The sequence below is a fragment of the Macaca fascicularis genome, chromosome 3 (genome assembly GCF_037993035.2).
Source record: "Macaca fascicularis isolate 582-1 chromosome 3, T2T-MFA8v1.1".
NCBI lineage: Eukaryota > Metazoa > Chordata > Mammalia > Primates > Cercopithecidae > Macaca > Macaca fascicularis.
The window spans coordinates 133,870,055-134,143,942 of record NC_088377.1 but is presented as its reverse complement, the minus strand read 5'-3'; the positions used below and the strand labels follow the sequence as shown (position 1 = coordinate 134,143,942).

Genomic DNA, 273,888 nt, shown 5'->3' with positions numbered 1-273,888 from the left:
CAGTAGTGCTAGATACGTCTTTGACTTGTCTGTCATGCCGCCAGTGATGGTGCTGACTCAGCACGTTTGCAGCTGTGGAGCCAGCGCTTCGCGTACCAATCTCGTCTTCCAGGTTTTAGGATATAGACAACTGGAGGTGGACAGGTCATTAAAAGTAACAACGACACTCTGCATTTTGAATCATGTATAAATATTTGGAAACATACAACCACGCTGGATTCTCAGGGCACTATATAGCGCCTAGATTGAAGAGAGCTCTGAAAACGTTTGTGTGCAGGGAGGGTCTGGGTTGGAACGTTGTACCCACACAACATTTAGAATCCAAGTCATGATTCTAGGCGTCCACTCAACAGTTTAGGGCACGGGATGGACTACAAACGATGTAGATACATAGATCTGGAATTTGCAACACTGAGTAGAATTAGTACGGTGCATATCTGACCTACAAGTTATATATTTTACAAATCATGTTTGTTTGCTCAGGACTTCCTGATAAAACAGCAATGCTACACAATCCTGCACCCAGTTATCTTAGAAGATTGAATGGCGGTACAAATAACTTTATTCACTCACATTTAGCCACGTTCAACAAAATACTTTTGAGAATCTGCTATGTACCGGACAACTACCAGACGTGGTGATATAGTGATGAAGACACAGGCATAGTCATAGCCTTGAAGCTAGAGTGGAAAACAGAGATGCATAATTAGAATCTAGAGAAAAGAGATACGGTGGCTAAAAGCACAAGCTTTGAGGTTGATCGTTTCTGCCTTCAAACCCTGATGCCACCATCAACAAGCTATGTGACCTTAGACAAGTTATCTAACCTCTCTTGAGCCCCTTCATATGTAAAAAGTGAAGATCATAATAATAAGTGGAACTATAGTATCTATGTTCAACATTTTTTGAAAAAAGTAATAAAGAATATATGATACCAACAAATAAATATTCAAATAGTGGCTGTCATAAATGGTAACAAGTGCTGTGAACTGGACACAATGGAATGCTATGAGGATACATGGGAGGAAACCCAATAGCTTCAGGTGGCAGGGAAAGTTTTCTTGAGGAAGCCCAAATCAGGACCCAAAAGGAGAATGTGAGTTAGCCAAGATGAGGAGGAGAAGCAAAAAGCCAGTCCAGAGAGGCCAGATATCGTGGAGGCTATGTTGGAGGTGGATAGTTGAGTAAGGTAACGTGACCTTAGCACTTGAGAGCTGCTTATTCCCATCTCATCAATTTTCTATGTCTCTGTTTCATTTGTTTTCCTAAAAACCAGCTTCCTCTGCTTCCTCACGATCACTACTTTTCCAAAACTTCAACTTGCATATGGCTTTAGTTTGTTTTGGTGCTAAACTCAAGGAAAATGGACCTTACAGCTCCAGTGTCCACCACTGCTTGGCAGGCCCGGTCTCTGTTTCTCAGTTCAGGTTCTCACAAGGAGTTTTGATTGGGACAGCCTGGATTATGAATGGATTTATAGTTGCATCAAGCTCTTCACCCTCAGCCAATAGGAAGGACCAAGTGACATCTAGCTTCTAAGGTCTGCCTCCTTTAGCCAAGCGGGATAGAAGATTATTTAAAAGAAGACAGTATATGTGGAAGTCAATGGTAAGATTCTCCAGTGCCTTGTGCTCGAAGTGTGGATCTCCAGACCAGCAACGTGGTCATCACCTTGTTAGGAATGCAGAATTTCAAGCCTCACCCAAAAGCTACTGAACTGCAATCTACATTTTAATAAATACCCAGGGGATTCCTATGCACATTGAAACTTGAAAAGTCCTTATTTCATACACCTTTATATTTACAAATTGGACCAAGGCTGTAGAGTTTACTCTCCCAATACCATGACTTATCAATTCTTGCTCTTCATTCTGCTTCAGCCACTCATTCCCGTTTCACATTCTGGACTTTGTCAACATTCAGAACTGTACCAAGTCTGACATAAATCCAGACCATTTGGTGAGCTTTATCTTCCAGTTCTCTCACTCACAGTCAATATATCATTTATTTGGCCACCTTAGTGTCTCTGATCCTTTGGTCCCTTGACTTTTTTCTGGTAGATCTACTCCCCTGTTTTCACTTTCTTCCAATTTAGAATCTGTGTTTTTTCACTCTGATTGCTCTTTTGATAATATCTTCAATTCTTTTGTCTCATTTATTTTATCACCCCGTGCAGAAAGTTCCCTGAGATATTAATCCTTCTGTGTTCTTTTTTTTTTTTTTTTTTTTTTTTTTTGAGGCAGAGTCTTGCTGTGTCGCCCAGGCTGGAGTGCAGTGGCTCGATCTCGGCTCACTGCAAACTCTGTCTCCCAGGTTCACGCCATTCTCCTGCCTCAGCCTCCCGAGTAGCTGAGACTACAGGCGCTCGCCACTACGCCTGGCTAATTTTTGTGTTTTTAATAGAGACCAGGTTTCACCTTGTTAGCCAGGATGATCTAGATCTCCTGACCTCGTGATCCGCCTGCCTCGGGCTCCCAAAGTGCTGGGATTACAGGCGTGATCCACCGCGCCCGGCCCCTTCTGTGTTCTTAACATCTGTAACTAGCTAGGTGTCTAGTGCAGCTGGAGGGAAAAAAAATCATAAATGCCCCTGAATGCAATAATCTTAAATTGAGAGCAGCTAATCTCAACCGTGCCCTTAAAATCATCTGGAAATCCTGCGTTGCCTGGGCAACTATCCTTATGTTGCCTATTTTATTCAGTCTCCTGGCCTTTCTCTGTTCCTCCCTTACTCTCAGCAGATAACTCAGCTGCCTACTTCACAGGGAAGAAAGATAAGCCATCAGATGGGAATTTCCTCAATTCCCCAACAAAACTGCACATTCACCTATATCCAACCTGTTCCATGACTCCTCCTTTCCAATTAGAATAGAAGAGATTCTTGCCCATCTCTCCTATTTTATGTCCCATTGCATCCCATGATCACAGAGGTCTCACTATTCTGATTATATTTTTTTCTGTCAAAGGCATTTAAACATGATCAGTTCTAACCATGTTAAAACAAGCAAAAACAAAAACAAAACAAAACAAAACAAAAAACCACCTTGCATTAAGCCCATGTCTCTCTCTGGCTACTACACTCTGATCATACCCTTTTTGGAACTCTTGGTTGGCTATACAGCCATCCTTCTCCTCCCTCTTCCCTGAAAGCAGAGCCTACCTCCCAATGTAAAGGAAAAATACACCACATAGTCACTTTCTGAGACTCCCTTGCAGCTGTGGGAAGGGATATGAGTGTTTAGGCCAATAAGTCATTAGGGCAAGTTCACTGGAGGCTTTCAGAAGGTTTCCTCCCTGGTAAGAGAGAGGCCTATGAGGAGAGTTACCTTCCTAGACATTTTCGTGTTGAGGACATGGTATTTGCAGATGTTTCCAACATCTTATGACCATTAAGGGTGACCAAAAGTATCTCAAAGAAGCCAACCAGAGTCTAAACCTGTGAACCACCCACCTCTGGCTTCTTCTTATGTGGAGTGTGTGTTTGTGTGTGTGTGTATGTGTGTGTATTTTGAGTGGAGATCTCTATTGTATAAGTCACTTTTAATTTGGATATTCTTTTGCTTATAGCTGAAAACATATTGATAACATTTTTAAAGTCAAAATTTCTGTAGAGAAGTCCATACAGATTGTATCCACTTCCTTACCTCCCACATTTGCCTCAACTCACTGAAAGTCTGGTTTACATGTACTAGTCCATGAGTATTCTCCCATGAAAGTTCCAGTGAGGACTTATAGCTGAATCTAATGGATACTTTTCAGGCCTTCTCCCATATGGCCTTTCTGCAGCATTTAGCATTGAAAATTCCTGGAAATAGCCTTCACTGTAGCTCTTCTGCTCTTCCTCTCCACATCTCTTAAATATTATCTCCCAGGGCCTTGTTCTTGGCCTTTTTGTCTTCTCATGGCGTGCTTTGCAAGAGTTAGTTATTTACAACCATGGCGACCATTAATACACCTCTATGTATTCCCAAATGTATATGAATAGACTTCCACAATTTGGCAGGAGGCATGTAATTTATAAAGCCACTTTTACAATTAACTTAAATAACTCTATTCATTTCAGATGCAAATTAACTGTATTTCTCTGCTTTTATTGTCTCTATAGTAAAGCTGTCACAGTGGAAAGAAGTGGTTCTGAATTCTGGTTAGACATTAAAATACTTGGGGAGTTCTTTAATAGTCTCAGACTATACCCAGATCAATGAAATCAGAGTTTCTGGAGATGAGACTCCAGCATAAGTATTTTTTTTTTTAATTTTCTAGATGGCTCTGGTTTGCAGCTACCAGAATCTCTGGGGTATTGAACCCTTGAATGAGCCTGAAGTTCTTCTGTGGATCCTCACTCTATTATCTGACAAGTATTAACATGGACTTTGGAGTCAACAGACCTTAGTTTGAATTCTCGCTTAACCCTCACTAGATGCATACACTTGAGCAAGTTACTTAACCCCTATCAGCCTCAGTTTTTACTTTTGTGAAATAAATAAAACAATACTTGTCCTATAGGTTTTTGTGAGAATTAAATCAAATAATGTATTTTAAACACCTGACACCGTTAACACTGTAAATTATGCATATTATGCGTCTACTAAAGTGAACATTACAACAGTTGCAGCAAAATGGAAAAATGCATATAATTTAATGTTAAAGGGAAAAAGTAAATATAAAGTAGAATTTATATAGTATTATTGTGTAAGATACCTATGCATATTGTGACATAACAAGAAATATGTATTTGATCTCCACTCCCAGATCATAGCACAGAGCTACAAAATTCCTTAGAATGTCCTGGGTGATGGAAGCACCTTTTGTTTTAATGGGACAACTCTTGGTGAGCCCCTAAATAGCTTCAGGATGGGGACTGGTCACCAGAAAGCCATGATTCAAAGCTTGGAACTTTCAGCCCCATTCCCAGATCTTCTAGGGAGAAAGAGGGGCTAGAGATTGAATTAAAAATTGATTATGCCTATGTGATAGAACCTCTGTAAAAAAAAAAAAAAAAATCCCTAAAAGATGGAGTTCAGAGAGTTTCCGGGTTGGTGAACACCCACATACCAGTGGGTAGCACACCCCAATCCCACAGGGACAGAAGCTCCTGTACTCAGGACCCTTTCAGACTTTGCCCTATGTACTTCTTCATCTGGCTGTTCACCTGTATCTTTTATAATGTCCTTAATGATAAACTAGTAAATGTAAATGTTTCCCTGAGTTCTGTGGATCATCATAGCAAATCATCAAACTTGAGGAAGGGACTGTAGGAATCCCTGATTTGTAGCTAAGGCAGGCAGAAGGGTGAGTCAGTGAGAATGTACTACTTGCAATTGGTGCCTGAAGTGGGGACAGTCTTTTAAGACTGAGCCCTTAACCTGTGGGGTCTGTGCTAACCCCAGGTAGTGTCAGAAGTAAAGTACTGAATAGAGAAAAATTGTTTTTCCTCTTTAGTTAGTGTCAAAAGTTGAGATGAGAATGAGTAGAAAAAAAATAGTGTATTTTTTCTTTTACATATGAAACAAAACTGAAAGGGAGCATGAAAAATACAAAAATGGGTATTTTTTTTTTTACTAGTCTTTCTCTCTTTTGAAGTTCTATACCTTTGTGAGAAGACAAGAAAACTAGCAATGATGCATTTGTGCCCCTTTATCTTTTTCCCCCTTAAAATATGCTCAGTAGCAACAGTGGCATCATAGTATTTTTTTCAATAGCCAAGTATAAGAGTATTCAGAAGGTGAAAGTAAAGCCAGGAGAAGGTAAGGGAGGAAGCAGTGTTCAAAGTCAGTCCAGGAAGGTGAGAACTGAATTAAAAGAAAAAATCAGAATCCAATTCCTGTCAGGGTTTTAATAGGAGCAATGTAGTTATCTACATGCAATCCTTGCTGGTATATAGAATTATGTCAAATAGCTGGATGTAGGGAGGGTCACACTCAGTGGAGAAGTTGGAAGATGTGTGCTTTCACTCACAAATGAGAGGACAGCATACCAGGTAAGCAGAACTTGGAAGATGTGTGCTTCTCTCAAAGCAGAAGTTGGAAGAGCAGTGCTCATAAATGAGAGGACAGTAGACCAGGTAAGCTGTGCCTGAGTCTTGCTGAGCTGAGATGTCTCTTAAAGGGCAGGAAATGGGGAGAAACAGACGTCTTCAAACTTCTGCTCTGAGTGTGGCCCTCACAGCCTCACTCAGTGGAATTCAAGAAAAAAGGCAAGGGGAAAAACCAAATCAAGATGAGAGGAAGGCTGCAGTTCCAAAGAAAAGTAACAGAAGGAGATTAAGGGAGAAAATGTCTTTCAGCAGCACAGGAGCCAGATGGGAGTAACTGCTGGGGGTGCACATAGTCTGAATAGTCATGTAACGGGAAAATTGATTTACAGATGTAAGGAACTGAGGCATTGCAACAAATTGCACACATCAATCTGTATGTGCTCCTAAGTGTAGGTAGGAGCTGTGGGCCTACTGATAAAACTTTTTGAATAGAAGGATGAGCTTTCTACATACCCCTTGCATATCAGGCAGGTGCTATGTAACAACCACCTCCATAACTGGGAGACTTGAGCCTGGTCTGAGCTGGGGAAAGTCAGTGTCAGTACCACTTTCCTCATCTGTAAAAAGAAAGATTATATTCTACCCTGACTGATCTAAAATGCTAATACATTAGTTGGGCATGGTGGCACATACATGTAGTCCCAGCTATTCAGTAGGCTGAGGTGGGAGGATCACTTGAGCCCAAAGTGGATCACTTGAGCCTGGTATGTCAGGGCTGCAGTGAGCCGTGATTGCAAGACTACACTCCAACTTGAGTGACAGAGTAAGACCGTGCCCCTGTAAAATAACATAATAAAATAAAATGCTAATACACTGTGAAATAATTAGAGGATCTATTTTTAAATTTTTATACTTTTGCACCAGGCATGGTGGCTCATGCCTGTAATCCTGGCACTTTGGGAGGCTGAGCAGGAGGATTGCTTGAGGCCAGGAGTTCAAGACCAGCCCTGGCAACATAGTGAGGGCAGGCTTGATGGCACATGCTTGTAGTCACTGTACTGGGGAGGCTAAGGTGGGAGGATGGCTTGAGACCAGGAATTCAAGGTTGCAGTGTGCTATGATCACACCCTGCACTCCAACCTGGGTGACAGAGCAGCAACTTGTCAAAATAAGGAAAGAAAGAAGGGAGGGAGGGAGGGAGGAAAGAAGGAAGGAAGGAAGGAAGGAAGGAAGGAAGGAAGGAAGGAAGGAAGGAAGGAAGGAAGGAAGGAAGGAAGGGAAAGAGAGAGAAGAAAAGAAAGAAGAAAGGAAGGAAGGGGAAATAAAGAAGAGGGAGGAGAGAGAGAGAGAAAGAAAAGAAAGAAAGAGAGAGAGAAAGAAAGAAAGAAAGAAAGAAAGAAAGAAAGAAAGAAAGAAAGAAAGAAAGAAAGAAAGGAAGAAAGAAAGAAGGAAGGGCCGGGCGTGGTGGCTCAAGCCTGTAATCTCAGCACTTTGGGAGGCCGAGGCGGGCGGATCACAAGGTCAGGAGATCGAGACCACAGTGAAACCCCGTCTCTACTAAAAATACAAAAAATTAGCCCGGCGCGGTGGCGGGCGCCTGTAGTCCCAGCTACTCAGGAGGCTGAGGCAGGAGAATGGCGTGAACCCGGGAGGCGGAGCTTGCAGTGAGCCGAGATCCTGCCACTGCGCTCCAGCCTGGGCAACAGCGTGAGACTCCGTCTCAAAAAAAAAAAAAAAAAAAAAAAGAAAAAGAAAGAAAGAGAAAGAGAGGAAAGAAAGGAAGAAGAGGGAGGGAGAAGAGAGAGAGAGAAAGAAAGAAAGAAAGAAAGAAAGAAAGAAAGAAAGAAAGAAAGAAAGAAAGAAAGAAAGAAAGAAAGAAAGAAAGAAAGAAAGAAAGAAAGGAAAGAAGGAAAGAAAGAAAGAGAAAGAAAGAAAGAGAAAGAAAGAAAGAAAGAATTGATTTCTAAATTTACATAAAAGTTGAAGACAGAGAGAGAGTACGGGGTATACCCTTCACCCAGCTTCCCTAACATTAACATCTTATCGATATAAAACCATGGTACATTTAACAAAACTAAAAAAAAGTAGCATTGGTACAATACTATTATCTAACCAGGAGTGTCCAATATTTTGGCTTCCATAGGCCACATTGGAAGAAGAATAATTATCTTTGGCCACACATAAAATACAGTAACACTGATGATAGCTGATGAGCTAAAAAACACACACACACAAAAAAAGCTAATAATGTTTTAAGAAAGTTTGTGAATTTGCATTGGGCCACATTCAAAGCCATCTTGGACTGCATGCAGTCCATTGGCCACGGGTTGGACAAGCCTGATCTAAACTATAGACATTATTGAGAGTTCTCTATTTTTAAATAAGGCTGCTATGTAGTGAGACCTGTGTCCTTGAGCAAATCTCAGAGTCTGTCTCTTATGTCCACTAATAAACAAAATTTCTTCTCTCAAGAGGTGTTGTGGGAATTAAATGAGATGTAATAGGTGAAATAGATTTTTCTTTCTTTTTTTTTTTTCTTTTTGTGGAGAATAGGGTCTCATCGAGAGAATGGGGTCTCGTATTGCCCAGGCAGTCTCAAATTTCTGGGCTCAAGCTCTCCTCCTACCTCTGCCTCCCTGAGAGCTGGGATTATAGGCGTGAGCCACCACACCCAGCCGTGAAATAGATTTTTACTCTAAATTGCTATTCACTGGAATAAGCCACAGTGGATAAGAGGTAATTTTTAGATGTTTTAATAATTGACTTGGCAGTGCTACTGAAGCAGATAAAATCTGCGGCACTGGTCTAGCGGCATACATTGCTGAAACACTGTTCTCAATTTGAAAGTACAAAATTTGCCCAGAGAAATTAGAGAAATACATTCATTAAGTCAATCCTCTCAAATATGAGCAAATAGATTCTTGAGCAGATAAACAATTTCCTGAAGTTCCTACAATAACTTTTCGATGTTTCACATGTGTATTATTTTTAACTAATTAATTTCATGAGTCAGGAATTTGAAAATATTTAAGGACAGGTAAATAATTTTTCAGGTTTTAAACTATATTTCTTAAGAAAACTTAGGAAAAAGTAATAATACCATTGCTATTTTGTTATTTCATTCAAAATGTAGAATATTACTGATAATAATTTTGAGTCAATTATTTAAAATTCAGGCATACCTTTAGGAAACGTGTGTACCATACCCTGGCTTTTTTTTTTTTTTTTTTGGTTATTAGTTAGCCTTAGGAGTTTCCATTTCTTCATTGTAAAATAGGCACAGTGGAGTAGTTTTTCAAACCTCTCTGAGACTGCCATCATGTGACTGTTTCACCACGAGAGAGGCCTAACGTTAAAGGGGAAAAAGAAAAAACAAAGTAAATGTAAAGGTAGTTCACAGATGCAGGACAGTTATAGCCGTTTTTCATATAATGGTATTACTGGCCTTTATGTTTTGGATGGAGTGGTGGTTTAACATCTTTTTCACAAAGGTATTTTCTCTGTGATAATTTTAAACATAGCATGACACAAACACTGTACACATTCAAGCTTAAACCTGCCAGCCTTGCTGTAGGTGACTTTCCCATACTATTTAAGTTGTTCTCTAAATAGACATAACAGTGGGGGTAATAACACTTCTTTTCTTAGAATAATGCCACTCTAATTTTTTAAGGAAGACTAGACAGAAATACAATCTTATTGCTTAAACATCCAGCTTCACAGTGAAAAATAAATATCTGAAGAAGTTAATAATATTGCTTAACATATCTATGACATCTCTTTCTAATAATGGGCAATATATGAATTTAACCTTTCAAGTGTAAAAATATGGGCACGGTGTGGTGGTGCATGCCTACAATCCCAGTGCTTTGGAAGACCAAGGCAGGAGGATCACTTGAGCCCAAGTGTTTGAGACCAGCCTAGACAACAGAGGGGGACCCCATCTTGAGCCCAAGTGCTTGGAGACCACCTGGGCAACATAGGGAGACCCCACTAACTAGGCATGATGCACACCTATAGCCTTGGCTGCTTGGGAGGCTAAGCTGGGAGGATCACTCGAACCCAGGAGTTCAAATGAGCTGTGATCACACCACTTCATTCCAGCCTGGGTAACAGAGTAAGACCTTGTTGATGGCAGGTCTTACTCTCATGGAGCCGCCAACCCACTGCAGCAGCCAGTCTGGAGCACCCACTGCAAAGACGTCTGCTGCAGCGGCAGAGGTTATCGGGCTGCAGGTAACTAGTGGGGAGCCCAGCCCCTTTCTCAGTTGTTGGGGCAGGAGCCCTGCCCTCCTGGGTGCAACTGCAGCTGCCCAGCTGCAGCTGTGGACCTGAGCATATCTGAACTCTTGGGGACCAAGGAAGCCCCCCTTCCACCACAGGCTGGGAAGTGCCTGCTCCTGCTGCCTGGTCTTTCCCTGTTCCTAGCACCCTCTCTGATTTTGGAGCAAAGTTGAGGCCCAGCACAGGCACTGTCATGACCTAGCCAGGTGTGCGTGTACTCAGGGTGGTGCTAACATGCTAGCCCCCTGCCACCTTGGACCCCTCTAGACTTTGGGTGCCTACCAGCACAGGAGGGAGGCTGATGGGGGCCACCAAGGGGAGCTCAGAACAGGCCTGGAAGCTCCCCTCCTTACAAACAGACTGAGCACTGTGGACAACATGATTGATGGAGGCAGGAGGCAGACAGGCTCCTGTGTGGAAAGAGGTGGTCCCCAGTGAAGCCCCACCCTCAAGTCAAGGATGGCATGAAGCATGAGGGCTGGGCTGTCAGTTCCAGTGGAGTCAGCCAACTGGAGTGAGAGCTGGACACTCCTTGGGGTGACCTGCCAGAGGAATGGAGCTACCCACTGTGGATATCCTCTCCGCTGAGAGCTGAACAGACATCAGGATGATCTGACTGTGGATAGGAGCTACCCCGTCTAGATCTCCTCTCTGCTGGGGGCTACACAGATGCCAGGATGACCTGCCAGCAGAAAGGAGCTAGCCACTCTGGGTCTGCTCTCCACTGAGCGCTGGACAGATGTCCAGACAACCTGCCTGCAGAAAGGAGCTGCTACCCACTTCGGGTCTCCTAAGAGCTGTTCTGTTGCTCAAGAAGCTCCTCTCCGCCTTGCTCACCCTCCAGTTGTCTGTGTACCTCATTCTTCCTGTACATGAGACAAGAACTCGAGAGGGACTGAATGGCGGGACTGAAAGAGCTGTAATACAAACAGGGCTGAAACACACCCCCGTCCTCACTCACCATGTTGCCTAAGATGAGAAGGAGAGGAGCTGTGGCCCTTCAGGGAACCCAGACCTAGGGTGCTCCCTGAGCCAGGGCTGTGACACCCTCTTTGGGGCTCTCCAGTCCCTAATGTCTCCAAGCTTCTGGGTGCCACAGCATTCCCCTTGTCCAGACACAGGTACCCACAGTGGAAGCTATATATTGTACATCTGGTCCAGTCACAACCTCTCATGGAGCCGCCAACCCACTGCAGCAGCCAGTGTCCCTGGCTGTGTGTGGTGGCCAGACCCCATGTTTGTTCACCCACACATCCCTCACTGTTCCACACCTGGCTCGCCTTTGGCAGGTGTGGGATCTGGGCCAGTAGTGCCAGCCGAGAGCAGCCTGCCAGGCTGAGGGGGCAGAACAGCCCAGCAGTGCCAGCAATACTCAGGCAGAAGGCGCTGCTGGCCACAGAGGTTTCCAGCTGGCAAAGCAACAACCCAAGGATCCTGTGACATTTTCTCTAAAAATAAACAAATAAATAATGCAGAAAAATTAATCAAACAAAAACAAGAATGAAAACATTTTGTCATCATGACTTCTGACATTTTAGATTAAATAAACAGAACATCACAGAATAAGTTTGTCTAATGTGTTTCTCTCTCCAAGGAAGAACTTTTGAGAGGCTTTATTTTTTCCTAAAGAAAAACATCAAGATTGCAAGGAAAAAGTAAATAAATAGCAACCACGACAAAGAAATTGTCTTGCAATCTGCCCTTGCAACAGTACACATTTTTCCTTCTTAGAGAGTCATTTGCGTTCTCCCCAGTGAAAACATTGGCATCACTATCCCTTGGCTGAGTTCCTTGACAATCCCTGCACTGAAGACATCTGTTACTGAGGTAGATTAGGAAGGAAAATAAATAGATTAGGGAAAAGGTATTAGGTCTCAGAATATACAAAGGAAGAGATTTCATCTCTACCCCCCAACATGGTGTTTTTCCATCTCAGACCCTAAAGAAAGAGATAACCAGCACCTCTGAATATCTAATGTAATTAACTTCTCCTGCCTACATGTCTTCTGTTGCCTCCTGTAATGAGTTGAATTGTGGCCTCCCAAAAGACATGTCCACCTAAAACCTGTGGCTGTAACTGTGTTAAAAAAAAAAAAATCAACGACACTTGCTAAAGCACAGGAAGGAAAACTTTATCCAGAAACATCACGATAGGTATAGGAACTGCTACAATGGGGTCTTACAGCAGGGGAGAGAGATTTGGCTCAACTCTGAATGCAGAATAGGCAAGTGGGAATATATAGCCAAGGAGTAAGGTGGGGCTCAGTGCATGGAAAATTACTAAAAGGAAACATCAGGAGTAAGATGGGCATTCTTGTTAAACCAGGTCCTTGCTGAAGACACACCAGGGTGATCAGACATCACCTGGGGAATGATGGAGGAGGAGGAACCTGATCAGCTACAGAGCATAATCAGATATTGAAGATAGGGGTTTTTAGCTATCCTGACTTAGCAGGGTTCTTTTCTACAACTGGATTTTACAAGGAAGTGCACCGATGAGCCTAGGAGAAGGGTCAGGAGCCTGACTAAAGTTTGGCCAAGCAGAGAATCTTTGTCAACTGCTCTGGATTGAATGTTTATGTCCTCCCCAAATTTATAAGTTGAAGCCCTATCCCAAGTGTGATGGTATTTAAAGGTGGGGTCTTTAGGAGGTAATTAGATCACGAGGGTAGAACCTTCTTGAGTGGGATTAGTGCCCTTATAAGAAAAGATATGAAAGAGATGATCTCTGTCTCTCTCCCACGTGAGGTGACAGCCAGAAGGCAGCAATCTGCAAGCCAGGAATAAGTCCCTCACCAGAACCCAACCATACTGGTACCCTGATCTTGGACTTCCAGCTCCCAGTACTGTGAGGAATAAATGTTCATTGTTTAAGCCACCTGGTTTATGTTATTTGTTATACCAGCCTGACCTGAGTAAGACGGTGAACGTATTTGGAGAGAAGGCTCTTTGCAGGTGTAGTTAAGCATCTCAAGATGAGATCATCTTGGATTGGGGTAGTCCCTAAATCCAATGATTAGTGCCCTTGTAAGAGAAGGTGACCATATAGAGACACACAGAGAAGACCATGTGAAGATGGGGTTGAGATTGCAGCATGGAAAGGATTATCCCTCAGAACTTCCTGAAGAAACCAACCACGACTACACTTTGATTTCAGACTTCTAACCTGCAGAACTGTGAGATAATAAATAAATGTCTGTTGTTTGAAGCTGCTAGTTTGTGGTAATTTGTTTCAGCAGCCCCAGGAAACTACCACTGTTCTGCTGGGAACTGCTTCTCCCTTCACTAAAGATGTTTCAAGAATTTGTTAACAAAGTTTTCTCCTGTGCACAGCCCCTAGAAAAACCACTTGTTTCAAAGTGAAAAGTGTTTTAAGAGAATAATTGCATACAGAGTAGGGAACCTATCATCTGTATAGTATGAAACCTACCTAAAAAATAAGAACACTGAATTTTTAATAGACCCCAGAACATTAGTCATACTTCAATGTCATCCTTAGACTATACACCTAAATCAAATTGCTACATTCACTCACTCACCCTCTTGAAAGTCTTCTTTTGTATTCACCTTAGAACCCGTTGGCAAGTTACGTGAGCAAAACAATTTCATTCGTTTATAGTTACAACTCCAAGAATTATTATCCAATCTTTATTCTTAGAAAATTTAAGTTGCAGTGGCAGAAACAAATATTGAAATGGACCCCATTTTAAATTTAAAAAATATATATGTATATTCCCAAAAGATGAAGAACTTTTTTTTTTTTTTTTTTTTTTTTTTTGAGACAGGGTCTCACTCTGTTGCCCAGGCTGCAGTGTGGTGGTGAGATCACAGCAGGCCTGAACCTTCCAGGCTCAGGTGATACTCCCACCTCAGCCTCTCAATTAGCTGGGATTACAGGCACGTGCCACCATGCCTGGCTAAGTTTTTCTTTCTTTCTTTTCTTTTTTTTTTTTTTTTTTTTTTTGTAGAAACGGGGTTTTACCATGTTGCCCAGGCTGGTCTCAAACTTCTGGGCTCAAACGATCTACTTATCTTGGCCTCCCAAAGTGCTGGGATTACAGGCATGAGCCACTACACTAGGCCAAAACTTTCTTTGTTGATTGCTTTTACACCTACCAAACTAGCAAAAATTAAAAGTCTAACAGTAGTATGTTTTGGCAAAGATATAAAATATCAGAAAATCTCACACTTTGCTAGTGGTGTGGGTGTAACTGGAAAACCACTCATCATATAGTAAAGTTTAAAATGCATTATCTCCTCCTCCAACAATTCTAAACCTAGGTGTATAGGAGAAACTTTTGCACAAATATACCAAGAGACTTGTGCAAGAAGCTGCAAGGGAGCATTGTTTGTAATAACGAAAAGGTAGAAACAGCCCAAATGCCCATAAACAGGTAGAACAAATAAATAGATGAAACATACTAATACCATAGAATACAGCAGTAAAAATAAGTGAACCACAGTTATATATATCAACATACCAACAAGGATAAACCACACAACCATAATGGTGAACAACAACCAAAAAATAAAGTTGCAGAATCTCATGGAGTTTGTAGCAGACACTGGCAATACCCTGCTTGTATACCACTGGACACTACCATTTCAGCACAGGCCAATCCAACTTCCAATTGCCAGTAACTGCAACACCTTGCCCAGGGACTTCTCTTCGCTGAAATCACTTTGCCTGCATGCATGGAAGGCCAGAAGTGCCAGGGAATCACAGGTAATGTGTGTAAATACCCCAGCTCCTTTACCCCATGGATGGGATAACTCTAAGGTATATACTCTACTCTGGCTCCCAGAGCTCCTGCATGTGATTAAGATATAGTTGCCCACAGTGGTAACTTCTTTGATAACAACCCTGAGCTGACCTTGTTTCCTCCCCCATCTCAGTTCCCAGCTCCCCTACTGCGTTTTTGTGGCCCACTTCCCAAATCAACCGTTTGCATTATAGTCCATATCTGAGGGTATGCTTCTGGCAAACAAAATTAAGACACTGATTCTCTTTGTATATGATTAGAAAATAAGTAGAATGGCATTGCAAACATACCTCAGAGACACTGAAGATTCAGTTCATGAATTTTGCAATAAAATGAGACACACAAACATTTTGGTTTCCTAATGCATATAAAAGTTATGTTACGCTATACAGTAGTCTATTAAATGTGCAATAGCATTATATCTACAAATACAATGCACATACCTTGATTTTAAATTACCGTATTGCTAAAATATGCTAACAATCATTTGAACCTGCAGTGATCTTCAGTAATCTTTTTGCTTGTCATACCTCGATGTTGATGGCTCCTGACTGATCAGGGTGGTGGTACTAAAGGTTGGGGTGGCTGCGGCACTTTCTAAAACTAAAACAATAATGAAGTTTGCCACACCAATTGACTCTGCCTTTTACAAAAGATTTCTCTGAAGCATGCGATGCTATCTGATAGCATTTTACCAACAGTAGAATGTCTTTCAAAACTGGAGTCAAACCTTTCAAACTCTACAAATGCTTTATCAACTAAGTTTATGTAATATTTTAAATCCTGTGTTGTCATTTCAACAATGTTTATAGCATCTTCACCAGAAATAGATTCTATCTCAAGAAAACACTTTACTCATCCATAAGAAGCAATTCCTCATTTATTGATCATGATATTGTGGCAATTCAGTCACATCTTCAGATGCCCCTTCTAGTTCTAGTTCTCTTGCTATTTCCACCATATCTGCAGTTACTTCCTCCATCAAAGTCTTGAATGCCTCCAAATCATTCATGAAGGTTGGAATCAACTTCTTCCAAACTCCTGTTAATGTCAATTTTTGGACCTCCTCTCGATGAATCACAAATATTCTGAATGGCATTTAAAATGATAAATCCATGCTTGCTTTCTGTGTGAGCAAAAATAATAAAATAGAATAAAATGATGAGTCCTTTTGAGCAGGGTTTTCATTGACTTTGCACAGATCCACCAGAGGGATTATTTATGGCAGCTGTAGCCTTACAAAATGTATTTCTTAAATAATAAGACTTGAAAGTCAAAAATATCCCTTAATCTGTGGCCTGCAGAATGGATGTTGTGTTAGCAGCAGACCATGGATTGAGGTGTATTTTAATGAAAATAACATTCATCTCTTTGTATATCTCATCAGAAGTCTTGTTTGACCAGGTTCATTGTCAATGAACAGTAATATTTAGACAGGAGTCTTTTTTTTTTTTTAAGCAGTAGATCTCAACAGTGGGCTTAAAATATTCAGGAAACCATGCTGTAAACAGATGTACTGCCACACAGACTTTGTTGTTCCATTTATAGAGCATAGGCAAAGTAGATTTTGCATAATTCTTAAGGGCCCTAGGGTTTTCAGAATGGTAAATGAGCATCGAAGTGAACTTGTCATAAAATCACCAGCTGCATTAACAAGGGAGTCAGCCTGTCCTTTACAGACTGAAGCTTTACAGCCAGGCATTTGTTTCTCCTCTTTGGCTATGGAAGTTCTAGATGGAACACCTTCTTCAAATGGAAAATTATTTCATTTACACCAAAAATCTGCTTTTTAGCGTAGCTACCAATGATCTTAGCTAGATATTCTTGATAAGTTGCTGCAGCTTCTACATCAGCACTTGCTCCTTTACCTTGCACTTTTATGGTACAGAGAACGTAAGCCTCACAAACCAACCTCTGATGGCTTCAAACTTTTCTTCAGCAGCTTCCTCACCTCTCTCATCCTTCATAGAACTGAAGAGAATTGGAGCCTGGCTCTGGATGAGGCCGTGGCTTAAGGGAATGTGGCTGGTTGGATCTTCTATCCAGACCACTAAAACTTTCTCCACATCTGCAATAAGGCTGGCTTTCTTTCTTATCATTCATGTGTTCACTGGAGTAGCACTTTTAATCTCCTTCAAGAACTTTTCCTTTGCATTCACAACTTGGATAATTGATCCAAGAAGCCCAGCTTTCATCCAATCTCAACTTCTGACATGCCTACCACACCAAGCTCAATCATTTCTAGCTTTTGCCCTAAAGAAAGAGACATGTGACTCTTCCCTTCTACTTGAACACTTAGAGGCCATTGGAGGGGGAAGTAACTGGCCTAATTTCAACATCATTGTGTCTCAGAGAATCTGAGGAGATGGAGACAAATGGGCAAAGTGCTGGTCAATGGAACAATCAGAACACACACATTTATAGATTAAGTTCACTGTCTTATATGAGTGCTGTTTGTGGCACCCTAAAGCAATTATAATAGTAACACCAAAATCATTGATCACAGATCACCATGATAGATATAATAAAAGTGAAAAAGTTTGAAATATTGTGAGAAATACCAAAATGTGGTACAGAGACATGCAGTGAGCACACACAGTGGGAAAAATGGTACCAATAGATTTGCTCGATGTAGGGTGGCTACAAACCTTCAATTTGTAAAAAATACAATATCTGTAAAGCACAGTGAAGTATGCCTATATATTGTTTAGAGGAGGTAAATGGCTAATGGTTAAGGGCATTAGTTGGACTGCCTGTGTTTGAAACCAGGGTCTGCCACTTATGAACTATGTGATTCTGAGAAAGTCAGTTAACTTCTCTGTGCCTCAGTTTCCCTATGTACTGAATGGGGGATGCTAATAACAGTATTTACCTCATATGGTTGCTATGAGAATTAGAGTTAATACAAGTGTATTAGTCCATTTTTGCATTCCATAAAGGAATACCTGAGACTGGGTCATTTTATTTATTTATTTATTTATTTATTTATTTATTTGAGATGAAGTTTCACTCTTGTTGCCCAGGCTGGAATACAGTGGCACAATCTTGGCTCACCACAACCTCTGCCTCCCAGGTTCAAGCAATTCTTCTGCCTCAGCCTCCCGAGTAGCTGGGATTACAGGCATGCACCACCACACCTGGCTTTTTGTATTTTTAGTAGAGATGGGGTTTCTCCATGTTGGTCAGGCTGGTCTTGAACTCCTGACCTCAGGTGATCCACCCACCTCGGCCTCCCAAAGTGCTGGGATTACAGGCATGAGCCAACACACCCAGCCAAGACTGGGTAATTTTATAGAGAAAAGAAGTTTAATTGGCACACGGTTCTGCAGGCTGTACACAAAGCATGGTGCCACCATCTGCTTCTGGTGAGGCCTCAGGAACCTTCCAATCATGGTGGAAGGCAACAGGGGAGCTGGAGTATCACATGGCGAGAGTAGGAGCAAGAAAAAGTGGGAGGTCCCAGACTCTTTTAAACAACCAGATCTCCTGTGAACTGAGTGAAAACTCACTCATCACTGAGGGGATGGTGCTAAACCATTCAGGAAGGATCCATCCCCATGATCCAATCACCACCCACCAGGTCCCACCTCCAACACTGGGAATCACATTTCAACATGAGATTTCGAAGAGACAAATACCCAAATCATGTGAATAGGTAAAGGATTTAGAATAGTGTCTAACCAAAAGCAAGCACTCGAATAACATTAACTGTTGCTGTTATCAAAGACGCATACATTTTGAATAAAACGATAAAGGTTAACACAAAATTCGGAATTGTGGTAACAATTACTTATGGAAGGAAGAGAGAATGATAGGTTCAGGGAGGAGCGTATGAGGGTCTCAAAAGTATTAGTTGTGTTCTATGTTTTAAGCTTGGGCAATGGATTTTTTTTTTTGTATTATATTTCATAACTTACATATAAATTATTTCTTTTAAAATATCACTATTACATAATTTTTAGAAGCCAAACAAATAAAACAATCTCCACCAAATATATTCAGAAGTTTGTGTCCTTTAATGGAGTGCTGTTTGCTTCAGCTTCAGTCAGCCTCCCTCTAGAGAGGCACTGGCCTCTCTGACTTTGCCCAAGGTGGCCCCTTTGGAGAAAGTTCCCTCACAGACATCTCTGCCTCGCAAGTCCTCTTGATCCCACCACAAATCATGTGATCCTTCTGGAAACATTCAGTAACTGTGCTGTTATCTTTAAAGAGATTTTGGTTTTTCGAATTTTCTTTCTTTTTAATGAAACTCTTTAAAACTTGTAAAACATAAAACAATTAGTGTATGCTTACTTTGTTAAAAAAAAAAACTTGTGAATAAAGGTTAAAGCATGACCACCATGAGTAGAAAAAACTCAAACTGTTTTCTCCTCTGCTGTCACACAACCACAACAATGAACACAGAAGATTTCTGTGACCACGTATATCGATATTTGTCTCCACACACTAAGCAAGCAATCAGTTCTGCAGGGGAGCGTCCTCCAATTCCTTTTAGTTCTAACGCTCCCTGTCTGTAGATAGCCTCAGAAACCACAGGTGGAGGGCTCAGACCCGGAAGACCACCCCTCCTTCCCACCAGTCACAAGTCTGGGCCTTGGGAACTTCTAACCAAACAGCTTCAAACTGCAGTTCCCACAGTCCCTCTTTGGGTTTGGTTAATTTGCTAAAGCAGCTGACAGAACTCAGGGAAACACTTGCTTATATTTACCAGTTTATTACAAAGGATATTTTAAAGAATACAAATAAACAACCAGATGAAGAGATATACAGGGTGAGGTCTGAAAGAGTCCCAAGTGCAGGAGTTTCTGCTCCCGTGGTGCTGGGGCGTGCCACTCTCCCAGCGCACGGAGGAAGTCTTGTTACCCTTCCTGTCAGCCTACCCATGTTCAGCTACGTGGAAGCTCCCTCAACCCTGTCCTCTTGAGCCTTATATGAAGACATCACTGGACAGACATGATTGAAGCATGGACAACCAAAACACGATTGAACAAAAAGAGTGTGATCTAATACTGAGGGACAGTGGGGAAACCCAGCAAGGCCTGCTCAGCTTCTTCATGGCCTCTCTGTGAAGCTTGCTTTCCTCCAGGGTATGGGGCAGGACTACTCTGGAATGATGGTCTTTGACCCACATTCGATTAGAGTCCTGCCTTGGGCAGTTGAAAAGAAGGCAGGGAAAGGTCTGAGAGCGATACCTGAGGCCTGCTTCTGGTGCCTAAAGTGCCCCAACATATAACAGAAGATTGCAACAAGGGCTATAACAGAAGACTGCAACAAGGGCTATAACAGAAGACTGCAACAAGGAACTGTGGATGAAAAGCAACATATTTATATCATAATATCACACCCACATTACATTATTCAGCTATAACTTCTGTTAATATCTTAATGTCTATCCTTCCAGGTTTCATACTATATTACACATTTTAAAACAAAATTAGATTTTAAAGAGGTGATATTAATATGCCTTTTAAAATTAATATACTGGAAACATTTTTTTTCCTGTTTTTTTCTTTCCAATTAGACTTCTTTGTAGGAATAAACAGAAGAGACTCAACTGCTGCTAGGTCAGCAAAGGTAGGAAGAGTTTACTCTAATGTTACCAACGCACTAAGAAATACAGGGATCCACACGAAATCTAGAAAGAGAACCCATCTGACTGGGCCTTACAGAGCCTGGAAGCTCTTGGAATGCTAGCAGCAGGAGTCTGGGGCCTAACTCTAGGGTTCTGCCATTAATGTGATTACATAGTAATGCATATTGCTGCTCTCTTCCTGTCAACAGGCTTTCCAGCCCTGTGTCTTTCCCCTGCTTATATCTCTTGCTTATTCATAGCTTCTATTTTCCCATAACCTCAGCTTACTGAAACCTTTAGCTTATAAATGACCCATTATTACCATTCTAGCCTCTCCTTATCTCAAGGACTTTTACCTTTTGCCTACTCTGTCAACCACATAAAATCTTTCTGCATGTTCGATTTCAGATTCATGACACAGAGACTCTGATGGACCCTGACAGCCTCTTTATCGTCAAGGTTTTTTTGCATCAGGCCTTTTGATAGGTGATTGGTCAAGATAGAGAGTGGCTACCTGGTTGGGCTGTGCCCTGCAAAGGACAACATTCCTGCCCTTTCCAGTGGAGCTCCCTTGGTAGAGCATGTGTCTGGCTAGAATTGTGGTGCCCTCTCGTGGACATTTTGAGTATTACAAGAGCCATAATTTGCTTCTAGGATTGTTTTCAAACTATGGGTACATTAATTTAGGATGATGAAATCAACGAGAAGTTGACAACAATATATTTGGTCCAGAATTTTAATAATGAAATGGAAAAACATAAGAGTGCATCTCATTTATTGAGTATTGTTTCGGCCGGGCGCGGTTTGCTCATGCCTGTAATCCCAGCACTTTGGGAGTCCGAGGCGGGCAGATCGCGAGGTGGGCAGATCGCGAGGTCAGCAGATCGAGACCATCTTGGATAACACAGTGAAACCGCGTCTTTACTAAAAATAAAAAAAAATAAAAAAAAAAAAAATTAAAAATGCCGAGCGTGGAGGCGGGTGCCTGTAGTCCCAGATACTGGGGAGGCTGAGGCAGGAGAACGGCATGAACTCGAGGGGCAGAGCTTGCAATGAGCTGAGATCGCGCCACTGCACTCTAGCCTGGGCAACAGAGCGAGACTCAGTCTCAAAAAAAAAAAAAAAAAAAAAAAAAGATTCAGTATTGTTTCATGAAACTTTTGTTTTAGATGTGTGTGTGTATCTGTGTGTGTGCGTGCGCGCACGTGTGCCTATAAATGTTTTGGGTGCAAAAGCAATTGCAGTTTAAAGAGTGGCAAAAACCACAATTGCTTTTGGACCAACCTAAATATGTGATATTCAAAATATTTAACAACTGACATAACAGGCATAGACACCCATTGTAAACAACGAACACAGTTATATTAGAGGGAGCCAGCTGTTCAGCCTTTTATGGATGGGCAAGATTGAGATGTAAAATGTTTATTTTTTAATATAGGTAATGTCAAAAGAATTTGAAAGATACCGTTCTATTCAATATAGCTATATATCATAATTTTTAATAATTACATAGTATTTGTATAATTTACTATAATTCAGGTAACCCAGTGGTTCTCTCTCCTTGTATAACACATTCCTACCAGTAAGAGAGGCTCTAGGTAATTTGGAAACACTCACATAACACTTCTCTCTCCCATCTGACACACACATTCTCTCTTTCTCTCTCTCTCTCTCTCTCACACACACACACACACACACACTGAGCATTACTAATTTTAACAATTGTCCTATCATTGGCTATTTAGATTAGAAAGTTTGGAGAGGGAATAGAATGAAATGGTTAAGAACATAGGCTCTAAAGTACACTGCTGGCTTAAACTCTTCCATTTACTGGGTGTGTGACCAGGTTACTTCATCTGTCCAATGGAGATGATAATAGCCTCAATAGTACCTCCCTCATAGGGTTGTCTATGAGGTTTGAATGAATTAACTTATCTAAAGTGCTCAGATCACTGTATGGTAAATACTCAATTAAATGTTAGGTATTATCACTATTTAGGTTGTATCCACTTTTTCACTATTATAAGTAAAAATATTGATGCAATGAATATCTCTGTAGCAAAATCTTTGGAAAGCAGACTTCATTAAGTCTACTTGTGAAAATAGAATTGCTAGGGATAATGGTAAGTACATTTTTAAGGTTTTAAAAAAATTTTGCTAAATTAGCCACAAGGAAGGATGGGTAAAGGACACTTTATCACCAGTGTTTGAAAGCCCAAACTCTAGGCAACCCTGGATCTTTAGATTTAAAACAAAAAAAGCTTTGCCAATTTCATCAAGGAATGATATTATTTAAATTTTGCTTGTCTTTGTTTACTAGTGATGTAAAACAATTTTTCACATTTTTCAAGCTTATTTGTTGATATAGTTTGGCTGTGTCTCCACCCAAATCTCAACTTGAATTCTATCTCCCAGAATTCCCACGTGTTATAGGAGGGACCCAGGGGGAGGTAATTGAATTATGGGGGCTGGTCTTTCCTGTGCTATTCTCATGATAGTGAGTAAGTCTCACCAGATCTGATGAGTTTATTAGGGGTTTCCACTTTTGCTTCTTCCTCGTTTTCTCTTGCTGCCACCACGTACGAAATGCCTTTCACCTCCCGCCATGATTCTGAGGCTTCCCCAGCCACATAGAACTGTAAGTCCAGTTAAATCTCTTTTTCTTCCCAGTCACAAAAATGGACTAATACAGGAAATTGGTACCAGTAGAGTGTGGTGTTGCTGAAAAGATACCCAAAAATGTGTAAGCGACTTTGGAACAGAATAACAGGCAGAGGTTAGAACAGTTTGGAGGGCTCAGAAGAAGACAAGAAAACGTGAGAAAGTTTGGAACTTTCTAGAGACTTGTTGAATGGCTTTGCCCAAAATGCTGATAGCGACATGGACAATAAAGTCCTGGCTGAGGTGGTCACAGATGGAGATGAGGAACTTGTTGGGAACAGGAGCAAAGGTGACTCTTGTTATATTTAGCATTTTGCCTCACCCTAGAGATTTGTGGAACTTTGAACTTGAGAGAGATGATTTAGGGTACCTGGCAGAAGAAATTTCCAAGCATCAAAGCATTTAAGAGGTGACTTGGGTACTGTTAAAGGAATTCCATTTTATAAGGAAAGTAGAGCATAGAAGTTTGGAAAATTTGCAGCCTGACAATGTGATAGAAAAGAAAAACACACTTTCTGGGAAGAAATTCAAACTAGCTGCAGAAATTTGCATAAGGAGCAAGGAGCCTATGTGAATCCCCAAGACCATGGGGAAAATGTCTCCAGGCTGTGTCAGAGATTTTCATAGCATCCCCTCCCATCATAGGCCCAGAAGCTCAGGGCGAAAAAGTGGTTTCATGGGCCAGGCCCAGGGTCCCCATGCTATATGCAGCCTAGGTACTTGGTGCCCTGTGTCCCAGCCACTCCAGCCATGGCAGAAAGGGGCCAACGTACTGCTCGGGCTGAGACTTCAGAGGGTGCAAGCCCCAAGCTTTGGCAGCTACCACATGGTGTTGGGTCTGTGGGTGCACAGAAGTCAAGAATTGAGGTTTGGGAACCTCCACCTAGATTTCAGAAGATTTATGGAAACGCCTGGATGGCCACGCAGAAGTTTGCTGCAGGGGTGGGGCCCTCATGGAGAACCTGTGCGGGGGCAGTGCAGAAGGGAAATGTGGGGTCAGAGCCTCCACAGAGTCCCTACTGGGGCACTGCCTAGTGGAGCTGTGAGAAGAGGGCCTCCATCCTTGAGACCCCAGAATATTAGATTCACCAACAGCTTGTACTGTTCACCTGAAAAGTCACACACACTCAATGTCAGCCCATGAAAGCCACTGGGAGGCAGGCTGTACACTGCAAAGCCACAGGGGCAGAGCTGCCCAAGACCATAGGAACCTACCTCTTGTATCAGCGTGACATGTATGTGAGACCTGGAGTTAAAAGAGATCATTCATTTTGGAGCTTTAAAATTTGATGGCCCTGCTGTATTTTGGACTTGCATGGGCCCTATAACCCTTTGCTTTAGCCAATTTCTCCCATTTGGCTGTTTTTACCCAATACCTGTACCCCCATTGTATCTAGGAAGTAACTAGTTTGCTTTGATTTTACAGGCTCAAAGGACAAAGGGACTTGCCTTGTCTTAGATGAGATTTTGGAATGTGGACTTTGGGTTAATGCCGAAATAAGTTAAGACTTTTGGGGACTATTGGGAAGGCATAACAGGTTTTGAAATGTGTGGACATAGATTTGGAGGAACCAGGGGTGGAATGATATGGTTTGACTCGGTGTCTCCACCCAAATCTGAACTTAATTGTATCTCCCAGAATTTCCACACGTTGTGGGAAGGACCCAGCGGGAGGTAATTGGATCGTAGGGGCTGGTCTTTCCCATGCTATTCTCGTGATAGTGAATAAGTTTATGAGATCTGATGAGTTTATTAGGGGTTTCCACTTTTGCTTCTTCCTCATTTTCTCTTGCCGCCACCATGTAAGAGGTGCATTTTGCCTCTCACCATGATTCTGAGGCCTCACCAGCCATGGGTGTAAATCCAATTAAACGTCTTTTTCTTCTTAGTCTTGAGTATGTCTTTATCAGTAGCATGAAAACAGACTAATACATTTGTCATCTATGTTTGACCCACCAGTAGGCCCCCTTGAGAATGTGTCTTGATGTAGAGTAACTTTTACAATGTGACAATTTCCCAACTAACCTGTGAGGCTCTCATTTTATAATCTTCTACACTGACCAAGTGCAAAGTCCTACACATCATTGATCCGGAAACATTTAGTTGAATTGAATATTCCAGTTTCCACATCTGATTTCTGCAATGAATTTGTGAGCAGAATTATCTGGCAGTCAGGAAAAGGAAGACATCAGATTGATCTCTCCCTACTGTCTCAAAATGGCCTTAAGGTTTCCTTCCTTTGCACTTCTGAGAATTAGATAGTTACATAAGAACATTTAAATGCACTTCTTTATTATTACTGCTCTCTCTGGTGGTTATATGTTAAAATGTTCCCCTTGTCAAATAAAAAAATCATTTCCATATTTGAGACATTGTAATTCTAAATGGGACTGCCTTCTCATCAGCAGCAAACATTTATAAAGTACCTACTGCATATCAGACATGGGGATGGTGTGGGGGAAGAGTATGTACAAAGAGGATAGAAGACATGTCATTCCCACAAGGAAGTTAGCCCTTAGCTGGTGAGGGAAAATGCATAGTGAGGGGAGAATGCTAAGAAGGGGCATTGGGAATTGATGTTCTATGCCCAGGCCAGCTCTAACTTATGGAGTCGCCATGGGTAAATCCCTTAACCTCTCTGCACTTTCGTTTTCTTACCTGGGAAGTTAAGAACATGAGATTATGTTTATAACATCCTCCCAACTGCATCATTCTATGAGCTACAGGGTTTAAGAAACAAAAAGATGCAGTAAGAAAGACAGTCAGATTACTAAGTGGTCACTGCCAGACAGTAAGATGGGAACCAGACAACAGGGAAGGGCTTAAAGGAGAGAAAGGGCATGTCCAATTGAGGCAATCGAGGGGGATTTGTAGAGGTTGAAGTCTGAGCTGGACCTTGTTGGGAGAGGGTTCAGTAGGTAGAGAAGATGGTGTGAAAAATGAAGTTAGAGAAACGGCATGGACAAAGGGCAGATGCCAAGGTGAGAAAGTGCCACACATGCTCTTGGGACCCTGAATAGAGCAGTTTAGCTAGAACAGAAGGTTCTTGTAAATTTCCAGTGAGACTTCACCCTAATAATGAAATGGTTTATGGGGAAGGCCTTGACTATACAGCATAGTTTACCTTCAAGGCTTCATGTGCACCTCTGCTGGATGAGATTTTCAAGAACACTGAGTGTGAGAGGAGAGTGCTATGGTCTGTTAGTGCTATGCACTGGGATAAGAGTTAGGTGTGGGGCAAGGAGAGGCTCCTCTGTGATATGAGTTTGTCATTCCAGTCATAGGTTCGAGGATGAATCAAAAGTTTTTGAACAAGGTCAACACAATGCAATGTTTTAGGGTAACTCACCTGTGTGAAACACAGATTACACTGGACAAAGAAGATATTAGAGGAAGGAAACTGGTTAGGAGGTTATCAAAGTACTCAAGGCCCCGTGCCTAGCTTTGGGTACTGGCTATGGGCATGAAAAAGATATGGCCACAGAGATGGTTGCTGGAATAGCCAATAGAAAATTCCTAAAAGGAAGTGATGAATCAGGCCTAGAAGGTGGGAGAGGTGAGGAGAGAGCCTGGGAAACTGCAGGCAGTGTAAATGCAGAATAGGGAAGGGGAAAGGAGAACTAACTCCTCTTCTGAGCTGTAAGGAAGACAAGACATGAAAAGTTCCAGACGGAGGAAAGGGAGCTCATGCCTTTGTCTTTTTCTTTCTTTTCAATGGATGGTGCCGTGGGAAGCAATCTACTGGCATGGCGGGGGGCATGAGTTTTGCAGCCAGACAGAATGATTTTTAGTCATAAGGTTTTAGTTAGTGGCTCCAACAATGATGGAGTATACCATTATCAAAAAATTACTTTTAACTAGTTAAGTGTCTGTTTCCTCATCAATAAATGGAGATATTAATGATGCCTACTTACTGGGCCACCTGAGGCAGAGTAAAGACAATAAATAATAGCTACAGGTAAACTATAATTTTTATTTTTATTTTCCTATATTTATATGTACTGAGAGCAGAAGGGGTCAACATTTTGGTTGGAGGCTATAAGAGCCGAGATCAGACAACACTTTGAGGGAATGGGAAAGGGAGCCATTTTGTGATCAAATGCCTTAAACATCTGATTCTCTTTTTCTCTGTTTATGATTTTTTATTGTGAAAATTCTCAAACACAAAGTTAGACAGTGTAGTATAATAAACCCCATTGTACCTGTCACCTAGCTTCAACACTTTGCCAACTTTGTGGTTTAAAAAAAATTATGGAATTATTTTAAAAGAACAAATGAGCCAGGTACGGTGGCTTAAGCCTGTAATCCCAGCACTTTGGGAGGCTGAGGTGGGCGGATCACGAGGTCAAGAGATTGAGACCATCCTGACCAACATGGTGAAAACCTGTCTCTACTAAAAATACAAAAATTAGCCAGGTCTGGTGGCGGGCGCCTATAGTCCCAGCTACTCCGGAGGCTGAGGCAGGAGAATCACTTGAACCAGGGAGGTGGAGGTTGCAGTGAGCCAAGATCGCACCACTGCACTCCAGTCTGGCGACAGAGCGAGACTCTGTCTAAAAAAAAAAAAAAAAAAGAGGAAAGGGAGGTTATGCCTTTGTCTTTTTCCTTCTTTTCAATGTCTGGTGCAGTGCGAGGCAATCTACTAGCATGGCTAGGGGCATGAGTTTTGCAGCCACACAGAATTATTTTTAGTCATAAAGTTTTACTTCAATTCTCCTATGAGAATATTTTTAGAAAACACACAACTAAAATTAAAAAAAAAAAAATTGCTGGATTAAACAAAAGGGGAAGAAAACTGTTAAAAATACAATGAAGAGTTGTCAAGAAAGAGGAATTTTCAGAGGCAGAATAAGTGAAAGTAAGAATCAGAGAATTAAGCAGAGAAATGAAACCAGGTTTTACTTTGAGGATTCTAATTTAACCCAAATGAACTTGAGCTTCTATTCTTAATGGTTTCTATGGATGCACCAGACAGGACCTAAAACCCAAATCCACACAAGATGGGAGTATGAGAGATCACCACTCTTCCACGTTTAAGTTGAGCTCCCCTGGGGCCACATGTTCAGTGGTAATGTAAGCTAGAAATAGCCAGCTTCCCAGGGAGCCACAAAAAAACCGATTGCCTCAAACCTTGATACTGAGCGAAGCAGAAAAAACATCTATGAGAATTTATAACCACAAAATACTCTCTCAGTAGGTTCTCAGCCCCAAAACAGCACTATCAGAGTACTTTGGAAAAAGAAAAACCCTCAGGGCAAGAATTTAAAGTGGCTCTGAGTTAGCAGTGGCCTCAGGCATCCGGCAGACACAAACATATGTTCTCCAAGGAAGAAAACACCTTAAATTTGGGCTTCCAAGAATTTCCATAAAGTTCCAAGAAACTGTAACTCACTGTCAAAAACCACAATACTCACAAACAAACATGAATGAGAGCTAACAAGAAAACAGGCACCAGACCTTAGAATCAGAACCACAAATCCTTCACATATAAGAATTATCAGATGGCACATGTATACATATGTAACAAACCTGCACGTTGTGCACACGTACCCTAGAACTTAAAGTATAATAAAAAAAAGAAAAACACCATATACATATATATATATGAATTATCAGACAAGTATGAGAACATACATGTGTAGTAAAGCAATTAACACTAAGAGAAGTAAGTAACTTGCCTAAGTTTGGAGAGCTGTGACAGCCAGTCTTTAGCCACAGTCTGAAATCGGGTCTGTCAGATGCTAAAGCTTTTTATTTTTTCTTTTAAAGTGAATACTTAATGCATTAAGTATATACCTCCCACAGCTTTGCCAATGCTTTATCACGTTTGCTTCATATTTTTGTAAAGAAATAAAATATACTTAATATATAACATTGAAGCCCCATTTGCATCTCTGCCCCATACCATTTCCATCCCACATACCCCAGAAATTTATAATATCCTTGCATGCTTTTATCATTCTTCTACAACTTGCTTTTCCCCTTAACATTGCATTTTTGAGTTTCATCTCTGTTGATACATAGTGCTCATCTAGTTCATTTATTTTAATATTGTACAATTCTCTATTATTTGAAAATATACAAAGATTCATTTACTCACTTTTACAATCATGGAAATTTAGGTTTTGAATTTTGTACCGCACTTGGGAGTTTCTTTGCTACATACAGAGGGCAGGAAGACAAGAGCACCTTTAACTTACTAGATATGGCCAGATGGATTTCCAAAGTTGCACAGTTATTATTATTGTTATTTTGAGACAGAGTTTTGCTCTGTTGCCCAGGCTGGAGTGCAGTGGCACAATCTCGGCTCACTGCGAAGTTGCAGTTTTATGTTCCCACTAGTGATGCATCCAAGTTACTTCAGCTCCACATCCTTAACAATGCTCAGTATTGTGAGATGTTTTTATTTTTGCTAATATTACAGGTATGAAATTCTATCTCATTGTATTAATTTGCATTTACCTGATTACTAGGGAGACTGAGCATCATTTCAGATATTTATTGGCTTTTGGGTTTTCTCATTAGTGACTTACCTATTCAAAACGTTTGCCCATTTTCCTATTGACTTCTTCACCATTTTTCTTGCTGATTTGTAGAAGTTCTATTATATATCCTGGGTACCAATTTTTCACTGGTAATAGGTGCCGGTGAATCTATTAGTGAATATCTTTTCCCTATCCATGGTTTGTCTTTTCATTTTTAAAAGGCATCTTTTGATGTGCAAAAGTTTTAATTTTGACACCATTAATCTTTCCCTTTATGGTTTGTTCTTTGCATGTCTTGTTTAGAAAGCATTACTCTATTGAAGGTTATAAATATTCTCTTCTATACTTCATGCTAGATGTTTTAATTTTGCTTTCCACATTTAGATCTTTAATCCATCTGGAATTCATGTATGTGTTTGATGTGAAATATGAACCTAATTTTACTATATGCTGTGTAGGTAACCAATAACCCATCCTTTCCCAGTTGATTTAGTAATATAATGTCAATTAAGACAAGGAAGACGATGATTCAGAAACTCACTAATAACCAGGACGTTTATCAGAATGTGGGAGAAATGTTTATTAAGTCCACTAGAACTGAATTGAAGACATATTTGGCAGACAACCCATTCTGTACTTCAGAAACTGAGCAAACTGGCCTGCTTTCAATAGAGGGAATGTCTTTAGTTTTTATGCCACTGTTTTGCTCTCCATTTCAGAAAGTCAAAGTCTATTGGCCTGTCACAGGCACTGTCTTTTGAGGTAGCCATTGTGCTTTTCCCATTTTTCTGATTGCCAACCCCATCAATTTACTCTTGTTAAAATTCATTCTCACGATATCTTATTCACCTTTGTATCCCCAAGTGCCATTTATACTCTTTAACTCATACTTTGGAGTAAACGTTTTTTGCATAAATATCTTAAAAGAATCAGTCCCTTTCTTCATCTGGGGATTGTGACCTTCAGAAAACAATTAGGCAGAAAGCTATTTTCAGTCACACAACACATGCTGGAACATATAGTTCCCATAGCAAAAGCTGTAAATACCGGCAGAAACGTTCTGGGAAATAGTTTTGTTTCCCCTATTTGATTACCAAGAGCCAGGCACTGAGGGCAGAAGGCTCCACCGCATTGGCCAAATCACATCGGAGTGACTGTCAGACACTGAGCATCAGGAGAGAGGCATACAGCTAAGAATGTGGGAAGGGAGCCTGCCAATTCAACATGTTTATCGAACATCTATAAAATCATAATGTCTGTGTTTTATACAACACCTGGCATCTAGTAAAAGCCTATAAAACTGAAGTTTATCATTGTAGTTATTGTTTTTATGTTCCAGTTACTTACAAACCAGAGAATAATAAGACAAGGTTCTTATCCAAGTACATTTAAAAGAGTGGTTGGGGTGGGGCAGTAAGGACTTAAGGAGGGAGATGCAGGCATGGAAGGGAGTGGGATGTTTGCTCTTGTACAATAGGTGAAATTTAAGCATGTGTGTAGACTGAGGGGAAGGAATCCAGGAAGAGAGAATAACAAAATCTAAGAGAATCAGAACATCATGCAGAAAGCTCCCAGTGAAGTGACAAGAAATTCCAATCAGGGGCTCAGATGGAGGAGTTACACTTGGAAAGCAGGGAAACTTCTCTTCTTAGAGAAGATTGGCAAAGGGCCAAAGAACTAGGGTGGACTTTAGATCTTCTGGGCTTCCCCACAAGAATAAATCCTGGTGACCCTGGCAAGGAGACAGCATAGTGGAGAGAAGGGTCTTTGAAGCTAAACAGACCCAGCGTTACATCCTGTTTCACCACTTACAGCTTTGGACCCTTAATCAAGTTTCTGATGTCTCTTATCTTCCTTTTCATCATCTGTAAGATGGAAATAAAACACAAGCAATGATATGAGTGTTTACATAAAATGCACATAATCACATGTAATTACTTAATGCATGTAATGGGCATAGCACTGTGTTGGGCAACAACCTGTGAATGGTAGCAATCATTAAGAAGCTAAGAAAAAAATGACACTAAATTCCAACCAAGTGAGTTTACAGCTTTGTATAAAAATGATTACTTGAGTAAAAATCTTTTAGACTCCTTTGTCTTCCTGAGAATGTTTCTTTCTTTAAACAAATTTCACAGTAAGCCTTCCTACATGTCTTCCCATTACTGTCTACCACACTCCCAACAACTGAAGTATTCTCTCTATTCAAATTTATTCAATTAATATTAAACAAGAACAGTTTTAAAAGCCAGCTATTTAAAAGAAACGTTTAAGAATAAAACAACTTTTAGAAAACATATTTATTAAATACATATATTATTGAATGTTAGTCATTTGGGTTAAATACATAATTTAATAAAATACATGAAGTTATATTATCTGTATTATATATTATATAATTTATTAAAATCAAGTAAAGTATGTATAATATCTATAGATTAATTTTTAATGCTGAATTCCCAAATTTAGAAAGATGTTGATTTTTTTGTTGAAACTTTGAAAAAGTAGAAAATTATTTATTTTCTTACTAAATAAAATGAACATTTAGAGATATGGCATGATGAACTACCCAATTATCATGTTACCCTAAATTTTTTAAAATAGTAGAGAAAAACTCGCACTAAAAATGCAATAATCCCCTGCCCTACTTCTTCCTAGTTTGATTCTCACCTCCACAGACAACCACTATTAATCATTTGTTTTTTGTCTTTCTGGCATTATCAACAGAAAGACCATAACAGAAAGTATATGTTATACTTTCTCATAGTATTTTTTAAAATTCTTGTCATTGAAAAGCTCAAACAAAGTAATCACATTGCAATAACTAATTTAAAAATCTAACTCAAGATCATTTAAAGTATACTCAACTTCTGAATAGCATGTATCTATATTAAATAAATTCTCTTTAAACATATGTGTATTAATCTTTCTTCACACTGCTATAAATACATACCCAAGACTGGGCAATTTACAAAAGAAAGAGGTTTAATTGGATTTACAGTTCCACATGGCTGGGGAAGCCTCACAATCATGGTGGAAGACAAGGAGGAGCAAATCACGTTTTACATGGATGGCAGCAAGCAAAAAGAGCTTGTGCAGGAAAACTTCCCCTTATAATAACCATCAGATCTCATGAGACTTACTCACTATCACGAGCACAACAAGGGAAAGACCTGCCCCCATGATTTAATTACCTCCCACCAGGTCCCTCCCACAACATGTGGGAATTCAAGATAAGATTTGGATAGGACACAGCCAAACCATATCATACGGTATAACTTAATTGGCAATGTATGACTCTAAACAGTCAAGTAGTTCAAATCAACAAAAATGGTACAGGGTAAGCCAAATTACATACACCTACAAGAAAAATTATTGACTGCCAAAATTATACTCACATTTAATTTATTTTTACCAGACTGTAGTGAAAGTGTGCACCATATCACAGTCACATATTGAAGTAGAAATAATGTATCTCTCCCTGCTGGGCTACTAGGGAAATGTCAAATGGGTTCTGTGCAGTTCTTATTAAGAAGTGAGAGGCCAGGCGTGGTGGTACATACCTGTAATCCCAGCACTTTGGGAGGCCAAGGCGGGCAGATCACGAGGTCAGTAAATCAAGACCATCCTGGCTAACATGGGCAAACCCCATCTCCACTAAAAATGCAAAAATTAGCCGGGCATGGTGGTGGGCACCTGTAGTCCCAGCTACTCAGGAGGCTGAGGCAGGAGAATGGCGTGAACGCAGGAGGCAGAGCTTGCAGTGAGCCCAGATCTTGCCACTGCACTCCAGCCTGGGTGACAGAGTGAGGCTCCATCTCAAAAAAAAAAAAAAGAAGAAGAAGAAGAAGAAATGAGATTCTCCCTTCCTCCTCACAAGATAGTCAAGTGTCCAGCCCTTGTTCTGGCAGCTTGCTTTGCCCTCAGGTTCATTGGATGGTGGTCTGATGGGCTGGCAACTGATGGAACTCACTCTACTCCTGCTGGGCACAGAGCCCCTTCCACACTGTTCCCTGGGTCTTGTAATGGACCATCTTCTTCCCTCCCTTTCTAGAACTCAGGCGCTCCACTCTTTCCTCTCCCTCTTATGCTAGTCTCTCTTTTCACTCTTCCATCCTCTTCTGAGGTCTGAGTTGCCTCTGGTTTTTGGATATGGAGAATTTTGCTTTACAAGTTGGCTTCTAAGTAAGTTAGATTCATTGATTTTGGGGGTAGGGGAAGGAAAAAGCAGAGTTTAGAAAGAGCAGCAGGAAGAGAAAACAAGCTTACATCCTTATAGACATGGACCCAGCATACATGTATTATGTCGGAGACATTTTAAATATGATTGTGAGAAATGGAAATATCTTAGTTATTACATTCCTTTATAATTCATGACTGAAATTTGGAAGTGGAAATCTGATACCTTTTCTTCTGTTTCTAGCTGCCAGTCTTGGGTTTGGTATCTATCATAAAATTTTTGCCTTGGATTCTTTAATTGGAGGCAAAAGTTAGTTTTATTTAAAATGGAAAAAAAGTGATTCACAAAGATATGTTCTAAACGTGAAAAGATATCATAATTTTTTGTTTAAAAATATTTTACTTTATTTTATTTTACTTTTTAGAGGCAGGTCTCACTCTGTCACCCAAGTTGGAGTGCAGTGGTACCATCATAGCTCACTGCAACCTCAAACTCCTGGGCTTAATTGATCCTCCCACCTCAGCCTCCCAAGTAGCTAGGACTACAGGCACCTGCCATCAAGCCCAGATAATTTCTTATTTTTATTTTTGGAGGGATGGGGATCTCACTATGTTGCCCAGGTTGAACTCCTGGCCTCAACCAACCCTCCCACCTCAGGCTCCCAAAGTAGTGGAATTGTGTGAGCCACCATGCCTGGCCCCAAGAAAAGGGTTTTAGAGATATTTATAATAAATTTGATTTTCTAAGAGTCTGATGTTCCGTTTCCAGTATTATATTGCATCACTGATCTACAGCTTCCATTTTTAGTTCTTCACTCATACTGTCAATATTCACTGAACAAAGAGAACACGACAATGTTAATTCATTTTCTCTAAGTTTTAAGACAGAGACCCTTTCCTGAAATATGTTTTCCAACTCCACAATTTTAGGAATGTAGCTGCCTAGAACATCACTTTAATATCTGGGAACCAACTTCATTGCAGAAAAGTGGAACATATTTTTTCTCGTGAAGTTAGTGATTTAAATCATACATTTATGCAATTATTGTTAAAACTCATGCAGAGAAATATGTTTGATGAATGGGAATTTCAAATCTAAAGGTTTGGTTCATTCTTCGATGGTGATCTAAGGTAGGGATTTTTGTCTTAGATGACATGAGTCATCTGATTTCTTTAAAACTAATAAAAAATGTTACTTTGTATTTTCTTCTGTTCTAAATTCCCTAAAAAAGTAATATTTGATAGTTAATTATGTTATTTACATAATCTAAAAACAGTGCCTGTTTTTAAAAACAAGAATGGATTTCATGAGCAGTTTATGCCTGATATAATTCAGTATTATTACAAATGTTATTCATATATATCTTTTTTCTTTGCATCAACTAACAGGCAAAATAACCAGATAGTATCATAATCACAGGATCAAATTCACATATAACAATATTAACCTTAAATGTAAATGGGATGATGTCCCAATTAAAAGACACATACTGCCAAATTGGATAAAGAGTCAAGACCCATCAGTGTACTGTATTCAGGAGACACATCTCATGTGCAAAGACATACATAAGCTCAAAATAAAGGGATGGAGGAGAATTTACCAAGCAAATGGAAATTTTAAAAAAATGCAGGAGTTGCAATCCTAATCTCTGATAAAACAAACTGTAAACCAACAAAGATCAAAAAAGACAAAGGAGGCCACTAGATAATGGTAAAAGGATCAATGCAGCAAGAAGAGTTAATTATCCTAAATATATACACACCCAATACAGGAGGACTCAGATTCATAAAGGAAGTTCTTGGAGACCTACAAAGAGACTTAGACTCCCACACAATAATAGTGGGTGACTTTAACACCTCATTGTCAATATTAGACAGATCAACGAGGCAGAAAATTAACAAGGATATTCAGGACTTGAACTCAGCTCTGAACCAAGCAGACCTAATAGACATCTACAGAACTGTCCACCCCAAATCAACAGAGTATACATTCTTCTCAGCACCTCATTGCATTTATTCTAAAATTGACCACACAATTGGAAGTAAAACACTCCTCAGCAAATGTAAAAGAACAGAAATCACAACAAACTGTCTCTTAGACCACAGTGCAATCGAATTAGAACTCAGGATTAAGAAACTCACTCAAAACCGCACAACTACATGGAAACTGAACAACCTGCTCATGAATGACTACTGGAGAAATAACGAAATGAAGGCAGAAATAAAGATGTTCTTTGGAACCAATCAGAACGAAGACACAATGTACCAGAATCTCTGGAACACATTTAAAGCAGTGTGTAGAGGGAAATTTATAGCTCTAAATGCCCACAAGAGAAAGCAGGAAAGATTTAAAATTGTCACCCTAACATCACAATTAAAAGAACTAGAGAAGCGAGAGCAAACAAATTCAAAACCTAGCAGAAGGCAAGAAATAACTAAGATCAGAGGAAAACTGAAGGAGATAGAGACACAAAAAAACGCTTCAAAAAAAAAAAAAAAACAATCAATCCAGGTGCTCGTTTTTAGATAAGATCAACAAAATAGACCTCTAGCCAGACTAGTAAAGAAGAAAAGAGAGAAGAATCAAATAGATGCAATAAAAAATGATATAGAGGATATCACCACTGATCCCACAGAAATACAAACTGCTGTCAGAGAATACTATAAACACCTCTATGCAAATAAACTAGAAAATCTGGAAGAAATAGATAAATTCCTGGACACATACACCCTCCAATGTCTAAACCTGGAGGAAATCAAATCCCTGAATAAACCAATAACAAGTTCTGAAATTGAGGCAGTAATTAATAGCCTGCCAACCAAAAAAAGTCCAGCACCGGACAGATTCACAGCCGAATTCTATCAGAGGTACAAAGAGTGGCTGGTATCATTCCTTCTGAAACTATTCCAAACCATAGAAAAAGAGGAAATCCTCCCTAACCCAATTTATTTATTTTTATTTGTTATTTTAAAAATATTTTTTAAATTATACTTTACGTTCTCGGGTACATGTGCACAACATGCAGGTTTGTTACATAGGTATACATGTGCCACGTTGGTTTGCTGCACCCACCAACTCGATATTTACATTAGGTATTTCTCCTAATGCTATCCCTCCCCCAGCCCTCCCCCTCCCCAAGAGGCCCTGGTATGTGATGTTCCCTGCCCTGTGTCCATGTGTTTTCATTGTTCAACTCCCACCTATGAGTGAGAACATGTGGTGTTTGGTTTTCTATCCTTGTGATAGTTTGCTGAGAATGGTTTCCAGCTTCATCCATGTCCCTGCAAAGGACATGAACTCATCCTGTTTTATACCTGTGTAGTATTTCATGGTATATATGTGCCACATTTTCTTAATCCAGTTTATCATTGCTGGACATTTGGGTTGATTCCAAGTCTTTGCTATTGTGGATAGTGCCACAATAAACATACATGTGCATGTGTCTTTATAGTAGAATGATTTATAGTCCTTTGGGTATATACCCAGTAATGGGATCACTGGGTCCAATAGTATTTCTAGTTCTAGTTCCTTGAGGAATTGCCACACTGTCTTCCACAATGGTTGAACTAATTTACACTCCCACCAACACTGTAAAGGCGCTCCTATTTCTCCACATCCTCTGCAGCATCTGTTGTTTCCTGACTTTTTAATGATTGCCATTCTTATTGGTGTGAGATGGTATCGCATTGTGGTTTTGATTTGCATTTCTCTGATGACCAGTGATGATGAGAATTTTTTTATGTGTCTGTTGGCTGCATAAATGTCTTCTTTTGACAAGTGTCTGTTCATATATTTTGTTCACTTTTTGATGGGGTTGCTTGTTTTTTTCTTGTAAATTTGTTTAAGTTCTTTGTAGATTCTGGATAATAGCCCTTTGTCAGATGGGTAGATTGCAAAAACTTTCTCCCATTCTGTAGGTTGCCTGTGGACTCTGATGATAGTTTCTTTTGCTGTGCAGAAACCCTTTAGTTTAATTAGATCCTATTTGTCAATTTTGGCTTTTGTTGCCATTGCTTTTGGTGTTTTAGTCATGAAGTCCTTTACCATGCCCATGTCCTGAATGGTATTGCCTAGGTTTTCTTCTAGGGTTTTTATAGTTTTAGGTCTTACATTTAAGTCTTTAATCCATCTTCAATTAATTTTTACATAAGGTGTAAGGAAGGGATCCAGTTTCAGCTTTCTACCTATGGCTAGCCAGTTTTCCAAGCACCATTTATTAAATAGGGGATCCTTTCCCAGTGCTTGTTTTTGTCAGATTTGCCAAAGATCAGAAGGTTGTAGATGTGTGGTGTTATTTCTGAGGTCTCTGTTCTGTTCCATTGGTCTATATATCTGTTTTGGTACCAGTACCATGTTGTTTTGGTTACTATAGCCTTGTAGTATGGTTTGACGTCAGCTATGCAGACTCTTTTTTGTCCATATAAACTTTAAAGTAGTTTTTTCCAATTCTGTGAAGAAAACCATTGGTAACTCGATGGGGATGGCACTGAATGTATAAATTACCTTGGGCAGTATGGCCATTTTTATGATATTGATTCTTCCTATCCATGAGCATGAAATGTTTTTCCGTTTGTTTGTGTCCTCTTTTATATCGTTGAGCAATGGTTCATAGTTCTCCTTAAAGAGGTCCTTCACATCCCTTGTAAGTTGTATTCCTACGTATTTTATTCTCTTTGTAGCAATTGTGAATGGGAATTCACTCATGATTTGGCTCTCTGTTTATCTGTTGTTGGTGTATAGGAATGCTTGTGATATTTGCACATTGATTTTGCTTCCTGAGACTTTGCTGAAGTTGCCTATCAGCATAAGGAGATTTTGGACTGAGACAATGGGGTTTTCTAAATATACAATCATGTCATCTGCAAAAGGAACAATTTGACTTCCTGTTTTCCTAACTATTATATTGAATACTCTTCATTTCTTTGTCTTGCCTGATTGCCCTGGCCAGAACTTCCAATACTATGTTGAACAGTAGTGAGAGAAGGCATCCTTGTCTTGTGCTGGTTTTCAAAGGGAATGCTTCCAGTTTTTTCCCGTTAAGTATGATATTAGCTGTGGGTTTGTCATAAATAGCTCTTATTACTTTGAGATATGTTCCATTGATACCTAGTTTATTGAGAGTGTTTAGCATGAAGAGCTGTTGACTGTTGATTTTGTCAAAGGCCTTTTCTGCATCTATTGAAATAATCATGTGGTTTTTGTTGTTGGTTCTGTTTATGTGATGGATTACGTTTATTGATTTGTGTATGTTGAACCAGCCTTGCATCCCAGGGATGAAGCCGACTTGATCATGGTGGATATGTTTTTTGATGTGCTGCTGGATTCACTTTACCAGTATTTTATTGAGGATTTGAGCATCCATGTTCATCAGGGATATTGGTCTAAAATTCTCTTTTTTTGTTGTGTCTCTGCCAGACTTTGGTATCAGGATATGCTGGCCTCATAAAATGAGTTAGGAAGGATTCCCTCTTTGTCTAATGTTTGGAATAGTTTCAGAAGGAATGATACCAGCTCCTCTTTGTACCTCTGGTAGAATTCAGCTGTGAATCCATCTGGTCCTGGACTTTATTTGGTTGGTAGGCTATTAATTATTGCCTCAATTTCAGAACCTGTTATTGGCCTATCGAGAGATTCAACTTCTTCCTGGTTTAGTCTTGGGAGGGTGTACGTGTCCAGGAAATATCCATTTCTTTCAGATTTTCTAGTTTATTTGTGTAGGAGTGTTTATAGTATTTTCTGATGATAGTTTGTATTCCTGTGGGATGGTGATGATATACCCTTTATCACTTTTTATTTTGTCTATTTGATTCTTCTCTCTTTTTTTCTTTATTAGTCTTGCTAGTGGTGTATCTATTGTGTTGATCTTTTCTAAGAAAAAAAAACAGCTCCTGGATTCATTGATTTTTTTGAAAGATTTTTTGTGTCTCTATCTCCTTCAGTTTTCCTCTGATCTTAGTTATTTCTTGCCTTCTGCTAGGTTTTGAATTTGTTTGCTCTCGCTTCTCTAGTTCTTTTAATTGTGATGTTAGGGTGACAATTTTAAATCTTTCCTGCTTTCTCTTGTGGGCATTTAGAGCTATAAATTTCCCTCTACACACTGCTTTAAATGTGTTCCAGAGATTCTGGTACATTGTGTCTTCGTTCTGATTGGTTCCAAAGAACATCTTTATTTCTGCCTTCATTTCGTTATTTCTCCAGTAGTCATTCATGAGCAGGTTGTTCAGTTTCCATGTAGTTGTGCGGTTTTGAGTGAGTTTCTTAATCCTGAGTTCTAATTCGATTGCACTGTGGTCTAAGAGACAGTTTGTTGTGATTTCTGTTCTTTTACATTTGCTGAGGAGTGTTTTACTTCCAATTGTGTGGTCAATTTTAGAATAAATGCAATGTGAAGCTGAGAAGAATGTATATTCTGTTGACTTGGGGTGGACAGTTCTGTAGATGTCTATTAGGTCTGCTTGGTTCAGAGCTGAGTTCAAGTCCTGGATATCCTTGTTAACCTCCTGTCTTGTTGATCTGTCTAATATTGACAGTGGGGTGTTAAAGTCACCCACTATTATTGTGTGGGAGTCTAAGTCTCTTTGTAGGTCTCTAAGTACTTGCTTTATGAATCTCGGTGCTCCTATATTGGGTGCATATATATTTAGGATAGTTAGCTCTTCTTGTCGACTTAATCCCTTTACCATTATGTAGTGGCCTTCTTTGTCTCTTTTGATCTTTGTTGATTTAAAGTCTGTTTTATCGGAGACTAAGATTGCAACCCCTGCTTTTATTTATTCATTTATTTTGCTTTCCATTTGCTTGGTAGATCTTCCTCCATCCCTTCATTTTGAACCTACGTGTGCCTCTGCCCTTGAGATGTGTCTCCTGAATGCAGCACACTGAGACATCTTGACTCTTTATCCAATTTGGCTGTCTGTGTCTTTTAATTGGGCATTTAGCCCACTTGTATTTAAGATTAATATTGTTATGTATGAATTTGATCCTGTCATTATGATGTTAGCTAGTTATTTTGCCCATTAATTGATGCAGTTTCTTAGTAGCATTGATGTGTTTACAATTTGGCATGTTTTTGCAGTGGCTGGTACTGGTTGTTGCTTTCCATGTTTAGTGCTTCCTTCAGGAGCTCTTGTAAGGTGGGCCTGGTGGTGACAAAATCTCTCAGCATTTGCTTGCCTGTAAAGGATTTTATTTCTCCTTCACTTATGAAGCTTAGTTTTGTTGGATATGAAATTCTGGGCTGCAAATTCTCTTCTTTAAGAAAGTTGAATATTGGCCCCCGCTCTCTTCGGGCTTGTAGGGCTTCTGCTGAGAGATCTGCTGTTAGTTTGATGGGCTTCCCTTTGTGGGTAACCTGACCTTTGTCTCTTGCTGCCCTTAATATTTTTTTCCCTAATTTCAGCCTTGGTGAATCTGAAAATTATGTGTATTGGGGTTGCTCTTCTCAAGGAGTATCTTTGTGGTGTTCTCTGTATTTCCTGAATTTGAATGTTGACCTGCCTTGCTAGGTTGGGGAAGTTCTCCTGGATGATATCCTGAAGAGTGTTTTCTAACTTGGTTCCATTCTCTCCATCACTTTTGGGTACACCAATCAAATGTAGATTTGGTCTTTTCACATAGTCCCACATTTCTTGGAGGCTTTCTTCTTTTCTTTTCACTCTTTTTTCTCTAATCTTGTCTTCTCACTTTACTTCATTAATTTTATCTTCAGTCTCTGAGATCCTTTCTTCCACTTGTTCGAATCGGCTACTGAAGCTGTGCATGCATCACAAAGTTCTCGTGCTGTGGTTTTCAGCTCCATCAGGTCATTTAAGGTCGTCTCTACACTGTTTATTCTAGTTAGCAATTTGTCTAACTTTTTTTTCAAGGTTTTTAGCTTCCTTGCTTTGGGTTAAAACATGCTCCTTTAGTTCAGAGAAGTTTATTATTACTGACCTTCTGAAGCCTACTTCTGTAAACATGTGAACTTCTTTTCCATCCAGTTTTGATTCATTGATGGCAAGGAGCTGTGATCCTTTGGAGGAGAAGAGGTGCTCTGGCTTTTGGAATTGTCAACTTTTCTGCTCTAGTTTCTCCCTGTCTTTGTGGTTTTATCTACCTTTGGTCTTTGATGTTGGTGACCTACAGATGGGGTTTTGGTGTGGATGTTTTTTTGTTAATGTTGATGCTATTCCTTTCTGTTTGTTAGTTTTCCTTCCAACAGTCAGGCGCCTCAGCTGCAGGTCTGTTGGAGTTTGTTGGAGGTCCACCCCAGACCCTGTTTGCCTGGGTATCACCAGTGGAGGTTGCAGAACAGCAAATATTTCAGAACATAAAATACTACTGCCTGATCCTTCCTCTGGTTGCTTTGTCCCAGAGGGGCACTTGCCTGAATGAGGTGTCTGTTGGCCCCTACTGGGAGGTGTCTCCCAGTCAGGCTACATGTGTGTCAGGGACCCACTTGAGAAGGCAGTCTGTCCATTCTCAGAGCTCAAACACCATGCTGGGAGAACCACTGCTCTCTTCAGAGCTGTCAGACAGGGACGTAAGTCTGCAGAGGTTGTCTGCTGTCTTTTGTTCAGCTATGCCCTGCCCACAGAGGTGGAGTCTAGAGAGTTGTTAGATCTTGCTGAGTTGCAGTGGGATCTGCCCAGTTCGAGCTTCCCAGCCACTTTGTTTATCTACTCAAGCCTCAGCAGTGGTGGATGCTCCTCCCCCTGCCAGGCTGCAGTGTCACAGGTCAATCTCAGACTGCTGCACTAGCAGTGAGCAAGGCTCCACGGGTTTGGGACCTCCAAGCCAGGTACAGGAGGGAATCTCCTGGTCTGCTGGTTGCTAAGACCGTGGGAAAAGCACAGTATTTGGACAGGAGTGTACCATTCCTCAAAGTACAGTGTGTCATGGCTTCCCTTGGCCAGAAAAGGGAATTTCCCTGACCCCTTGTGCTTCCCAAGTGAGGCGACACCCTACCCTGCTTCAGCTCACCCTCTGCGGGTGGCACCCACTGTCCAACCAGTCCCAATGAGATAAACTGTGTACCTCAGTTGGAAATGCAGAAATCACCCATCTTCTGTGTCGATCATGCTGGGACCTGCAGACCAGAGCTGTTCCTATTCGGCCATCTTGGAAGCTACCCCCGTAACCCATCTTATGAGGACAGCATCATCCTGATACCAAAACCTGGCAGAGAAACAACAAAAAAAGGAAATTTCAGGCCAATATGCCTGATGAACATCAATGCGAAATCCTCATTAAAATACTGGCAAAGCAAATCCAGCAGCACAACATAAAGCTTATCCACCATGATCAAGTCAGCTTCATCCCTGGGATGCAAGGGTAGTTCAACATATAGAAATCAATAAACATAATCCATCACATAAACAGAACCAATGACAAAAACCATATGATTATCTCAATAGATGCAGAAAAGACCTTCAACAAAATTCAACAGCCCTTCATTCTGAAAACTCTCAATAAACTAGGTATCAATGGAACATATCTCAAAATAATAAGAGCTATTTATGACAAACCCACAGCCAATACCATACTTAACGGGCAAAAACTGGAAGCATTCCCTTTGAAAACTGGCACAAGACGAGGATGCCCTCTCTCACTACTGTTCAACATAGTATTGGAAGTTCTGGCCAGGGCAATCAGGCAAGACAAGAAAATAAAAGGTATTCAAATAGGAAGTGAAGAAGTGAAATTGTCCCTGTTTGCAGATGACATGATTGTATATTTAGAAAACCCCATCGTCTCAGCCCAAAATCTCCTTATGCTAACAAGCAACTTCAGCAAAGTCTCAGGACACAAAATTAATGTGCAAAAATCACAAGCATTCCTACATACCAATAACAGACAAACGGAGAGCCAAATCACGAGTGAGCTCCCATTCAAAATTGCTACAAAGAGAATAAAATACGTAGGAATACAACTTACAAGGTATGTGAAGGACCTCTTCAAAGAGAACTACAAACCATTGCTAGAGAAAATAAGAGAGGACACAAACAAACGGAAAAACATTTCATGCTCATGGATAGGAAGAATCAATATCATGAAAATGACCATATTGCCCAAAGTAATTTATAGATTCAATGCTATCTCCATCAAGATACCAATGATTTTCTTAGTAGAATTGGAAAAAACTACTTTAAACTTCATATGGAACCAAAAAAGAGCCTGCATAGGCAAGACAATCATAAGAAAAAAGAACAAAGCTGGAGGCATCACGCTACCTGACTTCAAACTATACTACAAGGCTACAGTAACCAAAACAGCATGGTACTAGTACCAAAACAGATTGGAACCAGTACCAATTTGGCACTGGTACCAAAACAATGGAATAGAACAGAGGCCTCAGAAATAACACCACACATCTACAACCATCTGATCTTTGACAAACCTGACACAAGCAATGGGGAAAGGATTCCCTATTTAATAAATGGTGTTGAGAAAATTGGCTAGCCATATGCAGAAAACTGAAACTGGTCCCTTTCCTTACACCTTATACAAAAATCACTTTAAGATGGATCAAAGACTTAAATGTAAGACCCAGGACTACAAAAATACTAGAAGAAGACCTGGGCAATACCATTCAGGACATAGGCATGGGCAAAGACTTCATGTCTAAAACACCAAAAGCAATGGCAACAAAAGCCAAAATTGACAAATGGGATCTAATTAAACTAAAGAGTTTCTGCACGAAACTATCATCAGAGTCAACACACAACCTATAGAATGGGAGAAATTTTTTACAGTCTATGTATCTGACAAAGGGGTAATATTCAGAATCTACAAAGAACTTAAACAAATTTACAAGAAAAAAACAAGCAACCCCATCAAAAAGTGGGCAAAGTACATGAATAGACACTTCTCAAAAGAAGACATTTATGCAGCCAACAGACACATAAAAAAATGCTAATGATCACTGGTCATTAGAGAAATGCAAATCAAAACCACAATGAGATACCATATCACACCAGTTAGAATGGGGATCATTAAAAAGTCAGGAAACAACAGATGCTGCAGAGGATGTGGAGAAATAGGAGCGCTTTTACAGTGTTGGTGAGAGTGTAAATTAGTTCAACCATTGTGGATGACAGTGTGGCAATTCCTCAAGGAACTAGAACTAGAAATACCATTTGACCTAGCGATCCCATTACTGGGTATATACCCAAAGGATTATAAACCATTCTACTATAAAGACACATGCACATGTATGTTTATTGCAGTATTATTCACAATAACAAAGACTTGGAACCAACCCAAATGTCCATCAATGATAGACTGGATTCCGAAAATGTGGCACATATACACCATGGAATACTACACAGGTATAAAACAGGATGAGTTCATGTCCTTTGCAGGGACATGGATGAAGCTGGAAACCATCATTCTCAGCAAACTATCACAAGGATAGAAAACCAAACACTACATGTTCTCACTCATAAGTGGGAGTTGAACAATGAGAACACATGGACATAGGGAAGAGAACATCACTCACTGGGGCCTGTTGGGGTTTGGGGGCCTAGGGGAGGGATAGCATTAGGAGAAATACCTAATGTAGGTAATGGGTTGATGGGTGTAGCAAACCACCATGGCATGTTTATACCAATATAACAAAAGTGTACATTCTGCACATGGACCCCAGAACTTAAAGTATAATAAAATAAAAAGAAACTATAAAAAAAGGAATAGATTTCATGAGCAGATTATGCCTGACATAATTCAGTATTATTGCAAATGTTATTAATATATATCTTTTTTCAATATATTCAGCTTTTGATTCAAAAGAGACACAACTTCAATCTCCCTACCAAGTTTATCTAACAGCTCCTGCTCTTTTTAATAAGAAACAAATTTGTGTTTCAATTGATATATCTTTTATTTGATATATATTTAATTGATGTTTTCATTTTTGCTTATTAATAGCTGCATATATATGTATATATTTAATCTTTACCATTAAAACAAGATCACAGTTACCATATTCAGTGCTGAGCACCCTACCTGCTATGCCTAAATACCAAACTTTTCTAATCTACCTGGAAATACTGTTGTAATCCTTTTAATGTAACGACCCCTAGAATGTTAAAATGTTTTAAGAAAAAATGCCAAATGAGCATTAGAGTGCCAACTAAGGCATTAGAAACACTTTCAAATTTTAATCTTGTATTTTACATAGATTTATTAATATTTCTTAAATCATATTACAAATGAAGTATTTTTTCCAAGAGGTAAAATAAGATTAATTATTGTTTTGCTGTTGCTATGTTGAACTATTTTCTTTATGGTTTCATTTCTTTTAGTAAATTCACGGAGTTTTGATTCTTGATTTATATAGTAAAAACTATGAATAAATAGTCTAGACCCAGTTTTTTTTAAATAAGAAAAGAATGTAAAAGCACTCAGATAGTAAAGAGATTAGTTGAATCCTTGGTGAAGGAAATTAGCAGCAATCTGAAAGGTATGGAGTATAGAATCTATGAAATTATATCAGAAGATAAGAGTAAGAATCAGATAAAATCTTAACATGATTGAAACTGGAAGATGCTTAGAGATCTATGATGTTGCAGACTTGCATAGCTAAGACCTACCTTAAATGCAGCCTTAGTGTCCCCCTTTACCTAGCTGGCCATTCCGAACTGTAGGAAATGGGTTGGCATGTTCACTTCTAGCACAGGTAAATTTACCCAGGAAATATGTAGTGCCCATGTTTCACGTCCTGGTATCCAACTGCTGCTCAATAAGTGAAGAAGATGAACTTATCCCTTGTCCTGCTGCAACATCATATACCACAGTCAGGAAAAAAAAAAAAAAAAAAGTACTTTGCTATTTAAAATAAAAACTTTAAAAAGGTACTATCTTTAGCAATAGGTGAAACTGATTCTCTTACAAAAATAAATGTGACCCTGAAATTTGCATAGCTGACTTCTACAGATAGTGATAATTCTAGGAGATACTAATCAAATGAAGGGGAAAAAATTTTGCTTTTCTGCCATGAACAGAATAACCTTGGTAACTTTTAGAGTATTGCTGTATTTTTGCTTCGGTAAACTAATTCTTTTTAAATCTGAAGTTTGAAAGTAAGAGTCATTTTATTTTCTCAATGCTTTTGTTTCTGAGTATTTCCTTAACATAAGTAATTATTTCACAGTCCAAAATATTCTATCTAGTAACCTCAGCCCATCTTAGACATTAACTCTAATATAAAGTTTGTATTCATTGTGATAAGCCCTGCATATTTTGTTATTTAAGGTGTTTGTAAAAGCTAACTTGTTAGAGTATCTGATATTCTGAACATGTGATTTTTATCTGAAATGTGTAATTTATGTTACATTTGTGACTTGGATTTAGCATGTGTAGAATTTTATTAAATCTGTAAACTGATCCTGAATGTTTAAGAGAATTTGATTTACAAGAGATAAGCACTAAGAATGATCTTGCTGATGTGTTTTGTTTGGCTACCTCAGTCTATGTTTGAAGTGTTCAAGAAGGTCAGATACATTATATCTGTACTTGTTGCTTTTAAATGATAAAGGTTGTAATTCTCCAAGTGTGGTTCCCATATCAGTAGCATCAGCATCATCTGGAAAAGTGTTAAATGTGCATATTTAACCTCAGACCTACTATATCAGAAACTGTAGGGATGGAGTCCAGCAGTTTGTGTTTTAATAAACTCTCTAGACGTTTGAGAACTACTGGCTTAAGTTAACTTAATTAAATAAGTTTATAAACAGGTTATTTGTTCAGGGGAATTTAAACTGTTAGGGGAAGATTAGTTAAAGAGTATTTGAGGCCAGGCACAGTGGCTCACACCTGTAATCCCAGCACTTTGGGAGGCCGAGGCAGGCAGATCTTGAGGTCAGGAGTTTGAGACCAGCCTGGCCAGCATGGTGAAACCCCATCTCTACTAAAAATACAAAAAATTAGCCATGCATGGAGGCACACACCTGTAATCCTAGCTACTTGGGAGGCTGAGTCAGGAGAATAATTTGAATCTGGGAGGTGGGGGTTGCAGTGAGCAGAGACTGTGTCACCACACTCCAGCCTGGGCAACAGAGTGAGACTCCATCTCAAAAAACAAAAAAAAAGTGTTTGACTTTTCTTAAGAGATTTAAAATTATTTTATTTATAAATGGAAAATCATTATTTTTTAGTTGAACCCAATGCCTTAAAAAACTAGGTTTTAACATTTTTGACTTTAATAAATTTAATATTAATTTAAATACAAGCAATGATAAGTAGTTTTTCAGCACACAAAAGTCCTTTTTGAATTTTACAAAATTCAACTGATGAAGACCTAGATATATTTTAATTTTGCTTGTGTATTTCCCTGGTGACACTAATGTCAGGTCCAACAATTATGTGAGCTTAGGGTTCCTTCCTCCTCATTTCATATGTTTCAAAAATATAGGAGAAAAAGATGTGCTAGATTAGAAAGGTTATAACAAAGGAAGAGTTTTAAGGCTGGTTAGGAAACCAGCATGCTTCTGCGAATTGCAGATCCTAGTACTAAAGAACTGGCCACCTCAAAATTACTCGTTTTCTGTCTAGTGCTAAATTGTTTTCCAAATGTCAGAGGAACAATTTTCATTATAATAGAAATCCTGGTGCTTTATATCTCCACAGTAAAGTGATGGTGCCAAGTACTGCATTTTCAGTTTTGTAATTCTAAATTTGTTCAAAATATTCAATGGAATTAGAAGATAATAAACTATACAACCTACATTACTTCTGTGTGGCAAAAGATTTTAGTAGTTCTGGGAAATCAATGGCCATTGAAATTATGCTTAGAACATGTAGCACGTGACAATAAAAGGTATTGTTACTGACAATAAACGGTATTGTTACAGATAGACATGACAGAAAGTTTGTTAAAGTAGATCAATATATACTGGACTTATTCAACCGTGAGTCATTTCTGCCAAACCACTTTAGAGGCAGAGCTATTTTTCTCTTGAATCCTTAAGACTTTGTAGTGTACTTAAAATCAATTTTATCACATTAGGGATTCTGCATTAATATGAATCCTTACCATCTCACATTTATGACAGTTCAAATAAAGACATAAAATACTATAAAGTACATAAGGTACTTTTCTTTTTATCCACCGTAATTTCCCTTCTGTCCCCTGAAGCAGTATTTGACCTTAGGAAGCCACTTTCTTTCTGAAATATTCTCACACTTTTAGTGATGAGCTTCAGTTAGCTCCTACCAACATATGAGAGCCAACTGTTAATTTTTCAGGAATCCCATGATCCAGTTGATTAAACTAGCCATTATTAAACACTAAAGTACAACAATTTACAATTAGGTTACATATTTTTATTAATACATAATAATTATGCACATTTATGGAGTATGCGTGGTATTCTATTACATCCATAGAATGTCAATGATCAAGTCAGGGTATTTAGGATATTCATCACCTTGAGCATTGATCATTACTATGTATTGGAAACATTTCAAGCCCTCCTCTCTTGCTATTTTGTAATATATAATGCATTATTGTTAACTATAATCATCCTAGTCTGTTATCGAACGTTAGAACTTATTCCTTCTATCTAACTGTATGTGTGTACCTATTAAACATCTCTTCTTCATCTCCCTACCCCTACACATAACCTTCCCAGCCTCTGGTAACTCCATTATACTTTCTACCCCCATGAGATAAACGTTTTTAGCTCCCACATGTGAGTGAGAACATGTAATATTTGTCTTTCTATGCCTGGTTTATTTCACTTAACATAATGACCTCCAGTTCCATCCATGTTGCTGCACATGACAGAATTTTATTCTTTTTTCATGGCTGAATAATATTCCATTGTGTATATATACCATATTTTCTTTATCTATTCAACCACTGGTAGACACTTGGTTGATTCCATATCTTTGCTATTGTGAACAGTGCTGCAATAAAAATGGGGGTGCAGGTATCACTTTAATACACTGATTTCCTTTCCTTTGGATAAATACTCAGGACAGAATTGCTGGATCATACGGTAGCTCTATTTTTTAGTTTTTGACAAATTGCCATACTGTTTCCATAATGGCTGTATTAATTTATGTTCCTACCAACAGTATATAAGAGTTCCCTCTTCTCCACATCCTTGTCAGTACCTGTTTTGTTTTGTTTTGTTTTGTTTGATAACAGCCATTCTAACTGGGGTAGGATGATATCTCATTGTGGTTTTGATTTGCATTTCCTTGATGAATAGTGATGTGCATTTTTTCATGTACCTGTTGGCCATTTGTGTGTCTTTTTTTGGGAAATGTCTATTCAGATCTTTCGCTTTATTTTTTAATGGGATTATTTGAATTTTTGCTATTGAGTTGTTTGACCTCCTTATATATTCTGGATATTAGTTCCTTGTTGGGTGGATAGTTTGCAAATATTTTGTTCCATTCAACAGGATGTCTCTTTACTATGTTGACTACTTCCTTTGCTGTGAAGAAGCATTTAATTTAATATAGTCTCATTTATCCACTTTTGTTTTCATTGCCTGTGGTTTTGAGGTCTTAGCTATAAAATCTTTGCTTAGACCAATGTCCTGGAGTGTTTCCCCTATGTTTTCCTCTAGTAGTTAGTTTAAGGTCTTATATTTAAGTCTTTAATCCATTCTGAATTGATTTTTGTATGTAGTGGGAGATAGGGGCCTAGTTTCATGCTTCTACATAAGAATATCCAGTTTTCCCAGCACCATTTATTGAAGATAGTGTCCTTTCCCTAACGTATGTTCTCGGCACCATTATCAAAAATCAGTTGGCTATAAATACATGGATTTTTTCCAGGTTCTTTTATCTCTTCCATTGGTCTATGTGCCTGTTTTTATACCAATACCATGCTACTTGATATTGACCACTATAACCTTGTGATATACTTTAAAGTCAGGGCATGTGATGCTTCCAACTTTGTTCGTATTGCTCAGAATTTCTTTGGCTATTTGGGCCCTTTTTTAGTTCCATATGAATTTTAAGATTGTTTTTTCTATAAGTGAAAAATGTCATTAGTATTTTGATAGATATTACATTGAATCTGCAGATTGCTTTTGATAGCATGGTCATTTTAACAATATTATTTTTTCTAGTCCGTGAGCATGAAATATCTTTCTATTGCTTTGTGTTCTCTTCAATTTCTTTCATCAGCGTTTTGTAGTTTTCCTTGTAGAAGCCTTTTACTTTCTTGGGAAATTTATTCCTAGGGTTTTTTTTTTTTTTTTTTGGTAGCTATTGTAAATGGGGTTGCCTTCTTGATTTCTTTTTCTTTTAGTTCATTATTACTGTATAGAAATGCTATGACTATTGTATGTCGATTTTGTATACTTAAACTTTATTTAAGTTGTTTATCGAATCTAAGAGTTTCCTGGTGGAGTCTTTGGGTTTTTCTAAATACAAGATTATGTCATCTGCAACGAGGGATAGTTTAAGTTTCTCTTTTCCAGTTGGGGTGTCTTTTATTTATTTCTCTTGAGTAATTGCTCTGGCTATACTTCCGGACTATGTTGAATAGGAGTGGTGAAAATGGGATGGGCATTCTTGTCTTGTTCCAGTTCTTAAAGGAAAGACTTTCAGCCTTTCCCCGTTCAGTATGATGTTAGCTGTGGGTTTGTCATATTTGGTCTTTATTATGTTGAGGTATTTTCCTTCTACATCTGGTTTGTTAGGAGTTTGTTTTATCATGAAGGGTTGTTGAATTTTATCAAATGCTTTTTCTGTGTCTATTGAAATTATCATGTGGTTTTAATCCTTTATTCTGTTAATGTGATGGATCACATTTATTGATTTGCATATGTTGAACTATCCTTGCATCCCTGGAAGAAAACCCACTTGATCATGGTGTATTATTGTTTTGATGTGCTTTTGGATTCAGATTGCTGGGATTATTTGGGGGATTTTTTGTGTCTATGTTTATCAGGGTTATTGGCTTGTAGTTTTCCTTTTTTGTGCCTTTGGTTTTGATATCAGAGTAATGCTGGCCTTGTAGAAGAGTAAAGGAAGAATTCTCTACTCTTCAATTTTTTTTGAATAGTTTGAGGAGAACAGTGTTAGTTCTTCTTTATAAGTTTGGTAAGATTTTGACAGTGAAGCCATTTGGTCTGGGACTTTCCTTTGTTGTAAAACTTTTAAATTACTGATTCAATATTGTTACTCATTATTGATCTGATTAGGTTTCCTATTCATTTCTGATTCAATATTGGCAGGTTGTATATATCCAGGAACTTATCCATGTCTTCCGGGTTTTTCAGTTTGTTAGTTTTCGTAATAGTCTCTGATGATTTTTGTATTTCTGTGATATAAGTTGTAATGTCTTCTTTTTCATTTCTAATTTTGTCTATTTTGGTCTTCTTTCTTCTTTTTTTTGGTCTAGCTAGTACCTTATTGTATTATTCCATTCTCAAACTGCTATAAATACACAACTGAGATTATGAAGAAAAGAGGTTTAATAGACTCACAGTTTTGCATGGCTGGGGAGGCCTCAGGAAACTTACAATCATGGCAGAAGGTGAAGGGGAAGCAGGCACATATTCACATGGCTGGAGAAGAGAGATAGAGAGAGAGGGGAGAGGTGCTACACACTGTTAAACAAGCAGTTCTTGGGAGAACTCTATCACAAGAACAGCAAGGGAGAAGTCCACATTTATTATTTAATCACTTCCCACCAGGCCCTTCCTCCAACATTGAGGATTTCAATTCAACATGAGATTTGGGTGGGGACACAGCCAAACCATATCATTCCACCTTTGGCCCATCCAAAATCTCATGTCCTTCTCATATTTCAAAATACAACTATACCTTCTCAACGGTCCCCAAAAGTCTTAACTCATTCCAGCATTAACTCAAAAGTCCAGTCCACAGTCCAAAGTCTCATCTGAGACAAAGCTAGTTCCTTCTGCCTGTGAGCCTGTAAAATCAAAACAAGTTAGTTACTTCCAAGACACAATGGAGGTACAGGCATTGGGTAAATACTTTCCAAAAGGGAGAAATTGACCAAAACGAAGGGGCTACAGGCCCCATGCAAGTCTAACACAAAGTAAGGCAGTCATTAAATCTTAAAGCTCCAAAAAATCTCTTTTGACTCCATTCTCATATCCAGGCCACAATGATGCAAGGGGTGGGCTGCCAAGGCCTTGGGCATCTCCATCCCTGTGGCTTTACAGGGTGTATCTCCCATGGCTGCTTTCATGGACTGGCATTGAGTGCCTGTGGCTTTTCCAGGTTTACAGTGCAAGCAGTAGATGGATCCACCATTCTGGGGTCTGGAGGATGGTGGCCCTCTTCTCACACCTCCACTAGGCAGTGCCCCAGTGGGAACCCTCTGTGGGCACTCCAACTTCACATTTTCCCTCCACACTGCCCTAGTAGAGATTCTCTATGAGGGCTCTTCCCCTGCAGCAGACTGCTACCTGGACATCCAGGCATTTCCTTACATCCTCTGAAATCTAAGTGGAGGCTCCCTTGCCCTCTCAGCACCCAACTGCAGGCTTAACATCATGTGGAAGCCACCAAGGCTTGGGGTTTGCACCCTCTGAAGCAAAGGCCTGAGCTGTACCTTGACCCCTTTTAGCCACAGCTGGTGGAGTGACCACAATGCAGGGTGCCATGTCCTGAAGCTGCACAGAGCAGTGGAGCCCTGGGACAGGCCCATGAAACCATTTTTCCTCCCTTGGCCTCCAAGCCTGTGATGGGAGGGTCTGCTGCAAATGTCTCTGAAATGCCTTGGAAGCATTTTCCCCAATGTCTTGGCTGTTAACATTGGGCTCCTCTTTACTTATGTAAATTTCTATAGCCAGTTTGAATTGCTCCCCAGAAAATGGGTTTTTCTTTGCTATCACATGGTCTGGCTGCACATTTTTCCAAACTTTTATGCTCTGCTTCTGTTTTAAATATGTTAGTTTCAGATCATTTCTTTGTTTATATAGATGAGATTAGGCTTCAGAAGGAGCCAGGCCACATCTGGAAAGCTTTGCTGCTTAGAAATTTCTTCTGCCAAGCCAGGTGTGGTGGCTCATGCCTGTAATCTCAGTAATTTGGGAGGCTGAGGCAGGTGGATTACCTGAGGTAAGGAGTTTGAAACCAACCTGGCCAACATGGTGAAACCCCTTCTCTACTAACAATACAAATATTAGCTAGGTATGGTGGTGGCCACCTGTAATCCCAGTGACTCGGGAGGCTGAGGCAGGGGAATCACTTGAACCTGGGAGGCGGAGGTTGCAATGAGCCAAGATCGTGCCATTGCACTCCAGCCTGGGTGACAAGAGCAAAACTCCGTCTCAAAAAAAAAACAAAAAAAAAAGAAAGAAATTTCTTCTTCCAGATACCCTAAATCACCTCTCTCAAGATCAAAGTTCAACAGATCTCTAGAGCAGGGGCACAATGCCACCAGTCTCTTTGCTAAAGCATAGCAAAAGTGACTTTTACTCCAGTTCCCAATAAGTTCCTCATCTCCACCTGAGACCACCTCAGCTTGGACTTCATTATCCATATTACTATTAACATTTTGATCACAACAATTTAGCAAGTGTCTAGGAAGTTCCAAACTTTCCCTCATCTTGTTGTCTTCTTCTGAGCCCTCCAAATTGTCCCAACCTCTGCCTGTTACCCAGTTCCAAAGTCACTTCCACATTTTCAGGTATCTTTATAGCAATGCCCCAATTTTCTCAGTACCAATTTTCTATATTAGTTGATGCTTACACTGCTATAAAGACATACCTGAAACTGGGTAACTTATGAAGAAAATAGGTTTAATTGACTCACAGTTCCTCATGGCTGGGGAGGCCTCAGGTGGCAGAAGGGGAAGGGGAAGCAGGCACATCTTCACATGACTAGAGAATGGGAGGCAGGGCAAGGTGCTACATACTTTTAAATAAGCAGTTCTTGGGAGAACTCTTTCACAAGAACAGCAAGGGGAAATCTGCCCACAGGATTCAATCACCTCCAACCAGGCCCCTCCTCCAACACTGAGGATTACAATTCAACATGAGATTTGAGTAAGGACACAGCCAAACCATATCACTTGTTGACTTTATCTTTTCAAAAAGCCAACTTTTCATTTTATTGAACATTTATATTTTTTTTCGTTTTTTTTTTTTGTTTGGTTTTTTTTTTTTTTTTTTTTTTTTTTTTTTTTTTTTTTTTTGCCCCTGTTTTGTTTAGTTCTACATTGATTTTTTATTTCTTTCCTTTTACTAACTTCAGGTTTGGTTTGTTCTTGCTTGTCTGTTTCTTGAGGTGCATTGTTAGATCATTTATTTGAAATCTTCTCAGTTGTGAAAGGTGTTTATTGCTATAAATTTCCATGTTAGCTCTGGTTTTGCTATATTCCATAGGCTTTGGTATGTTGTATTTCCATTTTCATTTTTTTCACAAAATTTTTTTATGTCTTTCTTAATATTTTCATTGACTCAACAGTCATTCAGGAGCATACTGTTTAATTTCCATGAATTTGTACAGTTTTCAAAGTTCCTCTTGTTATTGATTTTTAATTTTATTCCACTGAGATCTGAGAAGATAATTGAGATGACTTCAATTTCTTAAAATTTGTTGAGACTTGTTTTGTGGCCTAAAATAGGGTCTATCCTGGCGAATACTCCATATGCTGATAAGAATCATATATGTTTTGCAGCTCTTGAGTAAATGTTTTGTACATGTCTGTTAGGCCCTTGTGCTCTAAAGTGCAGTTTAAATTCAATGTTTCTTGTTAATTTTTAGGCTAGATAATTTGTCTAGTGCTGAGAGTGTGTTGCTGAAGTTCCCAACTATTATTGCATTGTAGCCAATCTCTTTATTTAAATCTAATATTTGCTATATACATAAGGGGTGCCCAGTTGTTGAGTGCATATATTTACTTACAATTGTTATCTCCTGCTGATTTTGATTGCTTTATCATTTTGTAGTGACATTTTTGACTTTTTACTCTTTTTGACTTAAAGTCTGTTTTATTTGATATAATTATGGCTACTCCTGTTCACTTTTGGTTTTTCATTTGTATGAAATATCTTTTTCCATCCCTTTATTTTCAGTCTGCATGTCTTTACAAGTACAGTGAGTTTCTTGTGGGCAGCATATAGTTGGGTCATTTTTTAAAACTCCATTTAATTTAATGGATTAAATTTAATTTTTTAAATCCATTCAGCCAGTTTTCTGTCTTTTTTTTTTTTTTTTTTTTCTTTTTTTTTGAGACGGAGTCTCGCTGTGTCGCCCAGGCTGGAGTGCAGTGGCCAGATCTCAGCTCAATGCAAGCTCTGCCTCCCGGGTTTTTACGCCATTCTCCTGCCTCAGCCTCCCCAGTTTTCTGTCTTTTAAGTTGAAAATCTAATCTGCTTATATTCAAGGCTCATATTAATGTGTGAGAACTTATTCCTTTTATAGATATAGACCAATGGAACAGAAGAGAGTCCTCAGAAATAATACTACACATCTACAGCCATCTGATCTTTGACAAACCTGAGAGAAACAAGAAATGGGGAAAGGATTCCCTATTTAATAAATGGTGCTGGGAAAATTGGCTAGCCATAAGTAGAAAGCTGAAACTGGATCCTTTCCTTACTCCTTATACGAAAATTAATTCAAGATGGATTAGAGACTTAAATGTTAGACCTAAAACCATAAAAACCCTAGAGGAAAACCTAGGTAGTACCATTCAGGACATAGGCATGGGCAAAGACTTCATGTCTAAAACACCAAAAGCAATGGCAGCAAAAGCCAAAATTGACAAATGGGATCTCATTAAACTAAAGAGCTTCTGCACAGCAAAAGAAACTACCATCAGAGTGAACACGCAACCTACAGAATGGGAGAAAATTTTTGCAATCTACTCATCTGACAAAGGGCTAATATCCAGAACCTACAAAGAACTCAAACAAATTTACAAGAAAAAAACAAACAGCCCCATCAAAAAGTGGGCAAAGGATATGAACAGACATTTCTCAAAAGAAGACATTCATACAGCCAACAGACACATGAAAAAATGCTCATCATCACTGGCCATCAGAGAAATGCAAATCAAAACCACAATGAGATACCATCTCACACCAGTTAGAATGGCGATCTTTAAAAAGTCAGGAAACAACAGGTGCTGGAAAGGATGTGCAGAAATAGGAACACTTTTACACTGTTGGTGGGATTGTAAACTAGTTCAACCATTATGGAAAACAGTATGGCGATTCCTCAAGGATCGAGAACTAGATGTACCATGTTGTACAATGTTGGCTGGGGTGATTGACCCAGACTATCAAGATGAAAGCAGTCTACTACTTCACAATGGAGGCAAGGAAGAGTATGCACGGAATACAGGAGATCCATTAGGGTGTCTCTTAGTATTACCATGCCATGTGATTAAGGTCAATGGGAAACTACAACAGCTCAATCCAGGATGGACTACAAATGACACAGACCCTTCAGGAATGAAGGTTTGGGTCATTACTCCAGGAAAAACCCTGGATCACCTGAGTTGCTTGCTGAAGGCAAAGGGAATACAGAATGTGTAGTAGAAGAAGGTAGTCATCAATACCAGCTAAGACCATGTGACTAGCTGCAGAAATGAGGTCTGTAATTGTCATTAGTATTTCCTCTTTCTATTGTTAAAAACATGTTTGTGCATGTATACGCTTGTACTAAGAAAAGATCTTCATTTTATTTCCATCTTTGTTGTCATGTGATATAAGATTTATTGACTTCATATCAGCATTTAAGTATTATTAACTTTATGTAATAGTATTTCAGTTGGGGATTGGGGAAAGGATAGTTGTATTATGTTAGGTGTAATTATGACCTTATTAGTCTTTATTTGAAGATTATGTGTAATCTCAGGAGATATGTATGACTTCAGGTTGACAAGGGGTGGATTTGTGATGGTTAATACTGAGTTGCAGCTTGATTGGATTGAAGGAAACAAAGTATTGATCCTGGGTGTGTCTGTGAAGGTGTTGTCAAAGGAGTTTAACATTTGAGTCAGTGGACTGGGAAAGGCAGAACCACCCTTAATCTGGGTGGGTACAATCTAATCAGTTGCCAGCACAGCTAGAATATAAGCAGGCAGAAAAATGTGAAAAGAGAGACTGGCCTAGCCTCTCAGCCTACATCTTTCTCCCTTGCTAGATGCTTACTGCCCTCGAACATTAAACTCCAAGTTCTTCAGTTTTGGATTGCAGACAGGCTCTCTTTGCTCCTCAGCCTACAGATATCTTGTGATTGCATGAGTTAATACTTAATAAACTCATATATATATATATAAACTCATATATTATATATATGTATAATATATATTATTCTGTCCTTCTAGAGAACCTAGAGTAATATGTAGGCCAAGTAAGAAAATCCCACAGTAAATGGCAAATGTAACCATGCCTTAATTAAGATGCATCATAAACTCTTTTCTTTCAGTGAATGGCAGAGTTTGACAGAGAAACACCTTTATAAGAAAACACTGAAAATATGTTATTAGGACATGTTTCTTTCTCCATTGGGTGCTAATAGGTCAAGTAGAGAAATTCAGCACTAATAGCAAAGATAAGCACGTTTTCTTTAAGATGCATCATAAACTGTTTTCTTTCAATGAATGGCAGAATTTGACAGAGAAATATCTGTTAAACATTGAGAGTATGTTAATAGAACAGGTTTCTTTCTCCATTGGTTTATAATATACAGGATTACATATGCAGCTCTAAAAGGCAAATACAAGCATGGTTTCCTAAGGATTTATCATAAGTTGTTTTCTTTAGATGAATGAAAATGACTGACAAATAAATACCTTTGAAATCTAACTTTTAGAACATGTTAATAGAACTTGTTAATTTCTCCATTGGACTCTAATAGGCCAAGTAAAGGAATCCAGCAAAAATAAACAAATGTAAGCATGCTTTTACTAAGATGCATTGTAAAATGTTTTCTCTCAGTGAATGGAAGAGTTTCACAGAGAAACACCTTTGTAAGTAAACGTGAGAATATGTGGAGAGGCCAAGATGGCAGACTAAAAGAAGCTCATGTGAGCAACTCATATGGAGAGGAAACAAAAGGCCTAGTGAACACTGACCCTGCAGGCTGATCATCTGAAGAACCACATCAGGATCCATCAAGGCAGCAGGGGAACACAGTGAGCACAGAGGAACAAAGTTGGGCACCAACCTGTCTGGGTCCAGCACAGAGCCAGGAGAACCTCTCTAACACAGCAAAGGGTGAGTGAGTGAGAGCCCCCAGGGGGATTTGTGTTCTCCATAGGGACCTGTAAAAAACTAGGAACAGGAGAACCTTCTGGGGCCCCCCTCCATACCTCCCCATTGCACTTCTAGACTGAGGCAGAGAGCCACCTAGATGTTTTGTGGAGGAAACGCTCAAGTCCAAGGGGGTCTCTACAACCCTTGGGACCAGAGCAGACCAGAACTAGTGCCACAGTTGCAGTGACTGGAAGCAGCAACATTGCTCCATGCCCCCTTGCCAGACAGGGCTTGGTGCCAGTTTCTAGTCCAAGAGTCTTGTTTCAGCCTGAAATTGGCCAGCCACTCCACCCACCCCCACCACTTGTAGCCAGGCCAACAATTGCTTGTTAGAGCTTCCAAGCCCAGTAGTCCCACTGATATGGTTTGGCTGTGTCCCTACCCAAATCTCAACTTGAATTGTATCTCCCATAATTACCATGTGTTGTGGGAGGGACCCTGGGGGAGGTAATTGAATCATGGGGGCTGGTCTTTCTCATGCTATTCTCGTGATAGTGAATAAGTCTTACGAAATCTGATGAGTTTATCAGGGGTTTTAGCTTTGCTTCTTCCTCATTCTCTCTTGCCACAGCCATGTAAGAAATGCCCTTTGCCTCCCGCCATGATTCTGAGGCCTCCCCAGCCATGTGGAACTGTAAGTCCAGTTAAACCTGTTTTTCTTCCCAGTCTCAGGTATGTCTTTATCAGCAGCATGAAAATGGACTAATACAGTAAATTGATACCAGTAGAGTGGGGTGCTGCTGAAAAGATACCCAAAAATGTGAAAGTGACTTTGGAAGTGGATAACAGGAAGAAATTAGAACAGTTTGGAGGGCTCAGAAGAAGATAGGAAAATGTGAAAAAGTTTGGAACTTCCTGGAGACTTGTTGAATGGCTTTGCCCAAAATGTTGTTAGCGATCTGGACAATAAGGTCCAGGCTGAGGTGGTCTCAGATGGAGATGAGGAACTTAGGAACTGGAGCAAAGGTGACTCTTGTTATGTTTTAGCAAAGAGACTGGCAGCATTTTGTCCCTGCCCTAGAGATTGGTGGAATCTTGAACTTGAGAGAGATGATTTAGGGTAACTGGCAGAAGAAATTTCTAAGCAGCAAAGTATTCAAGAGGTGACTTGGGTACTGTTAGGGACACTGAGTTTTAAAAAGGAAACAGAGCATAAAAGTTCAGAAAATTTGCAGGCTGACTATTCAATAGAAAAGAAAAAGCTATTTTCTGGGGAGAAATTAAAGCCCATTGCAGAAATTTGCGTAAGTAGCAAGGAGCCTATGTTAATCACCAAGACCATGGGGAAAATGTTTCCAGGGCATGTCAGAGGTCTTCAAGGCAGACCCTCCCATCACAGGCCTGGAGGCTCAGGAGGAAAAAGTGGTTTCCTGGGCTGATCCCAGGGTCCCCGTGCTGTGTGCAGCCTAGGGACTTGGTGCCCTGCATCCCAGCTGCTCCAGCTGTGGCAGAAAGGGGCCAATGTACAGCTTGGGCTTTGGCTTCAGTGGGTGGAAGCCCCAAGTCTTGGCAACTTTCACATGGTGTTGACCTTGCAGGTACACAGAAGTCAAAATTAAGGTTTGGGAACCTCTGCCAAGATTTTAGATGACGTATGGAAATGCTGGATGCCCAGAAAAAAGTTTGCTGCAGGGGCAGGGCCCTCATGGAGAACTTCTGTTAGGGCAGTGCAGAAGGGAAATGTGTGGTTGAAGCCCCCACACAGAGTCCCTACTGGGGCGCTGCCTAGTGGAGCTATGAGAAAAGGGCCACCATCCTCCAGATCCCAGAATGATAGATCCACTGACACCTTGCACACTGCACCTGGAAAAGCCTCAGAAACTCAATACCAGCCCACGAAAACAGCCAGGAGGGAGGCTGTACCCTGCAAAGCCACAGGGTTAGAGCTGCCCAAGACCATGGGAACCCACCTCTTACATCAGCATGACCTGGATGTGAGACATGGAGTCAAAGGAGTTTTTTTTTTAAAATACTTTAAGTTCTGGGATAAATGTACAGAATGTGCAGGTTTGTTACATAGGTATACACGTGCCATGGTGGTTTGCTGAATCCATCAACCAGTCATCTACATTAGATATTTCTCCTAATGCTATCCCTACCCTGGACCCCCACACCCTGACAGGCTCCAGTGTGTGATGTTTCCCTCCCTATGTCCACCTGTTCTCATTGTTCAACTCCCACTTTTGCATGAGAATAGGTGGTGTTTGGCTTTTTGTTCCTGTGTTAGTTTGCTGAGAATGATGTTTTCCAGTTTTATTCATGTCCCTGTGAAGGACATGAACTCATCCTATTTTATAGCTGCATAGTATTCAATGGTGTATATGAGTCACATTTTCTCAATCAAGTCTATCATTGGTGGGCATTTGGGTTGGTTCCAAGCCTTTGCTATTGTGAACAGTGCTGCAATGAACATGCATGTGCATGTGTCTTCAAAGTAGAATGATTTATAATCCAGTAATGGAATTGCTGGGTCAAATGGTATTTCTTGTACTAGATCCTTGAGGATTCTCTTTGTAGCAATTGTGAATGGGAGTTTAGTCATGATTTGGCTCTCTGTTTGTCTGTTATTGGTGTATAGGAATGCTTGTGATTTTTGCACATTGATTTTGTATCCTAGACTTTGCTGAAGTTGCTTATCAGCTTAAGGAGATTTGGGGCTGAGATGATGGGGTTTTCTAAATATACAATTATGTCATTGCAAACAGATACAATTTCACTTCTTCTCTTCCTATTTGAATACCCTTTATTTCTTTGTCTTGCCTGATTGCCTTGGCCAGATTTCCAATACTATGTTGAATAGGAGTGGTGAGAGAGGGCATCCTTGTCTTCCACTCGTGTTCAAAGGGAATGCGTCCAGGTTTTGCCCATTCGGTATGATATTGGCTGTGGGTTTGTCATAAATAGCTCTTATTATTTTGAGATATGTTCCATCAATACCTAGTTTGTTGAGAGTTTTTAGCATGAGCATTGTTGAATTTTATCAAAACTTTTTCTGCATGTATTGAGATAATAATGTGTTTTTTTTCCACTGGTTTTGTTTATGTGATGGATTATGTTTATTGATTTGTATATGTTGAACTAGCCTTGCATCCCAGGGATGAAACCGACTTGATTGTGGTGGATAAGCTTTATCATGTGCTGCTGGATTCGGTTTGCTAGTATCTTATTGAGGATTTTCACATCGATGTTCATCAGGGATATTGGGCTGAAATTTTCTTTTTTGGTAGTGTCTCTTCCAGGTTTTGGTGTCAGGATGATGCTGGCCTCATAAAATGAGTTAGGGAGGATTCACTCTTTTCCTATTGTTTGGAATAGTTTCAGAAGAAACGGTACAGCTCCTCCTTGTACCTCTGGTAGAATTCGGCTGTGAATCCATCTTGTCCTAAGCTTTTTTTGGTTGCTAGGCTATTAATTACTGCTCCACTTTCAGAACTTGTTATTGGTCTATTCTGGGATTCGACTTCTTCCTGATTTAGTGTTCGGAGGGTGTATGTGTCCGAGAAATATCCATTTCTTCTAGATTTTCTAGTTTATTTGCATATAGTTCTTCATAGTATTCTCTGATGGTTGTATTTCTGTGGGATCAGTGGTGATATCCTCTAGATCATTTTTTATTGAGTCAATTCTATTCTTCTCTCTTTTCCTTTTTATTAGTCTGGCTAGTGGCCTACCTATTTTGTTGATCTTTTCAAAAAGCCAACTCCTGTATTCAATGATTTGTTTTTGAAGGGTTTTTCGTATCTGTATCTCTGTTCTGCTCTGATCTTAGTTATTATCTTCTGCTAGCTTTTGAATTTGCTTTTTCTTGCTTCTTTGTTCTTTTAATTGTGATGTTAGGGTGTCCATTTTAGATCTTTCCTGCGTTCTTCTCTGGGTATTTCTTGCTATAAATTTCCCTCTAAATACTGCTGTGGCTGTGTTCCAGATATTCCGGTGTGTTGCATCCATGTTCACATTGGTTTCAAAGAACTTATTTATTTCTGCCTTCATTTTGTTATTTACTTAGTAGTCATTCAGGAGTAAGTTGTTCAGTTTCCATGTAGTTGTGCAGTTTTGAGTGAATTTCTTAATCCTGAGTTCTAATTTCATTGCACTGTGGTTTGAGAGACTGTTTGTTATGATTTCTGTTATTTTGGGTTTGCTGAGGAATATTTTACTTCCAATTATGTGGTAAATTTTAAAATAAGTGCGATTTGGGGCTGAGAAGAATGTATATTCTGTCAAATTGGGGTGGAGAGTTCTGTAGATGTCTATTAGGTCTGCTTGGTCAAGAGCTGGGTTCAAGTCCTGAATATCCTTGTTAATTTTCTGTCTTGTTGACCTGTCTAATACTGACAGTGGGGTATTAAAGCCTCCCACTATTATTGTGTGGGAGTCTAAGTCTCTTTGTAGGTCTCTAAGAACTTACTTTATGAATCTGGGTGCTCCTGTGTTGGGTGCATATATATTTAGGATGGTGAGCTCTTCTTGTTTCATTGATCCCTCTACCATTATGTAATGCCCTTTTTGTCTTTTTTGATCTTTGTTGGTTTAAAGTCTGTTTTATCAGAGAGGAGATTGCAACCCCTGCTTTATTTGTTTATTTATTTATTTATTTTTTACTTTCCATTTGCTTGGTAAATATTCCTCCATCCCTTTATTTTGAGCCTATGTGTGTCTTTGCATGTGAGATGTCTCCCTTGAATACAAAATACTGATGGGTCTTGACTGTTTATCCAATTAGCCAGTCTGTGTCTTTTAATTGGGGCATTTAGCCTGTTTATATTTAAGGTTAATATTGTTATGTGTAAATTTGATCCTGTCATTATGATCTAACTGGTTATTTTGGCAGTTAATTATTGAAGTCCTTTCATAATGTTGATGGTCTTTACAATTTGGTATGTTTTTGCACTGGCTGGTACTGATTTTTCCTTTTCATGTTTAGTGATTCCTTCAGGATCTCTTGTAAGGCAGGCCTGGTGGTGCCAAAACTCAGCATTTGCTTGTCTGTAGAGAATTTTATTTCTCCTTCACTTGTGAAGTTAGTTTGACTGGATATGAAATTCTAGGTTGAAAATTATTCTCTTTAAGAATGTTGAGTATTGGTCTCCACTCTCTTTGGTTTGTAGGGTTTCTGCAGAGAGATCTGCTGTTAGTCTGATGGGTTTCCCTTTGTGGGTAACTTGACCTTTCTCTCTGGCTGTCTTTAACATTTTTTTCTTCATTTCAACCCTGGTAAATCTGACTATTATGTGTCTTGGGGTTGCTCTTCTTGAAGAGTATCTTTGTGGTGTTCTCTGTATTTCCTGAATTTGAATGTTGGCCTGTCTTGCTAAGTTGGGGAAATTCTCCTGGATAATATCCTGAAGAGTGTTTCCCAGCTTGATCAGGTCATTTATGTTCTTCTCTAAACTGGTTATTCTAGTTAGCATTTCCTCTTACCTTTTTTCAAGGTTCTCAGCTTCCTTGCATTGGGTTAGAACATGCTCCTTTAGTTCAGAGGAGTTTGTTATTAGCCATCTTCTGAAGCCTACTACTGGCAATTCGTTGAACTCATTCTCCGTCCAGTTTTGTTCCCTTGCTGGTAAGGAGTTGTGATCCTTTGAAGGAGAAGTGTTCTGGATTTTGGAATTTTCAGCCTTTTTGTGCTGGTTTTTCCTTATCTCTGTGGATTTATCTTTGGTCTTTGATGTTGGTGAGGTTCAGATGGAGTTTCTGTGTGGACGTCCTTTTGGTTGATATTGATGCTATTCCTTTCTGTTTGTTAGTTTTGCTTCTAACAGTCAGGCCCCTCTGCTGCAGGTCTGCTGGAGTTCGCTGGAGGTGTACTCCACACTCTGTTTGTCTAGATTTCACCAGTGGAGGCTGCAGAACAGCAGAGATTGCTGCCTGTTCCTGTTTCTGGAGGCTTAATCCCAGAGGGGCACCTGCCAGGTGCCAGCCAGAGCTCTTCTCTATGAGGTGTCTGTTGATCCCTGCTGGGAGGTGTCCCAGTCAGGAGGCACAGGGGTCAGGGATCCACTTGAGGAGGCAATCTGTCCCTTAGCAGAGCTCGAGTGCTGTGCTGGGGGATCTGCTGCTCTTTTCAGTGCTGGCAGACAGGAGTGTTTAAGTCTGCTGAAGCTGTACCCACAGCCACCCCTTCCCCTAGGTTCTCTGTCCATGGGAGATAGGAGTTTGGTCTATAAGCTCCAGACTGGGGCTGCTGCCTTTCTTTCAGAGATGCCCTGCCCAGAGAGGAGTAATCTAGAGAGGCAGTCTGGCTTCAGTGGCTCAGACCTGCAGTGGGCTCCACCCAGTTCAAACTTCCCAGTGGCATTGTTTATACTGTGAGGGGAAAACTGCCTACTCAAGCCTCAGTAATGGCAGATGTCCCTACCCTCATCAAGCTTGAGCATCCCAGGTTGACTTCAGACTGCTGTGCTGGCAGGAATAATTTCAAGCCAGTGGGTCTTAGCTTGCTGGGATCCATGCAGGTGGGATCTGCTGAGCTAGACCACTTGGCTCCCTGGCTCCAGCCCCCTTTCCAGGGGAGTGAATGGCTCTGTCTTGCTGGCTTTCCAGGTGCCACTGGGGTATGAAAAAAAATCCTGCAGCTAGCTCGGTGTCTGCCCAAACAGCTGCCCAGTTTTTTGCTTGAAATCCAGGGCCCTTGTGGTGTAGGCACTGGAGGGAATTTCCTGGTGTGTGGGTTGTGAAGACCATAGGAACAGCATAGTATCTGGGCTGGAGTGCACCATTCCTCATGGCACAGTCCCTCACGGCTTCCCTTGGCTAAAGGATGGAGATCTCTGACCCTTTTTGCTCCCCAGGTGAGGTGACACCCCACCCTGCTTTGGCTCACCCTCCATGGGCTGCACCCACTGTATAACCAGTGAGATGAGCAGAGTAGCTCAGTTGGAAATGCAGAAATCACCCACCTTCTGTACTGATCTCACTGCAAGCTGCAAACCTGAACTGTTCCTATTTAGCCATTTTGCCAGCCCCCCCAAAAAACAGATTTTTCTTTCTTTTTTTTTTTTTAATACTGTGTCTCCCTCTGTAACCCAGGCTGAAGTGCAGTGGTGCAATATCGGCTCACTGCAACATCTGCCTCCTGTGTTCAAGTGAATCTCTGACCTCAGCCTCTTGAATACCTGGGATTATAGGCACCCACCATCATCATGCCCAGCTAATCTTTGTATTTTTGAGAGATGGGGTTTCATCATGTTGGCCAAGTTGGTCTTGAACTCCTGACCTCAGGTGATCTGCCCACCTCAGTCTCCCAAAATACTGGGATTACAGGAGTGAGCCACCAGGCCCTGCCCACTTTTGAGCTTTAAAATTTGATGGACCTACTGGATTTCGGACTTGCATGGGCCCTGTAACCCCTTTGTTTTGGCCAATTTCTTCCATTGGAATGGCTGTATTTACCCAATAACTCTACCCCCATCATATTAAGAAGTAACTAGTTTGCTTTTGATTTTACAGGTTCATAGGCAAAAGGGACTCGCTTTGTCTCAGATGAGACCATGAACTGTGGACTTTTGGGTTAATGCTGAAATGAGTTAAGACTTTGGGAGACTGTTGGGAAGGCATGATTGGTTTTGAAATGTGATTACATGAAATTTGGAGGGGCCAGGAGCAGAATTATATGGTTTGGCTGTTTCCCCACCCATATCTCAACTTGAAGTCTATCTGCCATAATTTCCACATGTTGTGGGAGGGACCCAGGGGGAGGTAATTGAATCATTGGAATCAGTGTTTCTCATGCTATTCTCATGATAGTGAATAAGTCTCATGAGATCTTGTGGGTTTATTAGGGGTTTCTGCTTCTGCTTCTTCCTCATTTTCTCTTGCCATCACCATGTAAGAAGTGCCTTTCGCCTCCCACTATGATTCTGATGTCTCCCCAGTCTTGTGGAATTTTAAGTCCAATTAAACCTCTTTTTCTTCCCAGTCTTGGGTATGTCTTTATCAGGAATGTGAAAACGGATAATACCCCTACTTTTGTGTGAACCCAGCCAGAGGGCACAGCTTCCTGCTGTCCTGGGAAGCACCTGGATAGCTGGGCATGTGATCCTACCCACCTCTGTTATTGATAACCAGGTAGTTGATGCTTGCTAGAGCTTCTGGCTCAGTAGGCCACTTCTGGGTGAACTCTGGCAGAGGGCACAGCTTCCTGCTCTCCCAGGAAACAACTACACGACAGGGCACATGAATCCACCCAACCACACTATTGATAGCCAGGCAGACAACTCTTGCTAGAGATTCTGGTCCAGTGGCTTTGTTTCTGTGTGAACTCAACTGGAGGGTGCAGTTGCCAATTGTCACAGGAAATACCCAGATGGCAGAGCACGTGGCCCCATCTATACCACCATTGACACCTAGGCAGGCAATCCCTTCTAGAACATTCAGCCCAGCAGCCCCACTTCTGTGTGAGCTCAACTAGAGGGAGCAGCTTCTTGTTGTCCTGGGAAGCATGTGTATGGCAGAGCATGTGACCCCACCCACCCCTGCCACTGGTAGCCAGGAGGGCAACACCTGATGGAGTTTTTGGCTCAATGGCCCCACTTCAGTGTGAGCTTGGCTAAAGGTCACAGCTTCCTGTTGTCCCAGTAAACACCTGGACAGCAGGGCACGTGACCCCACACCTCTGCCACTGATAGCCAGGCAGGGAACACCTGCTAGAGCTTCTGGTTCAGTGGTCTCACTTCTATGGGAATTCAGGTGGCAGATGCAGCCTCCTGTTGTCCCACGAAGCACATAGGTGGCAGGACAGGTGTTTGTACCCACTGCCACTGCTGGTAGCCAGGTGAGCCATGCCTGCTAGAATTTCTGGCCCAGCAGTCCTACTTCTGCCTGAAATTGCAGAGAAGCACAGTCTCCCTTTTGCCCTGGATACCCTTTGATTGCAGGGTAGGCAATTCCACCCACCCCTACCTCCCACAGTCAGATGGGCCACACCTGTGAGAGCTTCCAACCCAGCAGTCCCACTTTTTCCAGAACTCTGTGGGCAGGTGCAACCCTGTGTTTCTCCAGGAAGCACACAGACAGCAGATTAAGGCCAATCTGGCAATGATACATCTTGTATGCCAACTGTGGCCCCTGCCTGATGGAGCCCCATAGACCAGAACACTCAAAAGAAGAAATGTTGGCACAGATGGGACAGTAATTGGATGGGACTCCTCCAAGACCCAAGAGCAGACTAGAGTCAAAACCAATCAACCAAGCCTACCCTATACCATAATCTAACCCCCAAGGACATCAAAGAAGAAAGAAGAAAAAGAAATCCATCCAAAGATGGCAACTTCAAAATAGAAGGAACATCAACCTACACAGATGAGAAGGAACCAGCAGAAGAACTCTGGCAACTCAAAAGGCACATGTAGGAGATTGCCCTCAGACCTCCAAATGACTGCATGCTCTCATTCCTCCAAATTACTGCACTAATTCTCCAGCAAGGGTTCTTAACCAGGCTGAGATGACTGAAATGTCAGAAATATAATTCATTTGGATAGCAACGAAGATTATCAAAATTCAGGAGAATGTCAAAACTCAGTTCAAGGAATCTAAGAATAATAATAAAATGACACAGGAGCTGACAGACAAAATAGCCAGTGTGAAAAAGAGCATAACTAACCTGATAGAGATGAAAAACACGCTACAAAAATTTCATCATGTAATTGCCAAGTATTAACAGCAGAATGGACAAAGCTGAGGAAAGAATCTCAGAGTTTAAAGACTGGCTTTCTGAAATAAGAGAGTCGGACAAATTTTTTTTAAAAAATTGAAAACAAAGGAATGAACAAAACCCCTGAGAAATATGGTATTATGTAGAGACAAAATCCACGACTCATTGGTGTTCCAGAAAGAGAAGGGGAGAAACTAAGCAACTTAGGAAACATATTTCAAGATATAATCCATGAGAACTTTCCCAACTTCACTAGAGAGGTCAACATTCAAATTCAGGAAATGCAGAGAACCCCTGAAAGATGCTATGCAAGAAGACCATCCCCAAGAAACATACTCATCAGATTCTCCAAGGTTGAAATAAAAGAAAAAATGTTAATGGAAGCTAGAGAAAAAGGGCAGATCATCTACAAATAGAATCCTGTCAGGCTAAAAGTAGACCTTTCAGCAGAAACTCTACAAGCCAAAAGAGATTGGGGGCCTACGTTCAACGTTTTTAAGGGGAAAAAAAGATTCTTAAGCCAAGAATTTTATATCTGGCCAAACTAAGTTTCATAAGTGAAGGAGAAATACAATCCTTATCAGACAAGCAAACGCTGAGAAACTCATTACCACCAGATCTGCCCTACAAGTGCTCCTGAAAGGAGCACTAAATAGGAAATACCATTACCAGCTGCTACAAAAACACACTTAAATACACAGACCAGTGACACTAGCTGATCAAAGCAACCACACTAGCTGATATGCATAATAACTAGCTAACAACATGATGACAGAATCAAACTTGCACAGATTAATATTAACCTTGAATGTAAATGGGTTAAATGCCCCAATTAAAAATCACAGAGTGGCAAGCTGGATAAAGAAGCAAGACCTAGTGTTACACAGTCTTCCAGAGACCCATCTTGGGGACCAGGTGTGGTGGCTCACATCTGTAATCCCAGCACTTTGGGAGTCCAAGGCATGTGGATCACCTGAGGTTGGGAGTTTGAGACCAGCCTGGCCAACATGGCAAGATTCCATCTCTACTAAAAATACAAAAATCAGCCGGGAGTGGTGGCACACACCTGTAATCCCAGATACTCAGGAGGCTAAGGTGGGAGAATTCCTTGAACCTTGGAGTTGGAGATGGAGGCTGCAGTGAGCAGAGATCATGCCACTGCACTCCAACCTGGGCAACAGAGTGGGGTTCTGTCTCAAAAAAAAAAAAAAAAAAAAAAAAAAAAAAGAGAGAGAGAAACCCATTTCACATGCAATGACAGAAAACAGAAAAAAGTATGGGTTGCAATCCTAATTTCAGACAAAATGGACTTTAAACCAACAAAGATTAAAACATAAAAGAAAGGCATTCATTATATAATAGTAAAACATTCAACTCAATAAGAAGACCAGACTATCCCAAATATATACACACCCAACACAGGAGCACACAGATTCTTAAAGCAAGTTCTTAGAGACCTACAAAGAGACTTAAATTTCCACACAGTAATAGTGCGAGACTTCGACACCCCACTGACCATATTAGACAGATCATTGAGGGAGAAAATTAACAAAGATATTCAGGACCTGTACTCAACACTTGAACAAATGGACTTAATAGATATCTACAGAATTTTCCACCCCAAAACAACAGAACATACATTCTTCTCATTGCCACATGGAACATACTCCAGAATTGGCCACACAACAGGACATAAAGCAATACTTGGCAAAGTCAAAAAAATCAAAATTGGCCAGGCATGGTGGCTCACGCCTGTAATCCCAGCACTTTGGGAGGCCGAGGTGGGCGGATCACAAGGTCAGGAGATCAAGACCATCCTGGCTAACATGGTGAAACCCCGTCTCTACTAAAAATATAAAAAATTGGCCAGGCGTGGTGGTGGGCACCTGTAGTCCCAGCCACTTGGGAGGCTGAGGCAGGAGAATGGCGTGAATCCAGGGGGCAGAGCTTGCAGTGAGCCGAGATCACACCACTGCACTCCAGCCTGGGTGACAGAGCGAGACTCCATCTCAAAAACAAACAAACAAATAAAAAATTATACCAACTACACTCTCGGGGCAAAACACAATAAAAATGGAAATTAATACTAGGAAAATCACTGAAAACCATACAATAACATGGGGATTAAACTGTCTGCTCTTGAGTGACTTTTGGGTGAACAATAAAGTTAAGGTGGAAATTTAAAAAATTGAAACTAATGAGAACAAAGATACAACATACCAAAATCTCTGGGACACTGTTTAAGAGTATTAAGGCAATTTTAAGAAGGAAGTTTATAGCACTAAATGTCCACATCAGAAAGTCAAAAAAGATCTCATATTAACAACCTAACATCACAAGTAGACGAACTAGGGAAGCAAGAGCAAATCAACCCCAAAGCTAGCAGAAGACAAGAGATAACCAAAATTAGAGCTAAACTGAAGGAAATTAACAATTTATTTTAAAATTCAAAAGATCAATAAATCCAGGATTTTTTTGAAAAAAATAATAAAATAGACCGCTAGCTAGACTAATAAAAAAGAAGAGAAAAAATCCAAATAAACACATGAGAAATGAAAAAGGGGATATTACCACTTACCCCACAGAAATACAAATAACCATCAGGAAATATTATGAACACCTGTATGTACACAAACTAGAAAATCTAGAAGAAATGGATAAATTCCTCGACACATACACCCTGTCAAGACCGAACAAGTAAGAAATTCTACAGATGTATAAAGAAGAGCTGGTGTCATTCCTACTGAAACTATTTTAAAAATTGAGAATGAGGGACTCCTCCTCAACTCTTTCTGTGAGACCAGCATCATATTGATTCCAAAACCTAATGGATACACAACAAGAAAAGAAAACTTCAGGCCAATATCCTTAGTGAATATAGTTGCGAAAATCCTCAACAAAATACAAGCAAACCTAATTCATCAGAACATCAAAAAGCTAATCCACACTATCAAGTAGGCTTTATTTCTGGAATGCAAAATTGGTTTAATACACAAAAATCAATAAATGTGATTCATCACATAAACAGAACTAAAAACAAAAACCACATGATTATCTCAATCGATGCAGAAAAGGCTTTTGATAAAACTCAACATTCCTTTGTGTTAAAAAAAACCCTCAAAAAACTAGGCACTGAAGGAACATGTCTCATAATAAGAACCATCTGTGATAAAACTACAGCCAACATAGTACTGAATGGGCAAAAGCTGAAAGCATTTGCCTTGTAAACCAGCAAGCACAAGACAAAAATGTCCTGTCTCACCACTCTTATTCAACATAGTATTGGAATTCTTGGCCAGAGCAATCAGGCAAGAGAAAGAAATAAAAAGCATCCAAATAGGAAGAGAGGAAGTCAAACTACCACTGTTTGCAGTCAACATGATTCCATAGCTAGAAAACCCCATAGTCTTATAACCACCCAGAGTCCTTCCTTTTGGCTGCACAAATGAAATTGATACAATGAGACTATGACATTGCAGTAAATAAAGAGTTTAATAAATGCAAAGCCACCAATGACAGATGGGAGATGGAGTAATTACACAAATCAGTCTTTCCAAAGGATTGGAAGTTAGGGGTTTTTCAAATATAGTTTGGTGGGCAGGGGGCTAAGGTAGGGAGCATGCTGATTGTTGGGCTGGAGATGAAATCATAGGGAATCAAAGCTCTCACCTTGTGCTGAGTCAGTTTGTGGGTAGGGACCACAGGACTGGTTGGCGGGTCCAGATGAGACTGTCCAGTTGTCAGACATGCAAAAACCTGAAAAGACATCTTAAAAGATCAATTTTTAGGTATACAATGGTGATATTATCTACAAGAATAATTGGGAAATTGCAAATCTTATGACCTCTGGAATAATGGTTGGCAATTATTTAGAATTCAAGCCTCTCTTATCTTCCCTAACTAGGTGGCCTTTCATTTGTTATACAAGAATAGCTTAGTTTTGGGGAAGGGCTATTATCATTTAAACTATAAACTAAATTTCTACTAAAGCTATCTTGGTCCATGCCTAGGAATAAGCAAAGACAGCCAACCTGTGAGATTTATAAGCAAGTTGAAGCCAGCCATGTCAGATTTCTCTTACTGTCTGAATTAGTTCATTTACATGCTGCTGATAAAGACATACCCAAGGCTGGGCAATTAATTAAGGAAACAAGTTTAATGGATAACACACAGTTCCATGTGGCTGGGGAAGCCTCACAATCATGGTGGAAAACAAGGAGGAGCAAGTCACATCTTAAATGGATGATGGCAGGCAAAGAGAGAGCTTCTGCAGGCAAACTTATTTTTTTTAAAAACCATTAGATCTTTGAGACTCATTCACTATCATGAAGGCAGTGCAGGAAAGACCCACCCCCGTAATTCAATCACCTCCCACCGGGCTTTTCTCATTACATGTGGGAATTGTAGGAGTTACAATTCAACATGAGATTTGGGTGGGGACACAGAGCCAAACTATATCACTGCCAAAATTTTGCAAAGATGATTTCAGTCTCTTCCCAAAAGCTCCTTGATCTGACAAACAACTTCAGCAAAGTTTTAGGAAGCAAAATCAACATTCAAACATCAGTAACATTCCTATATAGAAACAACATCCAAGCTGAGAGCCAAATCAGGATTGCAATTCCATTCACAACTGCCATGAAAAACAAAAAACAAAAAGCAAAAACCTAAGAATACAGCTAACCAGGAAAGTGAATGATCTCTACAACAATAGTTGTAAAACACTGCTCAAAGAAACCAGATACAACACAAACAAATGAAAAAACATTCCATGCTCATGGTTAGGAAGAATTAACGTTGTTAAAATAGCCATACTGCCCAAAGTGATTCACAAATTCAGTGCTATTCCTTTTAAACTACCAATGACATTATTCATAGAATTAGAAAAAAAGATTTTAAATTTTACATGGAACCTAAAAAGAGCAATTCTAAATAAAAAGGAAAAAGCAGGAAGTGTTACATGACCCAACTTCAAACTATACTACAGAGCTACAGTAACCTAAACAGCATAGTACTGATACAAACACAGACACATAGACCAATGGAACAGAATAGAGATCTCAGAAATAATGCCGCACACCTACAATCATCTGATCTTTGACAAAGTTGACAAAAACAAGCAATAGGGAAAAGATACCTCATTCAACAAATGGTGCTGGGATCACTGGCTAGCCATATGCAGAAAATTGAAATTGGACCATTACCTTAAACTGAATACAAAAATCAGCTCAAGATGGACTTAAGACTTAAATATAAAAGCTAAAACCATTAAAAAAAAAACCCTAGAAGATAACTGTATTAGTCCGTTTTCATGCTGCTGATAAAGGCATCCCCAAGACTGGGCAACTTACAAAAGAAAGAGCTTAAATAGACATATAGTTCCATGTGGCTTGGGAGGCCTCAAAGTTATGGCAGAAGGTAAAAGGAACTTCTTACATGGCAGCAGCAAGAGACAGAATGAGAGCCAAGTGAAAGGGGTGTCCCCTTATAAAACCATTAGATCTCATGAGAGTTATTCACTACCATGAGAACAGTATGGGATAAACTATTCCCCTGATTCAATTATCCCCCACCGAGTCCCTCCCACAACATGTGGGAATTATGGGAATTCAAGTTGATATTTGGATGGGGACACAGAGCCAAACCGTATCATTCCACCCCTGACTCCTCCCAAATCTCATGTCCTCACATTTCAAAACCAATCATGCCTTCCCAACAGTTTCCTAGAGTCTTAACTCATTTCAGCATTAACTCCAAAGTCCATAGTCCACAGACTCATCTGAGACAAAGCATGTTCCTTCCATCTATGAGTCTGTAAAATCAAAAGCAAGTTAGTTACTTCCTAGATACAATGAAGGTACAGACATTGGGTTAATACAGCTGTTCCAATTGGGAGAAATTGACCAAAACAAAGAGGTTACAGGCCCCATGCAAGTCTGAAATCCAGCAGGGCAGTAAAATCTCCAAAATGTTGTCCTTTGAGTCCATATCTCACATCCAGGTCATGCTGATGCAAGAAGTGGACTCCCATGGTCTTGGGCAGCTCCAACCCTGTGGCTTTGCATGTTAGAGTCCCCTCTTGGCTGCTTTTACAAGCTGGCATTGAATGTCTGTGGCTTTTCCAGGCAAATGGTGCAAGCTGTCAGTGGACCTACCATTCTGGGGCCTGGAAGACGGTGGCCCTCTTCTCACAGCTCCACTAGGTGGTGCCATAGTAGGAACTCTGTGTGGGGGCTTCAACCCCACATTTCCCTTCTGCACTGCCCTAGCGGAGCTTCTGCATGAGGGCCCCAGCCTTGCAGCAAACTTCTCTCTAGGCATTCAGGTGTTTCCATACATCCTCTGAAATATAGGCAGAGGTTCCCAAACCTCAATTATTGACTTCTGTGCACCCACAGGCTCAACACCACATGAAAGCTGCCAAGGCTTGGGGCTTCCACCCTCTGAAGCAGCAGGCTGAGCTGTACTTTGGTCCCTTTTAGCCATGGTCGAAGTGGCTGGAACATGGGATGTCAAGTCCCTAGGCTGCACAGAGCAGGGAGTCCTGGGTTCAGCCCATGAAACCATCTTTTCCTCCTAGGTCTCTGGGCCTGTGATAGGAGGGGCTGCTGTGAAGACCTCTGACATGCCCTGGAGATATTTTTCCCATTGTCTTGGGGATTAACATTAGGCTCCTCGTTACTTTTGCAAATTTCTGCAGCCGGCTTGAATTTCTCCCCAGAAAATGGGATTTTCTTTTCTATCACATTTTCAGGCTGGGAATTTTCCAAACTTTTATGTTCTATTTCCCTTTTAAAACTGAAAGCCTTTAACAGTAGCCAAGTCACCTCTTGAATGCTTTGCTGCTTAGAAATTTCTTCTGCCAGATACCCTAAATCATCTATCCCAAGTTCAAAGTTCCACAAATCTCTAGGGCAGGGGCAAAATGCTGCCAATCTCTTTGCTAAAACATAACAAGAGTCACCTTTGCTCCAGTTCCCGACAAGTTCCTCATCTCCACCTGAGACCGCCTCAGCCTGGATCTTATTGTCCATATCACTATCAGCATTTTGGGCAGAGCCATTCAACAAGTCCCTAGAAAGTTCCAAACTTTCCCTCCCACATTTTCCTGTCTTCTTCTGAGTCCTCCAAACTGTTCCAACCTTGGCCTGTTACCCAGTTCCAAAGTCACTTCCACATTTTCAGGTATCTTTTCAGCAGTGCCTCACTCCTGGTACCAATTTACTGTATTAGTCCATTTTCATGCTGCTGATAAAGACATACCTGAGACTGGGCAATTTACAAAAGAAAGAGCTTTAATGGATTACAGTTTCATGTGGCTGGGAAGGCCTCACAATCATGGTGGAAGGCAAAAGACACTTCTTACATGTCAGCAGCAAGAGAGAGAATGAGAGCCAAGTGAAAGGGATTTCCCCTGTAAAACCATTAGATCTCGAGAGACTTATTCACTACCATGGGAACAGTTTGGGAGAAACCACCCCCATGATTCAATTATCTCCCACCAGGTACCTCCCACAATACCCGGAAATATGGAAGTGCAATTCAAGATGAGATTTGGATAGAAACAGAGCCAAATCATATCAATAACCTAGGAAATACCATTCTGGACCTAGAACTTGGCCAAGATTTCATAATGAAGAAAACAAAAGCAATTGCAACAAAAACAGAAATTGACAAATGGGAGCTCATTAAATGGAAAAGCTTCTGCACAGCAAAATAAACTATTGACAGAACAAACAGATAACCTACAGAATGGGAGAAAATATTTGCAACATAGGCATATGATAAAAGGTTAATATTCAGAATTTGTAAGGAAGTTAAAGAGATTTTTAAGCAAAAAACATCCAACTCCATTAAAAAGTAGGTAAACAACATGAACAGACACTTTTCAAAAGAAGACATACATGTGGCCAGCAAGCATATGAAAGATTGTTCAACATTGCTAATCATTACACAAATGCAAATCAAAACCACAATGAGATAACCATCTCATGCCAGCCAGAATGACTATTAATAAGAAGTCAAAAAATAACAGATGCTCACAATGTTGTGGAAAAAAATGAAAAGCTTATAGGCTGCTGGTGAGAGTGTAAATTAGTTCAGCCATTGTGGAAAGCAGTGTGGCAATTCCTCAAAGAGCTAAAAACATAATTTCCGTTCGACCCAGAAATCCCATTATTGGGTATATACTCAAAGGAATATAAATTATTCTACCATAAAGACACATGCATGTGTATGTTTATTGCAGCCCTGTTCACAATAGCAAAGACATAAAATCAACCTAAATGCCCGTCAACAGTATACTGCATAAAGTAAATACGGTATATATACACCATGGAATACTATGCAGTCATAAAAAAGAATGAGATCAAATGAGATCATGTCCTTTGCAGTAACATGGATAGAGCTGGAGGCCATTATCCTAAGCAGACTGAAACAGGAGCAGAAAAACAAATGCCACATGTTCTCATTTATAAGTGGGAGCTAAACAATAAGAACACACTTATCTAGGAGGGAACAATAGACACTGGGGCCTACTTGAGGGTAGAGGGAAGGAGGAAGGAGAGGATCAGATAAAATACCTATCGGGTACTATGCTTACTACCTGAGTGATGTAATTATCTGTACACCAAACCGCTGTGATATGCAGTTTACCTATATAACAAAACTTCACGTGCACCCCTGAAACTAAAATAAAAGTTTAAAAAGTATTTAAAAAGAGAATGTTATTAAAACATGTTTGTCTATATTTCTTCATATAACGTGGTTTTACATACGCAACTACAAAAGGCAAATGTAAGCATGCTTTTTTTAATTTTTAAAATTTTTATAGATTCAAGAGATACACGTGCACCTTTGTTACATGGATATATTGCATAGTGGTGGGGACCAGGCTTCTGGTGTACCCATCACTCAAATAGTGACCATTGTACCCAATAGGTAGTTTTTCAACCTTCACCTCTCTTTTATTTCTTTTTTTTTTTTCCTGTCGGACTGGGTTATTTCAAAAGAACCATCTTCAAATTCTGAAATTTTTTCTGGTTTGAGCTAGTCTATTGTTGAAGTTCTTTATTAAGAACATCTAAAACATGTCAATGAAAGCATTACTGCCTCAATCATTCTCTTAATATATCCTTTCAAATCAGAGATTACATTTCTGAATCAAATAAATGTATTTTTTATTTCTTTCATTAAATTATTTAGTTTCAGGATTTCTGTTTGGTTCTTTTTTGTTATATATCTATCTCTCTGGTTAGTTTCTTATTTATATTCTGACTTGTTTTTCTGATTTCTTTGTATTATTTATCTGTGTGCTCATATCTCACTGAGCTTCTTTAATATCATTATTTTGGATTCTTTTTAGGCATTTCATGAATTTCTTTTTCATTGGACTCTGTTATTGGAGAATTATTGTATTCTTTTGGGATGTCACAGAATGAGAGAGAGGCAATGAGTCACCTTAATGGTGAAGCACATTAAAATCACCTGGGGAGCTTTAAAAATACCAAAGTCCAGGCCATACAACAAATCAATTATTTCAGAACCACTGGCGTGGAATCTAGGCTTCAGGTTGTTTTTCTCCATTTGTTTGTTTAAGTTTCCCAGGTGGCTTCACTGTGTAGTCAAAGTTTCCATTTCATTATGGCAAACACATTTTATTCATCCACTGGGAGCAAAGTGTCAACTAAGTCATTCATTGGATTCTGAATGATTAAACTTTATGCTCTAAACTACAGTACATTTTGAAGCCTAGCTGAGCTGCGGTACTTGTTTTTCCAGTGCTGTCTTTGTGTTCACATCCTCTGCCTTTTAAAAATATCTCAATGGCTGAGATGAGAAGACTGTTTGAGCCTAGGAGTTCAAGACCAACCTGGGCAACATGGTGAGACTCTGTCATATATATATATATATATATATATATATATATATATATAAGGAAATGTCTACTTATAGCCCCCAAAATATCTTAAGTTCATACAATATTCTACAGCTTCACAACAGGCTTTTATTAACTAAGTTAACTTACCAGTTTCTGTCCTTATAACTCAAAGAGACTATCCAACACAATAAAAAATCTAAAGCTTTAATTTCCATTTTCTTTTTCTAAATGCTTGCAATTTCTGGGACAGCAGTTCTCAATCCGGGGACCCCAGACCTACAGCATCAGCATTGCCTGGGATGCAAATTCTTCATTCTTAAACAAAACCTACTAAACCAGAAACTCTGGGGTTGGGGCCTGGCAGTCTGCATTTTTAACGAGCCCTACAGGTGATTCTCATGCGCTTAATATTTAGGAACCACTGCTCTAGAGACATTAACTAAAGCAGCCAGTAATTAGAGGCAGAATGTAGGCCAAACCCTTCTCTGAGACTTTTTCCTCATTTGCAAAATAAGGAGACCAGAAATGTTTGCTAAAGACACTTCCAAGAGTCAAATTTTGTAATTGTGTGAAATTTGATTTGGAAATGTAACATTTGATTTAAAAGGATATATTGAGAGAATAGTTGAGGCAGTAATGCTTTTATTGACATTTTCTAGATGTTCAATTTCAAATACACTCTACATTACCCTCCATCCATTATCCAGAACTGCTAAGACGTGTTTGTCTTAAAGCAGCAGGGTGTTGTCTGGGGAGCTCTGAGAATGCACATGTGTGACAGGCTGAGCCTAAAGACTACCGCCCAGTGTCTGCTCTCCAGCGTCCAGCGTGCTTGTGCACTATCACTCCATGTTGCTGCCCACCAGGCAGGCGTTGGTTGTTATTTGGACACTGAAGGGTCAGACCTGGAAGATTGGGACCAGAAGATGAGGTCTCCATAATTTAAGGTGCTGTACAGAGTTGGTTCAGGTCATAGGACTTGTTATTTCATCTCATCCTTCCTCAGAATCCTCCAGCTTTCATCTGGGGATCTTTTTAAATGAAACCACTTGCTATTATGGAGGGCGAGGTGTCCTAATGCCCCACTCTTAGAACCTGAGCCAGTCGAGGCAGCTGCATCTGTCTGCATGTTTTACCTGTGGAGCTCTGTGCTTGTTGAGCTTTTTGTTTGTTTGGCCTTGTTTTATTATATCATAAAAAAGATTTTCCTCTAAAAAAAAGTGTTTGTCTTCCATTAACTCCTCTACTGAAACCAACAATTATGAACTTAATGCCCCTGTACAAAAACAAGACTAAATTGCCAGAAATGATTTCTATGACTTTTTTTAAACTATTATTCTTTGATGAGAAAGGTGCTAATTTGAGGAATCCTTTGTCAAAGATGAACTTGAAAACATTTTTGCAAAAGTCAGTGACTCTTTTCCTTCTGAAATCATTTTCTAACTTTAAAATTACAAAGAAATTCAAATTAGAGAGAGGCATCCACAAAATATTCAGAAGAAGGCTTATTTCCTTTTATAAACAGAAAGGCATATATCTCCTATTTAGAAAGCCACCCTCAGTCTTGGTGGCTGGCAAGATGGCCAAATAGGAACAACTCCAGTCTGCAGCTCCCAGCAAGATCAACACAGAAGGTGGGTAATTTCTGCATTTCCAACTGAGGTACCCGGGTCATCTCATTGGGAATGGTTAGACAGTGGGTACAGAGCAGGAGGGCGAGCCAAAGCAGGGTGGAATGTTGCCTCACCCAGGAAGCACAAGCGGTTGGGGAAATCCCTCCTCTAGCCAAGGGAAGCCATGAGGAACTGTGCCATGAGGAACAGTGCACTCCAGCTCAGATGCTTCTCCCACAGCCTTCACAACCTGCTGACCAGGAGATTCCCTCGGGTGCCTATGCCAACATGGCCCTGGGTTACCAGCACAAAACTGGGCGGCCATTTGGGCAGACACCGAGCTAGCTGCAGGAGTTTTTTTTTCATATCCCAGTGGCACCTGGAACACCAGCAAGAAAGAACCATTCACTCCCCTGGAAAGGGGGCTGAAGCCAGGGAGCCAAGTGGTCTAGCTCAGTGGATCCCACCCCCATGGGGACCAGCAAGCTAAGACTCACTGGCTTGAAATTCTCACTGCCAGCACAGCAGTCTGCAGTCAACCTGGGACATTCAAGGTTGGTTGGGAGAGAAGCATCTGCCATTACTGAGGCTTGAGTAAGGGGTTTTCCCCTCACAGTGTAAACAAAGCTGCCAGGAAGTTCAAACTAGGTGGAGCCTACCGCAGCTTGGCAAAGCCATGGTAGCCAGACTGCCTCTCTAGATTCCTCTTGTCTGGGCAGGGCATCTGTGAAAAAAAGGCAGGAGCCCCAGTCAGGGGCTTACAGATCAAACTCCCATCTCCCTGGGACAGAGCACTTGGGGGAAGGGGCAACTGTGGGCGCAGCTTCAGCAGACTTAAACATTCCTGCCTGTCGGCTCTGAAAAGAGCAACGGATCTCCCAGCACAGCTCTTGACCTCTGCTAAGGGAGAGATTGCCTCCTCAAGTGGGACCCTGACTCCCGTGCCTACTGACTGGGAGACACCTCCCAGCAGAGGCCAACAGACACCTCATACAGGAGAGCTCCAGATGGCATCTGTGGGTGCCCCTCTGGGATGAAGCTTCCAGAGGAAGGAACAGGCAACAATCTTTGCTGTTGTGCAGCCTCTGCTGGTGATACAGGCAAACACAGTACGGACCGGACCTCCAGCAAACTCCAGCAGACCTGCAGCAAAGGGGCCTGACTATTAGAAGAAAAACTAACAGACAGACAGTAATAGCATCAACATTAACCAAAAGGACATTCACACAGAAACTTCATCTGAACCTCACCAACATCAAAGGCCAATGGTAGATAAATCTACAAAGATGAGGAAAAACCAGCACAAAAAGTCTGAAAATTCCAAAAACCAGAATGCTGGTGTTCCAGGTGCCACTGGGATATGGTAAAGGATCACAACTCTTCGCCAGCAAGGGAACAAAACAGGATGGAGAATGAGTCTGACGAATTGACAGAAGTAGGCTTCAGAAGGTGGGAAATAACAAACTCCTTCAAGCTAAAGGAGCATGTTCTAACTCAATGCAAGGAAGCTAAAACCTTGAAAACAGGAGAGAGGAATTGCTAACTAGAATAACCAGTTTAGAGAAGAACACAAATAACCTGATGGAGCGGAAAAACACAGCATGAGAACTTCGTGAAACATACACAAGTATCAATAGCCAAATCGATCAAGTGGAAGAAAGGATATCAGAGATTGAAGATCAATTTAATGAAATAAAGCGTGAAGACAAGTTTAGAGAAAAGATAAAAATAAAAATAAAAATAAATGAACAAAGGCTCCAAAAAATATGGGATTATGTGAAAAGATCAAACCTATGTTTGATTGGTGTACCTGAAAGTGATGTGAAGAATGGAACCAAGTTGGAAAATACTCTTCAGGATATTATCCAGAAGAACTTCCCCAACCTAGAAAGACAGGCCAACATTCAAACCCAGGAAATACAGAGAACATCACAAAGATACTCCTCAAGAAGAGCAACCCCAAGACACATAATCATCAGATTCACCAAGTTTAAAGTGAAGGAAAAAAATGTTAAGGGCAGCCAAAGAGAAAGGTTAAGTTACCCACAAAGGGAAGCCCATCAGACTAACAGCAGATCTCTCAGCAGAAACCCTACAAGCCAGAAGAGAGTGGGGGCCAATATTTGACATTCTTAAAGAAAAGAATTTTCAACCCAGAATTTCATATCCAGCCACACTAAGCTTCATAAGCGAAGGAGAAATAAAATCCTTTACAGAGAAGCAAATGCTGAGAGGTTTTGTTACCATCAGACCTGCCTTATAAGAGCTCCTGAAGGAAGCACTAAACATGGAAAGGAACAGCCAGTACCAGCCACTGCAAAAACATGTCAAATTGTGAAGAATATCAACACTATGAAGAAACTGCGTTAACTAATGGGCAAAACAACCAACTAACATCGTAATGACAAGATTAAATTCACACATAACAATATTAACCTTAAATGTAAATGGACTAAGCACTCCAATTAAAAATAACAGACTGGCAAATTGGATAAATGGTCAAGACCCATCGGTATGCTGTATTCAGGAGCTCCATCTCACATGCAAAGATATACACAGGCTCAAAATAAAGGGATGGAGGAATATTTACCAAGCAAATGGAAAGCAAAAAAAGCAGGGGTTGCAATCCTAGTCTCTGATAAAAGAGACTTTAAACCAACAAAGATCAAAAGAGACAAAGAAGGGCATTACATAATGGTAGAGGGATCAATGTAACAGGAAGCACTAACTACCCTAAATATATATGCATCCAATATAGGAGCATCCAGATTCATAAAGTAAGTTCTTAGAGACCTATAAAGAGACTTAGACTCCCACACAATAATAGTGGGAGACTTTAATACTCCACTGTCAATATTAAACAGATCAATGAGACAGAAAATTAACAAGGATATTCAGGACTTGAACTCAGCTCTGCACCAAGCAGACCTAATAGACATCTACAGAACTCCCCACCCCAAATTGACATAATACACATTTTTCTCAGCACCACATCACACTTATTCTAAAATTGATCACATTATAGGAAGTAAAACACTCCTTAGCAAATGCAAAAGAACGAAAATCATAACAAACAGTCTCTCAGACCACAGTGCAATCAAATTAGAACTCAGGATTAAGAAACTCACTCAAAACCACACAACTATATGAAAAATGAACAGCCTGCTCCTGAATGACTACTGGGTAAATAACAAAATTACAGCAGAAATAAATAAGTTGTATGAAACCAATGAGAACAAAGACACAATGTACCAGAATCTCTGGTACGCAGTTAAAGCAGTGTTTAGAGGGAAATTTATAGCACTAAATGCTCACAGGAGAAAGCAGGAAAGATCTAAAATCGACACCCTAACATCACAATGAAAAGAACTAGAGAAGCAAGAGTAAACAAATTCAAAAGCTAGCAGAAGGCAAGAAATAACTAAGATCAGAGCAGAACTGAAGGAGGTAAAGACACACAAAAAAAGCTTCAAAAAAGTCAATGAATCCAGGAGCTGTTTTTTTGAAAAGATCAACAGAATAGAAAGACTGCTAGCCAGACTAATAAAGAAGAAAAGATAGAAGAATCAAATAGACTCAATAAAAAATGATAAAGGGGATGCCACCACTGATTCCACAGAAATACAAACTACCATCAGAGAATACTATCAGCACCTCCACAGGAATAAACCAGAAAATCTAAAAGAAATGGATAAACTCCTGGACATATACACCCTCCCAACACTAAACCAGGAAGACGTCGAATCCCTGAATACACGAATAACAAGTTCTGAAATTGAGGCAGTAATTAATAGCCTACTAACCAAAAATCCCAGGACCAGATGTATTCACAGCTGAACTCTACCAGAGGTACAAAGTAGAGCTGGTATCATTCCTTCTGAAACTACTCCAAACAATAGAAAAAGAGGGACTCCTTCCTAACTCATTTTATGAGGCCAGTATCATTTGATAACAAAACCTGGCAGAGACACAACAAAAAAGAAAATTTCAGGCCGATATCCCTGGTTAACATTGATGCGAAAATCCTCAATAAAATACTGGCAAACCAAATCCAGCAGCACATCGAAAAGCTTATCCACAAAGATCAAGTTGGCTTCATCCCTGGGATGAAAGGCTGGTCCAACAAACGCAAATCAATAAACATAATCCATCACATAAGCAGAACCAATGACAAAAACCACATGATTATCTCAATAGATGCAGAAAAGGCCTTCGATAAAATCAACAACCTTCACACTGAAAACTCTCAATAAACTAGGTATTGAGGGAATGTATCTCAAAATAATAAGAGCTATTTATGACAAACCCACAGCCAATATCATACTGAATGGGCAACTGTTGGAAGCAGTCCCTTTGAAAACTGGCACAAGACAAGGATGCCCTCTCTCACTACTCCTATTCAATATAGTACTGGAAGTTCTGGACAGGGAAATCAGGCAAGACAAAGAAATAAATGGTATTCAAATAAGAAGAGAGGAAGTCAAATTTTCTCTGTTGGCAGATGACATGATTGTATATTTACAAAACCCCACCATCTCAGTCCAAAATCTCCTTAACCTGATAAACAACTTCAGCAAAGTCTCAGGATACAAAATCAATATGCAAAAATTATAAGCATTCCTATACACCAATAATAGACCAACAGAGAGCCAAATCATGGGTGAACTCCCATTCACAATTGCTACAAAGAGAATAAAATAGCTAGGAATACAACTTTCAAAGGATGTGAAGAATCTCTTCAGGGAGAACTACAAACCAGTGCTCAAGGAAATAAGAGAGGACACAAACAAATAGAACAACATTCCATGCTCATGGATAGGAAGAATCAGCATCATGAAAATGGCCATACTGCCCACAGTAATTTATAGATTCAAGGCTATCCCCATAAGCTACCAATGACTTTCTTCACAAAATTGGAAAAAACTGCTTTAAACTTCATATGGAACCAAAAAAGAACCTGCATAGCCAAGACCATCCTATGCAAAAAGAACAAAGCTGGGGGCATCATGCCACCTGACTTCAAACTATACTACAAGGCTATAGTAACAAAAACAGCATGGTACCCATACCAAAACAGACATATAGACCAATGGAACAGAACAGAGGCCTCAGAAATAATGCCACACAACTACAACCATCTGATCTTTAACAAACCTGACAAAAACAAGCAATGGGGAAAGGATTCCCTATTTAATAAATAGGGAATTTATTGTTGTTAAACCTGACAGTTTCCAGCTGGGAAAACTGGCTAGCCATATGCAGAAAACTGAAACTGGACCTTTTCCTTAAACCTTATACAAAAATTAACTCAAGATGGATCACAGAATTAAACATAAGACTTGAAACCATAAAAACCCTAGAAGAAAACCTAGGCAATACCATTCAGGACATAGGCATAGGCAAAGACTTCATGACTAAAACACCAAAAGCAATAGCAACACAAGCCAAAATTGACAAATGGAATCTAATTATACTAAAAAGTTTCTGCACAGCAAAAGGAACTATCATCAGAGTGAACAGGCAACCTACAGAATGGAAGAAAATTTTTGTAATCTATCCATCTAACAAAGGGCTAATATCAAGAATCTACAAAGAACTTAAACAAATTTACAAGAAAACAAACAAACAACCCCATCAAAAAGTGAGTGAAGGATATGAACAGACACTTCTCAAAATAAGACATTTATGCAGCCAACAAATATGTTTTAAAAAGTTCATCACCACTGGTCATTTAGATAAATGCCAATCATACCACAATGAGATATCATCTCATGCCAGTTAGAATGGCAATCATTAAAAAGTCAGGAAACAACAGATGCTGGAGAGGATGGTGAGAGATAGGAATGCTTTTACACTCGTGGTGGGATTGTAACTTAGTTCAACCATTGTGGAAGACAGGGATTTAGATCAAGGATCTAGAACCAGAAATACCATTTGACCCAGCAACTCCATTACTGGGTATATACTCAAAGGATTATAAATCATTCTACTATAAAGACACATGCACACGTATGTTTATTGCAGCACTATTCCCAATAGCAAAGACTTGGAACCAACTCAAATGCCTGTCAATGATAGACTGGATGAAGAAAGTGTGGCACATATACACCAGGAAATACTATGCAGAAAAGGATGAGTTCATGTCCTCTGCAGGGACATGGATGAAGCTTGAAACCATCATTCTCAGCAAACACACACAGGAACAGAAAAGAAACTATCTCATGATCTCACTCATAAGTGAGAGTTGAACAACGAGAACACATGGACACAGGGAGGGGAACATCACACACCAGGGCCTGTCAGGGGGTGGGTGGCCAGAGGAGGGATAGCTTTAGGATAAATACCTAATGCGGTTGATGGGTTCAGCAAACCACCATGGCATGTGTATACCTATGTAACAAAAGTGCACGTTCTGCACGTGTATATTGGAACTTAAAGTGTAATAATAAAAGAGAAAGAAAGAAAGAAAGAAAGAAAGAAAGAAAGAAAGAAAGAAAGAAAGAAAGAAAGAAAGAAAGAAAGAAAGAAAGAAAGAAAGAAAGAAAAAAGAAAGCCACCCTCTACCTTTTAGAAAATAAGGGTTCCAGGAAAAGGCAGTAATTTATTCCAGGCTAGACTCTCCTTGTAATTATAACTCAGATGTCAACCCTTTTTCCCAGCTTTCTCTAATATGTATGCACAAGCAGATATACATTATAGTGTTACAGTCCCTCTTGGCTTGAGCACACTGTAGGATCAGATGGTTTTCCCCACTGCTCTTACCAGGTCACTGCTGGCTGCACTTCTCACCACGCATTAAATAGTCCTCTTAACCAGCTAATATCCCTTCTCTGTTGGAGCTAGTGATAAAATGAGTAATTCCGGCCTCTCCTTCCCTGACCTTCTGATTCCTTCCATCTCATTGAGGCACTCCTGTAAGGTGTATACACGTTTTCTTTGAAAGGTGAGGGAAATTTTCAAAGGGATTAACACCATAGAAACAGGGACAAAGTCCTTTCTAACTGGGACTTTGCCAGAGTCCTGCAGGTATAGCATCAGAGCCTGGAGGGCCCTTCACAGAGAGGGTTCTTTTATGTATCCCCCATCCCAAAGAGCGTGGTCCATGGTCTTTCCAGATCAATCCCAACCATCTCCTTCAGACAGCCAGCCCCTACCCACAGGGAACAGTCATAAGTCCTGAATCCATTCTCATTACAACTGTGTATTTCACCCAAGTCTGTGTCATTCAGTCTGGAGGAGTCCCAGGGATGTGGCTAGGCTTTTAGCAATGCTGTGCTCACTTGTACTGCAGGAGAAGGCAAAAATCACTGCTGCTCTAGGTATTGAGGACTACTGTGGGCTTGTGTCCTGACTTACTTCTCAATGTTTTCTCCAGTATAACCTGTTGGCATATCATCATGTTCTTTAAGCATGAGGCCTATTAGAATAAGCACATGCATATTTCTTATAGACAGTTATTGTACTTTTTGGAGAAGAGATTAAACAAGAAAATATTTCCTTAATGTTATGAGTTGAATTGTGTCTCCCCCAAAATTCATATATGAAAGTCCTAACTCCCAGTACCTCCAAATGTTGCTTTATTTGGAAGATATCTGTCATTGCAGATATACTTAGATGAGATGAGGTCATACTAGAGTACGGTGGGCCCCTAATCCAATATGACTGGTGTCTTTATAAAAGAATGCCATGACTGAGACAGACACACACAGGGAGGATGAAGGCAAAAATCTGCACAAGCCAAGAAACACCAAAGATTTCCAGAAAACCACTAGAAATTGGCAGAGAGGCATAGAACAGGTTCTTCTGCACAGCCCTCTGAGGGAAAAATCCTACTGACACCTTGATCTGGGGCTTCTCGCCTCCAGGACTGTCAGACAAGACATTTCTACTGTTTAAGCCACCTAGTTTGTGGTACTTTGTAATGGCAGCCCTAGCAAACGAACAGACTTAAGTATCCATACACTGCTTTTCTCTTCTGAAATTAGGAATCCTATTATCGTGTTTGTGTTCTCCACGCCCCCCCATTCCACCCCCAGCCACCATTGCCTTGGGGCCCACCAGAATAACATGAGATGAAATGCCTTTTTAACAACTGGTCTGTTACCTGTATCACCCAAAGTGAGCTCTGGACTGATCCCTGTTACAAAGATTTCATTTACTTTTTGGTCCTGTGAAGTTTCCCTTCGGGTGGGACAGGGAGTGAAGAGTGGGGTGGATGTGGCCAATACTTCTAATAATGTTAGATGAACTGGGTACTTGAGGCTGCTTTTTTTTCTAAAAGGCCAATGGCCAGCCAGGAATGATGTGTAAAGAGAGCAATGGAAATTATTAACTCTCTAGCCAACACTGTCGCCTACATTTGACCCTTTTGATGCAACCGAACTTGGGTCAGCGGAGTTGATTGAGATCTCTTGAAGAGGGCTTCCTAGAAGGGGAGCCCACCAGCATGCAGTACTCCATGTGTGCCAGAAGGTGTCGCTCCATCACAGTTGGTACTGGAAGGAAAGCCCTGCTCCTCACTAAATCCATTTATTTTAAATCTAAGACCAAATAGCCGGCTGTGGCCAAGTACATATTTTCCTCATGTCATTACCCAAATGAGATTTGATCTGCTATTCAAATTATGATTAAATTATTGAGGTCATTTAAAAATTAATTCATCTTATAGTCAGTTATTTTAAGATTCTTAGCAAAATGTGTGTATATGCTAGGAACTTTTCAAAGTGGGAGTGTGGGGCAATGTATGTCTTGCTTTCTTTCAGGATAAAGTTGTTCTAGAGATCTAGTCTCCAAGAAGAAATCTGTCAAAATGTTTTGAAAAAGTAAAGCCAACACTTGGCATTTAAGGGACTGCTTCAGAGACTGGAGCCATGGGGACTGACTGCCTTCACTAGGTGATCTGATGGGGGAAAGCAATACTACACAGAGGTAGGCAGGAAACAGGCTCTAAAGGTATATTTGATTGCTATCTAGGTATTTGGCACATTTTTCCTTAGATTATTCTCTTCCACTGGGGGAAAAATGATCACAATGAATAGCCTTCATAAATATAGAGTTATACATGCAGAAAGAAAAACACACCTCCTCAACACAGCCCCTCTGGGGTATGCTCTGGACAGACAGAAGTTAATTCTTTAAACTGCTCATCTACTGCTTATAAAGACTAGTCTCCAAGAATTTGAGTTTGTTCAAAGTAAAGGCAAACTGACAATCAGTGCTTCTGCTTGGGGTTTATGTTGCTAAAAAGCAGCCGTCAGAGTTATACTACCTATTGTTGGAAAGACACTCTAATGGGTCTGATTTTAAATATATATATGTTAAAACAATAGGTTTCTGGGTAAGACCCGGAAACAGAAAATCAACAAAGAAGAATGGATCCTGGTCTGCAAAGTGAAGCACTCTCTCAGTTGAGGGAAGAGAAATATGCTGGAGAGGTTGAACTTAGAGAAATGGCTCTCATTCCTCATATGAACTTAGACTCTTTCATCTCTGACTGTTTATCCTTACAGGGTGTATATGTGGGGCTGGGAGAAGACATCCATTAGGAGCTTACAGGAAGAATGAGGAAGAGACACATCCTCATTTCATACCTGTAGAGATTTCTCAAAGGATACCAGGAGACCTGGAGTGTCAAAGTCCCAGTGGAGCCAATCTGACAAAGCTCCTCTCCTCACTCTATGTTAAGATTTGGGAAATTGTTTATGGCAAGTTATTGTCTTAAGGTGCCTCTTGGAGAAGGGATAGGAAATACATTTATCTCTGTTAAGGGGTTTCCTGAAGGATAGGGTTTGATTTCTACTGTGCGATACTGAAGAAACTCCACTTATTCTCTTACTGAAGAGAGTGGACACCAAGACCTTTCTGAAGAAGGTAGTAAGTGCTACCTACCCTTTTGCTGAAGGGAGATGGATTGTGTCCAGGGAAAGTCTTAACTATTTTTAAAAAGTCTACAACGGGAACATTTATAATTAATATATAACTTAAGTTTATTTCCCCCTATATTGACATTTCCTCTAGTCACTCATGGCTGTGTAGTAAAGTTGGTTAGAGATTACACAGTCTTTCGTTGGTGATATTATCATCGCCTCTGAAATTCAGAACACCCGAGAAATGAAGCACTATAAAAGGACAAGTGGCGATCAGACAGCAGCTCTATTACTAAAAAACTGACCCAGGCCAGGCGTGGTGGCTCATGCCTGTAATCCCAGCACTTTGAGAGGCTGAGGCAGGTGGATCACCTGAGGTAGGGAGTTTGAGATCGGCCTGATCAACATGGAAAAACCCTGTCTCTACTAAAAATACAAAATTAGGTGGGCGTGGTGGCACATGCCTGTAATCCCAGCTACTTGGGAGGCTGAGGCAGGAGAATCACTTGAACCCAGGAAGGGGAGGTTGCAGTGAGCTGAGATCACACCATTGCACTTCAGACTAAGCAACAAGGGTGAAACTCCTTCTCAAAAACAAAAACAAAAACTGACCTTGAGGCTGGGCACGGTGGCTCACACCTGTAATCCCAGCACTTTGAGAGGCCAAAGCAGGTAGATCACCTGAGGTCAGGAGTTCGATACTAGCGTGGCCAACATGGTGAAACTCTGTCTCTACTAAAAATACAAAGATTAGCCAGGCATGGTGGCAGGCACCTATAATCCCAGCTACTGGGGAGACTGAGGCAGGAGAATTGCTTGAACCTGGGAAGTCAAAGTTACAGTGAGCCCAGATTGTGCCACTACACTCAAGCCTAGGCAACAGAGCTAGACTACATCTTTAAAAAAAAAAGAAAGAAAGAACGAAAAGAAAAACCAAGCTGGAGAATGGGATTGTCTGGAAGGGCCCAATCAAACCATAGATTCTTGAGAAATAATGACTTGTTCTAGTAAGCCACTAAGTGTAGGGTAGTTTATTTTTATGCAGTAAAAGGTAACTAAACAGTTTGGGAGGGGGCCACGGTGGGGAGCTGAGGCGACAGCTCTTGGGCTATATAAAGCTTGTCACAGAAAGCAATAGGTCTGGGCTAGGCCTGCTCCATATTCATCTAAAATATCCTCTTTGGCAGGACAATATGAAGAAATTCTGGTATTATTGGCTTGGGTTGACCCTGGGTCCAGTGAATTGTTAGGATCGTGGGAAATTCCATCCTTCCTTGTCATCATTCCTGGCAAGATGGGTGACAACTGTCCCTTTTATAAAAGGGTTCTCCCACTTATCTCCTCTATGGTCATTCACTTTTAACTCTCCTTATCATATATGGTCACAAATAAGCTTTGAAGTTAGTGTAATTGAGAACTTCAGGTTGAGTCAAGGTCTGCTGCTTTGAAGAGTCAGATGTACCTTGCCAGGAACCTGGATTCTCACTGGTTTCATATGTAGATACTCAGTGAGGCTAATGCTGTGTTTACACTGGTATAAATGAATGCTGATTCTAATAATTTTATCAGTTTAGAAAACATATCATATATTGGCCAGGTGTGGTGGCTCATGCCTGTAATCCCAGCACTTTGGGAGGCTAAGGCGCGTGGATTGCCTGAGCTTGGCTGAGTTTGAGTTGCCAAGCTGAGTTTGAGGCCAGCCTGGGCAACACAGTGAAACCCCGTCTCTACTAAAATACAAAAATTATCTGGGCATGGTGGCAGATGCCTGTAGTCCCGGCTACTTGGGAGGCTGAGTTCAAGAATTGCCTGAACCCGGGAGGTGGAGGTTGCAGTGAGTCGAGATCATGCCACTGCACTGCAGCCTGGGCGACAGAGTGAGACTCTGTCTCCAAAACAACAACAACAACAACAACAACAACAACATACCATGTATCTCACTATGCATCTCACTACAACCCACCAGTAAGTATTATAATCACTATTTCCCAGAAGAAGATGCTGAATTTAAATAAAGGATTCCAGATTTTCCATTACTCAACATTATTTTTCATTCAGAAGCTCACTTATAAGCACTTCTAAATGTCAGTTATATAACTTAGATAGGAATCTGGTTTCTGAAAATGAAATTTTGGGTTGAAATATTTCAGGGAAGTTTGTGTTGTTTTATTGGCTGAAAGTATGGCTTTAAAAAGGCAAATCAGCACCTTTCTCACAACCATAATATTGCAATGATTTTACATATATATGCACACACGCATACACACGTATGTACATGTCTACACATATACACACACAAAATCTGTAGCAGTACTGAAAAATATAGAAAGGTTTTGTTAGTGGACCAGAGGCATTTAGGACATTCTAGAAAATATGAGGCAGAAGGGCTTGGAATGAGGGAATCGCGAATAAACATTAAATCATCTGTGATTCAATACAAAGAAGAGACTTAATAAAGCCCTGAAAACCTCCTGTCCTCTGAGTTGCAGAATCTGAGACTATATGGGGCAGTGAATCTGCAGAAGCTGGTTAAATTATTTCACCAGGCTTCCTTCACTAGGCACAATGAACTCAATAAAACGGAGCATTGCTGCCACAGATATGAGTCCCCTGCCCAGCTGGAAGTGCCACCTACCCTTTTGCTGCAGGCCATGCGCTCCACAGAAAGTCCACCTGCTCCCCTTGCCTGCCCAGTAACTTCTTTCAGGATAGGCCTCAGTATCACTTTAGGTTCCACTGACCACCAAAACTCCTAGCTGCTGTTATTTGCCAGTCTAGACCACTGCATAGAAATCACCTGGGGATTTTGTCAAACTGAAGATTCTGATTCAGTAGCTCTGGGGTGAGGCCCTAGAGTCTAATAAGCTCCCAGGTGACATCAATACTACTGGTTCCTGGACCACAGTGAGTAGCAAGGGTCTGGACCAGCATTTTCTAAAATGGGTTTTTGACACTTTATAAATTTAACATGACAACAAACATTCGTAAACGGAAAGATTTGTTACTAAGCACTCCCTCAAAATACAGCTATAAATTCTAGGAAGTCTTATGTTAATATCAGTAATTATCTTTGAACACTATCCCTTATTCCTTGGACTTCCCTTTCCAGGGCGTTCTTCTGAAGAAAAGTTTCCAACCTCTTAAATAAGAGGATGAATCTAATTAAATTCTTTTTGCATTCTTAATACAATATTTACGCTTATTTCCTGATTTGATGTGGAGTTAGAGTGACTTGTCCTGGAGTCCTTGGCATGACAGAACACAAGTTTCATCTTGTGCTTTAATTGCCAAAGAATTAGATGCAGCACTTGTTTATAAGTAAATTGTATTTGCTTTACTCACTAAAATCCAAATAAAAGATCATATTCATTCACCCTGGGGGCAGTAAGAGGCACAAAGCCTATCCTAGAGGACAGGACACTTTGGAAACTGGTGGATGGTTTACCTTTTACCCATGGCACCTATGGTTAATTAGAAAAGAAAGAAAAATTGCAATGACACGAGTGAGGATTGCTTCTCTTCAGCAACCTCTTCACATGCAGGGATGGCAAGCCCAGGCAGAGTGGAGCTCATTTAAATTCCTGACCTTCCTTGTGCTCTCTGAAGTACAAGGAAGCTGGAGTAGCTGCAAGCGGCAGCAGCCACACCTCTGGGTTGTTTCCTGACATTCTAGGACAGCTGAAAAGCTGTGTATCAAAGGTAGGAGCAGAGATTTGGGGGCAGGCCAAATTAGACAGGAATTTTAGCTCTGATGGATGATTTGGGGCACATTGCTCACTTTCCTAAACCTGTACAATGAGGATAATAGCATTGTCTGCTAGGACTGCTGAGAGGATTACATGTGATGATGTACATAAAAGATTCAGCAGTGCAAAGATGGGGAAGCTGCTGTTTGTATTAATACTATCAAGTATCAATGAATAGTAGCTATTCTTTGTATTAATATTCATACTATTAATCCCTGCTGGGAGTGTCTCAACAGCCAGCAGCCAGCTAGCCCAGTCTTGGGGTCTCTCATTTACCTCCCTCTTCCCACGCTATCAAGAAGCTTGGGTGGAGGTGGCCTTCCAGGTATTGAGATCTAAAGGGCAGGCTGGATGTAAGACCTCAGAGAACACAGCAACAGTGAAAGGCAAGTCATGAGTCAGACAGGTCTCAGCAAGTTCAAAAACCAACACAAACATGAAGTCAAGTATGGAGCTGGTTTTTTCATGCAGAGGAAACTCGCAGATGTGTTGGGGAAGCCTGCGCAGGGGTGAGCAGGGTGCCTCCGTAGTGCCCATTTATATTTGTAGAGGGAATGTGGGGGTGGCTAGCTCCATCCTCAGGTCCACAAATTATGCCTCCATCTCCTTGCTATCATTTTCTCAACATTGCTAATGGTTACTGAGACTGAAGAGGTGACAACGAATCAAATCTGGATTCAGATCATGTCTCTGCCCTTTTTTTCAATTATGTGACTTTGGGGAATTTATCTCTTTGTTCCATTCAGTTTTATCAACTGTGAAATTGAGATTATTCACCTACCCTTCAATGTTGTTCATAACTAGAATTGCAAGATTTTGCAAACAAAACTATAGGACACATAGTTAAATCTGAATTTCAGATATAACCAACAAATTATTTTTAGTACAAATATATTTTTAGGACAACTAGTTAAATTTGATAGTTTTTGTAGTATAAGGTATGTCCCAGATAGTGCATGGAATATATTTATGCTAAAAAAGCAATTTGTTGTTAATCTGAAATTCAAATTTAACTAGCATCCTGTATTTTATTTGGCAATGTTATTCATAACAATCAAGATAAATGTGTAAGAATATTTAGCATGAAGAAGATACTGAAGTGACTCTCTGTACTCCCAAAGAGCTCTGTACATATGTATTTCAGGTTGTTAAGAACAGCGAAAGAAGGAGAGAGAAAGAGAAAAAGGGAAGACTAGAAAAGGTGTTTTAGAAGAGACATTTGATCTGGCTTTAAAGCACAAGGAGGTGCTTACCAGGCTTCGAGGGAAGCCTTGAGGGTAAGGCACAGTCATGGAAATGAGTGAAAAGCAGGTAAGGACTACTATAAAGCCTAAACATTACCCCAAGATTGCTGGAGAACCATTAATTTTTTTATTCAAAGGAGTGATTTGATCAGATTTGGGTCTTAGATAGCTCAAGGAGCAGTGCGGAGGGTCAGACAGGTTTTCATGCAGGTTGGGAGGAGGAAGGGGCATGGACCAGGTGAAGGGCTTGGACTGGATCCATGGCAGTGAATGGAGAGAAATAAACTATTCGAGGGACATCTCAGCTGACAAATGACAGAATCTTGTGAGTGGTTAAACATGAAGCTAGGGAGAAAGCAGTCAAGAATCCACACAAAAAAACTCTAAAATAGGGTTTAAGTGGGAATGTTTAAAGACAGAACACGGGAGAAAGTGGCACCATGGAAATCGTGGAGGAAAGATGCGGGGAAGATGGTGAACAGTCTCACACACTGCAGAGAGGTCAAGAAAGAGGTAAATTGGGAAGGGAAGGAGGCACTGAATTCTACTTACTTTGGTGGTTATGATGGAGGTCATTAGTAACCTTTGCATGGACTGTTTTAGCAACACAGTGGAGTACATGGAAGGTGAGTAGAAGAGAAATAGAAACAGTCTCTATCAAGAAATTTGCAGGTGGAAAAAGAAATCTCTTGAGGGAGAAGCATAGTCTATGGAAAGTATCTGGTTTATGTCTTAGTATGTTCAGGAAAAGGGCAATTTTTATAAATAAGGCAAAGAATCCAGTAAAGAAGGGTTGAGATGAAAGAGAAGATAAGCAGTTGGGCAAGGTCTCTTAGCAGATGGGAGATAAAAGCGTCAATAGCATAGGTTAGACTGGTCAGGATAATTTTTCCCTCTGCAATGAAAAGCAGAAAAGTAGAATTAGTAAACATATAGGTGAATGCAGAGATAACAGAGAAAAGAAGTTGAAGGAATTCATGATTTGATAGCCTCTGTTTTCCTTGGGGGTTAAAGTGAGGGAAGAGGGAGAAGAAAACAGACTGTAGGACATCCAAGGGCAAGAAACAGATTTACAGGAAGAAAGAGTAGTAAAAGTGCAGGCACAGGAGGTTGTGACAGAAAAAAGAATTTATGACTTAAGGAATTTTTTATGTTTATAAATTGTGGTAAAATGCTGTGTTAGTCAAGGTTCTTCAGAGAAACTGATACAATAAGTACAGAAAGAGAGATTATGAAGAATGGGCTCACATAATTATGGAGGCTGAGTCCCATGATCTGCCATCTGCCAGCTGGAGATACAGGAAGGCTGATGGCATCATTCCAGTCAGAACTTCAAAGGCATGAGACCCAGGAAAGCTGAGGATGTAAATCTCAGTAAAAGGTCAGAAGAAGACTGATGTCCCAGCTCAAGCAGGCAGCTAGGAAGGGGCAAACCCCTCCTTCCCCTGGCTTTTGTTCCATTCAGGCCCTCAACAGGTTGGATGGTTCCCACTCACATAAGGGAGGGCAATCTACTGAGCCTCCTAACTCAAATGCTAATCCCATCTGGAAATATCCTGCTATGATTTAAATATTTGTTCTATCCAAAGCTCATGTTGAAATTTAACTGCCATTGTAAAAGTATTAATAGGTGGTACCTGTAAGAGGTGGTTAGACCATGAGGAATCCATCCTCACAGGTGGGATTAGTGCTGTTATATATGAGATATTTTGGTCCCCTTCTCTTGCCATGTGAAAACTTCCACCACATTAGGATGCAACAAGAAGGCCCTCACTAGATTCTGACATTTTGATATTGGACTTCCCAGTCTCCTGAACTGTGAGCCAATACATTTCTGTTTATTATAAATTGCTCAATCTAAGAGTCCTGGCAAGATGGACAAATAGGAGCAGCTTTGGTCTGCAGCTCCCAGCGAGATCAACGCAGAAGGTGGCTGATTTCTCCATTTCCAAATGAGGTACCCGGTTCATCTCACTGGGACTGATTAGACAGTGGGTGCAGCCCATGGAGGGCGTGACAAAACAGGGTGGGGCCTTGCCTTGCCCTGGAAGTGTAAGGGGGTGGGAAACTCCCTCTCCTAGCCAAGGGAAACTGTGAGGGACTGTGCCTTGAGGAACAGTGCACCCGGCCCAGATACTATGCTTTTCCCATAGTCTGTGCAACCAATAGACCAGGAGATTCCCTCAGGTGCCCATGCCACCAGGGACCTGGGTTTCAAGCACAAAACAGGGCAGCCATTTGGGCACACACTGAGCTAACTGCAGGAGTTTTTTTCATACACCAGTGGCACCTGGAACACCAGCAAGACAGAACCATTCACTCCCCTGGAAAGGGGGCTGAAGCCAGGGAGTCAAGTGGTCTAGCTAAGCAGATCCCACCTACATGGAGTCCAGCAAGCTAAGATCCACGGGCTTGAAATTCTCACTGTGAGCATAGCAGTCTGGAGTCGACCTGGGATGTTCAAGCTTGGTTGGGGGAGAAGCGTCCACCATTACTGAGGCTTGAGTAGGCGGTTTCCCCTTCACAGTGTGAACAAAGCCGCCAGGAAGTTTGAACTGGGTGGAGCCCACTGTAGCTTGGCAAATCTGCTGTGGCCAGACTGCCTCTCTAGATTCTTCCTCTCTGGGCAGGGCATCTCTGAAAAAAAGGCAGCAGCCCCCGTCAGGGGCTTATAGATCAAACTCCCATCTCCCTAGGACAGAGCACCTGGGGGAAGGGGCAGCTGTGGGTACAGCTTCAGCAGACTTAAATGTCCCTGCCTGCTAGCTCTGTGCAGTGGATCTTCCAGCACATTGCTCCAGCTGTGCTAAGGGCCAGACTGCTTCCTTGAGTGGATGCCTGACCCTGTGTCTCCTGACTGGAGATACCTCCCAGCAGGGGCCAACAGACACCTCATACAGGAGAGCTCCAGATGGCATCTGATGAATGCCACTCTGGGATAAAGCTTCCAGAGGAAGAAACAGGCAGCAATGTTTGCTGTTGTGAAGCCTCTGCTGGTGATACAAGCAAACAGGGTCTGGAGTGGACCTCCAGCAAACTCTAGCAGACCTGCAGCAGAGAAGCCTGGCTGTTAGAAGAAAACTAATAAACAGAAAGGAGTAACATCAACATCAACAAAAAGGACACCCACTCAGAAACCCCAAACAAAGGTCGCCAACATCAAAGACCAAAGGTAGATAAATCCACAAAGATGGGGAGAAACCAGTGCAAAAAGGCTGAAAATTCCAAAAACCAGAATGCCTCTTCTCTTCCAAAGGATCACAACACCTTGCTAGCAAAGAAACAAAACTGGATGGAGAATGAATTGGACAAATTGACAGAAGTAGGCTTAAGAAGGTGGGTAACAACAAACTCCTCTGAGCTAAAGGAGCATGTTCTAACCCAATGCAAGAAACTTAATAAAGGTTGAAAGGTTGAAAAAAGGTTAGAGGAATTGCTAACTAGAATAACCAATGTAGAGAAGAAAATAAATGACCTGATGGAGCTGAAAAACAAAGCATGAGAACTTTTTGAAGCATACACAAGTATCAATAGCCGAATCAATCAAGTGGAAGAAAGGATATCAGAGATTGAAGATCAACTTAATGAAATAAACTGTGAAGACGAGATTAGAAAAAAAATAATGAAAAGGAATGGACCAATTCTCCAAGAAATATGGGACTATGTAAAAAGACCAAACCTACGTTTGACTGGTGTACCTGAAAGTGATGGGGAGAATGGAATCAGGTTGGAAAACACTCTTCAGGATATTATCCAGCAGAACTTCCCCAACCTAGCAAGACAGGCCAACATTCAAATTCAGGAAATACAGAGAACAGCACAAAGATACTCCTTGAGAAGAGCAACCCTAACACACATAATAGTCAGATTCACCAAGGTTGAAATGAAGGAAAAAAAGTTAAGGGCAGCCAGAGAGAAAGGTGGGGTTACCCACAAAGGGAAGCCCATCAGACTAACAGCAGATTTATCTGCAGAAACCCTAAAAGGAAGCCAATATTGAACATTCTTAAATAAAATAATTTTCAATGCAGAATTTCATATCCAGCCAAACTAAGCTTCATAAGCAAAGGAGAAATAAAATCCTTTACAGACAAGCAAATGATGAGAGATTTTGTCACCTTTGTTGCCTGCCTTACAAGAGATTCTGAAGGAAGCACTAAACATGGAAAGGAACAACCAGTACCAGCTACTGCAAAAACATACCAAATTGTAAAGACCATCAACACTATGAAGAAACTGCATCAACTAACAGACAAAGTAACCAGCTAGTATCATAATGACAGGATCAAATTCACACATAACAATATTAACCTTAAATGTAAATGGGCTAAATGCCCCAATTAAAAGACAGACTTGCAAATTGGATAAAGAGTAAAAACTCATTGGTGTGCTGTATTCAGGAGACCCATCTCACGTGCAAAGACATGCATTGGCTCAAAATAAAGGGATGGAGGAATATTTACCAAACAAACGGAAAGCAAAAAAAAAAAAAAAAAAAGTAGCAGTTGCAATCCTAGTCTCTGATAAAACAGACTATAAACCAACAAAGATCAAAAGAGACAAGGGCATTACATAATGGTAGAGGAATCAATGTAACAAGAAGAGCTAACAATCCTAAATATACATGCATCCAATACAGGAGCACCCAGATACATAAAGCAAGTCCTTAGAGACCTACAAAGAGACTTAGACTCCCACACAATAATAGTGGGAGACTTTAACATCTCACTGTCCATTATAAACAGATCAATGAGACAGAAAATTCACAGGGATATTCAGGACTTGAACTCAGCTCTGGACTGAGCGGAACTAATAGACATCTACAGAACTCTCCACCCCAAATTGACATAATATACATTCTTCTCAGCACCACATCACACTTATTCTAAAATTGACCACATAATTGGGAGTAAAACACTACTTAGCAAACCCAAAAGAATGAAAATCATAACAAACAGTCTCTCAGACCACAGTACAATCAAATTAGCACTCAGGATTAAGAAACTCACTCAAAACTGCACAACTACATGAAAACTGAACAGCCTGCTGCTGAATGACTACTGGATAAATAACGAAATTACAGCAGAAATAAATAAGCTGTATGAAACCAATGAGAACAAAGACACAATGTATCAGAATCTCTGGGACACAGTTAAAGCAGTGTTTAGAGGGAAATTTATAGCACTAAATGCCCACAGGAGGAAGCAGGAAAGATCTAAAATCGACACCCTAAAATCACAATGAAAAGAACTAGAGAAGCAAGAGCAAACAAGTTCAAAAGCTAACAGAAGACAAGAAATAACTAAGATCAGAGCAGAACTGAAGGAGATAGAGACATGAAAAACCCTTCAAAATAATTGATAAATCTAGGAGCTGGTTTTGTGAAGGATCAAAAAAATAGATAGAACACTAGACAGACTAATAAAGAAGAAAATACAGAGGAATCAAACAGATGCAATAAAAAATGATAAAGGGGATATTACCACTGATCCCACAGAAATACAAACCACCATTACAGAATATTATAAACACCTCTATATAAATAAACTAGAAAATCTAGAAGAAATGGATAAATTCCTGGACACATACACCCTCCCAAGTCTAAACCAGGAAGATGTCGAATCCCTGAATAGACCAATAACAAGTCTGAAATTGAGGCAGTAATTAATAGCCTACCAACCAAAAAAGTCCAGGACCAGATGTATTCACAGCCGAATTCTACCAGAGGTACAAAGAGGAGCTGGTACTGTTCCTTCCAAAAGTATTTCAAACAATAGAAAAAAAGGGACTCCTCCCTAACGCATTTTATGATGCCAGCATCATCCTGATACCAAAACCTGGCAGAGACACAACAAAAAAAGAAAACTTCAAACCAATGTCCCTGATAAACATTGATGCGAAAATCCTCAATAAAATACTGGCAAACCAAATCCAACAGCACGTCAACATCTTATCCACCACAATAAAGTCAGCTTCATTCCTGGGATGAAAGGCTGGTTCAACATACACAAATCAATAAATGTAATCCATCACATAAACAGAACCAATGACAAAAACCACATGATTATCTCAATAGATGGAGAAAAGGCCTTTGATAAAATTCAACACCCCTTCACACTAAAAACTCTCAATAAACTAGGTATTGAGGGAACGTATCTCAAAATAGTAAGAGCTATTTATGACTAATTCACAGCCAATATCATACTGAATGGGCAAAAGCTGGAAGCATTCCCTTTGAAAACCACCACAAGACAAGAATGCCCTCTCTCACAACTCATATTCAATATAGTATTGGAAGTTCTGGACAGGGCAATCAGGCAAGAGAAAGAAATAAATGGTATTCAAATAGAAAAGAGGAAGTCAAATTGTCTCTGTCTGCAGATGACATGATTGTATATTTACAAAACCCCACCATCTCAGTCCAAAATCTCCTTAACCTGATAAACAACTTCAGCGAAGTCTCAGGATACAAAATCAATATGCAAAAATCACAAGCATTCCTATACACCAATAATAGACCAACAGAGAGCCAAATCATGAGTGAACTCCCATTCACAATTGCTACAAAGAGAATAAAATAGCTAGGAATACAACTTTCAAGGGATGTGATGGACCTATTCAAGCAGAACTACAAACTCGTGCTCAAGGAAATAAGAGAGGACACAAACAAATGGAAAAACATTCCATGCTCATGGATAGGAAGAATCAGTATCATGAAAATGGCCATACTGCCCAAAGCAATTTATAGATTCAATGCTATCCCCATGAAGCTACCATTGACTTTCTTCACAGAATTACAAAAAACTACTTTAAATTTCATATGGAACCGAAAAAGAGCCCACATAGCCAAGACAATCCTAAGCAAAAAGAACAAAGTTGGAGGCATCATGCTACCTGACTGCAAACTATACTACAAGCCTACAGTAACCAACATAGCATGGTACTGGTACCAAAACAGATATATAGAACAACAGAACAGAACAGAAGCTTCAGAAATAATACCACACATCTTCAACCATCTGATCTTTGACAAAACTGACAAAAACAAGCAAATGGGGAAAGGATTCCCTATTTAATAAATTGTGCTGGGAAAACTGGCTAGCCATATGCAGAAAATTGAAACTAGACTTTTTCCTTACACCTTATACAAAAATTAACTAAAGATGGATTAAAGAATTAAATGTAAGACATAAAACCATAAAAACCCTAGGAGAAAACCTAGGTAATACCATTCAGGACATAGGCAGGGGCAAAGACTTCATGACTAAAACACCAAAAGCAATGGCAACAAAAGCCAACATTGACAAATGGGATCTAATTAAAGAGCAAAAGAAGCTATCATCAGAGTGATGATAGCACATTCACAGCAAAAGAAGCTATCATCAGAGTGATGATAGCACTTTCACAGCAAAAGAAGCTGTCATCAGAGTGAGCAGGCAACCCACAGAATGGAAGAAACTGTTTGCAATCTATTTATTTGACAAAGGGCTAATATCCAGAATCTACAAAGAACTTAAACAAATTTATAAGGAAAATAACCCCATCAAAAAGTGGGTGAAGGATATGAACAGACACTTCTCAAAATAAGAATTTTATGCAGCCAACAAACATATAAAAAGAAGCTCATTATCATTGGTCATTAGAGAAATGTAAATCAAAACCACAATGAGATATCACCTCATGCCAGTTAGAATGGCAATCATTAAAAAGTCAGGAAACAACAGATGCTGGAGAGGATATGGAGAATTAGGAATGCTTTTACACTGCTGGTGGGAGTGTAAATTAGTTCATCCACTGTGGAAAACAGCGTGGTGATTCTTCAAGGATGTAGAACCAGAAATACCATTTGACCCAGCAATCCCATTGCTGGGTTTATACCCAAAGGATTATAAATCATTCTATTATAAAGACACATGCACATGTATGTTTACTGCAGCACTGTTTATAATAGCAAAGACTTGGAACCAACCCAAATGCCCATCAATGATAGACCAGATAAAGAAAATGTTGCACATATACACCATGGAATACTGTGCAGCCATAAAAAATTATGAGTTCATGTCCTTTGCAGGGACATGGATGAAGCTGGAAACTATCATACTCAACAAACTAACACAGGAGCAGAAAACCAACCACATGTTCTCACTCATAAGTGGGTGTTGAACAATGCAAACACATGGATATAGGGATGGAAACATGACACACTGGGGTCTGTTGGGGGTTGGGGGACTAGGGTAGGGATAGCATTAGGAGAAATACCTAATGTAGATGATGGGGTGATGGGTGCAGCAAACCACCATGGCATGTGTATGGCTATGTAACAAATCTGCACGTTCTGCACGTGTACCCCAGAACTTAAAGTATAATTTAAGAAAAGATGAGAGAGGTGGATCACGAGGTCAGGAGATCAAGACCATCCTGGCTAACACGGTGAAACCCCGTCTCTACTAAAAAACTCAAAAAATTAGCTGGGCATGGTGGCAGGCACCTGTATTCCCAGCTACTCGGGAGTCTGAGGCAGGAGAATGGCGTGAACCCGGGAGGCGGAGCTTGCAGTGATCCGAGATCGCACCACTGCACTCCAGCCTGGGCAACAGAGCAAGACCCTATCTCAAAATAAAAAAAGAAGAAAAAATATTACCCAATCTGTTGATAGCTTTAACTTATAAAATGTCTTATTTTTGAAAACATGGTGAATATGGAAATGTAGAAAGAAAGAAATCACACATGGTTTTACCACTCAGTAATCATCATGGTTAATATGCTGAAGTACGTTTATTGAGGTGTTTTTTCATAAAGTGGTTTAGTGGGGATACTTAAAAGTTGCTAGATGGGGGTTCTCTATGAATTTTCCCTTCAGTGGCATTTGAGAAAAGTGCTGCTGACATTCCATTTACTCATTTTCATTTCTTCCATCTCCTTCTTTCTTATCACTATCTCTTGAAAAATTGAATTCTTTTCTTTATTATTTTTTTCTCTTTGCCTTTAAGGGATGTTACAGTCTTGCCAGTACACTGCAATGTAGCAGTCTCTCATTTTGAGGTATCACCCAGAGCTCCTTGTCTCAGGACTAAGAAAATTAAGAAGCATGGGCACAAATGGTGAGGTTGGAGCAAAAGTTTAATAAGCAAAAGAAAAAAGCTCTCTGCCACTGAGAGGAGGCCCAGAAGAGAGCTGCCATTTTTACAGTTGAATGCAAAGGCTTTTATAAGAAACTGATGATAGCTGGGCATTTCATCTGCATAGAGCATGAATTTCTACAGCTCCACCCTGTCCTCCTAGTACACATGTGGGCCCTTAGCTTGAGGTACTCCAAACTGCTTTGTTCCCCTTACTGTGTATGTGTCAGGGGGCAGAATTTCCCATTGCTGAGCATGTCTGGGCAAGTCACCTGTGTAGCCTTTCTTATCTGTGTGGCTGTGGCCATGTCTTAGGCAAGCCGTCCTGTGCAAGTTCCCTTATATGTGCCTTCAGGGTGTTCTTTTGTTTGAAAGAATTCAACCAAGGACCCACTTTAACTGCCTCCCTGACCAGTTTCACCTTTCTCTTATTTCCTTCCTCAGGAGTGGAGACCCTAACTGCTGCTAGAGGGAATGGGGTGATGATTCTTCTAGCTACTTCCTGCTGGAAAGGGGCACTGTGTGGGGAACAGTGGTTAGGGTTTCTCCTGGGACTGGTCTAAGGATTCCTGGAAGAAAGGCACATCCATGTATTGTTTCATTTGCATTACCATTTGGAGTTTGATAGTCTTTAGGTAAGAAGAAACAATTTGGGTTAGTAGAGGAAACAAGCAGGGGATAAGGACAGCTTAAAAATCCCAAGGCTGCTGACATGTACAGATAACTGGTGGCCACAGTTATTCCCACTAAGATTTGGGTGCAAGGGGCTTGCCTTTAGTTAACTTCCTTGGTTTTATTTTCCAAAAGAAGCCTCTGGGTTATGGGCACCATATTTACTCCCATTACCTGACAGGATTTATAGGATAATTGCCAAGAACTAGAATATTGATTCAGATTTGTACATCACCCATCCCTTTTTGTACTTTCTGAGCTGCAGCCAGAGATTGCTGGTTGGCTTATAGGAATAAGCAGGATTAGTTTAAAATGTAGGGAAGAACTTAAAAACAACCAATGAGATTAAAATTAATGACAAGCATATGATATGTTTTGAAACATAATTTTTCTCTCTCTACTCCTTATTTTTGTTAAAAAACAAATCATGATAGGACTGAGTTTTTGGAAAATCAACTTTAGTTTTATACTTGGCCTGATTATTTGTACAAAGTGCAGCAAGAATAATTATTTTTATCTAGGTTTTTAAATTGGCTTTGATGAAACTGTTCCACAGGAATTTCAGATAGAGCTTTTTAAAGTTGAGCCCAGCCATGGGTTTGTACCCTCAAATACCTATGAGTTGGGTAAATTCCTCTCTCCTTGAGATCCCAAGAACATGGGGTTCCTGGGCCTATAGAAAGTGTTACTCGCCACAGGTTAGGAACTCTGTTCGGGGGCTGTGTAGACAAAGTATGAAGCAGTTTTCCCAAGGGGCTTTTATTGGCTCTGCAAGTCAAGCTTGATTCCTTAAAGGGAAGCACAGCCTTCCGGTTAAAACCTTGACAAGACAACCAGTTTCTCCAATTGTGTCCTCTTGTAAAAGAAAATTATTCTCATTGTGCTGATGCAAAGAATTATATTGTCATAAGTTAAGAATACTCACAAATAGTTTCCAAGTTCTAGAGGAACCAGACAGAGAGAAACAAATATGCTCTGAATTCTGTTTACAGTAATATACTTACATAATTATTAAAGGCTACAAATAGCTTAAAATAAGTTTCCTTGACTCTGAAAAACAAAACAAGGATCAGCAACATTTTAAGCAAAAAGGTTAAAAAGTCCATTTTGTTAACTCTTTTTTTGCTTGATATTCATGAATATTTTAGCTCTTCATGAGTCCTGTACATTTTTCCTTTATTCTAATGTCATAATCTCCAAAGTTATCAGAAACTTGCATCTGAGAGCATGTGTCAAAGTCCTATAGCTGATAATAAACGGTCCTTTAAAGAGGATTAAAACAAGACGATTGTGAATGGTGAAATGTCCAAGGTAGTTAGTCAAGAACATGACTGACAAATTTTATTCTTTCTGTGGTTTACAATAACTTAACATAATAACCTTAATTATGATTTCTAGCATATACTCAGACATTAGAATTTTAGAAACCCCATACAATTTTGGAACATATATTATTATTATTCACTAAAATACAACTGAAGATCATTAAACACCATTTGGCCAATCCCATGTACCTAAACATGTTAAATAATCCTGTTTACCTCTCTACTGGATGCTTCAGGGGCCTTCTGTAGCATCCAAAAGCTAGGGGTCAAGAGAGACAATTTTGGAACTGAAGTTTGATTTTGGGAAGTAAATGTTAGAGGTTTAAAACACTTAATATTACAAAATATGATTCCAGATTACCATAAGTTGTTTGTTTTGCCAAAATTAGGACTCAGAAACTTAAAGACAAGGCAAAAACCTTTACTCATTAAGAGGGAAGATTTAGCTTTCCAAACAGTTTGTCTCCTGTCTTCTCACTCTTCTCCTTGGCAGTTTATCTGCAAGGCAAATTAAAAATTTTCATTATCTTTCACTATTACATGAAAATCTTGTACAAGGCAGAGAAAGCCAAATTTTACCCTTACATTGGTTTTAAAACAATCCTTTATCCCTAGGCAAGATTTACATTTCTATGTCTTTTTACAGTCTTTTACCACAAACACATTTTACTGTTCTTACATACCTTTCATGTAAATCTAATTTCAGTAGTCTCATTTACGTGTTACAATGGTAACTCTTGGCAATTTTTAACTTTAATGTAAAACTGGTACATTGTCTTAATTATGTACTAGGCACAGATAACGTCTGACTTTTTCCAGCATAGTTAAGTGTGGGGTTAATTTTGGATGTACCCAGGCCTTACCAAGTTGTAAAGGAGGCAGTTTACAACCTTGAAACATTTAGCAAACCTAGTATCTGAGTTACATGATTTAGGCCACCTATTTACATTTTGACATCTGCATTTTACCAATTATTTTTTAAAACTATTTTTATTTCTTAAAGATTAAAGTTATGTGAACTAAAAGGCATTACAGCTTTTATATTTCCTTTAAAAATTTGATTTAAGCACTTATTTTTCTTTAAGTCAATTTATAGGCATTGCACACAACACATATATAACTACAAAAGCGAACAGAAGCAGATTCAGTATTTATTAGATATTTTTGTTCATCAATCTCCTAATTGAATTATTGGCCTCTGGGTGGTGCTGTTTAAGAGCAGGGCTAGGAAAGCATACAGTTTCTAGGTATTGCTGGAGGACAAAAACAGATTTTGAGAGGGACCTACCTGCCTCTAATTCCTGGGGTTTCATGAGGAAAATGGAAGTTTCTCTCAAAATGGAATCTGTGGCACGTTTTCATTTTTTCCCAAGGAGTCCCAGGCCATCAGAAATTATCTTAGGGCCTCTCATGCATGCATTTAGAGTGGCAAGACAAAGTGGAGAAAAAGAATTCAGTTGACTGAGAAAAAAACCTTTTCCAGAAAAACAAGATCCAAGAAGAGGAAACCATAAAGGCCTTGTACATATACCTGTAGCTTGGATATCCAGTTTTAATTAAGCTTAGCACCCTTTAAGAAAATCCTTTTAAATCTCATGTTACCCGACTTTAGCCACATCAAGCAATTACCATTTCTGGTTTTTGAACTTTACCAAAAGTAACCTCATGGGTGAAATCAAGAAGCCTCAATTAAGGTTATGATTTAACCATGAATGTACGAGGTACTTTCAAAGGGGTGGTAAGCAGCTTTTGAAATCGCCGTTGCAAAATTGTAACTGAGACAGTAAAAGAAATCTGACCTAACCAACTCCATCTTGCTTCTAGCCTCCAAGCTGTCCTTGTTCATTTCTGGTCATAGGCTTAACCAACTCTGGGAGGAACTTATAGTTTATAGTCCAAAACAAAAACGGTAATAGCCCTTTCCCAAAACAAACCTCCTTCTTGCCTGGGAGACTAGAATGCCTTTGTAGGACCAAGAAATCAGCCACAAGATTAGAAACTGTGTGTTAGGAGTCACACTGCTAGAGGCCACAAGATTCTGACCCTCTCTAAACTGCTCCTAAGACCAGCATTTCAGATATTCTGCAGACCCTGCACTTGATAGATCAGCTGGCACCACTCAGACTGATAAACTGGCTCATCTGATCTTGTGACCCCAAACCACGAACTGACTAAGCACAAGAAGGTAGCTTCAACTCCCTATGATTTTATCTCTGAATTGACCTATCAGCACTCCCAGCTCACTGGCCTCCCCCCATCAACCAGCCATCCTCAAAAACTCTGCTCCACAAATTCTCCGGGAGACAGACCCAAGCAATAACAGAACTCCACCTCCTGCACAGCCAGTCCCACATGAATCACCCCTTCTCCATCCTGATAAATCAGCTCTGTCTAGGCAGCAGGCAGGGTGAACCCATTGTGTGGTTACACTTTTACAAAATCTAGAACCTTTAAAGGAAACTCAGAGAAGGAAGATTTAAGAAAGGAGCTAGAAGTTGTTCATGGAGGGGAAGAGAATCAGCAAATGGCAAAAGTCACACAGCTATTAACTTGCAAGTATTAATTCCCCAAGCCAGGATTGAACCTGGGTCACCTTTGTAAAATGGCAGAGTCTAAAACAAAGTACTGCCATGTGGTTACAGGTCAAAATGTAAAACAAGATGGAGTCCTGCAGCAAAGCTTGTAACTGACCAGTTTATCAGGCTAGATTGAACTGTAAGTTTATGGAGTCCCAAGCCATCATTCCATTCTAAGATATCCCTCCTCTACCTTTTCCCTCAATTGAATCAGGAGACAGGGAGGTGTGTTTCACTAAATACTCTCTCAGTCTTCCCAAAAAGGCCAAGGGATTTTCAGCTAGTTTTTGATCACGGAAAGTTTGGAGTAATTAAGAGGCTTGGCTCTGGTCCTCCATAAGCCCTCTAATATGCACATTTGAAAATGTCTTAATTTGCACTCATCTAAGGTATCACTGGGGTTTCAATCAGGTTGTTTAAAAGACACTGCCTCTTCCTACTGGGAATGGGGATTCTGCCTCTTTCTCACCTTCTTTCCCTTTTTGACTGGCTTTCTTTTTTGACTAGCTATAGGAGACATGCTGTTTGTCTCTGAATTTCTCTGCTACCTGTAGGGCTGCCTATTTCTCAGCAGCAGTTAGGGTTTGATTTAAGAGTAGCATCACATCCTTCCAGGAGAGTTTAAATCCTGGAAGACCTCTATATGTGAGTGATGTTGGAGCTTTCCCAGAGTGAACTTTAGGGTCTAAGGGTTAAAGAAGATCCAGGCTGCACTCAAGGGGAGTGCAGGCTTGAAGATGGGTTGTTACCTATCTAGGAAAAAGGGGAGAAGAAGTCTCCTTCCTCCTTTCAGAGTGACCCAGAGTGGAGAGAAAGACAGAAAGGACATCCCCATTCTCCTCTTCCCTCCCGTCTCCTCTGGGTCCTGGAAACCAACATATGTGCCACCCATGGATGCAAGCATGACCTTCACCCATGGATCTGGAGGAGCTAGTCAGCAGGAGTAGCCATGTTTGCCTGTGTGAGGCCCTAGCTCTCTGCCCTGCTGATTTCCTAGATCCAGTTGGCCCATAAGGCTCTGAGGGTACCCCAGGGGCTCAGAAGAGACTGTATGGTAGTTGAATTTGGGCAAGGCCCTTTAATGGGAGGAGTGTCTTAAATCTATCCCTTACTTCCTCTTACTACCACCCAGGCAAAGTTATGAATTCCTAGAGAATGGGACCAATTGACTTCTAAACATAAGATTCCTTTCTCACTTAGATGCCAATATAGCTGGATACAGAACAGATGCCTCAAAAGAACATAAGAATTGACTGGCCATCCTGCCTCTGATGATGATAGCACTTAGGCTAAAATCTGTCTTGCCAAGGTAGCTTCCTCCCAGCTGCTGAAATGGGAGTTTTTCTGATTACAAACAGGCCATGGGGACTGATTACTGGGAGAGGGATGTAAGAGGGAAAGCAATCAGGGAACTCGAGTTTTGGGGCAAAGGGCTGACAAGGCTCCCCATAGAGAAAAATCCCATCCTGCTAGGTGGCACTGTAGGGTTTGAAACGTTAGGAAAAAAACTGGCTTTCCAAGGAGAGGTTAGAAAGAGAGGTTTTGGATTTAATAGGCTGTCCCCATAATATGCTTCCTAGCAAGAAAAAATTAATTTGTCTTATAAAGGAACTGCTTAAACTCACTGGGCAGTTCTGAGCTCTTGCACTGAGAAGAAAACAACCCAAATGGAAAGGAGGATATTCACTCAGGGTAAAATATCCTCTCATACAGTGCCATGAATGCCTATTAGGGGACAAAAAAGCCCTTAATAGGTGAAAGTTTAGACTGAAATATTGAAATTCCCCCATCTCAAGGAAATCACAGAAGCAGCAATTTTTTTGAGTTACATTCCTGGTTACTAAGGCACTTGCTAACTTTATCCAACAAGATTATCTCCCCAGGCTTTAAATAGTCCCTTAATATAGCATGCAAAGAAGGGATAGCAGATATGATAGCTGTGAAAAGAAAGGAAGGAAATGCGATTTTCTGGAAGTTCTTGTGCCAATACTCTGATGGGCTGTTGGGGGGCAGAATTAATCCAAAGGCCTTCAGGTAACACTGAGGTGTAGCCTCTATCAGATGTCTTCAGTTGTCCCAGAGTCTCCTGTTACCCAGGGGTCTTTCTTCTTAGAGCTCCCAAGATGGTGGTGGGTGGCTCCCAAGATGAGAGCAAGCATTTTGTTCTCTGACCTGGGGTTCTTGGCCTCACAGATTCCAAGGAATGGAACCTTGGGCCATGCAGTGAGTGTTACAGCTCTATTAGAAGCCATGAGTCATGGAAGAGAACTGTGGAACCTAGCGACTACTGTTCAGCTCAATTAGGACAAACCCAGGCACTTAGCTGTGCAGGAACAATGGCAAGCCTCTAGCCTGATCGGGAGTGGCAATGGGCACCTCACTGGATCAGAAGCGCAGCAGACAACCTGCTGGATCCGGAGGGGTGGAAGTCAGCAGCAGGCCTGCGACAGCGAGCAATAGCTCAGCTTGAGCTGAGACCAGAAGAATGTGTAGTTGCAAGATTTAATAGAATGAAAGCGCTCCCATACAGCAGGAGGGGACCCAAAGGGTTGCCCGATCGGGTTCGAATGCCTGGGTTTATATCCCGATCATTCTCCCTCCTCCTGTGCTCTCAGGTAATAGATGATTTTGTTACCAGGGGGTCCTTGCTCACAGAGCTCCCAAGATGGTAGCAAGCCATTTCCAAGATGGTGGCAGGCCACTTCCAAGATGGTGGCAAGCCTTGTGTTCTCTGACCTGGGGTTCTTGGCCTCACAGATTCCAAGGAATGGAATCTCGGGCCACGCAGTGAGTGTTATAGCTCTATTACAAGACGTTCATCACAGAAGAGAACCGTGGAACCCAGTGACTAGTGTTCAGCTTGATTAGGACGAACCCGGGCACTTAGCCATGCAGGAACAATGGCAAGCCTTTAGCCCAATCGGGAGTGGCAATGGGTGCCTCACTGGATCAGGAGCACAGCGGACACCCGCCAGATCCAGAGGGACGGAAGTCAGCGGCGGGTCTGCGATGGCAGCAAACAGCAGTGGTGGACGGTGAGTGAAAGCTCAGCTTGAACCGTAACAAACACGGACCAGAAGGGTGCAGTTGCAAGATTTAATAGAGTGAAATAGAGTGAAAAACAGAGCTCCCATACAAAGGGAGGGGACCCAAAGGGGGTTTCCGTTGACAGCTTGAATGCCTGGGTTTATATCCTGATCATTGTCCCTCCCGCTGTGCTCTCAGGCAACAGATGATTGGCTATTTCTTTACCTCCTGTTGTTGCCTAATTAGCATTTTAGTGAGCTTTTCTTACTATCTGATTGGTCGTGTGTGAGCTAAGTTGCAAGCCCTGTGTTTAAAGGTGGAAGCAGTCGCCTTCCCAGCTAGGCTTAGGGATTCTTAGTTGGCCTAGGAAATCCAGCTAGTACTGTCTCTCAATTTGATTATTTCTTTACCTCCTGTTTTTAGACTAATTGGTATTTTAAAGAGCTCTCTTTACTACCTGATTGTCTGGGTGTGAGCTGAGTTACAAGCCCGTGTTTAAAGGTGGGTGCAGTCACCTTCCCCAGCTAGGCTTAGGAATTCTTAGTCGGCCTAGGAAATCCAGCTAGTCCTGTCTCTCACTTCCAACCCCATAGATGGCTAGGTCCTCTGTGAAAGGAAACTGGATTGGAACAGAGCCAACATTCCCACCACATGAGGGCAATCAGGTATTGACAAAGTCCTCTAGAGCAAGCCTGTCCCCTGAGTCTTGTAAGGCTGGCAGTCACTCTAAAAGCTTTTAACTGGCTGACAGGGGCCCAGTGTTTTGTTTAACTTTTAAAAATGAGGATGAAAAGCCTCAGAAATGAAAGTAGAGTCGGAGGTCCACTCCTACTCATTCTTCTGATGTTTTCTTTCCCAGCCAATGCACCCAAATGTTAGTCTTGCCAATGCACCACAATGTAGAAGTCTCTCATTGTGAGGTATCACCCAGAGTTCTTTGTCACAGGATCAAGAGAATTAACAAGCATGGACACAAAGGGTGAGGTTGGAGCAAAAGTTTAATAAGCAAAAGAAGAAAGCTCTCCACCACTGAGAGGCGGCCTGGAAGAGGGTTGCTGTTTTTACAGTTGAATGCAAAGGCTTTTATAAGAAAATGATGATAGCTGGACATCTCATCTGCATAAGGCATGAATTTCTGGTAGCTCCACCCTGTCCTCCTAGTGCACATTTGGGCCCTTAGCTTGAGTTACTCCATATTGCTTTGTTCCCTTAACTGTGCGTGTGTCAGAGGATGGAATTTTCCATTGTGGGCTTGTCTGGGCAAGTCACCTGTTTAGCCTTTCTTATCTGTGCAGCTGTGGGCACATCTTAGGCAAGCCCCCCTGTGCAAGTTTTCTTATCTGTGCCTGCAGTCTGTTCTTTTGTTTGAAAGAATTCAACCAAGGACCCTCCCTAATTGCCTGCCTGACTGGTTTCTTCCTTTCTATAATCTCAGTGACACCAATAGGATTGAAGCATTATTTAGTCTCACTGACATTTGAGAACTAAGATGTTGATGATCATCATGTTGTCAGAAATCACTAATGTTTAATGTATTTATGATATCAGGCTCAATAGTTAGATGAAAGTCAAAATGAATGGCTTTTGCAAAAATTATAGCAGTGAGAAAATTATGGCAGTGAAAGAGATCTGATTTAACCAACCCCCACCTTGCCTTTAGCTGCCCTTAATTATTACTGGGCTTAGGTCAAGATAACTTTGAGAGACATTTAGTTTATAGTTTAAACGATAATAGCCCTTCTCCAAAATAAAACTGCCTTTGTAAAGCTAATGAGAGAACACCAGGCTAGGAGGACAGAGGTGCCTGAATTCTGCTAAGGTGTAGACATAAACCAGCCATTATTCTGGAGGTCACAAAATATGCAACTTCCCCAATTATTCCTGCAGAGAACATCACTATTGTAGAACGTAAGTTTGGCCTTTTGATTTTTTTTTTTTCAGGATTTTTGGCATGTCTGTCAACCAGTGGCTCTACCTGGATTGGCCAACCACTCCTGTGGCCCCACTCAGAAAGGACGCAGAGCAAGAGGACAGCTTCTGCTCCCTATGATTTCATCTCCAACCCAACCAGTCAGCACTCGCTATACCCTAGCCCCCTGTCCACCAAACTACCTTTGAAAAGCCCTCACCTAAAAGCCTTGAATGAGATTGATTTGAGTAATAACTTTGTCTCCGACATGGCATCACCAGCATCAAAGTCTTTCTTTACTGTAATGCCATGGTCTCTGTGAGTTGATTTTGTTTGTGCGGTAGGCAGAAAGAACCTGTTTTATGGTTACAGAAATAGGCTATTTCAAGTAACTGACTACATGTTGCTAGTGTCTTTCTATTAATGTTATATACAGAGATAAACGATATAAGTCTCTCTAGTCTTTCTCATTCCAATTAGTGAAGTTTGTTGAAGCTCCCCTTCTTCAGGAGATGTGGGAGGACTTTTTCTCTCACTTAATTCACTAGGCTACCAATGGTAATTCATTTGAATTGTGTTCTATTGCTAGACCATAATGGCAGCTCAGGTTAGTATTTATGTGAACATTTTTCCCTGTTTTGTTAGGAAAAAAAATGTATTTCAAGGCTCTGTTGTAAACAGATTGACTTTAAATTAAACGTTCTTGTTAATCATTTAAGGAGAGTCATTAAGTTATGACTGCCCTTTGGAACACAAATGTTTATTTAAGTTCAGTATTCTGTTTCCCTAGAAATAGGATTTCTATACTCTTTCTGAAGTATATTTGGTAAAATGACTTGGCTGCTTCTATATTTAAGCTTCCTTTTGAAATGAAAATTTGTTCCAACATGGATTCTAAAGGTTCAGCAAAACTGCTCATGAATGATTGTTTTTAGATGCATCTTTTGATGTTTTAGAAATTTCTGTTAAGGCCAGGCACTGTGGCTCACACCTGTAATCCCAGCACTGGGAAGCTGAGGCAGGAGGATCACTTGGGCCCAGGAGTTTGAGACCAGCCTGGGCAAGATAGGGAAACCCTGTTTCTACAAAAAATACATTTTTAAAATTTGTGTTTTGTCCTGCAAGCAAGTTTTAGAAAAAAAAGAATTTAAAAAATTAGCCGTGTGTGGTTTTGCATACCTATGGTTCCAGGTGGGGCCACGGAGTTCCAGGCTAAGGTGCCACTGTACTTCAGTCTGGGCAATAGAACAAGGCTGTCTCAAAAAAAAAAAAAATTAAAAAAAATTTATTAATTAGTTCTCTCTTGAATCAAGAATATTCAAAACCTGTATTTTACAGATTCAAAATCGGTAAAATGTGGCTTATCTTTTTTCTTTAAGATAAATAGGCTGCTTTTTTCCCCATTTTTTGAACATCGTTTTACTCTCCTAATATTTTTCTCTTTTCCATAAAATTAAATTTACCGTTGAAATTGCATCCTTCTATAAATTCAGATAGTTTATAAATATGGGTTTGGAAATTAGCCAGTTTAAATTTGAAATTATTTTATCTTATATTTTTAAAACTAAAAAATATGAATGTTGTAAGAAAAAGAAACAAAAATTTTGCAGATGCCTATATTTAATAATATTTTTTCATTATGAAATTAAGATATAATTTACACATCATAGCATTTACCTGTTTGGTTATACATTCAGTAGTTTTAAAAATATATTAACATATTCACAAATTTGGCCAATAGTCACTAATATCTAATTCTGGAATATTTTAATTAATCTAAAAAGAAACTGCATACTCATTAGCAGTCACTCACCATTCCACTCTCCTTTCAGTTTTCTGTTCCTATGGATTTGCTTACTTTAGGTGTTTCATAGAAATGGAATCTTACAATATGTGACTTTTTGAGTTTGGCTTCTTTTACTTCTTGTATTATTTACAAGGTAAATGCGTGTCGTAGCATGTATCAATACTTTGCTCCCTTTTGTGACTGAATAATGTTCCATTGTATGGATATACCAAAATTTATGGTCATTTGGGTTGTTTCTACCTGTTGCCTCTTGTAACTAGTATTGCAATGGATATTTATGTACAAAGATTTGTATGAGTGCCTGTTGAATTCCTTGGGTGTATAGACCTAGGAGTGGAATTCCTGGGCCCTAAATTCTATGTTAACATTTTGAGGAACTGCCCATTTTTTTCCACAGAAGCTGCACCATTTTACTTCCCACCAGCAATAAATAAGGATTCCAATTTCTTCACATCTATAACTAGACCATCCTCTCTAACACTTACTTTACTTTTTCTAATACCCATCGTAGGTATGAAGAGGTATCTCATTGTGGTTTGGATTTGCAGTCCCTTAGTGACAAATGACATTGATCCTCTTTCATCTGCTTATTGGACATTTGTCTATCTTCTTTAGAGAAATGTCTTTTTAACTCCTTTGCCAATTTTTATAATCAGGTTATTTGTATTTTTGCTGTTGATTTGTAAGAGTTTCTTTTAATATACTCTAGATATTAGAGCCTTATTTCAGTGGTCCTCAATCTTTTGGGAACCCAAAACCAGTTTCTTGGAAGACAATTTTTCCATGGATGGGGACTAGGGGGGATGGTTTCAGGATGAAACTGCTCCACCTCAGATCATCAGGCTTTAGATTCTCTCATAAGGAGTGCACAACCTAGACACCTTGCATGCATAGTTCACAATAGCGTTTGCAGTCCTATGAGAATCTAAAACAACCACTGTTCTGCCACGGGGCAGAGCTCAGGCAGTAATACTTGCTCCACCGCTTACCTCCTGCAGTGTGACCCAGGTCCTAATGGGCCATGGACAGATACTGGCCCGTGGTTTTGTATCTGTTTTAATTTTAAATGTCTTATTTTATATATCATGTCTTATTTTATATATAAATAAGACATTTTAAATAAAATGTCTTTATTTTAAATAAAATGTCTTATTTTATATATCAAAATTAAAACAGATTATATATATCAATCTCTTTTAATTTTAAATGTCTTATTTTATCTATCATTAGAAAATATATGTTTTCCCATTGTGTAGGTATTTTTTTATTTTTAATTTTTGTGAGTAGGTGCTTATAATTTGTAGCATACATGAGAAATTCTGATACAGGCATTCAATGCCTAAAAATTACATCAGGGTAACTGGGGTATCCAACACCTCAAGCATTTATCTTTTTTTGTGTGTGTTACAAACATTCCAATTATATTGTTTTAGTTATTTTTCAATTTACAATGTATTATTTGTTGACTGTAGTAACCTTGTTGTGCTATCAAATACTAGATACTTTTCATCCTATCTATGTTTGTACCCATTAACCATCCTCACTACCCCCTCACCCCTACTACCCTTCCCAGCCTCTGATAACCGTCCTTCTACTTTCTATCTCTATAAGTTCAACTGGTTTAATTTTCAGCTCCCATGAATAATTGAAAGTATGAGAAGTCTGTCTTTCTGTGCCAGGCTTATTTCCCTTAACATAATGACCTCCAATTCCAATTCCATCCATGTTGTTGCAGATGATGGGATCCTATTCTTTTTTATGGCTAAATAGTATTCCATCATGTACCACATTTTTCAATCCATTCATTTGTTGATGGGCACTTAGGAAGCAATTTAAGTTGCTTCCAAATCTTAGCTATTGTGAATAGTGCTGCAATAAACATTGGATGCAGATATCTCTTTGATAAACTGATTTCGTTTCTTTTGAGTATATACCTAGCAGTGGGATTGCTGGATCATATGGTATTTCTATTTTTAATTTGAGGAACCTCCATACTATTCTCCATAGTGGCTGTATTAATTGACATTCCCACCAGCAAGGAACAAGAGTTCCATTATCTCCACATCCTTGCCAGCATTGGTTATTGCCTTTCTTTTGGGTAAAAGTCATTTAAAAATGTTTGTTAGGTGAAATAAAATATTAATTTATATTTGGTGGTAAAGGAAGACTAAAGAGATAACATCTAAGCTGAGAGCTGAAGGATGAATAATTGTTGCCAGGTGGAGATGGTGGGAAGTGTCTTTGAAATAGATGGAAGAGCATGTGAAACATTTTAATTTTAAATTTGTGTATTTCATTGTTTTAACAGCTATCTCCCTGTCTAGCCTGTGAGTTCCATGAGACTAGAAAGCATTTCAGTCTTATTCTCTTAATTTATTTCTTGCTCTTAGTACCATGATGGAAACAATAAGTATTGTTGAATGGATGAACAAACAAGAAAATTAAAATGTACCATATTAGGGCATTTAACCAGGACAAAAACTTTCACTTGCTTATGGGCTTGTGACATTTATCTAGAACTACTAATATTCCTAATGCTTGAATGTCATTTCCAAAGCCTAGGTTTCATTTACCACAAATATAATCCAACTCATTGATTTCATATTTTCTGAAAACACTTATGGTTCTGTAGACTATTACTCCTTTTCTCCTCATGAGCTATCAAATTGCAGTGTTTCCAAAGGGCTACCATGGTGTTTATCTCATTCCTGGTGCCAGGTACTAGGCTTCAGCCTGTTGTTATAGCTTTCCCAATGCTCATTCTCACTGTCATACATCTGAACAAAGATGGTTTACAGATACATAGTACAATGTGCAAACACACAATTATTGCTGATCTGGGTTGGGCATGGTGTAATTTAAGAAGTAATCTAGCCAGACATGGTGGCTCATGCCAGTAATCTCAGCTCCTTGGGAGGTTGAGGTGGGAGGATTGCTTAAGGCTAGGGATTCAAGAACAGTGTGGATGACATAGACCACAGCTCTACAATTTTTTTTTTTTTTTTAAATTAACTAGGTATGGTGGCACATGCCTGTAGTCCCAGCTACTCAAGAGGCTGAGGTGAGAGGATCACTTGAGCCAGAAGTTCAAGGCTGCAGTGAGCTATGTTTGTGCCACTGCATTCTAGCCTGGTGACAGAGCAAGGCTCTGTCTCTAAAATGTTTTTGAAAAGAAGCAATTAAGTAATAAAACTGTTTCCTAACTCAGCTCTGCCAGTGTGTGCCCTGGAGGCAAATCACATCATTACTTGCCATTTCAACCATAACATAAGGAAATATGCATTATAATAACTTTTTTATGCTTTTAAGTTCAGGGGTACATGCTCAGGTATGTTACATGGGTAAACTTCTGTCATGTGGGTTTGTTGTAGAGATTATTTAATCACACAGGTATTAAGCCTAATATCATCAGTTATTACTCCTCTGCTACCCGCCGCCATTCTCTGAAAGGCCCCAGTATGTGTTGTTCCCCTCTATGTGTCCATATGTTCTCATCATTTAGCTCCCACTTACAAGCGAGAACATGTGGTATTTGGTTTTCTGTTCCTGTGTTAGTTTACTAAGGATAATGGCCTCCAGCTCTATCCACATCCCTGCAAAGGAAATGATCTTGGAGATGATCTTGTTCTTTTTGGTGGCTGTATTAACTTGTTATCTTACTTTATGGAATTAATAACTCAAATAGTAATAAACAAGATTTGATAAACTCCAAAGAATTTTACTTTTTTAATTGAGAAAGTTGAAAGAGATAATAAATAAAGACTCTTCTATTTTTAACATTTTATAATTCTGGAATAGTCCGAAGATCTCATGAGTGCCTCTATCTTTTCTCCAGGTAAATACTACTTCTATACTTGTCCATGGGATCCCATTCCACTCTCACAATGAGAAATTTAACAGCTACATGTTATTGAGATTGCTTTAAATATTAGTTTCCCAAGACAATACAAGCCCGAGTCTGGCATCACTATTTTTGGCCTCATGACTGCTATATGCCACTCCTGTAGGATCGTGATTAAGTATAAGCCTTTCCAGCTGCCTTTATTTAATTACTTTTGGTTCCCAGGCAAACTTGTTATTAGTCCATACTTTCCACTGTGCCCATGCTTCCACCTGTTCAACTCTGCCCTTTCCTCAGCTAGACACACCCTTTTCCCATTCTTTACCTAACAAACTCCTGCTCAGACTCCTAATTTCAAGGACTGGCACTGGACATTCTCTATCATTTTAGTTTGTGTTATTCTTATTTAGGATTCTTAATACGAGCCCTCTAGACATGTAGGTCCTGAGATTTTCTTACTTGCTTTGCATTCCATTTGCTTAGAGGGTAGGGAAGGACTATCTTATTGAAGGGGCAGATTCCTGGGCCCCACTCTTCCCATCCAATTCAGGAAGTCAAGGGCAAGGCTGGAAATCTGCATTTAATACAAACATCCCAAGTATTCTGATAAAAATTGTAGCCCATCCTTTCGTCAATACTGGAGGTCTAAATTAATGAGCTTCAGGGGTCTGTGAACCTCGAGAAATTCTTTATAACATTTTGTGGCTTTACATATATTTGTATTTTTCCAAGGAAAGGTTTCATAACTTCCAACAGATTATTAAAGGAGTCTGTGATAGATTTTTTTTTAAAAAGCAACACTTTATAATGTTATTTACCATAAATATATATATTTGGCTTTGTTGAATAAAACTTCTTCCTTACTTGAAGAAAAAGTAAAAAGCATGAACTCAGAAATATCAATCTCCTTTCTATAAATAAATCAATTTTGATGGCTTGGTAAACTATGAAGTACTCATTATAGAAAATAAGAAAAATCATAGGAAAGTGTAAATGAGAAGACAAATATTACCCAATAACCCAGAAGCAACCACTGCGAATGTTTTTTGTTATATTTCCTTTAAGGTACCAAAATGCTTATAAGGTCTAATATAAGCATTTTACTCTGTAAGACATTCTTCAATATACAAAAAAAAGATAAAAATGTTTAAAATGACTAAGGACAGTAGACACACAAACACACAAACCTGGACTGCACATTTTAAGTTCTGGAATGCCAGTTTTAACATAAAGCAGGCAGCACACATCTATACTGCTGGAGGAAAGGGGAGTCCCAAAATTCCACCTGTCATTTGCATTTAAACAGGAAAAGTACAAGACTAGTAGTTAGATAAATCTTGGTTCTGATCTCTCTTTCATCACTTCCTGGGTAAATAATTCTAGAGAAGTCACTTAATATTACTGGGATTCTGATGATTGACCTCTTATAGAGATAATGGCACATAACACTTTTGAAGGCAGGATGCAGAAATTTATGATATCCTGAGGTCTGTTAGAAATATGGATATGCATATTCACAAATATACAATTATATGTATACTTACATACATACATATATATTTATATAAAATTATTATTCATGTTAGGCCATTGGAAAATGCAGACGGTTGCAAAGAAATAAAAATATCCTATATTCTTATAACTCAGAGGTAAAAGCTCTTATCCAGTCTGTTTTTTTAACACATAAAAATTCAAGCTGCATCCACTTTGGCTTGACATTGTCTTAGAGACACGCAATGTATGTCTACTAAAATGATATGTGCCATATGTTGAATTTTTATTCAAAAGCAAATATTAATGCAAGGGATAGCATTGAGAACTGTATAAGTAATAAAAAGATACATAAGTGCAGCACTTATATTTATACAAGCAGAAAGTCAAATGTATTGTGTATAGAAGTTATATACTTGGACAGTCTATGATTATTTTTCACAGTATCCTTGCTTCACCATAAAATACAATGAAGTATACCTAAGGACTCTCACCTTCTATGAGCTGCCATATCCATGGAAACAGAAAACTGGGAAATTCAGAATTATCTCCTTGATTTGTATCTGTATTTAACATAATGCTGGGCAAGGAACAGTGTTCAATAAATACTTATTTGTATAGCCTTTTACCTCTTTAACTAGTCACACAGCAGCTTCTATTAAACAAAAAGAAAAAGAAGTGAACCTTGTGCAATCCAAAGCAGAGTCCAAAGTAGTTAAAATGCTAAAAAGGAAACAATATTAGGCAGCCTGTGGTCAGTGTATCAAGTTGCCCAGGCACAGTTAACTGTCCCAGTTAGACAACTTCAGTTGCACAAGGCCTCAGGGTGAAACTGCAGCTGAGAAGAGGTCATAATGGTTGTGAAAAAGACAGGCAGTGAAAATGATCTTTGAGAAGACAGGTTGTGTAGTCGGCCTGGATTGCTAGTGAATTGCCGAGAAGAGGAAAAAAGGGAGAAGAAGAAGAAAGGTTTCTTAAAAGGGAATAGCAGACTCAAGAGACGGTGGAACCCACTTTGTTTTCTAAGGAATCCTACAAGTTTCCTGTGGTGGATTGTAAATCACACACTTGTCATGACTACTCCACTTTTCCATGGGATTTCTGCCCTGCAGGAGACAATGCCACAATGAACTCTGCTCGGAGATACCTTGTAAAGCTCACGGGGAGTTTCTGAGAGCTATAAAATAAGTAGGGATTCTGGAGAACAGAGAGCAATAATTTTATTTCCAAGAGAACGCTGAGGTCTAACTAGTAGGGTCTAAATGATTAGCCCAAGACCACATGTCTTTTAGTGACACAATTAAGTTTCTAGACTTCCCCTTCAGCACTCTATGTTACTGTGCCTCAACCAGTCATCTGAATTGCAATGGTCCTGCTGTGGAATCTTGAGGCTTATCAAGGTTCTTCTAAATTTTATAAACAATGGTTTGTTGTTTATTCCAGAATATTATAGGCTCATCTGGAAAATTACATCTGGAAAAAAATGATACCCCTAAAGCCTGAATGGTTTTATACACCAAGATAAGACTGAGAACCCAGAAGAGGTACAGGAAACACCTCAGACATTCTCAATACTTTATACAAAATATATTTGCTCAAAAAGCAAGGTGATATTGTTGAATAAAAGTTGATACACTATTGTGTAAACATTAATATGATAATAATATCTTTAAGCTTCTTTAACAATCTTAGTGCTTCAACATTATTTTATTTTTATTGACCTAATAATAAGTCATTTGAAGTTTTGCATAAAGGTGCCAAATTTCTATTTCTCAGGGAAAAACTTTCAGTAAGGAAGAGCCCTGAATTTCTTCTTTAGTACCTGCTTAAATTGAATGATTTCTCAAACATTATTATTGAGACCAAGTTTCACTCTGTCACCCAGGTGGGAGTGCAGTGGCATGATCACGGCTCGCTGCAACCTTGACCTCCTAGGCTCAAGAGATCCTCCTACATCAGCCTTCCAAATAGCTGGGGTACTGGTGTGCACCACTATACAAGGCTAATTTTTTAAAAATTTTTTGCAGAGACAAGGTTTTGCCATGTTGCCCAGGCTGGTCTCGACTTCCTGGGCTCAAGTGATCCACCCACCTCGGGCTCCCAAAGTGCTGTGATTACAGGCGTGAGCCACTGCACCTGGCCCTCAAAAATATTTTGTACAAAGTAATAAACATAATCATTAAGTGCATAATATTTAAAGTCATTCATAAAACTCACCCTCCTAAATATGGGAAAAGGTATCTTTCAGTGCCTTTCATTTTCCTGAAAAGTAGTAATTACATGGACTCATATATTCCAAACAATGGACAGACTGCGACTTAAGAGAACTGTCTAGTAAGTATATTGGAGTAGCTGTTCCTACGAAAATCCTTAAATTATCGTTGTGTAAATTGATATTTTTATATCTACTTTGTATGACTTCTGAATATAAAGTAATCAAGAAATGAAGATGAGCTGTCTTCCAACTCCACCGAGACAGAGCTCAAAGGACACTGGAGTAACTGAAGTAGAGCAACCAAAACACTTCCCAGAAACATGCCAATCCTCATAAAGAGAGACTTCTGTATTGTTATCGTGCCTTTTGCAATGCAGAAACGATAGCAAGAATGCTGCAGTGTGCTAGGAGTGCTTCCTAGGCAGTAAGCTTTTACCCCTTCAGTAATAAATTTCTTCTAAAAAATTAAAATACTGATTGAGACTCTTCTGTGTTTCTATCTCTTTACAGCTGTTCCCTCCCTCTGCTATACTTTCTAAAATATTTTCTAGCTTACAAACTTACAATGGCTTTCTATTGCCAAGAGCTTTCAACATAGTGCTTTGTACTTTGCTAGCATGAGCCTGGCTATACCTACTATGTGTCCTATGAGCTTTAGGGTCACTTGAATTGATATGGCCAGAGGCAACCAAAAGAAAACAAACAGGAAAGAAAAGAGATGGATTTAGAAGTCCTATGAATTTCGAGGAAGGAATTCATAAATATGCTAGTTGATATGAGACATTTTAAAGATACTGAATGTGTAGAACTAAAGTAAAAGCTAGGCAGGAAGTGGGAATATAGGGGATATCAGCGGTTGTGAGAAGTTTCAGTAGGAAGAGTAGTTCCATCTGGGCTCTAATAGAAAGTAAAACCACCTCTTCAAACTATAGTAGCCTTAGGAGTTTATGTTAGAAAAGTAACCAGTGACTAGAAGGAAAATAAAGAAAACAATTTTTGTGTTTAACTAATTTCCCTAAAATTGAGATCTTATTTGTACACAGTATATCTCCCAAGTCCCTCATATGTTAAAATATTAATAATATGTTTTTAGATGAACTTGACATGGTAGAATAAGGATGATATTAGAAGGGGGGAAAAGACTGATTTAGGAGTGTGGGCTTTGTCCTCCTTCAGCTTCTTGATATTAGGGATGGTTGTACAAACCATGCTTCATGTGCCTCTGCTTTGTAATATAAGGATTGTTAAGAATAAAACTATAATAAATGACGTGACTCTAACACTATGTAGAACAATTATATATCTCTTTGCCATTACAGAGGGTTCATCATGCAACATTTCAGATCATCATAAATATAAATTATCTTGACATATACTAAAGGAAAATTCAAATTTTGTTTGTGCTTCCCATTTTTCAAAGTTTCATGAGTTTAGGGAGACTTTACCTCATCTCATGAGTGATATAAGAATACTTACTCTAGGACCTTTAAAAAGTATTTGGTAATGTTAAGTTTTAACATTTAATTTTACTCACAGGTATGATATGCAACAAACAAACAAACAAATCCCAGAGCTCAGAGGAGTTGCAAACTACTAAAGATGCCATGATAAAATAACACAGAATAACATGATCTCTTCTGTATAAACCCATAATGGAGTTCTCTCTGTTTGGTTTATGATCTGCCTTCTAATAGCTTAAGGACAGAAGAAAAAACCAGAATGATGGCTAAGTCACCAGAAGTATTTTAAATAATACAAGAGTTTCAATATACTTCAAAAAATGTATATTCATTTTTAATAGGCATTTATCGGAATATGCTATGCAAATCTTAAAAAGACAAAATACTGTACTAGAAAGGTAAATTGCAAGCCATACTCAACATCTGACATTTTTCTCCAAGTACTGAATGCTAATTGAAAGGCTATAAATTTAAACTGCTAGTGGTACATTTCCATATTAATTATTAAAACTTAATTAAAAATTGAAGAATATTCTCCAAATTCAAAAAGGTCAGGTTCAAATGACAGCAAGCAAGATGCAGTATAATTGGGCAGGTCACCCACAATTCCATGGGTGGCCATGTTCTAGGATGATTTTCAAAATCAGATTATTGATAATATAATTTACTTAGGAACATATGGCCTGTTGATCAGCCCTCTTCCCCCACAACCCTCACCCACTGATGTTTCATTAGAGGGCTGATCACAGCATTTGTTATGTAAGCTATAGGGTAGTTATTTAAAACTAAACTGAATAAAACTGGTTTCTTTTTGAGGGTAAATAAACATAATTTCCCCTATTTTCTTGGATAGCTATATTTTGGAAAAATCACTAGATACCATTAACATGAATATTATGCAATATATGGATTATAGACCTAGTGTTATTAATAAATATTCATATTGAACTTTACAGTTGTTAATACTTTATTTCTCATAACTGTGTAGATGAAAATATGCCTGGGTGATACTGGAAAAACAAGAACATTGATACTTCCAGTTCATTAACTAGGTTAGATTGGCTTCCAGTTCATTAACTAGGTTAGATTGGCTTCTCAGAAGCATAGCATACATAAAAAGTCAATATTTCTGTACTAAATGAAAATTAAATATTATACTCTGGTATACCTAGCTATATTCCCAAATGTTATGACCTTGGAAAAATGCAATGGATCCTAAGTAACTAAAACAATCTTGAAAAAAATAAAGTTAGAGGGCTCAGACTTCCAGATTTCAAATCTAAAAATCTGTAGTAATCAAGACAGTGTGGCATTGAATAAGAACAGATATATATAGATAGATAAAATTGAATTAAGACTTCAGAAGTAAACTCTACCATTTGTGGTCCATTGATTTTTTTTTTTTGACAAAAATGCCACAGCAGTTCAATGGACAAATAACATAGTCTTTTCATCAAATGATGCTGGAACAAACTGGATTTCCACACACAAAAGAAGAATTTGTACTCTTACTTCATACAATACACAAAAAGTAACTTAAATTGGATTATAGGCATAAGTGTACAAGCAAATACTAGAAAACTGAAGAAAATACAGAAGTAAATCTTTGCAAACTTAGATTAGGCAATGATTTCTTAGATACAGCATCAAAATCACAAGTGATAAAAGAGAAGATTGATTTGTTGGGATCATCAAAATGAAAGACTTTTTGTGCTTCAAAGGACACTATCAAGAAGTGAAAAGACAACCCAAATAAGGCGAGGAAAACATTTGCAAATCATATATCTGACAAAGGACTCATATCTAGACTATATAAAGAAACTTTACAACTCATAATCCAATTAAAAATGGGTTGTAAAGAGGAGCGACAGCAATGCAAGATAGCAGCCACCACGGGCTCAGGAGTAAAAGTCCTTTGCAATTTCCAACTGTTGGAATAACTTGAAGAAGGTCAGAAAGGAATAGAAAATGGCACAATTAGCTGGGGTCTAGAAGGTGACGAAGACACAACACTTAAAAGATGAACGGGGATGATAATTGGGCCTCCAAGAGCAATTTATGAAAACCAAATATGCAGGCTTAAAATAGAATGTGGACCTAAATACCCAGAAGCACCCCCCTTTGTAAGATTTGTAACAAAAATTAATATGAATGGAGTTAATAGTTCTAATGGAGTGGTAAACCCAAGAGCCATATCAGTGCTAGCAAAATGACAGAATTCATATAGTATCAAAGTTGTCCTGCAAGAGCTTCAGTGCCTAATGATGTCTAAATAAAATATGAAACTCCCTCAGCTGCCTGAAGGACAGTGTTACAGCAGTTAATCAAAAAGAAAAACCACAGGCCCTTCTCCTTTCGATTTAAGCAGTCCTCATTTTCCACAGTAGTACATTTTCCGGATACATCTTATAGATATCAACATTCTGGAAAGGACGCTCCCATTCAAAGTAAATTTATCTTAAGATAGTGTAAATGATATTAATTTTTTGTCCATTTGAAACATGTAAGTTGTGCTAAATGTAACTACTGTCCACGTAGTTGAACGTCTGGGATCAAAAAAGTATATTTAAATTGATTCCCATTATAGCTGGTGCGGCACATCTATTAATAACTCAACTGTGAAAAGACACATCACACAATCACCTTGCTGTTGATTACATGGTCTGGGGTCTCTGCCTTCTCCCCTTGCAATAGCCCTCTAGCCTGGGGGGCTTGTTAAGAGTAGATGTGAAGGTTTCAGGTCGCAGCCTGTGGGACTACTGCTTAGTGTGTGGGATGCTTTACCTGCACCCCTGGTTTCTTTAAGTCCTAAATGATGCCTCTTCAAGCCATCATCCTAACCCCCCCTCCTCTGCTTCCTCCCTTGGCCAAAGCATAGATTGTAACCCCTCCACTACTCTCTGAGATTGGCCTTTGGTGAGGAATTCAGGGATTTCCCCATATCTTCTCTCCCCCGCCTTTATCACGGGGTGCTGCTTTTTCTTCCTTCCTCCTCAAGTGTCTTTTCACACCATCACCAACCAACACCTTCCAAGACACTTCCTTGCTTTGGCCAGAAGCCATCAGGTAAGGTTGGAAAGAGTTTCTGACCTCCCTTGTTTAGTTTTAGAATCTCATTTACTCACTCTCCACCAGCCTGGGAAATGAATATTGGGTCATCAGCCCTGCCAGCTGTCATCATCAGCTGATGCATTTGTTTTAGCTCAGGTTTTGATAAGGTGAAGAGAATGGTTACCAGGGTTACTCAGACCTGCCAGCTCTCAGAGTCCTTGGTGGTTAAACCTGGAGAAAGACCACATGAAGACACTTGTAAGCATACATGATCCCTCTGCATTGTTTTATTTTCTTGTAATTGCTTTTGCTTTTAAAAATTGAAGAAGTTTTAAACAGGGCTCTCATTTGGTCATCCTTGCAATCCACTGGGGTCTAGTTTGGAATTCGACAACTGGAACAAAAAGAACCTTGGATACAGTGCATGCCTTGGTTTTGGTGCTTCTCCTGCTTCTCAAGATCCTCAGCAGGGATTAAGAAAGAAATAGGGGTACACAGCAGATCCCTGAAATTGGCAGACTTGACCTCCTGGAAAATTGCTGTGTTTTTCACCTTCTGTTCAGGACCACTACTAAATGCTGAAATGTGGACCCATACCAAACTAAAAACGATTCATTGTGTGCTAAAGTTTTTTAAAATTATTTGTGTAAAACCATCTTTTGAAGCAGCATTAAGTCTGAAAAGCAACTGACGTTTCCATTAATCTTTTTCTGGGGAAAATCTCAGTTTTAAGGATTTAACATCCTGTAAGTGAAGTTTAACATAACAGTATTCTATAAGCAGCCTTTTTATGGTCAGACCATTGCCTAATTTTAATATAATTTTAAAATATGTGCATTAATTAAAAAATGGGAAAAGGATCTTAATAGACATTTCTCCAAAGAGGATATATAAATGGCCAATAAGCACGTGAAAAAATACTCAACACTCTTAGTCTTCACAAAAAAATATAAATAAAAACCACAAGACACCACTTTACACTCATTAGAAGGGCTATAATTTTTTTAAAGTACAGTAACGAGGGCTGTTATATTGCTATTGTAACTAAATGCACAGAGAAATTGAAACTCATATATTGCTGGCAGATATGTAAAAACAGTACAGTTCCTTTGGAAATAAGTTTGACAGTTTTTGAAAATGTTAAACATAGAGTTAACATATGACTCAACAACTCCACTCCTAAAATACTAAGATAATTGAAAGCCTTTTTACACAAAGCTTGTACACAAATGTTTATAGTAGCATTATTTAAATAGACAAAAGGTAGAAACAACCTAAATGTCCATGAACTGATGAATGGACAAACAAAAAGTGGTTTATCCATTCATCAGTTGATGAATCATGTTTAATGCCTGTTGGTAGCACAGAATTTAGAGCCACTTTGCTTCACTCTTTTCCTAGTCTTGTTATTTATTTCAATGGAAACAAAATATTCCTGTAAAGATGCCTGGATTTTTGGATACAGAAAAAGTTGTGAGACTGAAAAAAAAATGAATGGAACAGAGATTTGAGTAAGAAGAAAATAATCTTTTTAAATATTTAAACCAAATGTTCTAAAATTAGATTATGGTGACTGCATAACCCTGTGAATATAGTAAAACCATTGATTTATGGACTTTAAATGGCAGAGCTTTATGGTATGTAAATTATATTTCAACAAAGATGTTAACAAAAGTTTTAAATGTTATATTTTGTTTAGTAAGAAGGCATTTTTTTCTGAGATGTAAAAACATCATAGTTAACTCTTCCCCTCAGATTTTGGTGGCAACTTTTCATATACAGTAAATATCATCAAAAGCAACCCCAAATCAATGATTAGTACTAAAAAGAGATCTTTTGTATCAAACACTGTTCATTTGCTGTTGGCAGTGGAGTTCATTTTTAATGCTACATTGACCTCTTTGCGACCAGTGTACTTTAATCTGCTGTTGGCTACTTACCAAAATGACCATATTTCTACTGCCCCCCCATTAAAAAGAAGAAACATCACAAAATTATTTCTTCAACATGTTCATTTTATACACCAGGATGAAATGAGGTTACAGATCTCCCATAGATTAGGGCTATTTACCGTATCTCCTTACTTATTAGGGTCACAAATCTTATCAGGAAGCCAGTTATGCAGATTGAAATATAAACTTCTTAGTCTAGCATTTTAATACTTTTTAATGGTGAAATTTATCTAGACTTATCTATAAAGGCTTCTGCAATTTGTGGTATGCTGAGTAAGAACTACAGAAGAACAAAAATAAAATATTTTTTAATGGCAACTTAAAAAATTATCACCACTTGTACTACTTACAAATTTTCCTCCAGAAAATTATTTTGACTCATAGTCAATTTTTTTTTGTTTGCTTGTTTTGTTTTTTTTTGTTTTTGTTTTTGAGACGGAGTCTCGCTCTGCTGCCCAGGCTGGAGGTGCAGTGGCGCCATCTTGGCTCACTGCAAGCTCCGCCTCCCGGGGTCACGCCATTCTCCTGCCTCAGCCTCCCGAGTAGCTGGGACTACAGGCGCCCGCCACCGCGACCGGCTAATTTTTTGCATTTTTTTTTTTAGTAGAGACGGGGTTTCACCATGTTAGCCAGGATGGTCTCGATCTCCTGACCTCATGATCCGCCCACCTCGGCCTCCCAAAGTGCTGAAATTACAGGCGTGAGCCACTGCGTCCGGCCAACTCATAGCCAATTTTTAATCTTGGAACAACTTCTTGCTATCAGAAATACTTCAAGTGTCTAAAACATCTTCCTTACCAGTCAATATCTCCCACTCCACTCTAAGAAATGCAAACTTGTTCAAGTTTAACCTGAATGCAACATAATTTGGAATCTATCATTAAAATATATATCACATATTTTGAAGCCAAACATAAATTATTTTAAAATACCTGTTTTTTGGTGATTTGGGGTACATATGCTTATCAGTATAACATATTTTAAAAGATTTTTGTCTACATACTCAAATCTGTGTTCCATTCATTTTTTCACTCCCACAACTTTTTGTTTATCCAAGAATTCAGGAATCTTTACAGAAACATCTTGTTTCCATTGAAATAAACAACAAGGGTAGGAAAAAGAGTGCAGCGAAATGGTTCTAAATTGTATGCATCAACAGGCATTAAACATGCATAAACTTTTAGAGATGCCAAAACTCACTAAATAGGAGAAAAAAAGTACAACGAAGGCTTCTGAGTAGTTTTTAGTTACTCAATTTAGGAACTTTATCTTGTAAGCAAACTTTAACATTATCCAGAGCATCGCACTTATATATGAAAGAAAAAGTTATTTATCACACCTTCAGAAATTACAACTACAAATTCCTAATCCTTTATTTAAAGTCTTTTTGGCTAGATATGTTTCAAAATTCAGAACTTTTCTTAGAATAGTACGTCTGCCATATATTATGCAGCACTTCCACAAAGCTGTACTGTAATCAAACACAATATTTCTGTAGAAAACTTATGAATATTTACACCAAATGAACATTCAGATACACATAGCCTCAGTTCCATTCAGGTCAAACTTTACTGCTAAAGGAGTTAGAAATGACAGACAAAGAAACGGGGCCTGTCATGACATGTTAATTTGAAATCTAAATCTTTATGTTTGATAACTAGTTCAGAGTCAGTGTAAACATTTGGTCTTTCCTTCCACAAAAAAATGAAAGTGTATTTAAAATTAAAAATGAAACAGTATATTTTATTTCAGAAGGTAAAAGCGAAATGAATTAATCTGTGAAACTAAGTTAATCACATTATGATCTTCTAGAACTTGGGTAGCTCCACTCTGGTTAAAGATTGCATTTCTTGGCACAACAGTAAAAGACATCGGATAGGCCCCTAAGCTTGCAGGGTAAGCATCCCTGGGGTATTCAAATACCTTGGGTAGCAAGGAAGAGCTGCTGAAGGGCAAGGAGACCCGAGATGATGTAGTGTGCTGCGGCATACCTGAGTTGGGCAAACTCTGCCTCCGAAGATGAAAGGAAAGAGCCTAAGTAGGAATCCGTGTGATCACTGTTCTTTTGCCAAGACACGGGGTGGACAATAAGATTCCTTTACAAAGCACTTGTGTAAGTGTTTGTCTGGTGCTGCAAAAAGCGGCTCACTGGGAATAGGGAGGAGCGTGTGGTAAGCCAGAGCTGGGGCGACAAGTTAGGTGAAAATGGGTCCTAGCCATCGGTTCCTGCATCTATCCCAGAGGGTTGGGTACCTTCGTGGGCGGAGCGCGGCCTGCCCAGAGTGCCTTCTATATCCTGGGTCAGGCGCCAAGTTCCCCAGCATCATGCAGGAAGCTGCAGCCCCGCAGAGTTAGGACCGCTCATTTGGCACTCGAGGAGCCTTTACCAGGGCAGCAGTCCAAAGTAGAGCCGGGACCCAAGACGCCCACTAGAGGCAGGGTCGCGTCCCACTTCCGCGCAAGCCCAGCCCGCCCCCGACCTCAGGCACGGGGCGGGATCCTTGCAGCTGTCCGTCCAATCCCGTTCCCCGGTAAGTGCGGGGCGGGACCCTCGGGACTTTCTGTCCAATCCAGTTCCCCGGCTAATGAGGGGCGGTACCCTAGCAGCTTTCCGTCCAATTCCCGCATCTTTGAGGCCCAAGGGGGAGCGAGCCGGCGCTGCTGTAGGCTGAGGCTGCGGCAGAGGCGGCGAGGCGCCGGCGGTGAGGACGGAGAGGCCCTCTGAAGCAGCACTCCCTCCCTTCCCTAATCCTTCAACTCGGGGGCAGGGGAAAGTTAAGTCGTGCAGAACAGACTTAAGTCGTGCAGAACCGCAAAGGTGCCTAGATTTGGCGGGGGAGTAGTGTCATCAAGCATCTCGGCTGCTGGGGTCTGAGGGGTACCCCCAAGGTTGGGCCGCGGGGCTGCTCTGTTGTGGTGCTTGGATTTCTCTCACTTGGATGGCCTCTGGAGTACGGAGTTGCCCTTGGGTTGGTGGGAGGAGCCTCCGAGCTCTCATTGCCCTCTGCTCTTGCTTCCACCCTTTGCCACTCTGGACGAACCTGTTACCCGGCCACTGAAAAGGTCTAATGGAAGGTGTACTGTCTGAAACCTAGTTAATTGTATAATCATTTACTCCTGCTCTCTAGCAGGTGGACTATTTGCGTGTGTTTGCAGCGATTCACAAAAAGTTTGTCTTGGGAACTCCCAGCTCCTAGGTTGTCTGCATTCTACCTTCTTTCACTGGCTTGTTCATTTCTTTTTCCCTCTTAAATGTTTGTTAAGCTTGTTTCTTTCTTCCCACAGTCACCAACTTAGTTTAGTTCCCTGTGATCCCAAAACAATTGTTGCAGCAGGCTCCTGGCAGTTTTAAGCAGTTCATCTTCTTGGTGTACCGGTATGTGACAATTCCTTCACTTATTGTTCGTGGTTCTTTTCCACTTTCGGTGAATTCATATTTCATTGCCCCCAGAAAGTCCATTCTAATTAAATCTAGCATAATCATTTTCTTAGTGCTATTGGAACTATATTGTGTAATTTAATCTTTGTGGTTGAGAATTCAAGAAAACTCTTCAAGAAAGAATCCGATAATTTATATTTTTAATGTGTACCGGTTGGTGGATTAAGCACTATAGTTGGTATGAAACTAATACCCTTGCTTCCAGTTTTCTAGAGTCTATTAAGTGGCACAGAGGTAAACAGAATAGCTTATCTTCTCTGTGTGGGTGTACTAGTCTTCTATTGTTGCTTTAACCAATTACCACAAATGCAACAATTAAAACAACACAAATGTATTATCTCATAGCTTCTGTAGATGTGAAGTTTGGGTGGGCTTAGCTGAGTTCTTGGCTTAGAATTTCACAAAACAGAAACCAAGGTTTCTGTAGATATGAGTTCTTTTCTGGAGGCTCTAGGAGAGAATCCACCTCTAGGCTATTTCAGGTTGTTGACAAAATTCACACTGACATCTCCATATCCTTACTGTATGTCAGCGTGAGCCTCTTTCAGTTCTTTAAGGCCATCTGCATCTTCAAAGACACCACAAATCCTTCTCAAGCATTAAAGCAGTCTTACTTGTCTGCCACTGGCCAGAGAAAGCTCTCTGCTCTTATGGACTCAAGTGATTAGATTAGTTCCACTTGGATAATTTCCCTATTTTAAGGTCAGTTCTGTAGAGAATATCACAGTCACAGGAGTAATGATCTCACCATATTTGCAGGTTCTGGGGATTAGCAGGGGTGGAATCTTGGGGGTCATTCATAGTAATTGTGCCTACCACAATATGGTGGTTTCAGGCAGGATTATTTTGTTTTTATAATGTGCTTTCACAGGCATTGAAAACAAATTCTGACTTTATTGAATTGTATGATTAACCACTCTAAGATAAGGAAATTCACTTAAAGTTAGTTGCCCTAGGGGCACTTGGCTAGAAAGTGGCAGAGTCTATACTTGGATCCAGATCTACATTTCCATTAGGTCCAAACCCATGTTTATGGATGGTCAAAATGGTGTGCAGCCAAAGTCAATAGACAGCAAGAAGCTAAAGAACTTTGAGTTAATTATTATTTCTCATTTTCAAATTATCTCTTTATATTGGTGCTACAGGCTAAGCTCTTCTCCCTACAAAAGAAAGCCCAAAATACAATGGTGTGAATAAAATAGAAGTTTTTTTTTTTTTTTTTTTTTTTTTTTCCATACAGCTACATGTAGGAGTCCAGGACTAGTGGGGAGATTCTGACATCCTTCATACATGACTTCCATAAATGGGGCCACAGTGCTGTTTAGTTTGTCACTACCTAGCAGGTAGTGAAAAGGAGGGAAAGTGCAGGGAGAACACATACATTATTCCTTTTTGGGAGCGTGACCTGGAAGTGACATACACAAGGTCATCACAAAGCCACACTGAGCTTCAAGAGAGGGTGGGAAAGATGTAACTGGGGGCTGTATGCATGGCTGAAACTCGATTCTGTTAAAGCAGAGGAAAAAAGGTATTAGCAGAAAACAGTCTCTGCTGTCTCCATGTTTTTGATAGTGTTCAATTCTGTAACCTTATATGAGTGGAATATTTTGTTTAGCGTTGTTATCAGTTTTAAAAAGTAGTTTTTGAAAGAGTAGGAAATTTGAATTCAATATTAACATTCTTTGATTTCTCAATTGCTATTTTAATATATAATTATATTTAATATATTACATTATTTAATATAATTAATATATGATAATTTGCAAAGGCTTTGATAAATCTCATTTTTTATTTAGCATTTGTACACCTTATTCACATTTTGGGTTAGATTTCTTTGATAACAATGAATACATGTGTCAATATGTTCAGGGTTGCTTTGGAACACTTGAGACCATTCTGTGTAGGCCTCATACCACCTGTACAATTAAAGCAGCTTGTCATATGGTTTATGTATTCTATAATAATCTTTAATTCTACAGTTGGACACTTCCACACCTCTTTGTACTTTGCGCCCCAATGTTTTCTGTATCAATGCATAATCCTTTTCTATACATCAAATATTATCTATCCACTAAGATTTACTGCACGTTCCCTCACCTTCTATCATGTTGTTTTGTATAGGGGAAAGATTGTAGTCTTAAGAGATCTGGGTTTGAGTCCTGAGTTTGACCTTAGGTAAGTTACTACATTTCTGAGTTTTGGTATATTCATATGTAAAATGGCAAACAATGCCACCTTTCAGAGATAACGTAAAAGTTAGGGAGCTAACACATATTTTCTGTAATGCAAACTGGAGTACCTGGCAAATGCTAGGTGTTCAATAAATGGTAACTAATTATACCAGTCTCATTGATCACTCTTTACTTCTAGCACTTTGAGTCTACACATTCTTTTTAAGTTAATTTTCTCTATCTGACAGATTTATAAATTTCATAATAACTGGTACCAAGTCCTAGATATGCTGTGGTCCCTAAATACTGGTTTAGTGAATTGTGAATTGTACCTAGGATACATAAGACTATCTATGAGATTGAAGTTGTGAGGCCTATCTCTCTTTTCTTTAGTTTTCCTACTGTGATTTTATCATGGAAAATCAATTGGCTAAATCAACTGAAGAACGAACATTTCAGTACCAGGATTCTCTTCCATCACTGCCTGTTCCTTCACTCAAAGAATCATTAAAAAAATACCTTGAATCAGGTATGTTAATAATCTTTTAGTATATTGAAAGCTTATTGAAAATTTATTGAAAGCTTCTCCATTTTAGAGTAGGGCATCCTCAGAAAGCAAGCAGACGGTCTTTAAGTTTTTCTTACATAGGGGTCTAATCTATGTAAAGACTAAGCTGTGTCTATGTGAGGTTGAGCAGACAGCATGACAAAATTTATTATTCTATTGATTTAAAGAAAACAATCCTTGACATTTTAGTGCATGAATATGTCAAAGAATAACATCTCGAAAACATATATTGTTATGGGTATTGAGACATCTGGACTTTCCACTGTTGTAGGAGTGTGTCATTGTGAGTATCTTTAGGCTGTTTCCTCAACTGTAACTATCTTATGACTGGGTCGTGACTGACAAGGAAGGTGCCTTGCTAGTCTCAAGATGGAGCTGAATTTAAAATGGTGTTACTCTGGCTCTCCTGGGCTCCTGCTTCCCCAAGATTTCCCCCTCTACTTATGAAAGAACACTTAACCTTAAGGGGAGATAAAGGGTGAAGGTTGTCCTTTTATAACTCCTTCTGGGAGGCAGTGGATGTTGATTGTTGGAACAGGGTCTTCTCATAATAGTGTGCAGTAAGCCTCTTCAGGGAGTCAGGGAGCTCCTTGCTTGCATGATGTCCCAGTCGTTTCTAGAAAGTTAATATACTAGGTTAGTAAATAGGTGAAACAGCTGCTAAGCTATTTTATCTTGCAGCCCTATACAATAAGCACAACAGAAGTAAAAAGCACAATAACTAATAATAATGAATATTATAATACCAAGCATAATGAAAAGAAATGCTTTCCAAGTGCTGCAGAGCTCATGAAACCCTGCTGTTATAGGGTCATAAGACAAGGAATCCATTGCCAAATACAAGTTTCCAGAGAACTCATGTCCTGGGATGGATTATGGAAGTAATCAGGAACACAATATAATACTCAGTTTTGTTCAAGGCACAAGTTCCTCCCTTGGCTGCAGTTAAAAAATATATAAGGCCGTATGGTTTTGCAAGGCCACTGGTTTTATTTGGGAAGTTTCTTCTGTCAGGAGGGTGATAGCCTGATGAGTGTCATTGAAAGCTGCACCAGTATGTTTTGCTAGGGTCTTTATTTGTGATTCAATATATATAACTGCTGCTTGAGGAAAGAATATGGCCATAGGATAAAACCACAAAGGAACCTGTTTTGTCATCATCTATGATGGGCCTTGACTGGTTTTCAGTTGGTGAGGAAGGAATTTAGATGTACAACGATATGTCATACAAGGTAGTGATCCCTAGTACATTGTCCAGTCCATTTGTAAGATAGGTATAGCCAATTGTGAGACCCATGTGCCCATAATCATCCCCAAGGTGAAGGATGGGCACCCAATCTTAGAGATTTATTTTGCCATTCTGTCCACATTTGATTAGTTAAGACCAGAGTCTGATTGCATTGTTGGGTGGCAACCACCCCACGTTGTAGGTTTCAGCCTGGAAGTGGGTGGTGTCATGTCTCTCAAGGCATAAGAGTGCTTTACCTGTCACCTGAATTTGGGTAGCCATTAATCAACTAAACCCATCAAAAATGGTATAGCCTAAAGTGGGGATGTTATGTAGTTGTCTGCAGAATAATTGAAAAAGGTGTTTTTTTGTTTGTTTGTTTCAGTAGAGGAAAGGAAGGATAGTGGCTGGTGTCTTTTTGATACATTAGAAAAGGAAAGTATTTATCTATTATAAACCATTCATTGAGGTGGCTTAAATTAGCCTATTGGATATGCCAAGGTAAGCCTGAGGGTGATGAAAGAGGTAATTCACTGCATACCCAACAGTTTTTCTGGTTTATAAGGGAGGCCATAGTTTGTGCCCATTCTGTAAACACATTAGCTCCAATATTATAATAGATCACGTTTAATATTAAAACCAGTAATTTCATTTTGAGAGTAGTGCTTATCTACTGGATGGATTCTTTTTTTGAAGAGAAGCCACAGGATTCTTTATTGGCTCACAAGAGTATGCTAGAACAGTGGTCACCACGTTGAATGCCTCTGGGACTTTACGAGAGGCAGGTTTAATTTTGGATGAATGTACCCAAGTGTGTACTCCCTTAAGCTTAACTCCACTAGAGGTACTTAGAAGCACTTGATAGGGTCCTTTCCACTTTGGAGAAAGTTGTCTGTAGGAGGTCCTTCTTTCCAAGTCTTTAATACGACTAAGTCTCCTGGTTGAACAGCAGAGTTATGAATATTTATGGATGTGGTTCTAACACATGAATATTGAACAAACATGCATGTAACATATGACTGTTTAACCCTGCGATGGAGACTTAACCCTTGCCTGACGTGATCTTAGATCCTATTTATAATTTGGTGTTTTATTGCCATAAAGGGTCTGTTTTGTCAATCTTATGATTTCTATTTTAATGCTAAGCTAGTCAGTTATGACTGAATTCCAAGAAGACGAAAGATGTAGCAAAGCATGTCCAGTCTCCCTGCTTCCCCTCATGGCCCAAACTAGTTTTTCAGGTGTTTTAGATGCCCTTTGGCCAAGAAGAGGGCCCATTTTGTTGGGAAAGGGCTTAGAACTTTTTAAAATTTACTTATTTTAGTTTATAGTCCCCCCTTTTTTTGTCAAGGTATGCCATCAATGGCCAAGCTCTTATTTTGTCCAATATCGATGTCAGGGTGGTGTGCTACCTGCCCTGGGTCCATCATGTCTCTTGGTGGGACCTCTATGGCCAAGGGGCTTAAACAAAAGACTTATGGCCAATTCAGCATTCTAGGCCAGATGGGAATGGAGGTGGGCAGGCACTCATTAACCTTAAAACCCCTTTTAAGCAACATAAGAGCCAAAAGCCAAATGGCAAGGTTACAAAATTTACTTATTTATAAATTCTATCCATTAAGCTATTTTAATCTTGACTTGTAGCAGTTAGCCATATAAAATACAAGCATTTTGCTCAGCTTTAGAGGCAGTTTGCCTGACCTTGATTTGGAGGGCCTGAATTGATTTTATTCCCCACAACAAGCCCTTGCAATCTCATGTGGTAGTCTCTGGGCCTAGAAGGACTAAATAGTTTCAAATTATGGAGGAAAACAAAATATAAGGAATTAATGTTTTAAACAAAAATGTCATAAGCCCCACCTAGTTTTGAGAATGACAGGAAAGGAAGCCCATATGTAGCCAAATACTTAAATTATTTAATATCAAGGCATAGAAAAATTATATTCAGATATACACAAAATTATTAGATGAATTTTAATGTTTTGAATACAGGTCTGTCTCTATGTCTCTGTCTGTAGGTCTCATGAAAACAGTTTACTTTGATTGTCCAGGTCTAAAGACAAGGCTTTGATTAGTTTCAGCTTGCTATCAGATACTGGCAGGAGTCAGTAGCTTCTTTAGATGAGCTATATGTACCCAGGAGTCAAAGCCCTGTAACTTTAAGGCACAAGGATTAGTTAATAGCACTTGATAAGGACCCTTTTAAGGAACTAGAGGGAGTCCTTTAACGGATTTTTTTTTCTTTTCTTTTTATTTTTTTTTGAAACACGGTCTTGTTCTGTCATCCAGGCTGGAGTGCACTGGTGCAATCTTGGCTCACTGCAACCTCCGTCCCCTGGGCTTAAGCAATTCTCCCAATTTAGCATCCTGAGTAGCTGGGATTACAGTCATGCACCACCATGCCCAGCTAACTTTTTGTAGTTTTAGTAGAGATGGGGTTTTACCAAGTTGGCCAGGCTAGTCTCAAACTCCTGACCTCAAGTGATCCACCTGCCCCTGCCTCCCAAAGTGCTGGGATTACAGGTGTGAGCCACTACGCCTGGCCCTTTAACTGATTTTTTTCCAGTATATGTAATTATCAGGCTGGAAGTAGTATGTGTTAAGCCGTTTTTGCATTGATATAAAGAAATACCTGAGACTGGGTAATTTATTTTCAAAAAAGAGGTTTAATTGGCTCTCAGTTCTGCAGGATGTACAGGAAGCATAGTGCTGGCATCTGCTTCTGGAAAGTCCTTGGGAACCTTACAATCATGGCAGGAGGTGAAGCAGGAGCAGGCACTTCACATGGTGAAAACAGGAGCAAGAAAGAGAGAGTGACAAGGAGGAAGAGTTGCCACACACTTTTAAACAACCAGATATAGTGTGAAATCAGACTGAGGGCTCACTTGTCACCAAGGAGACAGCCCAAGCCATTCATGAGGGTTCTGCTCCCATGATCCAGCCACCTCACACCAGGCCCCATCTCCAACACTGGGCGTTACATCTCAACATGAGATTTGGAGGGGACATCCAAACTATATTATGGTGATAATGGAGTTCATGGTCTGACTAAAAGCTGTAAAAAGATTCTACAGTCTTATAGTAATTAATTTTTATAGCTTTTATAAATCCAGCAATAAGACTAAGTCAGAGACTTAATTTAGGATTTTGATTTTGAGGATGTTTATTAAACATGTTAAAAGGCTGAAAACACTTGCTCAAAACAGAAGCAGAGGTCATTGTAAAATAATAGTTACTCATTTAGCCAAAGTGATAATGAAAATGCTTTAGAAGCAATACAGAAGGCTACATGATGTAAAAACCTTAACCCTTTTAAATCTTAGTTGTTTTAGCAACAAAAAAACTAATAAAGACAGCATAGAAATTATAAAATCTTGTTTCTTAAGACAGTTACCAAAAAGGCAAAAAAAAATTCTGCAGTGTGACTACTTCTCCTTATGGGAAGCCCATTTAGATAACCTGGACATCAAACCTGATGAAAAAAGTGCTTGAATTTAACTGGACCCAGGAAGAGTATGTTCAACATTATGAGTATAGCATAGGATTACCTCACTCTTAGGAACAGCATTAGTTTTTTGATTACATTGAAAATTTAGATACATTTTAAAAAGCCAAAAGTACAGAATCAAGTTATACTAGAGGTAAACATTGCTTTTCTAGACCTTCAAGATAAAATATTTTAGCATTAGGTCATAACAACAGTAAAATTAGAACTGGAGGAAAAAAAAAAGCTGATGACAAAGCTGAAGGAAAGAATTCTCTCAGACCTCAAAAAAGCAATAAGCAGTGAGATACAGTAAAAGTTGAACTTTTGGGATATGATTCTGAGACTTTTTAAAAGAAACAGTTTATAAAAGTAAAAGTAAAATTTCTTGTAATTTTATTAAGAGCAGATTAATACCTTAAGAAAATCTTGTTTTAATATCAGGGACCAAAATTTAGAAAGACTTATTTATAAATGATTTTCTTTTCACTGTAACCAATTTAATCACATACAAAATTCCTTTCATGAATTCCCCTTCACAAATCTTATCACGACTTACACAAACCGTCTATGACATGCTTGGACTTTCTGACTTGTTCTTAACTTCTTTCTTTCCTAATCAGTCATTTTACTTTAGGACAAAAATTTACCATACAAGATTCTTTTTCATGCAAAAGTATTCTCTTCTGTATAACCTTTCTTACCAAAAATACGTTATTATTACTTTTTTTGAGACAGGGCCTCGCTTTCTTGCCCAGGCTAGAGTGCAGTGGCAAATTCATGGCTCATTGCAGCCTTGACATTCCGGGCTCAAGTGATCCTCCCACCTCAGCCTCCCAAGTAGCTGGGATTATAGACATGTACTACCACACCAGGCTAATTTTTGTATTTTTTGTAAAAATGGAGCTTTGCCATCTTGCCCAGGCTGGTCTTGAACTTCTGGCCTCAAGTCATCTACCTGCCTTAGCCTCCCAACATGCTGGTATTGCAGACATGAGCCACTGGGCCCAGCCAAAAATACATTTTTATATTCACAACTTTCTTCACATTTCTCTCTCCCTACTTGTTCCTTTTTACCTTCTTTCATAGGTAAATTTTAAATTAGCTCTAAATTATATAAAATTATTATGATTTTTCAACTGGGAGAATGTTCGCTTCCCTCAATTGAGAGATGCTGAATTAAATAACCCAGAGAATGAAAATCATCAAAACCAGAAAAAATAATAGGTTTACACTTCAGGGCATGCAAGCACAGGGTGACATCTGTCACTAGAGAGGCACAGACAGCAAATATACAGCCGACTAAGAAACAGTAGGTACTGGCAAATACAACTTTGAGACTCAAATAGGTTATCCAACTCTGGGTGGGGCCTCTAACCTCAACCTGGGGAATATGAGTATTCCTGTGTCTCCTGGGGCTTAGAAGGCTGAGTATATTGCAAAGTATATTGCAAAAAGGAAAAGGGATAACAAAGGGAAAGGAAGAGACAACAAAGAGCACTCACCTATACATGAATCCAAAAACTTAGGAAGCAAGAAACCTAGAATTGTTTGTCAGATGTTAGCATTTTATAGATAAAATCATTCCACAATTTTATTTTACTTTATTTTATTTTTCTGAGATGAGTTCTCACTGTCACCCAGGCTGGAGTACAGTGGTGCAGTCATGGGTCACTGCAGCCTTGACCTCCAGGCTCAGGTGATCCTCCAACCTTAGCCTCCCGAGTAGCTGGGACTGCAGGCAGGTGCCACCATGCCCTCTTAATTTTTGTATCTTTTATAGAGATGGGGTTTCACCATGTTGCCCAAGCTGCCAAAATTTTAGAAACATGTTTCCCATATTATAAACATTTCTTAATTGGAAATGACCCAGACATCCAGTGAGTCACTCCAGGAAAGCCATGGATCAAAATTTTGGGTAAAGTAGTCTTCATGGAAGTTTAAGGGGTTTTGTTTTTGTTTTTGTTTTTGTTTGTTTGTTTTGCCTTTTCACATTTTGTTTTTCAGTTTCGGATGAGTTTCTAACATGTATATTTCTTTTACAGTTCTGGTTGAACTGTAGAAGAAAAACAAAATCTCCAAGTAACCTAAACAGCAAGTTTTATTTCAATACTAGTAGTCTAATAATAACAGATTCAAATCAGGCAGAAAAGAAGAGAAAAATAGAGAGCTTTAGAAGACTCAATTTAATTTCATAGCTGCAGGGCAAAAGTAACCACCTGAATGCTAACAGGCTGAAACTTCAGACAAGAGAATGGGACTCCACAGGGGCAAGCAGATAAAGATTTCTGCCTATTTTAACGTGGGGTGTAAAAGCAACTAAGTCCTGCAATGGTTATGATATAGCAAGAACAGGCTGGACACAGTTGCTAACATCTGTAATCCCAGTACTTTGGGAGGCCAAAGCGGGCAGATCACCTGAGGTCAGGAGTTCGAGACCAGCCTGGCCAACATGGTGAAACCCTGTGTCTACTAAAAATACAAAAATTAGCTAGGCGTGGTGGTGGGCGCCTGTAATTCTAGCTACTTGGGAGGCTGAGGCAGGAGAATTGCCTGAACCTGGGAGGCAGAGGTTGCTGTGAGCCAAGATTGTACCATTGCACTCCAGCCTGGGCAACAGAGCGAGACTCTATCTCAAAATATATATATCAAGAACAAATCTTGTAAGTCTTCAGGTTTCCCATGCTATCCTGAGACATGACAAAGCAAACGAAAAGGTGATGGACAAAAGGCAAGTGTGGAAAGTGAATGCAGTAACCTCTGGGCTGGTCATAGGGGCCACTGTAAGGCTGCAGTAAAGCAAAGGCAACAATCTGGGAAATGATGAGAACTGTAGCTTTCCCATATCTGGCAAAGGGGACAAAGTGGATTAGTGCAAAGCATATATTGGCATACATCTTGCAAGGCTACTTTAATTTTTATTATACCCCAGGGACTCTCACCCTATTGGTCTGGGACTCTAACCCAAATATTATACCCTTCAGACTCTAATCCCATTGGGCTAGAAATACTATCCTTGATAGGATGCCAAGACAGACCCCACTTGTCAGAGGTGGCCAATTAGTGCTGTGCCAGCTGAATTTCCTCAGCATGGGATCTCGTCCTAATGTCCCTTTGTAGTCACCAGAAGATGTTACCACATAAGGGGTCTTGATCCAGACCCTAAGAGGGTGCTTGGATCTCACACGGGAAGGAATTCAAGGTGAGTTGCAGAGGGCAGTGAGAAGAGACAGCTTATTGAAAGCTACTCCATTGTGGAGTAGGGCATCCTCAGAGGGCAAGCAAAGGAATGCACCATACTTATTTTAAGTGTTTCTTATATAGAGCCCTTATCTATGTAAAGACTAAACTAAGCTACGTCTACATGAGGGTGAGCAGACAACATGACACAATTTATTATTCTATTGATTTAAATAAAACTATCCTTGACATTTTAGTGTGTGAATACATCCAAGCATAACTGTAATTATCTTGAAAACATATATTGTTGTGGGTATTGGGACACCTGGACTTTCTGCTGTTTAGGAGTGTGTCCTTGTAGATATCTATAGGCTGTTCACTCAACTGTAAATATCTTCTGAATGTGGGTCACGACCAGCAAGGAATTGTACCTTGTTAGTCTGCAGATGGAGCTGAAATTAAAATGGCATTACTCTGGCTCTCCTAAGCTCCTGCTTCCTTAACAACACTGTTAGAAGTTGAAGGTTTAATTGCTTCTTCATCTAGACTTGCAATAAAGTATAGGTGACTCTTGAACAATGCAGGGCTGGCGGTGCTGACCCATGTGTATTAGAAAATCCAAGTACAACTTTTGACTCCTCAAGTACTGAACTGCTAATAGCCTACTATTGACCAGAAGCCTTACCAATAACATAAACAGTTGATTAACCGATATTTTTATGTTATATGTATTATTTTCTGCATTATTTAAGTTAAAGCAAATGTTATTAAAAATGATAAGGAAGAGAAAAGTATATTTATTATCCATTAAGTGGAAGTGGATCATCATAAAAGTTTTCATTCTGATGGTTTTCATTTTGAGTATGTGGAGGAAGAGGAAGGACTGGTCTTGTTGTCTCAGAGGTGGTAGAGGAGGTGGAAGTAGGGACAGGAGAGGCAAGCACACTCATTTTATTAGGTATAAATGGACCTGTGCAGTTCAAACTCATGTTTTTCGAGTCAACCATGTCCTTAAAATATCCAAAGTTTTTTTTCTCTCTTTATGTTAATTTTTCCACAGTTTGAAAAGCCAAATAGTGTAAATAGTCTTGTGATGAAAAATGTAGTCCTTTGCCCCATCTCCCTGGCTCCCTCCCAACTTGCTAATCCCACTCTCTTAAGCAAGGATTTCCAAATCTTTTATTTGTTTCTTTTCTGCCACTTTCATGTTGTCAACTCTTAATTTTATTGTTCTGCTCTGATATTTAGTACAATACTGTGTTTTACATATCCAAGTCTTAAGATTTGTGTAAGTTAGTAATAATAGAGGTGAGTTGGTGGTACTTGGTCTAAATACCTTAATATGTATTTTTCCTTTCTAGTGAAACCATTTGCAAATGAAGAAGAATATAGGAAAACTGAAGAAATAGTTCAAAAATTTCAAAGTGGGATTGGAGAAAAATTGCACCAGAAATTGCTTGAAAGGGCAAAAGGAAAAAGAAATTGGGTATTTGTTGTTACAATTGAATAATTGATGATGTTTAAAGAATGATAAATAAAAAGTACATAGTTTTTATTTTAAATTATTGCTGTAAAAATTTTTACAGTTTAATACTGTCATTTTCATAATCCGAAAGAAGGAATAAATCACTTAACTTTGGGAGTTTTCAGTGGGTGGATTCGGGAACTTGTTAAAATGCAGATTTGCTGGGATAAGTGATTCTGATTCACATGTCTGGAATTGAGGCCCAGAGATTCTTATTTTAACAATCACTTCATGTGGTTTGGCTGCAGGTGATCTGTAGACTATGCTTAAGAAAAACATTTTGTCCAGGTGACTAGCTGGAAAAATCTGAAACTCTAAAATGGACATGTCACGTAGGTGACATAGAAATATTTTAGTAGTACAATGGAGAAAGGGAATCATTAAAAATCAGAGTGGAGAATGGTTACGTATATTGTATATTTCAGTTAGATAAATTGAGGAAGGAAGAAGCTAGTATAATATTTATTGAAGGTCTCAATAATTTTCCTCAAAATTCTTTAACTTCTTCAGCTCAACCATTTCTGTTATTCTCTACTATGAATCAGAGGATAAGGTTTTATAATTAAAAAGCATTGCCTTGGTCTAGAAATAATTATTGTACCTATCATTTAGTTTTAGAAATAAAAAGCAAGCTGATTTTTTTTTTGATGAACCATTGATATCTGTGATGGAATAATAAAATTTCACACTTCCGGATTCCTTTGTTCTCAATTTTGAGCCTTGAGTTATTTTAATTAAAGTGGGGCAAAGGTAAAGAAGTTGTTGTTTTATCTGTGTCTTTTTTGTTTATGTCTCTTTCTGAATTACTGAGTATAGTTTATAACATCACTTTCTTCAAAAATACTCTAGGTAATTTGATAAGATGTACTTACTTATACATGGAATTCAATTGCATATTATGAAAGAGGGATACATAGAAAACAGTGTTTGTGAAAAATCTAAATTACTTTGAAGCCTACTGAAAACTTTTATTTATTTCTTTTATTTCTTTCTTTCTTTCATGTATTTATTTTTTGGAGACAGAGTCTGGTTCTGTTGCCCAGGCTTAAGTGCAGTGGTGCAATCTCGGCTCACTGCAACCTCTGCCTCCCGGGTTCAAGCTATTCTCGTGCCTCAGCCTCCTATGTAGCTGTAATTACAGGTGCGCACTACCACACCCAACTGATTTTTGTATTTTTTGTAGAGATGGGGTTTTGCCATGTTGGCCAGGCTGGTCTTAAATTCCTGGCCTCAAGTGATCTGCCCGCCTCTGCCTCCCAAAGTGCTGGAATTACAGGTGTGAGCCACTATGCCCAGCCAGTTTTTATATTTCTGATTTAGTATTTCAGTTTCTGTTTGGAAAAGGAAAATTGTTAATACCTTAATAATTGTTATGATTAGGTAAGGATTTATTGATTATCTATTATGCCCCAAGTACTCTGAAGAAACACCTATGTACTTTGTTGCATACTTGTGTCTACAATACAATAATATGTCTGAAGGTATCTTTTGGTGCTTTCTTGCTACTTGTTTTTGATAGTGTAGTTAAACCAAATAATACCTAAGATCCTATAGCTCCCTGCTGAAAAGAAATTATCACAATAACATTTCTCAATATGTACGATGATTTAAAGCAAGAAAACATGTTTTTATTTATTTATTTTTGAGACAGGGTCTTTCTCTGTTATCAAGGCTGGAGTGCAGCGGTACAATCATAGCTCACTGCACCCTTGAACTCCTGGGCTCAGGTGATCCTCCTGCCTCAGCCTCTTGAGTAGCTAAGACTACATGCAGGCCCAGCTAATTAAATTTTTTTTTTTTTTTTTTTTTTTTGTAGAGACAGGGTCTCTCTATGTTGCCTTGGCCTCCCAAAGTGCTGGGATTATAGGTGTGAGTCACCTCACCCGGCCAAAAAACATGTTTTTAAATGTTGAAGAATAATTAAAGAACAAATGTAGCTTGCTTTTTAAAATTCCCAGTAGTGACACATTCATGTATTATGAAGAACATTAAGGTGATGTTCTCAATTTCTTTTAGCTGGAAGAGTGGTGGCTGAATGTTGCCTATCTGGATGTTCGTATACCATCACAATTGAATGTCAACTTTGCGGGTCCTGCAGCTCATTTTGAACACTACTGGCCTCCAAAGGAAGGGACTCAGTTGGAAAGAGGAAGTATAATTCTTTGGCACAGCTTGAACTACTGGCAGCTATTAAGAAAGTAAGGAGACGTGTGAATTTAGTAACAAGCTTACCTGAAGTCTTAGGTAGCAAAATGTTGAGAAGCTTAATTTACTTATTTGGGGATGAATACTTCAGTTGTGGCTGGTTTTTAAATTTTATAATGACTTCTTGGTCAAAATCCTTTTTTTTTAATAGAGAAAAAGTGCCTGTTCATAAAGTTGGAAATACTCCTCTAGATATGAATCAATTCCGAATGCTATTTTCTACCTGCAAGGTTCCAGGAATTACTAGAGACTCAATTATGAATTATTTTAGGACCGGTAAGTAATAATTCAGGTATCTTTTTTAGTAAAGGCACTGGAATTTGGGTAGCCTACTATGATGTGATGGAACATACACTTTTGAAGAATATTACTATTGGGACTTTGACAAAGAAAGGTTTTCTGTGAGCCTTATATTTGAATCATTCTGATTAGTTCAGATATGATTTATGGCAATGGATTTTCTAAATGTGTCTTACATGGTTCAGCACAAACCTGATGCTTATATTCCATCATTTGAAAGTTTAAAGTTTAGTTGAAGAGTAGAATCAGAGTATTAAGAAAATCCTGAAACATACGATCTGGATGCTTCTCTTGCTTCTCTTTCTACCGTCATTTTTTATTACCTGAATTGTCTTTTTAAGTGTTTGCTTATATGTGCTCATCATGCCACAGTCTCCCTGTGAGTCTGCTTGTCCCTCCACCTTATATGAGGTAAAAGCCTGGAGTCACTCTTCCTTTTTTTTATTGTTTTATTTTTTTTTTGACAGGGTCTCACTCTGTTGACCAGGTTGCGATCTCAGCTCACTGCAACCTCCACCTCTTGGACACAAGTGGTCCTCTTGCCTCAGTCTCACGAGTGGCTGGGACTATAGGCAGGCACTGCCACACCTGGCTAATTGTGTATTTTTTGTAGAGATGGAGTTTCACCATGATGCCCAGGCTGGTCTCGAACTTCTGGGCTTAAGCAGTCTGTCCGCCTCAACCTCCAGAAGTGCTGAGATTACAGGCGTGGGCCACCATGCCTGGCTTGGAGTCACTCTTCTTAGAGACACATGAGTTCAGATTGACTCATCAATTTTTTTTTTTTAAACTGGCAGTTTATGGCAGTTTCTGCTTGGTGTCCTAGCTTATCTTGAAATGGAAATATCTGCCGGGGTAACTGTTTTTTTTCTCAGTTTACACTTACTGAAGAGTATAATTATGAATGGATTTTTTTTCTTACATAAAATGATATTTAAAAGTAAAATATTTATAGCCAATCATGCTCATAGTATGAGGGATATGAGCTTACTTTCATGTGGAATTCAACTCTTCTTTGTAAACTTATTTACATGCTTGAGATATTTAATGTCCTCAAGCCCACATATATTTACCTTGATGTTACCAGTGAAACAATTAAAGGATTAGAGAAACTGAGTTATTCATGGTCTGAAGTTTAATGTAAAAGATGAACAAGATAAAATCAATGTAAGAAGAGTAATAGCAAAAAAAGAAAATATGCATACTAGTTAAGAACTAATATCAATAGACCTAGTTTTGAATTGTCTTTATCACTTCGTAGGTATATCCTTAGATAAGGTGACTCTTTTGAGTTATAGTTTGTAGAATGGGGATTCATTAATAATGCATCTCTTGACATGTTGATTGAAGCTGACATGGTTATTATATTTTGGGGCTTACATGTGAAGACATGTAGAGATAGGGATAAAGTGTGAGGTAGACATGAAAAAAAATCAGAATTAATGGCAAATAGTATACAGAGTGTTCAAATAAGGTAAGTAACTACATGGCTGTTTTATATTAGATAGTCAGGGAAGGCCTCTCCAAGGATCTGAATGATAAGATGAACCTGCAGAGTTTTTTGGCTTTCTTTTGTTTAGTTCACTTTTTTTGTTGTTGTTATTTTTTTGTGTGTGTTAAGGGCAGAATGCCCTGGGCAGGAATAAATTTAGCAGATTCAAAGGGCAGTACAGATGGAGCAGGGTACACAGGAGGGAGATGGATGGGCAGATTGGAAAGGTCACTAGAAGGTAGATCATACGGTACTTTATAAACCAAGGTAAAGTGTTTGGTTTGCATTTAAAATGCAGTTTTAGTGAAAGTTGAAGAGGGAAGCCCAGCTGGAAGAGACAAAAGCAGATTGATGAAGTGGTGGTAACATTTGGAAATAATGCTTGCAAGAAAAGTTTTGATGTGCACTGGGAGATGAAAAATAATTTTTTTAAGATTGTGGTATTACATCATAGGCATTGATACAGGAGAGGAGGAAAAATAATCTTGCAGGGGAGATGATAAGGAGCCAAAGTCATTGAGAAGGTAAAAGGCAAGAGGATCAAGAGCAGAAAGGTAGAGGGTTAGTCTTTGACAGGATCAAAGAAGAGAGGCAATAGGAGGGAATGCAGGAACTGTGAATCTAGAAGCAAACAGATTGGCCAGTTTTGCTGTAGGAAGATGAGGAGGTACTTTGTATTGCTTATGTTTTTAGTGAAATAAAAACTGAGGTCATCAACTGGGATGGAAGATTTGAAGAAAAAGGAGGTTTGAAATATTCTTTTTGGAAAGTGGGAAAAATAAACATGCTGTGGAAATAATGGAGTTACTGAACACTGCTGAGTGCCCATTTGACATGTGTGTTCATGCATTTAAAGTTAGATGAGATGACATGTTGTGGTTTTTTCTTCAGCATCAGTGAGGGGCAGGAGGGGCAGGTGCAAAGGAAGAGGGGCTGAAGGATGAAAGCTTTTTGCAACGGTGAAATAATTTGGGACCATTCTGAGTAAAGTGAAAATTGGGCCAGGCCTGGTGGCTCATGCCTGTAGTCCCAGCACTTTCGGAGGCCTAGGTGGGCAGATCACCTGAGGTCAGGAATTTGAGAACAGCCTGGCCAACATGGTGAAACCCCATCTCTACTAAAAATACAGAAAATTTAGCTGGGCACAGTGGCTCACACCTGTAGTCCCAGCTACGCGGGAACCTGAGGCAGGAGAATCACTTGAGTTCATGAATAGGAGGTTGCAGTGAGCTGAGATCATGCCACTGCACTCTGGCCTGGGCAACAGAGTGAGACTCCATCTCAAAAAAATAAAAGAAAAAAAAAAGAGAGAAAATTGAAAAAATGAGTGTTGATAGGATGGGCAGCATTTAAGCCACTGAGGTTAGTCTCAATAAGCAGGCTATAATTAGAACTAGTTTTTTGTTTTTTGCTTGTCTTTTTTTTTTTTTTTTTTGGTCTGTCACCCAGGGTGGAATGCAGGTGCGATTACGGCTCACTGCAACCTCGACCTCCTGGGCTCTGGCAGTCCTCCCACTTCAGCCTCCTGAGTAGCTGGGACCAGGCACATGCCACCACACCTGGCTAATTTTTGTATTTTTTGTGGAGACCGGGTTTTGCCATGTTGCCCAGGCTGGTCTCGAACTCCTGAACTCAAGCAATCTGCCCGCTTCAGCCCCTAAAGTGTTGGGATTACACGTGTGAGCCACAGCACCCAGCCTGTTGTTGTTTATGTATTTGTTTTTACCTACGCCCAAGAGACCATTGAGACTAATTCAGTCATACCTTTCATCTCTCTCTATCACATTTACACAAAAAGCCCAGACTGTTCATGTTATCCCTTGTCAACTGGATTGATGGATTTGTGCATGGTCTAATTTGATCCAAATTTCTCATTGCTCCGATATACCCTCACGACTTCCCTAAACCATTCTGCTGTACTTTCTGGAGCTCATGATCAGCAAAATCCATTATATCCTCAACCTTTTCTCTGAAAGATGTTACTAAAGCTTGATTATTCATTAAGCTTACTACTTCCCCTGTACCCTCTCAAGGGGGATTTTTCTTTTTCTTTTACATAGCACTACAGGGCCTGTGGGAGGTGTTGGTATCCTTTTTGTTTCCCTTTGCCCTTTCTGTTTTCCCTTCTTCCTTAACAATTTTAGCCTTTTTGGGGAAAAAAATGCCTTCAGGTTATATCACCACTACCTTGTTGCAGTGACTTACCTCCTGCCCATTCCCCTTCATCTATTGATTGCGTTAGCTCCAGTGCCTGTCTTTCTTTCCATTACTATCTCAGTCACATTCTTGATGATTTTAGCTTTCAGTTGCAGACGATCCATAGGCTCTCATTTCCTTCAGTTTATAGCTCTAGGAAACTACATCTTTCAGTACTCCAACTCAGCTGTTCCTTTGGCCACATTGTGATTTACAGTTTAATGATGCTACTGCTCTTCACGGCTCCATTCCTACTTCCCCAAGTCTTCGCTTCTTTCTCGTTCTTCACCATCATTACTCCCAGGCATACACATTCAAATCTTTGTCACCCCTCCTCAGTACTAATGTGGTAAAACCTAAACATAGTTTAAAATTTAATTTGTCTTTTCTCGACATATCAAAGATACCTACTCTAGCAATTTACTTGGCCAGAGAAAACCGCAACACCTCACTTAATAATCTCAGTTAAATCTCAAGTTGGCCTCCAGCACTACTGTACTATCTTCCTTGGTTAGCTTATTCTTTCTCTTCCAGAGAAGACTGTTTTATGCCTTTCTACCTCCTTTTTAGCTTACAAACTCTTCTTCTTCTCAAGAAATATGAGCTTTCTTCCCATCATGACATTTACCAGCCTTCCAGTGCTGGGCAGAATAATGGTCCCCCGTAGATGTCTACTTTCAAATTCCTGAAATTGTTAATATGTTAGGTTACATGGTAAAGAGGAATTCAGGTTGCTAGTTAGTTGGCCTTGAAATGGGGACATTATGCTGGATTATTCACATGTGCCCAAAGTGTATAATCACAGGGGTCCTTATACATGGAAGAGGGAGGCAAAGGAGAGAACCAAAGAGATGGCAATATGAGAAGGTTATGATCTTCCCTTCATGGCCTTGAAGATGGAAGAAGGGATTCATGAGCCCAAGGAATGTGGATAGCCTCTAAAAGCTGGAGAAAGGAAGGAAACCAATTTTCTTCTAGAGCCTCTAGAAGGAACACAGCCCTGACGGCACCTTCATTTTAGCCCAGTAAGCCGCATTTCAGATTTCTGGTCCTTAGACCTGTAAGATAATACATTTGTGTTGTTTTAAGCTACTAAGTAAGTAGTAACTTGTTTTTGCAACCAGTGTAAATATACTAATTCAAATATTTGCCCATTCCCTACCCCCTTGTAATATGTTACTGCAAATTCATATACTTTTCTTTTCTTTTTGAAAAATAGATTAACTCCTCTGACTCCTAAGGACAACTCTTCTATATCTGTGCTGAGTCCCGGTTCCTCTTGCCTCGTCAGGGACCTTGCTTTTGCATTATCCTCTCTCCCTGCTGCTTATCAGTTTTCTTTCTTTACTCGATTGTTCCAATCTGTAATATCTTCCATCTTAAAAGGAAAACAATTCACCTCTTGTCTCCTTCAAGTATCAGGCCCCAGTCGAAGCCACCATCCCGTCTCTCGTAGATTGTTCTCACCTGGACCACTTTAATCACTTCCTAATTTGCCATACCTTCTCTTCACCCTTATAATCTGTTCTCCATGTAGCAGCTGGAGTGATCTTTTTAGTTAGATCACATTATCACTCCCCTGCTTAAAACCGTCCATTGATTTCCTTCCCATCATACTGGAAACCACTTTCTGAGGCCAGTGTAATCGGGTCTCAACCTTATCTACCACTCTACCCTTTTCTCTGTGCCACAGCTGCACTGACCTTGTTTTCCTTTAAGCAGATCAACTCATGTTTATTCTGATGCCTTTGTGCTTGCTGTTTCCTCTGCCTGAAACACTCTTCTGCGGGTATTTCCATGGCATACTTTTCTCACTTCATTCAGTTTTCTGCTCAAATATCCCCCAGGTTTATCCTGAGGTAGCACCCTTCTGCCACCCTCACCCTTTCCAACCATTTATTGATTAATTTGGCATCAGGTTTATTTTCTTTTTTCTTTCCCAGCCCTAAACTTTGAAAGGGGTGTGGTCAGGAGAGGACAGCAATAAAAGAGTAGTGGTAGTAGAGATAAAAGGATCTGGAGGTTTTTGAAGGGGAAGAAAGAAGAAATGGTTTGGAGGTAGCCATGAGGAACAAGGAAAATACATACCTCACCCTCTAGGTCTTGAGGAAATAGGTATAAGAGAAAAAAGAGTAATGTTATCAGGAGACTGTTCTTCCTCATAGTTGATGAAAATATTTCATGAGATAATGTATGTAAAGCACTTAATACTGACCCATAAATAATACACACCAGTATATTTCCTTCAAGCGGCAGTGTATGTCTTCTCTTTCTTCCTCTTTTCCCGTTTTCTTTTCTTAGAAGGTGGGGCAGGGATCATATAAGAAGATCCTTGGCAAAAGGACAAGTACCTAAAGATGGGGCTATATAACAATAATTTGAGGTTTACAGCAAACAAATAGTACTTGGGGAGTTAAGGCGTGCCAAAGAAATCAGAGATAATCCATTGTCAGTGGCTTACCAGATGTTACCAGACTGGACAAAATTCTTTTCCTTTGCTACTCAGGCATACTGGATCCTTCTCTACTGAAAATTATTTTATTGAGTTATCGTAGCTAGATATTGCTGTAATTAAATTACCTGATGAGTAATTAACATTAAAATAATCCAAAAGAGAAACCTGTTAATTCAAATGGCTCTCCTCCAAGATTCCACTGGTCTCCTTCTCCCCTTCCCATTTCTGTTTCTAAATAAATCTAGAAAGGTCTGTAGTAGTTTGGGATTTGTATGGTTTTCAGGGTATTTGAAACTCATGGATTTCTAGATGTCTCACATGGAACAAGTGTCAGGAGTATGTATTTATATCATAGTAACTGCAATTCCATTAATACATTGTTTTTGTTATGTGACATATTTGATGACTATATGATTAAAATATTGGAAGAATACCTACTTCTCTTCTATTGGATATATGCAACTTTACTCCTGTTTAGCATTAGATTTGAGTCTTGTGTTTTCTGTTTCTGTTTCCAGAGAGTGAAGGGCGTTCCCCAAACCACATTGTAGTGCTGTGTCGAGGCCGAGCTTTTGTCTTTGATGTAATACATGAAGGATGTTTGGTCACCCCGCCAGAACTTCTCAGGTTTTCAGACTACTTTCTTGAGTCTCATTAGGTCTTATGGTGTTGCTTGAATTAAAATATACATGTTTAGAATTGCCTTTCAAGGTGATAGTAAGCTGAAAAATAAGAATTTTATACTTGCTTTTTAAAAAAAAAGTCTATTTGTACTTTTAATTTAAATTGTTTTTAAATTTTACTAGACATATATAAATATGTTCACTTGGAGAAAAGGAAAACATTACATATATTACCAATTCTATTCCCTGCCTCAGAATTAATCACTGTTACTTGTTTAGTGTGTTCCATCTTTCCATGCCTGTTGCAATGAATTTACATGCATACCTAGCTTAAAAAATACATATATAATATATATTATATATGTACATATTATATATGTACATACATATGGTATACATTTTCTATGTGTATGTTTTAAAGTATATTATGGAAAATTTCAAAATGTATAGGGAATTATATAATGACAACTCCTGTGTACACATCTCCTAACTTCAACAGTTACCAACTCCTAGCATCAACAGTTATAAACTCATAGTCAGTGCTGTTTCAACTATACCTCTTTTGCCCTTTCCCTTACTTTCCCATGGATTATTATTATTATTATTATTTTTGAGACAGAGTCTTGCTCATCGCCCAGGCTGGAGTACAGTGGCGCGATCTCAGCTCACTGCAAGCTCCACCTCCCAGGTTCACCCCATTCTCTTGCCTCAGCCTCCCGAGTAGCTGGGACTACAGGTGCCCGCCACCATGCCCGGCTAATTTTTTGTATTTTTGGTAGAGGCAGGGTTTCACCGTGTTAGCCAGGATGGTCTCGATCTCCTGACCTAGTGATCCACCCACCTCGGCCTCCCAAAGTGCTGAGATTACAGGCGTGAGCCACCACACCCAGCCAAATAAACGGTATTTTAATATTATTAACAGATGATCAGTTGCTCTAATTGTTTTCTAATTGTTGGGTATATATATGTATTTATAACTTAAATTATTTTAAATAAATATTGCAAACATGTACAAAACTGCACACAGAAATGTACAGCTAAATACTCATGTAACCTGCACCCAGGTCAAAAATTAGAACATTTCTAATATTCTAAAAACTAGAACATGAAGATTCCCCTCATCCCTCTTCCATACTTTCACTCCTTCCCAGGGGCAGTCATTTAGGTTGTTTACAGTTTGCATTATTATTTTTAAAAGGCTGCTGTGAAAATCCTTGTGTAAGTCTTTTGGTGTACACATGCATGTATTTCTGTCTGGAAAACACCCAGGAGAGAATTTGCCAAGTCATAGGGTATGTGTATGTTCAGCTTCAATAGATAATGCCAGTTTTCCAAAGTAGTTGTGTCTACTAGTGTGTGAGTGTTGTAGGAGTTCTTTATACATTCTGGGTAAGAGTTCTTACTTGGTCGTGTGTGTTGCAATACACAGAATAGAAGATGTTTATAACTGATCTTTTGTTCTATTAAACACATCTTCCTGGTGAACAGAAGTTCTTAATTGAATGTAGTCCAGTTTATTAATCTTTTAATCTTTACCATACAGATGATACATTTTGTGTTCTGTTTTAAAAAATTTTTCCCTAACTCATTGCCAAGAAGATAATTTCTTATGTTCTAGAATTTTGTTTTGCCTTTTACATTTGTATTTATAGACTTCCTGGAGTTAACTGATTTTTGTGTTTGACATGAGGCACAGGGGTAGTTGCACATTTAAAAAATAGTGTTATTTTTCTCACTAGCTTCTTTTAATCAACAATAAATGTAATCTTTTCTATTGGTACAAATACATCTACCTTATTCTTTTAAACTATTACATATAATTCCATCAAATGGATATATTATAGTTGATGTGACCATTTCTCTATGATATAACATTAAAGTTGTTTCCATTTGTTGCTATAACAAATAATTAACATATTCAAACATGCCTCTTTGTGTATTTGGATAAAATATCTACAGTTTGATATTAGAAGTGAAATTTTCACATCATCTGATGTATACATTTAAAATTTTTGACTAAGTCAAATTGTCATCCACAGTGGCATTGTTTTTTCTGCCAGTATTTTATATGATGACACCCACTTCTAATCATTGTTGACATGGTACTATTAAACTTAAAACATCTGGTGGCGGGGGGACACAGTGGCTCATGCCTGTAATTGCAACATTTTGGGAGACTGAGGCTGGAGGATGACATAAGGTCAGGAGTTGAATACCAGCCTGGGCAACACAGGGGGACCCTGTCTCTACCCTGATTAGCTGGACATGATAGTGCTACTTGGGAGTGCTCCCAGCTACTTGGAAGGCTGGGGTGGGAAGATTACTTGAGCCCACGAGGTTGAGGCCACAGTGAGCTGTGATCATGCCACTGCACTCCAGCCTTGGGTGACAGACCAAGACCCTGTCTCAAAAAAAAAAAAAAAAAAAAAAAAAAAAAAAAAGCTATATCTAGTGAACTGACAGGTGAAAAATGGTTTTCATTTTTGTTTGAATTTACATATCCCTCATTACAAGTGAAGTTGAGCATTTTTGTATGTTTTATAGGCCACTTATTTGTGTTTTCTGTGAGTTACTTTGGCCTATTTTTCTATTGGCTATTTTACTTTATTCTGATTGATTTATAGCAATTATTTATATGGTCTCCACATTAATCCTTTATAGATTATGTGTGTTGCAAACATTTTCTTCCAGTTAACTTGAAGCAAATTTTGGAAATTGTCCAATCTTAATTTTGATTTAGGCAGATTTATCTTTTTAATCATTTGCTTTTATATCTTGGATAATATTTATGTGTCTTCCCATTACATGTTTTAGTTAGTGTGTTTTAAATTTGACACATAATTATTAGATCAGGCTTATAATTGGATTATTCAAAGCCACTCTTCCAGAAATTGAACACATATGCTTCATGGGCTACATTCAGCCTGTGACCTATTTTGCTTGGACAGCAGAATTTGAATCACTGTTTAAAAATCATGAAATTTTACATAAACATCTAGATTTCTGTTTTTGCCTTAAAAAAACCCCAAAAGTTCTGACAACCACCAGTCTACTTTCTGCCTCTATAAATGTGCCTATTTTATACATTTCATTAATATAGGAATGGTGTCTTACAACATGTAGGCTTTTGTGTGTGGCTTCTTTCACTTAGCATAATTTTTTCAAGGTTCATCCATGTTTTGGCATGTATGAATGCTTTATTCCTTTTTATTGCTGAATAACATTCTATTTTACAGATATGCCACATTTTATTAACTATTCATCAGTTGATGGACATTTGAGTTGTTTCTACTTTTTGTCTATTATGAATAATAGACAAATAGTAAATTATTCATAATGCTTCCTTGAATATTGTGTACAGGTTTTCATGTAAATGTATGTTTTCATTTCTCTTGGGTATATTTTAGGAGTAGAATTGCCAGGTCATATGGTAATTCTATGTTTAACTATTGAGAAACTACCAGAGAGTTTTCCAAAATGGCGCAGTATATTAGGGTTCCAGTTTCTCCACATCTTCACCAACACTTATTGTCTGCCTTTTTTATTGTAGCCACGCTAGTAAGGGTAAAGTGGGATCTCGTTGTAGTTTATATTTGATAATGATGTTGAAGATTTTTTCACATACCTTTTGGCCATTTGTATATATCTTCCTTGGAGAGATATCTAATCAGTTACTTGGCCAATTTTTAAATGAGGTTGTCTTTTTATTATTGAATTGTAATAGTTCTTTAGATATAAGTCTTTTTACAGATATATAATTTAGCAAATTATATCTCCTAGGCTTGGCTTTTCACTTTTTTGATGGCCTCTTTTGATGCACAATATTTTTCATTTTGACAAAATCCAATTTTATCTTTTTTTGTTGTTGTTACATGTGCTTCTGGTATTGTATCTGAGAAACCATTGCCTAATCTGAGGACATGAAGATTTACACATATGTTATCTTTTAACATCTTTTAAAAAAAATTGTGGGAAAGGGGGGAGATAATGTTTAAATGTACATTTAGTTGGAAATGTTGGCAGTAATTGAAGTAGAGATATCCAACAAGCTTTTGGAACTTTGGAACTTTGGTAACAGAAATTGAGAGGGAAAATGGTGTTGAAGTTAAAGAGTTGGTTGCCTCTTACATAAAAGTGATAGTTGAAACTATTAAAGAAGTAGATGAGATTACCGAGGGAGAAACTTACAAGAGGAGCTTGGAAAGGCCAGTGACAGAAATTTGGGAAAAGACACATTCAGCAGTGTAAGGAGAACAAATGGTCAATGAAAAAGACTGCAGTGAGATACGGAGACCACAATGGAACCGTGTGAAAAACTCAAGTAAGAAGATAATTTTAACATTCACTCCTGAGTGTCAAAATTCTATAATGAGGAAAACTAGACTTAGATAAAGCTACTGGGTTTCCTTAATGGACATTATTGGTGACTTTCAGAAGAGCAGTTTCAAGATGATCACTGGAGAACAAAAATCGAGGACAGTAAATTAAAGAGTGAACGGAAAGCGATGAAGAAAAAGCCAGATTGTGTGGTGTATAGAATATTTTTAAAAATATATGATTCTGTAATGCAGATATTTTTAATACAAATCTTTGTGCTTTGAAATATAAAAAATTAGATGTGTAGCTGAAAAACAGTTGCATAGTTAGCCAAGTTAAAGGAAAAGAGGGATTATCTTGTTACCAAATCTGCATCTCTTAATGGTGACGATTTGGGCAGTTATGTGACCTTTTATTATCACACTTAAAATGTCATTTCAGGTTTAACACACTTTCCTTTGTAATTAATCCGTAATAATGACCACCTTGTAAAACGAACATGAAAATGATCATTTCAGGGAGGAAGAAAAAGTTTCATAGTCAAAACTGGTGCTTTGAGGTAGTTGATAAGGGAAAGGTAGCAACAAGTACCATATAGAGAGAAACAGGTTGATTTTATTTAGAAATTCAGAGTTTATGCTAGTAACCACAAACTGCAAAAGTTTATTCATAATTGGAGCAAAATCAGTAGCTACTAAAGACAAGTAAGCAGGAAGAGAGGCAAGGCAAGTTACTCTCGCTATAGATGCAGATTGGTGAAGAAACCCTTATTCTGTTCCTCAGGACACCATTAACTTGCACATAAAAAGGGGGGGATTTTTCAGCAAGAAAATTATTTCTTTATCAGTGTTACAGATATAATGAACAAACAGAGGAGAGTATGCAAATCGGTAGATAAATGATGAATTCCAGTTTTGAATGATGAAGTCAGAGCTGATGGCTACTAGTGTTGTTTTTTGACCATTTATTAAGCTACATTAGCTCACTTCCTGAGAAAACCTTGAAAGCTTTTAAATTGAAGTAATTTCTTAACATGTGCCATGAAGAAGTAGAGCTAAATTAAAGCTCTGTGGATTTTTGACTGATGAAAATTTCTTTATGGGAGAACCCAGTTATTTATCTGCTGTATGTTTAAAGATACATGAAACTCATCGATCTGGGAGCATAAAATACTATGGAGGGGAAGTAGTTTATCCTTAGCTAGTAGATTCTTTAAAAATATAATGATTAGAGGTAACAAATTGGCACATATGAAAATACTTAAAACTGATTACATGGTATTTCTATTTTTTTTTTTTGGTAAAACACAGGTATTAATTGAGTATACAGTAAGTCCTCTGGTTAAATATATATGCACATAGTTTTTAGTTGGATAAGATGTACATGGTATTTGTGAAATTGATTACCAGGATATTTTTCAAGTTCTCTATTGTCAGGATATTTACAGTAAAAAGGATATTTACTTGTAACCTAGAAGTGCATGCACATTTCAAAAGTATATATCAGCCGAACTAAATTTAGCCAATAACTAAATTTATTTACTGAAATTAAATTATTGTCAAATATGCTTTGGGTATTAATAGAACACAATCACTTAAAAATATGTGCTATGGGAAATCTATTGGCATCATAAGTGGTTTCTTTGGGTAATATATCCAAACATTTAAATATTGATCAATATTATGACCTTTTAAAGGCCAAAGTAGTTACTTTCTGCCTGTACTGTTTTTGAATCTTCTTTTCATCTTCCATAAGACAACTGACATATATCCACAAGAAGTGCCATAGTGAACCTGATGGACCTGGGATTGCAGCATTAACTAGTGAGGAGCGAACTCGATGGGCTAAGGTTCTGATTTACATTTTTCTTAACGAAGCTTTTCTCTAACAAACTCTTCTGATGTATTGTATTTCAGTTGTAATATTTGATCATCATCTCCTTGCCCTTTAGGCACGAGAGTATCTGATTGGTCTTGATGCAGAGAACTTGGCCTTGTTAGAAAAAATTCAGAGTAGTTTACTGGTATATTCCATGGAGGATGACAGTCCACATGTAACACCAGAGGATTATTCTGAGGTACTTAACTATCTTCTGTTTTACGCGGACCTCTAGGTTGATGAACTTATCTTGCCAAAGGTGAAACGAGAACCTAATCATAACCTGCACTAGTGTATCTTGACACCATAGCTGGGAGTATCTCTCCTAAGAATTATGTCACCCTTGTAAATCATTTATTTTATCATTTGGTTAATTACTGAACACATTGATGTCAGTGACGTTAAGGGTAAATATGGCCTTATTTTATGCTCCCCTGCCACTCCCAGGGTGACATTTCAGTTTCCCAAGAAATAATAAAAGACAGTAATTGTATTAGAAATCTCATAGTCTTTTGAAAATACTTAAATTTTTTTATAATGCATAATTGGTATTAAATAATAGGAAAAGAATATCAAGGATTGAAAAACCTTGTAGCAAGGAAAGAGGTTTTTTTTTTGTTGTTGTTGTTGTTTTTGGAGAATCACCAGACTTCTTTTTAAGGAAGAACGTATTTTAATGCAGTGTTGTTGAGACTTTTTTGACCACAATTTTTAGTTACAAACACATTTAGATTGCAGCCCACTATATGTACATGTGTGTATGCATGCAAACACATATATAAAATAGGGGTTTCACAGAACACTAACTACTTTTATTATCTGTGAGGTACACTGATATTTCCAGTCTATTTTATTCTTTTTTATAAGGAATATTGATTGTGATGCACTGAATTGATTTCACGATTCATTAATAGGCCAAAGTATACAGTTTGAAAAACAGGTTTAGTAGGAAATGAATTCTTAAAATATTTCCTCCTAACTAGACTTTAATGACTAAACTTTTATCAAGATCTTTTATCCTATTCAAGTTACAAAGCCTTCTCCTCTCAATTCTATGTTCTGTAAACATTCATGAATATTGTACCAGCATTTTCTTTTCTGGTAGGATTTTCTTGATTTGAGATTTTGAGAAACCCCTAAAGTCAGGGCCAGAATTACTCTCTCGAGTATAACTATATTATCATTTTATTAAATTTGGTTGACCTGAAGAGGAATGGTGAAGTGATATATATGTTTAAGATATGAATTCTTACAAACCAATATTAAACCCTTTTAATTTGGAAAAATTAAATTTATTTTAGATTATTGCAGCCATCCTTATTGGAGATCCAACAGTACGCTGGGGTGACAAATCCTATAACTTGATTTCCTTTTCTAATGGAGTATTTGGCTGTAATTGTGATGTAAGTAAACTACTGAAATTTTTTTCTCTTCTGATCTTTTAGGTTAAATTAGTGGCAATAAACCATAAATACTTGTGCTGGGGAACAGTGTAAGTGAATACTAATTTAGTTTTATGGCACTTTGGTGAAAAGTTTAGTTATGAATTCTCAGTGAAAGTAGAGTATAGGACAAGTTATTTTCTTCTGTAGTAAGGCCAACAGTTTGTTAGTACTATATCTGCAAAATGGAATTTGCATATAGTATTTATGTAGTGTAAGCTCTTAAAACCCAGTATTATCTGCTTGCTGAGAATACCTATTTCAAAAGGTATTATATGGCATTATGTATGTGTTCTATGCACAGAGCAATGCATTTGGATATATTTATAGAGTTTAAGATTCACCTAGTAACTAGGTAACTATTTTCCTAAAATGACACATGATCTTTGGAACACTATTTAGGCTGTGGATATTAAAATGGCAGTTACTACCATTTTTGACCATTTTCATAAAAAAAAAAAAAACAACTTTTCTTGTTTCTCCTCTGTTCCCCTCCCATGGATGTCTTTACTAGCTCTGCCTACTAACTGTCTGATAGGCATTCAGGAGGTCTATGAACCAAGAAAATTTTTTATAAAGGGGTTTAGGGCTGGGCCTGATGGCTTATACCTGTAATCCCAGCACTTTGGGAGGCCAAGGCAGGTGAATCACTTGAGCCCAGGAGATGGAGACTGGCCTGGGCAATGTCATGAAACCCCATCTCTACAAAAAATACAGAAATTAGCCTCACATGGTGGTGTGCGCCTGTGGTCCCAGCTACTTGGGAGGCTGAGGTAGGAGGATCGCTTGAACCTGGGAGGTTGAGGGTGCAGTGAGCAGTGACTGGGTCAATCACCTGCTCAGCCTGGGCAACAGACTGAGACTCTGTCTCAAAAAAAAAAAAAAAAGAAAAAAAATAGGGTTCAGTAGTTGTATTAATCCGTATTCAGGTTTAGGTGATAGAAACCTAAATCAAACTGGCATTAACTTAAGAAGATATTTGTTGGCAAGGGATGTAGCTAAATTTGGGTAAAGCTGACTTCAGTGTTCAAATGCTTTCATTGGAAATCTCTTCCCATTTTTTAGTGCTGCTTTCCTTTGTTTGGCTTCATATTTAGGTAGACTGCCCAATGTGATTGTTGTACCAACAGTCTCATGTCTTCATAGCTTTCTTCATAACTTATTGACTCCCAAAGGAAATAGTCAGCTTCTTTTCTTCCAATGGTTCCGGCAAAGTTCCTGGAATAATCCTCATCAGTTGTGATTGGCCTGTGTGATTCATGCCCCCATCCTGGGGAATCAGGTGCTTGGATGAGCTTGGCCTGGGTCACATGCCCAACCTTGGAATCTAGTGGGTAGAATCAGTCTCATTCAAACCATTACAAAGTGGTGTTTGGTTGCCTAAAGAACAATAAAGTAGCTGTTATTTCAGAACAAGGCGGATTGGTTAATAGGTACTGAAAGTGAATATCTGTTGGAATATCTCATCAGAGCTACAGTGAAAAGTTGCCACGAGTCATTTTGAAGATGTTCTCTTTACTCTTCCTTTGAGTCTACTGTTGACAGAATAGTTCTTGTTAATTGCCTCAGTTTTTGTCTCTTCAGCTCCTCATTTGATTCTCCTTGACATTCCTCAGTCTGGTTTATGACCTTACCATTCCTTGCAAACTACCCTTTGTAAGGTGGTCAACTGCCCCCTGGCTTCTTCCCTTGATTTCTCTTTGACCTGTCTGCTGCAGTTGGTTACCCTCTTCATACATATTTTGACACTGCCTCTTTTCTCGTAACAGTATTTTCCTGTCTACTGATTCTGAAACTGACCTTAATACTCATGACACTTTTCCCCCTCTGACCACTTTCTTCCCTGATTTAAATAGTTTGATTGACCTATTGTTATATATGTAACTCGCAGTTATACTTTTCTAGCTTTTACCTAGTATTCTCATTTGAGAGTTGTGTTTCATTATATGTTAAATTGTTCAAATTGGATGTTATATTGTTACATAAGAGTAAATCAATCTCATCAAGAGTAACTCATCTTGCTTTCCGTCGCTCATTCCTAAGCCCACCAAAAAACACCTTTTGCTAAACTGATTTTTACTAATAGCACTGGTATCCTGCTGTTCACACAAATTCAGGATGAAAATAATTTTGATAATATTGTCTGTCTCTGAATAAAGAATACTGGGCTCATAATGAGCATATCTCTCAGCACAACTGAGGTGCTTTTCTATAGTGTGTGGACATGTTTTATGTGTGTGCATTAACATGCATATATTTATAAAATTGATCTGATTATCTCCACCTGATAATTTGCGTTAAATTCCATGGAGGTTTCCCTTCTAACCTAAGATGATTATAGACAGTGCAGTTTAACGTTTGTAAATCATCATTAGTGAAATACATATGCTGTAGGCCAGACATGGGAGCTTATGCCTATAATCCCAGCACTTTGGGAGACCAAGGTGGGAGGATTTGATTCCAGCAGTTCAACACCAGCTTGGGCAACATAGTGAGACCCCCATCTCTACAAAAAATAAAAAATGAGCTGGGCATGGTAATGCATACCTATACTCCCAACTACTTGGGAGGCTGAGGTGGGAGGATCACTTGAGCCTAGGAGGTCCAGGTTGCAGTGAGCCATGGTTGTACCACTGCACTCCCACCCAGGCAACAGAATAAGACCCTATCTCAAAAAAAAAAAAAAGAAAAGAAAAAAACACTAAGTGTATGTACTGTAAAATAAAGCTATTTTACCCTCAAGCCATGTTGCTGTTCCATAATTATAATTGTTTGAATATGTTCTTTTGTGATTATATTAATTCCATTTCCCTCATATTTTATAATCCTGAAGTCAACTATGTTGTCTTCTCTATATTGTAGGCTTTATTGTAAGGCTTTGCAGAGGGTGCACAGAAGCACGTAAAAACTTTAGTTAATAATAACAGTAGTTACTAATTATTGCTGTGAGCCAGATCCTTAGTAAGTACAGTATAAGTGGCATAAAAATCATTTTTCACAGGATCTGTAGGTATGTATGCATTATCTCTACTGAGAAATGAGGCAGTTTAATTAGAAAGCAAAGTAACTTTCTTACTATTGCACAACTAGGAAGTAGTTTGAATTCAGAACCAAAGCCTACATTCTTAAACACTTTGTCAACACATATTGCCTCTGTGTAAGTGCAAGAAATGAAAGACAAAAATTATGTGAACAAATAAAGCATCAGGATAGCATTGGAATTGTATATGTTTTCTAACTTTTTGAGATTATTAGGTTTCCATTAGGAGATGGGTGCTTAGAATTATAACTCAAAGAGACATCCTTCATTCTTGCTGTTTCCTACTGGCTCCAGTAAAATAGTTGTAAAATGTCTTAAATGAAACAGTATATGTGATAATATCTGAAAATTCTTTGTAAAATTGTAAAGTACCACACAGTTGTGAGATACTGTTAGCAAATGGGTTTGTCAGTGACCTGTGAGTCTTGTCATGTGTGCTGTTGCTGGCAGATAAACTGCTCAGGCATCTTATACTGACCTCCCTCAAAAGCCTTTCCTGATGTAGTTGTTGCCTGGTAACAATAAATTGTGTTTATAGGCTCCACTGGGCCATGATACAGGCTACAGAGCTATAGCGTTAGGGTGACATTTAAGACACCTAATTACTCCTCTGAAACTGGGCCCATATCTTGAGACTTCCCTTCTTTCCCTCCCAAGCTCTCAGTGTCATGTTCAGATCATGAATGATATCTGTGTCTAATGTAAAGTAGTGACAGTCACAAGGAACCATCTGATGTAACTCTCATCTAAGGAACATGGGGAAAATGCGGGCAAAAACTTTGTTCTTCAATATAAATGATGGGAAAATTCACTAACTGCAATTTCTTTCTCTGAATATACCTGGCAAACCTGAAACACCCCTGTAACACCTAGCCTATCTTTCCCACATTTCCTAAACTGAGAATTATCACATCGGGACCCTTATATGTATAAAAAACACAAAATGGTTATGCTTTCTAATATTCACTAAGTGGCCTAAGTCCTTACCTAAAGAAGTTCATGCCCATCCCAAATGCTTTCAGATAGGCTGCCATCCCCATCTGCTTTTCCACCCCGTTCTTACAATTCCAGAACATCTTCGTATTGCATATATACACTTGCTTTGACTTCTAGTAAAAATAGCAATTAGTTTATCTAGATTGTTTATATGTTACTTTATACACTATACACCCTCATGACCCCAAGCCCCACCAGGAGCCCTACCAGGTGCTTCCAAATTTAAACAATTTTTTTTTCCAAAAAATAAAATACAGCAGTTACTGAACCATAGGGAATCCTATATCTTATCATCAGGAGGTGAGGCATTTGAAGACTCTATGCTTTATTATCTGTTAAGAATAGACACAAAGTGAAAATAAAATACTGGGTCAAGTTTTAAGTTGACATAAAGTATTCAGAAATCTTGTGTGTTCTCATTGTAGCATGCCCCTTTTGATGCAATGGTTATGGTGAACATCAGTTATTATGTGGATGAGAAAATTTTTCAGAATGAAGGAAGATGGAAGGTAAGTTTGAATAAGTATTTCATCTTTTTTCTCCTAATAATTTTATAGATAAAATATTTTAAGTTGTTCCTATTTTCAGGGTTCAGAGAAGGTACGAGATATACTACTTCCAGAAGAGCTTATTTTCACTGTGGATGAGAAAGTATTAAATGACATCAGCCAAGCTAAAGCTCAGTATCTCAGGGAGGTATATTTTTCACTTTTCTCTTAAATAATCATGATTTTTTCTTTTAACAACCATGTGTAAAAATTTGGCTGTCATCCAAGCATGTCTGCACAAAAATTTAAAAATTATGCCTTTAACACCTTTAATTCTTTATGTCTGGTGATTACTTTAATGCAGGTGATAATTTGGTTCTCTTTGGTGTATTCTCCTTAGATGATTTTTCACTGTTCTCATTTAATTCTTCTTGTTAGGCATCTGATCTACAGATTGCGGCTTATGCCTTTACATCTTTCGGCAAAAAGCTAACCAAGAACAAGATGCTTCACCCGGATACATTTATTCAGCTTGCACTTCAGCTGGCCTATTACAGACTTCATGGACGGTAAGGACCATTCAGTTTCTATTTTCACACTCTTGAAGTCCAAGGGTATATCTTTTTTGTAGCTGTTTCATCCTAACTCCTCAGTGTTTTTGCTCACTTTTTTCCCAGCTGGTACTGTGTCCTATTTGTACTTCTATCAATAGATTATTAGATTTCTGATCTGTGGTGGTTTCATAGTTTTTCCTTGTTACTTTATCACAGTATCCACTTGATGACTTTTGAAGTGTCTATTCTCATCTGAAAGAGGATTGGTCATTCTTTGGCATTCAGATCGCTTGGTTTTCTTGCAACGTCAGTTTTCTGATGGGTTCATGAAAAGTTGTGATTTTATAAATTATCCAGCCTTTACTCATTTTTAGATGTGACATTAATGTTGTGACTTCATACATCCTAAGAGGAAGTGGAAGTTCCTCAGTCTTGCTTTTTCATTGATAAATAAGTTATAATTGAACATACTTATCAGGTACATGTGTTTTTTTTGATACATGCATAAAATGTGTAATGGTCAAATCACGGTAATTGGGATATCCACTGCCTCAACCATTTATTATGTCTTTGTGTAGGGAATGTTCCAAGTCTTCTCTTCTAGGTATTTTGAAATATACAGCAAATTATTGTTAACTATAGTCAACCTACTGTGCTATCGAACACTAGAAGTTATTCCATCTAACTGTACCATTATACCCATTAGCTAGCTTTTCTTCATTCTCCTCTCCCCACATTCATCCCAATCTCTATTAACCACCATTTTACTGTCTATCTCCATGAGATCAATTTTTTAAACTCCCATATATAGGTGAGAACCTGCAATATTTGTCTTTGTATTTCTGGCTTATTTCATTAACAAAAAGTCATCCGGCCTTACCCATGTTGCTGCAAATAAAGAGATTTCATTCTTTTTTTTACATTGTGGCTGAGTAATATTCCATTGTATGTGTATATATATATATGTGTATATACATATGTGTGTGTGTATATATGTGTGTGTGTGTGTATATATATATATATCACATTTTCTTTCTTTCTTTTTTTTTTGAGTCAGAGTCTTGCTCTGTTGCCCAGGCTGGAGTGCAGTAGTGTAGTCTTGGTTCACTGCAACCTCCGCCTCCTGGGTTCAAGCAATTCTCCCTGCCTGAGTAGCTGGGATTACAGGTGCCCATTACCATGCCTGGCTAATTTTTATAGTTTTAGTAGAGATGGAGTTTCGCCATGTTGGCCAGGCTGGTCTCGAACTCCTGAGCTCAGGTGATCTGCGTGCCTTGGCCTCCCAAAATGCTGGAATTAGAGGTGTGAGCCACCACTCCGGCCCACATTTTCTTTATCCATACATCTGTTGATGGACACTTAGGTTGATTCTATATCTTGACTATTGTAAATAATGCTGCAATAAACATTGGAGTGCAGATATCTCTTTGATATATTGATTTCCTTTCTCTTGGATATATACCTAGCAGTGGGATCATCAGATGGTAGAGTAGTTCTATTTTTTTAGTTTTGTGAGGCACTTTCAGACTGTTCGCCATAGTGGCTGTACTAATTTACTTTCCACCAATAGTGTATGAGGGTTCCCTTTTCTCCACATCCTTGCTAGCATCTGTTATTGCCTATCTTTTTGATAAAAGTCATTTTTAACTGGGGTGAAGTGATGTCTCATTGTAGTTTTAATTTGCATTTCCCTGATGATTAGTGATGTTGAGCATTTTTCATATACTTGTTGACTGTATGTCTTCTTTTGAGAAATGTCTATTAAGATCATTTGTCACCAGGTGCAGTGACTCACACCTGTAATCCCAGCTATTTGGGAGGCCGAGGTGGGCAGATCACCTGAGGTCAGGAATTTGAGACCAGCCTGGCCAGCATAGTGAAACCCTGTCTCTACTAAAAATACAAAAATTAGCCTGATGTGGGGGCACATGTCTGTAACTCCAGCTACTCAGGAGGCTGAGGCGCGAGAATCCGTTGAACCTGGGAGGTGGAGGTTGCAGTGAGCTGAGACCGTACCACAGCAACTCCAGCCTGGGTGACAGAGCAAGACACTGTCTAACAACAACAACAACAAAAGATTATTTGTCCATTTTAAGTCAGATAAAAGTTCCTTATATATTCTGATTATTAATTTTTTATGAGATAGATAGTTTGCAGATATTTTCTCCCATTCTGGGGGTTGCCTCTTCACTTTGCTGATTGTTTCCTCTGCAGTGCAGAAGCTTTTTAACTTCATATGATCCCATTTGTCCATTTGTGCTTTAGCTTCCATGCTTGTGGGGTATTACTCAAGAAATATTTACCCAGTTCAGTGTCTTAGAGAGCTTCCCCAATGTTTTCTTTTAGTAGTTTTATAGTTTCAGGTCTTATATTTAAGCTTTAATCCATTTTGATTTGAATTTTGTACCTGGTGAGAGATAGTGGTCTAGTTTCTTTCTTCTGCATATGGATATCCAGTTTTCACAGAGCCATTTATTGAAGAGCCTGTCCTTTCTCTAATGTGCCTTTGCTGAAAAGGAGATGCCTGTAAATACTTGGATTTATTTCTGGGTTCTCTATTCTGTTCCACTGATCTGTATGTCTGTTTTTATGCCAGTAACATGCTGTTTTGTTTACTATAGTTTTGTGGTATATTTTGAAGTTAGGTAATACGATGCCTCAAGCTTTTTTTTTTTTTTTTTTTTTTTTTTCCCCCTGAGATTACATTGACTATTCTGGGTCTTTTGTGGTTCCATATGAATTTTTGGATTTTTTCCTGCTATTTTTGTGAAGAATATCATTGGTATTTTGATAGGAATTGCATTGAATCTGTAGGTTGCTTTGGGTAGGATGGACATTTTAACAATATTAATTCTTCTAATTCATGAACATGGGCTGTCTTTCCATTTTTTGGTGTCCTCCCTCTTTCATCAGTGTCTTATAGTTTTCCTTGTATAGATTTTTTTTTTTTTACTTTTTTGGTTCAGTTGATTCCTAGGTATTTTATATTCTTTGTAGCTGTTGTAAATGGGATTGCTTTCTTAATTTGCTTTTCAGATTGTTTGCTTTTGGCATATAGAAATGCTACTGATTTTAATATGTTGATTTTATATCTTGCAACTTTACTGAATTTGTTTATCAGTCTAATGGCTGTTTGTTGGTGTCTTAAGTATTAGATCATGTCATCTGCAGACAGGACAATTTGACTTTTTCCTTTGTAATTTGAGCGCTCTTTATTTCATTCTCTTTTCTAATTGCTTTGAGTAGGACTTCCAACACTATGTTGCAAAAAAGTGGTGAAAGTAGGCATCTTTGTCATGTTCTAGATCTTAGAGGAAAGTCTTGCAATTTTTCCATGTTCAGTATGACGTTAGCTCTGGATTTGTCTGTTTTTTGTTTTTGTTTTTGTTTTTTTTGAGACCGAGTCTGGCTCTGTGGCCCAGGCTGGAGTGCAGTGGCGCAATCTCAGCTCACTGCAAGCTCCAGCTCCCGGGTTCACGCCATTCTCCTGCCTCAGCCTCCCGAGTAGCTGGGACTACAGGCGCCTGCCACCACGCCCGGCTAATTTTTTGTATTTTTAGTAGAGATGGGGTTTCACCTTGTTAGCCAGGATGGTCTCGATCTCCTGACCTCATGATCCGCCCGTCTCGGCCTCGCAAAGTGCTGGGATTACAGGCTTGAGCCACCGCGCCCGGCCAGCTCTGGATTTGTCATATGTGGCTTTTATTGTTTTGATGTATATTTCTTCTTTACTGAGTTTGTTGAAATTTTTTTTTATCATGAAGGTATGTTTAATTTTATCAAATGCTTTTTCAGCATCTATTGAAATGATGATATGGTTTTTGTCCTTTATTCTGTTGATGTGATGTATCATGCTTATTAATTTGCATATGTTGAACCATCTGAATCCCACCTAATCATGGTGAATGATCTTTTTAATGTGCTATTAAGTTCAGTCTGCTAGTATTTTGTTGAGGATTTCTGTATCTGTGTTCATCTGGGAGGGATACTGCTCTGTAGTTTACTTCTTTAGTTGTGTCCTTTTCTGGTTTTGGTATTAGGATAATGCTGTCTTCATAGAATGAGATTGAAAATATTCTGTCCTCTTCACGTTTTTGGAATAGTTTGAGTATAATTGGTATTAGTTCTTTTTTTAAATGTTTATTAGAATTCAGCAGTGAAGCCATCAGGTCCTAAGCTTTTTCTTGATGGGAGACTTTTTATTGCTTCAATCACATTACTTGTTATTGGTCTGTTTAGGTTTTCTGTGTCTTTATATTTCAATCTTAGGTTGTATGTGTCCAGGAATTTATCCATTCCTTCTAGGTTTTCCAATTTGTTGGTATATAGTTACTCATAATAGTGTCTAATGATCCTTTATATTTCTGTGGTATTGGTTACCATATCTCATTTCATCTCTGAATTAATTTATTTGAGTCTTTTCTTTTTTCCTTATTCTACCTACAGGTTTGTCAATATTGTTTATCTTGTCAAAAAATTAACTTTTGCAGCTCTTGTAAAAGTTCAGAATGCTTACTGTTGTGGACTGGGAGTGTCTACAACAAAAGGATACCCTGGCAGCGTGGGAAGGCTGGCTAGGGCTTCATAGCCTCATGGACTCATGGAGCATGCTTCCAAACCATGATACTGCTGAACAGCCTCTCTGATTTGGTGTCTTTTTTGGCTGAGATGAAGAGTATCACTGAGTTTTGTTCATTGGGGATTGCTAACCCCGTCTCTACCCATTGTCTTTGGCTGCCTTTAGGATTTTTTTTTTTACCCTATAGGCAAAGATGCTTCCCTTAGGTTGAAGCAGGAATGATTTTTCTGTGAAAGAACCCAACATGGAGATAAAGATGTCTGTCTGCCTTTATCTGACTTCTTTCAGTGTAGTATTGTGAGTCCATGGGAGTTTTTCCACATGCGGCCCAGCAGCTTGAGGGCGGGGTGTTGTGGATGGAGTAGTCTGTTTCTCTAACCTTCTGCTTGAAGTTTTTTGCTTTTCTCTGGCCCCCCAGGATCATCACAGCCTCCGTTTTGGTTTCTGGGATGCTCGTGAGGGTAATTGGTACTGGATAGTTGTTTTGGTTTTCTGTGGGGAAGAGTAAAGCCAGATTGCTTCTACTCTGCCATTGTGGTAACATGACTCCTCTCAGTTTTGCTTTTTTATCAAGTCTGAGAATATCTGTCTTTAAATATGTTATTTAGATCATTAAATTCAGTATAATTATCTAAATTTGTGTTTAAGTCTACCATCTTACTCTCTATTTTCTAGTTATCCCATCTGTTCTTTTTTCTTTCTCTTTTGAATTTTTAGAGCTTTAAAAAAATTGCTTCATTTTATTTCCAACATCAACTATACTTCTTTTTTTTTGTACAATTGACCCTTCAACATCTTGGAGGTTAGGGGTCCCCAAGCCCCCAGTGCATTAGAAAGTCCAAGTGTGAATTTTGACTCCCCCAAAATTACTAATAGCCTACTATTGATCAGAAGTCTTACCAATAACATAAACAATTAACACACATTTTGTATGTATTATATATTGTGTTCTTACAAAAAAGTAAACTAGAGAAAGGAAAATTTTGTTAAGAAAATCATGAGGAGGCTGGGCGTGGTGGCTGACACCTGTGTAATCTCAGCACTTTGGGAGGCTGAGGCAGGCATATCACTTGAGGTCAGGAGTTCGAGACTAGCCTGGCCAACATGGTAAAACCCCATCTCTATGGCAAATACAAAAATTTGGGTATTGTGGTGCATACCTGTAATTCCAGCTACTCGGGAGGCTGAGACAGGAGAATTGCTTGAACCCAGGAGGTAGATGTTGTAGTGAGCCGAGATCATGCCACTGCACTTCAGCCTGGGCGACAGAGGAAGACTTTGTCTCAAAAAAAAGAAAAAAGAAAAAGAAAATCATAAGGAGGAGAAAATATATTTACTGTTCATTAAGTGGCTCATCATAAAGGTCTGTAGCCTCATCTTCACCTTGAGTTAGGCAGAGGAGGAGTAGGAAGATGAGGGTTTGGTCTTGCTTTCTCAGGGGTAGCAGCAGTGGAAGAAAATTCCCATTTAAGTGGACCCACACAGTTTAAACCTTCGTTGTTCACAGATAACTGTAGTTGCACTAGGGTTTACAAAATACTTTTTTAAAAATCATACTCTACACAGTCAAATAATATTTTCCATTTTAAGTATGATGTAAGAACCTTAAAATAGAATGCCTCCATTTCCTTCTCCTATTCTTTGTGCTGCTGTCATACATTGTACTTCTACATGTGTTATAAACACAATCCCCTTTAATATATTTGTTAAACAATTTTTAATGTGATAAAATATATATAACAAAATTTGCCATTTTAAACATTTTTAAGTATATAATACAGTGGCATTAATTACATTCATAATGTTTTACAGTTTTCACCACTATTTTCAAAATTTTTTCATCACCACAAACAGAAATTCTGTGCCCCGTCAGCAATAACTTTCCCATTCCTCAGTTCCTGGTTACCTCTAATCTCTTTGTCTCTATGAATTTGCCTGATCTAGATATTTCGAATAAGTGGAATCTTACTTATCCTTTTGTGTCTGGTTTATTTCACCTAGGATAATATTCTCAAGGTTCATCCATGTTGTAGAATCAAAACATCATTCCTATTTATGGCCAAATAACATTCCATTATTGGATGTACACCACATTTTGTTTATCCATTCATTTGTTGATAGATACTTATGTTGTTTCCACCTTTGGGCTATTGTGAATAATGCTGCTATGATCATTTATATGCAAGTATCTGTTTCAGTCCCCATTTTCAAGTCTTTTGAGGAGTGGAATTGCTGGTTTGTATGATAATTCTTTAACTTTTTGAGGAACTGAGGAACTGCAAAATATTTTCCATGGTAGCTGTAACATTGTACATTTCAATGTCCTTGCCAACACTTATTTTCCCATTTAAAAAAAATTATAACTCTCCTAGTCATTTGTGAAGTGGCATAACTCCTTGTGGTTTTGATTTATAATTCTGTAACGACTTATGATGTTGAGTATCTTTTCATGCTTTTTCATTGGTCTTTTATTTATCTTCTTTGGTAAAATGTCTATTCAAGTCTTTCACATGTTTGTTAATTGGGTTGTTTCTCTTTTTGTTTGAGAATTGTAGAAGTTCTTTATGTTTTCTAGATATGAAACCCTCATCACATATATGACTTGCAAATATTTTCACCCATTGTGCGGGTTGTCTTTTTTTTTTTTATTATACTTTAAGTTCTAGGGTACATGTGCACAACATGCAGGTTTGTTACATAATACATGTGCCATATTGGTGTGCTGCACCCATTAACTCGTCATTTACATTACGTATATCTCCTAATGCTATTTCCTCTCCCCTCCCCCCACCTCACGACAGGTCCTGGTGTGTGATGTTCCCCTTCCTGTGTCCAAGTGTTCTCATTGTTCAGTTCCCTCCTATGAGTGAGAACATGCGGTGTTTGGTTTTCTGTTCTCGCGATAGTTTGCTGAAAATGATGGTTTCCAGCTGCATCCATATCCCTACAAAGGACAGGAACTCATCCTTTTTTATGGCTGCATAGTATTCCATGGTGTATGTGTACCACATTTTTTTAATCCAGTCTGTCATTGATGGACATTTGGGTTGGTTCCAAGTCTTTGCTATTGTGAATAGTGCTGCAATAAACATACGTGTGCATGTGTCTTTATAGCAGCATGATTTATGATCCTTTGGGTATATACCCAGTAATGGGATCGCAGGGTCAAATGGTATTTCTAGTTCTAGATCCTTGAGAAATCGCCACACTGTCTTCCACAATGGTTGAAGTAGTTTACAGTCCCACCAACAGTGTAAAAGTGTTCCTATTTCTCCACATCCTTTCCAGCACCTGTTGTTTCCTGACTTTTTAATGATCACCATTCTAACTGGTGTGAGATGGTTTCTCATTGTGGTTTTGATTTGCATTTCTTTGATGGCGAGTGATGATGAACATTTTTTCATTGTGGTTTTGATTTGCATTTCTTTGATGGCGAGTGATGATGAACATTTTTTCATGTGTCTGTTGGCTGCATAAATGTCTTTTTTTGAGAAGTGTCTGTTCATATCCTTTGCCCAATTTTTGATGGGGTTGTTTGTTTTTTTCTTGTAAATTTGTTTGAGTTATTTGTAGGTTCCGGATATTAGCCCTTTGTCAGTTGAGTAGATTGCAAAAATTTTCTCCCAGTCTATAGGTTGCCTGTTCACTCAGATGGTAGTTTCTTTTGCTGTGCAGATGCTCTTTAGTTTAATTAGATCCCATTTGCCAATGTTGGCTTTTGTTGTCATTGCTTTTGGTGTTTTAGACATAAAGTCCTTGCCCATGCCTATGTCCTGAATGGTATTGCCTAGGTTATCTTCTAGGGTTTTTATGGTTTTAGGTCTAACATTTAAGTCTCTAATCCATCTTGAATTAATTTTTGTATAAGGTCTAAGAAGGGATCCAGTTTCAGCTTTCTACCTATGGCTAGCCAGTTTTCCAAGCACCATTTCTTAAATAGGGAATCCTTTCCCCATTTCTTGTTTTTGTGAGGTTGGTCAAAGATCAGATGGTTGTAGATGTGTGGTGTTATTTCTGAGGGCTCTGTTCATTGGTCTATATCTCTGGTTTGGTACCAGTACCATACTGTTTTGGTTACTGTAGCCTTGTAGTATAGTTTGAAATCAGGTAGCATGATGCCTCCAGCTTTTTTCTTTTGGCTTAGGATTGTCTTGGCTATGCAGGCTTTTTTTTTTTTTTTTTTTTTTTGGTTCCATATGAAATTTAAAGTAGTTTTTTCCAATTCTATGAAGAAAGTCATTGGTAGCTTAATGGGGATGGCATTGAATCTATAAATTACCTTGGGCAGTATGGCCATTTTCATGATATTGATTCTTCCTATCCATAAGCATGGAATGCTCTTCCGTTTGTTTGTGTCCTCTTTTATTTCATTGAGCAGTGATTTGTAGTTCTCCTTGAAGAGGTCCTTCACATCACTTGTAAGTTGGATTCCTAGGTATTTTATTCTGTTTGAAGCAATTGTGAATGGGAGTTCACTTATGATTTGGCTCTCTGTTTGTCTGTTATTGGTGTATAAGAATGCTTGTGATTTTTGCACATTGATTTCGTATCCTGAGACTTTGCTGAAGTTGCTTATCAGCTTAAGGAGATTTTGGGCTGAGACGATGGGGTTTTCTAAATATACAATCATGTCATCTGCAAATAGGGACAATCTGACTTCTTTTTTCCTAATTGAATACCCTTTATTTCTTTCTCCTGCCTGACTGCCCTGGCCAGAACTTCCAACACTATGTTGAATAGGAGTGGTGAGAGAGGGCATACCTGTCTTGTGCCAGTTTTCAAAGGGAATGCTTCCAGTTTTTGCCCATTCAGTATGATATTGGCTGTGGGTTTGTCATAAATAGCTCTTATTATTTTGAGCTACGTTCCATCAATACCGAATTTATTGAGAGTTTTTGGCATGAAGCACTGTTGAATTTTATCAGAGGCCTTTTCTGCATCTATTGAGATAATCATGTGGTTTTTGTCTCTGGTTCTGTTTATATGCTGGATTACGTTTATTGATTTGCATATGTTGAACCAGCCTTGCATCCCAGGGATGAAGCCCACTTGATCCTGGTAGATAAGCTTTTTGATATGCTGCGGATTTAGTTTGCCAGTATTTTATTGAGGATTTTTGCCTCGAAGTTCATCAGGGATATTGGTCTAAAATTCTCTTATTTTGTTGTGTCTCTGCCAGGCTTTGGTATCAGGATGATGTTGGCCTCATAAAATCAGTTAGGGAGGATTCCCTCTTTTTCTATTGATTGGAATAGTTTCAGAAGGAATGGTACCAGCTCCTCCTTGTAGGTGGTTGTCTTTTTTTGCTGTCATAATAGTATCCTTTGATGTACAAAATTTTAAGTTTTTATGAAGTTCATCTATTTTTTTCTATTGTTGCTTGTGCTTTTGATGTCATACACAGGAAATCATTGCCAAATTCAGTGTCATGAAGTCTTTTCCCTGTGTTTTCCTCTAATATTTTTATAATTTTAGCTATTACTTTAGGTCTTTGACCCATTTTTGAGTTAATTTTTGTATATGGTGTAAGGTAAGGATCTGTATTGGAGTTCTTCAGAAAAGCAGAACCAATAGGCTTTTACACATATTGAATTTTACACTTGATAGACTACAGTATCATGTAAATACAACTTTTGTATATACTGGGAAACCAAAAAATTTGTGTTACTCTTTTTATTGCAATATTCACTTTACTGCGATGATCTGGAACTGAGCTTGCCATATCTGTGAGGTATGCCTGTAGATGGATCCATGTTTTTTCAGGCTTTTTCAGTCCAGTCTACCAATCTCTTTCTTTGATTAGAGAGTTACATTTGAAATTATTTACATTTGAAATAATTACTGATAAGATAATAAAACATATAACTGATAATAAAACATATAACTTTAGGTCTTATATTGTTTTTGTTCCTTAATTACTCTATTACTACTCTTTTTATTGAATTTTTTAGTATGCCATTTTGATTTCTTTATTAGTTTTCTTCAGTGGAGTCAGGCTTGCCTATCCTTGTAGTCCTGTGTTGATGTCTATGCATTTAAATAAGTCACTTCCAGTTTTTATGGACTTGTTTCAGCAGGTAAGGACTTTCTCCTGCCTGGTCCCTGGGTGGACAGGACTGCCTCCAGAGCTACAGTTGAGTGGGGCTGCAGCCAAGTCATGGGACTGCTTATGTATTAGATAGTCAGCAGGCTGTTATGAGAATACAGGTTGGCATGGCTCCTGCCTGGTCTCTGGACAGATGGGACTGTCTCTAGGACTACCATTGAGTAGGACTGGAGCTGGGTTAAAGGGCTGCTTCTGTGTCCACAGTCAAATGCACAGTTTTGGTGGGTCTATTCCTGGGGAGCAGGTAGGTGTGATACCTTCCAGGTCCCTAAACAGATGGGACTTCCTCCAAGACTACACAGACAAGCGGGCCTGGAGCCAAGACTCCAAGGTACCTCACTTCAAAGAGCTGCTCTTCTCTCCAGATCTTGGCCCTCATATTCTGGCTGCTTTAACAGTTGCCCAAATTAATTTATAGATTCAATGCTATCTCCATCAATCTACCACTGACTTTCTTCACAGAATTAAAATAAAAACTACTTTAAATTTCATATGGAACCAAAAAAGAGCCTGTATAGCCAAAACAATCCTAAGCAAAAAGAAAAAAGCTGGAGGCATCATGCTGCCTGACTTCAAACTATACTACAAGGCTACAGTAACCAAATAGCATGGTACTGGTACCAACACAGATATATAGACCAATGCAACAGAATAGAGGCCTCAGAAATAATGCCACATATCTACAACCATCTGATCTGTAACAAACCTGAGAAAAACAAGCAATGGGGAAAGAATTTCCTATTTAATAAATGGTGTTGGGAAAACTGGCTATCCATTGCAGAAAACTGAAACTGGACCCCTTCCTTACACCTTATACAAAAATTAACTCAAGATGGATTAAAGACTTAAATGTAAGACCTAAACCCATAAAAACTCTATAAGAAAACCTAGGCAATACCATTCAGGACATAGGCATGGGCAAAGACTTCATGACTAGAACACCAAAATCAATGGCAACACAGGCCAAAATTGACAAATGGGGTCTAATTAAACTAAAGAGCTTCTGCACAACAAATGAAACTACCATCAGAGTGAACAGGCAACCTACAGAATGGGAGAAAAATTTTGCAATCTAACCACCTGACAAAGGGCTAATATCCAGAATCTACAGGGAACTTAAATAAATTTACAAGAAAAAAACAACCGTACCAAAAAGTGGGTGAAAGATAGGAACAGACACTTCTCGAAAGAAGACATTTATGTAGCCAACAAACATGAAAAAAAGCTGATCATCATTGGTCATTAGAGAAATGCAAATCAAAATCACAATGAGATACCATCTCATGCCAGTTAGAATGGTGATCATTAAAAAGTCAGGAAACAACAGATGCTGGAGAGCATGTGGAGAAATAGGAATACTTTTACACTGTTGGTGGGAGCGTAAATTAGTTCAACCGTTGTGGAAGACAGTGTGGCAATTCCTCAAGGATCTGGAACCAGAAATACCATTTGATCCAGCAATCCCAGTATATACCCAAAGGATTATAAATCATTCTACTATAAAGATACATGCACACATATGTATATTGCAGCACTTTTCACAATAGCAAAGACTTGGAACCAACTCAAGTGCCCATCAATGGTAGACTAGATAAAGAAAATGTGGCGCATATACGCCATGGAATACTATGCAGCATAAAAGAGGATGAGTTCATGTCCTTTGCAGGGACATGGATGAAGCTGGAAACCATCATTCTTAACAAACTAACATAGGAACAGAAAACCAAACACCGCATGTTCTCACTCATAAGTGGGAGTTGAACAATGAGAATACATGGACACAGGAAGGAGAACATCACACACTGGGGGCTGTCATGGGGTGGGGACCTAGGGGAGGGATGGCATTAGGAGAAATGCCTAATGTAGATGATGGGTTGATGGGTGCAGCAAACCAACATGGCACATGTATACCTATGTAATGAACCTGCACATTCTGCACATGTATCCCAGAACTTAAAAGTATAATAAAAAAAAATTCTGCAAAGCCTTCAAATAGATGTTTTTTGAGTCCAGTTTTTGTTTTTGTTCCTAGCATTAAGACTGCCTTGCTACAAACTAGCTCATCATAGCTGGCATTGGAAATTTCACATAGTATTTTTTTTTATACAGAAGATATGTTCAAATGAGGTTCCAAATAAATTTTACACATTGCATTTGATTGATACGCCTCTTAAGTCCTTTTTAAATATGGGAATCTTTTTCCTACCTTTCTCTTACTGTATTTGATTTGATGAAGAAACTGGGTCATTTATCCTGTAGAGTTTTCTGAATTTTCCTGATTGTAGTCCCATGTTGATATTTAACATGTTGCTCAGTCTCCTGTATGTCTTATAAACTGGTAGTCAGAGCTAGAGGACTGATAATAAAGCATCACTTCTTATTTTGGTTATGTTTTACAATAATAAATAGTTAATGCTCTTTGTTTTCTACTCCATAGTTTAAGATTGAGGTGTGTTTACTTGTCAGCCAGCATCTATTATAAAAAGTTTGCTCCCTGAATTTCTTTACGTAACATTTTAATAGTCATTGAAGATCATTGCTAAGATGCATTATTTCATTTGAGGTTACAGTGGTAATATTTTGTTACTAATTTTTACTGCTTTTATTTTTGTTTTCCTGCAAGAATGTTATTTCAGTGCTATTTAAAAATATTATTCACACTTTCTCCTTCACACTTTGAAGAGATACCATTTCACTCCAGAGACAGAAACACTGAACAGAAGAGGCTTGAAAACTGTTTGAGTCCTCTTAGTACCCACATCACAGACTTTTCCCTCTCACTTTATTTGATCTCTTTGACTCCAAATTCTAACCAACAAGAAAGTAAGAGAGTTTTATACCTAAAATTGCTATATCATTCTCCAACCCAGGAAAACAGATATCACTTTGGGGAACTTCTTAAATTATACTTCTACTTTATTCTAGTCCTTCGTGTTCTATATGGAGGCACTAAAGGTCAAGGACTCTGTGTTACCTATTTCTGTATAATAAATTACCCCAAAATGTAGTGGCTTAAAACACATACATTTTTTATATCACATATTTTATGGATCAGTAATTTTATATCACAATGTTGTGGGTCATTTTTTTTGTGATACAGCTTAGTTGAGTACCTCTGACTTAATTAAGGTTTTTCATGAGGTTGTAGTCAGTATCAGCCAAGGCTGTTGTCATCTGCTCTCCTGAGGGTAGGTCCACTTCTCACCTCACCCACGGGAACTAATAGGATTTGGTTCCTCCCTAGCTGTTGTCCAGAGGGCCGTCCTCAGTTTTCTGCCACTAGGGCTCTCCATCGGGCAGCCTCAGCATGGCAGCTGACTTTCTTCAGATGAGAAATAAGAGAACAAGAGAGACCTCTCTTTGTAACCTAATTTCAGATGTGATATCCCATCTCTTGTGCTGTACTCTTTCCATTAGATGCAAGTCACTGTCTAGCCTGCGCTCAAAAGTGAGGGGTTACAGCAGAGCATAAATACCAGGAGGCAGGAATGACGGGGGCCATCTTAGAGGCTGTAGTGTATACCTGACAGCAGCCATGCCTTTGAAACAGTCCACATTGTCAGAGTACTTTTTGCTCTTTGGTATTGAAAATAGCCTCTTTTTTATTGAAAGTCTCCAACCTATCTGTGTTAAAGGGCTTACTCTCTGAACAAAGCTAGCTTTATTAGGCAACTATATCTGTAATGATATTAGAACATTTTATTTCTTATGATACACTCTTTTAATTTTTTCTTGTAGCCCTGGTTGTTGCTATGAAACAGCTATGACAAGATATTTTTATCATGGCCGTACAGAGACTATGCGGTCATGCACAGTTGAAGCAGTCAGGTGGTGCCAGTCCATGCAGGATCCTTCTGTCAGTGTGAGTATTGGAAAAGAAAAAATGCACAAGATTTGTTTAATTGTTCTAAAGGAACTGTGGTCTTTGAGTAACTAATTTCTTTGCTTCAGTTTTCCTGGATCATTAAAATACTTTGAGACATCTTTTTGAGGTTTTTAAAGCATTTGTTCATTCACCAGTTAAGTGTGTACTTCTTGGAAAGACTAAGAAATAGGGAAGGCGGGAAAAGGACCCCATTTGTGTTAATTTCTAGGCAAAGCGTCTTCAGTACTTTAGGTATTTCAGGACTTCTTATTTACCTTTAGAACAACACTAATAAAGTGCAGAAGTTCCAAGGTGCCATTAAAAAGGAAGGTTTTCTTGATATGGTTGAATGTTTTTGAAATCACAGATTCTTGTTTCATATACTGGAACCAGGACAGTTGTATGCTTTGTTTCATACTCTTTTTTTTGAAGCATTTAGACAACAGCAAATTTCCTTCTCACTGTTATTTTAGTATTATATTTGTTTCTTTAGTTTTGCTAGATGTGGTTATATATGAGTGCCTGTATCTTCATTTTATAGAACTGTTTTATTGTCATTTGTTTAGTTATGCTTCCATTTTTGAAATCTTGCTTCTATCTTTATACTTGTTAATATCACTTCAGTGCTGCCCACAAGTTCATAGTTTCCTATTCCAGGAAAGAAATAAGAAGTAGGACATACAGGGAAGAACAGGCGATAGAATAACTGAGGGAAAGATATAGCAGTATGTATTATAGATCTTCCTAGAAATCTTCTTTCCTCTGCCAAATTACCCAAATCCTAATTACAATGAGCTTAGGATTTTTTTCTAGTTGGGTTTTGCACAGTGTGTTATTGAAGTGTCTCTCGGTTTTTAATACAGCTTCATGAGCGGCAGCAAAAGATGTTACAAGCTTTTGCAAAGCATAATAAAATGATGAAAGATTGTTCAGCTGGAAAAGGTACTTATGTTAAAATTTTTCTGACTAAAAAATCTCTCATGGTGAAAAATTTTTTTCTAACTTTAGATTTGGGATTTCATTGCAGGATTTGATCGTCACCTTTTAGGTCTCTTACTCATAGCGAAAGAGGAAGGTCTTCCTGTTCCAGAACTCTTTACGGACCCACTTTTTTCCAAAAGGTAATATAGTGTAGTATTTAACAACTTCATCAATTTTTTTATATGTTAAATGCGTTTTAGAAACAATATAAGCATCTGTAGGCCTAGTAAAATGTCCTTTTATTGTGCCACACAGCGGAGGAGGTGGAAATTTTGTTCTCTCAACAAGTCTGGTTGGCTATTTACGAGTCCAGGGAGTGGTAGTTCCCATGGTACACAATGGTTATGGATTTTTCTACCACATCAGAGATGACAGGTGAGGCTTCTCTTTTTTATTTGTACAGTGCTATAGAGTAAGAAAGGTATTACTTTTGTTATTTAAATGCCTTTCCTACACGGTGATTCTTACATTGCCATCTGTCACTTGCTACATAAGTATCTGTTTTTTCCACTTAGGCATTTAATGCATATTCATGTTTCTCTGTCCTGCTTTTGAGACACTTGTCAGATCAGTCCCTTAGGTGTTTTTATGCAGAACACTGTTTCAGGTCGATTCAGCAATCATATCATCATCCTCAAAATCAGTATACCCGTGAACATACTTGGTTTGTACAAGGTATTTTATAGTAAGCTCAGATAAAATGTTTAAATATATGGTGGTTCATGTAGTCATAGACAATATTAATGAGATAGAGAAAAGAGATTGGGTAAATTATACTTTTTAAAACATGTTTTACCAATTCAGATGCAGTTCATTTGGGCTGTGTGGAGTCTGACTTATGTTTATGGAAAGAATGAGAACGAAAAGATCAAAACCCAGTATAAAAAAGAGTGGTGGAAAACAAAATAAAATGAAAGTGATAGCAAGGCTTGTAAGGTCCTTATTTATAGTCTGGCAGTCTCTTTACAGGGGACCTTTCAAAGCATAGTTGGTTTCGTAAAAATTATGTGGCTATGTTTAGCACTATGTGAATAAGAAGAGGGAAGGCTTGGAGGCACTGCGGATAGAATGTGAAAAATTGGAATGGTAATATGCATGACATATTTCAGTTTCTCATACAATTGACCCTCAAACAACATGGGTTTGAACTGCATGGATACACTTATATGCAGATTTTAAATAAATGAGAAAATTTTTTAGAGATTGAGATAATTTGAAAAAAACTCAAAACTGTGTAGCTTAGAAATATCCAAAAACTAAAGTATTCATGAATGCATAAAATATATAAAGATACTCATCTATTTCATCATTTACTACCATAAAATATATACAAATCTACTATAAAAAATTAAAATTTTTCAAAATGTATGAACATAAGCCCTTATAGACTTTATGTGGGGCCATTTGGAGTCGAGAGAAATGTAAACAAATGTAAAGATGCAGTTTTCAGTCATAATTGCATAAAATTAATTGTGGTACATACTGTACTACTATAATAATTTTGTAGTCACCTCATGTTGCTATTGTGGTAAGCTAAAGATTAGTTGCAAGTATCTCCTTAAGATGTTATATAATGCTAGTCATCTCTGCATAAGCAGTTTGTCTCTTTAGTGGATCACAAAAAGTGATCTTTCGTGGTTCTATTCTCATGTATTTTTCATTGTGGGTAGTACAGTATTATAAACATTGAATAATACCATGGGACCCATATGTAGTGCTTCTAGTAATACTGGAAGTGCTCCCAAGAAGCAGAGAAAAGTCATGATATTACAATAAAGAGTTGATTGCTTGTTAAGTATGATAGATTGAGATCTGTAGCTGCATTTGCCCATCATTTCAACATAAATAAATCTAGTATGAGTACCATTAAAAAAAAAAAAGGAAATTTGTGAAGCTGTTGCTGCAGCTACACCAGCAGGCATTAAAACTTTGCCCTTTTTGCAAAATACCTTTTGATCTCCAATTTAAAATGCAGCTTTTTTGTGGGTACAGGATTGCTATAAAAAGCCATACCTATGGACTCTACTATGATTCTAGAAAAAGCAAAGTTACTATATGACAACTTTAAAGGAAGGTGAAGGATCTAAAGCTGGAGAATTTAATGCCAGCAAAGGATAGTTTGATAATTTTAGAAAGAGGTTTGGCTTTAAAAATGTCAAGATAACAGGAGAAGTAGAGGCAGCAGACAAGTTCCCAGACACCATTAAGAAAATCACTGAGGAGAAAGGATATCTGCCTGAACAGGTTTTTAATGCAGACAAATGTGCCCTATTCTGGAAAAAAAAAATGCCACAAAGGACATTTGTTCATAAGAGAAGTGTATTAGTCAGGGTTCTCTACAGGGACAGAACTAATAGGATATATATAAGAAATATATAAGAAGCATTAACTCACATGATCACAAGGTCCCACAATAGGCCAGCTGCAAGCTGAGGAGCAAGGAAGCCAATCTGAGTCCCACAGCTGGAGAAGTTAGAATCTAATGTTCAAGGGCAGGAAGCGTCTAGCACAGGAGAAAGATGTAGGCTGGGAGGCTAAGCCAGTCTAGTCTTTTCACGTTTTTCTGCCTGCTTTATATTCTGGCTGCACTGGCAGCTGATTAGATGGTGTCCTCCCAGACAAAGGGTGGGTCTGCCTTTCCCAGCCCACTGACTCAAATGTTAATCTCCTTTGACAACACTGTCTCAGACACACCCAGGATCAATACTTTGCATCTTTCAATCAAATCAAGTTGACACTCAGTATTAACCATCACAAGAAGCAAGCATCAGGCTTTAAGGCAGAAAGGGATAGGCCAACACTACTGTTTTGTGCAAATGCAGTAGGGTTTATGATCAGGACTGCCTTTGTCTGTAAAGCTGTTAACTTTGAGCCTTGAAGGGAAAAGATAAACATCAGCTGGTAGTTTACAAGAAGGCCTGGACAATGATAACCTTTTTTTCTGGATTGGTTTCTTTGATGCTTTGTCACTGAAGTCAGGAAGTACCTAGTCAGTAAGGGACTGTGTTTTTGTTTTTGTTTTTGTTTTGAGACGGAGTCTTGCCCTGTCCCCCAGGCTGGAGTGAAGTGGCACGATCTCGGCTCACTGCAAGCTCTGCCTCCTGGGTTCACGCCATTCTCCTGCCTCAGCCTCCCGAGTAGCTGAGACTACAGGCGCCTGCCACCACACCCGGCTAATTTTTTTGTATTTTTAGTAGAGACGGGGTTTCACCGTGTTAGGATGGTCTCAATCTCCTGACCTCGTGATCCGCCCGCCTTGGCCTCCCAAAGTGCTGGGATTACAGGTGTGATCCACCGTGCCCGGCCAGAGACTGCCTTTTAAAGTTGTTTTGATTTTGGACAGTGACACTGGCCACCCAGAACGCCATGATTTAAACACCCAAAGTGTCAAGGTCTTTGGTCTACTTACCCCCAGACATGTCTCTAATTCAGGCTCTAGATCGGGGGTCATAAGGACCTATAAGGCTCATTACATGCAGGACTCAATAGAAAGGATGGTCACCAAGGATTGTCTTTTACCCCAATGGAAGAGAGCATCATGAAAGTCTGGAAGGATTACACCACTGAAGATGCCATTGTTGTTATAGAAGAAGTCATGAAAGCAATCAAGCCCAAAACAATAAATTTCTGCTAGAGAAAACTATGTCCAGATGTACATGATTTCACAGGATTTGCGACAGAGTCAGTCTAGGAAATCATGTAACAGATTGTGGATATGGCCAAAAAAAAAAAAAGGCGGGGGAAGGTGAAGGGTTTCAAGGTATAGATGTTGGGCCAGGTTCGGTGGCTCATGCCTGTATTTCCAGCAGTTTGGAAGGCCAAGGTGGGAAGATTGCTTGAGACCAGGAGTTTGAGACCATCCTGAGCAATATAGTAAGACTTCATCTCTATTAAAAATTTTTAAAAATCAAGCACTATTAGTCACCACACCACAGAAATTAACAGAAGGTGACTTGAAGGAGATGAGTGCTTCTGAACCAGAGCCAAATGACGAGGAGGAAGACATAGTAGAAGCAGTGCCAGAACTGTTGTTAAATAATCTCACAGAAGCGTTCTGATTATTCAAGACTGTTTTTGATGGCTTTTATGACATGCACTGGACCCTTCTGTGATAGGAGCATTGAAACTAAAGCAAGTGGGGCAAGGGTTGGTACAATATAGAAACATTTTCAGAGAAATGAAAAAGCAAAAAAATAGAAATTACAATGTATTTACATAAAGTTACACTGAGTGTGCCTGCCTCCCCTGCCTCTCCTTTTATCTCTTCTACCCCAAGATAAGACCATTGCATTTTAAATGTATTACACACTGATTGTAAAAAAAAAAGTTAAATATAAAAAATACATAAGAACAAAGTTATCTACATTTCCATTACATGGCATAAGACTATAATTATATGATGCTCCCAACTTATAATGTATGTAGATTGTATATTTACACTGTAAATATTTGTGTCCTTTTTTGTGAATTTCATTCTTATTATTTCAAGCAGTTTGCAATGCCTTTAAGTATACTTTGTGATATTTTGATGATTGTATAATTTCCAGTCTTAGGATTCCTATGATTTATCTAACTGCTTCTCTACTATTTTGTTTTTCCATCATTACAAATAATGTATAAGGTTATAAATGTATCCTTTCTCATTTCATCACACCATTGCCAGCTCTAGTTATTATAAAAATTCTTTAGGCTAGGCATGGTGGCTCATGCCCGTAATCCCAGCACTTTGGGAGGCCAAGGTGGGTGGATCACTTGAGGCCAGGAGTTCAAGACCAGTCTGGCCAACATGGTGAAACCCCATCGCTACTAAAAATACAAAAATTCGCTGGTGTGGTGGCACACAACTGTAGTCCAAGTTACTTGGGAACCTGAGGCATGAGAATTGCTTCACACTGGGAGATGGAGGTTGCAGTGAGCTGAGATCATGCCACTGCACTCCAGCCTGGGCAACAGAGCGAGAGTCTTTCTCAAAAAAAAGTCTTTACCCATTTGCTGGCAAAAAATAACATAAATTACTTGTTTACCTATGAAGTAAAACTTTTTTTATTGTTTTTGGCATTGTGTTCCTTTCATGAATTGTCTGTACATGTAAGAAAGGCTGTTCTTTATAATTTAGAAAGATAAATTGTTTTAAAAAATTGACACTTGAATAAGAACGGTTCATCTGTGGAGAGAAACATGTTTAGATGCTGCTAAATATCTGGGAATTCCATGCCCAGTATAGCTGGAGAATGATTCATGATCATGAATCACTAGGTGAAAACAAGGCAGGACTTCCTAAAGGTTTCTGTATTATCTTTCTGCAAATATAATCCACTCAGACATTGGTTTCATAATTATATACTGGGCCAGAGCATGTTCTTATTTTTATTTCTTTTTGCTTAATTTAAAGCACATGTTGAAGACATAATTTATTCTTTTTTTAAGTGATGTGAAAATTGCGTAGTTTTCCAGAAGCATTACATTGCACATTTTAATTTTGAGCCTAATTCATATTTTGCTATGGAAACTTCTCTCTGTAAAATGGAAAACTAGCTCTAAGGCAGGCTTCTCTCCTATTTATTTCAAGCTTCCCGGGGCCACTTTTCTCACTTGCCAGATCTGGGATTTCCTATTAGGAGTATCTCGAGAAAGATGGTAGAAGGCCTGACTTGATCCCAAGAGTTTCTCTTTTTGACTCTTCTAGAAATAGCCTTTCTCACCTATTATCCTTCCCTCCCGTTTTTTTTTTTCAAACTTTCTTCAAGTACTATACTCTTTAAAAGCAGTTTAAATTTCATTAAAAACTGTAGCATGAATTTATATTCCAACTCATTCCAGTAGCACTTTAGGAAGGATTTTCTAGGAAGGAGGTTTTTTGTTCTGTTTTAAACGTAGTAAGACCTAACTTCAGAGCACTTCAGAGCTCTAGCTAATTTGTTCCCCTTTGTCCCTAGGCTCTCGTCATCTAATGAATGAGGTGTTCCTTAGCATTATCTACAGATATGGCTTTACCTTCAGTTGTGTCAGGTTACATTTACCTAATGTCAGCAAGACTTCACATTTCATGTATGAATATCCAGATGAAATAAAGTCCTGGTTGTATTCACCATCACTATTTGGAGCCTTTTGTGTAATCATTAATCATTATTTATGCTTCACAGGTTTGTTGTGGCCTGTTCAGCCTGGAAATCCTGTCCCGAGACTGATGCCGAAAAGCTAGTTCAGCTGACTTTTTGTGCTTTTTATGATATGATACAGCTGATGAACACTACTCATCTTTAGAGATGAATCATCTATTAAGCACTTACCAAAACATATCATTAAGCTGGGTGCTGGGAGTGAGTTGGTAATATGAGATGGGAAGGAATGTTAACTTCCTAACATTCCTTTAACAAGTTAAGAAAACTTGTTAAATGTAGAAAATAGTGGAATCATGCTCTCTAAATTTATTCTGCCATAGGAGGTAGAAATATTTTTAAGCTCCTCTGATGCAGCAGCAATGCAAATTATGACATAGTGAATATAGAACTATGCAGTATTTAAGCCTCAACAATCCAAATCTATAAATTTTAACAATGCAAATCTTACTCTAATTTTTAAGTATTTTTGTTGGTACTTACATGGGTTATAAATCCTCTCTCTGGACATCAGTGTAGAGTCCATCTTTCAAGCACTTTAATGTTTTTAGCTACCAAAGGGTATGAATTACATTATTTTATGCTAATTTCCCTGAAATCAATGCCTTCTATGTTCACCACAGGGTTACAAGCCTGTTATGTTTGATGGGAAAGACCACTACAATTTAATGGTGATCTAAAATAACTCTTTTGGGCTGGGTGCAGTGGCTCATGCCTATAATCTTAGCACTTTGGGAGGCCGAGGTGGGAGTGTATTGCTTGAAGCTAGGAGTTTGAGACCAGCCTGGGCAACAGGGTAAGGTCCTGTCTCTACAAGATCAAAAAACTAGTGGGGTATGATAGTGCATGTGTGCCTGTAGACCAAGCTACTTGAAGGTTGAGACAGGAGGATCAGTTGAGCCCAGGAGGTTGTGGCTGCAGTGAGCTGTGATGGTGGTGCCCTTATGCTATAGCCTGGGCAAGAGAGTGAGACCCTGTCTCAAAAAAAAAAAAAAAAAAAAGAAAAGAAAAATAACTGTTTCGAACAGACAAATTAGGTAGTAGATGGAGATGTATACCCTCTATCACACACACATAAAACTGTAACAAAATTCATTGTGGTGTATTATAATTAGTTTTGTGAATATAAAAATAAAGCACTTATATTTAAACTTGTTAGATTTTTAAAGGACTAATGTTGAATCAGATTATCAGAACTTTTTCCTCCTCGCTGTTCAATTTTGTAGTTTTTACTCTCAAAAAATGAAACTCCCAAAATTATATGGCTTTTTATGTTTGAATAAATGATTCATTCCTGTTTGCTTTTCTCGTGCTTTTTGACCTCGATTATATATTGCTGTGTAATTAACCATCCAAAACTTAGTGTCTTGTATTCATTTATTGTTTCTCATGACTTTGTCAGTTGATTGATAATAGCTAGACAGTTCTTCTGCTGGTCTTGCCTGTGTTTATTTATACAGCTATAATCATCAGGCAGCCAGGACTGAGGCTGGAAAGTTTAAGATCACCTCACCCACTATCTGCAAATTTGGTGGCTGTGACTCTCTCTCCTGACATGGTCTCTCATCATCCAGTATTCAAAATTGAGCTTCCTTACTTGGTAGAGAGAGTGTTCTGAGAGGTGAAGGTCCCTTGAGGCCTAGGCCCTAAAGTCACATGCCATCACTTGGCTGCATTTTGTTGATTAAACCAAGTCACAAGGGAAGTCCAGATTTAAGGAGTGGGGAAAAAGTAATCTCTTGATAAGAGAAAGTCACTTTGTAAAAGAGTGGGCAGAGAGGGCATGATTATTGGGCACCATAGCAATCTGCCAGACATTTTAATATATATAAAGATTACATCATACTCAGTGTACTGATTCTATACATCCCTTTTAAAAAACATGTATATTTTGAATTTGATAAGACTGGTTTATTACTAACAGTTAAGCCCTTTACACTGTGCCAGCCTCTGTCCTGAAAAGCACCAGTACTGTTTCTCTGTGAAAACATTCAGAGTTGGCTTCTGTGACATTTGATACATTTCTTCATGGTTGGTATAGAAAAGGAAGATGAGCTCTGAACTAAGAACCTTTTCCCTCACTCTAGTGCAGGGTTGTAAACTAGACAGCAAGAGCATTTAGAATCATTTGGTTGGTGTTTAAATACAGGGTAAGAATCCCAAATCTGAACACCAGAAATTCTCCAAAATCCAAAACATTTTGAGTGCTGACATAAGGAAATGCTCACTGGAACATTTAGGATTTCTGGACTTGGGATGCTCAGCCAGTGAATATAATGCAAATATTCTGACATATGAAACACTTCTGATCCCAAGCATTTTAGATAAGAATACTCAACCTATAATGTGTAATGAGTGGGGTATTTTGGAAACTGCATCACCTGCACAGAAACCCCCTCTCAATCACACCTCACCACTTTTCCTAACTTGCCTGACGTGAATAATCATCTAGAGTGCATTTTAAAAAACAGATTCCTGGGTCTCAACTCAGACCTACTGAATCTATTATTTTGTTTAGGAATAGATGCCCCATGATTCTGACCAGGCAAGTTTGGGAATCATTATAGAGGAATAGGTTGAATACTACTTTGGGTCACTGCAGTAATATACTTTTTGCCTCACTTTTGTCTTGGTTAATCTGAAATTTGATCCACTCACACAGTGGTCACCTTTGAAAAATTCTTTGGTAATATGGTTTATTACAGTTAGAAGAACTTTGGATAATTTACTGAATTTAACAACCTGATATGACACTAAGAACAAATTTGTTGCAGAAAATTGTGGAGAAAACAAAGGGAAAAATACGGAAACATTTCAGTGTGGTTAGCTTCCAGGGGTTGTCTAGAATATTTTTGGCTTTCCATTAAACATACCTTTCCTTGTAGGAAAAACGGATTTTCTGGGGAAAGTAGTATATTTATAAAAGAGAACATAGTTGCTATAGAAACTCAGCATGTATCGTTGATGTTTGATGTTTCAAATTATATTGATAATTGTACATTTTAAATTAACGAGTTTAAAACTTTAAAGAGATACTTAATGATAGGGCTCTTTCTTGCTTAATGGAACTGATATGTGCTTTCAGAGTTAGCTAGATAGGGGCAATTTCATTTTCTCTTGGTCTTCGATGATAAAGCTGGAAATTCATTCATTTAAAAAACTTTGATTCCATAATAGAATTATTTAGAAAATTACCAAGAGATATGAGGCTATTGAACAATTTATTTTTCTTTTGTACTTGGGAAAATTATTCCCAAACTATCCTGTCTACCCAACCCATTCAGGACCATAAGACCATTTCCCTATGTCTGTGGCTTCTATATTTCTACACCTGTACTTATCTTGAATTTTGTTCTTTTTCTGGATGTTTCTAATAACTTAGGGAGAGCCAGCCTGTTGTTTTAATACTTCAAGACAGGTGTCACTTCTAACTCTCAAATTTCAAATGCTGTAATAAACCCCAAATTGGATCTTCTAAATTGATCTAGAATGAGATATATCTATGTTTTATGATGACAAACTAGAAACTTCTTTTACAAGTCAGATAAAATTGTAGAATAATTTGAATTTATTTTAAAAATATACTGTAGCAAAAGTTCATAAGTTCTGTGTCCCAACCTGGACACTGACCATTGAAAAATAGATGCCTTTCTGTGCCAGCAGCTGCTGATGTGTACCGTGCTCCTTGACTCTGCCATTCTGAAACACCACTATTAAGTCTGCATTCTGGATGGTGGACAGGCGGTGAGCAATCACAATGCAGGTGCGGCCTTCTCTGGCTTTGTCCAGGGCTTCTTGGACAAGCTATTGATAAATCAGACAGACACCTTATCATAAAAATTGTATAAATTAGTTTTAACATTCAAGTAAATTTGAAAATGTTACCATTCTAATAAACTTTTAATTTCTAATCTCTTAGAATCTTTGAACTTTATGTATGTGTATTTTGTATAATCAACATTTAATCTACATAGTTATGTTCTGCTTTTTAAATATAATGCAAATGGGTTCCCATGCTGTAAAAAAATTCTTAATTATTTAAATTTTCTAATCTTCTGTTTAACTAGTTCCCTTTTGAGTATTTTCCAGTTTTTCATTCCTAATGTGCTAAAAATGTAATTTATGCAGCTTTTTTCTTTTGAATGTTTTGTTTATAAAATATATAATCATTTTAGAAAATTTGGAATAAAGTATTCCATTACTTCAAAATAACCACTATCGGCCAGGCAAGGTGGCTCACGCCTGTAATCCCAGCACTTCGGGAGGCCGAGGCAGGCAGATCACAAGGTTAGGATTCGAGACCAGCCTGGCCAACATAATGAAACCTTGCCTCTACTAAAAATACAAAAATTAGCCGGGCATAGTAGTGGGCACCTGTAGTCCCAGCTACTTGGGAGGCTGAGGCAAGAGAATTGCTTGAACCCGGGAGGCAGAGGTTGCATTGAGCCAGATTGCGCCACTGCACTACAGCCTAGGCAACAGAGCGAGACCCTGTCTCAAAAAAATAAAAATTAAAAAAAACTCACTATCTAAAGTTCCATGCTTTCCCCCCTGTGCTTGTGTTTTTTTTTTTTTTTTTCATGGTTGACAACAAAATCCCTTCTATTTCATAAATTGAATAGGACATAAGTTGGGAGGCCACACACACCTTTTCACTTTCAGTATCCAAAGCCGATGTAGCTTCATCCAACAGGAGGATTTGAGGTTGTCTGATGAGGGCTCGGGCAATAGCAATCCTCTGTTTTTGACCTCCTGAGAGCTGACTCCCCTTATCTCCCACTCTTGTTTCATATTTCTGCAAGTTAACCAAGTTATAAAGATGTTGAATGAACTGTTGCTTAACAGTTGACAGTTCTATTTATAAGAAAAACATTTAGAGTCAATAACAGTTTCTATAACATTTCAACTTAACAAAGTGTTTATTTTTAAAATCAAACTAGAAAACTAGTGACTTTAATTCTCAATGGTATTCTACAATAGAAAGTTGAGCAAATTTTCGAGTTCCTACTGTTATAATGCCAGTTAATCTGATGTCACTGGAGTCCTGTAAAGGTTAAATATGAATACTTTCAAAGTCTTTTTTTAAATTTCAAATGTTCATATGATCCATGTAGATACTAGTGTATTCTTTCAAACTTATTTATTCCCTTAAATATTTACTGAGTGCATGCTATGCTATGAACTGTGAAAAATATGAAAATGAATTCAGCTTTGTTCCTGCCCTAAAGGAATTTATAATCTACAGAGAAAAACTATACATATAAATCATTCAATGTAAGGTCAAGTAAGGACCGAATTACAATGATGCATTGCTTAATGACTGGGATATGTTCTGAAAACTGCATTATTAGACAATGTTATTGTTGTACAAACATTGTACAGTATTTACACAAACCTAGATGGTATCACATACTATATACACTTAGACAATGTGGTATGGCCAGTTGCTCCTAGGCTACAAACCTATACAGCATGTAACTGTACTGAATACTGGCAGTTGTAACACAATGGTAAGTATTTGTGTATCTAAACATAGAAAAGGAACAGTAAAAATACAGTATAAAAGATTAAAAAATGGTACACCTGTATAGGGCACTTACCATGAATGGAGCTTGCAGGACTGGAAGTTGCCTGAGTGAGTCAGTAAGTGACTGGTGAGTGGAATGTGAAGGCCTTACTGTGTACTACTGTAGACTTTATGAACACTGTACACTTAGGCTACACTAAATTTTATAATTTTTAACAATAAATTAACCTTAGCTTACTTTGACTTTTTTACTTTATAGATTTTTAAATTATTATTATTATTTTAGAGATCGGGTTTTGTTCTTTCACCCAGGCCAGAGTGTCGTGGTGTGATCATAGCTCACTGCAACCTTGGACTCTGGGGCTCAAGCAATCCCTCTCAAGTAGCTGAGACTACAAGAGTGTGCCACCAAGCCTGGCTAATTTTGTTTTTGTTTTTGTTTTTGTAGAAACTAGATCTCCCTATGTTGCCCAGGCTGGGCTTGCCTCAAGTAATCCTCTCATCTCAGCCTCCCAAAGTGCTAAGACTACAGGCATGAACTTTTAAATCTGTCAAACCTTTGGACTCTTTTGTAATAACACTTAGCTTAAAAACACATTGATTGTACAGTTTCGCAAAGATTCTTTCTTTATGTCCTTATTCTATAAGTTTTCAGTCTAAAATTTTTTATGGCTAGGCACACTGGTTCATGCCTATAATCCAGCACTTCGGGAGGCTGAGGCAAGTGAATCACTTGAGGTCAGGAGTTCGAGACCAGCCTGGGCAACATGGTGAAACCCCATCTCTACCAAAAATACAAAAAATTAGCTGGGCGTGGTGGCATGCACCTGTCCCAGCTACTCTGGAGGCTGACATGGGAGGATCACTTGAGCCCAGGAGGCAGAGGTTGCGGTGAGCCATGATCATCCCACTGTACTCCAGCCTAGGCAACAGAGCAGATGTCTCAAAAAAATTATTTTTTTATTTTTTACTTTTCACACTTTTATGTTATAAACTAAGATACAAACATACATTAGCCTAGGTCTATGCAAGATCGAGATAATCAATATCACTGTCTTCTACCTCCATGTTTTGTCCCACTGAAAGGCCTTCAGGAGCAATAATACACACAGAGCTGCCATCATCTCCTATAATAGTAATGCCTGCCTAATGGAATACCTCCTGAAGGACCTGCCTAAGGCTATCTTATAATTAACTTTCTTTAAAATAGGAGGAGTATACTCTAACAACAAATAGTATAACAGATATATGAATCAATAAGTCATTTGTTGTCATTATCAAGTATTATGCACTGTACAGAGTAGTATGTGCTATACTTTTATACAACTGGCAGCGCAGTGGCTTTGTTATGCTAGCATCACCACAAACACATGAATTTTGTGTTGCACTATGATATTATAATAGCTATGTCACTAGGCAATAGGAATTTTTCAGCTCCATTATAATCTTATGGGAACCACTGTGGTATATGCAGTCTGTCATTGACCAAAATGTTATGTAACACATGACTGTAGTAGTATACACAGCACACTATGAAAGACCAGAAGAGGGAGATAGAAGTTGTTGTGGAGACAGGGTGGAAGGAGGAAAAAAAGGGGAAATAAATGAAAGAAACTTTTTAGAGAAGTTTGGGGAGCTAGATTTTGAGATAACATTCTAGGCTGAGAAAGAACATGAATAGAGAGGTAAATTGAGTCAGTTCAGTTTGCAGGGCTTATACAGTGATGTATATCATATGAATTAATTTCCTAAAGTCCAGTGGTCACTCATATTCAGAGCTGAAGCTGTAAATTTTTCTATTCACAATCAAATCCAATACTTGATTCAGGTCAATGCCTGTGCATTAAAGGTTGGTAAGACTAACCAAAATGAAATGTTTTTAAAATTTTATTTGTAGGTGTGAGTGTAACTATAGCAGAAACTAAAAGCAAAAATAATTAAGCTCAACGTCAGTGTAACCCAGTGGAACCTTGAATGCTGGAAGAATGCCATAAAATGAATTGTCCCTACCATCACTTTTAGGGACCTCAAGCCATCCTTCTGGGGCTACACATGTTTAAAGTGGACTCAAAATTGTCATGGACTGAAATTTAAAACATAAAGCTATGAAACTTTTAGAAAAAAAATGCAGAAAATATTTTGGTCCTAGGGCTAAGCAACGAGTTCTTAGACTTGACACTGAAAGCATAATCCATACAAGGAAGAATTGATAAATTGGACCTCATCAAAAGTAAAACTTTTGGTCTGCAAAAGATCCTCTTATAGGATGAATAAACAAGCTACAGACTGGGAGAAAACATTTACAAACTACATATCCAACAGTAATTACAATATGTTAAAAAAAAAAACAAAAACAAAAAGCTTCCCAAAACTCAGCAGTAAAAGAAAAATATCCGATTAGAATATGGGCAAACAACATGGAGACATTTCACCAAAGAGGATATATAGATGGCAAATAAACATATAAAAAACTATGTTCAACATAATTTGCCATTGGGAAATGCATATTAAAGCCACAGTGATGTATCACTACACTCCTATCAGAATGGTAAAAATAAAAACTAATGACAACAGTAAATGCTGGCAAAGATTCAGAGAAACTGCATTACTTAGACATTGCTGGTAGGAATGTAAAATGGGATGGCCACTCTGGAAGAGAGTTGAGCAGTGGCTTATAAACTAAACATGAAATTGCCATACTGCTCCACAACTCCACTCCTGGGTCTTTATCCCAAAGAAATAAAAACTTGAATTCATACAGAAACCTGTATACAAGTATTTATAGCAGCTTTATTTGCAATAGCCAGAAACAGGAAATAACCCAGCTATCCTTCAACAGGTGAGTGGTTAAACTGTGGTACCTCCATACTGTGGAATACTATTCAGTAATAAAAAGCAATGCCTATGAACACACACAACTTCAGGGAATTAGCTGAATGACAAAAGATATCCCAAAAGTTTACATACTGTATATATTTTTATAAAACATTTTTAAGATATAAAATTATACAAACAGAGAACAGATTGGTGTTTGCCAGAGTTTGGGAGGAGTGAGGGTGGGAGGAAGGGATGTATGCATGGCTCTAAAAGGGCAAGATGAGGGATCTTTATGGAGATGGGAATGTTCTGTATCTTTTTTTTTTTTTTTTTTTTTTTGAGACAGAGTCTCACTCTGTTGCCCAGGCTGGAGTGCAATGGTGGGATCTCGGCTCACTGCAACCTCTGTCTCTCAGGTTCAAGTAATTCTCCTGCCTCAGCCTCCTGAGTAGCTGCAACTACAGGCAGCCGCCAGCACGCCTGGTTAATTTTTGTGTTTTTAGTAGAGACAGGGTGTCACCATGTCGGCCAGGATGGTCTCGATCTCCTGTCCTCGTGATCCACCCACCTTGGCCTCCCAAAGTGCTGGGATTACAGGTGTGAGCCACTGCACCAGTGTTCTGTATCTTAATTAGTGGATCTATGAATCCACATCTGCAATACAGCTGCCCAGTACTAAATCCTTATGCAAATGAATGCAAGTAAAACAAGGGAAGTCTACAAGGTAAGTCTGAATAAGATCGGTGGAGTGTATCAATATCAGTATCCTGCTTGTGACACTGTATACCAGCTTTGCAAGATATTGTCATTGGCAGAAACTAGGTAAAGGGTACGTAAGATCTCTGTATTCCTTACGACTACATATAAATCTATAATTATCTCAAAATAAAAACTATAATTGTTTTAAAAGTACCATAGGTCTAAATCAAACATGACTGCAGTCTAAATGCAGCCCTCAATCACCAGTCTGCAACCTGAAGTATGGTGGTTTTCAGCTTCTCACTCCATTTGTATGAGGTAGGCATGATGTATTCCCATTTACAAATAAGGAAGCTTGGTATCCTGAAGTCAAGTGCCTTGTCCAAGTTGTTAATGTTAGTAAATCAACATATTTGGTTACAAGATTTTGTTGGCATAACTTTGGTAATTGTTTGGGGGATAAAAAATAGTCTCTTCTGATTCCAGCTAAGAAGTTACCCGTTAACTTACATGGGGTAACGTCTCGATGAAAGGATGTATGTTGGCAGCTTTGGCTGCACTCACAATTTCATCCTGTGATACAACCCGGCTGTTGTCTCCATAGGCAATATTCTCGGCAATGCTGCAGTCAAATAGGATGGGCTCCTGAGACACGATTCCGAGTTGAGCTCTGAGCCACTGGACATTGAGTTTCTTTGCTTCTTGACCATCGAGAAGCTGAAAACCAAAGTCCACAAACTATAAGGAGGGTTTAAAAAAGAAAAAAACTAAAAAGTTACTAGATTGTCCATTTGAAGGATTGTTGCATGAGGGCATCAGCAGCTGCAAAACAACAACCCTCCAAGACTTATACTATTGAGGCCAGCATGGCCAACATGATGATTTTTATGGTGATTAAGCTATCCCTATCTTGGTCTAACTGGCAAAATGGTAGCACATTTGACCCTCTTTTTTCACACTTCGCTTTGTCCTTGTCTGCCCTCCTCCAGCCATCTGTGTCCTACTCTGCCTTAAAGAAGCCTGCATCAAGGTGTCCCACTCAGGTCTGCTGTCCCCAGAATAATCGTAACCCTTCAACTTGACTTGATTTTCCCCTCCCCTACACATACCAGTGAAAAAGCTGATCAGAAGCATGGCCCCCAGATTCCAAAAGTTGGTTGACTCTGGTCCTACCTCTACCTCTCTTTTCCCTGAAAACTACTAGCCTTAACTTTCCCCCACCTCTCTGATAGCACTAAGGACAAGAATCCAATGGAAAATGGACAAGTTACAAAGGGCAGTGTCTGTGGGAGAATTATTTTTGCTGGCAGTGATGGTTTTGTTTTTGTTTTACTTGCTATAGGCAGGAGGCATGGTGCTCCTAGGGAAGTGCTGTAATATGTACTTGAAAATACAGCCTTCTGTAAGGTAAAGGTTACAGGCAAAGGACTAGACACAAGCCCAGCTAGTCTTGATCTCAATAAAGAAAAAAATTCCCACCATAGTATCAGCACTTCACATTTACAGAATTTTGGTGAACTGGTTTGCCTATGTTACCTGCAGAATAGTTATAATAGCAACGCATAAGATTTCCAGAGAGAAACAACTAAATTAGGCTTAACAAGGCCGATTTAGGCTTCACAAGGCTGATTTAGGCTTAACAACTATTAATAAAACAACTCAAACAAGGCTTAACACTTTGGTGACTGTCTAATGGGGACAGGCTCCCAGGGCTTGGTCATGGGTGCCGTCCCAAGGTTATGGCAGATACAAGCATTATTGGTAAGAGTTGGTCTTCACTCAAGGAAGAGAGCCAGAGGGCTACATGCTAGAAAATCAATGACAAAAGCCAAATATGAAAGAGCTGGAGGTTGAGGATCAAAGTCAAAGTTCAAGAGCCTAGAATTCAAGATAAGAGAAGGTGGAAAAACTGAAAGCAGTAGGGAGGCAATAAGCAGGTAGCACCTTGTTTTGGAAGTCAACTTTGAATTTGGGCAGGAGTTTGTGGTTCACCTTTATAAGCCAGTAAGTCAGTGTTTGCTTAGAAAAATCAGGCTGACTGGAAAGGTCCATGGCAGGGTAAAAATTAACTTTATATTCAGTATTTTCTGAACTAGACTGAATTCCAGACATTCTGTCCTATTGTCCCCATATATTTCTCGGATATGGTGCCAGTTTGGGGTTTATAGAATGTGGTCATTGTATCAAACAGGATTCTGGGTCTACATTTGTCCAATATTTTCCATTATGACAATATTGGTTGGGCCAATTAAAATATAGCCTTCAATCAAGTTACTAAGGAAATGTGCTCACCACTGTCCCCGCCAAGGGGTCATAGAACCGCTCCAGGAGCTGGACCACTGTGCTCTTCCCACAGCCACTGCTGCCCACCAGGGCCAATGTCTGGCCTTTCTTCACCTCCAGGCTCAGCCCCTGAAGCACTGGCACGTTTGGTCGGGTGGGATAGTTGAACACGACTTCATTAAATGTTATATTTCCTTCAAATTTATCCTGAATAAATGTTTAAATGTTGCTATTATAATTGGACTGATAATTATCGGAATAAGAAATATTTCAAGGAAACTTTACCAAAGACTGTAGTAGAGAAATATAAAATTCATATTTGGTATAGTTCTGGTGCCAGTTAATATTGATAGCAAGTTATTATGATGTGAAATGAAGGTGAGAGATAAAGGTACAGGTGAGATTAGACAAAAAGTCATTACCATGAGTTGTTATCTAACTCAGTTTCTGATTTCTTTAAGATATTGATTTAGCTTTCCCAACTGCTGATTCTGAAGCTGGAATCAAGCCAGTGTCCAAAAGGCTCTAAAGACTTGGAAATTTAGCAACAGTTTCTACCTAAAGTTTCAGTGGACAGCCCTGATGGCAAACCCTGGCAGTTTCTTAAGTTCACTTTCTTTATCTCACTTACTGGGCACAGCAATTTTATCAGAACATGAAATACCTGGGAAAGTCCTGGAAAGACTGTGTAAGTCCCAGTCTCTTTACCTGCACAGCTGCTTGTATATGACAATGTGTAGCATCTTGTTTCATACAAAGAACACTCAGATGTGAGTTTAAGTTACCATTGTAGATAATAAAGCATAGGATTATTACTCTCATTGTGAATGAACTGCCTTCTTACCAATTATACTTAACCATTATAAAAAGTGACTAAAGTCAAATTGCTAATTGCGTTAACATGGCAGAATTATACCTTTATGTAGAAATGACTAAATTTTTGTGGAAACTATTCAGTTCTAATATATCTGGTTTTCCTTTTTTTTTTTTTTTATTTTGATGTGCTAAACTTCAGGATCCTTGAACCACCTATAAAGTTTTTAAATGCCAGTCAAGTTGCCCAAATATTAGCTATATAAATATTACAAATTAAATTAAACACATGTTGGTGTAATCATCACAAACTTATCCTGTAGCTATAATCTAGCAGACAGCAAGTGTTAGGGAAAAATTGATCAGGCATCAGAGAACTTACAGGCTTCAGCCCCTCTTCACTGTAGTTGTCAATCAAAGGTTGTCTTTCAAACAGCATGAATAAGTGGGCTGCAGACAGCTTAGCTTTAGCATAGTCTGGAGCAAATGAACTGGCATGTCCTAGAGCCACTGCACCAAACACAATTGCAGAAAACACCCTAGACAGAAGGAGAGGAATTCAAACATTAGATTATATAATTAACTCCATGATGTTTGAAAGTCTAAAGGCATAGAGCTTACCAATATTTTTCCTCTTTACTCCTTAATCATCCCCTTTCTCCCTGACATACATTTCCATAAAATTCTAGTAACAAGATAAATCTAGGAGAGGGGCAAGATCCACTTCGTGAGGGTTTGCCTTTTCTCGACTTGCTTTCTGACTTCCCTTTGCATAGGAGCCCCTAATTTCTTAGGACTACTATGACTTTCCAAAGGTTTTTACTTTCAAGAAGAGGCTTATAACTGAATCTGATTTGTGAGCTCAGCTAATTTTAGTTGCTGGTTATACTCTTTTTAGAGTTGAGGGAATTGAAGCACAAAGTGTGTAAGGGCCTTGATCAGTTCCAAGTAAGCTTTTTCTAATAAAGCTCCGGCCCTGACTGACTTCCAGTTTGTGGTTTCTTCTATACTACCACACAAATAATAATCATCATCACTGTAAAGAATTTTTGTTAGGGAAAATAAGCCTTTACTAGAAATAGCTTTTTGTTTACAGTTAAATTAACTATGCTATCAGTTATTATGCTTAGTACCTGGGTTTGATGACCACCAAACCCCCACGACATGAGTGTGCCTGTATTAACAGACCTGCATATGTACCCCTGAACCTAAAATAAAAGTTAAAATAACTATTGACAGCACTCTGAAAAAAAAGGTTACCTTAAACTAAAGTTCTATTTTCTAATTATATGCTCTTTAAAGGATGGATATTGATTATGACAACTTTTAGGAAGGGCTAAAGATTCTGAGATCTACAACTTCACAAAATAATTTACTTTTGATACTAGCACTATCCCAGAGAAAGGAGTGGGAGTTCTCTAGTAATAATAGAGAACTTTAAGCTTTCACCTCCCAAACTTCTCAAGCTAAGACATTAAAAATGGGTTTTTAGTACCTAGGGGCTGGGATGAGAGGTATAGTAAGGCTTGCCTTTAAATATGATGAAAAGGTTAGTTGCCAAAAACTAAGTTTTAAAATAGTGATGAACAACCCACATGTGGCTGCATAGCTTCCCTGTACTGCCTGTTATTTAGTTTTAGCATGAAAGAGTAAAAAGCTGTCTTCCAGGTTTCCATAATTTAACATTTCAATGATTTTAAAAAAGAAAGGAAGCAGGATTAATGTAACTTTCCAACGGTTTTCAACTTTCAGAAACGTTCTCAATATTTTTTATACAATAGTTGTACTCTAAGTTGTAATCCCCAGCTGCTAGTTCCATTTGTCCCCCAAAATCACTCCTCACTTTTTACCCATCTCTACCTTCTATCTCCCTACTCCATGTCTGGGGATTCCAACTGTCATGAACGGAATCAAAAGGTTTTCTGGTCCTCTGGTTTCACAGGGTTTGGCCAATGGAAGGCACAGCAGAGGATAGGGAGGCTGGAAGAGTGAGGCCAGGGTATGTGTTTCTTTGGCTTCTTTCCTGTCAGATTGCTTGTGCAGTTGCTGTCCCTCCATCAGAGACCACAGAAAGCACCTATGCTGAGTTCCGGCAACCTTTCCTTCCTCTTGCCTTTAGGCTTAGGGTGGTAGCAGTTTCTAGCTGGGTATTGCTGGGGTGTTAACTTCCTTCTTGGGTACTGCTTACCTTACACTTCCCAGGCCTTTGTAAATAGACCCTTTAGCAAACTCATCAATTAACCCATTTGCTGTGCCATTTGTTTCCTGCTGGGAACCTGATACAAAGATTATACAGATACATTTTTTCATGGTAATTTTAATTTTGGAGGAAAAAAAAAATACTAGCTCTTATACACTTTTGCTTTTTTGTCTTGACCCTGTTTCAAAAATGGCCGTTCACCACTGCTTTAAAATCATCCCACCAGAGCAGAAACATACTAAATGATCTTAAAAAGAGTGGCTTCCCTCTTTCAAGCCTAGATTGCAGCCTAATGGAATGTACTGAGCACATTATGAAAAGAAGGCATCAAACAGACCAGTAGTTTGCCTTGGAAACCAAGGAAAAAGGAGAAGCTGAGAGGCAAATGTTGGCAGGGCCATCTCATCTCAGGCCTGGTTAGGGAGAGAGTGCCTTTGCCAGACTTCCATCGAGTATTCCCATCTCGTTTTCCAGGCCATGTTTTGGTTGTAGATAATAGTAAGCTATATAACCCTGTTTTGAGTCCATGGTCACCAGCAACTTTCTAATTATGATTTTTTTCTGCCTATATTCCATAATGAGAAAATTTGCATCATCCTGACCAGGGTTATATGTGCAACTAAAACTGTGCTTTCTGATCATTTTCATAAGCTTTATTGTAGTCCACAAAATGAAACTGCACTTGGAGTATTAACAAGATCAGATCTCTGTGCCCACCAGGATGGTAGATTTAAATCCCTGACCTCATCTTTGGACACAGGAGTCGTTTTTTTCCTACTCTAAACTTTTGCATAAACCTACTAAAACCTTACTATAGAATAATCTTAATATTTTTAAAACTACTTACAGAATAACATCTCTGAAGCGCATATGTCCATTCACAATGAGATACGCACCAAATCGAAAACAACCGGCATAGGAAAAATACATAAATGCTTGTGAGATACTAAAAGTAATTCCATAGATGTGTGCCTTCTGCACGGAATTCCTGAAAAGCAAATCAGTATACTCGTAACCATCTCTTCAGCCTCCGTTAGCGCTGTGTAGTGGAAAGAGCACGGCTTCTAAGTCTGGCCAACCAGGTTTAAGTTCCACCTCCAGTTATATTAGTTTGGGTAAATGATAACTTCTCTAAACATTTATACAATGGAAATAATCACTGTAATGCAGAATTGTTTTGACAATTAAAAACCATATAAATGTCTAGCTCAGTGCCTAGTTCATAGCGGTTCCTCAAATGATAACTGTTATTACATATTAATATCTGATGACTCCAATGTTCAACTCCTATTATGTAAGCATAGCTGTTGTTTCAAAAATGCCTAAAACGTCAGGATCTGAATTTAAGTTTGAATTATCTGAATGTGATTTACTACTATTATGTTGTTTCCTGTAACTAGTTGTACTCTGTTAGGTTAAAATTCATGTTTCAGATTCACAAAAGTTGAGTCCCTGAAGTTTACATAGATATACACCAGAAGTCCTTTCCCAAGCTAGATCCTGCCAGCCCCTGTATATAATTTATTTTGTACAGTTTCTAATTTGACCTCATGCTATACTTTATTGGCTTCTGAATCCTCCAAAAGAACTATAATTGAGTTACTCTCAAATATGAGGGCATTTTTGGCAAAAGGAAAAATTCAAAGTATTACTAATTTGGATGGTTTAACTTACATGCTGTGAACATGGTGTTACAAAACTTAACTGAGCAATTTGTGATAATATTGAATCTTTAAATTATAACCAAGTTCATAATTAGCTTCAGCTTTCTATTCTTCCTTAACCCTCCTTGAAGTTCAAAATAGGTTATCATTAATGGTGCATACATGTTTATATGTCCAACATCAAATGGACACAAAGATGTAGCTGCATGTTCTTTAGTGTCATATGAAGTGTGCATAACTGAGGAGATGGCATCAATTCAGACTTTTGAAGATATCTGTTCAAATTTGCAAGTGTTCAGAACTACTGTTCCAGTCTGCAAAATTGTAATCTAAGTTGTGTTCAACTTTGTTTGTGTTAAAACATACTCATTTATAAAATCAGGCTGCGGTGGAAATGAGTGGCAAATGGTGCCATTAGGAGTTTCTTGAATTGCTCAACTATAAACCACTGAAATAGGCTGTGTTTCTTTATCTTCAGAGTAGGCTGGATCTGGTCCTCATTCAGAGAACAAATGAAATACTTTCCTCTGGAACATACTCAATAGCAAGTCTCACTTTGGGTTCAGTCTACACACTGCAAAGGAAGATTTGAGCATTTCCTTAAAGGAATGTTTGTTCTAAGTCACCCAGATAGGTTATTTCTGTTGCCTGCACTGATGACCAACGACTGTGCAATTCTCTATATCTTTTACCTCTTGGAGACCTATTCTTATTGTTTGCATAAGATGTAAAAAATATAATTCTGTGTCCCAGTCATATCAAAAAGTTACTTATTTTCAGTGATAGAATTATTGAAAAAAGGTCACCCTTATAGTCATATCATTGTTTGGAGCAGCAGAGCTTTTATTATCTTTTATAAGGGATAATAATTCAGCCTTAGGAAAGCACTAGGTTCTTAGCAGGAATCATATGGTTCATTACCTGTAAGGTCCGTACAATTTTTCAGCATACATTGATTCAAATTTTCTTTCCTGGGTCAAAGACACAACTGTCCTAATATTTTCTATTGCCTCTGTTGCAATCTGTAACACAGAATAGACCTTCATTAAAAGTGGTGTTTTTACTTCTGAAATAATGAAAAATAAGCCCTAGGGCTCTGTCAAAAGCACCCTGAAGGTTATTTTGATAGGCTTTAATTTTCTTTACATTAAAAACAAAAGGTATAATATGTTCAAGACTAGCTTTATGACAAAACTGGTACTTCTGGTTCTGCTAAGTATGGTAGGCAAGTCTTTGTATGCCCAGGAAGGCTGATCAGCTTAGGGCAAGAACTGTGACCTGGGAACCAAGGGTCTGGTTCTATTCCCAGCCTGCCACCAGACAGTTACATGACTGGCCTTAGTCACAACCCCTTTGTGGCCTGACTTTCTTCGCAGGGCAGAGTCCTAGAAGAAAGGATTAGGCTGTGATTTCTAAGGGCCTATTGGAGCTGCCAATTATTTCCTCCCTGAGTATAACTTCTTATAAAAGCTGTCCACTCACAATGGGAAGGAGATCCCAATTGTAAACAACATGAGCATGCTTTAAATCTGTGGTTAAATCAGAGGCAGACATCTGACTAATCTGGGTCAATCAGATTTGGTTTCCTGGCCCTGGATACAAGTTTGAACTGCGAGGCCCTGTGGCTTCAGAGGCTCATGTCACATTGGGTATGTGTAAGAAGCTGGTCTGAATATATAGCATCTGAGGAATGGAATAGGTATATAGGAAGATTCAGATATTAGAGCCTGTGGCTCTAAGAGCCAGTTAAACACAAACTGCCTGTATTTCCTGTACTTCGAAGTGTACTTACATCAAATCGCTTTTACCCAAACCAGCCAGAGAAGTTTTCTGATTCTTATAGCCAAACCACCCTTGACAAATGTTCAGTCTGTGACTTAGCTATTTAGTCGAAATCATAGTTCTGTAGTTGAGTCATCTAAACCATCAGCACACAGAGCATAAGATCTTAATTTTAGGCTTTTAACAGCTTTAAGACTTTTTTTTACCTCAGTTCTTAGCTTCTGTAATGAGCTAAAAGGAAGATATTTGATGCTTGAGACTAAATAACCATAGATTTTTCATTTGTAATAAAGATATAACAGATAGCTATTACGAGAATAGAGAAAAATTACTGAGCTTTTACTATGTCCAAGTATTACCTCATTCACCGATATGATCTCATTTAGCGTCACAACCCTGAAAGGTAAATAGTATTCCTATTTACACAGATGAGAGAACCGAGGCACAGAGAAGTTAACTGAATTGCCTTAAGTTCTAAAGTTAATAAGTAGCAAAGCAAGAATTCCAACCCAGGCTATCTGATGTGGAGTCCACGTTCCTAAGCCATTATGCTATTCTGCTACCCCTGCTGTGTAATTTACACAAGGAGAAACCAGTAATGACTTGACACTTCTCTTGACATTCTAGTCATGGGTCAACTGCTTTGCGGGTTAGCTCAGGCACAGAGGGCCCTTAATCTCAGTGACCAGACAGGGCCTGGATCAAGACGGTTATGAGGCAGTCTTCCCTCCCCACTCCCTGCCCAGCAACCAACACTCTCACTACCAAGCCCTTTTTGGAAAATTGGGATGGGAATACCTCAAACTCTGTTGTCCTTTAACAATGATGAAACTGTACCCAGGTAAATGAGAGCATTTCTTTTTAAATAAACAGTGATTTAGGGTTTTTCTAGAACCTTCTTTCTGACTCTCACTCTCAATCAAGTGCTGAGTAAACAATATTGAACTATGATTGAACTGCTGATACTAACATTTAAAAATTTTTTAATCTTTCGTATTTTTAAAAGCCCTAGTAGGTCAAAGTAGCTACTAAAAAAAATTAAACTGGCCAGTCTGAGTTATTCAATCTCTGATCCCTAGAATAACAGGGTTTTAGCTGGAAGGAACTTGGGACAGTATCTGGTACAATTTCTCATTTTACTAAAGTGCAGCGTGAGGACCAGAGAAGTTGGGCATCTTCTCCAGCCTCACACACTGAGTAGCAAGACCAAGGCTAATAACGCAAGATTTTGTTTTGTTTCAATACTGCTCAGTTCTACCTGCTTTACTCTGACAAAATTCTAACAATTAATGGAGTTAAGACTATTAACTAGATTCAAGATGTTTTCTATCATGTTAACTTGTCTAAGAAAAGTTGATTTTCATTCCATCCAACTGACCATTCTCCCATAGGAAATGTGGAAAGAAGCAGGATTGAGGGGCAGGGGAGGAAACAGAGCTACACAGTGTTTCTTCAACAGTTAGTTGAGACGCTCAGAAGTAAAGGAAATGATGCCCTAAAGTACCCACAGTCAGCAGCCAAGAGAATCTTCAAGAACTCTGGACACCCAGGGGTTCCCAACTCCTGGGAACCACATATTGTCCTAGCAAGCTCCAAGTCCTGGAGAGGATGCAGGATGAAAATGAGGAGAGTGCATTCTGATGGAAACCTGGAGATACTATTACACCTAACACTGCACACAGCAGCAGCTGACGCCGGTTACAAGAGGACAGGAAAGGATTTCACCAGACATAACTGGTTTAGTGGGAACACGGTTGGTCCAAATGTTAATCTTCCCCCTTAATATGGTACCTCTGAAGCTAGTCACTCACCTAGTCTCTGACACCTTCTTCCCTATAGAGATACTGTCTGTTCCATTTCTCATAACTAGTGAAGGTCAGTTGCAGTAATGTTCATAAAAGGGCTTTGTAAAGTGCAATGCTATAAAAACTATATCACAATTTATATTTATCATCTGCTTCACTTCCTCATGTTTCAATAAAGGATAATAACATAAATCAGATTAAAATGTTCATGAGTATAATCTACATTTGAACATTTAAGTGCATGTACATGTAAATAAAATGTTTATGTGTAGATTTAAACACACTTAAACACATATAAAGCGACCATATAGTAGAGATAAGAACTTTGAAACTAGACCTGAACTTAAATCCCAGCCAAATCTCTAACTTCTGTTTGAATCTCAGGTTCTGCATTTCTGAGATTGGGATAACAATAGTGCCTGCCTTATAGGATTATTGTGAAAATGTAATAAATTGGTGCATATAAATACGTAGCACAATAACTGGCACATAGTAAGGCTCAAGTAAATGTTAAGCCCAAGAGCCATTATAGTGCGAACCACAAAATTGAGGCATTACTGCCATCTGGTGGCTGCCACCTTAATTATAGAAATCACAGCCAAGAAGAAGAGGATCTCTTAAATACCAGCACATGTCTGACCCTGAACAATTCACTTACAGTCTTCTGTATGAACGTTTCTGAAACAGGGATGACATTTGTCCAAACAGTAGCATTGGGATATGAAGTAAAATGAAATGCACTTTGAATATTCAGAAGTTCTTATCATAACTATGTTAACTGCTTTCTATAGGCTGAAAGTTTTATGTTAATCACCTTATATTTAAGTTCTAGACATTAATACAGTAAAATATTTCATACACAATTGACAATTATTAGTTGTAGTGAGCACATTTAATTTTTAAAGCCTGCATATCATGATAAATAATTCAAATAAAACACGTCTAAAAACAACACTTACACCAATTAAAACCTTATTTGACCTACCTTTCCAGCAGCTTCCAGTTCTTTTTTATCTCTTTTGGCATTTCCAGCCAACAATTTCATTTCAACAATTCCTGATACAGCAATAATTGGAACAACTGCTAATAGCAATAGGGTTAACTGCCAACCGTAGATAAATGATATGATAATACCAGTTCCAAGGTTAGCTATATTCTGTGCAATTAAAGCCAACCTAGTTCCTGTGGCCTGGAAGAGAAAAAGCACAGAGAAAGTTTTAAGCTCCAATGCATGCGCTCCAGCCTTAGCCTCTTGGTCAGAATGATGAGTGGGTTCTGTGCCTGAGCTACATTGGCTTACTTTCATTACAGTAAACCCACGACACCTGTGCTTAACTCACGAGGCTCTGCAGACTTTTCTTCATTGTGCCTTTACACTCTCATTCCTCTCCTGCCCACCTGAACCAACATTCTACAACCAAATAATCAACTTCTCTGCTTTGTGGATGGGCACTGGGGGTGCATGTATTTTTTCATAGATGCAATGTTCAAAGAGGAAACTAACTCCAATGTACCTGGGTAATTTTAAAGACCATTTGCTTCAAAAGTGTAAAAGGGAAATTTACACAATCCCAGAGACCATCTGTTGTTACAAAGGGTACGTGTCCTAAGAGACAATCCACCACAAAGCACATATAAAGATGAATTAGTGTTGTACTGCTCACTGCTCAGAAAACAAAGGTGGCTGTAGTGACATTACCGTCGGCTCTCTGCATCCATTCCTCCTTCTCCTGTTGTGTGGAAGCAGTGAGCTGCAAAGTAACCCACCTCAGCTACAGGGGTGGGGACGTAGGCCACTCAGAACACCACTGTCCCCTGGAGACAGCTAGTGGTTCAGGGTGGGGCATGTGACCCAAATTAGCCCAAATTAGATTTCAGCAAAGGGTTTTGTTTGGTGGTTGAGGTAGAGGTGTGTGCTCTCTTTCACTGGATGGGAAATAAGGAAGCTTGTAGTTCTACTTACTATTAGCAGCCATCCTGTGACTGCAGGGAATCAGCCTTGGGATAAAGCCAAAGCCAATGATGGGAACCTGGATTCTGGATTAAATCTGGAGGGGCAGTGGGTCAACCAACCCTGAAGTGTAATCTTCTGCTTATTGTTTACAGCAGTTTTGATTTGAGCTTTCTGCTATTTCTAGCTGGAAGCATCTTAACAAGTCTGGGTATGCTATATGCTTATCTAAAACCATGTTTGTAAAAAAATCCAAGTAGAGTGCAGTCTACATACTCCTTGGACTTGGGCAGCATCCGTGGCAAGTCTTGTAGAAAGTGCACCAGTACTGTTTTTATGGTCATCAAACCAGCTCATGTCCTATGGCATAAAATATACCTTTATATTAGTTCAAAATTAAAACAAGCAAAGAAAACCAGACAAAGCCTCCCAAAGCTCCAAGGCTGAGGAAATTTAGGGGAGACCTCAAATGCAGTGTAGTCCCTGGCCTTGCTCTGAGCACACTCCCCCAGAATCTGGCAGAACCTAGCTTCCTGACTGCTCTGTGGTAGCAGGGAGACCATCTCTGGTCTAGGGGAGCAGGGCTCACCCAGATGGCTGCCATGCTCTTTGCCAGCTCCACCCAAGGCTGGGAGGCTGGTGGGCATTCCATTCACCCAACCATCACGTCTTTCACTATGGACACTTCTGCCCTGATATGGTGTTGTCTCTCATAAAGGGTGGTGGAGCTGTCTTGGGCATCTTGTTCTGATAGATTCTAGGCAGGAGAAAATAAGCCCTGGTGTCTCACCAAGCTTTTGTTTGATTTTTTTTTTTTTTAAAAAAACACACTGATTTAAAAGTGTGTCTTATATCCAGTTAGCCGCAGGTTAAAAAAGAGCGTGTCTGAGACTTGATTTTAAATTGTAAGCTACTCATCCATGGCATCTTTTACCTTCACATAAAATAATTTTTCCTGCATAGCAAGAGTTTAGGAGATACTGAAATAGGATTTGTAAACAGATTTAATTAGAATATACTCCCTACTATGTGCCCGTTTGTGAAAAGAAATGTAATCAGTTCCTGTCAATTGAATGGATAATATTCTGGCCCTCTCTTAGGCATTTTCTATAAAAATAGATAATTCATGTTTGCACATTTTCCTCTGTCATGCACTAGAATGTGAACTTACCAGGAGAGCAAATAATGGATTGTACAGTACCAGCCACCAGCACACTGTCTGGTACATGATAAGTAATGTTTGAATAAACCAACACATGAATTAATGTGAAAATAGACCTCAAATAAGAAATAAACAAAACAATTATTAACATTTGAGAATACCTACAGTTAGTATGGTAGATTGTGGTACATGAGATTAAATGCTACCAACTAGCTTTTTCTTGGTTTAAAGACATCCTGGAGTCTCAATGGACTCACCAGGGCCTGCACAGGATCCAGAAAAGAGATACAGGTCTTTGAAATGATAGTGTCTACATGGAGAGAGATATTTACAGAATAAGCCAAAGCTACCCAAACAAAGCCTATTTCTGTGAAAAATAAATCATGAGAGGTCTTTAGCTCTTGAAGGACCAGGACAATTTGCAGGACTCTGCCCCATCCTTGCATGAATTCCATGGGTGGAAAACATGCCTATCAACATAGCAATAAGAACAGTAAGAAGCTTAATAAGGAAGAAATGTGAAAAACCAGAAGGCATTCTCCAGCGCACACTCCTACCTGTCTTAGCATTGCTTTAAAAGCCATTGACCGTAGTCTCCTGGTGAGGATCTCGCCAGCTTTCCCAAACGTGAAACCCTGGTTGAGAAAAAAGGCTATGGTCTCTTTTGATCTTTATGTATGTAATTGCACCAGACCAATCCTGTTCAACTTTTATGTGGCAAAGTTATGAGTTGTTTTACAGTTGCCACAGACTCTCAAGTCATGTTAATAACCTGAGCAACCCCAGATGAATCAAACATGCAACCATAGCGGGAACCTAAGTGCTCCGAACCAAGAATCAGGGACTGAATGAAGAAGCAGACACCACAATGCAGGATGCAGGATTCAATCAGATCGAACTCTGACATCAGCCCATGGCAGGATCCAGTCAGATGGCGCTTCCTGGCATCACCTCATTGCAAGATCCAATCAGATCACACTTCATTACCATATGCTTATAAAACCTGACCCAGCCTCCAGCTTGGGGAGATACTGCTTTGGGAACTATGCCCTGTGAGCTCCTCACTTGTGACAAGTTATAAAATTCCTTTGCTAAATCCTCCTTGATGTGGTCATTGGATTGAAACCCACCAAGTGACCAAACCCACTTCCTGTGTGGGTAACAGTTCCTAGTATTCTGACACAGGTGCATATATTCACATTGATTTTATATTATTTGTATGTTAATCATCTATTTAAATAACAAAAGTCCAGGACAAAATACGAATTCAAAGCTCCCATGTCAAATTCATGTACTGCAAAATCATTAGTATGCATTAGAATCAAAGACCAAAAATCTTAAAGGTGTCCAGTCCTGACTTCTAAACCATTCTAAATTAGTTTATTTTTCAAAACTTTGAAGGGCAACATCTCAGTGACAAAGATACTGTGTGTAACTACAACATTCAGTTGGAATGTTCCTACTACTTCCAGTAAAGCAGTTAAATACAGAAGTAACAAAGTTCTACACAGGAATTCATTTTGGCTCGTGCAGTGTAGAGGAAGGATGTCCTTAAAAATAAGATCCAAATGAGTATGCTGGTGCCTGGTCACAGCTCCACCTGCACTCAAATTGGGGAACAATCAGGGTACTCTTCCTTCTCCAGCCTCTTTGGGACAATTTCCTTCTTTCTAATTACCACATCCAAACTGGAGAGGAGTCCAGATGTCCAGAAGTGGGCTGACTTCTGGGATGTGTGTGTCTCCAGCCACAGCGTGAGTGTTGGGGTAGCCGTGCCGAGGGCACGTAGGGGAGTGCACATCAGAACTGTTTACTAAACCAGGGGGATGGGTGATCAGTGCACCTCGTGAATAGGCTCCAGGTGTTCCGTGTCCAGGACCAGCCTGCCCTCCCCCTCCATTTGCTGGCAGATTGCTACAGGCAATACAGTTCTGTGCATCAGCCCACCGTTCCTGCAGCCCCTGAAACACGTTTTTCTAGCTGCACTGCCTAGCATCCCAGGGATTGGGGCTGGATTGATCATTGAGTTGTGTCTAGTAGGGCAATGATTTCTAAATAAAAAGCTTGGTTTATTTTTGCCATTGGTTCAACAATAATAAAAGAGAAGCATGCTGGCACGACAAGTAAACACTATTTTGCTGACTGGATTGTATTATATTTGAAAGGCCTATGTGGTGCCCACTGGGTTAAAGAGACAAAAGAAATTAGAGAGAAGTCTAACTAGGTAGAAAAGTATAATTAGAGAGTTTGACTAGTTTATTTTGGCCAGGTCTACAATATTAGAATGCAAAATATTGTGTTCTTTCAAATAGTTCATCAGTTAAGTAGGAAAAGATCAGAGAAGTTACTTGTTATTCTATAAAGAGTAACAACAGGAAAGAGAATGCTATTGGACTGTACTTTCCCAGTTCGCAACCTGTTGAATTTAAGTTACTCTTATGCTCTGCAGTAAACTGAGGTCTCTTTTTCCTTGGTAATGAATGTTTGCTGAGGGCAAACTCGTAATATAATATAATTAGGACACAGGGAAGTCACAGTTCCCCCTGATAAGGAGTCTACCCTCCAGCAGAGCCTTATGCCACTTGTGTTTGCAATTTATTTCACTGTAAGAATTTGGACGCTCCATTAGGTTTAATTTAACTTCTCTAATTAAATTATAAACTTGATGAGAAAGGCAAATCATGGGTACCTACCTGAAGGAAGAAAGTAAAAAAAGAAATAATTCCCAGACATAAGAAAAGCAAAGAGAACATGTTGCACTTCTGCTGCTTCACTGCATCGTCGCCTGGTCCAAAAATCTACAAAAGAATATTTAAAATGCCCACTTGGATTACATGATTGATCCTTGTTCATTCCTTCCATAAATAGTGGCTTGACTGTCACATGTTTAAAACTAGGCTTCAAATATGTAGGGTTTTGGTAATTGTGATAAAATATACATAACACAAAAGTTACCATTTTAACCATTTTTAAGTGTATAATTCAGTGGCATTAAGTATAGTCACATTGTTGTGCAACCTTCACCACTATCCATCTATGGAACTTTTCACCTTCCCAAACTTCTCAAACTTGATACCATTACAATGACTCCCCATTCCCTCCTTCCTCCCAGCTCCGGGTAATCTCTATTCTACTTTCTGACTGCATGGTTATTAACATAGGTTGACATACTGCATATGGACTGTGAGTGGCTGCACATTTTAGCATTTGTTCCTCTTCCTATATGTCCCCTTCTCCCTCTGATTCCTCCCTGCCCCAGCCCTCCACTTCTCATTCCATCAGGCTTCTACCCAGAGGGGCCTCTCCTGAGCATTCTATCTGAAACAGCACCCCCAGCTAACCCCTCTCTATTACCCTACCCATCTTTTAAAACACTTGTTATCCCTCAACACGTTACATGTTTGTGGGATTATTTTTTTGTTTGTCTGTTGCATATCTTCCCCAACAGAAACCATGCTGTTTGAGGACATGACTTGGTTTATTTCTGTACCACTGTATCTCCAGTGCCTGGAGAAGCACTAGGCAGATAGATGCCCCAAAATATATAGTCTACATTGCCTTGAATTGTAAGAGAGCCAGAGCTTGCTTTGTTTTGAAACTTTAAAAGATGTGGAGGAGGATCCTTTCTAATTTATTTATTTTTTGGCTTGTGGTCTTAATTGTGGATCAATGCTCAACATCACAAAATAATAAACTCGTAACATGATGGAGAATTATTTATCCTCAACAACAAAGACTCTCCAATAATGTTAGAGGTTGACTAAAATTGTAGAATACGAATTCTGGATTTCATGGAATTGATGGAGGGTTTATATCTGTGATAACTTCCTTTAAATATCCCCCAATTAATTGAATGATTGACTAGTATGTTTTCGTTCTTAGTCTTGGACTCCTCAAGCCTTGGAAGGATTGCTAAAATGGGGTGGCTATTGCTTTTTGAATACTTACTACAAGGCACACACTCTTAAATGCTTTCCAGATAGTTACCTATATAATCTCTTAATCCTCAGCCATGTTATGAGGTAGATTTATTGTATAGATGAAGAAACTGAGGTACCGAGAGCTATTGAGTGGTAAGGCCAGTCTATACCCAGTGCCTGGACTCTTATTAAACTCTATGACTTTAACCCCTCTCTGCTCCACTCTCTCCCCACCTCACTGTGCAACGTGTACCAGCTTCTCTACACAAACAGATTGGGGATCATTATCTGACACCAGTTTCACCAAATGAAGAGAGCTCATTAGAATGCCTTCTTCATTGATTTTACATTTTATAATTTCATTAATATCATAACTTAGAGTGATTCAAAGGCTACTTATCTTTTCCCTCACAGCTTTTCTCAAAAGGGATTTAAGGACTTTGGCTTAGTTTAATTTAAGGCTGCTTAATCCCAGAATGGAGCCAGTTAGTGAGGTTGGGAGAAGCAGCAGCTGATGAACTGATTTAATTCAGGCTGTTATGGGATGTTTGCAAACTTACCTCTATGATCTCTGAGAATATGACTGAAAATGCCGGCTGAAGCCCCCCATTGGCAATGGCACATACTGTTCCCACGACGAAGTAGGGCCATTCTGTTTTATTCAGTTTCAGAACCTTCAGAAAAGACACTGGTGGCACATTTGCTTCCTAGAACATACAAACATCAGGGCAAACTGGTGATGACGCAACAGTTACCAGAGTCCGCAGACATAGAAAAGGCATGGCCATTGCCCTCAAGGGACCTGCAAACTAGGTGCAGAGAATGACAAGCAAACTACTAGAGAGTAGGACAGTATATTATAACATGTTAACAATGTTTACTGATTACACATCATAAGCTGAGTATAGGTTGTTCGGCCAAGAAGCAACCTTCATGGTGTGCTTAGCCCGTCCCTATTCTGGCCTCAGCAGACTGTGAGGTAGCAGGCTCTGGGCACAAACACCTTGGCATCCAGCTCTGGAGTTACACTACACTGTGTTGGTGTGACAGTCATGGCTGGGCCACATGAGCTGAGCTGCAGTTTTCTCATATATTATGACACAGTCCTGCCTCTCTAACAGGGATGATATCAGGGTCAAATGAGACAATACACCTGAGTAGATGGATAAACATCTTTGCAAATGTAGGAAACCATTACTAACTGGAGAACATGGGCTTGGCCTCCTCACCCCAAAACCCTGCCTTTTCTGTGCCATGTTTTCAACTCACAAAACCAAATTAATTACATTCCTTTTCTCTTATCACACTTTTCCCTGTGCAGAGTTCTCTTATTTCATAGCTTAGCTTGTTTGTGATTTTTTTGTTTACATATCTCCATTTCTAGTATGTAACCTTTTTTTAAACGTAAATATTATATCTTTATATTCCTAGAAAGTATCCAATTCCTGGCACATATAAGATTCTCAGCAAATGTTTAATTAAATGTCTGACCAAGCATGCAGGATTTAGGTCTCATAAAGAATGTTCTGATGATAGAAGCAGTTTAACATTAAACTTGAGACATAGGTGACTATGGAATCCCAAAAGCTTGAGGTCGCTGAGAAAGGTTATATTTATATCTCTAAAAAACAGAGAATATAGAAGTGGGTTCTATTCAGCCTTCTTCTTACAAATTACTCATTTTTTCTGTATTTCAGGGTTTTTTTTTTTTTTCTCTCTAGTTAACTTTATCTTTAAGTCCCTATCTCCAGCATAATGAATGAATCTTTTTCTTGGATTACTGCTCTTCAGCACACAAACAGGTCTACCCAGGTCCCTCTAATCAGACTTAATCTCTCCCTCTCCTTTGGCACGTTGTTTTCTCCCTATGATGGTACTTGGGACAATGTTGTTGATTGCAGCATTTCCTGCCTCCCCCTCTTCTCTGTGCATTTCTTCAAGAGACGTGCTCCTGTGAAATACTGGAGTTTAAAGAGAGAGTAAAATAACTCTCAAAATAAATGAGGAAATGAAAAGTGGATAATTCCATAGCCAAAAGAGGAGAAATTGCTTATCTTACTTATAATAATGAAGCTCCAAAATGGTACAATTGTTATTCTTCTTTCTATAAATATACCAAGATTAAGACCTCTAAAAGAGGCCTTGTAATTTCTGCAGTAATAGCCTACACAGATAAAAACAGATACACTGCATTCTTGGTAGTATTAGTTTTCTCAGGCCAACACAGGAGTAAAAATAAACTCAGCATTCGTCAACAAATAACATCAAAATATCTCAAAACTATATCTTGAAATAAGGAAATCTTTTTTTGGAATGGATTCCCTCTCTGTAATAAAATTATTTGTTCCAGCCTGGGCAACATGGTAAAACCTTGTCTCTACAAAAAGCACAAAAAAATTAACCAGGTGTGGTGGCACACACCTGTAGTCCCGGCTACTCAGGAGGCTAAAGTGGGACAATCAGTTGACCCCAGGAAGTGGAGGTTGCAGTGAGCTGCGATTGTACCACTGTGCTTCAGCCTGGGCAACACAGCAAGACCCTGTCTCAAAAAATAACATTAAAAATAAATAAATAAATAAATAAAATTGTTAACTGGAATTAATAATCTTCTAAATCCAACGTTGCTATTTCTCACCATTCTCCTCTTTTTCTAAGTAAGATAATTCCTTTTTGTTTTTTGTTTTTTTTTTTTTGAGACGGAGTCTTGCTCTGTCACCCAGGCTGGAGTGCAGTGGCCGGATCTCAGCTCACTGCAAGCTCCACCTCCTGGGTTCACGCCATTCTCCTGCCTCAGCCTCCCAAGTAGCTGGGACTACAGGCACCCGCCACCTCGCCCGGCTAGTTTTTTGTATTTTTTTTTTTTAGTAGAGACGGTGTTTCACCGTGTTAGCCAGGATGGTCTCGATCTCCTGACCTCGTGATCCACCCGTCTCGGCCTCCCAAAGTGCTGGGATTACAGGCTTGAGCCACCGCGCCCAGCCAAGTAAGATAATTCCAATCTAATTTAGAGTGTCAATGCATACCGCAAAAAACCAAAAAAAATTGAATTTTCCATACTCATGCTAAGTATGGCCATGTGATTGAATTATGACCAATGACTTATAAGTAATAGTATTATATGGGAATTCTGGAAAACCTCTTTGTTTCTTCCTGTTGCTTGGACCACAGATGTGATAGGTAGGGCTTCAGGAGCCACATTAGATCATAAGTGACCCTGAGGATGGAAACCTGATGCCAGGGTAGTGCAGATAAAGATGAAGGGAGCTTGTGTCTATGGGGACTGTGGAGCTACCATTCTAGCCCTGAGTTTTTCACCTCTAAGATTTTGGTATGTGAAACAGAAATAAAAGCCCTTATTTGCTTAAACGGATGCTATTCTGGGTTTCCTAATAAAGATAATCAAATGTAATCCTACCCAATAGAGTATGCAAATATCAGGGCCTCTCGTTTTGGAACAGTCTTATTATCTCTGGACCTCAAAGATGAATGTCAAATTCAATTTTAATATTAAGCCTCTCAGCACAAAGACTACATTTCTGGATTTTTTTTCCTTGAAAATCCATTTATAATTGGAACTGATTTCAATTCATTGTCAAATACATTTAAAATTTGAATTTTTTTTCTTTACAAAGAGTATGGCTCATAGTTGCAGTCATCTGTGCCTGAAAAATATTTGCAAGGCTAAGAATTTCAACAATTGTAGCAAAACTACAAAGTAAAAGACTTAATTTAAGTGAAAAACAACTTACAAGTCCATCGATTTCCACATCAAGGCTATTCTGACACATTTGTGAATTTTTAAGGTGTTTCTGAGTAGAATGCCTAAATAGGCGAGATTTCCAGCCATTTGGGGCCATTCCAGTGGCAGCCTTTTCATCATTTAGTTCAAATTCTTCTGACTGGGTCTGGCTACCTGATATCTGAAAGAATATCAAGACATTAAAGTGTATGTGTATGTGTGTGTGTGTGTGTCCAAATGGACGTAACCTCCAAGTTTAGAATCATAAAGCAATTTGGAATATTACATGTATCAAGCTTTTCAGATTTCCTAACTGCTTCTCAATCAAGAATAACTAAAAACCTATAAAGAACTATAGAAAAGTTAAATTCAATTTGAACAATAAGAAAATTGGAGTATAAGAATATTTTCTAAAAATTTAAAGACACATTTTTCATAATCCAGAAAGTATACAGGAATTTACTCAATATGCAGTAATCCAGGGAACAAGTCATGGCCACCAAGAAAGGGAAGACGAGTACATGGAAACACTATCAAGGGTTTGTTTTTAAAGCTACAAACAAGGAAAGCTGAATCAAAGAGCCTGATCACTACCCACGGGAGGTAAAACTGTCTTCCTTGACTGGCTGAATATGGTCATCTTCCTTCCTCACAGTCCTGCTCTGACGCACACCTTGACCCACGTGACCCAACATGCAGGCTCAGCCTCATTGCTGACTGTGAGATCAACTCTCTTTTTAATGGGAATGGGGATGGGGAGTGGTCATCTAAGGACTTTTAGTTCACTGCCTAGTAAGGGTGAGGGAACATCAAGCCCTGCTGGAGTTGGACTTTGGTCTGCTTCCCTATTTGCTTCATCTATGTCCAACTACACATCTTAATGGTTGGTTCAGGGTCTTAGTCCTTGTAGTAGTGTCTTGTTCTTGCTCCTCCCTTCAAGTCTTGCCCTGAACCCAATCCTATGGCTAGTGCCTTACTGTACCTACAATAGCCAATTATGATCTCTTAGCCAATTATGATTTCTTCCAGTTGCTCATTCAACATCTGACAGAACACTGCCCATGTGCTTATATATTGCCTTGAACCACATTGCAATGATATGTTCTGCTTGGTGGACTTCCTTATTTGCTCATTACTGAATCAATTTTATACCATCTCTCAACAAAAACCAATCTAGGCTACAAACTTTGTAACTTATCCCTTGCATTCTCACTGCCATCTGTTCCCACACTGCTACCAGCTTTATTTTCCTAAAGGGCAGCTCAAAATCATCCCCAGCTTCCCAGTACCTGCCCAAGCCTGGATTCCCAAAAATCTAGCTCATGGCAAGTCAAACCGGACCACCTCTCATGAATACTTCCCCGGAACTTTTCCTCTTTTTGTAATCTCATCGATGCTATCAAGAGGTCCATCTCAACGGACAGTTCTTCCAATAAGCCCATTCAGATTTTAGCTTCCTTCTATGACCAAATGAACATTACCTTTCTCTTTCATAATATTTTTTCTGTGCCTTACCTAAAACACTCACTTGGTGTTGGGTGCTTCAGCTGAAAGTCATCAAGCTCCAAGCCAAGATAGCCACTTTTCCACCAGGTGTTAAAAAGTATCTATTTAAAACCAGTAGCCCTCATTTCTTCCACCCAGATATACTTCAGATGTCTCAAAGATTTAATTGTAAAAAGCAGAACAATAAATTCTGAAAGGAAATGGGGTGAATATCCTTTCAAAGAACAACCTCAAATCCTGAAGACATGGAGGAAAAAACTGACAACCTAATTACATACAATTTTAAAGCTTCTTTATAGTAGCCAAATATAACAAAGTGAAATTGAAAGGAACGAAGCAGGAAAAAAAAAATCTCTCCAATACATGTAAGAGAAGAGTGTATTTCCTTTTTATGTAAAGAGTTCTTACAAATCAATAAGAATATTAGGAACAACACAACAGAAAAATGTCCTAATACAGGAACAAATACTTTCACAGAGGAAGAAAAATATAAATGGCCAATAAAAATGTGAAAATAAGCTCAATCTTATAAATAGTTAAATTTGAAGATACTGTTTAACTCTTTAAACTGGCAAAGATGAAAAATAAATATGAAATGGCTATCAGCGGCTATTTGTAGGGATTTGGCTTATGATGACTTTCAAGTTTCTAAAATGTACATGTTTGGATTTTTTTAAAATGCTTGATTTTTTAAAAGAATGCATTACTTTATAATCAGAAAAAAATTAAGATACACTTAAGAGAAACAACTAAGAGCCAACAGTCTACCTAATGGAAAAGCAGTGACACTTCTTAGAAACAACACCAAAACAAGGTTGAATGAAAACCAGGTTGGTCTTTGAGACTTGAGAAAAGAGTACTGCATTAGTTTGAGCATCTGCTGACTCTCAGGCTCACAATGGGTCTTTCCCTCATCTCTCCAGCCTTACCAAGTAAGTGGGAGGGCAAAACTCAAATCAGAAATGTGAAATTTGGGAGTACCAGGTGGAACCATTCAAAGGGGCTGAGAATCACAGAATGCCAGAGCTGGTAGAAATATCAGAGGTCATCTTACTTCAAGCTCATGCTCATTTAGCAAGTGAGGATACCAAAACCCAATTTGGTTAAATGACTTGCTCAAAGCTGTTGCCTAGTTGGTGACAGATTTCTATCATGCCAGACCATTCATTGTTCAGTCTTCAAATGTACAACTTTTCCTAAGAAAGTAAGCTTGGGAATATGATATACAAAGGTGAGAGCTGTCTGTATCTCTTTAGCAGTCTCCCAATCCAAGTCCTGATGGAAGCAGAGATCATTCTTACAGAGCTTATGGCAATAGGACAGCCAAGTGGTTATCTCACTTGAGGATTCAACATGTCATTATGGGCAAAATCACAGACCCTTGGTAACCATTCATGAAATGAAAACTAAAATGGATTTAAAGTAACATTTTATGCATTCCTAACTAGTGAAATGACAAAGATCCTTTATGGTGGCTAGACCATATGGTAGCATTCGGCAAAGACACCGTGATTGATTCCCTCCTACTGGAGAACACTCTCTGGCAAATGCAAGCCTGAGTTATAAAACTTTTCGTCATTACATTTGGTATTTTCATTTGGGGGAATTTGCAAGTTTTAGTAACCACCATTTATCACCATCTAATTTTTTTTAAAAAAAGAAAAACAGCTTTTTTGAAATATAATTAGCATATCACAAAATCTACCCTTTTAAACATTTCAGTGGGTTTTTTTTTTTTTTGGTACACAAATATTCAGATGTTTATTTTTATAAACTTATAGCAACCTCTCATGGTAGGTTTGGTATTCCAAATGTAGAAACAAAGGCTCAGAAGAGTTAAGTTACTTGTCAGAAAACAAGGCAAAATTTTGACAACTTTTTTTGATCTACTTGTGCTCACAATGGCAAAATTAAGAATAGAGAAATACTGGAAACAGACCAAATATCTAACTTTAGAAAAATGACTAATTTCACACATTAATAAAATGAACTTCTGAGCACCCATTAAAATAATAGTATGTGGATGACATATATCTGAAATGTTAAGACAAAAGAACAAAACTATGTGTGTACATACTAATCACAGTTGTATCAAAGCAAATGTATATACTTTCACAAACAGAATCTGTTCATAGAATAAAATATTTTTAGGTTATTTATTCTGCAATGTTGCTCAAGTGACTGAGTATAATAACATGTCTTAATAAGAAGAAAAACCAGTAGTTATCAATATAACCTGTTTTAGGAACTAGAGTGAATGAATGCTCCTTCCTTCCTTCCTTCCTTCCTTCCTTCCTTCCTTCCTTCCTTCCTTCCTTCCTTCCTTCCTCCCTCCCTCCCTCCCTCCCTCTCTCTCTCTCTCTCCTTTCTTTTCTTTTCTTTTCTTTTCTTTTCTTTTCCTTCCTTCCTTTCTCTCTTTCCTTCCTTCCTTCCTTCCTTCCTTCCTTCCTCCCTCCCTCCCTCCCTCCTTGCTTGCTCTCTCTCTTCCTTCCTTCCTTCCTTCCTTCCTTCCTTCCTTCCTTCTCTCTCTCTCTCTCTCTTTCTCTCTCTCTCTTCCCTGAGATGGAGTCTCACTCTGTCACCCAGGCTGGAGTACAGTGGTGTGGTCTCAGCTCATTGCAATCTCCACCTCCTGAATTCAAGTGATTCTCCTGCCTCAGCCTCCCAAGCACCTGGGACTACAGGCGTACGCCACCATGCCCAGCTAATTTTTGTATTTTTAGTAGAGATGGGGTTTCACAATGTTGGCCAGGTTCGTCTCGAACTCCTGACCTCAGGTGATCTGCCCACCTCGGCCTCCCAAAGTGCTGGGATTACAGGCATGAGCCACTGCACCCAGCCTGCTCTTTCCTTTTAAAAGACAAACTATTCACTTCCTAGAGCCATGAATCTTGATGATGGTCTTATTAGGATCATCTGGGAAACAATTTTAGATCACACGAGACCTCCCTCAACCACTAGAGATCCTGGCTCGTTAAAAGGAACCCTACAGCAGTGCTCTGGAAAAGGCTGTCACTTGTCAATGACTTCCCTAAAATGTCTCTGGTAAAGTCTCTAGCATTCCATATAATTCAGAGCCAGGACTCCTCAGACAAGTGTGAAACACTTCTCTCATCCTCTGACTCCCAAAACTCTGATCATTCCATTTTGGTAGAAAGGACCTTTTAGTTTGACCATATTCCCCAGGTAATTAGGAATCTCTGTCCTAAGGAATATATCCATGATGTTTTTGGCCCTTTCCCCTATTTTCTCACCTGCCACCTCTTTACAGATTCTGATTTAAAGTCTCAGATACACACTTTTAGGCATCTCATCGAAGTTTCTTCTTGCTCAGTATAGCAATCATTGGATCATATTTTATTATTTAAAGAACACTATATTGAGGAGCAAATAGCAGAAAAAATTCCTGAAAAGCAAGTACCTGCATGTTGACAAGTTTGAAGTACACCCCTTCCTTCTTCATCAGTTCGCTGTGGCTTCCTTGCTCCACAATTACTCCATCCTCAAACCCAGCAATGACATCTGCATTTCGGACCGTAGACAGTCGGTGTGCTATCACAATGGTGGTCCGGCCTTCTCTGGCCTAAAAGAACAAAAATGTGATGCATCAGGGTTACAGTATTGGCACACTGTCAATTAACATGCACAGTTAAGCACTTGGACGAATGCTGTTTGTAGATGATTAGAGAGTGGTTTATACTCCAGATCTTTGTGTGATTATGGCAAAGGCATCACTCTTGACGCAAAATTAAAGTCAGACTTGAGTTTGGGACCAGACAAGTGGCTAACCCCTTCAGTAGCAGGATGGATGATTTCTCCAGAAACCCATGGTAGTGTCAGTGTTTACTTAAGAAAAACAGGGGTTTGATCCTTCTTCAGTGTTTTCACACTTGTCTGAGAATCCCTAGCTCTAAGTTATATGGAATGCTAGAGACATTACCAGAAATATTTTAGGGAAGTTGTTGCCAAGTGACAGCCTTTTCCAGAGCACTGCTGTAGGGTCCCTTTTTAGGAACCTGATCGTAACTGATTCTGATGAACTGAAAGCAGGCAGTTTAGGTGAAAATGTACCTTGGGATCAGGACTGTTAAAATTATGGTTCAAAACCATCCAAAGCATAATCTTTGGAGTAAGGCAAGTAACTTTGCTCTTTAACAAGTGCGCTAGGTGATTTTTATGCATGCTAAAATCTACAAATCACCTGTCTAACTAGTTTAGTGGCCTCATATGTTTGCTTGGTGGATTTATAAATGGGCATTTAAATCCTAGATAATGCCAATAAAAGTATTGATATTATGTCATTAGTAATAGCTACTCTTTCTGACACTCATTAGCCCTTTTACCCAATAGCTTAAGATCAGTCCTACTCTGAGACAATCAAACCACATCATTAGGATGGTTATTAGAGAATAGCCTAATTCACCTAAATGGTTAACATATAAATTAAAAATGAGAGGCTAGATTCATAATAGGCAAAAAGTGGAAACAATCCAAATATTCATCAATTGGCAAACAAAAAAATGTGGTATATCCATACAATGGAATATTGTTAGGCCATAAAATAGAATGCATTTTGATTCACATCACAACATAGATGAACTTTGAAAACATTGTGCTAAGTGAAAGAAGCCAGTCACAAAAGATGACACATGGTATGATTTTATTTATGTGAGATATCTAAGAATAGGCAAATTCATAGAGACAGAAGGTAGATTCATGGTTGCCAAGGGCTAGAGTGAGGGTGGAATGCAGGGTGACTGGTTTCTTAATGAAGTGGTGTAAATGTTCTGAAATTCGATAGTGGTGATGGTTGCACAACCTTGTGAATATTCTAAAAACCCCGAAATTGTATATTCTTAAGGGGTGAGTTTTATGGCATGTGATTTGTATATCAATTTTTTTAAGATAGCCATGAAAATTCTGAAAAAGAAGTCAATGAGAGGAATAATGAGAAGGAAATATCTCGAACAGATATTAGTACATAAAAAGCTACAGCAATTAAAATAGTAAAATCTAGGGAAAACCAGCATGTGAATGGGTAATTTGATCAACAGAACCAAATGGAGAGTCCAGAAATAGACATAAACCATTTAAGAATTTAATTATAATAAATACGGTACTACCTATTGGTGGAGAAAAGGTGAATTATACAATAAATGGTATTGGGACAATTGTGTAGCCACTTAATAAAGTAATGTGCTATTTCTATTTTAGTCCTTACATTAAAATAAATCCAGATGAATCAATTGTTTTTAAGTAAATATAAAAGAGAAAAATCACTGAAAAGAGAGAGAGGCTAGAACACAGCTCTCTTGGACAACATTTAAGACTATTCTTTCATTTTTAGTATATAAGCCCCAAAGAAGCACTCACAAATATTTACTTATATGGAAGCTGGGTTTAGTCCATATATAATAAAGCATATAAGAAATAATTTGATTACTGTAATTATATTCACAATGCTAATAGTGATGAATAAATTGCTAACAATGACTATATTATCATGATGATGATAATAGGTTGATGATATGTCAACATATATACACAAAGGAATTGGAATCAGATGCATGAGTGAATGATTGCTATGTGAAAGAAATAAAGTATGTGTTCATCAATTTAAAAGTAAGCAACTGTCACCTTTGACCAAGAGAAGTTGGCCAAAGTAGAGCTTTGACACACACAAAAGAGTTTTTTTTTCCAGAGCTCCCAGACATCCTGATGATGACAGGACATTGGCAAATAAATATCCTAGATTTAGGTACACCAACTATTATGAAATTTAGACCTTGGACTAATTTGGGATGTGCAGGGATGAAAGGCGGGCCTAAACAAAGGGAGGACTAATCTACTAGCCTTTCTGGAACTTTGGTAAAACAGCATCAAAATGAAACCTTTTGGAATCTTTTTATAAAAATCACCACAGCATCACCAATTTGGTTCTTTTTTTATTTTTATTTTTTTTTAGATGGATTCTTGCTCTGTTGCCAGGCTGGAATGCAGTTGTGTGATCTTGGTTCACTGCAACCTCCGCCTCCTGGGTTCAAGCAATTATCCTGCCTCAGCCTCCCGAGCAGCTGGGACTACAGGTGTCCGCCACCACGCTCAGCTAATTTTTTTTTTTTTTTTGTATTTTAGTAGAGACGGGGTTTCACCTTGTTGGCCAGGATGGTCTCAATCTCCTGACCTCGTGATCTGCCCGCCTCAGCCTCCCAAAGTGGTGGGATTACAGGGGTGAGCCACTGCACCCAGCCACCATTTTGTTTCTTTTCCTGTTCTTGTATGATAACGCCATGATCAGGAGTGTGCGTGTAGGTATGAAACTGTATTGACTTTCTTTAAAAGAGTCAAAATACCAAATCTGCTGTTATATCTTTCTTCAAGATCTTATATTTAATAGCATTTTAATTATTTTGACAAATAGTTGCTATCTGTAGAGTCAAAAGCTAATATGGTCATCACTATTAAAATTTATTTTAGGGCCGGGCGCTGTGGCTCATGCCTGTAATCCCAGCACTTTGGGAGGCCGAGGCGGGCGGATCAGGTCAGGAGATTGAGACCATCCTGGCCAACATGGGAAAACCCCATCTCTACTAAAAATACAGAAATTAGCTGGGTGTGGTGGCATGTGCCTGTAGTCCCAGATACCCAGGAGGCTGAGGCAGGAGAATTGCCTGAACCTGGGAAGCGGAGGTTGCAGTGAGCCAAGATCACACCACTGCACTCCAGCCTGGAGACAGAGCGAGACTCTGTCTCAAAAAAGAAATATTATTTTAATGTAGACATATTTTCTCAATGAGCTGGACCATCATATTCAATTTAGTAAATATTTAGCCTCTACTATCTGCAAGGCACTGGGCTGCTGTAGAGATTCAAATATGAATCTTTTTATTAATTCTACCTCCTGGGGGTGGCATAAAAATAAGTAGCTAACTACAGTAAGCTGGTGCCACACAAGGAAGAACTGATCAATGTATAAGGATCCACAAAAGAAAAATATTATTCTTCCAGGATGGGTAATTGGGTAGAAATAACAGTAGATATAATAGTGATATATCCTTATGGTCCTCAGAAGCAAGACTACAATTTATAAAATTCAACTTTTCATCATTAAAAAGAGAGTTGGCTTGTAAATTAGAGTGACTGGCTAACTGACTGATTGGTATCATCTTTGGGGATATAGTCATAAAGGGTTTATCTTTAAAGGTATGGTTTATTGTCTGTAAAAATATTAGCATAGTTACCTTGCAGTGTGGAGCCAATTAGTGTAGATTATAAACTATGTTCATAGCAACTATGGCAGATTAATATGGCCACAAACACTTTGTGGCTTCTGCTGTACAGAGGTGGAGTCAATTTCTCTGCCTCCTCAAATCTGGGCAGGCCCTGTAACTTGTTTTGACAAAGAAAATGTAAAGAAATTGATTTCTACAATTTCTGGAGCCCAGGCCTCAAGCGATCTCACACAGCTTGTCTGTTTGCCATCTTCAGATGTCACCCTGGAACCGCAGTGAAAGGAAGTTTCTCTAGCCTCCTAGAGGATAACTGACTTCGGAGAGGAAAAGCAACCTGCCTTAGGCAACAGCTATCCCCAACTGCCAGGCACGTGAGTGAAGCCACCTTGAACATTCCAGCCCAGGTGACCCTGAGCTGACGTAAGACTAGGCAAAACCAGCAGAAAAACCACTTTACCAACCCACAAATTTGTGGGCAATACAAGTTTGTATTTTAAGCCACTAAATTCTTGGCTTAAAACAACTGGTACGGAAATTAGTAATTACACTGGGATGCTGCTGTAACAAAAACCTAAAGCATGTGACGTTGGCTTTGGGATTGAGTGGTAGGTGGTGGTTGAAAGGAAGGTGATAATATTGTTAGTGGAGACTGAAAGGAGAGTAAAGAGGATAGAAAAGGAGTACCTTCGTTATGTAACCTTGGAAAACTTGACAAAAATATTTCCTGCAGTGACTAGGAAGAAAGACATTTTATTTAATGAATCTGTACATCTGGCTGAGGAGATTCCAGACATCTCTAGGAGAGACAAGTGGATTCCCCTAGCTGTGTACAATGAGATTTGGGAAGAGAATGATCAGCTAAAGAATGAGCTACTTGGTTACAAGGAGAATTTAAAGACAATATAGCAGACCCCAGTACTCAGTTGGAAAGTGAAGTTGTTAGTCATCCAGTGAAATTAGGGCAAAAATCAGTGTGTGGGTGTAAGATTTTTAGCAAAAATCTCTGAAAGATTTTAGGCAGAGCCTAGTAGACACTTTCAGCTACAAACACACACACACACACACACACACACACACACACACACACACACAAAGCCTTAAAAACTCTTTAAGAGTTTTCTGATGGCAGATTCACTTGCAGCCCAAAGAAGAGAGGGGCCTGATAAAATGTGGCACATATACACCATGGAATACTATCCAGCCATAAAAAAGGATGAGTTTGTGTCCTTTGTAGGGACATGGATGCAGCTGGAAACCATCATTCTCAGCAAACTATCACAAGAACAGAAAACCAAACACCGCATGTTCTCACTCATAGGTGGGAACTGAACAATGAGATCACTTGGACTCAGGAAGGGGAACATCACACACCGGGGCCTATCATGGGGAGGGGGGAGGGGGGAGGGATTGCAGTGGGAGTTATACCTGATGTAAATGACGAGTTGATGGGTGCTGACGAGTTGATGTGTGCAGCACAGCAACATGGCACAAGTATACATATGTAACAAACCTGCACGTTATGCACATGTACCCTAGAACTTAAAGTATAATAATAATAAAAAATAAAAATAAAAAAAGAAGAGAGGGGCCTGTCTCAAAATAAAATATATAGGCATAACTTCTGGGGCTTGAGTAAATGACAGCTAAATTCTAAGTAAACTCACAAAGTCTTTAAAAGAGTCCTTCAGCTTAGTCTAAAAGAGACTGAAAAAAGTACAAAAGGAAAAGGGCCCTAAATTTCTATGGGCAGAAACATGCTAAGAAAGCCACTCAGCTGCAGACACAGACCATTTCTTATAAAAAAGGAAAGCCCTCTCAGAGGGAAGGTAAAAGACCCTGGAACTAAAGAGAACAATAGACTAGGGAACCCACTCCCGGGGAACAGAATTGGGCCTTAATCAAGAAACATTCCATTTCCCTGGAGTAGTGGGATAATTGGCTGCATGTCAGAATCACTGTGGCCAAGGACTGCTATGAGCTTCCTGTTTGAATGAGTATCTGCTATGATTATCCTGTCCCTGCACCGCAACTCTATGTTGAGAGTATGTGTTGATGATAACTTGTCTTTTTCATAGGTCTCTGGGTCAAGATGAGCTGAAAATGAAGACCCTCATCTGTATTAGACCACATGCACATCTTCAGACACTGGTCTTTGAGCCAGATGCTATCACTGTATCAAAATTTTGACAGTCTGAGGAAGAGGTGAACTTCTTTTGCATATGGAAGAAATGTAAATAATTGTGACAGAGGGCATGCTTTAGAAGATTGAATATGGTCACAGATTTTTTACTGCTCACCCATTAAGAGGCACAGTCTGTTATCTCTCCTCAAATCTGGGCTAGCCTGTGACTTGCTGTGACCAACAAGATGAGTTCTGGAGTCTAGTCCTCTGGACACTTCACGCATTGGTCTTTGCTCTCTGGGTACACTGCCCTGAAACTTTCATGTAAGGAAGCCAGGTTAGCCTATTGTATGAGTGTGAGAAGTCACATGGAGAACTGAGATGGCCAGCCAACAGCCAGCATGTGAGTGAGGCCACCATGGACCATTTTAATGAAGCCAGCCCTCCAGGTAAATGCAGCCATGTGCTCAGGTGGGAAGAACAGGGGATCTACTCAGCCAATACATGGAAGTGTTTTAAGCCTGGATTCACGATGGTTTGTTACGTAGCAATAGGTAACCAATTTAACAACCAAAATAATAATAATAATAATCTTTGTAATGGTAATCACCATAATAATAGCAGCAGCCAACAATATCAAGTGTTTCCTATGTGCTAGGCATGTGCTAATAAATTTACATGTAGTATCTTGGTTATTCTTTAAATAATCCTATGATACTATTTCTGTCCCCTCTTCCCCCATTACTTTAGACATGTCTCAGGCTTAGAGAGGTTAGTTAATGTGCCCAAGGACACAGCTAGAAAAGAACAGAGCCAGGACTCCAACCCCAGCCTAGCATCAAAGCCTGCGCCCTTAACCATTACCCTAAGCTGCTAATAGCTTTTCTTGGAGACTTTATAAAGTTATGAGTGGTTCATCAGCTATTTTTAAAGTAAATATATAAAAGGTTATCAACTAAGGAGTGTGCTATGATCCTATGGAACACAAAGAAACTGCTAAAATTGAATGAAGTGACTTGTCCAAATACATACTGAAACTTGTGAGATCACAGTTTTTCTGGCAGAGGTCATATTATGAAAAGCAATACATACTGGTCATCTCCAATAATTCTATTATTTTAGCACAGCAAGAACTAATATTGTATATTGAATATCTGTATCCTGGAAATGATTGGAACCTAGACTCCAGGGCTGAATAGGACTCTTCCTTGTTTTTGATTTTTTGGTAAATATATCTCTCATTCTACCCGACTCTACTCTAAAAAGTCTATGTCAATACATGAATGTCTAATTATATTTTTAAGTTAGAATTAATAGTTTAACTTATGCATGTATTACTTTATAATGTCCTGCTTTAAATAACTTCAGAATAACCAGCCATATACCAGTCTCATATGCATTGTATTTTGACTCCTTCATATCGTGATTTAATATACACAAAAGCAATATAATTCAGTGCAATAATTTGTAAGGAGTAATTATTATTGTCTTATTAATCATTATTAAATTATATAAAGTAAGTCAATATATTGGTTGGGTGCAGTGGCTCATGTCTATAATCCTAGCACTTTGGGAGGTTGAGGCAGGATGATCACTTGAACTCAGGAGTTTGGGACAAGCCTGGGCAACATGGCAAAAACCCATCTCTACCAAAAATACGAAAATTAGCTAGGTGTGGTGGCGCACACCTGTAGTACCAGCTACTCAGAAGGCTGAGGTGGAAGGATGGCTTGAGCCCAGGAGGTGGAGGTTGCAGGGAGCTGTGATCATACCACTGCACTCCAGCCTGGGTGACAGAGCAAGACCCTGTCTTAAAATACAACGAAAAGAGTCAAGATATTAAGCTGATAAACCATGAAGCATTAACTAACTACAGTTTACAGCATACAAGGGAGTTCTGTTAACTTAGGATTCACATATAAATATTCCTGAGGAAATAAGGTTCATGCAGCTTGTCTCTTAAATTGTAAGAGGTGGTTCCGATAGAATTCCTTAAGGAACTTACACATGTTATTACTAAACTGTCTTAAATCAAATATATTTATGATATTTATGTGTTTGAAACTAATTTCTATGGTGTCCTCTGACTCTGGTATTTACATTGTGTTGTTAATACAGATGACATCAGCATTACCCCAAAAGTGTACTAAGATAAGGTCCTTTCTGTGATACTTCAACTTAGTAAAGATGCTAATGAGAGACTTAGAAATATCTGAACTAGACAGATGAACTCAGCACCCTTAAAATGAATTGCTTATTTATATGCTTAGAGAAGTACAGAGTTGAACTTTATTTCCAGAAAAGTACCTGGTCACCTACATGAATAGATAAAGATTATGTGCCTACAAAATAGGGTGAATATTTTGAATTAGTTTGCAGCTGGACCAGTGTCTGGGTAACCAGATTTAAATATATATATATATATATATATATATATATATATTTTTTTTTTTTTAATTTGACTACTTTTGGTCAGAAGTAGTCTTGCAATAGCCCATGTGCAAGAAATAAACAAAACTAAATGGCTTGTTGCACAGACCTGGATCTGGGCTCACTGCACCATGGTCAGAACAAGTCAGTATCATTCACCTCTCTCTGAAGACAATGTAACCTGACAGAAAGGAGAAATCAATACAGCTCCACAAGGTAGCTTCATTTGCCCTTATGTTACTGTTTCTCAATCCAGGCTCTGGAAGCATTGGCAAGAATTTTTAATAGGTTTCAATGTGGTGGTCCTTCAGCTGTTTAGGGTCTACTGACCTTATCCAGAGCTGCCTGTACCTCAGCTTCGCTTTCCGTGTCCAACGCTGACGTGGCCTCGTCCAGCAGGAGGATCTTGGGGTTGCGAACCAGGGCACGTGCAATGGCGATCCTCTGTTTCTGCCCACCACTCAGCTGGGCCCCTCTCTCTCCAACCAGGGTGTCAAATTTCTACCACAGAAAACATGGATCAGCTCTTGAAGTAACTTAAATTTAAAAAGGCTAGGAATTCTATAGAACTACATAAAAACAACATGGAGCTTTGTCTTAACTATTTTAATGTATCATAAAGTATGATAAGATAAATGAATTCTGAATTATAAAAAACTGACATATTCTGTATAAAATTTTATATTACTCATCTACCAGGCTATAATCCTTTAACCCCTAACTGAGTCATTCAGGGGACTTACCTAGCAAAGTTGGACAATCATGCATCTCAAACATTATTAGCTAAACCTTTGAAGAACAAACTCAGTCCTGTGAGGTGAAATTCTAATTTCAAGGACAACTACATTATCAGAGGTTTTACCTGTGGTAATTTCATGATAAATTCATAGGCATTGGCCTCTTTGACAGCTTTCTTTATCTCATCCATGGTTACATTTCCACGGCCGTAACGAATATTTTCAGCAATTGTGGTGGAAAACAGCACTGGCTCCTGACTCACCACACCAATGATTTCCCTCAGATAGCTCACATTAAAGTTCCTAATATCCTGCCCATCAATGTTAATCTGAAAGAAAGAAATATTTCATATTAGGTATTTAACCATCTAATAGCTGAAGTATCAGGACCATTTATGAAAAACATCCTACCTAATATTTAACTTAGTTCAGTGTTTAGAAATAATAATTAGAAATAAACACCAATATGCAAGAACAAAAATAAAAATCTTCTGCTCTCTCCTGATATTTATTTTCATATATACAGTTTTTTTCATGGAAGGATTATTTGTCATAAACTATTTTGGGTTTTTGTTTTTTGCATACCATTATTTTTATGTTCCAATATTAAATTTAAATAAAAATGCATACTTACCTTCCTGGTCTACATATAATTTTGATGGCATTATGATATTTTGCTATTTATTTTTTATTTTTTGAGATGGAGTCTTGCTCTGTTGCACAGGCTGGAGTGCAGTGGCGCCATCTCTGCTCACTGCAAGCTCCACCTCCTGGGTTCACGCCATTCTACTGCCTCAGCCTCCCGAGTAGCTGGGACTACAGGCACCAACCACCACGCCCAGCTAATTTTTTGCATTTTTAGTAGAGATGGGGTTTCACCGTATTAGCCAGGATGATCTTGATCTCCTGACCTGGTGATCTGCCCGCCTTGGCCTCCCAAAGTGCTGGGATTACAGGTGTGAGCCACTGCGCACAGCTGATGTTTTGCTATTTTTTACATACTATAATTTACTTTATTTCCAATCCTTTCAATATTTGGCTTCCTTCAATATTTATTGCAAGAGTAGAAAATTACTAAGTTGAAGATTATGATTTATTTTTTCTCCCTTGACAATTGCTTACATGTACCATGACTGCATTTGCTGACATTTGTTGCTTGTTGATAAAAGGCTAAATAATTCTCTTAAAACATTTTAATAATTTACAATGTCAACAGGAATATATAAATATATCTGTTTCATTGTAATTTACTAGCACTGGGTTTTATCATTTTAATCTGTTTTCTTCCAATTAATAGGTATGAGGTGATAGCTTATATCTGTTTTCATTTGTATATATTTATAAGTAAAGTTGACCATTTCTTGAAACTTTTTACAAATCCGTTTATATTCCAGACAGTCACATGTTCATAATGAGCAAGGTTGCCTTCATATATTCATATTAACTTCTGCAATAATAAATATAATACTTTTTCCATATATAATAAATCTTTTGCTCCAATTTATTACTTTATTTTTTTCCTTTTTAATTTTAGAGACAGAGTCTCATTGTGTCACCCAGGCTTTGGAGGAGCATAGTAGTGCAACCATTGGTGCAACAATAGCTCACTGCAGCCTTGAACTCCTGGACTCAAGTGATCCTCCTGCCTCAGCCTCCCAAGTAGGACTGTGGGTGCACACCACCAGGCTTGGCTATTTAAAAAAATATTTTGTAGAGACAGATTCTCATTAGTTGCCCAGGATGATCTCAAATTCCTGGCCTCCAGAGAACCTCCCACCTCAACCTCCCAAAGTGCTGAGATCACAAGCATTAGCCACCATGTCAGGCCTTTATTGCTTTCTTTTATCATAGTTTTATCAGTTTTTATTGGAAAGAGGCTTCAGGAACAACTGAATTAATCAATTATACCACTGGGCACTTTTTCCATTATTTCAGTGGTAAGAAAATTATTAAATCATGATGTTCACAGTGAATATCTCTGAGTTACAGAATTTCTGAAGATCTTTTTTTCTGTTAACATATGTTTTCTTTAAAAATGTGAATTGTTTCAATAATAATTTAAATCCTCAATGGTTGGTATTTTACTAGGTTCTTTTTAAAAAATAAAATATTTACACTTGAACCAACCCAGAGTTTACTTTAGTAAATGAGAATGGGCCTATGTTCCCCCATAGTAATATCAGATTTTTCTAATAACATTAATTTTCTTTAATTAAATAAATAGTTCCACATATTATAGAAAATCATATATTAATTCTGGAGATCTCTGTTCTTCCCAATGCCTTTTTATGATTTTTGGTTTTGGCATGTCATTATTTTTACTTTTTACCTTATAATCTTCTGTTTTCAGAATTATTGAATTATAATCCATTTTAATATCAGATAAACTCAATGCTCTAAAGTTGGGACAAATGAGGAAATTCTGAATATAGTTTGTGGACTTGTATTGCATTAATGTTAAATTTACTGATTTTTATCATTGTTTTGTGGTTATCTAAGAGAATGTCCTTTTTAGAAAATATATTCTGAAGTATAAGGGTATACATAATACACATACACACACATACACACACTCACACACACACGGAGAAAGAGAAGATGATAAAGCAAGTGGGTCAAAATATAAACAATCTAAATCTGGGTGAAGGATCTGTGAGTTCTCTAGTTAAAATTTTCTGTAAATTCAAATTTATAACAAAACTTTTAAACAGCAAAAAACATACCCTAGGCTATTACTGTCCCTGTGTTTCCAGAAATTTCTCAAGAGACTAGTTTCTTAAGAGATCATTCCACTTTCCCCCTTTGATATTCCAAAGTTTAAGAAAACTCAACTGTCTTGGATGAATTTAATTGCTGTCCTAAAATATGTGGTGACCCTAATTGTCATCAATTGTTGCCAACAATTGCTATATGGAATATGTTTGACCAAACCCAATAACTCGTTGAAAGTAATCCTCTCAGTGTTTTGTAGACTGCTTTGCAGTAATTTAATGTGTTATGAAAGCTTAGTCAGAACAGAGGAGAGCTTTGTCCAGCTTCCACAGCTTTTATGACTTTCATTTAATACATTTGTGAAACCAGCCCAACGGTGTGAAGGCATTATCCATAGGCATTGCCATTTTGTAGGCTCTTTACCAAAACTGGATTCACATGCAAATTTGTTACTGAAAAACCAATCTCAAAGGGCCAATTTGTATCCAGCTTCCCACTCTGGAAAGCTTGGTTCTTCCCACTTACCGTGCCCTCGTCAGGGTCATAGAGCCTCTGTATCAGCTGGACCGTTGTACTCTTCCCACAGCCACTGCTTCCAACCAGGGCCACCGTCTGCCCACTCTGCACCTTCAGGTTGAGGCCCTTCAAGATCTGTAAGGGAAATGAGAAAAAAGAACACACTTCACAGCAAAGACCTAAAATGGGAATAGTTCAATTCAGTTTGAAAGTTGAAAAAAAAAATCAAATAAGGGAATATAACCCCCAAAGGAAAAGGCACATAAGTATCAAAATAATAGAGACTTTATTCTTTAAAATGATTCAACAATCAACCTCAGTTAGGAATTCCTATAAATATTACTTGCAGTACCTTGACGTTAGCTCGAGAAGGGTAAGAAAAGTGAACATCATTGAACTCCAAATTCCCTTTGATGCTGTCTGGTTTGTGTCCTCTCTCTGAAAAACTGTCAATTTTAGGATTCTAAATAAAACAAAATTTAATGACTATTCCATCATAGTACAAACAAGTTGCATTTTTAAGGAATATGATTCAGCAAATTCCAAAAATAGGACCTGGAATGTCACAATCTCCTATACATCAGAAAAACCCAAGATGAAGATTGTGTGTATATCTATGTGTGCTCTTTAAAGAAATACTCCTTTTCAGAAAATAGTCTTTTCCTGAAGAGTACATAAGAGATATTCATCTCATTTCATATAATATTTCCCTTTAAGCTTTTGGCATATCCTCATAAATTTTCTAAATGGTCAGATATGCATATTTATACAAGTGCAATAACAAAAATATAATAATTGATATATATTATAGCCAAGTATTTCAGCATTTAGTGAAAATTAGCTCATTCCTAAATAATAAATGTAATAGATTGAACTGAGAAGATTGAATGATTGATTATAGCAGTTATGATTGATTATAGCAGTTATTTAGAAATAATGCCAACTTTTAATACAATCAGAAACTGAGAAATTTTCTCATGACTTGGATCAATGAAAAAGGAAATGTTGCTTAGATTAAATGATCAAATTTCAGTTATCTACTTTGCAATATTTGAATGCAGTGACATACTTTTTTATGTCAAACTTTTTCTTTTTCACTGTAGTCAGTTTTAACTTATTTAATGTAGCTTATTTAAAATCATACCAAACATGCGGTGATAATTTTTTGGAGAGGGCCAACCCACAGCAAAATATACTGTCAGTTTTGGCCCGACCAATAATTTATCTACCCCCCATCCTATATAGAAATTGTAAGATTCTCAGTCTGGCTACAACATGAAAGTGAAAATCAAGATTAAAAACTATGAAGAGAAACATCTTTGCTCTGCACTAGTGCAGATGTACTTCTCCAAAATGAGATCAGTATTATTATATTATCTAAAGATACATTTTAAAATATTAATAAGAGGTATTTTCTTTCATTTATTACTAACAGGTCATTCATTTCATATAATTAAATGTCACTTTAGTCAGTACAACTTATTCAATGTAATTGATTCAAAAATATGCAACCTAAAGCCAGATTTAATTATACAAGCTCAAAGACTTCTTTTGGCATTAAAATAATAAATGACTTACATTATCAATAATATCAAAGATCACATATGCTGCTCCTCTTGCATTGGCAAAAGCATCAATACATGGGGCAGCCTGACCAACACTGAAAGCTCCAATTAGGATTGAAAAAAAAACCTGAGCAAAATAACATGAGGAAAAGCTTAAGTCACATTCTGGCATTCATTATTATCTAAAATGTGATTTATATGTAACATACTACACAAAGGACTAAGTTTAGGTTTATCCTTTAATTTTTTTCGCAGAAGAGCAACATTTGCAAGGCTAATATAGCATTTTATTGCCTGAATGTTTCTATTTTCTCACACTACCTGTTGTTCTCCTGAATATATAGAGTTAAAAAGATTTTTCAAACCTATTTCATTGACTCATTCACAAATGCCACCAGAGAGAAACATTTTCAATCAGTATTATTATTCCATCCTATATGATTTTCTCTAACTATGCATGGAATTACATAGATGGTTCAATATAAAACATGACAGATTTTGGCCCCATGTAATGCTCCTAAAAAGCACCATGTCACATATATTTTTAGAAGATTTTTAAATTAAAAGCAGTTTCCACATCATAAAATGTAAAATCACTCCAGTGTGCACTGGTTAGCAATTCCTTTACACAGTTATTCTGTACTATAGCATACAAAACTTAACACATTTACCTTCACAGTATTTTTTCACTAGGAAAATGAATTGATATAAAGAAGCTCAGAATATAGCTTCAGGAATCCAGATTATTAGCATAACTTAACTGAGAAAGACGTAAGTGAAGATAAATTATTTTTTTCTCTCAGGGCATGGTAAAACTTCTACATATAATTTGGCTTTTCTCAAAACACAATAACACTTCATGTACCCATAACTCAAATATCAGTTAAATATCTATCCCCCTTCTGCAATACAGATAAAGATCAATAAGAAAGAAAAATAATGTTGACCATAATAGATGTTATAAGGTTAATGCAATAGAGTCCCTGCCCCTTATGCAGAGGGCTTTGCTTGGGCTCCCTCTGGGGATAGCACTCTCAGCCCTACAGGATAGGTGTCATTGTCCACATACTACAAATGAGGAAATTAAGGCCAGACAGGACCAACTCATCACCAAAGGTGAATGGTAGAGTCAGGATTCAACCTCCCTTCTTCATAAAACATCAATAGTAAATGAAGAAGTGAAGAAAGGGTGTCAAGCTTCCAAACCGACTGCCAGAGAGAAGATAGAAGTGACAAAACCTAGACTCAGCATTAATGAGGGCTCACCAAGTCAAACACCCACAACCCTTCAATGAAGTCTGAATATACCACTGCATAAAGCATTCTGAAAATATTCACTTTCATAATGACCCCAAGTCATCATCAAAGGGCCAAATTATGCTCAGTATCCTCACTTTAGTAAGACAGGGAAGTAAAGATTTTAAAAGATTTCTATTTAAATAGTTACATATTGTTCGAGTCTCCAATATAGAAAGATGGTCACAAAATAATGGTAGTTCACAAATGTGGTTACAAAAAGGTATACATAGTATGATCCCAGTTTTGAAAGAGAATAATATGTATGTATGTATATATATAATGACCTGGAAGATATATGCCAAAAATTATCATCAAGAGAATATAAATTATTAGATTGTAAGTAATTTTAATTTTAAAAATTCTGTATCCTAATCCTTTGTAAAATTAGTATATATTATTTTAATAATCATAAAATGAAGCTATCTTCATTTTGATAAATAAGAAAAATAAACTAACATAACCTCTCTTCTTGTATTTCAGAGAGCTGATTGTTTTAAGTGCTACAAATGTAAATTCTCTTGTGTAATGACCTATTCTATAATAATGATGCTTACTTTCTTATATAATAAAACTCAGTGGCAGAGGGAGGATGGCTCCCATCCATATTTGTTTATTCGTAAATTCATCCCATTTTAATTTCCTTTTATACATTGTATATGTTTCACAAATGGTCTAACCACATGCTATTTTCTTATCCACACTCATAATTATGACTTATATATTCTAGAAGTCAGCCCTGCCCACTGGACAGCGGAAAGATTCACCAAAAACAAAAACCTATAATCATGCTCATCTTTCACAAAGGAGGGATATCAAAGAGAAGAGAAGGTAGATGGAGAAATAAGATTTTCATATTCTTCATAAATGTTAGGAGAACTACTTACTGTCATTGCATTTCCAATAGTATATTCTTTTGATATGACTAGAGTAGATCCATACCAGAAGGCCAGTGCATATGACGCATATATTAACAGGAAGGCAATACCCATGGAAATGTTTGCTGAAATAGCTTTTTTAATTCCAATCTCTTTGGCATTTTCTAAATGTTTCTGATACCTACCAGAAAAATGAGAGGGAAAACGTTATAATTAAGAATAACAATCCACAATCTGAGTCACACTCAGCTCCTATATAGTTGGAGGTTTAAGTAACAAAATCAGTCAAGGTAATGAACCCATGGTGAGACCCAGCTCTTTGGGAATTGAACTAATCCAGGATCAGCCAGGCCTAGAACAGATCCAAGCCTTCTCTTTACTGGCCTGGCTCCATTTCCCTTCATCCCTTGCAGGCCAACCAACATTCCTGTGGCTATTCCAGAATTGAGGGCTCATCCTGGGATATGTAAGAGCTTCTCCATCACCTTCACGGCAACATCACAAGTCAGCATTAAGAGGGAATGAGAGAAACCAAGTCAAACCAGAATTGACTGTAAACACTACCAGAACTCATAAACAGTTAGATTCTTAATTCTGGTCAATGTCTTCTCTCTGGAGAAAAGAAAATCCTCCCTCTATTGCCCACTGGGTGAGGGATGAAAATTTTACATGTTGTTGTACATAAACATAGGCTTCTCTCTTTGACTCTTTTAAAAATCAGGGTGACCTTCATCTGTCAAGGTAGGTACAGGTTATAAGGTAGTCACTACTTATGCAATATGAGTTCTTATTCAATTTTCCAGACTTTAATTCATCATATGTAAAATGGATTTAATAATGCCTAATTTGCAAGATAATTGTGAGGTTGATAGATAATTATAGAAAGTGGTACAGTAGCTGGTTCATAGTTAGCAAGCCTGATCATTTCTCTTACTATTATATTAGTATCATTGTGTTCAATTTTTATCTCTTCCTGAGTTTTGCTCATTCTATTACTATCATATCTTTGAATCATAATTCAAATGCATTATTACTGGCTGCTGGCATTTGATATAAAGTTTAAAATATCTAGAATGATTCTGTTAAATTACAATATTTTTTTCATCAAGTTAAATCAAATCTACTTTTCCATGCTAGACCCAGAGGGTATGTAAAATTTAATTTGGGCTCCCTGAAATTTAAAGAAAAATCCAATGGATGATATGCAATGACACTTCACTTCAAGGGGAAAATATTACACAAATTAGGGTATTTCTCTTTGTGACAAAAACAAAAAAAAAAACAAAAAAACACACAAAAAAACCACAGCAACACCACTTTTAGTGTTGAACCAAATAAAACATGAGAATTCATTAGTTTTTTAAAAAACATACTCTGCCACCAGAAAGTTTGTCTTTTTTTATTGCATAAAGCACCCAGCTCTTCAGGGTGCTTTTCTCTGGTTGGGGGCTGCATTCATAGAGCACAGCCGCATCTCTGGGGGTAGCCAGCAGGCCATGGCCAGCACTGTGATTTCTCCTGCATGGCTGAGCCTCAAGGCGTGGCAGGAAGACTTGGGTCTGCCCAGTGTGACACACAGCTCCAGTGACAGCAGCGGACACACTGTAATTACCTTCGCTTAGGTGGCTCGCTTACCGGGACTAATGGAGTGGCACAGATTACACTGACATCCAGAGGTCCAACTGAGGGTTAGTGTGGGTCTGTGTGGACTACTGTGTACAGGAAACAGCAGTGAGAGAGAAAAAAGGAAGAGGTTAGAGGACCAGAAACATGTTGGCTTTGAAGAGGGATTAAGGAATAGAAAAGTAGAAAATGAAATGGGGGGAGTAAGGGAAACTTTGTTTTTAATGCTAGAGAATTTCCAGAGAATTTTTATATCCAAGAGTTTTGGGTATCAAGAGTCCCATAGAACAGCCGAAGAAAATGCTTTATATGGAATCATACTTCAACTATAGTAGGGGATAATGTTATTTAAATAAAACCCTAAGTAATTCTTTTCATTTAAGTAGAGCAGAATAGCCTCTTTCATAGGTGTATGCTTATACCCAAACTCATTGAGATATACACATTAAAGATGTATACACAGCTTTTCATATGTCAATCATACCTTGATAATTTTTTCAGAGAAGAGTTTGCAACATGCCCCCAGACACTGGTCAATTTTCCAGGCTTATTCTGGATTATTAAAGTTGAAAGCCAGAGGCCTGGTTGGGAAGCCCTACCTCATTGTCATGGAGGACCCACAAGGCCCTACAAAGAATTCTGGGCCATAACTGGGAAGTCAATCTTTTCTCAGGTTTTTCTCTTCTATATTCCAGTTCATAGTCATTAAGGGAGTAAAAATAAAAAATATTTTGATAAGTATTTTTAATATAATTATTTTCCTTTGTAATCCTACTTGTTTTTTGGGGGGGGAGTGGTTATTTATTTAGTTTTTGGTTTTTTTTAAATTTTTATATATTTATTTTTTTTTTTTGAGACAGAGGCTTACTCTATCATCCAGGCTGGAGTTCAGCTCACTGCACTATTGACATTCTGGGCTCAAGTGATTCTCCTGCCTCAGCCTCCTGAGTAGCTGGGACCACAGGAAAACACCACCACACCCGGCTAATTAAAAAAAAAAATAGAGCCAGGGTCTTACTATGTTGCCCAGGCTGGTCTTGAACTCTTGGACTCCAGCTCTCCTCCTGCCTTGGCTCCCCAAAGGGCTAGCATATTTTGGTTTATGCATTTAAAACCAAGGGAGTCCACTGTATTATCACATAGCCAAAAGAGTCCATGGAGCATAAAAAGTTAAGAACCTTGCTTTAGAGTCTGACATTCAACGATAGCCATCAGTAAAGGGTGCTTATAATTTATGGGAGAAGGGTTAATATTAGGAAAGGGAAGGTAATAAACACAAACCACAAAAGAAGAAGCAACGAAATGTAAAAACACATTCTTTAAACCAGTGGCTAAAGAACCTTCCTGACCTTTCCAGCTCTTTGTTCTGGCCCCCGAAAGCTATCACAGTCCTGATGGCCCCCAGAGCCTCTTCTGCCACGGCGCCTGCTTTTGCATAAGCAGCTAGTTCTTTGTCACTAAATGCTGAGAGTATCTGGACAGAAAAGAAACAGTGATCACTTTTGTATAGGGAGAAAAGTTTAAAGGCACTCTGGTCAACTCTTTAACCTACTTTTTCTTCTCAAACCCTCTCCTTTACCAAATATTAAAGTCACATAGCAAATGCCAGTGTTCTAGATCCAATGACTGCGTCCACATCCCTCAAAGGCTATATCTGACCCACCCAGGTGATAGGCTCCTCAAGAGTACTCAGGAAAAAAGAAAATCCACACATAATTCTCTTAATAGCATTCTTGGGAACACTGTCAAGTTCCACATCTACTGTTTTTCTCTGTTAGTTATAAGGTAAAATAAAGCTTTACTGCTTTGAAAGGATTTACCATTCTTTCCTTTATTGTGTCACATTTTTTTCTGAGACAGAGTCCCACTCTGTTGCCCAAGCTGGAATGCAGTGGCACGGTCTTGGCTCACTGCAACCTCCGCCTCCCGTTTTCAAGCAATTCTCCTGCCTCAGCCTCCCGAGTAGCTGGGACTACAAGTGCACACCACCATGCCTGGCTAATTCTTTGTATTTTTAGTAGAGACGGGGTTTCACTGTGTTAGCCAGGATGGTCTCAATCTCCTGACCTCGTGATCCACCCACCTTGGCCTTGTGTCACAATTTTTAATCACTATAAAAACAATACTTCCAGACCTCCTCATGGGCATTCTGCTGAATAATAAGATAGCCAAACAAGACGTTTCAGGAGAAAAGCAAAGGAAAAATAAAAACAAAAGAGATACAAGTAGTTCACTATGTAAATCATCAACCCCAGGATGAGCAAAAATTGCCAGTAAAATTTCTCGACTCTGAAGTGTTGACTGAAGCAGAATACATTTTGTGTATTTTATTGCAAGGCAAAACTGGCAGAGTGCCACTTACCCATAACAGGTAATAATTAAAATAAATAGAACAAATCCAAACTCTATTTAAAATTTTTATGTTCATGCAATAATTTGAGGGTAATGTTATATTTTAAAGTTGCACTTCCTTAACTAAGGGTAACTGAAGTAAGAACTGTGAATTCTTTTATTATTATTATTATTATTTTGAGATGAAGTCTTACTCTGTCACCCAAGCTGGAGTGAAGTGGCATGATCGTGGCTCACTGCAACCTCCATCTCCTGGGTTCAGCGATTCTCCTGTCTCAGCCTCCCGAGTAGCTGGGATTACAGGCATGCACCACCATGCAAGGCTAGTTTTTCATATTTTTAGTAGAGACAGGGTTTTGCCATGTTGGCCAGGCTGGTCTTGAACTCCTGACCTCGAGTGATCTACCCACCTTGGCCTCCCAAAGTGCTGAGATATAGGAATGAGTCACCACACCCAGGCTGTGACATTTTGAATTATGTTAAAAATTAATTTCCTTACTAAAGCACCATATTAACACCATGTTACTGGATGTAGTTTCAACTGACATTTAATGCAGACCTGCACAGGTACAAGTATGAGACTTCTGCATATTAAAGATAACTGTGTGCAGGGGTTAACACACACAAAAATGGCCAGCTTTCAAACATACCTTTGCCCAAACGGCTGCAGAGAGTCCCAGAATAGGGCTGATGGCCATTATCACAAGGGTGAGCTTCCATCCTTTGATGAATCCCACTATGAATCCTGCAAAAAACGTGGCTACTGCTTGAAAGAACATTCCAACCTTGTCACCAATTCCTTCACTGATTTTGGAGATGTCACTAAAAAAGATCACACCTAAGTGGTTACAGGCAGGAGGTTTCAGTTAGAAAGATGAAGTAGACATCCAACAAACACATAGACAAGTAAAATTTGTTCACTGACTGCAAGTCTCTTTGAGAGTCTTAGCCTCTTGAATAACATCTTCCCCACCTAAACACCGCACAAAGGAAGAAATTCAGGATTAATCAATGCTTCTAATAAGTTAGTATCATTAAAGTTGATACTATTAAATGAGTCAATCCTATGAGAGAAGCATTAACATTTTGAGCATATAAATCTATCTGTTTAAAAGCAAGAATTAAGAAGAACATTGCAACAATAATAAGCAACAGTAATAGGGAAGGATTACTGCATTTCTTATTATAGGGAAGTAACAGGGAAAAGATCTTTGCTTCTACCCTTGTCCCTATTCTCATCCCAGTCTATTCTCAACACAGCAGACAGTGTGATCCTTTGAAAATGCAAGTCTGGTCATGTTACTCCTCAGCTCAGAAACTACCAACAGCTGCCATTTCACTGGGTGAAAGCTGAGGTCTTTGTGGTTTACAAGACCCTAAATGTCTTGCTCTTCCCTCTTTTTTTTTTTTGACTTATTTGCTCAGGATGCCCTTGCCAGGACTCTCAGTCAGGAAAGTTTATCATCTATCTCCCCCTACTGGAATGTAAGCACCAAAAGAACAGAGATCTGTGCTTTGTTCACTGATACATTATGAACACATAGAATGGTACTTAGCACATTAAACACCCTCAAATATTTGTTGAATAAGTGAAGAGTCGACAATTGCTAAAGCAAGTCTCTTTGTAAATTAATTCAATCATCTATTCATTCATTCAACCATCTTTACTAAGAGTCTAGCACCTGTCAGGTCCTGCAGTAGAAAGTTCCATGAGAAATAAACAAGTATAAGATGTGAGCTCAGTCCTCAAATAAACCTGCTGTGCACCTTGGGGGAAAGCCAACATGCAATGGCCTAGGCTACAGATGCTGCCAGACATGGCTGCCAGATGATCGATTTCTAATACAGGTCAGATGCTCAGTCTAGTCACATTTTTCATTTAAAAACTTTCCTTTACAAATTTTCACATAGTAATTAATTTCTGTATGAAAGTGTGACATTAACAATGTACCTACTCTGTTAGCCGCGTATTGAGTTCAGTGGTGTCGTTGATGTCAAACCATCCTATTTCCTGTCGTAGAACAGCATGAAAAAACTTTTGCCTAATTTTCCTGATCTGTCGACCAGCTGCCAAAGTCCAAAATGAAACTTGTATATAGGCAGCAACAAGAACTCCAGCACCCAATCCTGAGTAGTAATATGCATATCTGGAAAAAAAAAGAAAGGCTCTATTACATACCTTTGTTTTTCTTTCCTTTTCTTTTTTCTTTTCTTTTCTTTTCTTTTGAGACTGAGTCTCACTCTGTCACCTAGGCTGGAGTGCAGTGGCACTATCTCAGCTCACTGCAACCTCCGCCTCCTGGATCCAAGTGATTCTCCTGCCTCAGCCTCCCGAGTAGCTGGGATTACAGGCATGCACCACCATGCCCAGCTAATTTTTGTATTTTTAGTGGAGATGGGGTTTCACCATGTTGGCCAGGCTGGTCTCAAACTCCTGACCTCAGGTGATCTGCCCACCTTGGCCTCTCAAAGTGCTGGGATTACAGGCGTGAGCCACTGCCCCCACCCTACCATCCTTTATTCATCTCTTTCAGGAGAAATTTTCAGAACTGGAAATTAATCAATTTACTAAACTGATAACAAAAACTGTATACATTATAACAAACAGACATTACATTTTTTTCTTTTCTTAAATTATATCTTATTGTACTGAAAAGTTCACTACTATTTACATATTGCATATATAGTAATAAGCAGATTGAACATGTGAAATCATCCTTTCTATACTGGTTTTTCCACATTCTTTATACAAAGGACCAAAAACTCTGTTCCTATTTGTCAGAATTTGAAATATTTTTTAAAAATGACATGGTAAAATGTCATGAATTCAAACTAATTTGGAATGAAGGTTTTACCAAATTAGTAGAAAGTTAGTATTTTAAAAAATAATAAGTACATATCAATACTTTCAAATTTTTATTATCTAAGTTTACAAACTGCTTCCAGATAGACACCTTTCAGGCCTTTCAGTGTACAGACAGCACTTGTTACAATCAGCAACACTGCTATGCAGACATACAAACATCATGCTTACAGGCTTTAGAGATTTCTACTGAGAAACTAGAAGGAGGAGAAAATGCCATAAATGGCATTATTGGATCAAATGACAAAATTGGAATATTGATGTTATATTAGATAAAAGTATTGAAATTTACTGAAGCTAATGGCTGTACCGTGATTATGTAAGAAAATATCCTTATTCTTAGGAGTCATACTGCAGTAAAAGGCCATGATGTGTGCATCTTAATTTAAATTAGGATTTGGGGGCAAAAAATGATAACAATAGGTGAATCTGGGTAAAGAGTACATGTTATTTGTATATTCTTATAATTCTATAATTTGAAATTATTTTCAAATGAAACTTTAAAAAAGTACACCATATATATGAGTTACCTAGTCATTTCTTCTTCCAGAATTTTGCCTGGATTTAGCAGCGACAATGAAAAGTTCACTAAATTAAAAAATAAAATAAAACATGTTAAAAGATCAAACTATTATAGTCATTGCCAGGTTTTAAAAAATCTGTTAATTTAAATGTATGAAAGCTAGAAGATGCTGTTGTTAAGGTTCTCTTTAAAAAACACTCTTTTCTTTGCACACTCAAGTGCATTATTTTCACTTTACTCAAGTAAAGAGCCCAAGGGTTTAGGTACTGGACATTAAGGGCCAAGAAAGGGAAGATAAGCCCTCCCAGGTCTTTCCCCCATCCTGGTAGTCTCAGCCTTTAGCAAAGCAGCCTTCTAAGGAGGCATAGAGGAGCCACTGAAGAGACGAGGAAGCCACAAGACACACAGAAGACAGAGAAGGGATTAAGAAATATTTAAAATAGAAAACACAGGATTTAAGAGGCACTTTTTTTTGGTGGCTCAAAGCACTTTATAGGTACTTCAATAAATTTTATTTTTATATCTGTGTGTTTTTTCTTTACACAACTCATATGACATAAGTAAGGGAAAGGCTAAGTTCATCCATCGCAAAGGAGGAAAAACTAGAAAGGGAAGATAACTTGGTTGCTCAAAGGCACGTCAGTGATCACTGGCAATAAATGAATATCCTGCGTTCTACCTCTTGTTTACCAGCACTGCTGTATTCTAGTATTTTTGAAGCAGCGTTAATTGGAAAGAAATCTATTGTCTATTAATTTGAGCTAATTTGATAAAATGTCAATGTATCTTTCCTGATTTTCATGTTTTAATAATAGTTGATGTTTATTGAGCGTTTATTAAATACCAGGCACTGTTCTGAATATTTTAAGTGTGTAAATTCATTGAATTATCTTATGAGGTGAGACTATTTTACAAACCCCATTTTATAAAAGAGGAAATGGAGGCACAGATAAATAAAGTAACCTACTTAATGTCATACAGCTAGTAAGTGGCAGAGCTGAAAGTCAGCCCAGGCAATTTGGCCTATGCTCGTAACACTATACTGTACTGATTTATTCATGTGATAATGACTTATTTTTACTTTTTAGAAAACACAAATGAAAAAATAAGAAACAGCTGACATCTACTGCATTCACAAAATAATAGGATAAAATATCACCACAGCATTGTTGAGAAAATACATCAGGGTACATATTTCTCATTTTCCATGGTCCTAGGAGAGAAATTGGTCTCTTTGTTCCTTTGCCATGTGTAAATAGCCCAGGGGTCATGTTTTCATGGTGCTGTGTATCCTCCTTATCTTTTTCCAAAGAAAGATAAGGTTGAAATTTATTTAAAACTCAAACTACTGTCAGGATAAATTACCAGGCATCTGGCCCCAACTGCAGCATAACCTTTAAAACCCCCAGGATTATAAATTCTACTGATGTTCACAGTGAAATTTCTGATTATGAATCTAGCTCTTTATAAGCTATCAGAACCTTGAAGATTCATGCCCTATTTTACTTTTCATCTTATCAGTTCATTTCTGTGTGTTCATTTCCATCCTGAAGTTTTAAATAGAGCAAATTATAATAGTGTTTGGAACTAGAGGCAGACAAGTTATTCTAAAGCTGTGGCATTTGTAAAACTCATTGTGGTTTTTCATTTCCCTGAACTGAAAAATTGAGTGAAATCTGAAATAAGTTTTTCCTCTCTTTCAACACCTACCTCAAACTTTTAAATTCTCTCAATAAAGATACTGATATGGTTTGGATGTTTGTTCCCACCGAATCTCACATTTCATCCTCAGTGTTGGAGGTGGGGCCTGATGGGACGTGTTTCGGTCAACGGGACAGATCCCACATGAATGGCTTGGTGCCCTCCCTGAGATAATGAGCGAGTTCTCACTCAGTTCATGTGACAGCTAGTCGTTAAAAAGAGCCTGGCCTCTCCCTCCTGCTCCCTCTCTCTCCATATGACACATCTGCTCCCCATTCACCTTCCCTCATTGAGTAAAAGCTTCCTGAGGCTTCGCCAGAAGCTCCAAACAGATGTGGGTACCATACTTTCACAGCCTGCCAAACCATGAGCCAAAAAACCACATTTTCTTTATAAATTACCTAGTCTCAGATATTCCTTCATAGCAACACAAAATGGACTAACACACATATCAACTCAAATTGACTCTCCCTCCTAGGAAAGAATCTATGAGCATTCCAGATTGGACCCGCTCCTTTCTCAGAGTCCTAAGAATGGAAATCTAGTGCTGGGTTAGTAACCTGAGGAGCCCCAGAATCCCCGGGGGAAACTCAGACTTTTTGTTGCCTGGGACAAAGGTGAACTAAATGTATGTTGGTGTGTCGCCTGGAGAGTCACGGCATGCTAGATCTGAAAAGAGCCTAGTCCTGGTCTTGTCAGATGCTACCTATTCTGCTTCAGTCTCATAAACGATATCTACATGGTCATTTGGCTTGGTGGTTCTAATGCTGTCTGTGCATTAGAATTACATGGGGAGCTTAAGAATTACAGATGCCCAGGCTCCACTCAAGCCCAATGCAGCCAGAATCTCTGGTTGAGTCCAAAGCATCACATTTTTTAGAAGTGCCTCCTGCCAGGCCCAGTGGCTCACACCTGTAATTACAGCAGTTTGGGAGGCTGAGGTGGGAGGATCACTTGAGGCCAGGAGTTTGAGACCAGCCTGGGCAACGTGGTGAAACCCACCTCTACAAAAAGTTGGCCGGGCATGGTGGCAGGTGCCTGTAGTCCCAGCTACTCAGGTGGCTGAGGCAGGAGGATTACTTGAGCCCAGGAGTTCAAGGCTGGAGTGAGTTACGATAACTTCACTGCACTCTAGCCTGGGCAACAGAGCAAGACCCTGTCTCAAAAAAGAAAAAGTGTCCTGGTTGATTCTAATATGCCAGGATGTAAAACTTACACCCCAGTTCACCTGAATGCCTCCCATGGTAAGGAACTGGGGAAGTCCTGAAGCTACCTACTCATTTTAGAGAATACCTATATAACCTGTACATGTTATAAATGAAGAAACAGAGTAGGTTGTTTCATTTCCAAGTTCTTATAATTAGTTTCTCCCAATATTTATTGATCATTTACTATGTTCCAGACACTTTACACAAATCATCTCACTTAATTCTATCAGTAAATTTATGCTTACCTTTCAAAGGTGAGAACAGTAAGGATTATAGAGGTTAAGAGACTTGCCCATGGTCACACAGCTCATGGGTGAAGGGTCTGAATAAGCAGTGTATACATTAAGGATTAGATAGGGAAACATAGTCTTCATTTTCACTTTTGAGTCTCAAAGTAAGTCAGTGTCCACCTTTCCTGAATCTGCGCAAGACTTCCTTTTCTTCGAAGGGGAAGAAGGAGAGGTTTCCATCACCTCAAGCATCTCTCCTTTCTTTGTGTTACAAACAATCCAATTACATGCTTTTAGTTATTTTTAAATGTTGCCTAGGACTTCTTTTACCACATAGAATTATTCATCTCAAAATAAAGAGCTGGTGTTTGTTCAGGCACCCTAGGCACGATGGACAATTAGTGAAGGTGCCTTGGGGCTCAAAATGGCATTTTTTCCCTCAACCAAGAGGCAATGCAAGGACAATCAGGATGCAGCTATTTCCCCCACAGAATTTTCTAGATTATTACAGTCACAGAGACAGCATAAAAGATATCAAGTCCTTGACACTCTGCAGAAAAACTGTTTTCTCCAACTCTGTCCTTAATGTTTTGGATACAGAATGTTGTGTGCATAGTTTCTGCACAACTGACTCATTGTGAGGGAACAACCCTGTCATGGAGTAGCTTTATTCTGTTGACAAGGACGGGCTTTGCTCACAATAAGTCATTGTCAGACCCTCTTGTAACATAAACCTTTTTTTCTTCTAACATGCCCTTCTCATTTGACTCCTATTGAGTCTGGTTGTCCAAGCATCCAATAATTCTAAAGAATAGACTAAGTAAACATCTCTATGAGATAAGCTGGAACCTCAGCTAAGTACTCACTCTATCTGTTCCCAATCCCCATGATTTTTGCTAAACTCTACAACTCTCAACACATCAATAAGCAGTCTGGATTTAGAGTAAGTATCCTTTAAAGATTTCATTGTCTTCAAAGAGGTATGAGAATATTATTTTTACAAACGACCAAAGAGTGGATGTTGGAAATTCATAACATTTGAGGAACTTTCCAATCTAAATCCATCCAGTAAGCCTAACGAGAAACATGGCTACAGGGTACCAAGTGTCATAACAGGAGTGTTTATAATTCAGAGGCTACCAAAACAAAGTTGGCAACTCTCATGAGTTTATCTCTGCGTCAACCACAGGTCTGTAAGTGACTTGCTTGTGCCATTCCCCAGAGAGACCTTGAATTTGGCACCTCTCTGCCATGTCCAGCTACAAAGCCATTCAGTTTCATAATTAGGCACAAGTTAAAAAAGAAAAAAAAAAAAAAGAAAAGTTCTCCAAGTAAGAAAGTTGGGAATTATTCTGGTATTAGTAAAAACAAAAACAGAACTAATAAAGTTGGTCCAAAAGAGAAATGATCTGTGATAAGTGAATTGCATTGCTTTAATCTGACTTTAAAAATTTTAATTGTGATATGTTACATAAAATTTACCATCTTAACTATTTTTAAGTGTACAGTTCAGTACTGTTAAGTATATTCACACTGTTGTCCAGCCAACCTCCAGAACTTTTTCATCTCGCAAAAGTGAAACTCTATACCCATTAAACAACAGCTCCCTACTGTCCCTCCCCACAACCCCTACTAACCACCATTCCACTTGCGTTCCTATGAATTTTACTCTAGATACCTCATAAAAGTAGAATCAAACAGTATTTATCTTTTTTTTGAGTGGCTTATTTCATTTAGCATCATGTCCTCAAGGTTCATCTATGACGTAGCATGTGTCAGAAGTTATTTCCCTTCAAAAACCTGAATGATATTCCATTGTATGTATCTACCATATTTTATTTTTCCATTCATCTGTTAATCTGATATTTTTAACCACGTGTAGAAGCCATTTTTTAAAAAAAAATTACTTTAAATTTATTTTTTCTTGGTAAAGGTGTATATGTCAACAGTTACAAGTGAGAATACAGGGAGACATCACAGCCACCCATTTTCAAAGCCACTCACTTTCTCTCCCTAGAAGTAATCACCAGTTTCTCTATATTATTTCACAGATATTTTATGGACATACAAGTGCTTCACTGGAAGGCTAATGTGAGTCACCAAGAGATAATATCTGCAACACTTGAAAAGAGGTGCTAGACCATACATGAACAGATAAAGTTGGGTCTTATTCCACAAAAATATTCTATTGGTGCTCTAATAAATGGTACTTTATGGTTTGAAAATCAGGAAATGTGAAACTCAAAGATAATTTCAAAGTAGGGGCAGTGGAAATATGATGCTGACAATTCAGGAGCTGGAGAAGCGTCTTTGTAGTTTCTTTGATTTTTTTTTTTTCCAGATGAAATAAGATGGAAATCAAAGACAGCTGGTGTAAGTTCCTATGGCGTCATTGTCCTGCTACTAAAGGGATGAGTGAGAAACCCAGCTCCCCATCTGGCAGGTCAGACCACTTAATAGACCCTTGAACATTAATATGCATAAATGCATCTCTGATTCACTGTGGGGAAGGAAAGGTCTTGCTAAAATACCATTGCTAATTCAGTGGGTCCAGGATGTGGCCTGGGAGTCTGCATTTCTTTCTTCTTTTTAAAATAATTTCAATTTTTATTTTAGATTCAGGGAGTATATGTGCAGGTCTGTTACATGGGCATATTGTGTGATGCTGAGGTTTGGGATATGAATGATCCCGTCACCCAGGTAGTAAGCATAGTACCTAGTGTTTGGTTTTTCAACCCTTGCTGCCCTCCCTCCCCTCTCTAGTAGATCTCAGTGTCTATTGTTCTCATCTTTATGTCCATGTGTACCCAATACTTAGCTCCCACTTATAAGTGAGAATATGCAGTATTTGGTTTTCTGTTATTGTGTTAATTTGCTTAGGATAATTGCCTCCAGCTGTATTCATGTTGCTGAAAAGGACACAATTTTGTTTTTGTTTTTGTTTTTTTTAGACAAGGTCCTGCACTGTCGCCCAGGCTGGAGTGCAGTGGCACGATCTTGGCTCACTACAACCTCCACTTCCTGGGTTCAAGCAATTCTCCTGCCTCAGCTTCCTGAGTAGCTCGTGATTTTGTATTTTTTATAGATGTGTAGTATTCCATGAGAAATAGATTTTTAACTGAGGTGTCTTAATATGGGCATCATCCTGCTCTATATGTATATAAAATTAATATGTTGTAGATCTATAGATTTTCTAGGAAAACAAATAGACAATAGAAAATTCCTACTCTCCCATTTCTTTAAAGACTTTTTTTTTTTTTTTCTTGAGACAGCGTTTTGCTCTTGTTGCCCAGGCTGGGGTGCAATGGCGCGATCTTGGCCCACCGCCACCTCTGCCCCCTGGGTTCAAGCGGTTCTCCTGCCTCAGCTTCCAGAGTAGCTGGGACTACAGGCATGAGACACTATGCCTGGCTACTTTTGTATTTTTAGTAGAGATGGGGTTTCTCCACATTGGTCAGGCTGGTCTTGAACTCCCAAACTCAGGTGATCCGCCACCTCGGTCTCCCAAAGGCATGAACCACTGTGCCCGGCCTCTTTAAAGACTTTTTAAACTATCTGTCCTATCACAACTTCATAGTGTTTATGTTAAACTTTTGGTCACTAGTCACAAATAAGCAATCCATTTAAAACTTTCCCAAGCACTTTTTTTCCTAATCATCTATATTGACCCTATAATATATATTACAATGAGCATGGTTTGGATGGCAGAATGACCTGTGTTTGAATTCTGTCCTAACATCCACCAGCAGTGTAACTATGGACAAGTTATTTGCCCTCTCCAAGCCTTGGTTTTAACATGTATCACAGAAGATAACATTACCTACTGTGTAGTATTTTTCTTGTGAGGGTAAAGTGGAATAATGTATGTAAAGTGCTCAGCATAGGACCTAGCACATAGTAAGCACAATGAAAAATCACCATTTCTGTTATTTTTATTATGAAGAGGTATTTTTTCAGAGACAATATTATTTGAGAATAAATAAACAAACTTTTTATAGGAGTTTGCTTTAAATATTCAAAGGATGCTTTTATCAGATTTTTAAAAGGCATTAATATTTATGAATATTTATGTAAACATATTCTGTTGTATTAATTAAGCAATCCTATTCTCTTAGGAACTTACACGTAAGGCCTACAATAGTAACTAAATATGTAGTTTTCAGTCAGTGAACATTGTAAATTCTCATTCAATGCTGTCTAAATGATAATTTGTCTTAGATATCTTTGCTAAGAAAGCTGCCTTTCCTTTACCAGTGTTTTGAAAATATTCTACCATCTGTGCAACAGTAAAGTTTCACTCAGTCTTCTCCAGCCCAGTGCCCAAAGGTCTGTTAGAGAAAAGAGGCTTCAGGCTTGGTAGAAAGCATGAAAATCTTCATTTCTATGTTGAATTTGGTTACTATGAAAATAAGTATGTCTATTGGAACCCCACTCTAATGCTATTGTCAGGGCCTCTCTTATTGATAACATTAACTTATGGGACTCTTTTGGCTCTTCAGTAATTATAGTCCTTTGGGTGAATTCCAAGGGACATTTTGAATCCATTCACTCTTTAGTGAAGTGCCATCTCAAGTTCCAGTCAATCTGATTGGTCCAAAATTAGAGACAGAAATGGGTATAATTTTTTTAAGGTGAAGGGGAGAGAAGAAAAGAAAACCCAGAAACAGATCTGCAAGCTAAATACAGCTCAGAAGTACTGCCATGTTTGACTGATGTGTTTTGAAACTCATCAGCAATTACTAATAGGATGGATACTGCATAGATATACACTCATTACATTTCCACTGTTCTCAAGTAGAGTGACTTCTTTACTTTATTTAGAAGCTTCACCTGTATTAAAAGTCAAACAAAAATACATGTATTTCTTTAAATTTAAATGAGTATTTGAACAATTTTCTGAGAATTTTACAACTCCTTCTATGATATCTGGAGTCATCCAGATATCCAAATCATTAAGTAAGATGGTAATGAATAGCAAAATCAACTTCCAAATGTTTACCCAGTTAAAGAAATGCTATGGATTTTTTTAAAAGGTAAAGAAATGCTTACCTGGAAAGGAGAAGTTTCCTGCAGTATCAACAAATTTGTCAGTCATCTCTCCAAACACTATCATCATGAGGGGGAGACCTGATCCATGAGCTATGGCCATGATGGTACCAAGCGACATAAACAATTTATCCTGCCAATCAGAGTATCGAAACTAAAAAAAGGAAATAAAATAATACTTAGCTGTGGAATGGAATTTCTCCTCTTCCCTAATTATATGTTCTTTGGATTTTTATTTAAAGTCAGTACTTTTTTAAGAGTTGCAAATGAATGTCTTAGAAAAGGAGGTCTTCAAATCATTAACGCCTTAATTTCATGATTCTGTTTATTTTGTGTTCTGTGAAGAAATCAATCTAATTATGGTTAATCAGTATCTGATTTGAATAAATAATTACAATACAATCAGAAGGGATAAAGGTTTAAGAAATATTATTTGATCTCCCAGAGCTCCTGCAGTAATAAAGAATGGCTAGGAAAAGACATTAAGTTTAAACACGCACACACACAGACACACACACACACACACAGACACACACACACATACACACCACCTCCTTTAAAAAAGCATTCAGAATATTTCAGAGGGAGAATTTAAAATAGGGGAAAACAGATGCTCTGAGTTTTGACATAAGATCCCTTTAAAAGGTTTAACTTAGCTTTAAAAAGGCAACTCAGTAGTGAAGCACAACAAACATTACAGTGTGTCTATATGTGCACCTTAGGGAAGTCTTGCTCATAGAGATCCTTATGTAGAACCTTTTGTAAAAATTTATTTGTCACCAGTGTCACCTGCCAAATATGCAGAACCTTGAAGGTAAGAGGGAGTTCCCTGGAGAAGAATCGGCAAGTGTAGAAGAAGTAGGAAGAATTAGGCTTATAACAAGAAGGTAACTAGAAACTAGATGGAATGCTTAAGTAACCCCTAGCAGTGGAATTCCTGAAGGGCACAGTACCAAGTGTGGGAGAGGAAGTTAGAGAGAGATAGAAGGCCTATGCTGGTGAGCCACACCAAGAATCTTGGACACAGTACTACCTACAGAGGGGAAGGGTGATACCAGTTGTCACAGTGAAGTGCACAACCCCCAAGAACTAACCAGCAGATCAGTGTCCTAACACTTCAAAGGACTTTGTTACTGTCTTATTAGTCCTCTTCCATTTCTCACCTTTTCTTTCTGTTTTTGATTGACCCATTTACGGTACTCTTTCTCTTTGTTCTTCTTTCCTCCTTTGCCTTCTAGACTACATTTTCCTCCTCTTATGTTTCCATTTCTATAGTTTCCTGTCTTGTTTTTTGTTTCTCTCCTCTCTTTTAAAATGCTTTACTCTGCCCATTCCCCCCTCCCCAGCCCCTTTTGGGGACAAGGAACAGTTATTGGGAGAGTGGGTGATGAGTCAGGCTTGGCACAGTGGAGCCTTTGAGGGCTGAAGCTAGGTCAAACTGCATCAATAACCTGGGCGAGGCTGAGGTTAGAGGCACATGGTGGAAAGTGGGTATGTGTGTAACCATTCTCAAAGAGTTCCAGGAGTTCAGGCAAGGTTTCAGGGACGGGGCAAACTCCATCATCAAACACGCAGGGCAAGCAAGGGAACTGAAAGAGACAAAGGGTCAGAAGCCAGGCAGAACTTGTATAAAACAATGGGAGCAGGTAAAATCAAGAGCCAATGGAGCTGGGTCCCTAAAATTGCCACAAAGGGACCAGTGTCCCAAAGGTTCATTTTTAATGGTTCCGGGAAAAGGAAAACAGAACACTTGGGTCTGTCAGCTACAGTTAAAAGCACAGGGTCAGGTTGTTAACATTAAAAAGCATTTTAAATGTTTTCATATTAACTGAATACAATTTTACAGCCTCTAAGCATAAATGTAAAATGAAGTGAATTTCACAGCAACATCCTAAGTAAACCTAGGTTTGTTTTCAGTGATTTTACACAAAATAATATATTTCTAACTCCTGTTAGAGCACAACTTTATCTTCAACAAAAAATATCTATTAAGATATCGATTAAGAGGTGAAAATAAAGATTAAATTTAAATTTAACTTAAGCTAAAACTTTTAAATTCAAATGAAAATTTCTGTTTCTACATTAAGGTTTATAGGATTTTATTTTCTGTAGGAGGTAGATTTAAAACCTATGCATTAAAACCAGCTTTCATTTGATAAACAATTTATTCTCCAAAGCAGTAATTTTTTTAATTGCCCTTACTGAGCCTTTTTAAACAAACAAATAAAAAAAGAGGAGGGAAGACAATGAATGGGGGCTTCGTGGTTACGTGAGAAGTACGCAGCAGAGTTTGAGAGTGTGGAGGTTTTGGTGTCTTTTTATCCATTTAATTACTAAGTTGGATTTCAGCTGACACGACAATTCTAACTTCTTTGCTATCAAATTAATGGCTGTCACAGTTTGAAACACATCATATTTACCAAAAATGGGCAAATGCTTTCTTGAGCTGCCTCTGTAAGACATATTTCAAATGAAAACCAGATTAGGAGACTTCTTCGAAAAATATTGTCTTGTCTTGTACCAACAGAAAAGCACCGAAAACTGTTTTAAGCATAATCAGAATCCCTAATAGTTATCCCCTATTTAGCCAATTTTTGGAAGCCAAATGTGAATGTAGATTCCTTAAATTAAAATTTATGTACTTAACGATTACTTTCTTGATATGTAAGCTTATTTAAAGCTAAATTTAGGGTGGGTGTTTGTGAAGCAAATGCAGAAATGCAATTTCCTGAAATTTTGTTTAGTTTGCATTGTGCTACTAACACATTTTCACTTTGCTTGCACACCAGTTAGCTCTGCCCTGTGTCATCGCCAGCCTGTCTCTACTTTTTAAAAAATCATCCATCTTGAGAATGTGGGTCACTGACTATAATAAGCCAAACTTAGCACAGGTGCAGCAAGGACAATTTATTGCTGCCTGCAGACAGTTTTTTTTGTTGTTTTTGAGACAGGGCCTCGCTCTGCCACCCAGGCTGGAGTGCAGTGGTGTGATCATAGCTCACTGCAGCCTCAGACTCCTAAGACCCTCCTGCCTCAGCCTCCCAAGTAGCTGGGACTATAGGCTCATGCCATGACATATGGCTATTTTTAAAAGATTTTTATTTTTATTATTTTGTAGAGATGAGATCTCACTATGTTGTCCAGGCTGGTCTCAAACTCTTAGGCTCAAGCAACCCTCCCACCTCAGCCTCCCAAAGAGCTGGGATTACAAGTGTGAGTCAACTCGCCTAGCTGGACAATCTTAAAGTTATTTGCTTTAAAGGTAATTGATTCAATACATCAAATCTGAATAAAAGGTAGGATTATTCACATTTAACATTTCACAGCTTACCAATGTTAATACTCCAATCAATTTCACTTTCTTCGTTTTTTTCCCTTTTTGGTTGCTGTAAAAAATATAATTGCTTGAATTTAAAACTGTTACAAAATGTTTTACAATCAATTGAACATAAATATATTTAGTTACAATATTCAACTATTATAATGTTTTCAAATATAAGAGTGATGTTCACAAAATGTCAAAATTGTTCAGTTCAACAAACACAGCAAGTACAAAAGTAACTGTCCAAGGTACTACAAGGATATACGGATACATAAGAAATGGTAGCCTGCCTTACAGAGCTCACATACACAGGAAAGAAAAGTATGTTAACAGTGTCTGCTAAGTCAATAATTTGTTTTCTAAAACTAAAAAAAAAAAAAAAAAAATCTTGATTTAAAATTAGGAATGTCCATTCTTCTGAAGGATTGTGGAGAGTGGTGTCAGGGAATCTTGTTGGTGATACATTCAAAGTGCATCTAGAATTTAACCACTTACCACTACTTTCATTGCTGTCCCCAGTAGGACAGCCTCCTGCCTAGTCTCTCCACTTCCACCTATGCTGCTTCAGTCTATCTTCAACCAGCAGTCAGAGTAATCATTTCAAAACGCAAGCCATAAATTACTTCTTTGCTCAAAAACCTACAATGGCTTTCCTTTTTCTTACAATAAAAGCCAAAATCCTTGCATTAACCTCTGAGGCCCCACATGATCTGTTTGCTTATTTCCTCTCTTACCACACCCCTACTCCCAAACCTGCTTACTCTGCTCCAACCAGCCTGGACTCTCTGCTGTGATGAACTCACCAAACATGTACCCAACTCAGAACTCAGGGTCTTTGCACTGCCAGTTACCTTTTCCAGGAATGCTCTCCCCTTAGATACCCACACAGCTGTTTCCTCTCATTTCTTTCAAGTCTTTGCTCAAATATTACCTTTAAAATAAGATCTACCCTAACCACCCTACTTAAAATTGCTAAGTACTCCCCTTTTGCACTCCTGATCTACTTAACCTCGATTAATGTTTTTTTCCATAGCATTAATTACCTTCTAACATTAGCTGTGGCTTACTTATTTAGTATGTGCATTATTTATGTCTGTCCTCCATACTATAATATAAAATCCATGAGGGAGTGTATGTGTGTATGTGTGTGTGTGATTTTTATATATATGATGATTTTTACATATATATGATACATTTTTCCAGTTAAATGATAAAGTTTTACTCATAAGATGATTCCCAATTATGTAAAGTATTGACTAAAATCACTGGACAAACATCTGCCACTAAATACGTTCAAAAGAATGTGCCATGGGCAATAACAACATAAATAGAACAAGAATAAAACTAATTTGATTGAAGCAGGCTTAACTTCTTTTAAATATATTATATTTGGTCTGCTTTTATAAAAATTAGTTTCATTACATTTTATTTCGTAATCTTGTGGTCTTAACTTATTGTTAACTTTCTGTATTTCTCTTTTGAGCTGCTTTCTTCTTCCCAGCAGGAGCTGTGGGCTTCCCCTCTGAGGACTTTCCTGGGTTCTGAAGTGTTACTACACCTTTTGTAGGAATAGCTCCTCTGTACATGCATCAAATGTTAAGCCAGTGCAATACATAAATAGACTTCTTCATGAAAATGCCATCTATTAATAGACTCACAGTCAATCCCTGCCTAAACAGCCAGCTGATGAAAACCATATTTTTCTCTTGCTTGTATAAGTACTTCCATTGGAAGTAACACCATCTATCACTTTTTCAATTCTATATGGCAAAACTAAATTTTCTATGAAAAAATACCATGGTACTTAGAAGAAATACAGCAAGGTCACTGCACAAACACGTTAACAGGCTAAAATAATGCTTCAGTTTAAGCATCAGATAGGCATGTTTTCAGTTAGCTAATCAAGCCCCTAGCAGCTTGAGGACAAACTACAGAAACTGATAAATTTGTCCCTCTGGGTGATGACTTGACACAGGTCAATTATTTCTGGGTAGCCTGGCATGAACTCAGAGACCGTAATAGCCTCATAAACTATTTCAGGCCAAAGGCGAAAATGATTCACTATTCCCACAGTGAAAGAGGAAACAAAGACACATGCCATTGACTGGGAGCTTCTGCGCCGTTCATAAAGCCTGTGAAGTGAGTTTAACAAGGGCCAGGGGAACCGAGAAAGACGCGAAGGCAAAGGAAGCGCTGTTTCCCCCTAGCACTTGAACAAAACTGATTCGGATGTACGGAAGTTCCCCCTCCCCACCGATTCTCCCAGAAAGGAGAAATACAAACAAGCCTGGCGATGAGAGGAGGGGGAGGGGTAAGACAAGGAGGAAGAGACATAACAGGGGATGGGCAGCAGGGGAGGGAGTTTTTGTTTCACTACCCTCGTTCAAAAAGCACAGCCATCAACAGCAGATGTCTGACACCCTATAGGTCTGAACAACCAGGTGATGTATATTAAAGTCATTTGTAAAAGTTTCAAGAGTTACGTAATACAAGGAATGCTACACAACACAGATATTCATTGAATCCCCCTGCACAAAGGGAAGGGAGCACTTTTCAAGGCAGCCTTTTCTTCCTGAATCTGTTCCAAAAGGAGCCTCAGTGACATTCTTTGAGGCCACGTAACACTTTTGCTCCAAGGTCAGAAGGATGCAAGACCTTTCAAAGAAGCCTCCAAAACAAAAGTCTTCAAAGGCATCAACCGATTTTTACAACTTCTTTCCAAGGGTGAACTTGGTCCTGCTGATTCGCGTGTAACGGAAAAGCCAGTGGCTGCTGGGAATGTACCTGCTGACGCCCAGTTCCAAGTCGCCCTCCGCGCTCCTGGGGCTCCGGGCTGTTCCGTTCCTTGCCGCCTCAAGATCCATCTCAGCCTGAGGAGAAACCACAGCCTCAGGTCCAAGTGCACCCGCTCCGGCGCGGGGCGTCCAGCCCCGCGCACTGGTCGAGGCCCCGGGGGCACTGGGTGAAGGTCCCGCCACTCCCGCCCCGTGCCCCGTGTCCCGGGTCTCCCCTCGCGGCCAGGCGCTCCCTGGCCTCTCTCACCTCGGACCTCGCGCGTGTCTGGCAGAACCTCCCGGCGCGCGGACGCTCCAGCAGAGGGGCCTGGACTTTGTTCGCCGCGGCCTCGCCCCCGCCCCCCACGGGCATCCGGCCCCGAGACGCCTCCCGCTGCAGCCAGGGCTAGGGCCCCGGCCGGCAGGAGCAGCTCCCGCCGCCCGCTCAGTCTGTCTCCCCAGGCCAGGCGCGGGCCAGGGGCCCAGCCTGCTGCTTTCGCCGCCGGGGCGCACGGGTGGGGCCGCCGCCCACCCTGGCGACCCGCCAGCCCTAGCCCGGGCGCGCCAGCTGCGGCGGATAAGGCCGAGATCAGCCTGGAGCCTCGGGTGCCGAGAGAGAGCCTCGCCTGATGGACCACCCAAGCCCCTGCAGATGACTGTCACACCCCCTGAGCGCTCAGTTTTCTTTTTAAACCCATAGGGGAGACAGTTTCCGGACGCCCAACAATCACAGAGCGGCCCAGGACCGGGACGGCGAGAGTCAGCCAGGGCCGGCCGGAACCATCACATTATGCTCCTTAGGGAGGAGGAATGCTGTCGGTGCCCTCTCAGCACTTAGAGACACAGAGCTTTAGGGCTACAGGGGTCTTTAGTGATCACCTAATTAAAACCCCGTGTGTTTAACATATGAAGAAACCGATGCCCAGAGAGGTGAAGTCCTGCCTGAGGCTGCATCGGTGGAACTGGAGTCTAGGGGAAGCCTCCTGAATCCCAGTCCAGTGCCCTGGTTCACTGCTCTCATCTAAGACTTCTCTCTGTATTGAATTGTCTCTACTCCTACCACCTATTTGAATATGACTTTCTTATCCTTTCTGATTAATTCCTCCACACTGTCCCCAAAACGAAGTGTCTAAAATGGGCAGCGATAAATTTCATGGCTTTGAAACCAGAGACTTTCAAACTCAGAGTTTCACATCTTATTAACTATGTGACTTTGGACACTGTGCTCATTTCTCCAGGCCTGTTTCCTTATATGTAAAATGAGGATAAAATCATCTCCCTTATCAGGTTATTGTGAGGAATAAATGAGTTGAGGATAAGTGAATTAAGTTCTAGGTAAAAGCACCTAGTACTATGCCTAAAACATAGTAGGTGTTCAACAAATACAACTTTCCTTCCTTCTGATCAGGTAGCAGGATGACCAGTGGGTCCTTGCTCCTGCTATGTACTGTTAACACATTGTTAGCCCAAGGCTTGTGTGAGTTCTCAGAGAACCTTAAAGCAGAGCATGGTATAAGCAGAGATGCTGGGTGGACCCTGGTGTGAATCTCACCTTTCCCATGTACTAGCTGTCTGGCCAGGTTATGTAACTCTTGACTTAGTCATTGAATTTATAAAATAAGGGTGTTAATAAGATTAGGGATACTGTGTGTAAAGTGTCCTGCACACGGGAGGCACCTAATAAATGATGACTATTATTATAGTAAAAGTTCAGGTGAGGCCAAGGAAGAAAGACTGGAACAGGAGCCAGCAGCTCCCGCACTCACCCCTCACTTGTGCTATGCCTCTCCATCTTGCTCTGCCTGCCATCTGGAGCTAGGGTGAAACTTGACTTGAAACTGCATACTGGAGTAGAAATGAATTTAGTTGAGTATTTTTCCTTAAAATGTTTTCTGTCCATATCAGTCTACCATGACCATGAGGATTATCTTCTTCAATCAACCCAAATTCCTTCCCTTCACGAGTCTAACAAGTGGTCAGATCATTATTTCAAAATACTCTGAGACTGAAGCAGTTGGAATTGTGTAGTTTGAAAGAAGGCTTGTGGTGACTGGAGGACATTATTAAACTCATTAGCATGTAAGGAGATGACAGTTTCTTCAGTCTCCAATAAAAGAGAATTTGAGAAAGTAAATGCAGATACTTGAAGGAGTAGGAAGGTTCAGAACAAAAACTGAAAAAAATAAAAACACTTATGAGGCAATGAGGTGTATTTGCCGGTCTGTCTGAGCCCATTCACAAAGTTGTCCCTGCAAGAAGAGGTCATCAAATGTTTTCTGCATGTGAGGACAGAAGTGAGGCCCTACGACAAATGAGTGTTTGTGGGGACAGAGAAGCCATGCCTATATGGCTGTGTTTACTTCTTTACCTGTATTAGAGCCAATTCTAGGAGCTCCTTTTATATTTATTTTATAACAATGCAGTATCACTGATAATTTCATCATTTATTCATCAACTAGAAGTTGAAGACTTACAATATTTAAAGCACTATGATAAGCTGGATTTCTCCATTACACTCAGGCTGTAAGAAATCTTAACTTTCCCTTTACAGTAGAATATTGAGATACTTATGCATTGATGTAAGACTGGAATTAATGCCCTACCACAGTATCTTACTTTTTCTATTTGCCCCATTAGTTCCATCTTTCTTTTTTATCCTCATTTTTGCCTTATTTTAGATCTGTTTAATATTATCATTTAGATTTCCTTTCTATTAGATTATTAAGATGTATTCTTTTATTTTCTGTTTAATAATCGTCTCCTTTCTAGGGATTATGACATGTATCTTTGACTAATCATTGTACTTTTTCCTCTTCCAGGACAATGCAAGGATTTTAGAACTCTTAAATCTCTTTTTTATTCATCCCTAACTTTTACACTGCCATTGTCATGTACTTTAATTTTCTCTGTATATTCATGACTCTTATGGGGATATTTTTTCTTTATGTGTTGATAGTTATTTAGCTTTATCAAGACATTTATTATTTTTTTGCGTTTTGTTTCTTCCTACATCTCAAAGCTACCCTCTTGGATCATTTTCCTTTCACCTAATGAGCACTCTTTCATCTACTGTCTCTCATGTTTTCTTTAGTTTGTGACAAATTTTCTCAGCTTCTTTTTTTCCTGAAAATTTATTTCACTTTTATCTTGAAAAATTATCAGTTATTTATGGGTTTGCCTTACCAAATAAATATCAAAACTCATTATCAAACTATGGTCATTAAGGACATGTGTTTTGGAATGAGATAGACAAAGTAAAACAGAATCAAGATCTTATAATTGATGGAACTAGAATTCAAATCCAGGGAGTATTCTTATCTACTATGACTAGCAGGGAAGTGGAGATGGAGAACGTATGTCAGATGTATCAGAGAGTTAAACACAGTCATTCTTTAATGCATCCTTCAGTCCACTGATCTTACCACCTTTTTACTGTTCCTCACCTCCTTCATGTCCTCTCTCCTTTCTTAACTCAGCCTGAAAACACCCACAATCTCTAGCCCTCTCTCTTTACCAGGCTTGCTTAGTAAAACCACAATCGGCCGGGCGCGGTGGCTCAAGCCTGTAATCCCAGCACTTTGGGAGGCCGAGACGGGCGGATCACGAGGTCAGGAGATCGAGAGACGATCCCGGCTAACACAGTGAAACCCCGTCTCTACTAAAAAATACAAAAAAAAAAAATAGCCAGGCTAGGTGGCAGGCGCCTGTAGTCCCAGCTACTCGGGAGGCTGAGGCAGGAGAATGGCGTGAACCCGGGAGGCGGAGCTTGCAGTGAGCTGAGATCCGGCCACTGCACTCCAGCCTGGGTGACAGAGCAAGACTCCGTCTCAAAAAAAAAAAAAAAAAACCACAATCCTGGCTAATTCAAGTTACTGAGCTACTGTGAACCTACACCATGCAGCGGAACATGTCTGAAGACAAATAAAAAGCCATTTGACTCTCCTCACCATGAACTTAAATGGCCCTATAATATATACATAACATACTTATAATGTTTATTATTTATTGCCCACTCTGTGGGATGTAAGACATATGAGGGCAAAGATTTTTAAAAATTCACTGTGTATCCCAACATTCACTGCCCAATAGTCATAAGATGTTTTCTTAGTTCATTCACTCACCTGCTTTTCTAATAATTATTTCGTATCTTCTGTTTTCTCAAATTCTGTTCTTTTTCATCTTCACATTCTGCTAAATTACTGTGCTTATTTCACTGATGAAATTTAAGTGTTTAGAATGGAACTCCATAACCTCTCACCATGATATTTGCCCACTTAACAGCATCTGTACCCAACACTATGCCTTTGCTGTTTCTGTAAATGAACTATTCATGCCCCTCTCTGCAGCCAGTCTTTGTTTGCATGTTCATCCTGTAGATCCCATCCCCTCTCACTTTCATAAGGAGCCATTCTTCCCTTTCTATCCTATATCATCCATTCCCCCATCCTTGCTGGGTCCCTCCTGTGAGCTTACATACATGCTGTTATTTCTTCCATCCTGGAAAACAAACGAAAAACCTCTCTTGACCACACTTCCCCTGCCAGCTACCATCACATTTCCCTCTTTTCCTTTGCAGATAACTACTTGACAAAGTTTATTCCTTTCTTCAATTCCTCCTCTGTTCTCTCTGAAACCCACTCTAAACAGAAGTTTGATCTTTTCACACTACCGAAACTACTTTTATAAAAGTCACTGATAACTTCTGCTTTGCTAAGTCCAAAGATCAATTCTCTGTTCTTACCTTACCTGACAAATTCAAGAATTTGACAAATTTATCACTCTGTCTTTCTGAATATACCTTTTTCACATAGATTCCAGGACACCATATGTTTCTTGGATTTTCCTGTGCTTTCCTGATCATTCTTCCTCAGCCTCTCTTTTTTTTTCAACTTCTTACCTAACACTGGAGTTGTCCAAGGCTCGTTCCTTGGACTTCTCTGTCTATTCTCACCTCCTCTGTCATGTCAGTCAGTCACACAGCTTTAAGTACCATCTGTATTGAATAATTTCCAACTTTTTGTTTCTAGCATAGAATTCCCTCTTGTATTCCTGACTCTTAAACACAAGTGCATCTTTGACATTTCTATCTGGATGTTTAATAGACATCTCAAACTTAACACGCCCAACCTAATCTTGATCTTTTCCCCAAGCTGGGCCCACCAGTGAACTTCTGCCTCCAGTTGGCAGTTCCAGCCTTACAGTTGTCAACAAAAACATTGCAATCATCCTGCATTCCTCTTTCTTCGACACACTATAATCAGTCTGTCAAGAAATCCTGTTGCCTTTACTTTCAAAATATATCCAGAATCTGACCTTTTACCCGCACCTCCAGCTCTATCACCATATGCAAGTCACTATTATGTCTCACCTGATTTTCTGTAATAGCTTGTTAACTGTCTCTCTGCCTCTGTCCTTTCCTCCTCTTCTGCCTTTGTCCATTGTCAAAAGCGTGGCCTGGATGATTCTTTTGAAATGTGAATCAGATCACGTCACTCTTCTCTTCACATTTCTGTGGTGGCCCCCAATTCACTCAGTCATGGTCTGCTGTGCTGTGCCCTCTCCATGACCTCTCTGATCTCATTTTTATTTATTTTCTCTCTGCCTAACTCCACTCCAGCCACACTGGCCTCTTGGATATTCCTCAAACAAGAGAGGCAGCACTCCACCTCAGGGTGTTTGTACCAGTTGTTCCCCATGTCCAAAATTATCCTCCCTAAAGTACTCACATGGAGGACACTCTCACCTCCTAAAAATCCCTTCTCAGTTACAAGTTGGACCTTGTACCCTCAGACTCTCAGTTCCTCTTATTCTACTTTGATTTTCCCTTCCACAGCATTTATCACCTTCTAGTATACTATATAATTAATGAATTTATTATGCTTATTGTCTCTTGTCATCTCAGCAGCATGTAAGAGCTGTGAGAGTAAAAATATTAATATGTTTTCATTTTATTCGCTGGAATATCCAATAATTGCTGCCCACACTTACTATGTGCAAGGACCTGGGCTAAGGTTTTAGGATAAAAAGTTTTAGGCATATAAAGAAGGATTTAAACAAGGCTAATACAAAAATTACTCAGATTATATAGTATTTTATGAATTTACAGAGCCTATCACACATATATATCATCTCATTTGATTCTCAAAACAAGAAGCATGTTCAAGGTAAATAAGTGAGGAACTATTATTCTCAGTTTCAAGGTGGGGATATCAAAGTGAATTTTACACAGTGAACAATGGAATTAGGATTCCAACTCTGGCCATGTGACTGCGGCTTCTCATTGTGTATCCCTATGGAAGACTACTGTTAGGCAGAAGCTGTACCTGTTGCATTTCTAGTTCCCACAGCACCAGCGGGCTCAATAAATGTGTAGTGAATAGATCAATATTTTTGAACTATTGCATAAAAAGGTTTGTAAAAAAAGAATTTCCTATAAGTAAGAGTCAACAGAGAATAACAAATTCCATCTACCAAAGTATTTTCAAATTATATTTAAATATAAATTAATTAGCAACAGTTTTTCCTAAAGAGGGTGCTATGATGGACTCTATTCTCTGTCCTGTTGACTTGTATCTTGCCAAATATGCTTTGTGGTCTTTTCCCCCACTATATTATATTTGTGGCTATCTAACAATTCTCCAAATTTTCATGTCTGAAGATAGTGAAAATTTGACTATTGTGTTTGCACTTGGCTGCACTTAACTACTCTTGAATCATTTCCAAACTTTCTGTCACTAATGGTTTTTACTTCTGCTCAAACTACCTTCTCAGAGTTTATAGATCTTAATTTTTCCTGCCTTTACTTCTCTCAACACATGTTACATCTTATAATTCTCCCAAAGTTTTTTTTTTTTTTTAACTTTCGCATTGCTTGACTTAAAAAAGAAAAATTTTGCTTTGCCTTTGACCTTTCTTCTAAAAAATATTATTTCCTTTTGGTTTCATTCTTATTTTGCTCATTATAAAATTCATGTAATTTGGCCCAGCACATCCAAAGGCACTCATGAAGATGTTGAAGACAAGGGTAATACTGATTCAGCTATCTCCTCTCTTTTCCACTAAACTCTTCCTTATACCTTCATAAACCAGGGTGGACTTGCAAAGGTACCATGACAAGAAGTAGTTAGAAGAATTTGCTATTAATCACTATGTTATATCATTTCTGCCAGCGTGGATTAATGGGCACATTCAGAGTTCCAAGGTCACATTGCCTAATGAAATTCTTGTGTTCTGTAAGAGTAATGAAAACCACTGGGTGGACAGGGAGGGCTGCAAGGTGCCAAGACCAACGATGAAATGGATAAGCAAGAGTAGGGTCACTAGGCTTAAGGTTATTGACATTTACCAACTCTTAAAGTTATTCTAAAGCTAATGTTTTTCAAAATAAAAGAATGACTAAAGGAAGTTCTCTAAATAGAAAATTATAAACAGGAGAAACTTAGAATATCTAGAAGAAAGAACATGGTCAAGAAAAATATTGGTAAATACAAGAAACTTTCCTCTTCCTATTGAGTTTTCCAAATTATTTTTTATGCGTGAAGCAAAAATTATATCACTGTCTGATGTGGTTCTAAATATTAGTAAGGGAAATACATAAGACAATTATAAGTGAATGAGAGAGAGTAAAGGGATATAAGGGAGATAAGATTTCTACACTACACTCAAACAGGTAAAACGATGAAAACAGTAAAGTATGATAAGTTATTTATATATAATGCTATACTCAGAGAACCACTAGAAAATCTACACAGATAGATATAGTCAAGACTACCACAGTTAGAGAAGGAGAGCAAGATGGCTGAATAGAAGGATCTACTGATTGTCCCCCTCTGCAAGAACACTACATTTTAACAACTATCTATACAAAAAAAGCACCTTCATAAAAGCCAAAAATCAGGTGAACATTCATAGTACCTAGTTTTAACTTCATATCACTGAAAGAGGCATTGAAGAAGGTAGGAAAGACAGTCTTGAATTGCCAATGCCACCCTTCATCCCCCCAGCAGTGTCTACATTGTGCAGAGAGAAATGCTATGTGTTTGGGAGACGGAGAGCTCAGAGATTGTGAGACTTTGCATTGAACTCAGTGCTTCCCTGTCACAGCAAAAAGCAAAGCTGGGCTGAACTCAGTTGATACCTGCCCACAGAGGGAGCACTTAGATCAGTCCTAGCCAGAGGGGAATCACCCATCCCAGGGGTCGGAATTTGAGTTTCATCAAGCCTCATCACTGTGGGCTAAAATGCCTTGGGGCTCTAAATAAACTTGAAAGTCAGTGTAGGCCACAAGGACTGCAACTCGTAGGTGATTTCTAGTGCCAACTAGAAATCTCAGAGCCAGTGGACTTGGGGAGGCACATGACCTACTGAGACATCAGCTGGGACAGCTAAGGAAGTGGCTTGCCCCACCCTTCCCCCAACCCCAGGCAGCATAGCTCATGGCTCCAAAAGAGATTCCTTCCTTCTGCTTGAGAAGAGGAGAGGGAAGAGTAAAGAGGACTTTGTTTTGCATCTTGGTTACCAGCTTAGCCACAGTAGGGTAGGGGACTGGTCAGAGTCATGAGACCCCCATCCCAGGCCCTAGCTCCTGGACAACATTTCTAGACATACCCTGGACAAGAAGGGAACCTACTGCTTTGAAGGGAAGGAGCCAGTCCTAGCAGGACTCATTACTTGCTGACTTTGGGCCCTGAATAACCATCAGTGATACCCAGATAGTATGCCATGGACATGGACCTTGGGTAGGACTCTGAGATGTGCTGGCTTTAGGTGAGATCCAGCACATTACCAGCTATAGTGGCTGTGGCGAGAGACTCTTTGCTTGAGAAAAGTGGGTGGAAAAGTAAAGGAGACTTTGTATTGCACCTTAGGTACCAATTCAGTCACAGAGGTCAAAGCACCAAGCAGGCTCTTTGGATCCAGGTCTTGGCTCTTTTATGGCATTTCTGTACCCACCATGATCAGAGGGTGCCCACTGCCCTAAATAATGAGTTCCAGGCTGGGCAGCCTTCACCACAAGCTGATTGAAAAGCCTTTGGGCCTTAAGTGAACCGTGGCAGTAGCCTGGAAATACTCCCCACAGGCCTGTGGTGATGATGGCCAGCGGGTGAGGCTCTTCTGCCTATGGAAAGGGGAGGTAAGAATGTGTCTCGTGGTTTGAGTGCCAACCAAGCTGCACACCAGGTAGATTTCTAAGAATTCTGACTCCAGTCTCTGGCTCTCAGACTGCACCTCTCAACCCACCCAGGGCCTGGGAGAACTCACCATCCTGAAGGGAAGGACACAAACCTAGCTGGATTTACTACCAACTGATTATAGAGCCCCAGGGTCTTGAGCAAACATTGGTAGCCAGGTAATGGCTACATCAGGCCTTGAGCAAGACGCAGTACTGTGCTGATTTCAGGTCTGTCCCAGTGCAGCCCCGGTGGTGGTAGCCACAGAGGAACTTGTGTCATCCCACCCCAAGCTCCAGGATGTCCAGCGCACGCGCACACACACACACACACACACACACACACACACACACACACACACACAGAGAGAGAGAGAGAGAGAGAGAGAGAATTTGTTTGGGAGAAAGTAAAGAAGAGAACAAGAGTCTCTGCCTGGTAATAATTTTTCTGGATCTTATCCAAGAACATCAAGGCAGCACCTCTATAAGTCTGTAAGAACCACAGTGTTACTGGGCTAAGGATGCTCCCTAATGCAGATACAGCTTAGATCAAAATACCCAAGTACTTTCAAACACCTAGAAAAGCCCTCTCAAGAAAGATGGGTACAAACAAGCTCAGTCTGCAAAGAACAAAATAAATACCTAACACTTCAATGCCCATATACTGACAGATATCCACAAGTATCAATACCATCCAGGAAAACATGACCTCACTGAATGAACTAAATAAGTCACCAGGGAACAATACTGAAGAAAGAGATATGTGACCTGTCAGAGAGAGAATTCAAAATAGCTATTTTGACCTATAGACCAATGAAACAGAACAGAGACCTCAGAAATAACATCACACATCTACAACCATCTGATCTTTGACAAACCTGACAAAAACAAGCAATGGGGGAAAGGATTTCCTATTCAATAAATGGTGCTGGGAAAACTGGCTAGCCATATGCAGAAAACTGAAAGTGGACTCCTTCCTTACAACTTATACAAAAGTTAACTCAAGATGGATTAAAGACTTAAAACCCCAAACCATAAAACACTAGAAGAAAACCTAGGCAATACCATTCAGAACATAGGCACGGGCAAAGACTTCATGATGAAAATGCCAAAAGCAATTGCAACAAAAGCCAAAACTGACAAATGGGATCTAATTAAACTAAAGAGCTCTGCACAGCAAAAGAAACTATCATCAGAGTTAACAGGTAACCTATAGAATCTGGCAAAGGTCAAATATCCAGACTCTACAAGGAACTTAAACAAATTTACAAGCAAAAAACAAATAACCCCATGAAAATGTTGGCAAAGGATATGAACAGACACTTCTCCAAAGAAGACATCTACACAGCCAAAAAACATATACAAAGAAGCTCAACATCACTGATCATTAGAGAAAATGCAAATAAAAACCACAATGAGATACCATCTCACACCAGTCTGAATAGTGATTATTAAAAAGAAAGGGAAATAGGAACACCTTTACACTGTTGGTGAGAATATAAATTAGTTCAACCATCGTGGAAGACAGTGTGGTGATTCCTCGAGGATCTAGAACCAGAAATACCATTTGACCCAGCAATTCCATTACTAGGTATATACCCAAAGAAATATAAATCATTCTACTATAAAGACATGCACACATATGTTTATTGCAGCACTATTTACAATAGCAAAGACATAGAACCAACCCAAATGCCCATCAACAGTAGACTGGATAAAGAAAATGTAGTACATATGTACCATGGAATACTATACAGCCATAAAAAGGAATGAGATCATGTCCTTTGCAGGGACATGGATGAAGCTGGAAGCCATCATTCTCAGCAAGCTAACACAGGGACAGAAAACTAAATACTGCATATTCTCACTCATAAGCCAGAGTTGAACAGTGAGAACATATGGACACAGGAAGGGGAACAACACACACCAGGGTCAATTAGGGGTGGGAGGTGAGGAGAGGGAGTGTATTAGGACAAACAGCTAATGCATGCAGGACTTAAAACCTAGAATGATGGGTTGATAGGTGCAGCAAACCACCATGGCATACGTCTACCTATGTAACAAACCTACACATTCTGTACTTATCTCCCGGAACTTAAAGTAATAAATAAATAAATAAAATAGCTGTTTTGAGAAAACTCAAAGAAATTCAAGATAACACAGAGAAGGAATTCAGATTTCTATCAGTTAAAGTTAACAAAGAGATTGAAATAATTTAAAAGAATCAAGCAGAAATTCTAGAGTTGAAAAATGCAATTGACATACTATGCATCGATGTCTTTTAATAGCAGAATTGATCAAGCAGAAGAAAGGATTAGTGAGTTATTTGAAAATACACAGTGAATACACAAAACTATACACACACACACACACACAATGAAGCACAACTATAAGATCTAGAAAATAGCATCAAAAGGTCAAATCTAAGAGTTATTGGCCTTAAAAAGGAGGTAGAGAGAGCAATATGGGTAGAAAGTTTATTCAAAGGAATCATAAGAGGGATTTCATCAACACTGAACCTGTCCCACAAGAAATGCTGAAGGGAGTACTACAATCAGAAAGAAAAGGATGTTAATGAGCAATAAGATCACCTGAAGCTACAAAACTCACAGTAATAATTAACACACAGAACCCAGACTATTTTGACAATGTAACTGTGATGTGTAAACTACTCTTATCTAAAGTAGAAAGACTAAAAGATGAACAAATCTTTTTTTCAAGACATAGGCAGTACAATAACATATAAATAGAAACAACAAAAAATTAAAAAGCAGAGAATGAGTTTAAGGTGTAAAGATTTTTTTTTTAGTTTTCTTTTTGCTTGTTTGTTTATGCAAACAGTGTTAAGTTGTTATCAGCTTAAAATAATTGGTTATAAGATAGTATTTACAAACCCCAGAGTAACATCAAATCAACAAACCTACAACAGGTA

At 38.9% G+C, this 273,888-nt stretch overlaps 2 protein-coding genes and 1 pseudogene across 23 annotated transcripts; 2 read left to right on the top strand and 1 right to left on the bottom strand.

Annotated features, from left to right (window-relative positions):
* Positions 1-126,570: 126,570 nt before the first annotated feature.
* LOC102118196 (ubiquitin-conjugating enzyme E2 variant 1 pseudogene) lies at positions 126,571-126,879 on the top strand (annotated as a pseudogene).
* Positions 126,880-132,197: 5,318 nt separating this feature from the next.
* CROT (carnitine O-octanoyltransferase) lies at positions 132,198-190,089 on the top strand. Of its 15 annotated transcripts, none has more exons than XM_045388702.2 (19): positions 132,198-132,260; positions 132,844-132,934; positions 135,119-135,172; positions 135,562-135,697; positions 144,990-145,114; positions 147,170-147,351; positions 147,510-147,634; positions 154,320-154,428; positions 160,497-160,590; positions 160,693-160,818; positions 161,921-162,022; positions 166,523-166,606; positions 166,686-166,793; positions 167,024-167,154; positions 181,563-181,686; positions 182,553-182,631; positions 182,717-182,810; positions 182,926-183,045; positions 188,814-190,089. In XM_045388702.2, exons 4-19 carry the CDS (start codon positions 135,583-135,585, stop codon positions 188,932-188,934), a joined length of 1,839 nt encoding a protein of 612 aa, XP_045244637.2. In that variant the 5' UTR covers positions 132,198-132,260; positions 132,844-132,934; positions 135,119-135,172; positions 135,562-135,582; the 3' UTR covers positions 188,935-190,089. The 15 variants fall into 15 exon arrangements, with proteins under 15 accessions (XP_045244637.2, XP_045244632.2, XP_045244634.2 ...); XM_045388697.2 differs by having other exon boundaries at positions 132,198-132,376; XM_045388699.2 differs by having other exon boundaries at positions 132,198-132,427.
* A 2,245-nt stretch (positions 190,090-192,334) lies between these two features.
* Positions 192,335-262,258, bottom strand: ABCB4 (ATP binding cassette subfamily B member 4). 8 transcript variants are annotated; one of them, XM_005550328.4, is made up of 28 exons: positions 262,056-262,258; positions 261,798-261,883; positions 259,023-259,077; positions 255,695-255,845; positions 247,514-247,571; positions 246,076-246,267; positions 244,771-244,942; positions 243,118-243,242; positions 240,155-240,326; positions 237,985-238,098; positions 236,759-236,869; positions 236,416-236,541; positions 233,304-233,507; positions 232,772-232,942; positions 224,079-224,240; positions 219,162-219,332; positions 215,973-216,119; positions 214,186-214,290; positions 212,050-212,127; positions 210,607-210,690; positions 209,365-209,568; positions 205,714-205,814; positions 203,976-204,116; positions 201,311-201,467; positions 200,125-200,322; positions 198,343-198,549; positions 193,438-193,584; positions 192,335-192,593 (listed from the first exon to the last, which is right to left on the bottom strand). In XM_005550328.4, the coding sequence occupies exons 1-28, from the start codon at positions 262,158-262,160 to the stop codon at positions 192,387-192,389; spliced, it is 3,951 nt and encodes a 1,316-aa protein (XP_005550385.3). In that variant the 5' UTR covers positions 262,161-262,258; the 3' UTR covers positions 192,335-192,386. The 8 variants fall into 8 exon arrangements, with proteins under 8 accessions (XP_005550385.3, XP_045244629.2, XP_045244628.2 ...); XM_045388694.2 differs by lacking the exon at positions 200,125-200,322; XM_045388693.2 differs by lacking the exon at positions 212,050-212,127.
* Positions 262,259-273,888: the final 11,630 nt, after the last annotated feature.

Bases quoted from the DNA above. Each gene is read 5' to 3' on its own strand.
- ABCB4 (XM_005550328.4), bottom strand. From the start codon at position 262,160: ATGCCCGTGGGGGGCGGGGGCGAGGCCGCGGCGAACAAAGTCCAGGCC. The intron at 236,542-236,758 runs GTACTGCAAGTA...TTTCCCTTACAG, and splicing joins CTTCTCGAGCTAACGTCAAG to ATCTTGAAGGGCCTCAACCT. The intron at 224,241-232,771 runs GTCAGTAGACCC...TTGTTCTTTTAG, and splicing joins TACAGGCAGCTCTGGATAAG to GCCAGAGAAGGCCGGACCAC.
- CROT (XM_045388703.2), top strand. From the start codon at position 135,583: ATGGAAAATCAATTGGCTAAATCAACTGAAGAACGAACATTTCAGTAC. The intron at 166,607-166,685 runs GTAAGTTTGAAT...TCCTATTTTCAG, and splicing joins AGAATGAAGGAAGATGGAAG to GGTTCAGAGAAGGTACGAGA. The intron at 183,046-188,813 runs GTGAGGCTTCTC...TATGCTTCACAG, and splicing joins TACCACATCAGAGATGACAG to GTTTGTTGTGGCCTGTTCAG.